Raw genomic sequence first — 288358 nt, forward strand, 5'->3', positions numbered from 1 at the left:
GGGATATGTTCCAAGACCCCCAGTGAATGCCTGAAACCACAGATATTAGCCTATGCATACTGTTTTTTCTTATACATATAGTAGAGGCCGAGTGTACGGGTAGAGTCGCTAGGCCTGGCCGGTGGTCAGGGCCGATCTGTGGGCGATCGAGGCCTTCCACTCACACCCACCTTGGCCTGGTGGCACCCACGCACCTGCTCCACCATCCCGCCGTGGTCCCCACTCTTGTCAGGACCCATCAGGGCCAGCAGCACCTCCACTGCCACCCACAGGGACACCCGCCATGGTCCATGCCGCCCCCTGGTGGTCAGTGCATGTCTAACTCCCAGTTGGTTGAACTCCCACCCGTCGGGACAGTTTGCAAATTAGCCTTTCATTATATAGAACTAGAGGCTCTCAAACTGGCCTGCGGGAATCAGGCCAGAACCAGCTCTGCGGCATCCCCCAAGGGGTCCCATATTGCGAGAGGGTGGTTCTCTGCTGACACACCCCAGAATCGGGCTCCCTCCTCTCTGGTTCCAGATGCATCATCCAAGAACCGCTACTGCCAAGTTACCACAGCTCAGCAGCTCCTGCGTTGAGCGTCTGCCCCCTGGTGGTCAGTGCACATCATAGCTACTGGCCAGTCAGCCAGTCACTTAGGCTTTTATATATATAGATACCTTTTCACTTAATGGAAGCACTTCACAGCTCCTCTTTGGCATATCTGAATTGTCAGCATCACTACTCTTGTGCTTTGGGGTCATTATTAAGTAAAATAAGGGTTATTTGAACACAAACAATATGATGCCATGACATTGGATCTGATGACCAAGACAGCTACCAAGTGACTAATGGGCCGGGAGGATAAACAGTCTGGATACGCTGGACAAATAGATGACTCACAAACTGAGCAGGCCAGCGTAGGGGTTTATCATGCTACTCAGATTGGTGAGCAATTTAAGTTTAAAATTTTTTCTTTCTGGAATTTTTCATTTAATATTTTCAGACCACAGCTGGCTTTAGTAACTGAAACCACAGCAAGCAAAACCATGGATGGGTGGAGAGGAAGAACTATTATACTTGTGGCCACTGTATATCCTTGGAAAGAGAGAAGAAATGTAATAATATAAATCTCATAATAGAAATTTTCCGTTTTAGAGGGATCTAAAACCCCTCATATCTTGTATCCATTGCTTTAATCTCTTCCCCACATTGTGGTTCCCTAATCTCTGTTCGAATACTTGGGATATAGGGGAAATCATCATCTCCAAAAAGAAATTTCTTTTCATTGCTGAAATACTTGAACAGTTAGAAAATTCTTACACATAATGAATCTGTGTCTCCAATTCCCACCCCCTGGTTCCAGCTCCAAGTCTTAGTGGCTCCCAGAATAAGTCTATCTCATCATTTACCCATTTTCCTAGCCCTCCAAATCTCTAGATTTTACCTTTCACCAACACGATCCCTAATGAGAAATTTAATTTTATGAAGAAGTAGCATCATACATTGAATTTTATTATTTTATTTTATTTTATTTTTTCTAGAGAGATATCCAGACAGCAGGAGAAAGAGCAATAACACACTAAATGAAGCTGGGGATTCTGCCCACCATTTGGCCCAGTGATTGTGCACCCCAGGATAAGATGAGAAGCTCTTTCCTCTGCTGGCTCATTTCCCAGGTGTCTCCCAGAGTACAGGCAACTTAACACACTGCAAGTGTTTTAAGTACTTAAGATGACTTTTTTTTGTTGGGGGGTGGTATAACATGACCCAATTACTTTAATTGACAGACTTCTGATTGGCAAACAAATATTAGTTGTAAACTAAGTAACTAAGTGTATGAGTTTTCTACTGCTGCTATAACAAATTACCTACCCCAAATGTTGTGACCCAAACAACACAAATGTATTATAGTTCTGGAGGATCGGAAATCTGAATATGGGTCCTATGGGATCAAATTCCTGTGTCAGCAGGACTGTGTTCCTTGCTTCCTCCACCTAGGCTGTCTGCTTTCCTTGTCTCATGGCCTCCTTTTAACAATGGCATCACTTCAACCTCTGCTTCCATCCTCACATCGCCTCCTCTGACTCTGTCTCTCCTGCCTACCTGTTGTGATTTAGGTTAATGCAGGCCAATCTTCTCACCTAAAAATCCTTAACTTAATTACATCTGCAAAGTCCCTTTTGCCCTATAAGATAACATAGTCACAGGTTTTCAGGATTAGGATGTGGGCTTCTTCAGGGGGCCGGGGGCGGGGCAGAGCAATAATCAGCCCCCTACACTAAGTCAAAGCAGAGACAATTCTGCATTTCTAATATAAGTGTCTATTTCCTAAAGATAGCGCAGTAAGGAAAGCATACATGCCCGGAGTCTAATCCTAGCATCTCTTCCGCCACTGTCTAGCTTTGACGTTGGCGTTAACTCATTTTCAGACCTGGGACTAGGACGAGATGAGGCATTTAGGGAGCACAGGTTAAGGCAGCACTCACACTCAGGTGCCAACCTGTACTCTCACACCCCTGAGAGGGAGGGGAGGGTCTCCTTAAATTCTGAACTCTAGGCACTTTGCTTGCTACATCCTAGGCTCTACATCACTCCATCTATCTACACCTTTGTTTACTCATCTGTAGAATTGGAGTATAAGGTTAATCATCATTACTCTTTTTTATCTTGCTTTTTTGTTTTACTCTGTTTTAGGAGAAACAAATGAACTAGTGGATATTTTGCACAATGCATGCCACTCATGACAACTAGATTTTCTTACAGCATGGGAGTAGAGTAAGGAATACTTCCTAACCTTTCACCCAATTAAAATATAAAAGTAAATTTATGTACACAAAAAGTATTAACATGTATGTTTACAAAGAGAAATCAGGGATGTCCAAAAGAAAGTGTATTTGTTTATGGAAATGGTCCTTCTACCTTAACTGCACATTGGAATCATGCAGGGAGCTTTATAAATTGCTGATACCTGGGCCTCATCCCCAGAGAATCTCATTTAATTGGTGTGGGGTACAGCCCGGGCAATGGGATTTTTAACACTCCGGTGTGGGGTGAATTTCCCGCCAAAATATAAGATGGCGAGGGCAATTATTTAGGTTTCCCGCGCAAAATCAGGGATTTTTATGATACCTATTACCCCAATGGGTATGAAACGGTTCGCATACGCAGGTAGGTATCTTTGTGAACGGCAAACAAACAAATATTTGGTAATACGCAGTTACAATCGGCCCGAGTTTACACGTTTCCCGCACTCCACCGCAAATCTATATGAACCGAGTTAAGACGGCTCCCGCGGAGTACGCGCAATTCACGCGAGCCGACTTAACTCGTTTCCCCCACTCCAAGTGTTAAGACTCCCCAACTGACTCTAACATGCAGCCACGGTTGAGAACCACTAGTTAATGACTACTTTAAAAGCCTCAGAAATGTGTTTTGAATTTATTTTAAATTTTATGGAGAATATAGAACACACTTTTTCTATTTGTGGAGTTTATTCCATAGAATCAACATGACGGGTAAAATTCACAATATCATATTTTGACTCATACACACAACTTTTCTGTTAATACATAGGAGGCATCTAAATGTCAAAATGCAAGTAAATGGCCTGGCCAGAGTGCCTCAGTGGTTGAGTCTTGACCTATAAACCAGGGGGTCATGGTTTGATTCCCAGTCAGGGCACATGCCTAGTTTTCAGGCTCAATCCCCAGTACGGGGTGTGCAGGAGGCAGCCAATTAATGATTATCTCTAATCATTGATGTTTCTATCTCCCTCTCCCTTTCTCTCTGAAATCAATAAAAATATTCTTTAAAAATGCAAGTAAATGCTTGTTTTCACTTATATATGTGTATATGTGTGTGTATCATCCTATATAATCCTATATAATAAAAGTGTAATATGCAAATCGACTGAACAGTGGAACCACTGGTCAGCAGGGAGCGGGGCTGGTGAGCAGGCGGCACCAGGCCAGCCAAGGCATGTGCCAGCAGGCAGAGAAAGGGGACGGCGATCAGGGGGCAGTGGCGACCAGTGGCGGTGGAGGGGCAATTCGGGGTAGGGGGTACAGGGCCAGCCACTCGCCCTGTCACCTCCCACAGAGGGAGGCCACTGGCAGCAGCTGTTGAGGTAGCAGGGGGGGTAGGGCAGGGCCGGCCGCTTGCTGGCCGGCTCCATCCCCTGATTGGCCCACATGGTCGCCTCCTGCAGAGGGAGGGCGCAGGCCGGGCTGAGGGACCCCCCCAAGTGCACGAATTTTTGTGCACCAGGCCTCTAGTGTGTGTGTGTGTGTATGTATATATATATATATATATATATATATATATATATATATATATGAACAAGATACAGTGAGAGCATAGAGGAAGGCCAGTATGCCATTTCTCCTTGGACATGGCATGGGGAAGAAAGTAAAACAGACCACCGCAAGGTTCTGCAAGGAATTTTGTGAAGGTGCTGAGAAGGGCCCTTCTCAGAGTTGATGCAGCATGATCAGAGCCTAAATAAGAGTAATTGACATATCATATAAGATTTCTAATTTCTCAGCATAGAATTATTTAAATGATGCCTTATTGAATAGAGAGCACTTTAGCATTCATCAAATTACTTAAACACCTTTCTGAAATACTGCTCAGCAATAAAAAGGACCCACCTGTTAATGAACACAGAGGAAGGATGGATCTTGAGGAGATTGTGTTGAGTAGAAATAGCCAATCTCAGCCCGACTGGCATGGCTCCGTGGATGAGCATTGACTTAAGAACCAGGAGGTCACAGTTCGATTCCCAGTCGGGGCACACGCCAGGGTTGCAGTTTCGATCCTATATGTTGCTATGCTTTTCTCCTTCACCAGACTGGTTGCCTCTGGAGGGTAGGGAGTGACCTCTGCAATTTCTGATGATAAATGTTCTCTTCTCAATAAATGCCTGTCAAATTGTTTGAGTTTATGTAGATTAGGTTAGGGGTCATGAATTTGTTGGCACATGGAAGTGGGGTGCATGCAGGAGGCAGCCAAACAATGATTCTCTCTCATCTTTGATGTTTCTATCTCTCCCTCTCCCTTCCTCTCTAAAATCAATAAAAAAAATTTTAAAAAAAGAAATAACCAATCTCAAAACCCTATACACTGCATGATCCCATTTATATGACATTCTTGAAAGGACAGAATTATAGAGAACAGATTAGAGGTTTCCAGCAGTTCAGGATGAGGGGCGTGGGGTGAAAAAGGAGGGTGGGGATGTAATGAGTTAGAAAGAGGGAGATCATTGTGGTGGTAGATTACTTCCATAGCTTCATTGCTGAAGTTGTATCAATCTACATGTGTGATAAAATATCACAGAACTATACGCTTACATTGTGCCAATGTCAGCTTCCTGGTTTTGATATTGTACTATATCAAATATATTATCCTATATAATAAAAGCCTAATATGCAAATCTACAGAAAGGTGGAACAACCATTTGGTGAGGGGTGGGGCCAACCAGCGGGTGGCACCAGGCCAGCCAAGGTGGGTGCCAGCAGGCAGAGTGAGGGGATAGGGATCGGAGAGCAGCGGTGACCAGCAGTGGCAGTGGGGAAATGGAGGACGGGGCCGGAGCTGCCCCCTGGTGGTCACTGCACTCCCACAGGGGGAGCGCCACTCAGCCACAAGCTGGGCTGATGGCTGGCAAGCGCAGCAGCAGTGGCGGGAGCCTCTCCCACCTCCCACAGCAGTGCTAAGGATGTCCGACTGGCGTCTTAGGCCCTCTCCCCTAGAAAGAGAGGGCCTAAGCCGCCAGTCGGACATCCCCCAAAGTCTCCCAGACTGTGACAGGGTGCAGGCCAGGCTGAGGGACCCCCCTCCCTGAGTGCACAAATTTTTGTGCACCAGGCCTCTAGTATGTACCGTATATTTTAAGTTGTAACCAATGGGGAAAACTGAGTTAAAGTACACTGAACCTCTCCATACTATCTTTGCAATCTCTTATGCATCTATAATTATTTCAAAATTAAAAGTTGTTAATGAAATAATATAAAACATTGTTTTGAAAGAAACTCCATAATTCTAATATTACTATTCTAAATCAAAAGGCAGTTTAGAACCTTGAAAAAAAAAAAGCAAAATATATTGTTGTGTTGCTTTTATTCCTATACTAGAGGCCTGGTGCATGAAATTTGTGCCCAGGTAGAGTCCCTAGGCCTGGCCAGCGATCAGGGCCAATCTGTGGGGCGACCTGCAGGGCAATTGGGTGGCCCCCACTGGCACCCATCTTGGCCAGCCAGGTGCCGCCTGCTTACTGGTCCCACCCCCCGCCACCACTGCTGGTAGCCTCCCTCTGCAGGGCAACTGGCAGGGCGATCAGTGGGGCCTGGGAGCTGGGGGCAGGCATTGAGCATCTGCCCCTTGGTGGTCAGTGCCCATCATAACAACTGGTCATTCTGCTGGTCGTTCCACTGTTCGCATATTAGGCTTTTATTATATAAGATTCTCTCCTTATATCTCTTTCCCTCTCCTTTATGTCTTCCCTTTCTCCTTCATTCCTTTCTTTCACTTTCTCTTTTTTTTCTCACCTCCCAATCCCCTTTCCAAAATTTCAGCTTGATGAATACATTTTAAGATTATTCCAAACAACAGAAAAAAGAAAACATAATAATAAAGGGCTTAAATGATAGTGAAAAGTTAATGATGCTGCAGTAAGTCTCAGTTGTTATTAGGCTACAAGCCCATTCTGAAAATTTAGTTTATTATTTCCACAGCAGGACACTCATAGGCTGTTTTATTAATATGCTAGCTTTGGGCTAAAATAAGAACCAAGTAACATCTCAATTACAACCACTTTAGCTCCTTTAATTTAATGGTGACATACTAACAACAATGAACAAATTTTGGGATGAGAATGAAAAATGTAGCTTTAATTTTAGACTTTCAGATATTTATGGATTTATAAAAATTGATTACGGACTGATATTTTAAACTGTTTTGCTTAAAATTTGTTCACATAACAAAAATAAAATTGTCTTTTATGGGGAGAATTCCTATACTAACCTCACTAATATATCTAATAAAGATAGGCACCTCTGTTGTAGTTAAGTGCTCTAGAGAAATAATTTATAAAGCAAATCACATTTTTCTTTTGATTTCCAATTTGACAACAAAACAAAATAAGTTTGTTCTAGCAGTTCTTTCCAATGAGGAGTGGGGTGATTAGAAGTTTCCCCGAGGCTTGGCAGCAGGCTCGGGCCGCAGTCGGAACCCAGGGCCTCAGGTGAGGATTCCCTGCGCTTCCTGCTCCATGACTGGTGTTCTTAACAATAGACAGATGCTGAAGCTCAAAGGCCTCAGCCCCTTCTCCATGACATACCAGTGTTGTGATGAAATCCTTCCTCAATTTTTAAATGGCATAATTTATATTTCCAAGTAAATGAGAGACACCTAAAATTTTTCAAAGGAATTAGTGGGTTTTGTTCAAACCAAAAGGAAATGAAGCCTTTTTTTTTTTTACACACACACAAAAAAAATTACATACTTCAGAACACCTAAAAATATCTTGTAATTGAAGAGCATATGATTATCCCTTAAGGAAAAAGAAGTAACTAATTATACTAAGAAATTTAATTAGATTATCATATATCTTAATGGTTCTAGAGTCACTGTGGGCCTTTTTTTTAATGGTTAGGGAGATCTGTACATTTGCTGACTTAAAAAAAAAAGAAGAAGAAGAAGGGCCCACTAGGTTATTAGAACCCATTTTATTAAGTTCCTCCAACTCAAAGTGATCAAATAAAGTCAAATTAGAAAAACAAGTTGTGAATTCAAAGAGATGCTGACCCTTCTTGAAAGTGAAATATAAAGCAGATACGCCAAGAGCTCCTTCCAAAAAAATGAATCCCCAGACCAACTTGGAGAGTGAGCTCCAGTGTTACGAAATGAGAAAAATCACCAAGCTATATTTTCAAGTAAACAAAAAGCTATAGAGTTACACATAATATAATTATCATTATGGAAAATAATGGTTTTATACAAAAATAAATACATATTGTAAACAAATCCATAAAAATATGTACTCCTTTAGTTTTCTTTTCTTTTTCCTCCCTGCATTTCATCCAATCTGAGCTGGTGCTTTCAAGTAGACTTCAGCTGTTTCTCAGGGCCCCTCTGTGAGGACTAGGAGTGGGAAATGCTCCTTCCACACCTTCCTTCCATGTGCTTCATGGCCAAGGCAGCCAAGTCCTCTCTCTGCTTCTGTCTTGCTCCTCACTGTGGAGGAGAGAGGATGTGTCCAATTGGTTGGGACTAAGAAAATGAACCTGCACAGTTTTGCCCCTTCATCTCCCCTTTTCCACTTTGAGATCTGCTCTTTCCATATGAAACGTGCATTCTGCTCTACTTCATGCCCTAAGTTTTATAAAGGCATATGTGGTAAATCTTTCTATTTCTATAATTCAATATTAGTAAACCTGTTAGCCCATAAACAGAAACTATATTCTCTGGCATCAGCTTCCTTGAAAATAATATATGTTGCCCTCCCACCTACCTTATTCTTAATTCTTACACTCCCCTTGGTTCAGAACCCAGATGGACAAGAGGGGGCTATTTGTTGGGCCTGTTCAAACCTCAACAGCTCTACATGGAATAGCAGGGAACAAACCCTCTGATCAAACTGGATTTAGTGCTAGTGACTTGGGACCTGGTAGGGGTTGACTGACTGACACCCATCTACCAAGGTGTTCAAGTCAGAAGACAATCAGCATATTTTTTAGAGATTATTGAACAAATGTCACTATGAAAATAAACATTCTGTTGTTATTATTAGAGATTTATGTGCACTTAATGTAATTAAAATATTTTTATTGCAATGAAAATAAATCTTACCGCATGGATGATTTGAAGTCGCAGAAAAATTCCAGTCAAGTCCCCGTTGCTGTCACCTGCAAGATATGCTTCCTTTTGCCTCAATTTTGAAAAGACTTCCTTTGTAACACTCAAGCCACTTACCACAAGCAGCCTTCTGTGGCAGCAGCTATGAATATGTCTTCTCTGTCATTCCTAGTGTTGTTAGCTCCTGCAGCCCTGGGACCTTATCTCATTCATGGCTGTGTGCTTTGCAGCATCTATTATAGAGATTTGCAATTTGTAGATAGCAATAAAATGTAATTAAAAAATGTTTTAAGGCAAGCAGGTCATAAACCAAAAGGCTTAGAGTGGATGGCAAATCATATTATGTAGTTTTCCTCTCCATAGCCATTTAATCACAGATTTAAAAATCAATAGACATCAAGAACATTCCTGAAAAAGAGAAATTCCAAAAGAATAGGGAAGATGAAAAAGTGAAAAGGGGGGAGGGCAGTACCTCTAGTCCTCCATGTTTAAGTTTTTCACTATTTCTTGACCTTAATAACCCATATTTCTCAAGCTCTTGCACCCCACCAATGTGGTGCAGGAATCACTCCCCCTACAAAATTCTCCTCTCCCCATCACCATTCCCACATGGGTAGCTCAGGTGAATTCATAAATGTTTCTATCAATGTAGTTTTCCCACAAAACTCCTTGAGGGTTGTGTGGTACTTCTCTCTGCCACAGCTGCCCAGTCCTTGACTGAGATTCCTAAGCCTATTTTCTTAAGACTCCCAAAGCTGCATTCTCAAGCTGCCAGTTGAGTAAAGAGATAATGAGGTCCTTGTAGATGCTGAGGAAACTACCTCATTTTTTCCACACCACTTCAGTTGGGTTCCAAGAAAGGATGCTAGTGTTCATTGTCTCCTAGAGAACTTCAGGAAAACAGTTTCTACGGTGTCTACCTAGAGCCAACCTTTTCTCTTCACCCCTTCTCCTGCTGTATACACATACAAACCTCTCTCTCACTCTCTTTCAGAAGAAAAATTCCACATGAAAATTCATGCTTGGAGAAACTGTTCTCACCTCAGCTGTGTGCCCCCAAGTACTTAAATGAGAACCTTCCCTACATCAGTGAGTAATTGCTTCAGGCTCTGCCTGGTCCTACATTGGTTGGCTAAAGAAGCAGCATGGAGCCTCAAAAGCCCCCAAGAAGTTATCACAAATTAACCACACACATCATCCAGCTCTGAGCCTAGGGGCTGAGAAACTGCCACTTCCACACCCATCTCAGTGCTCATGAAGGCAAGTCACTGTCCAGCTCCATCCACAGTTCAGACTTGGTCATCGTAGAGCGGGACTTGATGCACGAGTGTGAGAATATTGAAAAGAGCCCTGGGTGAATGTGCACTGCATGATCGATCCCTCTAGTCCCAATTATGCTGCTATAGTCATATAACTTTGGAAAAGTAACTCCCTCCACTTATTCTTCAGTTGTCCTACCTGTACCTAAGGTGGCTGGACTTCGTGATCATGTCGATCACATTGATATACTAAGCATCAATGTCAGCTTGTCTAATAGAAATACTAAATATTAATTTGGGGGCCCTAGTTTAGTCTCATTTGGTCATTCAGACAGGTCCCATATAATCCCATGCTCATTCACGTATTCAAAGCTTGAGCCCATTTAAGATTATACAAACTCAAGAATATCAGAAGTCCTGTTTACATCCTTTTAAAATGAAAAAATGCCTTGTTGCAGGTCCACTTACTGTACTTAAAAAAAAAAAAAAAAAAAAAAAAGACGAAGTGCCCAAGAACAAACTAAGGAGAAGCCATGTTTATTGTTTCTTCTGGAATATCCAAACCTGTGGTAGAAATTTCGTAGCCAGGGAACTGTTTGGTTTTACACCATGATCTTTTCCTTGGCTGAGGACATACACTGAAGCATTGGGTTTTATCTGACACTCGGGGAAAATCCTGTTGCAAAAGGAATAATAGAACTGAGGTTTGCATTGCAAAGCAGCAAAGATCAATCCTTGACTTGAGCTACAGGGGGCCTATCCATTGCACAATTCACATGTGTGATAAATTGTACCCCTTCTTCTCTCAGTGAGAGGCTAGGCTCAAATCCATTTCATTAATTCTATTGATTTACAGTCTGGGCAAGAAAAAAGTCATGTGATTGCATGGCTAACCCTGTTAATATTCCATGTTCCTTGACAGGTTTTCTGATAGGTCTAAGAGTTATTTTTCCCCCCTAGGCCATGTCTTGAAGAGCCAACCTCAGCAGTTTCATAGGAGCTTAGAATGCAAGAAAGCTCACAGGTTGCCCATGTTAACTCTCTTTTCCCAGCACAATGATTCACACTTTCTTAAAACTTCTCTAAGTATCATCCATGTTAGGAGGTGTGAGGAGAACACATCTAAGGAGCAGGGGACTTGTGATCTCTTCAGTCCATTCTTTTTATTTTTAAACAGCACCAATGCTCAGAATGTTCTTAAGAATCATGAGTCCAAAATCTGTCTTCTGAATCCTGTTCCAAAATGTTACCTTAATTTATAAACTCTTAACCCACCTCCTCACACATAGTAAACACCTGATAAATAGTAAGTATGACACAAGTGTTATACTAAAGTAGTTCACTGTAGTATATCAGGGTCATAAATGTTGAAGGAAGGCAGGCCTGAAATGAAGTGTAACATTAGGCAAAATTTTCTCTAAACCTAAATTTTCTCATCCACAAAATGTGGATAATAATAGCTCCTATCTTACAGTGTTGACAGGATTAAATGTGATCATGCAAGTCACACACCTTAGTACAGTGCATGACAGTAAGCACTCAAAATATTTAGTTATTATTAATATTGCCATCAATAATTTTTTTTTGCAAAGCTGACTTCAATTAAAAAACTATCAGGCATGTACATTGAAAGATGGACAAAAATGACCTGTTGTGAGAGTTAACAATAGAAGGCTTTCAATTGATGGCAGGAACTCTTAGTACAGCTCCTAATCTGTTTGTAAAACATAGTACTTAGTCATTTTCTAGATTCTTTGGGCTATTGGACCTATTTTGCTATTGTTTATGTAGATGCACATCACAATCTATTATTTCTACCAATCAATGGTGATAAAGTTGGAAGAGGCCTTGGAGAATTAGGATATTCTCTATATTTTACACATACTAAACTGAGATTCAGAGAGGGAACATTATGGCCAAGGTCATCCAGGATTATTTTTATGTGCTTTTTTTTATTATTGATTTCAGAGAGAGGAAAGGAGAGGGAGAGAGAAATAGAAACATCAATGATTAGAGATAATCATTGATTGGCAGCCTCCTGCATGCCTCCTGCACACCCTCTGCTGGGGATAAAACCTGAAACTGGGCATGTGCCCTGACCAGGAATCAAACCATGACCCCCTGGTTCATAAGTTAGCCACACTGGCCAGGCCATCCAGGATTTTAATAGAAGAACTAGAACCAAAAATACAACTGACTCCCAAGTTAGATTTCCTTTGCCATATTAGATACCAAGAAATTCATAAATATGCAACATTTTTTTTGCATTTTTTTAGCTCTGTTCTGTGAGGGTACCTAGATATGTCCCCTCCATTTATTTTTGCTAGAGGCATTTAGAGAGAGATTAGCTGTCCTTTCTCCCCTCTTCTCCCAACCCTAGTTATTTCCAGATTTTTTTTTTTATTGTTGACACTATTACAAATGTCCCCATTCTCCTTCCACTTTGCCCATCTCCACCCAACCCCTGCCCTCCCTTCCCTCTGGCTATCACCACATTGTTGTCTGTGTTCATGGGTTATGCATATATGTTCTTTGGCTAATCCCTTCACCTTCTTGCATCCAGTCCTCCCTCACCCCTCCCCACCCCAACAGCTGTATCCATGCCTCTGTTTCTTTTTTGTTCATTAGATTCCACATATAAGTGAGATCATATGGTATTTGTCTTTCTCTGACTGGCTTATTTCTCTTAGCATAATAATCTCCACATCCATCCATATTGTTGCAAAAGATAAGATTTCCTTTTTTATGGCCATGTAATATTCCATTGTGTAAATGTACTACAGCTGTTATATTATTTCCACCGATTTTCTACTGATCATCTTAACTCATATCACTTATATGAATCAGGCCTCTTAAATGAAAGTAACAGAAAACCAATAGTTAATAATTGAGACACTGAGAAAGTATTGGAAAAAACTGGTGTCCTCTAGAACTGAAGGGAGTGGACTTTGGAAAGGAAATTCTGGGATTTATTGGCCTTCTGCCCAGAGTACTGCCATCAATTCAATGTGAATTCAATGACACCCAGTCCCTGTCTCTTTTGTTCTTAGTTTTAAATGGAGAGAGAGAGAGAGAGAGAGAGAGAGAGAGAGAGAGAGAGAGAGAGAAACAGACAGAGAGAGGGGGACTAGATGGGCCCAGCTGTGTCCAGTGTCTAGCCTTGGACCAATTTGCAATTGTAAGAGTTAGAAGGTTATCCACACTATATAGCCCCACTAGAGACCTCCCTCCCCTGGGCCTGAGGGGGCAGAATAGAAAATCACTGTGTGCAGAGTGGCTACCCTAAGGGTTGTGTACTACATTTTACTATGTTCCTCTCCAAGCAGAGTGAGTTTCTAGAAGGCAGAGACTCTGTCAATTTCATCTTTAGACAGTATTTCCTTTGCTTGTGTGTAGTAAACATCTGATGAACATGCATGGATTTGAATATATTAGATCTTCAGTTTCTCGTGATCCAGGCATACCAAACCACGCTGAGAACACTGTGGTACCCAACTAACAAAAAGAGGCCTTTGCAATGTTTTTGGTCACTGGAAAATATACATCATACACAAGCACACAAGTAATACATCCTGGCTCATATATAAGTAAGGACAGTGATCCTGACCATGCTCTCTCTCCAGCTTTCTGTAAAGACAGGGCCCCTTTCTCAGGCAACCTTCCTACTGAAAATGTCTGTTCCTGACAGCCCGGCCCTTCCCCACAGCTCTGCCTTCTGTGGTTGAAATGGAGCCCTGTTGTGCTGAGGCCATTAGGATTCCATTTTCCCTCTTCATGTGACAGATATCAAGAGGACATGCTCTCTTCTTTGGAGGAAAAAGCCCCAATTAAACATGCTTGTTAAAGCCTTGTGATTCTCCTGCCTTCTTCAAATGCATAACCAATATGAATCGCTTTCTCCTGACCTGAAGCCTGGACAGGGAGTGCTTGGCCCAGGTTTGGGCTGACCGCCAGAACGTTATGGGATGTACTAGGCATTTTTCACTAACAAATGCCAGGCTTTCACTGCTGCCCCTCCAGCTGGCTATCGATGTTGGCAGGCAACTGCATAAGGAACCCTGAGAAAAATATCACAGTTTACCCAGAATCAAAAGGATGATAACAAATTAAGGGGAAATTGAATTCAAATCTGCCCAGTTCAGCCCCTCATTGACCACATCCACCATCCTTGGCTTTGTGAGTACAGGCGATAATGCAGGGTGGTAGGTAGGGAGGCAGGACAGGAGATCAAAACACCAGTGTTTGCCCCCCAACCCCCACCCAGGCCCTGCCACTCCCTGGTTGTATAATCTTTCAGCTTCAGGTGACTTGTGTGAGCCCTTGCAGTTCACCGACTTTTTTTTTTTTTTTTTTTTTTTTTACTAAAAAGGTGACATTTATTGTATTTCAGAAGAGAAATTCCATGACCCATTACCAACTTTATTTTTTTTGTGTGATTTTTAATTTCTTTATTGGTTAAGGTATTACAAATGTGTCCTCATCCCCCCATTAACCCCCAAACTCCCCCCCACCCCACTCGTGTTCTCATCCCCCTGTTGTCCATGTCCATTGGTTTGGCTTATATGCATGCATACAAGTCCTTTGGTTGATCTCTTCCACTTACCCCCACCCTCCCCTACTTTCCCTCTGGGGATTGATAGTCTGATCGCTGTTTCTCTGCCTTTGGATCTGTTCCTGTTCATCAGTCTATGTAGTTCTCTATATTCCACAAATGAGTGAGATCATGTGGTATTTATCTTTCTCTGACTGGCTAATTTCACTTAGCATAATGCTCTCCAGTTCCATCCATGCTGTTGCAAATGGCAAGAGTTCCTTCTTTTTTACCGCACAGTACCAACTTTATTTTAAGGTATGGTCCCAAAAAACTTTACTACCACTGACACAATTTTATAAATATTGAATAATATTTATAAAATCTTAACTGTGTCAGACACTGACTGCTATGTGCTTAATTGCTGTACATAAATGCATTTTAATCTTTTAACAATCCTTTTGAAGAAATTTAGTAATATTCTTCTTCCTATTTTACAGATGAAGAAACTAAGATTTAAAGAGTGAAATAGCTTGGCCACGGTTACATTAGCTTATAAATGACAAAGCTTCAGAACCCATATTTTTCACGTCTGTGTTACCCCAATCATCTCTGTTACCAAAACCAGTATGGTGATGCTAAGCTTCCTTCTTGGCCTCTCTCGACCCAAAACATTTGGTTTCTAGTACTAAGTACATTATTTTATCTCCTTCAAATCCATTCACTATTTCTGTACTAAATGACCATTTCTGAAGACTTTATGTCACTTCAAAATCAGCCCATCTTTGTCTTCTAAAAACCACCATAGTGTAGCTAGTTAATATTGATTCTGATGTCCGTAAATTCACCTGCAATTCTCATTTGGCAATGAATGTGTTGCCTCATTAAGTCACTATTTTTATTTATTTCATTTATCTCTTGATCATCTTTTATTATTTATGTCCTGTCTTACCAACCAGTTTGAATACCTTGAGGTTAAGGACATGGATCATACTTCTGTGAATACTCTTAGCCCCTGACACAATGTCTTGGGCCAATCAGTAAATGTTAACCGGGTTTGGGGTAGCTCTTCCTCAGCTTCAGCCTGAACTATACTCCTCATTAGTCAGTGTCTCTATGGCTGTAGGTGTCTTTGGAAAGCATGGTATTAGAATTATCAGTCAAGAGCCTGGTGACTTTCATGGTGCAGGCAGGACTGGGAAAGGGCAACCTGCCCTATGCCCAGGCTCCTGTGCCAGCCTCGGTGTGTTGCTTATGCCAGAGCCTCACCATGTCTGCACACCCCTGTGTGTCTGATGGTATCAGGACAAGCTTTTCTGGTGATGCCAACCAAGAAAAAACAGCCGGCAAATGTGAGAAAGATGGTACCAGGCACCTGCCCACTTATGTTAGCTTTCTGTGCCAACTTCTCTTTTGCATGAAGGCCAACATTGAGAGTAGAAAGTGGCTATATCCTCTCTCCTTTCCAAAAACTGATCTCTGGGTGCCAGGTTCCTAATAGTCATCTGTTACGCTGTCAGTCCACAGCACCTGCAGCTCAAGCAACCAAATCCAGAGGCTGCCAAGGTTTTGACACTCTCAGGATATAATGGCAGTACCAAGGGCTGAGGGGTGATGAGTGTCCAAATTATCTTGTCACCTCCCCTTGGAGGTTCCAACAGCCCCGTGCTGAAGGAGAGATGACAAGTTTTCCAGGTGCATTGTGTTTTATAAGCATCATGTATTTCAGCAAACAGAGGTGATAGAAAATGATTCAGCAAATTGTGTAGAGCTTGATAATTTTCAGGAGGGATAATGTCCTTTTATTTATTGCTTCCACAATGACAACCTTCAGTGTGCTTTTAGTAGCCAGCTGCTTCCCAGTTTTATTGACAATAAGGCAAGATAAACCAACTTTGGCTAGAGCAGGAAGAGAAGGCTCTAGCCATAGTTTTTAAATTGTACTTTTAAGATTGCTTTGAAGAAGGTGGTGAGCGGGGCAGGCTCTGAACAGGGGAAAACGGTAACAATAGTAATAGATATAAATATGGCTTTATTATTTAAAGTTCTGTAAATATAATTGACCTTTTAAAACAAAAATAATTACAATAAACTGTGTGGTTTATAACATATGTAGAACTGTATGACAATAATACAGAGACGAGAAGTGGAAATATATTCTTGTAAGTTTCAAAAACTTGATGTGAAGTGATATAGTATCACTAGAAGATAGAGTAGAAAAAGTTTAGATGAATACAATAAGCCCTAAATCAGCCATTAAAATAAAACCACAGCCCTGGCTGGTGTTGCTCAGTTGGTTGGATCATCATTATCTACATTGAAAGGTCACGAGTTCAATTCCTGGTCAGGGCACATACCTAGGTTTCAGGTTCAGTCCTTGGTTGGGGCACAAAGGAAAGGCAACACATTGGCGTTTCTCTCTCACATTGATGTTTCTCTCTCTCTCTCTCTCTCTCTCTCTCTCTCAAATCAATAAACATATTCTCAGATGCATATTTAAAAAATAAATACATAAAATAAAACCACACATAATTATAGCTAATTTGCCAACAAAGAACATAATAAAAAAGAATCTTAAATACTTTATTAATCCAAAGGGAAACAACAACATGAGACAAATAGAAATGAAATACCAAGATAGCTGATTTAAACCCAATCGTATTAGTAATAACATTAAATGTAAATGGTCTAAACACCCCAATTAAAAGGCAGAAATTGTCATATCAGATTTAATAAGCAAGACACAGCCATATGCTGCCACAAGAAACCAGTTTGAATATCCTATATAATAAAAGTCTAATAGGTTAAGTGTCCAGTCATCCAGTTGGCCATTCAACGAATCAAAGCGTAATATGCTAATGATATGCTAAAGCCACTCAACTGCTTGCTATGACGTGCATTGACCACCAGGGGGCAGACGCTCTGACTGGTAGGTTAGCTTGCTGCTGGGGTCCAGCGGATCGGGACTGAGTGTGACAGGCCGGACATGCTGTGGAGCCCTCCTGCAGTCCCTCCCCAGCTGGCCAAACTCCAGGTCCCTCCCCAGCCCACTCATGCACTAGTGGGGTCTCTCAGCATGTCCTGCTCCCTCTTGCAATCTAGAACCCCTCAGGGGATGTTGGAGAGCTGTTTTCTGCCCGACAGCAAAACGACTGGTCACTATGATGCACATTGACCACCAGGGGGCAGACGCTTAATACAAGAGCTACCTTCTGGTGGTCAGTGCACTCCCACAGGGGAAGCACTGCTCAGCCAGAAGCTGGGCTCACAGCTGGAGAGTGCAGCAGCAGTGGCAGGAGCTTCTCCTGGACTGCAAGAGGGCGAAGGCCAGGTTGAGGAACACCCCTCCCCACCACCAAGTGCATGAATTTCGTGCACCAGGCCTCTAGTAAAAATATAAACATGTTAAAAGTAAAACTGGAAAAATAACAACCATGTTAACATTAAATGGAAAAATAAAATATGGGTGGCTTGAGTAATAGCAGACCAGGAAGATTTCAAAGCAAATATGCTTTAGAATATTTACTGAGATAATTATATGTTCATGAATTGGAAGTCTCGATATTAAGATCTTAATTTTTCCCCAATTGATCTATGAATTATAGTGAATTCTATAAATATCCCAGCAGGACTTTTAAAAGAAATTGACAAGCTGACTCATCTGGTCTGAAAAGAAACAAATTTGGAGAAATTACTCTATCTGACTCCAAAATGTATCATAAAGTTACATCAGGACAGTATAGTAGTAGTATAAAAGATAAATAGAAGAGAGCAGAATAGAAAGTTAGAGATCCACACATACTAGTAATTAATTTTTGACATAGGAGAAAAAGTATTTTAGAGAAGAAAAAATAGTCTCTTCAACAAATGAAATGGGAAAAAATTAATATCCATAAGCAAAAAAGTGAACTTTGATCCATACCTTACAACATACACAAAAATGAATTCAAAATGGATCACAGATCTACATGCAAAACCTATAAAACTCCCAGAAAAGAAATCATAGGTGAAATTTTTTGTTGCCTTGAATTAGGCAAAGATTTCTTAGATCTGATACCATATGCAGGATCCATTAAAAAACTTATAAATTCACTTCTTCAAAATCATATGTGCTGTACTTTTATGTGACTAGCAACACAGTAGGTTTGTTTCCACCAGAATCGTCACAAACACATGAGTAATGTGTTACATTACAACATTACAATGGCTACAACATCACTAGGCCATAGGACTTTTTCAGCTCCGTTATAATCTTATGGATTCATCATAGTATGTGTGATCTGTGGACTAAAACATTGTTATGTGGTGCATGACTGTAAACCTATTGTGGATACATACATATACATGCCAAGTATATGTATACATGTACACATAAACATATAACTACTGGAGAGAGTTAAAAATTCATGGAATATATTATCCATACATCAGGGATGTCATAAGTGCTAGCATAGAATGGAACTCACAAAGTTTTATTTTGCTTTCTCAACTCAAGAACTTATTTCTGATGTCCCCAGGTCACCTTTGGATCTGCAACATTTATGTCATTGTTACCCATTACCAAGAAATGTATTTCCTAAGTGGTTTAGTTATAATAGTGACAGACTATAATAAAAGGAAAATGCTTCTCGGAAATTTTCTCAATAGGGTTGAAATAAATTCTAATGTTGTTTTCCAATCGCCTGTATGCATGCATTGACATCAGCATTCATCTGAAAATTACATCTAAAGCTGCTGCACCTGTCCCATCCAAGGCAACTAAAAATGCTGCACAAGATTAAGAAGTAGGGACCTTGGTTAAATTGTGGTCCTGGCAAGTAAGTGGGTGGTGTATTTATTATTAGCTGGTTTTGAAGACTGGGAATAAAGAGTCCATAGAAATCATTTAACTTCCATGATTTCTAATCAAATGTCCTTTGTACTAAACAACACATAATAGGATCTATTAGAGACTGCAGTAGTCATGACTGTAGAGAAAGGGAGTGAAGGTGGGGGAGGGTGGGTAGGTGGGAAGAAAGCAACCAAAGAACTTGTATGTATATATGCATAACCCATGGACACAGGCAATAGGGTGGTGAAGGCCTGGGGTGAAGGCAGGGGCAGGCTAGAAGAGGTCAATGGTGGAAAGGAGGGATATATGTAATACTTTCAACAATAAAGATTTATTTTAAAAAAAGAAAAGAAAAGTAATGTCATGGGGCCTACTTCAAGAAACTTCCAATCAGCGGTTCTCAACCTGTGGGTCGCGACCCCTTTGGAGGTCGAATGACCCTTTCACAGAGGTGGCCTAAGGCCATGGGAAAATACATATCTAATTACATATTGTTTTTGTGATTAATCACTATGCTTTAATTATGTTCAATTTGTAACAATGAAATTGGGGGTCACCACAACATGAGGAACTGTATTAAAGGGTTTCGGCATTAGGAAGATTGAGAACCACTGAGCTAGGTGATCAGCCAATATTACCCTGCAAACAATAGACATAATAGAGAGACCATGTCCTGAGGCATGTGAACCTGGGCAAGTCCTCTGACCTCTTTGTGCCTTAGTTTCCTCAGTGCCCCTCACTCAAGCTCCAAGCACACTGGCCTCCTGTTCCTCCAATGCACAAGCTCTTTCTTGCCTCTCTGCCCTTGAACGTGCAATGTTCTGTCCGGAACAATTTACCCTTTACATAACTGACCCCTCGTCTCTTACAAGTCACATCCTCAGAGGAGTCTTCCTAGACCATTGCAGGTAAGGTCACTCCCCACTTCATTCCATTTCACTCCCAGTTACAGTCTATACCTTGAATTTTTTCTTTTCTAAAAGTTCATCACAATCTGTAATTATCATTTTTCATTTGTTTACTTGCTTACTTTCTTTCTCCTTATAGCATAGAAACTTTCTAAAGAGTATATGAATACTAGATAAAATATTTTGTTAATTGTGGTCAAATTTGCATAACATAAATGTTATCATTCTAATGGCATGTAAACTTTTTGAGGGCAGGAGCCTCATCAATTTTTTCTTACCAAGAAAAGTATGTGGCTGGTACTAAGCACGCAAAGTCAATTTGTTGAATGAATGAATAAAACATTAAAAGGAAGATCATTTCTATATCCCCTACTTCACAAAACTCTTCTAAAAGAGAATAAGTGACTCTGAAACACTACCCATTGAAAAATATAAAGGTATTGACATTTTTATTATTTTTAATGTGGTGAAGCTCAGAGGTCAATGCTTATTACATAGATAAATGGTGATTGGGTAATGAACACAGTTTAACTGGGCTGAACGATCAGCCATTGTTTAATCTGATTTTTCAGTCAGGGTGATTATTTGTAGAAGTTGGCTGGGGGATACCACCTGGGACAGATTTAAGTTAAAAAAAAGGAACAAATGGAAAGAATAGTGACCTGAATGACTCACAGAGTCATAAGAAGCCTGAAGAAGGGAGAAAGTGGCACCAGGGGGCCAGCTAGGCCCACAGCCTGCAAGTTAGGAATCCAGTGCTCTGGGACCCTACACTCCCTCCACACACACTGTATTCTTCAGCCTTGACATGGGAGATGATAATGCTCAACACTGGAAGCTGCACCTGAACCCAGCTAATCACAAGCTCCCAGTTCAGTCTTGGTGGCCCTAGTTTCCATCAGGTAGCCTAAAAGCAGGCAGAAGAGAAATGGGAACATGACTCCTTGAATTCTGCAATGTCTGTAGTGGAAGACAAGTTCTATCTCCCACCAAGTCTTATGAAGTGGAAAACTCCCCCACAGCAGAAGGGTTTCAGATCCACTGCGTCACAAAAGAGATAAATGTTTAAAACATCTGAAGTATTCATCAACAGGAAAAGAACATGCCTCCAGAGAGTGCCCTATATCATTAAGGATCCCAACTTCTAAAGCTAGATCTGGAGCATAGATTATGGGCCACCTAATCCAACCCCTTTCTTTCACGGGTGACAAAACAGTGGTTTCGAGAGGAATGATAACCAACCCCAGTTTACAGCTGGATCAGAACTCAGTTTTTCTGTTTTAGGGCTAATTATCTTCTTGTTACATCACACTGTATTCCAAGACAAAAAAAACAGAATCCCTTCTTTATCAAATTAGGTGAGATGACAATGCTTATAAAACATTTATTTTTTCAATTTAGGTTCGTTTGACTTATTGTGAAGATCTTGAGATTAAACAGCTATAGACATGATCCCCTCCCCCTCAAGGTTCAGATGAAATTGTAATTATTAATCACCTATCAGAATGGTAGACATTGAGCTGGTGTTTTCCTTAATGTAACAGGAAGGGCAGGGATCTGTTTGGACCTGAAGCAACTGGTAATGGGGACTAGGGTCCTACAGAGCTTCTCTGGCCATCTGTCACCTATGCTTCCCTCTGATCATCATTTTATTCTCCCTTTTTGATAGCAACCTCTGTATCTAGTTCTCTTGGCTGAAAACAAGATCTGCAACAGCTGTGGAAAGATGTTATCGTGCCAGTAAATGGCACAGCTCCCTTAGTTGCAGTACCAAATTCCCAAGGAAGAAACCATTGACCCAGGGTGTCCATCCCTGGCCCATCAACTGTAGCCAGGGGTTCAGAATAACATTTTGCAGCATGGCTGCTCCCAGAGTAACTATAGGGATGGAGAGGGCAGTTCTAGCAAACGCTGAAAAAGGCTCAGACAAAGTGCTGAGTCCAGTATTCAGAAATGAATCAATGTAACACATTAGTCTCATTCATTCATTTATTCATTAAATACTTATTGGATGCTGCTGCTTTTTAGACACTATTTGAGATAATAGAGACATAGCAGTGAGCAAAATAATTAAAGAAAACAGAAGAAAAGATGAATAAACAGGGAAATATATTATGCACCAGAGAGTGGTAAGTGCCATAGAAAAAAATAAAGCATGATTAAGAGTAAGGGTGGGAGGGAGGAGTGGATGTATGTGCATACATGTGCTATTTTATGTAGACTGGACAGAGAAGGCCTCATTTAGAAGAGGATATTTGAGTTGAAATCTGAAGGAAGCAAGGGAACAAGCCATGAGGCTAAGAAGTAAAAACATTCCTGGTAAAAAAAACAGTAAGTGCAAGAACCTGAGGTTGAAATGTGCCTTGTGTGTTCAAGAAATACAAAGAAGTTGAAACAGCTTTATCAGAGAGAGAAGGAGTGCCAGGAGATGATGCCTGAGAGGTGATTGAAGCCAGGTCATGTAGGGCCTTTGGCTTTGTCAACCACTGTAATGTTTTACTCTGAGTGAAATGGAAAGTTCTTTAAAGGTTTTAAAACTAGACATAACATAATCTCACTTATGTTTATTGTATTGAGAGGGTGGTAGTTGAGAAGTTGATCAAATTTTGGATTTATTTTGAAGGTTGAGCTGATTAGATATGCTAATTGATTGGATATGAAAAAAATGAGAGAGGGAGGACATTTAATGATAAGTTTTGACCTGAGCAACTAGAGAGATAGAATTGTGATGTACTATGATGAGGAAGACTAGAGGAGAAGTAAATGGGGTGAAGAGAACTAAGAGTTTGATTTATGACAAGTTACACCTGAGATGCTTTTTAGACATCCAAGTGGATGCTGAGTGGACAGTTGGCTACATGAATATTGAGTTCAGGTGGGAGGCACTGCTGGAGATAAATATTTTGGAATTGTTAGTACAGAGATGGCACGTAAAGCCTTGAAACTGAACGATATCCCCTTGGAAATGAATAACAGTAGAGAAGACATGAGGAGAGCAGAGTGATCTCCAGAACGTCCAATATAGAGAGGTTGGGGAGATGAGGAAGGACCGCAGAGGATATTAAACAAGAGTATCCAGTGAGGCAGGAAGAGAACCAAGAGACAATGTTATTCCAGAAACCAAGTAAAAGAATTATTTGAAGGAGTCAATAGTTCCTGGTACTTCTATTCAGATAGAGCACTAAATTCAACAGCAGGGAGGTCCCAGATATCTTTCTAATTTCTATTTTTCAGTGGGAACAAAATCCAAGCACAGTGAGTACAGAGAAAAAATGAGAGGTGGGGCAGAAAAATCAAAGACAGCTAGTATGGAAAATTCTTTGGAAAATTCTGCTATAAATGTGAACAGAGAAGTGGGGTGGCAGGTGGAAGTTGGGAAGAGTTTGTTTTGTTTATTGTTAAGATGAGATTGTTGAAGTTATCATTGTTTGTTTAGTATGTGAATGATGCTGTAGAGAGGGGGAAAAAGCTGATTGTATGGAAGAGAGAAGGAAGGCATACTGAAAGGGTGTCCCTATGTAGGTAAGAAATGATGGGATCTGGGGCCCGAATCTGAAAGGTGACCTTAGATAAGAGAGAAAGTTCAGCTGTAGTAACTGGAGGGAAGTACACCCTATGGGCACAGACACTGTTGAAGTGGTAGATGCAGTGGTAAAAGCACATTGAAGTTCCTTTCTCTTTCCAACTTCTCTTTTCCAAGCCAAGTAGGAAGTAAGGTTACCAGCTGAGAGTGAGGATGGAGAAAGAACTCTTGGACGTCAGAAGAGATAGGAGAGAGTGTGGAACATAACCAAGTAAGAGATTAAATTTGACTAGGGAAATTCAATAATATTATCAGGCTTCACTACAGGCCCTTTTGAAATGTGTGATCATGAATGTAAAGTGAGGCCAGACAGCAGAGGACACGAGGAGAAGAGGACATGAAGAGGCACAAGACGAGCAAAATGGCAGAAGGATCAATGACCGTAAAACTCTGGGGTTGAACATTTATTTAAGTATAAAAAAGAGTGAGCTGCAAATATACAAGTGAAATGCATATGAGATACTGAAATCAAGAGTTATGATTAGGAATAAGCATAAGTTCAGTAATTTCCCTGAAAGCTGGTGAGTAGAGGAGTCAGTTTCTATTCCAATCTTTTGATTGCACTGACTGCCATCATCAATATTCTCCTGGCATAACCACCAGTGCTGATATAGTCTCCGCCTTCTGGCCTTCACTGTTCCTCCCAAGCCCTCTTTTCTAATTTCCTCACCATACAACACTTCCTATACGTACAACAGGAAGCTGAGGTTCTGAGAGAGTAAGAACATTGCTTAAGTAAGCACACAGCTAGAAAGTGGCATCATTTGCTACTCAGAAGTCTCAGAAACCCTTTCAGTTTCCTCTCCTTTGCCCCCTAAATGTGGTACAAGAAGGGTTGGTCACCGTGGAAACCTTGAAATATTTAATAATAACTTTTAAAATTCATTATGAAGTGCTTTAAAATTGTTCATCTTTATCTTTTAAGTCCTGTTTTGAGAAACAGGAAGAAAAATAAACAGGAAAAGTACATGAAAATCCCCAACGGGATCCAGTTGAATAAAAATAGTGCTAACAGGAAACAAACATCTTAAAACTCTAAAGGGGGGGCAAGGGACAATATGGATTGAGAAATTTTGCAGGACTGATTGCTTTTGATTTATATGGAAAAAATCAATTACCGTTAAATGGAACACTGACCAACATTTGGGCAACAGCTTATCACCTCCTTGCAACCCCGTTCTGCCGTGTTAGACATTTTCCCCAAAACTACTATCTGCCAACACCCATAAAGGAAAGAGCATCAGACCTGGCAGTGTCTCTGGACTAGTGGCCAAGTTATGCCATCATATCTTGGCCTTGTATGCAAGTGCCTAAAAATAATTTACTGAGAGTTACTTTGTGTTAGACCTTGGGCTGTGGATTTTACATGCAAGATTTGAAAGGGCCGTAAAAAAACTGCCACACCTAAAATGTTGCTCCTTCATTCAAAACATTCCTACTTTATCAGTTCTAAGCCTCGACGAGTTTGTAGTTCCTCAACTGTGAATTCATTCATTCATTCATCAGATTACCCAGAGTTTAGATTATCACTGTGGATGCAGAGATAGACAAAACACAGTCCTCCAAAAGCCAATATTCTGGTTAAATATTAAAGTTTATAGTGTTTGTCAAATCTGTACTATATTTCTGCCTATGATGTGTTCTTGGTATAAAGAACATTTGATTAGAAATCAGGAGACTTTATTTTTTTAATATATTTTTAGGTATTTCAGAGCAAAAGGGAGAGGGAGAGGGAGAGAGAGCTAGAAACATCAATGATGAGAGAGAATCATTGATCAGCTGCCTCCTGCATGTCCCCTACTGAGGATGGAGCCCACAACCCAGGCAAGTGCCCTGACTGGAATCAAACTATGACCTCCTGGTTCATAGTTTGATGCTCACCCCCTGAGCCATGCCGACTGGGCAAAATCAGGAGACTTTATTACTTACCACTCCTTCTGCCACCAACTTAACTGTAGTAAATCATTTCCCTCTTTGCAATCCAACTGCATCTCTTAAAAGAAATGGTTTGGCCATAGTCCCTTCCAATATTAACAACCTATGAATCTACTGGTATTTTATTTTTATGAATTCAACAAACATATGTATAGCACAATGTGCTGGGCACTTTACAAATATTAATCACCTTATTAGTCATAACAATACTATTGTATAGATACTGTAATTAGCTCTAAAAAACCATATAATAGATATAGTAATAAAATGTTATAAGAAAACTGCGATTATTACCCCCTCTCACAGATGATGAAATCGAGGCACAGAGTCACTTGAAGTACTTGAGATATATTTTACTTTTGAGTCACTTATACATTTACTTTTGTTTTGCTGAGTGATTTAAAAGCAGCCTTTGATATTTTATTACAGGTACAGTTATGATACTGATTCTATAGAAGCTGTTTCCTACTTGGGTAGAACAACAGTCATTCACAAAGGCTGTGGAGCAATGAGCATTCTGTGTCACAGTCACAAACACACACACTGGAGCAATCAGCAGGAACTCCTTTGTGTCCTTTCTGATCCCAACCCCTACACTATCTCTTTCCCTACTGCAGAAACTGGCTCATTTTACACTAAAAGCATCCCCTTCCCTCTTTCTTCCTTCCCTCCATCTTTCTTTCCCCTCTCACACTCGACTTTTCAATCCCACCACATTTATTGTGATGTTCTTTCCTGCCTTTCTAACCATTTCTACCCAAAAGTAATTGCTAATTTCCACCCAAAAACTGTCTATGTTCCTCTAGCTTATGATTTCAAACTCCACTGGATTCCCTCCATCTCCTTCACAACCCATTTATCTATGTGCTGCTGCTGTGATCACATCCGCCACCACAGCCCTGCACTCTGAGGGCTCCCTTTCCTGCTACCACCAGCTCCCTCTCAGCACCATCTGTGTCCCTACAATTCCATTTTTTTTGTGTTGTCCCTGTGCTTTGAAATTTCTACATCAAAGGGCTGTGTAAGAATTAGGCTTGACCTGATCTACACCTTCTCAACACCCTGCCTACTTGACAATACAACATGAAATTTTAACAATGTGAATTCATTGACATATTATTGAATGGTAGTCAAAAGACACCAGTTTTAGACACAGCAGCATGTGCAGAACAACAGGTTTTTACAAGTCACGTGATTCTCATATTTGAAGTACTGATATTTGCAACTTTTCAAAAGTCATAGAAGAGGCAAGTCACCTATATCCATGTGACTCTCCTGGGCATCATGACATCATTCTTGAGTAGTGGAGACAGAGATGCTAAGGCTCTGCTCTCTCCAGCTACTGCACACAAATCCGGCTGTGCCCAAGGGAGGGCTCATTCAGGTGAGCCCCATCTATCAAACATGTCAGAAGGGGAAGGTTTCAAACTCCTGGGAAGGGGGAAGAACATGAATTTTAAGTCAGAAGACTTGGAATTAGATTCAAGCTTTTAGTTTATTTATAGTTTAACTTTAGGAAAGTTACCGCCACGATTTAAATCATGGGGTATTTTTGTTCAGTAAGATGACAAATTTAGTATATCAATCCCCAAGGTCCCTAGTGCTTTAAACTTTTAAGGCTGCATGATCCTAAGCTTATTGCCCCAAATATCCAAATGTCCAGTTCTGTCAAGTTGCATGTAATAGCAACAATGTCTAAACTCCCTATTAAGTGGCCCTTGATGATGAGTGCCACTGTGCTCGTGAGGGCCTGAGGACATAAAGAAAATACAAAACATGGTATGTGTCCTCCAGGAGTCTTAATCTGTTTGTGGGGCAAAAAGTTGACAAAGATAATTATTATAAATTAGAGGCACGATGCACGAAATTCGTGGAAGAGTAGGCCTTCCTTCCCCCAGCTGCTGGCACCGGCTTCCCTCTGGCACCTGGGATCCGGGCTTCCCTCGCAGCCTTGGCTTTTGTCCAGAAGGTGATCCGGAAGGATGTCGAAAGGATGTCTGGTCTAATTAGCATATCATGCTTTTATTATTATAGACTAGAAGCCTGGTGCATGAATTTGTGCATGGGTGGGGTCAGGGGTGGGGGGAGGGGCAGGACTCAATGGGCCCTTCGGGCAGACGGTGGGATGCGCTTGCTGGCCCGGGACCCGGATCCATCCCACTGACATTTGTGCTGGTTATCAGGAGCCACCTGGCTGCCGCTTTTGTATTGTTTCTTCCTTGTCAAGTGTCTAGGGCGGGGAAGTGGCCGTGGTGCCCGAGGCCAACTTCCAGGAGGCTGGCAGCATTGTCAGGATCCTGCTGGCAGCACTGGTCCATCGGTGCCTGGCCTGCTCTCCACAGATTGGACCTGCAGGACTACTGAGGGAGTGAGTGGCTCCTGCTGGCTGGTGGGCCACTGGGATGGGTCAGTCAGCTAAACATCTGCCACCTGGTGGTCAGTGAGTGCCATAGCAACTGGTTGACTGGTCATTCTGTCCTTCGTTTGTAAAGGTCACTTAGGCTTGTATATATATAGATAACTAAAATAAAATTATTCTAACTCTAGTTACACCTGTTACTCAGAATCATAATTGAGAACTGGAGTGATCATAATATTGGCTTAAGGCTGGGCTTTACAAAATGGACAGATTTTGATGGTGGACAAAAATGTAGACTTTGGGGTAGAAGTAATGTAAATAATGAGTGTTCAAAAGGATATGTGGAAAATGTGATTGGACAGTGAGACTGGAACTATGTTAAGGAGGGTTTATAGAAAGTTAAGCAGAAAATTTCAGATTTATTTCCATGAATGATTGGAAGCCATTAAAGGTTTTATTTTAATCAGGTAATTAATATAATTAAATAACAAATAAAATATGATGACACATATATTAGTCCTGGAATTCTTTTTTTTTAATATATTTTTATTGATTTTTTACAGAGAGGAAGGGAGAGGGATAGAAAGTTAGAAACATCGATGAGAAAGAAACATCGATCAGCTGCCTCTTGCACACCCCGTCCTGGGGATGTGCCCGCAACCAAGGTACATGCCCTTGACCGGAATCGAACCTGGGACCCTTCAGTCCGCAGGCCAATGCTCTATCCACTGAGCCAAACCAGTTAGGGCAGTCCTGGAATTCTTAAATGTGGCAGGTTCCTGAGCCAAAGGCACCTTAGAAATTTAAAAATACAATAAAAAAATTTTAAAAGAATGAAAACCTCCTGCCTCTCATTTTCTGCCACTTCAATCTGGGGACCATTAGCTGAGCAGTTGAGAGTTTTAATTGCCTGTTAATTGACATTGCGTGGGGAGGGAAGTGATTGCTAAGGTAACCAGGTCCCAAGCCAGATGGGGCTTTGCAGAGTCATTCCAACACCTTGAGCTGCCCTTGGAATTGAACAGGCATCCTGTTAGGCTGCTCCATCCATGGCAAAGCACCTGCTCCTACTATTCATTCAAAGGAAGGCAGGGCCACGATCTGGGTCAGGTGATGTTCTATGTTGATTTTAAAAGAGAAGTTAGATTCTGAAATCTCATTAGGATATGTGAAAACATACATTTCTCTCGTGAAGCCCAATCTCTCTGCTAAAACATTTTTAACTGGGACATTCTAGAAAATTTTCAGCAGAATTTTGTAGCCTCGGAGTGTTAAAGCTGGAACTGTCCTCAGATGCCAACACTTTTCATTTAGCAGGTGGGGAAATTGGCCCAGAGTGGAGAAGAAAACTTTTCAAGGTAAAATTTTAATTAATGGCAGACCTGAAATGAGATCCCAGGCTTTGCAGCTACCAGGCAGTTTATCAAATGGCCTCTCACATTAATTGCTTGTTGAGTTAAAGAAGGAATTCCAGTTAATGTTGAAGATGAGTGTGATGGTTAGCAATGACAAAGATGGGGGTGGGAGTGGGGTCTCTAGTTCCTTGAAATTCCCATACATGTAGGTACTATTTGTGAAAAAAGACTCTCCAATTCTGCTAGCTATAACTACAAAGTAAGAGCTTAAGCTTGGTGATCCTGTAAGCAAAACAGATTATTCTTTGACAAAATAACTTAGAGAACTTTAGATAGTGTGACAAAACCATCCTATTTAAAATCCACTCTTAAGCTATTCCTTCTTTTTCTCTATCATCCTTTTGCCCTTTTCTTCTCTTCTTACTTATAGTATTTATAACTTTTTAACTTACCAAGTGACTTTTTGCATATTACCTATACTAGATTATAAGTTCCAATAAAGATCTTTGACTGCTTAGTTCACATATGTATTAAGGACCCAGAGTGCTCAAAAAATATTTTGAATGATTGCCTGAATAATAACTGGATCTACCACTTAGTTTGAACAATGGACATACTTTTAAACCATGGTTTCTTACCTGAAAAATGGGCATGATAATTCTCATGTAATAGGGATGTTATGAGGATCAAATGAGGTAAGTTGAGAAAGTATCCTGCATAGTACTGGACTCCAAGGGGGCACTCAGTAACTACTGGTCTCTTCCTCTAAACATTTGAAACCACAAACACCCATCTCTCAGTCATCTTACTCCTTTCTGATTCAAACCACACCAGGGACTGCACATCTTCCTTCCAGATCCCTTGGCATTGTTCCTGTGGCTTTAGATAGTACTGGTGGGACTTGGCAGCATATTGAGTGAGGCAGGATAGTAAGAAGCTGGGAAAATTATCTCTGACACATATAATAAGGGAAATTGAGACAAAATAATTAAACAAGGCCAAACAATCTGAGCAATTTATAGCCAGATAATGAATCACAAGGTCTTATCTTCCCTAACCAAGGACACTTAGGAGGAAATGGTTTGCACATTCCAGACTGTCCAGGGGCAAATGGGCTTCAGTCCCAGTTTCCTCTTTGATGATGTTCTTTAAAACTAACCAGAAAACAACCCTGACCCCTCTATACACACATTTTGATGAATCAGCATATCAAAAGACACACCAGAAAAGCCAATGGATATGCTGTTAATACTCTCCCCTGAGACCACCCCTAGGATTCCCACCAGCTAGAGAATGACAAAAAGCCTGAAGACAAAGGACTCACTGTGTGCTCTCGCTAGAGCACACCCATGTCTTATATCTCTGCTCTCTTTCTCCTAAACTCTAAGGATCTCCATGAGACTTGCAGCCAGGGAAGCAGCAGGCAGAGGCAGCTTGTTCTGGGCTTACCCCCTGAGCCTGTCTCCAAGGGCCCCTTTTTCTGTGACTTTCCAGTGAGCAGTCTCACCTTGGCTCACTTCTTTCACGGTGATTTTTACTTCCCAGTGAGCTCATGTTGCCCAGCATGGCCCATTTCATTCCTACAACATTTTGAAAGAGCCAAACAGCCCTACCTAGACTCTCTCCTGTTGCTTCTTCTATCCTAAGCCCTTCCTTTGTTTCACTGTCACCAGCTGTAACAAACACCCTCTCAAAATCACCTGGATTCATGTTGTGAAATCTTTCCTGCACAAAATCAAGAACCCACATACTACCAGCTGTCCAAGGCAGACCCACTCTGGGCCCAGTCCCTGTTCCAATAACATTGAATAGAAGTAGGATTGACAGTGTGGGGCCAGGGAGCAGCACTGGCTTTACAGACAGACAGATCCAATGTTGAGTCCTGGCTCTGGCGCTCTCCTAGCTATGTGAGCTTGGAAAGTGATTTTACTTTTCTGAGCCCCAGTTTCTGAAGAATGGGGATAATGGTGCCTGCTTTACAGATTCAGTGAGACTTTTGAGGACATAATGTTTGTAAATTCCCTCTGTAATCATAGATGCTCAGAAAAGTAATAAAGTCAGCTATTATGCCTGGAAAATAAATAGATTTATTGAAAAGTTGTCTTCGAGAAAAATGAGTTATAAGTCAGCATATCTGAAACTCTCCATGATTGTGTAATGACATATATCACATTAAGGCTGGTTTATTTAGAAATTACAGAATTTCTGCTCACATTTCTCATTTTGCAAATAATGACACATTGCAGAGAATGCTAGTGTATAAAATCCAATTTATTGAGGAGTATTTTTTGAATTAAAGCAATTCATAGATGTAAAAATCATTATAGCTTTCAAAGAACATTATAGTTCACAAAACACTTCCATATCTTTGTTATCTCATTCAATCATCTTCAAAGCCCTGCACAGTGAGTTAGCACTCTAATCTATGTCCTTTCAGTCAACTTGTGTATTTGACTCCATTTATGTCCTTAAGTCCAAACAGCCTTCTCCCCACTCCGAGATCAGGATTTGTACTTGTACTCATCCTTTCTCCATACCTTTGTTCCCTCTGATTGGAATGTCCTCTTTATCCTAGTTCCCCAAATCTGCCTTTTAAAGTCCTATTCATTTATTATGGCCTAACTTGAGTCCTTTCCCTTCCAAATGCCTCTCTAAGTCCCTTTAGCAGATGTCTATAGAAGACATCTAGCAGATGTCTGTAGAACACATCTGTTATTTTGTCTGTCTACTCTCCTTTCTTTCTTCTTATAGTACCAATAAACCTTCTTTTCCAAGTGATCCTAGTGGAACTATCAAACGCAGTGCCCAGTTTTTCCTTTCCCAAGCTCTACGCCACCACCATACATAAATACCAAGGTTGGACGTGTGATCCAAGCCATGCAGAAGGCCCTCCTCTGAGAATGTAGAGGGGAGTCATAGGGTGGGGGCTGGGGAGCATTATGTTGTAAGCTCCAGAGGCTGGAGTTTTTTCAGTAGCAGGATCCTAAAAAAACTCTTCATGACCTCAGCCACTGAGCTCACAAGAGTTGTCTTTCTGCTTCTGTATTTCCAAGAACTTGTTATTAACTCTTCCTTCAATTCTAAGAAGGACTAAATGAAAAAATGGGAGGGGGGAACTCTGTTTATCCTCCTTCAACACTCAGATAATTTCACACCGTTCTTGGAATAAAAATAAAAATTCCTATGTGGCTTACCATCCTATGTATGATCTGGCTCCCCTCCACCTCTCTAATTTTATTCCTTGCCATTCTTCCCCTCGCTTCCCTGTTCCAAATATACTGGCCTTCTTTCAGTTTCTTAATTTCCTCACACATTCTCTCTCCCATAGAGCACACCCTCTTTCTTATGAAGTAAAAATAAAGTACAATCCTTATCTTTCACAGACATTCAAATCTTACCTTAAAAGGCTTCCCTTCCTTAGAGAAGCCTTTTCTGAGCATTGTAACCACCTACCTCAAACTGGAGGAAGTTTTCTAATATTTGGTCTCATATTTCTTTTCCCTTTTCCTTCATTGTACTTGATGATACAGAATTATATATCTATGCTAATTGGGGTATCTCTCCTCCATTAAATAATAAGTTGTCCAAGGAGCTGTTCACTCTATCTCCAGGACTCAGCCTATTGCCTGGCACAAAAGACAGGTCAACAAATACTTGCTAAATTAATTTTAATTTTCTTACTCTTCTGACCATATTGGTAAACATTCCTGACTTAACTCCTGTATGTATTACTGAATTATCATAGACAGTGATTGTCAAAGTATGGTCCCTGGATCAGCAGCATCAACATCACCTGGTAACTTGTTAGAAATGCATGTTTTGGGGCCCAACCCAGACCTACTGAATCAGAAACTCAGAGATGGCGCCCAACAAAGTGTTTTAACAAGCCCTCAGGTGATTCATTTATACACCAAAGTTTGAGAACCACTGCTCTAGGATATCACTAGCTTCAGTAAACAACCAACTCAAATATCAAATGGCTTAACCCCTCTAGAAGTTTATTTCTCACTCATGTAACAGTCCAACATGGTTGCTCCATAGTCATTCAGGGAACTCGAGCTGGCAGAGGCCCTGCCAGCTTTAACACATGGATTCCAGGTTGCCCTGGACTGTGATATTGAGTGGAGGTAGGAAAGACAGAGTATGTTGATGGGGCGCCAGCTTCTTAATCACCATGCTCTGGAGGTGACATGTAACACTTCCACTCACATTCCACTGGCCACAACCAATCATATGGCTCCATTTAGACATAAGGAGGCTGGGAAATGTAGTCAGTCCTCTACTGAGGAGCTCCTTCTCAGCAACAACTTTATACCATGGAGAAGAATACACATTTTTGATGGATAGTTTCTCTCTATGCCACAGTTACAGCATGAAAATCTCACTCTGAAACTTACTTTTATAAAACTCCCTGCCTCACCCTGGCCAGTGTGGCTCAGTTGGTTGGAGTGTCATCTCATACATCAAAAGGTGGCAGGTTTGATTCTTGGTCAGGGCACATTCCCAGGTAGTGTATTCAATCCCCGGTTGAAGAGCTTGCAGGAGGCAACCGATTGATGTTTATCTTTTACATGTCTCTCTCTCTCTCTCTCTCTCTCTCATGCGCTTTCTCTCTCTCCCCTTCCTCTCTCCATAAAAATTAATTTAAAATAAATAAATAAATAAACTCCCTGCCTCAGCAAAATCTCTGGGTAGCAGGCTAGGCTCTAAGTCTCTCATTCTGCTTCCCATGGTGTGATTCACAGTGCTAGAAATAGCCATGCCAGCCATTTCACCATTTGGTGGGATTTGCTCCTTCTCACACTCTGTCATGGCTACATCTTCAATTCCTGATGTAAGTTTGTCATCAGGCAACCTTGATTTGCCATAGCTACTCCCCCCACCCCACTCATTGCATTTTCATAGCCACCATCATGGCATGAAGAGTGGGTTCCTCCAAGCTTCCCTTGGTTCTGTGAAAGGAAATGGACAAATTGTGGCATAAACATACAATGGAATAATATTCCACCAAAAAAAAGAATAAAACACACTGATTCATACTTAAAAGTGAACCTTAAAAACGTCATGCTAAGTGAAAGAAGCGTGACACAGAAGGTTACATTTTGCATGATTCTATTTATATGAAATACCTAGGGTAGGAAAATCATAGAGACAGGAAGTTGATGATTTCCAGGAGCTGAGGGGAGGAAAGAATGGAGAATAAGTGCTTAATGTATAAGGAGTTTCCTTTGGGGTGATGAAAATGTTTGGAACTAAATAGAGGTGGTGGTCACAAAACAATGTGAATGCACTAAATTCCAATGAACTGTTCCCTTTAAAATGGATCATTTTCTAGAAAAAAACAACAACAAATAAATGGTTAATTTTATTTCATATGACTTTCATCTCAATTTTAAAAAACCTAGGATCCTCATTCTAAAATCCTAGGTACATTTTTGAAGAGTCCCTAATTAATCATTGATTTTTAAAAAGTAACATTCATAACAAAACAAAAAAACATCTCTAAAACAATATTGCTTGTTAGCTGGTGCTATGATCTGGGCCATTGTAAATGAAGATTCTGAAGAAAGCTGTAAGAAATATTGCCAAACAAAAATAAATAAAAGTACATTAATAAATTTGGATTTCAAATCATAGATTTTTAACCATTCCTCTCTTCTTAGTAAAACTGTAAAAATGTTTAAAAATAAACTTGCAACTTACTCTAAGATACTGAGATATGCTGAGACCCTATGTTATTATTCAGATATACATTACTAAGTAACTATGAATAACTAAGAAAAATCTGTGACAACAGATGGTGCGAGGCCGTATTTGGTAGCAGAGGTCTATTATAAGCCCAATGAGAGATATGAATTCATGGAGGCATCTTGAATGTCCTGGAAGTGTGTCTGAAGGATTTCAAAGTCGAAGTCTTTGCCACTGGGAGCAGCTCTGCAATGATTGGACACCTGAGCAGCTTAAGGGACAGAACTGATGCCTGCAGTACTATAAGTAACAGCAAGTTCTCAGCTACACCCCGACTGGTGATTTATCAGACATAATAACACCCACTGATTGCATTCAAAAGGATAACGTTTCCTAAAAATGGATATTTTTCTTCAAATCCTGGTCCTGTGGAAAAAAATAGACAAATTGTGGCATAAACATACAATGGAATATTATTCCGCAAAAAAAAAGAATGAAGCATACTGATTCATGCTTAAAAGTGAAGCTTAAAAACATTATGCTAAATGAAAGAATATTTTTTTCTCAAAACTGACTCCTGGTGGGAGATACCATGCAGTTGACTTCATGAGGCGTGGTGATAAAATTTTGTCAGCAGCATTTCTCAGAACATTCTTGACTCCTCCATTATTTTTGAGCTTAGACCAACAGAATATTTTTCACTATCTCCATTCCTTTCTACCTTCTTTCTCCTCTATATACTTCTCCTCTCTCTTCTTCAACAATTTTGATGCTAAGGTTTGGAAAAGGATGTGTATTAGTTGGTACCCATTGTTTCCAAAATCAGATCTGAGTAGAAAGTCAGAACAAATCTTAAACCTAAAGAACCCGTTTTCCATCACTATGTTTAAACCAACTTTTGGCTATTTAGGATAACTAATTTAAATAATTTATGATAGCCCAGCCAGCGTTGCTCAGTGGTGAGTGTCGACTTATGTACCAGGAGTTCATGATTAGATTCCCCAGGTCGCCGGTTTGATCCCCGGTGTGGGACAATCAGCAGGCAGCTGATCAATGATTCTCTCTCATCATTGATGTTTCTATCTCTCTTCCTCTTCCTGCCTCTCTGAAATCAATAAAAATATTTTTAAATAATAATAATAACATGATAACTAATAAAGAAAACTCAAAAGTTACCATCAGAATTTATCTTGAGCTCTCATTTTGATGTACCCTCTAGCAAATGTCAAAAGGAATGAATTATAGAATTTGCCTCCTTGCAACATCTGTGGGAAATACAAATGAGGTGGGAAATGCAAACAAAGGAAGGTGAGAGAAAGTCTTGGACAAACCACCGATAGAATAATTAACTTCTAAAAGACTCGAAATGAACATTTTTGAGCTTCTATCTTGAGCTAGGCAGTGATCTAGACACCTGGAGTGGCAGGACAGGAGAGACAAAATGAAAATAATAGAGAAATCATAGTCACTACCCTCCAAGAACTAGAATTTGAGCTGGAACTTGAAGTTACTGTACATGCCTTTGACAGTCAGCATTGTGGAGTATGATCTGGTCACAGGAAGCAATAGTAAGCACACCCTACCTGGCGTAGGAGACACATTTTAGTTTGACTCTTGCTCATTTAGAAGCTGATTGCCTCATTGGTTTATAGTCTTTATTCATCTTAGAGTTTAAACTTTTCTTTCACTGCAACAGATTTTCATCATTCCAGGTTTGTACATATTTTGGAAATTTTGTACAGTCTTAAGTACTTTGCTGATTACAGCTAAAATGATTCCTCAGGCAGAGAATTCTCTCCCTCCTCTGCGTTCTCACAGTGCTCTTCTCCCACCTTTATGGAGCACAGATAACACTGTATATTAATTATCTGTCGCTGTTCTGGCTCCTTCACTAGAGTGGGAGCTGCTCATGGAATGTGATTATAACTTGTGAGAAAGGAAAACATAGTTGTTGGGCATCTAGGCTCTCAGCTCATTCTCCACAAGTTCAAAGCTCTATGACATCATTTCCTATTTGCTGTATAACCTTGGACAAATCATTTGTTGACCTTTCTGTATTTCAGTTTCTTCCTGTGGGTAATAATGAACCTACCTCGTAAGGATGTGTTGTGGGTATTAAAGTAAATATAGAAGGCACTTTTTATAGTGTTTGGCATACAGGGAGTGACCAATAAATACAGGCTCTTATCCCATAGCCCACATTTTCCAACACACAGTAAGTATTTAATAAAGTTTGTGGAAATATTTAAAAAATAAATTAGTTTACAAGGTCTGTCTAGATTGGAAAACAGTTGTAGCCTAGTTTAAATGCCCAAATTTCCTTCAGATAAAAAGAGAAATCCCCTGTCAGACATTCCATGATGCTGGGGTAAGTCACTCATTTCACTTTGACGTGGTGGGGAAATGACGGTAACTGCTTCTTCCTCATTTTTCCCAGAAACTGCTGGGCTCAGCTAAGAACTGAAGATGGGGAGCAATAGTCAGAGGTACAACTGGAAACACACACACACACACACACACACACACACACACACACACAGCCTTGCAGTTCTCTGAGGGCTGCTCCTGGTCATCTTGGTGGAGAACATACCATGGTCTGATGAAGAGCTTCAGGATCTCTGCCAAAAAGCTGCCCCCAGAAGATATCCTATTACCATTCATTCTGACTTTGTTAATAAATGAAGGTCCTTGCACCTGGCTGGCATGGCTCAGTGGTTGAGCATTGACCTATAAACCAGGAGGTCTCCGTTCAATTCTGGTAAGCTCACATGCCCAGGTTGAGGGCTCGATCCCCAGTAGGGGGCATGCAGGAGGCAGCTGATCACCGATTCTCATCATTGATGTTTCTATCTCTCTCTCCTTCTCCCTTCCTCTCTGAAATCAATAAAAATATATTTTTTTAAAAATGTAGGTCATTGCCTATTCCCATGATGAGTTAATGCTCCTCTTCTGTGCTCCCTTATTACCTGCATCAGGCCAATTACTAACCTGAATTGAGCACATACCACATGCTGGGTGCTGTAATACATGGTTCACATGTGTTAAATTATTTAATCCATGCAACAAATCTACAAGGTCCGTACTTTGACCCCATTTTACAGGTGAGGAGACTCTGACACAGAGAACTGGAGTAACTCATGCTAAATCACACAGCTACTAATGCCGGTGCTGGGATGTGAACTAGGAACCCATGCTACCAGAAATAACTCTCAACAGTACATGAGCCTGCCTCCCCGACTGCTTTCATGTCACTTATTCCCCTGTCGTGAGAAATCCTTCAATGGCCACACCCTCGTGGATTCCCCTGCTTCTGTCACAGTGCCTGGCACATTGTAGGTGTTCAGTACACGTTGAACAAAAGAGTGAGTGAGAAAGTATATTGAGCCATTGAGGCTCCCTTCAGGCAGAAGAGATGTTGGGTTTGAGAGAACGAAAGGAAGCGGAGGAATCGTGTCTGCCTCCCACTCTGTCACTGGTTGGGATCCCTTCAGAAGTCTCAACTCTTCCAGATGCAATGGCTCAGAGATGGTGAAACTAGAGCCCTCCTCTTCGCATCCCTCAGCTAAACATTTCAAGTGAATCACCAAATAGGAATTATTTAACTTGCCTTTCCCCACCTCGGTTTCCAGGAGGAGCTTTCGCTGTAGGCTCTGAGCAGCCCCTTGGCCAGCTCAGTGCTTCCTGGTGTAGTTTAATTTCTCCATCTGCCATGGTAACTGAGACTCCAAACGTCTGCCAAACCCTCTGAAGGGAAACAGTCCTCAGTGCTGGAGATACAGTATGTCCAAGAATTGGGCTGGTGACAGTCTCTCAGAAGAAGTCCTTCCTGCATAGTGTTTCCTTTTGTAATGTTTGTATCCCAAGGATTGAGCTGCTTTTTCTGCCTTTGGTAGGTTCTCTCCACATATGTCTGAAAGCAGAATTGGACTCTTCTATTGAGCTACCGTGTTGGCTAAAGAGTCTGTTAACAATTTAATGAGGATTAAAGGTCCTAGGGTATTTTGCTGAAGAATAAAGCTTGGTTTCTAGCCAGGAATCTGAGCATGTACAGCAGGCTTTCCACAGACAACAATCTCCCTCATTTCCATCTGGGAAAGCCTGCCATCCCTGCTCAGGTTGAGGGTTTACTTCTTTCCAACAACCTATGACCATATGGCTGTTAAACAGACCTCCTTTCCTTTACACAACACACACACACACACACACACACACACACACACACACACCTACACACACATACCGTCATCTGTTCCAAAAGCAGCTGAATTCAAGACTCACTCAAGCGATTTTCAGATACTAGTAAGTAAAGCCCAGCATGATATGCGTCTTTGGGTGGCAATATAAAGCATTTCTATAAAGGACTTTCAAAAATGGAGTTAATGTAACATTCTCAGACAGTATGTCAGTGTTATTTAATTTGTGAACAAAAAAAGAAAAATGACTAATTCATCTTTTAAAAAAATTTGCCCTTCTCCTCTGTGTTTTAGTGACAGTAAAAAATGAAAATCACCCATTTCTTTCACCTGGTGTCATCAACCTTTTTTGCTCATCTAATATTTATTGACCCTCCATGTGCAGAGCACAGCATACCATAGTGGTTCTTATCCATTGTTCTGAATAGCCAACTTAGAACTAAAAATGAAGTCATATTAATAATGGATTTCAACTAATATTCAAAGCAGAGGTAGTGCCCTGACAGGAAGATTTAGAAAAACTCATGAGACCATCTCTAACAATGGTTTTCTAAAATTTTCTTCATTTTCAAAAATTCTTCACATAAAAATTTAATTGAGAGCTTGTTACATCAAATGAAAGTCATTTTTCTACTTGAGGCAGATGAAGTTCAGAGAGGATTCAAGACAGGCCAGCACCTCCAATCCAGTTCCTGGGGGTACAGTCAGGTCTAGTCCTCTTATCCGTAGCCATGAAAGGTTGTTCTCTCCTGTTGAACTGCAGCCTCTCTTATTTCAATAAGCTGAGTCTTACAATGCCATGAAGAGAGTCTGTAGACTTCAAACCTTAGAAGCTGACTCCCGGTTCTTGGCCTGAGTTGCCAAAAATATATGTAAAATTATGATGAGCACTGTTCTCTGGATTTAGAGAATGTATCTATGATTCAGGATATCTTCCTGGATTTAGTGGGAAATGTTTAGATATTAAATGGGACTGGAGTGGCAGAGTGGTGAAGTGTGTACTACTTAGATGGCATTGGGGAACCTGGAATATTATATGAAGAAATACAAAGATGTAGGCCTCCTTATGCCACATTTCAATATGGGTTCCAGGTGGATTAAGGACCTAAAAGTTAAAGATAAATCTATGAAACTGTCAGGAGAAAATGTTGGGTATTTTTGTAAAAGATAGTCTTCTAAAGGAACATCCTAAATCACAAACTCTAAGGTTAAAAATTGATGGATTGGACTTCATCAAAATTAGGAATTTTTGCTCAGTGAAAGACACAACAGACAGTCCATAAACAAAAGATAAAATATATTTGGAACATCTATATATTTGTAAGAATATATTTGGAACATCTATAACAGTTAAGGGATGAAACCTGGAATATATAAGGAATTCCTGCAAATCAACAAAAAAGAGAGAAGAAATCAAACAGAAAGTACTCAAAGGATATCCTATATAATAAAGAGCTAATATGCTAATTAGACTGCACGGCAGAACAACTTTCTAGACGACCTTCTGGAATGACCAGTGGGCAGGGCTGAGAGGCAGCTGGGGCTGCGAGGGCCGAGCCCCTTGCACTAATTTTATGCATCGGGCCTCTAGTGAAAAGATAATTTATAAAAGGAAAGACTAAATAGATCATGTAAGAATTATGTGAAAAGATTAATAATTAGAGGACTGCAAATTATTATAACAATGCAATGCCATTTTATACTCATCAAAATAGCAAAATAAAACGGTAATATCAAATATTGACAAGGATATGAGAAGGCTGGAACAATAAGACACAGGTGACTTGAGGGTAAAACATATAGCCTTGGGATTAAAAATCTGACAACACTTAGTGAAATTAAAGATGACTGTACCCACCCGGCCTATGTGGCTCAGTGTCTGAGTGTTAACCTAAGAACCAGGAGATCATTCTCTATCAGGGCTCATAGCCAGGTTGCAGGCTCGATCCCCAGTTGGGAGTATGTAGGATGTAGCCGATCTATGATTCTCTATCATCTTTGATGTGTCTATCTCTCTCTCCCTCTCCCTTCCTCTCTGAAATCAATAAAAAATATATATATATTTTAAATGGCTATATCATGTGACCCAAGAATCCTATGAAAAGGTATACCCAGAGAATTTCTGCCATGAGTTCACTAAGGGACACTTACAAGGATGTTAACTGTGGCATTGTTTGTGGCATCAAATATGGAAGTTACCTAGTATCCACCAGAGGGGAATACATAAGTAAGATGCGGCATGCCAATACTATCAAATACTAGGCCGTCGTCAGTTATTTAGCTAAATAAATGTATAGCCAGATGAATGGGCCTAAAAGCACAATGTTGAATGAAGATGTACAGCACAATATATTTCAGTAAATTAAAACACATCCATAGAACAGTATTTACACAGTTAAGAAAGTATCATATACAGTGGAGTGTGTAAGGGGGAGAAAAGGCTAGGAGTGAGAAAGGAGAGAATACATAACAACAAAACAGGAGAGTTTTTTCATGCACTTAACAATGATGAACAAATGAATATAATCTGTGAAACTGGGATTAAAATATAGAGACGAAAAGAAAACAGGGTGGGCTGTTGCTGGAGAGGTGACGTGATATAGAGAAAATTACCCCCATGCGGACAGGAGCCCTGGGTTCCCATTCTGACTCGGCTGCTCACTTGTTGGTAACACGTGCCCAGGATGTTCTCTAGATTTCCATTTTCCCCTTTGACAGGATAAAGATATTAGGCTAGAATTTCAAAGGTCTTTTCCAGCTTTACGCTTCAAATCTTCTATTCTCCATTTCCCATCAATAACCTCCATAATGTCATAAGCAACAATAAAACCATATCATCCATTTCAGAGCATTTTTATTCACAATAAAAAATAATCTAACTTCTGAGAAATGTCTTTTGCTGAAGGTGTGTTTTTATACACCTGGCTGACAGAGTGGCATCCTTTCTTTAAATGTATAGGTTTTACCATCTTAACGCAACGATTTCCCTTTTCATGGATCAATGAACAAAGGAAGAAGAAAGTTTTTAAAAATGGCTTAAGTAATATTAAGGAAGACTGGAAGTGCCATAGAAGCAAGACACATTTCTTGGTTAACCAGAGTCTAGCTGCTGCTGCTGCTGCTGATGATGATGATGATGATGACAATGACAACAAAAACGATGTTCATGATAGGAAACTAGAATAACATAAATCTAGAAGAATTCAGCCTTTGGGCCGTACTCTGCAGAGGCCATAGGCTCTGGGTTCCTCAGCTTCTGGCTGGCTCGGGGTTCCTTTGATTTACTTCCAAATACAGCCTTGAGCTGGGAAATGGAAAACATTATAAAATGAAGAAAGCCACTTTTATAGAACTGTGGACTTCACTTGCAAATTAAAATAACAAGATGGAAAAATACACATTATCATAGAAAATCGATTCTGCATTGTGCTGGAGGAATCCTTTCGCCCCTTTACCAGCAAGAGCTCATGAAAATGCAACAGTGCTCATTTTAACCAATTAATATTTTGGCTATGAATAGAAAAATATGTGTGAATGGCAAGTCCAGTGCAAGCTAAAACATTTGCATGACACCAGCTCTTTCTTTGGCTGCATAGTTAGTCATTTGGGTTTATCCATTTATAAGCATAATTTTTCAATGTCAGAAGAAATTATGTTTTACTTATTGAAATACTCTAACCCATAATTGCAGCTATCATTTGTTGAGCACCAACTAAGTGCCAGGTATTATACACATATTAATTGCTATGCTCGCCATAATATTGTAAAGTAAATATTATTATTCCAGTGTTTTTGGATTAAGGGACTGAAGTTCAGAGAGGGTTAATAACTCGTCCAAAATGACAAGCAATTCAAAGCTAAGTCTGACTCTCTTCAGAGCTCATGTTCTTTTTACCATGCTATGCGGCCTCCTCTGAAGATTTTTCTTCTGAAAATAGTGAGCCCATATTAAGAGCTAATATTTATCATGCACTCACTCTAGGCCATTTACACCTGCAATTTTATGTACATTGTCTCGTTTAATTCATTAAACATCCCTATGAAATGTGGATACTCTTACATGCATTTGAAGTAATAGAAAAAAGAGGGTTCAAAGGGACTATTACCTAGTTGACTATACAACAGCTAGAAAGCAGTGGAACCTGGATTCAAGATCTTGGTATCAGTTTTGATTTTTCTTAATTTTAATTTTTTAAATTCACATCGAATAAAATTGACCTTCTTGAAGTACAGTTCTAGGAATTTTAACACATGTATAAATTCATGTAATCAGCACCACAATCATTATATAGAACATTCTCATCACCCTAAAACAACCCTTCTCATAACTCGTTTGTAGTCACACCCTCCTCCCATACCAAGCTCTGCACTCACTGGTCTGGTCTCCGTCACTGGACTTTTGTCCTTTTGAGAATGTGATGTAAATGTAATCATGTAGTATATAATCCATCAAAATGGCTTTTTTCCCCCACTCAGTAGAATGCCTTTGAGCTTCATCCATGCTGTTGCTTCCATGTTTGTCCCATCTTATTGCTCAGTAGTTTTCCATTGTATGGATGGGGCTTTCCATTCATCTATTGAAAAAAAATTGGGATTGTTTTCAGTTTTTGGTAAGTATGAATAGAACTGCTATAAACATTTATGTACAGTTTTCTGTGTGAACATGTTTTCATCTCACTGGGGTAAATACATAGGCGTGGGGTTATTGAGGCACATGGTCAGTGTTTTTCTTTTAATCTTATATTTTTAAAAACCTGTCAAACTATTTTCCCGAATGGCTGTGTCATTCACTCTCCAGCAATGCAAGAGAGTTTCAGTTCCTCCACAGCCTCCTCAGCAGTTGGTATTGTTAGTGGTTGCTGTTCTTTACTTTTTTTTAATTTTTAGCTATTCTACTAAGTGTGTCACGGTATTTCATGGTGATTTAATTTTTCTTTTCCTATTGCATCCCTTTATGTGCTTATTTGCCATCTATATTCCCTCTCTGGCCAAATGTCTGTTCAAGTTTTTTGGCCATTTTGTAAATTGAGTTGTTTGCTTTCTTATAACTGAGTTTTAAGAGTTCTTTATGTATTCTAAATGCAAGGCCTTTGTCAGAAATATGATTCACAAATATTTTTATCCAGTCACTAGCTTGTCTTTCATTATCTTAATAGTATCTTTTACAAAGTCCAAGTTTTTAACTTTTATGAAGTCCAATTCATCAACTTTTTAAATGGACCATGTTTTTGATGTCATGTTTAAGACTGCTCTGACTGGAGGGTCAGGGTTGGAGAAAGAGAGGTTGGAAGAAGCTGTGGTGCTGGCTTTGACGGTGAGTCAGGAGTCAAGAGCCAAAGAAAGCAGACATCCTCCAGAAGCTGGAAAAGACAGGAAAACAGTTCCACCTTAGAGCTTCCAGAAGGATTGCAGCCCTGCTGACACCTTGATTTCAGCCCAGTGAAACCCATTTAGAACTTATAACCTTCAGAAATGTAAGATAATAAATTTGCATTGTTCTAAACCACTAAAAAAAAGACACTGCCATACTTGAGGTCAAACATTTTTTTATCCTATGATCCCTCTCCCCCCATTTTATAGTTTTATGTTTTACATTTGGCTCCATGATCCATTTTGAGTTTTCTTTTGTATAAAGTATGAGGTTTTGGTCAAAGTTCAGATTTTTGCATATGAATGTCCAGTTGTTCCAAAATCATATTTTGAAAAAACAATCTTTTCTTCATTGAATTGTCTTTAGAACTTTGTCAAAATCAATTGGCCATGTTTGCATGGCTGTTTCTGGGCTCTGTATCCTGTTCTATTGATCAGTGTGTCTATAATATCACCAATACCACACTGTCATGATCACTATAGCTTCATAGGAAGTCTTTAAATCTGGATTTGTGCATTATTTTTCAACCAGTTCCTATTCCGAACCAACAAACTCAATAAATAGCACAGGTGGCTCAGCTTCAGTGTCTTCTTTTCCTTTGCCACCTGGAAAGAGTTAATAAAATATTTTTCGTGTACAATGGGGTAGAAAAGCAATGTGTCTGCCTTACTTTCCAGCTCAAGAGAGAGAGAAGGGCTGTCATTTGAAGTTTTTCCTCTGCTTGAACCACCTGGAAGCGCCCCCTAAACACACAGATAAACAAGTAAAACCTAAACACAAGAACAAAACCAAATGGTTATTCACCAGGGAACCAAAATTGGTTAAAGTGTAGAGAATGACTCAGGTATCTTAGATCACATGCCCACAGAATGATTCTCTGAAGAGGTGACATTTACACTGAGATTTGAAAGCCACTAAGAACCAGATGGGTGAACACTGAGGAAAAAATGTTTCTGGGCTGTTAGTCTGAAGAGCCTTAGATGAAAGCACGTTTGGTGTATTTGCAAAACAAACACGCAAACAAACAAATGCCTGATGTGGCTACAAAGAAATGATGCAGAGCCGAAACCAGTTTGGCTCAGTGGATGGAGCGTCGGCCTGAGGACTGAAAGGTCCCAGGTTCGATTCCAGTCAAGGGCATGTACCTGGGTTGCGGGCACATCCCCAGTGGGAGATGTGCAGGAGGCAGCTGGTCGATGTTTCTCTCTCATCGATGTTTCTGACTCTCTATCTCTCTCCCTTCCTCTCTGTAAAAAATCAATAAAATATATTTAAAAAAAAAAAAAAGAAGTGATGCAGAGGCAGGTTGTAGAAGGGCTTTGCAACCAAAGAAGTTGGGTTTATCTGGAGGTCATTAGAGAGTTTAAGCCTAGATAGGTCATGTGACCAAAGACAGAGCTATGCTCCCAAACAAATGGGGAAAAGGAGTAGAATGAGTCTTCCCAACCTCCATTCCCACAAAAAAAAAAGTGCCCTGCCCACATTAAGCTATTCTCTGCACAGGAGCAATGAGCACACAGTTCTAAATAAGCCATGCTCAGGGCTTCAATCATCATAACATGCTTGTTACTTCTTCCTCACATAGACTCCAAGGGCACTGAGAGGAGAGGGAAGTCCCTCTCAGGCTCTCCCTAAACTGGTGATGTGCAGAGGAGGTGAGGCCCTGAGTGGGTTGGGAACCTGACATCTCAGCCCCATGAAAGGAAGAAGTGGAGACCTGTGTTTGCAGGTAGAATGAGTTCTTTCGTTAAAACTACTGCCCCGTGATTCCCAATCATCATAAATAATAAATTAAAGGAAATTGGCTTAAAACTGCACTATAAATAGCCTTGCATGGAAGGATTTTTCAATTTTGAGGAGTCATAGCACTGGGTTGTATTTCTGAGCAGGGGTGTATACAGTGTCCCAGAGACCATATTCATTCTGTTTATCTAAACTCCACTTTGGATCAATAAACATCTGTGGGGAAATATAAACATGGCACCTCTTCCCCAGAGTCACATTTTCCAGCTCGATGCCATCCCTTCCATCACCAGTGTGTGTATATGTACTTTTTATGGAGTTATAACCCATGTGATGCTTGCTTCCTAGTGTTCTGGTTTTTGCTTAACATTGCTCCATGTAGCAGCATAGTCTAAATATTTACCATTTGACAGAACAACGCAGTGATACAGTGTAATAAGAATAGCTCACACTTACATAGTAATTACTATATGTCACACACTCTTCTAAGCACTTTACCTATTTTTACTCATTTACTGTTTCCTCACTACCACCCTCTGAGGTGCGTATTGTCTGTCTTAGTCTATCTCCACAAGAAAGCAGAGCCTGAGGCCAAGGGTTCCTTCCACACGCTACTTTATTCTGGGGGCAATCCCAACGAAGCAGGGGTGAGGGGAAAGTGAAATGAGGCAAGGAAAGGGGAAGAGTCAATTGAGGGTGTGTTATCAAGCTGGTTACCACCAGGTATGATGGATTGCTTCATCTCACAAAACCCTTCTCCCGTGAGACCACCCTGCAAAGAGCTGAATAAACTGCATCTCAGAGTGTCATATAGGGAGGAAGGGAGGAATTGTTTATCTGCCAGTTTTCATCTGCCCCATGAAAGTTCTTATCCACACCACCACCACCTGGAGACACACACACACACACACACACACACACACACACTCACTCACAATTATTTCTATCTGGCACATGCCACAGCTCAGTATCAGCAGGGAAGTGCCATGGGGTAAGTGACAAGAGGAGGGCATGAGTCTAGGTGCTCTGTAGTTTGCCTGCACAAAGTTGTGAAGTTGATCACGGCCCACATAAACCTAGAGTGGAAGGCGTGCTAAAATACACAAGAGGTTCTATTATTGCACTGGTTTTACAAATGCAACACAAAGAGATTAAGTATCTGCCCTCAGCTAGTACTGGTAGAGTCAGGATTCGAACCCAGAAAGACAGATTCTTAGTAATGATGCTGAACTACTTCTTTGCTTTGGAGAGGTCTCAGTTGTTTTCAGCTCTTCAGTGAAATGCTTCAGAGCATAATGGAAAGATTATTGGACAGGAATAGATTCCACCCCTGGCTCAGAACCCTGGGAAATCATTTGTTTTAAGACTCAATTTGCTCATCTGTTTTTGAAAGAGCTCAGACTGCATGAACTTAGAGGTCTCAAATTCTGAATAACACTATTCTAAAAATCATTGAACAAATAATATTCTTTTTTTAAATTTATAAATTCTCAGCATGTGAATCCAGAAAATAGACTACTGGATCGTAGGGTAGAACCATTTTATGACTTGTAGTTTAAATGAGCAGATTGCCTTTGAAAATAATTGTGTCAATTTAAAGCATTTATGACATCTCCAGTGCATGAGTGTGTCTTTTTCATTGCCTCATCTTCATTGGGATTAAATTATATTTAACATATTTAAGTTTTGGTGACTTGATAGATATAAAGTAGTGTCACAAAATTATTATTTTTTATTTCTTTAGTGACTAAATAAGTCAAACATCTCTCCAAGTGTTTTATATCTTGTGCTAATGTATTTTTAGCAAGTTATTTCCCCTCCTTGGGGGATCAACTTTATCATCTCTAAGATGGTAGGGTAGACTGAGATCTCTAAGGCTGTTTAAGGGTTGAGACAATATAGAGGTAGTGTCTTCTTATGTACAATCTCAATTCTCTAAATAAATATTGAGCATTTCTATGAGTCTAGAAACTGGAAAGCATGTTCCTTGACCAGACACCAAGAATGTCATCAGCCAGATTCTCTTCCCTTCTCAATGGTTTATATTTTAGTCCTTCCTGAAAGAAGGAGCTATGAACTTCAGTGACCTGCATGTTTTCCCCCCAAGTCCAAACAATTTGTAATGCTATTGCACGCTGAGAAATACATACCAAATGCCTCTCCAAAGGTAGTGGGGTTTTTTGTTGTCTCAACTGGCTAACACTTCTAGTTTTGCTCTAATGAAACATCTGACACATTTGTTCTGAAGAGTGGTGCCCTACTTATTCTAAATTTCAATCTTTCAGCTGCTGAGATTTAAATGATTAAAGCAATTAAGTCATCATAGTCATCCTTTGGAGACTGAAGAGAAATAGGGCAGCACTCTCAGACACTAGGGGAGTTAGGGGGCTGGGGAATTGGGAATTTGCAAACAGATAACCATGTTCCCATCTTAAGAAATAACTACAGAAGAGGTTCAGGCTATCATAAAGAACGAAAAGCCTCTTTAGGAGTACAAAAGAGTTGCAATTAAGAAAACACAGATTCAGGTAGCAACCCAAACTGTGCTCAGGAGAAAACTAAGAAAGGCAGGGTTTATAATGGCAAGACCCACAAAGTATAATTCTTTCATGCAAATGACGGCTTGCTGGCTAAATGAACAGGAATTCATTAATTCCAATATGCAAATGAGGGAGGTGAAACAACTCAAAGGAGGAGGTAAAGGCTGTATGGTCCATGCAGCTGTTCCAGAATGTTTATGGCTCAGCCTGGAGCTGAGTTTAGCAACAGGTTAGCAACTTAATAGCAGCTCTGAGAACTGAGGCACCAGCTGTGCATTGGCCCCACTTCCTTAATAGCCTCACAACTCTATTTTAAGTGATTCTCTTAGCAATGCTTGTTCCATTTTATTTTGTCCTTTATCAGGACAGAGTTTAAAAAACAAAAACAAACCACAACATGCAGGGGCTGATCCTTGAAGATCCTTAAAGCCTCCTTTTTCTAAGCTTCTTTCTCCACCCACAGTCCTCCTTCTCTTCGCTTTTACTCTCCTACGAAAATCTGTCTTCAAAACTCGACTAGGGAGCAGGATAGAGTCAAGACCACTTTATACTCCTGTGGGTTTTAGTAAGTCCCTGCTCTTCCTTGAACCGGTTTCCTCGTCTGTTCACATTGATTATTCAGTCTCCACTAACTAGTATGTAAGATTCTTGAGTTAGGAGAGTAAATTGCTGATCTCCATGTCCCCCACAAAAGCCCACTGTGAAATTTGTCATACAAAGGTGCTTTATCCTCATTAGTGTACTTAATTTTTAGAAATCTTTCCTTGTCCCTGAGGGGTAACCACTACCATCCAATCTAAGGTTGCCCCAGTAATTTTACATTAATTTTCTAGAGCTGTTGTAACAAGCTGCCACATACCTGGTGGTTTAAAACAATAGAAATGTGTTCTCTCCTGGTTCCAGGGGCTAGAAGTCCAAAATCAAGGTGCCCACAAAGCTGTGTTCTCCGAAAGCTTTAGGGGAGGATCACTCCGTGCCTTTCCTGGATCCTGATGGTTACTAACAATCCTTGGTGCTCCTGGGTGTGTAACTGCATCACTCTGATCTCTACCTCTGCTGTCACATTGCCTGCTTCCTTCTGTGTGAGTCTTTCCATGTCGCCAAACCCCTCTTACCCTTATAAGAGCACCAGTCATTGGATTAAGGCTCAACCTAATCCAGAATGACCACATCTTAACTTGATTATGTCTGCAACGATCTTACTTTCAAGTAAAGTTACATTCACACGTTCTAGGTGGACGTGAATTTTGGAGGAATACTTTTCAATCCAGCACATCAGGACATCTCTATATCCTTACTCCTCCCATCACACAGCTTTGGACCTTGAATCCTGCCCTCATCATGAAGAATCCTTCCCCCAGAATGACTCCCCATCACTGGCATCATGATGGTCATCTTCACAGTTCTCCTCAACAGGAGCTCTCCCTGCTTCAATCCTGTCCCATAGGACATGCTCTCAGACTAATCTCACAAAAAGGACAGCTTGGTTATCTTAACTTCCCTGCTCAAACTTTTTTAAAAAATATATTTTTATTGATTTCAGAGAGGAAGGGAGAGGAAGAGAGAGATAGATAGAAACATCAATGATGAGAAAGAATCATTGTTTGGCTGCCTCCTGTGTGCCCTCCACTAGGGATCGAGCCCGCAACCCAGGCATATGCCCTTAAGAGGAATCAAACCCGGGACCCTACAATCCACAGGTTGACGCTCTATCCACTGAGCCAAACCAGCTAGGGCCATAATGCATTTTGATGAATAAAAATCCCTACATATATTTTGGTTTCATTTGGTTCCCCCAAATTATATTAGTTTTAGATGCTCACTTTTTAATGGAAAAAATGTAGGTTCCGATAATACCACTGAATATTCTGCCTTTCTGTACACTGAAATGACAAATAGCTTGTCCAACAAGATCCCGTGTCCATGCATCTTGCATATATAACCCAGCTGGAAGTCATTCTGGATGGAACACCCGGTGGTGGAATAAAACTTGCACCAGCTTCGAGGATCTACCTTCGTGTGTCTCCCACTTCACCAAGTGGATGCTGCTGGAGACTTTCCAACTCTAATGGCTCAGTGTCATTACCAAGTAAGGGCTTCTAGCTCAGTGCTACCACTGAGATACAACTTAGTTGTGACAACACCATTGTTCTCAAAATGAAAATGCATGTTATTGCCTGGCCAGCATGGCTCAAAGGTTGAGTGTTGACCTATGAACCAGGAGGTCATAATTCGATTCCTGATCAGGGCACATGCCTGAGTTGTGAGCTTCGATCCCCAGTAGGGAGCATGTAGGAGGCAGCTGGTCAATGAGTCTCTTTCATCTTTGATATTTCTATTTCTCTCTCCCTGTCTCTTCCTCTCTGAAATTAATAAAAATATTTTAGAAAAAAAAGGAAAGAAAAATGGATGTTATATTAGTTTGCTAGGTCTACCATAACAAAGTGCCATAAACTGGGTGGCTTAAGAGAATAGAAATTTATTGCATCACAGACCTATATCAAGGTAACAGAAGGGCCACCACCCTTTGAGACTCTGGGTAGAACTCTTTCTTCTTTGCATCACCCTTCTCTTTTGTGAATCTATTGTAGGTTTTTTGCTGTGTGGTTACTAGAACTGATATAAAACTTCATCTAGATATAAAAGTCTATTTTACACTGACTACAACTTTGACTTTATACAATAACTTCCCTTTTATAACCTCCCCTTTATGTTTTTGCTTTTTTCTGGAAATACACAGACATTTTTAATGGAAGCAAAATGGGCAACGGCGTCACAGCCAACAGGGATTGAGCTCAGGCAATACAGGGCCGGTGCTGTGTCCAGGTCATGGAAGCCACAGCAGCCTGGCTGCACAGAGTGGGGGCGGGGGGGGTTACCTGGCCATGGGTGGCCTGCGAGGAGCCCAGGCTGCCAGCTTCATCCCTGGGGAGGAGCACAGGCTATGGCCCAGCTGGTTCTGGGAAAACCTCAAGGGTGGGGACCTGGCGCCTCCAGATATCACCTCCAGCTCCCACCCGGCCCACCTCCAGCTTGCAGGCTCACTGGGCTGGCTATGGTTAAATACTCGTGGGTTGATTGATTACTTGAGGGGTGTGATTAAGTAATTAAGGTGAGGAGCCCATAAAGGGGAGGGAATAAAAGAGAAGTTATTGTATAAAATCAAAGTTGTAGTCAATGTAAAATGGACTTTTATATCTAGATGAAGTTTTATATAAGCTCTAGTAACCACACAGCTGGAGGTGGGCCAGGTTCGAGCTGGAGGTGGGCGAAACTAGCTAGGGCTCTCTTACTTTATCTTTATTGTTATGTGTGTTTTAGAGGATCACTTTAAGTTGAGAGAGAGAGAGAGAGAGAGAGAGAGAGAGTTAGAAATATCAATGATGAGAGAGAATCATTGATTGGCTGTCTCCTGCCCATCCCACACTGGGGATCAAGCCTACAACCGGGGCAGTGCCCTTACTGGGAATCAAACCGTGACCTCCTGGTTCATAGGTCAATGCTCAACCACTGAGCCATGTTGGCTGGGCCCTACTCAAACTTCTTGATGTTCCCTTTTATCTATGGAATAAGGGCCACATTTTCTCAGAAAGACATTCACAGACTTGACCATCTGACATCAACTCACCTTCCCAGTCCTCCTCTCACTACTCCCCTCCAAGCACAGCTCAGATGGATTGTCCTTTAGCTCTGTCATCTGCCATATTTCTCCTCCATCATCTTGTCTTCCCCTAGCCATTCTCTTTATCACGGCTTGCATTATTCCCACCACTCTTGAAAAACTACCTCTTTTTCAAAGTCTACCAAGATCTGCACCCCATGCCCAGCCAGAATAATCACTCCCATAATATTTTGTACTTCACTTGATACTTTTTATCCTTAGATTAATTGTGATCATGCTATGTCTCTTTTGATTAAGACATGAGCTCTTAAGAGCAGGGTCCCTTTCTCATTCTCCCAGTTTTTGGTTCTTAGAAGAAAATGGTTAAGTGCACCAACATTTTAAAGAGAGGGAAGAAGAGAAGAAGAAAGGAAGGAAGGAAAGAAGAAAGGAATGAAGGGAGGGAGGAAGGAAGGATTCTAAAGTAGTACTTTTCAGAAGGTGCTTTAGGGTATATGCAAATATTTTGCATTTCATTAATAGTCAAACTGATAAAAAATTAAAAGGCCAGCTTTACTCCTAATTTCTAATTTTCATATTTATTTTTAAAAATAGCTCACTTCTTTCTATTCAGCAAATGCTATACATTTGAATTGACCAGATAAATAAATGTACATTAATAAAATGTGTTTCTGTTTTATATGTAAGTTCTGGGTGAGACTGTATTGCATTACAAATGATGAATACCACTATAGCAATGGGGCCATGCATTGCCCTTGGCAGATGAAGTATCTATGTTCCTCTTAGACCCTCTTAATCCCAGGAGCTATGATCATGGTTGAGTTTTCTATCCTAAGTGTGAGGTTAAAGGAGAGGGATGCTATAAGGTCAAGAAGCAGACCAGAACAGTAATGAGTTTTGTAGTCACAGACAGTGAAAACTCTGCCATTTATTAACTGTATGACTTGGGGAAATTACTTAACTTCTCAAAACCTGTGTCTTTCTTGTTAAAATAGAGAGTAACTCTAACTGATAGGATTGTTGAGAGGACTAAATAATATATGTAAAATGAATAACATATGAGGCACTTAATAAATGACATCTACCTCAATTACAAGGGTTAGTTCTGGTGGAGAGTTGTCGTATATTTTTCACAGGTTTGGTGAATTGCAGCAGTGATCCTAAAAGCAGCTGAGAAAGTGAATGAGTCTGGCTATAACCTCTAAATTGCCCCGAGGGAGAGTTAGCTAATGAAAGCCACAGGAGTAAATTATCTGCTGACTATACTCTTTTGCTGAGGTATAAAATTACTTTTGTATAGATATGCAGTTTGCGAGTTATCTTAAAAATCAAATGAGAGCTCTGTCTAAAGTCCTGGTGGTGACCAAGAAAACATATTAAAGGAAAAGCATTGGATTTTACCCAAGAATCAAGAAAAACTCATTTGGAAATTAAATAAATACTTATATGCATAGCATTTGGTATGAATCTGGATTAGGTAAAACATTTTCTTGACTGTGATCTCCCTCCTTAAAGATTTGGGTGAAAAAACTACATAGGACTCTGAAAAATAGAAAAAAAATAAAGAAATTTGGATCTTTTTAAAATATATATACATATTTTTATTGCTTTCAGAGAGGAAGGGAGAGGGAGAGAGAGATAGAAACATCAATGATGAGAGAGAATCATTGATCGGCTGCCTCCTGCACACCCCACACTGGGGATCAAGCCTGCAACCCGGGCATGTGCTCTGACTGGGAATCAAACTGTGAGCTCCTGGTTCATAGGTTGACCAACACTCAGTCCCTGAGCCACACAGTCCAAGCTGAATTTGGACCTTTTAAAGGAAACCAGTAACCGATGTTTTTCTCTTACAAGTCAGGTTTCAAATCTTACAAATTTGGTTTCAAATGCTCTGTACTCTCCATAAAGGGTTCCTTCTAGTTTTGACTCATTAGTCCTAGAGGCTTTCACCCACGCAGCCTTCTAGGGTTTTTCAGGAACCTGGCTCCCACTCTGTGTACCTTCCTAACAGTAAGTTCTTGGGCCATTTGTCAGACCTGGGATCTTTTTATCTTCATTGCCTTAGACTTCAAATAACTTGCCCTACTGCCTCTCCCCTTCTACACGTTACCACCATGTCCCACTCTCTTCTTTGGCAAAGCCACCGTGGGTCTAATTTTAAAAGCTTTACTACCAATCAGAATAGGAAACAGATTTTAGCTAACAGAAACTGTATGGGAAAGATGGAAATTTTCTAGCTTCTTACAAAGTATGTAGAGCCAGTGTCCAGAGCTAGGATTGAGATTCCAACTCTTTGCTTCCCATCCTTTGCTTTCATTATTCCAGTAAAGCATAATCCAATTTCTACACTGGGAAATTCCCCTACCGCTCCTACACTCACACACACACACACACACACACACACACACACACACTGGAAGAATAAGCAAGACAAAATAGATGCTCCTAGCTCTTAGGAGTATAACTTTGTTTCTGAAAACTGCAGACTGAGCATCTCTGAACTTTTCATAGGAATGGTTGACATAGGACATACTCAGTACTGTGAAGGTAATAAAAGTAAAATAATTAGGAGAGTCATATTATTTGGTGGAGGGTCTTTATTCTGCTTCTTCTTACACTCTGATCTCTTGCCATCCTGAAAACCCCACCATCAAGTTTGATTTTGAATCAAGCTAGTCCCTTTCTGATGGCTCTTAAGCTGCCTAGCCTTGTGTCTCCGAGAGGTTTGTTGCTTTTCTCCAGACTTCAACTTGCCAGAGAGTGTTCAAAGCCACAGGCTGAACCTGGTCTATAATTCTAGTCACCGATAAGGAATTTGAAACACAATTTTTTTATTAAAATAAATACATGTATATTGTGAATAGAAAGTTTTTATGTTAGGTTGGAACATAGGACATTGCCAATATTCAACCACCATTTTGGCTTATAAAAATAACAATTTCATAAGCTTTATCTTAATACATTTTAAAGGTATCAGAAATGTATTTTTGGGGGGCAGAGGGGGGGTCCTTCATCCACAGACCCATGGATAAAACTTCTTTTTCATTGACATTAGGGAAATTTAAAACAAAAGTTTGAGAAGCACTACTTTATGCAGTTTAATTTATTCAATGCTATTTGGAATATTCATTGATATTGGGGATGATTGGCTATAATTCAGAAATGGCCATATTTCCAATTAATTAGCACTGCATTCTTAGGGTAAAGATGAAAGTGTAGGTTTCACTTTTTTAGTTATCTCAAGTGTCAGCTCCTTCAGAGTCCTTCGCTCTTTTACCCCACACCAAAAGTTTCCCTTGTTTCTTTCACAGATCTTGATCATAGAGATCTATTCCATTTTTCCGATATTTTCTCCATTGCCAAGAGCCTAAGAAATCATCAAACATACACGAATCCAAATCATGTCCTATGTGTCTCCAGGGGGATCTCTCTCTCTCTCTCTCTCAGCTTTCTCCTGTGAATTAGGCAAAATATACTATTTTCTAAAACAACTGAAGAGAGAAGCTGTCCTGGTGAGAAAAAAGTCTTTATTAAAAGTTGATGGGGCTACTGGAAGAAATCTAGAAAACCCTCATATATCAAATTCACATTCGCAGTAAATTTTATTCATGTAATCAGGAATCTGCTACCCTCCTTTCTCATCCTCTCTCTTTCTTTTCTTGTATAAAATGCAAAATTTAACTGGATGAATAACTCTTCTAGGTCTGGTATTCTACGATTCTACAACTTAAGAATATTCACGCATGTTAATAAAGAACAAGGTAAAAATGCATCCTTTTGGCTCACCATCAACAGGCGATATTAGCTATTGTCATTGGTCATAAAGCCAACATATTTTTTCATACTCTCCTGCATATTTGCTTTATGTGTCTAGGTTTTGAGCTGATTTGCAAAGATTTTTAATCCATAATAGCCAATAAATGCAAAGCCAATGAAAGTATTGAAAATGCTGATAAGAGGCACATGATAATTACCTAAATGAGGTAGGGTATATTTAAAAATTTTAAGTAGCATGATTCACTAGACTGCAGGAAAATGTTTAAAGACAAAGAGCTATTCATGAAGCAGATGCAAGGATCTGTCTATACCTTTGCAATCAGCAATAATCATTAGGAGCAAAAGAAAAGTGATCGATGAACCAGAATACCATTTAAGTTTTAATAGCAATAATTCAGAACAGAGAAGACCATGAGTTTGCTAAAGAATTTTAGGGTGAAGCTTGCTAACCCTGCTAATGAGACCTGTCACAAGCTATGAATAGTTTGTGGGTTTAAGAATCTTAGTGAAAACGGAGTAAGTGTAGTAACTAAAGTACTAAAGGATTTCTCATAAAACTCAGAGGAATTACCAAGGATGAAGGTGACCTGACTCAACAGATTTCGAGCATATGAAGTAAATTGGTTATTGTTGGAAAATATGTTGGAAGAAAGATATATTCCTAAGGAGAAGAAGTGTGAACACTTGGATTAAACTGTCGAAGGCCACACTCAAATGTGGGTGTAGATGATAAGACTAAACCCATCTGAACTTATTTAGGTAAGACTCTAATTCTCATTGGCTTCACATAATAAAGATATATTTTTCACTCGTGTAAGAATTCAATGTTAGTGATGCATTGGGCTGGCACTTCATGTGCAGGAAGCCAGAAACTCTCTATCTCATGGATCAGTTGTCCACCAGGTCCTAGGAACCTCTCCATTCACCTAACAGATAGAGAAAGGGGCTGTGGGTTTCCAGAGATGAGTACAACTTCACTGGGCCAATCAGAGCACACTAGGGTACCTTATCTTACCATCCACCCAGAAGGGACAAACATCACTCCTCATACCTCCCATCAGCAAGAACTAGCAGGAGCAGGAGCAGGAGAGGGAATTATCATCCTAGGCTGGGCATCACTTTCTAGCAACAACCCTGTACTATGAAAGAGTCTTCAGCGGCTTGCTACCCAGCTCTGCTGCACCCTCTGATTCCAGTTACCAATAAGATGATTTACAACCAACTTTCAGAATCTAACTTGTTTACATATAGAGACATAGAGAAACTTCTGTGTTAGCTGCTCAGAAATGGGAGCTATAACTCACAGTATTGAGTGCCTACAAAATGAAAGTATAAAAGTAATTTTTAAAGGGGCAAACTACATTTTAAAGAAAAGAAAGGTGCTCTATTTTAATTTGTAAATGTGTTAAAGTTAAGCCTGGGTAATGTGTGTGTGTGTGTGTGTGAGTGTAAATACAATATCCCTGCCTTTGAGAAACTACTCTGCCCTCATTCTGTAAATATCTTGCTCATAGTTTGCAGTTAAAGGAGGTGGGGGAAGAACTGACCAAAGTCACCTCCCTACCTTGGGGATTGCGTAAGACTAGGTCCTGACTAATCAAATACCTTCATCCCTGGGGTACTGTGAGTTTGCAGGGAGGAGTACAACCTCACTGGGCCAATCAGAGCATACTATCGTGCCTTGTCTCCAGAGGCTCTTTCTCAGGGACCTAATCTCTGAAACCTACCTAAGCCTGGAGCTGTTGAGAGCCATTTTACTACTGCATGAAGACAGCCTAAGATGAAGCCAATCAGAGAGCTGATGGCATTATTTCAATGCCTGGACCACTGTGACCAAGGCCCACTACTTGCACTTTCTAGTTATATGATCTAATACATTTCTCCACTTACATTTATTTTTTTATTTGCTTCATTTGATTTATTTCTGATAATAAAACCTTCAAAACTAAAAGGGTCCTCAGTAAGATGCTTGATTTGGATTTTTTATATCTTTTCATCATGTTCAAAGGTTCTGTTCTAAAACTTTAATGGGCTCATTAATTCCTCACAAAGCCAAATTAAAGCTCCTCTGCTTCACTTTCAGAACATTCCACAAAAAGGATTCACCATCCTAATCCACGAACATAACCCTTAGGATGCCCAAGCACTTATTTCTTATACTAACATCTGGTTTGAGTCCATTTCTGCCTTAACTTGTCTCAACCTCTAAAATTTCACATATGTTAGCACAGTTTGGTGGAAATTATTACCACTTTGAGGGTAGGGACCAGTCTTATAGACAATGGTGATCAACATTATCATCTGCACTTCTCCCCTTTACAACAATTTTTAGCAGGGGAAAGAATCCTTAAAGCACTCAGAAAATACTTGTTGAGTTACATTTCCACAATGATATTTATTTGGGTAGTAAACTTTTAATTTTGTAGTCTACATTTTTTTTTCTTCCTGAAAGGGGAAAAGCTATCTAAGTAGACCAGTTGGGGAGTAATTTACAGCTTGAAAAAGATGCTAAATTGTCCAGAGCCTTCTTGGAGGCCAGCATTAAGGTCACTTTTTAAAAATTTCATTTTCAACACAACTATAGATTGGGCAGCAATTCAGAGATGGTTTCCCAGTAACTGATCTAAGTGGTAGTCTCTTTTAAATGTGAAAAAAAGAAATTAAGTTCTTCACAGATCTGCTATCTTGAAGCTGTGAATACCTGTTCTTCATTTTTCCTGGCACACTATGGTACATAGTGTTTGTTGAGTGAATGAATGATATCCTCCTTCCCTTGGATTTTTTCCACCAACCCCAGGCCTCATTAATTCCTGAAAATATTAGGAAAATGTAAAATTAAGGTGCAACAATCCCTCATATCTTTTAAGTACTAGGTGTACCAGTTAATAATGCGGATTTTTTTCAATAGATGGAGTTACACATATGTTGATATATATGCAATTTGTTATGTATGCATTTTGTTGTATTGACAACAAGCTTCAAAACTTCATATGTCAAATTTGCTGAAGGTGTTAACATCATAAATATTTTTACACTTAAAAATGTTGAATTTCGTGCCCCCCCCCCAAAAAGATCATTTGTGGGAAGTTATAATTCATTACTTTATTTTGAAGAAAAGAGCTGCTGAATACTTCGGGAAGCTTATGGTGAACATGCTCCATCTCAAGATACTTGTGAAAACTGGTTTAAACACTTTAACACTTTAAAAGTGATGATTTCAATGCGAAAGACAAAAAATGTCCAGGTCAACCAAAAAAGTTTGAAGACCAACAATTACAAGCATTATTGGATGAAAATGCATGTCAAACTCAAAAACAACTTGCAGAAAGATTAAACGTTGCTCAGCAAACAATTTCCGATCACTTACAAGCAATGGGAAAGATTTTAAAGTAAGGAAAATGGGTGCCACATCAACTGAACGCAAGACAAATGGAAAACTGAAAAGTCATCAGTAAAATGTTGCTTTAATGGCATGAAAGAAAGTCTTTTTTGCATCGAATTGTGACTGGCGATGAAAAGTGGATTTATTTTGAGAATCCCAAATGCACAAAATCATGGGTTGATCCAGGTCAACCATCAATATTGACTGCAAGGCCAAATAGCTTCGGAAAGAAGACAATGCTCTGCATTTGGTGGGATCAGAAAGGTGTGGTGTATTATGAGCTTCTAAAACCAGGTGAAACCATTAATACTGATCACTACCAACAAAATAATCAATTTGAACCACGCTTTGATCGTGAAATGACCAGAATGTTCTAGAAGACAAGGCAAAGTAATTTTGCTTCATGATGACGCACCATCACACACTTCAAAACCAGTTAAAGACATGTTAAAAAATCTTGCCTGGGAAGTATTAACCCACCTGCTGTATTCACCAGACCTTGCTCCTTCAGATTACCACTTGTTCTGACTGATGGCACATGCACTTTCTGAGCAGCACTTCAAAACATATGAAGAAATGGAAAATTGGGTCTCTGAATGGTTTGTCTCAAAACAAGAAAAGTTCTATTGGGACGGTATCCACAAATTACCTGAAAGATGGGGAAATGTGTAGCTAGCGATGGACATTACTTTGAATAAAGCACTTTTGATGTCTCTCTTGAAATTATCATGTTTTCTTTGATTACAAAATCTGCTATTATTAACCAGTACACCTAGTATCTGAACAGTTTTATTCACATTCCATCTTTTCACATTCCTTCTATAAAAACTTTGTAGATAAGAAGGAAGAGTAATATCCATTTTACAGAGAAGGAAACTGAGACTCAGAGAAGCCAGAAAACCTAAAGGTCATACAACTGGCAAACAAGAGACCCAAGGTGTCAGGCCTCATAACATAGCTGTACCACTTTCCACCAACACTCTACCCTGTATATTGTCAGACATTCTGGAAGGCGACCAGGAAGGCAGACCAGGGTGGTGGTCAAAATCATAGACTTGGACTGAAGTAGACATAGGTGAGAGTTCGGGTGTTCTGCTTACTACCCCAGGGCCTTGAACTAGTTACATGATCACTTCAAACCTCTTTGTTCCTCTGAAAATGGGAATAATCCTACAACCTCTTAAGGAGATCATGAGGATTGAATGACATAATGTCTGAAATTTGGTAAGTGCTCAGAAAATACTAGCGACTAAGGACAAAGTTGTCAGGACATTGAAGAGCTAGCCAGGTCCGAGAGTGATTACCACAGGTCTGAAAGTGACTTTCAGCCCCATGTGGATTAAATACACTAGTGATCTGTCTATCTGATGCACTGTGAAGGACCACTACTGCGGAAAATACTCCCTCTTTGAAGAACATCAAGAATAGATTGCTGGCATTTGGTCTCCAGCTCCATGGGTTTATCACTGAAATATTATCCCTGGATGAACATACAAGGGAATCACCTGAGTAAACCCAGACTAAAATCTCTCAAGGAGTGCAATGGCAAGATTAGAATCCCAGAGTGGAGGGAAGGGCTGGAAGTCTGCTCATCCTGTGCCTCCTGAGATTTCCTATTACCAAAGACATTGTTTGCTAATGCGCTATTGCACTCTCCCAACACAGCAGCACCCGCTCCTTTAATGATCAGCCACACCTGCAGCGTTTCCAATCTCACTTTGTGGTGTGGTCAGGCTCTGGACGAAACAGATGGCTCTCCCTGCTGACATACCTCCACCCACCCCATAGCTGGCCAAATGGAACCTGAAAGTGACTTTTGACTTGTCATGCTCTTCAAGTTCCAATTCAAGTGAGTGAGGCTTCTTCTTAGGTACTTTTCTGAGTCCCTGTCGCTGCCATGGTGCTTGTCTCTGAGGATGTCTACTCTTTTGAGGGGACACTTTTCTATGCAAAGTGACAGAAAAGTAGAGTGTCCATCCTGAGACTACAGTGAATCACCATAAACTAAGCCTTGTTATAATAGATTATTACCCACTCTTGGCGGGGGGGGATTTTATTTAACAAATGGGGCATCTTGTGATTACCATTTATCTTCACAAGATGCCCCATGACTGCCTCTCCACACCTGCCCCCTGAAATACACACAGGTACCCTCCTAGACACACACTTACCCAGGTTATGTTCACATGCTGTGGAGGGATGACCTCTGCCCTCCAAAATGTGATCCAGTAGTTTATGAATCTCTGGTTTCACTGTCAGACAGGATTATTGTGGGGATTATCATTTAAATGACACCCTATACAATAAATCTACAGCATTATGTAAATTAGAAGTAATGTAGCTCTTAGCTTTTATATACTTTCTAGGTGTCCTCACCCTTGGAAATGAGAAAAGAAAATCACCACAAGACAAATATTCAGCTCTCCTCTGAGGAAGTTGAACTTTGATCCCCCTTGAGCATTCCGCATATCTGTGAACACCACTCCTTGGCGATGTCCGTTTATTTAATAACTCTGATCAATAACCTCATTTCTCCCTAGTGTCCCTTTTACTAGTCTATTTGGTAGATTTAATTCAAGTAATGTACTTTATGGAGATATGAAACCAGGCACTTGAAGATGTCATTTCCTGATTTGGGTTCTCAGCTTCCTTTTCATAAAGTGGAAGTAGAAAGGGCAGAGAGGGGAGGAGAGTACAGTTTTCTTCTGTTTAATTCACAGTGGTATGAAGCTGAATAAAGACTTGTGTGGAAACTGTCTGGAATTCCTCTAATTCCTATAATTATCATAATTGTTGAAATGTTACAGTATCCTCAAAGCCAGGCACATTGTTTTGAGTGCCATAAAACCATTAGCATAGGGAACAAACTCATGGTTGGTTAGTTCAGTAGCAGAAAAACAAATTCCTATGTAGGCAACAGGATGATTGAGGGACGGGGGAAGCTGGTTGTGGAATAAGGTGTGGGCCACATCTATTTAATAATAATTTGCTAACCCAACAGCTATTCCTTGAAGTGAAGGAGGCACATAGGGCATGGAAACAAGATGGCTGAAAGGAATTGCAATAAACATAATATACAAAGCATACAACTGCGAAATAACAGGAGCCCTGGGTGAGAATATGACTTTCTTGTGAACCCTGAGGCTCCTACATATCTTTTCTCTCTGCATACCATCCCCTGGACAATAGCAATTTAATTATAGTGCAAAAACAAACAACTACCCTTCCCTGAGTGGTGAAAGTGATAAAGTTTTAACTTTACGACACATCATCCCTGAGTCTCTTGTTTGGGGCATCAATACCTGTATGTTCATCGAAAGTTAGGGCCTAATAAATTTCTTTCATTTATCAAAGAATAATGTGATTGTTTTCAAAGACAGTTAAACAGACACAACAAAGATAAAGCGTAGTCTCCTTTCTCAGAGATGGGAAAACTCATTTTTGAAGGGTCAACAGTATCTAGAATCTGAAAGAAAATGGCACTGACTTGTGTGTGAAGGTTTTCTGTGTGACTTTGGAGGAGTCACTTGATCTCTCTGTTTCATCTGCAAATGTTTTAATGTCTTTAGAACAAGTACTTGAACAAGCACTGAGTAATCCCTGGCTCAGTAAAAGAGGTTTTGATGAATGCTCTATATTTCCAGCCCAACTGAACCACTTAATGTTTCTATATGCATCACACATCTTCCTGACTCTGCACTTTGCCTTATGCCATTGCTTCCACTAGGAATTCACCCTCCTGTTTCCCTTGTTCTAATTTTACTTATTCTCCAAGGACAAGGTTAACTGTCTTTTGTGTTATCAGCTCTTCCTGATTTCTTTACCTGCAAGTATCTTTCTTTTTCAAACCCTCAAATACAGCTGCTGTTATCTATCTCTCTTATGACTGTAGATCCATATATGTAGATTCTTCCTATTTTTATGTATTTATTTAAGTAATGACTTATGTCCCTCTTTAGAGGGCAGGGACTGTGCATGATTTATCCCAGAACTTGGCATGTGAGAAGCACTAAATAAATGTTTATTGAGTAAATTGTGTGATGGTTATTTTTATGTGTCAACTTGGCTAGGCTATACTACCCAGTTATTTAATCAAACACTAACCTAGGTGTTGCTGAGAAACTACTTTGCAGATGTGGTTAATAGCTCCAATCAGTGGACTTCAAGTAAGAGATTACCCTCAATAATGTGGATGGGCCTTATCCATCAGGTGAAAGTTCTTGAAAAAAATACAAAAAAACCCAGAGTTTTGTAGAGGAAATTCTGCCTCAAGACTGCAACATTAACTCCTGCTTGAGTTCCCAGCCTGCCAGCCTGCCCTATCGATATTGGATTTACCTGCTCTACACATTTTGAGCTTTTCAGCCCTTACAATTGCATAAGCCAACTCCTTGAAATAAATCTCTTTATATATGTATATGCTATTGGTTCTATTTCTCTTGAGAACCCTGAATGATACAGATGGAGAGGTTAATTGTAGCTCAACATATCCAGTTTATCATTTAAATTAAGTGACTTGAACTATAAGCTCAGGAGGACATGAGTGTTTGCTTTGTTCACTGCTGCCTACAATAGTGCCTGACACATCATAGAAGATTAATAGATATTTGTTGAATGAATAAACAAATAAAAAAGACACTTCATGGAAAATAAAACTTTTGGCTATTTACTGGACTTAAATTTACCCTCACATATTTTGACTCTTTTGTTAACATGTTATGACAGAAAAAAATCCCGGTCCTGCATCTCTGTATTCCCAAAGGCAAGTCACTTCCATTCTCTGCACCCCATCTTAGTCATCTGTATTCATAAGATTTTAATTAGGTAGAAATCTGAGTTCCTTCCTACACTTCTTTGATGTCAATGACTTTTATGCGTGACTATGATATCCTTAATCTAGCATCTATTTTTGCCATCATCATGCTTAAATATTATTTATTGCACGATGATTGTAATTACTTTTATTACTAATCATGCTATCACCCATTACTACCTGAGATTTATAAAGTTACTCTTTTCCAAAGCACTTAAAGAAAAGTTTAGCCTAGATTGCTAGGATCAGACTTCATGGTTGTAAAGAAATAAAAGGACTCCTTAAAGCTTTTTGGCTAAACCACAATCCCTTGTCCCTAAGGGCTTTATAAGCTGGCTATAAAGGCCCATAAATATACATTCATCCTAAACCTGGGCTTCAGAACATCAAAACTTGCTTCTACTTTTAGGGCCAGGAAATTATTTTATAACTGTTTTTCAGCGTCTTATAAATAAATACTTCCTGGGGTACTTTCTTTGGGTAGCCTTTGTTTCCCCTCGTTCTGTGGGAAGGATTTCTGGAGTCTGAACATACCTGCTGAGCCCTGGCTGGGCCTTAAGAACCCAGGGGCCATATACCCAAGGGCCTAGCTGCTGAGTGAATTTCAGCAGCAGGCTTTGCTTCATCCCCCACCAAGTAGAGAATAAGAGGCTATTCACCAAGATGTGCCAAGGAGGGCGTCTCAGTGCACTTACAGATTCTCCTCTCTTGATTTGAGGCTAATTCTTTCAGAGCTGAGATCCTACAAAAATAATTCTTGGAACATCTTATTATGGAATGTCAAGATGTGCAAGGATAGACTGGGGAAAAATGAACAAATAAAATGTGTTAAGAAATTGTACTGAGCACAAGATTGCTTTATTTGTCTTTTTATATCAGTCACAGTCTCAGAATGTCACACCTGAGTGACACCTTATTCTATTCATTTACACTTGAGGAAAAGGAGTTTCAGCAAAAGAAGAGAATTGTCCTCTGATCATGAAACTAACTAATGGCAAAAGCCAGGCTAGAATCAGTCTCCTGACTCCCAGTCCACTGCTTTTATCTGAATTTATTTATTCATAATGTATATCTATATACCCCAGTCTCCCCCCCCCCCCACACACACACACCACCTTCCCCAAAAGAAAACAAAACAATTCTGAGGCAAGTCACAATAAAATGCACAGACTCATATTCCCAGGATAGTTGATATAGACATGAATCATTAGAAATTAAATAGAGTAAGGAGGCTGTGTTTTTTTTTCTTTCTTTCCTATATTTCTTTTCTTGTCTGTTTTTACACAAGATTATGTAGAACTGGGGAAATTAAGGGGACCGAGGTTTTGTGGGTTTTTTGTTTGTTTGTTTGTTTTTGCTTTTTTTTTCTTCTTAGAAACTAACAGAGGAAGAATTAGAAGGCATGGTCCAGAAAGTATATTTATGGTTGTGTGTGATAATGTTGTCAGAGCTGAAGGAATGTCAGCATTTTCCTCAAATGCCCTCTCTCCAGGTTTTGCAACTTAGAATTTCAAATGAGCTTTGAACCACAGCTCAACACACCAGGTCTCAGATCAGGGGAAACAACTCCTTCTATTCAGGTAGCATAGTTGAGGGGGTGGCGGGGGAGGGGGGGGCGGAGAAGGGGAGGAGAGGGTTGGGAAGGAGGGAAGCCAAGTTTTTCAAACAAACTTGTTATAGTGCAGGATATAGAAAATCAGTTTTGACAAGCTTTAGAAAACAAGCAAGCATTACTACCATTCCCTAGTCAATTGTATATTCCTGCCCAGAGAGCCAACTTCTATCATCACAATAGGAGTGTGTAAATAAATGTGTTATAGGGAATACCTTTTGTTTCTTTTCCTGAGAGCTCCTTTGAATGCGAATTTGGGTATAGAATATGTGTGTGATGTCTGTGGCATGTGTTGGTACCACAGCACTTTGTATGGGGTGGAATGAAATAACCCGCTAGAACTGGACAATAGAAAAGCCAGAAGCAATGAAATATGTTTCTATTTTAACCCTAGAAAAAGAACGACACAATCTTTGATCATGGGACCTTATGTGAAAATGGATATAAAACACTTTTTATTTAGAGTTCTGTTCTGAGGCGGATGTTTGTAGGGAACTGGTTCTCAATTATTACGTTCACTGAGAAAGAATCATAGAATTGTAGCTTCTCAGAGCTGAAAGGTACCTCTGGACTCAGAGTGTAAGCTCCTTACCGACTCAGGAACTCCCTCCAGTGTAAGCCTGACAGATGAATAACAGGGTTCTGAACACCTCCCGTGATTGGGAGTTTATTAATTCATAAGGCAGCATATTCTGTGCACAGTAGCTTTCGTGTTAGAAAATGCTTCCTTAACCTGAGCTGAAGCCTGCATTTCTCTAACTGCCACCCATCTCTCTTGGTTCCATCCTCTATAGCAGGGGTGGGGAACGTGCACCCCTGGCCCTGCCAAGGCATTAAGGGTGAGTTAATTAAATGTTTGACCAAATATAGCAAGCTAATTTTTAAGTTGATAATTTTGTATGACCTTCGAATGATGTTATAAATATCCAAATGGCCGTTGGCAGAAAAAAGGTTCCCCACTCCTGCCCTACAGTCACCCCTCAAAAAAATATAAATCAATTTCCCCTGTGACAGCCCTTTGTTTAATTGCTCACAGCAATGCAAACCAAATATCTCCAGTCTTCACTGACAAGGTATTGCACTCCAACCTTGGCACCTGATCCAGCACCCAAAGTACATACAAGGCAAGATATGAATTGGTATAGAGGACCTACACCCAGACTTTTGGCAAGTTCAAGGGCTAAAAAGGGATGGAGCAATGTCTAGGTTTTGGTAAGAGACTCTCCGAAGTTTTCCCCATTTAGGGAGGCTAAGGCATTCTAGAAAGAGGATTTCTAGAGCGATTAATCAATTTTCTTTTTCTTGTCTGATGTGTAGAAGTCAGGTTGACTGGGTTTCCCAAAAAGAAGGAGAATTGAAAATTTGGACTTAAATTTTTGTTATTTTCCCATACAGTTTATTGAGCAAATGACCTGAGCTCAGATTTTAAGGTAGCAAAAAGAGGAACAAAAGGCTTTCTTTACCATTTTGGAACTTGAATTGAGCTTTGGGATTAGCTTGTGCATGTGAAATGCTGGGCAAAGTGTATAGCTCTCCAAAATGTAAGAGATTGTTGGTGTTTTTCTGGATATTCAGTGGTTGCTAACAACAATCAGTGAAGTTTGATGAAAAGATCCTGGGTCATAAATCAAGACCCGAGTTGGGAACCTGAGCCAGCTGTTTTGTTGCATACGTTTACTCCGTCATTGATCAAACATTTATTGAACAGTTACTATGTTCCAGACTCATGGGTATACATCTATGATCAAGATAGGCAAAGTCTCTACACACATTAAGCACACGTTTGTTAAGGAGATATGAGTCGTTAGGCAGCTACAATGAAGTGTGAGGAACATCCCTGAGAGAGTCCAATGGCGATGAGAGGCTACATGACCTAGACCTCGGTATGTGGGCCTAGATGTTGGTATGTGGGGTAGAGTTGGCTCAAGGAAAACTATTTGCCAGAAATTATATCTAAATAGAGAGCAGAAAAATGACAATTATTAGCTGTTGGCCTCAGAAAAATTACTATCTCTCTGAACTTTAGTTTCTTATCTCTAAAATGGGAATAATAGTAACAGTCCAGACTATCCTGCTTGTCTAGGAGGTTGTGATGATCAGATAAACAACAGATTTTTTTATGATAAGTTGCATTTTTATTTGTTGAATCCTAAAGTGCTCTATTCTTGTCAGGAATGACAAATTGTGAATAATTGTTATCAGATACTGTTATTGCCAATCCTAGAGTCTAATTTTTTCCTTTCTACTTCTATAGATTTAGCCCACCTGAGAATAATAGGAGTAGAGACCCATATGGCAGATTTGGGTAGAGATTTGTATTGCTACAGTTTCTTCACAGCTAGACTACCCAGGCCCTCAGCGTTGGGGAGAGTGTGGCAAAAGGTGATCCATGTGAATGTGCCAGATGGGATGGGCTTCACTGGGAGCTCACCTTGTTAGACCGGAATAGCTATGTCAAGAGGCTTATCCCCACTGTCCTGGGAACCTCAGTAATGTTACATGGTCTAATCTCACCAGAGGTAAAATGACCCAATTTGCTATGTGAACTTGCATGACTTTGTGAGATACCAAGGAGATTTCAGCTCTAGTCCTGCTTATCCACCTACTGGCGGAGAAGGGTGGTGGTGTTGCGGAGGGTGGAGTGGGGGGTGGTGTTGAACAGGAGCCAAGTAATTCTAAATGTCAGAAACTCCAGGTTTATTGACATTTAACTGAGTACAATGAGTGCATTTGCCCAAGGCCCACTCTCCTCTTTGGACTTTGCTAGAAATCTGGTTAAATTTCATGGCATTTTTCATGTCCCCTCTGGTGTTCTGGAAACACCATAAATATTTACTAAATTTGAAGTCAGCATGAAAAATAGAAACAGCACTGTCTCTACTATTTAGGCGAGTCTCCTTTTCCTTTCTGTGTCTCGGTTCTATCTGCAAAACGAAGGTGGAGGATAAAATGTATTCCTCAAGTACCTTCTGCTATCAGCATTCTACATGTCTATGATGTTTGCCTCTCTTTTTCCTACCTACATTTTTCAAATCATAAGAAGTTCTGGCCACTTTCTTTCGTTAAGACTTTTATTGAAAATGTAACTGCCCCCAAAGGCCAGATCTTGTAGCCTGGGCTGCTATTTAAATCGCTCTGACCAGAGAATCCTTGTTTAAAATTACATTTTGTTAATCCATCATACGGATGTGGAACTTGCTATTTTTAATCCATGCTCTGCCCAGTCCAGTTATTCATGGCTGAGAGTTTGCCACAGAACTTTAGAGCCCTATTTAAAAACAAACAGTTCCAGAGAAGCCAGAAGAAGGCTTCTTTCACAGGCTAATAAAATTTGGGAGTGGAAGTAGAGGGGCAGTTCTACCTCTAAGTTTCTTGGTCTGTTTGATGTTGAAGGAGCAAGTTTAATGCTCATTTAGATAGTAGACTCCATTGACCTTCTCTGTGTCATCTGTCAAAACTCTAAAAATGTGCACTTTTATTGCAAGACCCAGACACTCTTTATTATCTTCTAATAATTATGCTCTCTCTCTCTTCACTTTTCCATTACCCTTCCTTCTCTTAGGCCATATAACATGCAGGTCCCCTGGGTGTAGGTCCTTTATACCAATTCATAGCTTCCCTTGTATGTATCTTGGGTGCTGGGTTAGGTGCTGAGGGCGGAGTGCAATACCTTGTCAGTGAAGATGTTTGGTTTGGTTTGCTGTGAGTGTTTAAACAAAGGGCTGCCACAGGGGAAAAAAGGCATGAAAATAGAAGCACTTAATTAAACTCAAGCAGAGAAACCTATATTTATAACAACTCATAAGTTATTGTTGGGAGACCAGAGATAGCTTATATTGATATATTTTTAAAAAATATATTTTATTGATTTTTTTACAGAGAGGAAGGGAGAGAGAGAGTTAGAAACATCGATGAGAGAGAAACATCGATCAGCTGCCTCCTGTACATCTCCCACTGGGGACGTGCCTGCAACCAAGGTACATGCCCTTGACCGGAATCGAACCTGGGACCTTTCAGTCTGCAGGCCGACGCTCTATCCACTGAGCCAAACCGATTTCGGCTATATTGATATATTTAATTGTAGCATATGCCACCTTAATGCTGGCTTCCTGGACTTTGGGAGATGGTATTAGTTTGTTCATTCACTTATTCAAGTATATTAATTAAGGTCACAAGATGGGCCAGAAACTCTATTAAGTGCAGTGTTTACAAAGGACAAGGGACACAACACTTACCCTTGAAGAGCTCATAGTCTAAGCGTCCAGAGGTTAAAAAGTCTCCCAAGAGACCAATTCAGGAAATTATGGTTTCTGTCTTACTTATTTTGCTTGTTTAACAAGGGATATTTATACCATCTTACCAGAGTTCTATAAGAGCATATAAATTTATCTAGCTAACTATTCAGTACATTCTAAATATACAGGTTCCTGGAAGGTCAGTGATTCATAGAATTCTGATCTGGCTGATGGAGAATAGGACAGACAATGAAGAAGCACAGAGACTTACTCATTCAAAACATTCAAGACCTAGGACTAAGGCACAATCAGAACAATTCCTGCTAACTACCTATTTTCTCTCTATGAATATAAGTAGAAACAGGGAGGAGTAATGCCTCATTCATGCTTTTGGAAATTAACAAAAAGTGTTTTGACCTTTTTACATGAATTATTTCAATTGTATTATGTAGGTTGGAGGTTGTTGCTTACATAGATGAACTAGGATCCTTTTAATTCATGGAAAGACTGGGCCTCAGCCAGTTGTCTCACAGATGTATTGATCATGAGAGAAGCATTGACAGATGGTAATGGATCAATTTTTGTTGAAGTTCCAACCACTTGTATAGTTTATATCCCTGCCTAAGTAATGGTAATACCCTCTCAGATGAAAAGCTATGGCAAGTGCAGCAGACCTACAAAAGCCAGAGGTTTTTAGAAAGCTTCCTCATTAGTTCACTAGCATTTATTTGGGTACATATCCCTCCTCTTTAATATTGAGTGGGTGAGAAAGCTTGTTTCAAAGAGAAGCATACCAAAAGCAAAATAATTAGTTATGCCTAAGTTCTTCACTTGTTTGATTCAACAAACATCAGTTTAGCCCGGGTGCAGGGCTAAATGCTGTGGGGAAAAAGTTTATAACAACAATAGTAGCAGTTAACATGTAAGTACCTACTGTGTCAGGCATTTCACTGTTTTACCCACTTTAGCTCATGTAATCCTTAAAACAGTCTATGAGGCAGGGATTATTATTATCTTCATTTTATAGGAGAAGGCATAGCAGAGAACTGGACTAATTTCTTGGTCTAACAAAACAGTTTGCGTTCTTGGCCATGGGAACCCAGGTAAGAAAATAAACAAGGTACTATCTAAATCTGGGACTCTGGTAGAGAACAGATGGATATCGGAGAATTACCTTTATTTCTAAAAACCAAGAAGCCTCCTAAGTGTTTGAGTCAAAAACCACATAAACACTAAAAACACCTCTGAGATCCTATTCTGTCCAAAGGACTGACTTAGATGGAACCTGCTTTGTCAAATACGTATAACTTATTTGCAAAAACTATGTCTTTTGACTTATCACTGTGCAGCATGTTCTGGCACTCTGCCTGGCAAATAGTGGATGCTCAAATTGTATTTATTGAACGAGAGAGAATTTCACCTAGTCATTCAACATACATTGGCACCTGGAGCAATTCATCCTGTTTCCCCTCCCCCACACCCACACCCACACCCACACCCACACCCACACCCACACTTTCGTTTCTCTAGCTTTATATTGGAGCAGGTTGAATCTTATTAACTTATTATATGTTAAGTTGAATAAGCTGTTATCCAGGAAAATTAATTACCTAGGGCAAAGGTAAGGGATACCTCAGTGACTAATTAAGGTGTCTATACAGGGGTGGCGTGGGCACTCTCATTTTTGAGGCGCTTAATTCTATCTTACTTGGCAACCTATTCGGAAAAGGGCAGAAGACTGGTTTCATAATCCTTAAGGCAGGTTCCTTCACCATCTAAAGACACTGGGGTTCTTGAGATGGAAACTCTCCCATAGAGATGTACTCGCCCAGGACACAGCCCTTAACATCGGGTCGAGGAAGACTCCCTTCTCCCAAGAATGCTCTTGGCCAGCCCAGCCAGCTCCCCAAGGGCGTGGAGGTAGAGAATGAATACATCCACACCTCGCACGTCTGCCTGATCACAGATTGGCAAGTGGCATGGGCGCGCAGACCTCTGTCATTTATTTTTCTTTCCACTGGGTGCGCTGTCCCTTTAAATGGGGACGCTGGTGCTGGCTCCCTAACACGCGAGCCGGCAGCTTGTTGATTTCAGAGCTGGTGAATTTCACATTGTTTCCACTTCACTTTCCTCGCCCCGAGGGAGGCTCGGTTGGCGCTCGGGCCGCGGTCGCCGCTGCCTGCGAGGGCCAGGGGAGGGCAAGGACCTGCAGCACCAGGGCCGGCGTGGGGCGCAGGAGAGGGTGTCGGGGCCACACGCGCACTCGCGCTGCAGTCCAGCTCCTTCCGAAGCCGGGACGCCCGGAGCGCACGGAGCCGGGACCGCCCGCCTAGGCGCCCGCCCTCCAGCCCGCCCACGGTCCCGGCCGCAGCCGAGGAGCCGGCGAGGGGAGGAGGCCCAGGGGGCGGGGTGGGGGGCGGGGGTGGGTGCCGCTGCCGCCGCGGAGCTGCTGCTCGGCGCGTTTTGCATGAAGATGGCGGCTCCCACCGCCAGCAAGGCAGCCTCCCTGGGCTGCAACAACAAGCCGACGTTCCCGGAGCTGGATTTCAGGTCCGGCGCTCGGGTGGAGGAATTGAACAAACTCATCCAAGAATTCACGAAGCACGACCAGCGGGAATACGACGACCAGAGAGCGCTGGAGATCCACACAGCCAAGGATTTCATCTTTTCCATGCTGGGTAAGGAGGCAAAAGGGGGAGGTGTGGATGCGTGTGATGGTAAGCGGGGTAGAGCACCCTTTCCCCCTTCTCGCGCTCTCTTTCCCTCTTGGTTTCCTGCCCAGAGCCGGGCGCCTGGGCTATAACCCATCTCTGTTCCGCCTCTCCTCCTCTTTCTCCGCTGCTAGCAGAGCTGCCTTATCTCCTCACCTTACTCTACTTTGCACCGGGTGCCTTTTCCCCCCGGTTCACTGGCTCTTTTGTTAATTGCTCACCGGCTAGGACCGGTGGGCAGGTGAAGTGTTCAAGGAGAAAGGTATCCCTGGTGGGGGACGCCCCTGGCAGCTGCGCGGTTCAGGTGAGACTCGGCGGCGCCTTTCAATGAAGGGATTTGACTCCGGAGGTTCGGACCCGCGCCGAGCCTTGGGTCAGTTCCCGAGCTTGGGACGTGGGGATAGCTTGGGACGTGGGGTGAGCTTGGGGCATGGGGATAGCTGGGGGCTCTGGCTCGGCGCCCGAGCGACAAGTTGCTTCTCTGGTCCTGCGGCGGGGCGCTGTCATGCCAAGCCCTGGCGGCCAAACTTGTTGGGTGTTCCCTAGTAACCCGCTCAAGTAGGCTGGGCGCCCGGAGTTGTTGCAACTTCGATTTGCAAAGCGACTGCCCTTTGAAGCGGTCGGAAGCATTTCCGGTGCTTCCCTAGGGTTCTGGCGGAGCTCGGAATTGCTAATTCCCTCCCCCAGGGAGCGCCAGCCCCTCCTCTTTGTGTGCTGTCAGTGCGCTGGCCCGGAGAGGTGCCCTGAGATTCGAACCTGGGAGACGTCGGGGGGCGGAGGGGGGGGGGGGGCAGTTAGAAATATGCCGCCCACTGCTACCCCTTCACCCGGCACCGACGGGTCCTTAAACTGATTGTTGAATGGTGAGTTGAATAATAGAGCCTGGCCTGGGAGACCGCGCCCCTCCTCAGGTGTCCCGTCGTTGGGATTATTGCTGCTGATCTTTAGTGTGAGTGGCCGCTGCTGGGAGCCTCCCTCGTCACCTGCGGCTCCACCAGCGCCGCCCTGCCCGGCGCGCAGTCTGTGGCCTGGCGGGGAACGTCCCGCACAACTGGGATCCCAAGTGTGGCGCTGCCCTAACGCGTGTCTCTCCCTGTGCTCTCTACAAACACATCCTCAGCCAGTTTTCCAGGCAGTGGAAAATTTGATTGAAGAGGGAGACAGAGCTCTTGCCTTTCTCCTGACGTCTCCTGGCATTTCTGCCGGCTGTCTGTTGCTGGTTCTGCCCGGAGTACCTTTTTTTCTTCTCGGTTTTCTTCCTCTCCGCAGCCCAAGTGGGGGGTAATGCACATTGAACGTGTGGACTCCAATAGCAGCGTTGCGTTCAGAAGTTGGATAAAGCATGTTAAAACTTGGGGCTGCATTTTACCTTTTGGTCCCCATTCCCCACGTGTATCATATAGATTGTGTATGGGGTTGAAAAGCTCTCTGTTGACATATTCAACCATTCGGCTCTTTGGATGAATTGAGTATGTTTTTATTTTTTTAAACCACGCTCCTGCATGTGGGAGTGAGCTTCCAGAGGGCAGCTTACAAGCTTACAAAGCTACCAGAGCTGAAAACCAGCACAGTGATTGTCAGGAGGGTGGGAACACACCGAGTGGGTTCAGAGCAGTTATTTACGTTGCTTAATGATGGTCTTTCTCTTTGACATAAATAATGCAAGTCTGCCACTGTGTTGTGATAGCCCCTGCATCAGTTCTGATGTCTCCTGCCCTAAGTGGTTCACTAGAAAGAGATGCTGGATCACCAGCAGTCAGGATAGTCTTGAAACAGAAAATGGGAGGATGTAGGGAGGAGTAAGTTTAAATGCCTAGCATATTAGGAACCGCTGTGTTAACCCCACAGCTGATACACTGGTTTAGCAAAGCCTTTACCCAGGTATGTCTAATTCCTAGGTGCTTAATGGCATGAGTGGCATTGTGTTGACAGGTGAACTAAATTATCTTCTATTCCTTTTTACCCACTTGACCTTGCAAAAGGCAGCTTTCTTGTTCCCTAGGGATTTGATAGTTCCACCTGCAGGAGACAAAAATCAGGAGAGTGTGTCATATAAGCCTTTGGCCCCTCTGGACACTAGGAGGCAGATGGCCAAATGAGCTTGCCGGTGTGTGGTGCTGCATTCATTTGTGAGTTCCTTGCTTTCCCTTAATGAGGTGCTGGCTGCTCTGGACGACTGGAGGTTTGGAGACAGCAAGGGTCCCTGTGTGGATTTACTTTTTCTAAAGCGGATTTTCGCTTGGCTGAAAAACCAAAACCTCTTTTTGTGCACTTTGTTTCACTTGCCACTGCCTTGAGTCTCTCATGAATATGCGAATGAGGTGTCTTAATGACCCTCAGCTTGTTAAGGTGCCACTGGGTGGCACCAGGCCTTTTTTTCTTGGAGATTTTTTTTTTAGGGGGAGGGGTGGGTCCTCTTGGCTTTGTTCTGCCTTTGAGCTGTACCTGAGGATTGCCAGCAGCTTAAAGACTTTATCCCCTCGCACGGAATGAAATGGCAGAGCAAGCCTCTTTAATGGAGCTGTGGATGAGCTTTCTCTGCTTTTTGGCAGCTGAAGTCACTCTTATGTATGATTATTAGCCCCGACTACAGTCCCCCAGCTTCCCAAACCTTTTTTTGTTTCTAGTTTGGAGACAACTATATGCAGAAGAGCAAAGTGGTGGTAGACATTTGTCATAATCAGTGACCTTTCAGCAGCAGCAAACTCCACTGCCCTGTCCAAGCTGGGCTCCGCATAGACTGTGGAGTTGATCTGAGCCTGCTGGTGGTCACCGTGTTCTCCATGGCCTGTCCTGACAGTCTCTGTTTGTTCAGAGATTTTTTTCTTTTTAAATATATTTTATTGATTTTTTACAGAGAGGAAGGGAGAGAGATAGAGAGTTAGAAACATTGATGAGAGAGAAACATCGATCAGCTGCCTCCTGCACACTCCCTACTGGAGATGTGCCCACAACCAAGGTACATGCCCTTGACCGGAATCAAACCTGGGACCCTTGCCGAACCGGTTTGGCTCAGTGGATAGAGCGTCGGCCTGCGAACTCAAGGGTCCCAGGTTCGATTCCGGTCAAGGGCATGTACCTGGGTTGGGGGCACTTCCCTACTGGGGGCTGTGCAGGAGGCGGCTGATCGATCTCTCTCATCGATGTTTCTAACTCTCTATCCCTCTCCCTTCTTCTCTGTAAAAATTCAATAAAATGTATTTTTAAAAAAGCAAAAACAAAAAAATCCTGGGACCCTTGAGTCCGCAGGCCGACGCTCTATCCACTGAGCCAAACCGGTTACAGCATGTACAGAGATTCTGATTCTTTTGGGGTCGGGTGTTATCTGGAATCAGCTAGACTCCTTATTTCACTACATCTTGGTCTTTGAGGAGAGTGGTTGCTGTTATTATCTGGTTAATATTTGAGAGCGCAAATTGTGTGAGAGGCTGGCCGTGCATAATACACACCATTTATCAAAATTCAGGGAAATTGCCAGAGTTCATTAATGTTTTAATAATATTTAGTATTTGCATAATGTCTCTGCCAGCTCCTTTGTTATCTTCATCCTCTGGCGAGGCTGGTTGGAGACTGGTTGTGTCCCCACTGAGCAGATGCAGAACAGGGAGTATGCAGAAGTTAGAGAAGCCAGGAGGGAGACAAGCAGTCACTTGGATTGCCTACACTCTGAATGGATGGTCAGTACCATGGCATGCTTGTTAGAGTAGCTATAAATGACTGCTTGCCTTCTCGATGCCAGAAACTTCACACAACTTAGGAGTAATGTTGAAATTTACTGGGGTTAAGAATCACCCAGGGCCCTATGGCTAATAAATGGTAGAGATGTTGCTAAAACATATATCAGCCTGACTATGACGTGCTCCTCTCTTACTTGAGACTATTCATAATAGATGCATTAAGACCAGAGGAAGGTCTTTGTTTAAAAATTATTACTGCCTCTGCTTTCAGGATTTTGTTTCCGATTTCAACTATAAATTTTAGGATGATCCATGAAGCATCTAAGGTGATTTCTAAAGCCGCCTGAGTTGAAGTATTTTATTCAACAATAAAATTACTTGTTTGAATTTCTGGTTAAGAAAATGATGGCCGTTAAAATAAAATGTTAAAAATCTGTGCCAATTCCACTTTGCCTCTTGCTGGCTGAGCAGTCTTAGTTCTTTCACCTACTGAACATGGATAACAATAATGCATCATTTCAGAATTATGTGTGAATGTGAAGTTACTTTGTAAACAGAAAAGGAATGTATACATGATTTAAATATTTATTTCAAGAAATGGGCATTATTAGGAAATCTAGTGAACTTAATCTAGAATTATAACTCAGTTTGCTATCAGAAAGACTCTGGAGTACGATTAGAGGCAGCTTAGGAGAATATAGGCTCTGGCTTTAGAGGGCATGACTAGTAACATGCATTGCCACTTGTTAAGCTCATACTGTGTGCCCACCATTGTGCTAGTAGCTACTTTGCATAAATCCATTAGCTCATATAATTTTCTTCCTACAGCTTTGTAAGGATAAAAATTATCATGCCTGTTTTGGAGGTGAAATAGGTGAATGAGGTATTATCTCTTTTTTTAAGGTGAGACGCTGAGGTTCAAAGAGGTCTAGTTCTTATGCCAAGATCACACAGAGTTTGAATTTGAACCCAAATTCTCATGATCCTGCCACTGTAGTAGTAGTCAGTTTCCATGGCTTTCGGTTCAGACAACTAAAAGGGCCCCAGTCCTTGGGGAATGAGGTACCCAGTAGCTTATTTGGCCTCTAGAAGCAGGGAAGGTTACTCTTTGTCTCCCTAGTTCTTTCCCTCTCTTACTTTCATGCATTTAACAAATATTTACCGAATGTTATACTGCCTGCAAGCAGTATACAGGGTCCTAAGGACAAAATACTGAGCCAAAAGGTTGAGAAATTCATATGGGCCTTTGGAGACCCTTCTCTCTTTTCTGGCCATCAACTCAAGGAAAATAGTTTTTCTGGCTCTTGTCTTTTTTCAGGCCCGTAAATACCACATGCCCACTTCTAAGTTCTAAACTTACGGTGTGGTACTTGGAGCACTGCCGGACAGACCTACCATATATTTAGACACCTTCTGTATTTTCAGAGTAGGCCATTTTGAAGCCCTGTCTTTCTAGTGTTTGGGACTTTTCTTTTAATTCATTCAGCAGTATTTATTTATTGAGGGAATTTATTTAGAATCATTGCTTTATGGGCCTCCAAGTCTTGACAAGTTCCTTAGAGTTCAAATTGCTAATGTGCTGTGTCTGTATAATGGACAAGATCATCTGTGAAGTCTGTTCCATCTCCGACAACAATATGTATCTAGGGCAGGGAGGTGCCTCAGAACATTTATTTTTGCTGCTAGTTTGGGTTGATTTTAATTATCCTCCATAGCTCTGGGCAGTTGCTGTTCTTTGTCCTTGACAGAAGAGCCTAGAATTGTTGATGATCCTGGTCTTCCCTTGATGTCCTTGTTGTGTCGCCTATTGGATAATGCATTGCTCTAGATTAGACTGGGACCCTTTCGTATTCACAGAAATGTGAAATTCTCTCTTGTCAAACTGAGAACTCATTATTGAATGTTAGCTCTTTAGACCAGCGGTCGCCAACCTGTCAGACAGACCTCACGGACCACCAGGGGTCCACGGACCACTGGTTGGCAACCGCTGCTCCAAAGGTTTCCTTAAACCAGCGGTCACCAACCTTTTGGACCTCATGGACACCAGTGTTCCACAGACCACCAGTTGGTGACTGCTGCTTTAGACCAAGCATGTCAAACTCACGCATGCCTCGTTTATTTGGCCCGTGTTAGTTAGCCTTTGAGTTTGACATGCTTGCTTTAGACCAGTGGTTCACAACCTTCTGGCCCTTTAAATACAGTTCCTCATGTTGTGACCCAACCATAAAATGATTTTCGTTGCTACTTCATAACTGTAATGTTGCTACTGTTATGAATCGTAATGTAAATATCTGATATGCAGGATGGTCTTAAGTGACTCCTGTGAAAGGGTCTTTCGACCGCCAAAGGGGTCGCGACCCACAGGTTGAGAACCACTGCTTTAGACTCTCCTGGAGCTTTTTAACAATTCGGAATCTGTGGTCCCATATCAGATCCATTGAATCAGAATCCCTAGCGATTCCCAAACTGGCTGGTCAGCGCTCTACACCCTGTCTGTGTTAGGCCTAATGTTGTGCATTGCCCATTCAGTAGAGCTGCTCCTAGCACAATGAGCATGATCCCAGCTGACTTTCGAGTCTAGAGTCAGGCTACTGAGCCTAATGAGCAGATATGTCTGCTGGCTCCTGCAACTGGAGTTCTTGTACCTGGGACAGAGGTGGGTGGGGAAGCATAGAGATTGAGATAATTGGAGTGTACTCTGTATCAAAGGTTGTAATAGGTGTTTACATCACTGTATTATTTAATCATAACCATAATGCTTAGAAGTAAAGAACTATATGGAACCATAGGAATGAAAAAATTCAGGAATTTCCTAAGTTTCCCAGCAAGTAATGGCACAGCTGAGACAGGCTAATGGAAACCCTTGCTTTTAACAATGACACTAGTATTCTTGCTCTCAGGAGTGTCAGGAGACCTGGATTCTAGCCCTAACTCTTCCAGGTACTTGCTGTGTGACTCTGGGCAAGTCACTAAACAAACTCTGGGCCTCAATTTCTGAATATGTAAGTTGGGGCTAATAATTACCATCGTGTCACTTAACAACGGCGTCTGTTCTGAGAAATGCATTGTTGGGTGATTTCGTCTTCATGTGAGCATCATAGAGTATACTTACAAGAAAGCTAGATGGTATAGCCTACTACACACCTAGGCTATATGGGATAGCCTGTGGCTTCTAGGCTACAAATCTGTATACTATGTTACGGTATTAAATACTATAGGCAATTGTACTTGTGTATCTAGACATACCTAAACATAGAAGAAGTACAGTAAAATATGGTATGAAAGATAAAATATGGTCCTCCTGTATAGGGCCCTTACCATGAATGGAGCTTACAGGACAGGAAGTTGCTCGGAGTGAGTCAGTGAGTGAGTGGTGAGTGAATGTGAAGGCCAAGGACATTACTGTACACTACTGTAGGCTTTATAAACACCCTACACCAGCATGACCACACACACATGAGTAATGAAAATGCATTGCACTAACACGTTAAAACAGCTACGATGTCATTAGGTGATAGGAATTTTTCAGCTCCATTATAACTTATGGGACCACCATTGACTTAAACGTTCTTATGCAGCGCATGCCGACCTACCTCATGTATGCAGGTACATTAAATTCTGAATCTGAAAACTTTTGTGCAGTACAAAAAAAGGACATTTCTGAGGTCTAGTACCAGCTCTGTTTTGTACTGTGTGGTGTGTGTTACCCTGGATAAAGTCTCCTAACCTCTTTTGGGCCTCTTTTTCAATGATAGAAAATACAAAGATGAAAGTAAAATCACTTCCAAATTTTAATTAAGTTAATATTTGATGTACATTTTTCTAGACATCTGTGTTTATAAACACCCTTACACCCACTCATTCTCATGTGCATAAGGTTTTACATAACAGTATTCATATTGGATGTGTGCTTTTTTTTGTCAATTTATGACTGTGCTGTCATCCACAACACTTTTAAAAGAAGCTATAACTTGAAACCTGCGGAAAGATGTTTTCCTAGCTTCTCTCATTCCTCTTTTATTCCAAAAGAAGACATTGTTCTGGAACTTAGAGCACATTCTGTGATTTAATAATTGAGGATTATGAATCTTCGTATTGGTGACTTCTGAAGGTTTTACTGGCTTTTCGATGTCATCTCCTATCTGTGTCTTTACATGCTCTGCATGGTCACAAAACACCACCCATATTTTTCACTTTCTTCCTTTGCTTTAGGCTGTTTTCTCTATCAGGATTTCTTAACCTGGATCCATGGTAATAAGAGCATAAACCCTGTGAACTTGAATGGGAAAACGCTGCATCTTTATTTTTATGAACCTCTAACTGAAATATAGCATTTCCTTCCATTATAAAAGTAGGTAACAAACCATAGAAGAACCTATGTTTTTTGCTTTTGCTGCTTACAGAAACACAATACTTTCACATTAAAGCTGTTACTATGATTTGATATCTCAAATGATTTATTGCTGCTTTGAAATTATGGTAGCTATTAGACTTGCTATTGGATTTTATTTACTGCATTCATAAAGAATCACATGGAACTCTATCACAAATTTATTTTTTAAATGCATTTTGTGTTTCACTACTATTTTTTTTGGAAGTCCTGTGTAATTTTATCACATTCATTTAAATACACTTATTTTTTGCAGGGGTTCATTGGCTTTTCCAGTCTGTCAAGACCTGTCACAGAGGCAGTTAAGTCTCAGCTTCGACAGACGGCCTTCTGACACCTTATCTCTACTTTGCTTTTTTTTTCTCTCCTAGTTCAAATGCCACTTGACTCATAAGATTTCCTCTATCTCTCTGAGTGGAAAATAATTTACCTTTCCTCTGTTTTCCTAACACCTGAGCCCCTTTTATATCTCTTAGCACATTCTTTCCCAAGCCCTAGGTTAGAGAATCCCTGGCTCATTGATCTTTGCGGCACCCATTGGGGTCATGTACATAGTAGGTGCTCACAGAGTGTTCAGTTACTTGATTCACTTTAAAAGAGCCCTTCTGTGTGAAGCTTATTTCAGGCTCTTTTTAAGGAATAAGCACTTTCCGACATTGTCTCTTTATGATTTTCCATGCTATCTCATCTTTGCTGGAGTCAAGAGAATCTTAATCTGATCTTGTGTAGTAGCGGAGTCTTTTTCTGCGTTCCAAGAATAATGCCCTTAAAGTTACCATAGGGCAATTAAGAAATGTCCCAAGTGATTACTATAGTTTGTTGACTGAGAGCAGTATATAGTAACTTGGGGCAATGTCTCTTTCTTGTAGACCCTGACTTTTCTACCACGCAAATACAGGGTACTCGTGGATCTCCTGCATGCCTACATGTGAGGCCTTGCAGAGACAGTATAAGCCATCTTTCCCATGGAGGTATTCCATGTGCTTACCAGTCCACCTGCAAGTTTTCAGTTGCCTACTCTGGAGTCCAAATTGTAATGATATGTGGAGAGCAGCCACAGTGTTTGGACAGGTTCAAGCCTAGGACTAATGAGAGGGCACAGTCCTCTCATTGCCACGTGCAAGTCCCAGCTTGGAAGGCAGAGCCCTCCCAGAACAATTATAGCCAACAGCTATAGTTGTAAGCTTGAACCTATGTGCCTGAGTGATGTGGGCTTGATAGAGTTCAGGTGCATGTAATTGAGTAGTATTGAAACCCACGAGAATGTTGTAAACATCTTGACCACTCCCTTACTTTGCCTCGTGAAATCTGGCTATAAAATAAAGACATGGCTTGTAGTCTGTGGTGCTGTCACTAGCTCTCCATCAGAGAGGACAGTGTCCCACCCAGACCCAGCTTTCTTCTCTTGTCGATCTTTTCTCCATCCTTCACCACCCCCTCTCAAGGTTACTGAACCTGGCTGAGCTGGCTCAGCACATAAGGCGCCCAATGTGGGGCTGAGTATGCCATGACCGTGCCGGCTCACCATAATGATACTTCATTATTATAAACTATTACTTGACCTCAATAACTCACCTTTGTTTAGTGCTTTACCGATTATACATATTCACATCTGGTATGGCATGGTATCATTCTTTGGACAGGCCTTTGAGAAAGGTTGTATATGAACTATGAACCCACATTACAGATGGGATTAGTCCTGAGACTGATATGACAGTTGGAGATTGTAGAGTAAAATGTAGAATTGGACTCCACCAGATCTGAGTGTCTTCTGCTGCAGCACAGTGCCTGCCAAGAGCTTGTAGGCTTTTTTACCCCCGGCATCTTCCGTGGGTCACTGGGGTGTGTCTGTACTCTCAGACAAGGCCATGGTAGCAGCTTTCATTCCTCTCTGGGCTTTTCTACCTTCCCCCTGAACCACAGGTATATAGCCCTTGAGGCTGCCGGATGGTGGAATGGGTAAGTACATGCCCTATAGGTATGCATTCTCCACATCTGATTGTTAGGCCCTGCCCAACTGGTTCTTAGAGTCCCTGTCAGTTTCACAGTGGACTTGGGTAAGCATTTGCCAGCTGAGTCATTTCTTTAAAGACAGTCTATAATTATGCTATTATGTGAGGCCCTCTCTTCAGGAAACAGCTATCTGTTTTTTGTCCACTTAAGTGCCTTTTTGTGAATTCCCTCTATACAAGATAAAGAGATAGATAACTAGGGCCAGTGCTGCTATGCATAAAGGTGGCATGGGCAGTTGTTGCTCAATTTGTTTATTTTTTAATATTTTTTCCTCAATACAAGAAGCCATGATTACTATTTGTGAAATGAGTTAAATCAGTAGTGAGAGTTGGTGTAAGTCTTGTTTAGATTTCTGTTCTAACAATTATTTGAATAACTACAATATTCATGGAATGTCGTTAAGCATTCACTCTTTAATTCATATATTCATTCAACTTATGTTGCAGTGCCTGTCATGTACTGGTGCAATTACTGTGCCTCAATTACAAGATAAGCGCACAGAGTGGTGAGTAAGAGAAGCAAAGTCACTATGTCTATAGAACTTCTATTCTCTGGGGGAATTCAACAAGGTTTAAGCACACGAATAAGTAGGGATGTGTGCTATGAAAAAAACAAAGCACAGAGTGTTATGATGGAGGATAACTAGGTAGGATGGAATGAAGACTGTAGAGAAGACCTCTTTAAAGAGACATTGAAATGGAAGGCTAAGAAGGACCTGGCCATCTGAAGACGAGATGGAAGAGTATTCCAGGTGGACAGGGCACCATGTGCAAAGGTGCTGAGGTGGGCTTCAAGCTCTCAAGGCTGCTTGAATGATAGCAAGTCTGATTTGGCCTTACAGGGCGGAATGGTCTATGTTCAGATTAGGCCCAAGGTGGAAGGAGTGGGCTGTGTGCCTTGGAATGTAGTGACCTTCCTGCAGGTGAAGGTTTTCCATTTCAGGTGGGGCCACCCTTTGGCTTGGCTGTTGTTCAGGGCATTCAGGGATTGGTGGGGAGGGAAGCAGAGTAGGAGGTTGGGTTACAGGTCCTCAGAAGGCCCTTTGTAGTCATGTGATTCTCTGATTTCACCTGATTGTCCCTGGCTAGAAACTGAGTGCTATCTTAGATGACTTATGGGTCAAACAACAGTTTTCATGGGACAATAAGACTTTTATCTAGTTTTCCACGGTTTACAAAATACTTTTATATGAATAATGTAATTTTGACTTCTCTCAACAACCATTTGAAGTAGATATTATTATTTTATCTATTTTAACATAGAGAGAAACTGATTGTCAAGAGAAGTTAGGGTCACAAAAAGGGCGAGGTAGGATCAAACTCAAGTCCTTTAAAGGTTACCCCAAATTCTGTGTTATGCTAATTCTAAGAACCTTCTCCCCTACCCACCTACTCTGTCCCAGGGTGTGGAAGAAGGAGGATTTCCGGTCCAGAGAGAGGCAGGGAAGATCTGGAGGAAGAACCAAGCCAACAGATTACAAGTCTGCACGTGTCTGTTATTGGTATTGAACTTGTAAGCACTTTTCTAGGCTGCTTCAAGATCACCCATTTAGCAGCCGCAGCTGTTCTTACAGCAGCTGCTTGTGTGGATTGTGATTAATAAAGGAGACTCAACAGTTTGTTCTTTTAACTGTGCCCTTGGTGTGGGCAGCCTGGTGTCATACAGGCTGTGGTTCTGATTTGGAATAACATAATCCTACTGGCATCAATGCCCAGGGGGCTCATAGTCCTGTTGTGAGAAGGCGTGGTTCATCCAGATACGAGCTGGTGAGCCAAAGGCCCACCAGGACTGGACAGTTAAGGAAAACGACAGTGGTGGACAGCCCCTACTGGTTTTGGGGTTCAGAGTCAAGGACACCTAAGAGTGGGGGGGTGCAATGGGGAATGAGATCACCTTTTACATCTTTTTTTTCTAAAAGGGGTCACTGCTCTCAGCCCCTGCCAGCTGTTCCTTCACTACAATGGCATTAAGACAGGTTGCCAGCCCCACTCCTGAAGTTTCTGATTGAACAGGTCTGGGATCCAAGAGTTTGTATTTCTACTGAGTCTCCAGGTGATGAGCTGCTCCTGGTCTGGAGCCCACCCTTTCAGAACCATTGCTTAAAGGGGCCAGGACTGATAGAACTTTGGATGTTTTAAGAGACCTGATTAATCTGGATATTTATAGAAAATCTCCAGATTTTTAAAATACTTAGAATAAAATAAAATCTTAAAGGAACACAATGTCGTGTAAAACTACAGGTTAAACCAGGGGTTGGCAAACTTTTTGACTCGAGGGCCACAATGGGTTCTTAAACTGGACCGGAGGGCCGGAACAAAAGCATGGATGGAGTGTTTGTGTGAACTAATATAAATTCAAAGTAAACATCATTACATAAAAGGGTACGGTCTTTTTTTTTTTTTTAGTTTTATTCATTTCAAACGGGCCGAATCCGGCCCAAGGGCCGTAGTTTGCCCACGGCTGGGTTAAACAGAACACTGTGGCTGTCAGTATTTTACCTCTGATCTGAATACTTTTAGGGCAACCTTATACTGTCTGCTCTGGAAATTGAGGCCCAGAGAGGAGCTATGGTTCAGTCCATAAGCATACAGCTAGTTTGGGGCAGAATCATAACTGGAACCTAGGTTTCCTGTCTGTCTGCCAAGTGTGTGTGAGCGTGCGCACTGGTGTTAGTCCTAGCATACTGTCTCCCAAATAATTCCGTTTGAATAGAAAACTACTGGTATGTAACTTTGAAAATAATAGCCACACTAGGCACAGTCCTTAGTACATTATACTTTATGTATATTAACTGAATTAATCCTAACACCAACTCGATAAGGAAGGGTTATTCTTCCTATTCTTACTTACTGATGAGACTTCCAAAGCACAGAGAGGTTAAGTAATTTGCCCAAGGTCACAGAGCTACTGGTAGACTGGGGATTTGAACCCAGGAAGTCTAGGTTCAGGCAGAAAACAGCAAATGACTACGAACCTTATTTTTTTATCATTTAAAACAAATCCTTTCCCCCTGCAAAATGGAAGTCATGGATAGGAATGTGACCATTTTAATCCTGCCAGGAAATTTGGAAATTAGTTGGGCAGAGTTCCTCCCCCCTCCATTTTATAGAAGTGGAGACTGAGGCCCAGAAAGGAAAGGGGATTTGATCATCCTGAACAATGATCTTGCTTTTGGGCCGGTGGAGATGAGGTAAATGTCCAGCACGTAACTGCTTCCTGAGAAAGCTGCTTGTACCTGAGCCCATCCCCTCTAAAGAGTTTGCTCCCCAGGGAGGGTCCGCCTGGGTTTGAAGGGGGGGTAGTTCCTCTGAGCGGACTGTACTTCAAGGTAAGGAACAGGCCCCCTGCTCCAGAGCTGCCTGTGTAGTTTGAAGTTCTCTGAAGTGCTGTAAGACAAAGCATGCTAAATAAACAACCCCATGGGCACAGTGTGTTTCTGGTCTGTGGTGTTTGCTTTTGTCTTGATTGTTCCTCGTCTCTCCCTTTGGTTTTTTTTCTGTGAAGTGTGTCCTTTCCTCACACCTGTGCTGTTTTCACAGCTTTGAGGATCACAACGAGTATTTTCATCTCTGAAAATATGGAAGTGTGAACTACAGGACCCCGGGGCCAGCCTGTGGTTGGAAGGAGCTGAAGCTCAAAGGGCTAGAGAGCTTCTGGGACCTGATGGAGAGCCAGCACTACCTTCCCCCCCTGCTGCCGGTGGGAGAGCTCAGCCTGAGCAGGAGTTAGAGCTGTAACAGGATTCAAGCCATTACAGAGGAGCTGAGCCATTGGGGATCTTCCTGAGATCAGTCCATCCACCCATGATTTCACTGGCAGGGAAATTTAATTCCCCAGTGGACGGTGACTTGCTGGTGGTCTTGGGAAACTCTTCCCCACTGTATGCCAGGTATTGTTCCAATTGTGTTAGAATCATTAACTCATTTATCTTCAAACAACCCTGTGATGAGGGGGTTGTTGGGGTTGTTACCATCCCTGGCTTTAGAGATAAGGAAACTAGAGGAAGTCAGTTGCTCAGGCTGGTGATAGAGGCTGCATTGAAACCTAGGCAGTCCAACTCCATCCCTTCTTGCACCTTTCGAAAACGTGACCAGAGGGTGGTTTTTCCTGAGCAGGATGCAAGGGTGATTTCTTTCCCGGGTTCTTGTCCAGATGGATTTGAAGAATGCAGCCACGGACAAAAGGTGGTAGCTGAAAAGGTGGATATTTATTGGAAACAAGTACAGACTCCCACGTAGGGAGGGGTCCCAAAGAGGGTGACCTACTAAACTCCTTTTTCCCAAGGTTTATAAGGGCTGCAGTTCTTTGTTTCTGGATGCTGCCTTCCAATTGGTAGAATATTAGCTCCAAAGCTCAGACCCCACTGTGGGGCGCGGTTACAGTGTTTTGGCCAGGCCCAAGCCTCAGACTAATGAAAGGACAGGGTCCTCTCATTGCCACGTGCAAGTCCCAGCTGGAGGGCAGGGCCCTCCCAGCACAATTATAGCCAATGGCTGTGGTTGTAAGCTTGAACCTATGGTTCAAACACGTAGCCCCACGTGCCTTGTGATAGAGTTCGGGTGCATATAATTGAGTGAGGTTGAAACTCACAAGAATGCTGTAAACAACGTGATCACACCCCTACTTTGCCTCGTGGCATCTGCTATAAAATAAAGACACGGCTTGTGGGCGCTGGCGCTGTCTCCTCATCAGGGAGCAGCGTCCCACCGAGACCCAGCTTTCATTCTCTTGTCTGTCTTTTCTCAATCCTTTCACCGCCCCCCCCGCTGCCCGGACTCAGGGACACTGAACCAGGCTGAGCTGGCATGGCACATAAGGCGCCCTGGGGCTGAGTATGCCATGGCAGTGCTGGCTCCCCACACCCACGTGGTGCCACCTCCTTTTTCTCCCCCTTCAGTGGTAGAATTCTCTATCTCCTGTGAAAATCTGTTTTCCTCTTTCTCCCATTTGTCAGCATTTCTCTATCCTCTGAAAGTTTGTTTCCTCTTTCTTCCCATACCCTGTGGCTTTTCCCTATCTTCTGTGAATGGGTGTCTTCCTCTCCTCTTATCTGGTGGCACCTTTTGTTCTCTGTGAATGTATGCCTTTTGGCAGCTCCAAGCCCCAACCAACTATGCCCCCCTCCTCCAGGGACCCCCCTAATTCCTAAAACTCCCTAAACCTGCCCATTTTACCCCTAAAAACTCCTTTCAGTGAGTACCACTACAATGCCAGGCTCTGTGTTGGTTGCAGGCATATAAACACGAGGTAGTGCTAAACCTTGAGGGGGAGGATGTACGTGTGGGAATAGTGGGCAGTGTGGAAAAGATGATGGTTTTACTGTCCTGGAAGCCGGGTGCTAACATGAAACTATGGCTCCTGGTCCTGAGTCTTTCCATTCCATCATTGGGCCTCAGCAGCCCGCAGAGAAAATATTCTCTGGATGGTTGTGCTTTATGTTTATTGAAAGTCTTTTGTTTGGAATCATATCTTAGCCACAGTCTCTTCATTTTGAAAGTAAGGAGGTGTGTCCTAGCTGCCTGATTGATTTAAGGCTGTATAAAGGTCAGTTGGGCCCTTGATGCTAAGTAAATTAGGGCAGTCTTATGACGCCAGGCTCTCTCCTCCACTCCTCCCCACCCCAAGGTGGGTTTCATTCCAGATTTAGAATGTTTAATTAGAACATAGCTAATGTAGTCTACCACTGTGGGGAGAATGGGGAGCAGATCTTTTTTCAGTGAAAGGCAGAGGCGAAAATGTACTCTTGAGAAAGTTACTTTGAAATCAAAACTTATAAATTGAATTGGGGTTTATGTGAACTAAGGGATCTGCTTCTTTAGTGCTGTAAGTGCCTACTTTTGAAAAGTGAATATTTGTTAAATAACCCTGTCCAGTTGCCCTGCTTTTTTAAAAATAATATATATTTTTATTGATTTCAGAGAGGAAGGAAGAGGGAGAGAGGGATAGAAATATCAATGAGAGAGAATAATCAATGGGCTGCCTCCTGCGCGCCCCACACTGGGGATCCAGCCTGCAACCCTGGCATGTACCCTGACCGGGAATTGAACCGTGACTTCCCGGTTCATAGGTCGACACTCAACTACAGAGCCACACAGGCTGGGCCAGTTGCCCTGCTTTTTAAGGGCAGACGCTGGTACTTTGACTTGTCTTAAAGCATTGAAGCACGTCGGCATCATGCTATGAAATCTGTTGCTGGGATAAAATAACTTCTTGAGATCTTAGTGCTACTCATGATTCAGAGGCTTGGAATTGAATGCTCAGAGAAGCCTCATTTCCAGCCTACTGACTCACGGTTTTCCTACAATAAAATATCAGTGGGAATGGAAACATCTGGAATTGGCAAACCCATCTGAATAACCTAGAAAATCAAGGGAGGGAATTTTTTTTCCCCCACATGAAAATGTTCTTCAAGTGTGTCTTTGTGCAAATAAATTTTAGTTGACATTTCAGTGAACACTGACATGTCAAAATAGTTAATAACAGCTACCAATTGTGTATCACTAATTTACAGAGTGCTTTTTGCAGGTTTGTCTCATTTGGTAGCCTATTCTATTTGGACAGAAACATTTCATGGAATGTTGTGTTTATAAACTGTCCCATACCACAGTCTTGTTACTAGACTAGAACCATTATGGATATGGCATCTGGACTTTAATTCTGAATATACCAATGCCTCTTCCATTTTGTTTTTGTGGATAATTTTTTATTGATTTCAGAGAGAAAGGGAGAGGGAGAGAGAGATAGAAACATCAGTGATGAGGGAATCATTGATCAGCTGCCTCCTGCACGACCCCTAGTGGGGATTGAGCCTCCAACCCAGGCATGTGCCCTTGACTGGACCCTTCAGTCTGCAGGCCGACGCTCTATCCACTGAGCCAAACTGGCTAAGGCAAGGGAGGGAATTTTATAATCTCTGGTTCTTGAGGAACAGGATTGGTGGGAAATGGTTTTACCAAGTATCTTTGTGTAATTCAAGACCAACCAACCCCTTTTCCTGTCTCCTGAATCCCATTCTCTCTCTGCTAAGACACCCCCCCATCCCCTCAGGGATTACTCTTGCCCCCTTCACCTGCCATTTTCCCTTCATTACTGATTCCTTCCTAAACATTCCAAAGACCTTGAAGAACCTCCTTGCAACAAGTCCTCTGCCAGACAGTAGCACAATGGGGTGCAAACCTTCCTCTTGTTTATGCAAGTCTTAGAAGGAGATGGACAATGAAAAAAAAAAAAAAGTACAAATTATTGCCTGGCTGTGTAGCTCGGTAGTTGAGCATCAACCCATGCATGAACCGGAAGGTCACAGTTTGATTCCCAGTCAGGGCACATGCCCAGGTTGTGGGCTTGATCCCCGGTGGGGGGGCATGCAGGGGGCAGTAGATGGATGCCTCTCTCTTATCATCGATATTCTCTCTTTTTCTCTCTCCCTTCCTTTCTCTGAAATCAATAAAAACATTTCTTTTTTTAAAAAGAGTATAGATTACGATCAATGCCTTGAAGGAAAAACCAAAACAAAACAGAACGCAGTGCTGGGTTTCTCATTCCTTCTCCAAATTGACACTGTTGACCATTCTCTCCTGAACTCTCCTCTGGCTTCCATGGCAACATACTCGTCCTATTTTTCTTCTCTTCCTCAGTCTCCATGAAAAGGACAGACCTATATTCTTTTGTCCAGCCCTTGATGACTGCTTCTGTCTCTTCTCTCCTTATGCTTTCTCCAGTCCATCCTTTTACAGCAGCGTTTCTGCTGCTACCCCCCAAACCTGTGTCCATCTGGACCTTTGACTACCTCTGTGACAGTTCCACTTGGATGTCCCAAAGGTGCCCCAAATCAGGTGTCCAAAGGGAATCTTTCTGTGCTCCAAACGTGTTCCTCCTTAGCAACCACACCACCATTCACAGAGTGCCCAAGACAGGAGCTTTGCAGTCATGCAGCTCTCCCCACCTTCCTATCCCAGTGCTGAGGAGGAACTGAGGCCCGTCAATTCTGCCTCTTTCTTTAGACTCTGTTTTCTTCTCTCCATTCCCGCTGTCACCACCCAGGCCAGGCCACTGCCATCTAGTTCCTGGATTACTGCAATAATCTTCTTCCAATCTTGCATCTGTTCAACCCATTCTCCATGCTAAGTCATCTTTGAAATATGCCTAAACCCTCCAGGGCAGCCCATCCTCCTTCACATGAAGTTTAAACTCCTTAGCCTATTTTATTAGGCCTTCAAAGACCCAGCAATTCCTGCTCACTCTCTCCTGCCACCGTTCAGTTTTACCGTATGTTTCCTGCATACCTTATATGAGCTAGGTGCCATGTGAGGTATTGACATTGCCCAGACATTCTGAACATGATTAGAAGGCCTCAGTGCTCTGACTCTTGTGGCCTCTTCAGCCTCAACTCAAACCTCAGAGGCCCTCACCCTCTTGGTTTCAGCCACACTGGCCTTTCAGTTCGTTGGAAATACCACATCCCCTCCCACTGAGGCCTTTTGCTGGAATGTCCCATCCCTTCTACCACAGCCCACACAACTTACTAACTTCTACTTACCCATAAGATCTCAGCTCAGTCAGATCAATATTTCTTAAAGAGGCCTTTCAGGCTGGCATAGAATAGGACAGTTTTTCCCAAATGGGCATCTTGGCCTCACAGGTTGCATAGTTGCACTGATCAGTTCTGAATTTGTCATTATTTGTGACTGATGTCTGACATGTCCCATTCCCATAAAAAATCAATTATAGTCTATCATGTATCTGTTTTTGTGTGTGTGTGTTTTTTTTACTTGCCTGAAATGTGATTATTTAATAAATATTCGGGAGGGGTTCAATGAATATGGCTGGTATTGTTGGTTATTTTGCTTTTGTTCTTGAACTTAACAGTTAGGTGGTGAATAGTTTATAATGATGGCCATGTGTGTACTGGGTTTTAAGTTTATACATGAGAGTGTTCAGGGGGCTTCTTTTCCTTTCCTAGTTTCCCACCTCTGCATCATTTAATCAAGGAATTATAAAAATGTGGACTTTAGAAGTTGTCTAGTCCAATCCTTTCCAACCTTTTCTAAATATAAGGAACTCAAATGATAGTGGTTATATTTTTTACTGTCAGTTCAGTGGGAAAAAAATGAGTAGTTATAGAAAGCTACTATGAATTTAGTTAATCATGTAAGTGACTTTGAATTTTTTTATAATAGCATCTACATATATTTGAAAAATAGTAGTCTGTACTCATGAGAGACAATGCATGGTGGGCATATGGATTTATAGCATCAATAACTCCATGCCCCTGGGATCTCTGTCAGGAACCAGCATTTGATTTGGGTCTTTGTTACATCTACATCAGATTTAGAACTGGCTCCATTTCTTCTGTACATGCATTTGATTTGACCTGCATGATGTTTTTAAAAATTTAGAGCAAACATTTCAAAAAGTTGGGAGATTTTTCACAGCACCAGATTTCCAGCTAAAAATGCTAAAAGTACTAGGCCTTATTTCCTGTATGGCCCAAATCACCTGGTTTTAAACAGTAGCTGCCTCCTTTACAAATGCCACACTTTGAAGTTTGTCACAGTCCTCACTTATCTCTATTGCTACACAGCAAGTTGCTGGTATGAAAGGTAACAGGCAACTTAATGACTTCACCCCTGAGTGGGAGACCTCCTGTCCATCTCTCAGAGGCTTGTGAGCAGAAAGAGCTGTCCAGAAACCTGGGTCCTTATATTCTCGCTGTTACTGACCAGCGTGGGGACCTTGAACAAGCTATGTAACCTCTCTGAGCCTCAGTTTTGTCATCTGTCACCAACTTGTAATAAATACCTTCTAGCCCCCAGAGAGGTGTTTAATCTGTTGAGGGAAAATTATATAGAATGGAACATGTTTGCTATTAACTACCCCATCTTCTCTTTCCTTATCATGTCTGTTTCTCATGGAGGGGATTTATTATTTTTGTTGCACCTTGATGTTCCTTTAAGAAGTCAGGGTGGAAAGGAGAGCTATTGGTTCTCCCTTGCTTTCTCTTCCTACCATTTCTTACTCATTATCTGGAGGCAGCTCTGCTCCCTTCATCCCATGTCCTCTGTTCCTATGGGGGTCCCACAGCCATATGCAAGCTCCTGCAATGATACCCAAGACCCCCCAAAGTTGAATTCCGAATATCAAAGACTTGTAGCTGCATTATTGCCTGTTGAAATACTCAGTAGTTAGCCAACTGTGGTGTTGCCAAAATCCATGAAATGCTAACAGGACACCAGGCCAGCGTTCTGTAGGCAAAATGTTCGGTTCTGCGTAAATTTATTGTTTGAGAGGAACAATACCAGTGCTTTTGTCCTTCTGAATAGGGAAGGGAGGGCAGACATCCATGCCACAAATAGGAAATACACAGGCGTGTCTGTCTCAGAGGTGACGGAAGCAGGGTGGGGAAGTGGGAAGAAGGAATGTGGACTTTGGAATCAGGCAGATCTTAGCCTGTGAGGGGATAGCTGTGGGACCTTGGGGATAGCTGTCCTTTCTGAGCCTGTTTTTTCTTTAATAAAACAGGGATAAAAGATGTCAGGGAGCTTCATGGTGAAGGTGGCAGTTCTGGAAAAGCTACTGGGGATTTGACTGGTGCTAAATTCAATCCCATTTGTGATAAAAAAAAAAAGATGTGTTTTGTCTTTTAATTTTATACTCTTTTAGTTTTTAAAGATTTTGATGAGAATGCCAACTTCATGAAGTTTAAGGATTAAATTAGTGGGTGTGTAGTATATTAAATGAGCAACATAGTACATGAAACTGCCTTTCTCTCCCATGTTTTTCTGAAAATCCTTTTTTTTTTTTTTTTACCTCCTTGAAATAGGCTTAGTGGGTCAGCTGGTGAACAGAGAAGTGGGTAAAAAGTTATCTGACTAATGGTCATAATGATCTAGTGTCTAGTGTGTTTCTTTATTCAAACATCTTGGCTCAACATTTTCTTGTGTAGGTAGAATGGAGCTGCTACTGATTTTTTTTCCCATTTTGTTTTGTAAATAAATGAAAGCTAGATTGTCCAGGAAACGGAACAGATATTTCTTCTACCTTAATATTTTCCCAGACATTTCAGAAAAGTGTAGGATTGACCAAGCAGGACACATACCCAATCACTCTGTAAACCCAGCTCAAGGGGCCTGCAGGAAGGGACAGAGCCTACCCACTCCCCCCTCCACAGTGATGGGCTGCATGATTGAAAACCTCTTCTCTGGCTGGATTAGAGTAATTGCTGCTTATGCTAATAATTGTCACTTAGAAGAGAGGGAGATAATTTAGGGAGACCTGACTTGGAAATGATTGTAGTATGTATTCAGGTGTGGGAGAATGTGGAATTCCCACTCTGAAATCTGATGTGGAGTTAAAGATTATACCAATTCTTGCCCTAGTCAGTTTGGCTCAGTGGATAGAGCATTGGCCCGTGGACTGAAGAATTCTGGGTTCGATTCTGATCCAGGGCACTTACCTCCGTGACAGGCTCCATCCTTGGTCCTGGTCGGGGTGTGTGTGGGAGGCAACCAATCCATGTGTCTTTCTCACATTGATGTTTCTTTCTCTCTGTCTCTCCCCCTCCCTTCCACTCTCTCTAAAAATCAATGGAAAAATAGCCTTGGGTGAGGATTAACAACAAACAAGATTATACCAATACTCTGAAGAATTTAGGGTGGGCTGGAGAGTGGGCACCTGCTGTTGAAATGAAGAAGGTGGGCCCCAGACCAGAGTAAAGGTATTAAGAAGACACTCTGCTCTTCCAGGGCTCTTGAGAAGTGGAGGCCATGGAGAGTTAGTTCCCTAACAGCCCCCACCCACCACCCAGTTGCCTTCATTTCTTGTTTCTGTAGGACTCAGTGACTGGCGGGTTGTGTAGAGGGCGTTGGTGAACTTGATGATGAGTTGGATACCAAAAAGAATCTTGGAAAGACTGAGAAGAGCTTGGGAATGTGTTCTAAGATGCTAGACAAAGAAGAGATTTCTTATTAATGCTTATCTTTCTTCTCAATCTACCTTTTTTATTGTGATTGATTGAGAACAAGCCTAAGGAATCTTTCCCTGGAGGACTGGCTGCCCTGAGAGATGGGTGCATCACTATTAAGAATGCTTGTTCCCATTGCTCAGGTGGGAGTTGGAAGGATGAGGTATTGGGTGGAGAGAAGAGGGCGTCTTAAAGATGGAGTGTTGGAACTTTATCAGGAATAGAAGTGGAAGCTCTAACAACTCTCAAAAAAAAATTAGACTATCCTTGTGGACTATGGGCAAAAGTTTGTAAGATTCTGGCAGCTTTTAAATGTTCTTGGGTTTATTGCTCCAATTACCTGTTACTTCTCTGTTGTGATGAGAGGTAGAGATTTCCAAGATGAAAAAGGCTCTGTACTTGTCTTCAGAGGGCTCAGGTAGAAGGCTGGGCAGGCAAGAAAGTTGAGGGGTGCAGGTGGGGACCATGCTCTACTCAAAACTCAGTTGGGGAGGAAAGAACCTGGGCATAGGGAATGCCTGGGCTGGGCCCTGAAAGATTGTCAGGGGAGCCTGCCTCAACAAGGCTAAGAATTGTTAGGGATGTTTCCCAGGTCTTTCAGGAAGTGGACTATTGTCCTGTAATGGGCATTTGAGACCCTATTACATCATCTTCAGCAAGTTACTTCCCCTCTCCAGCCTTCACTTTCCCCTTCTGTCAAATGAGGAAATTGGGCTGTCTTACTCTATGATTTTAGGATTTCATAAGTAGAGTCATCTTGCTCTTAGTGATATCAAAACTTGCATCAAATTGCTATACCTTTGAAATTCCTGGAGTAGATAAGGAGATTTGCTGCAGTGATTGGTTTTGGGGGCTGTTATTTTTCGAGGGAATGTCTGTAGAACAGTTTCTGGTCTCATTTGAGGAAGTCATGGTGTCAGGTCATGAGACACAACATGTGGGGAAGCTCAGATCCTCTCCTATGGCTTTCAGCAGGATGACTCATTAAGCTCCAGGGGAGTTTGGCTCAGGCTAGGAGGTTGGTAACCTGGCCCCTGCTGCTACTGGTGGTGCAGAAGCTCAGGGCTGCCCACGCAGCTGCTGTGACTGCTCCGTGGAAGGCACCGAGAGGGCCCCGAGCTGTGTACACCGACAGTGACAGCCAAATATTTTCGTGCAAATTAAATAGCGCACCAAATGGGAAATGCATCTTAATCTTCTTTAAATACTTACTGCTCATTTGCCAAGGTTCTAAGTAATGCAATTTCAAAGGTTCAGAGGCGTCTAATACAATTTCCTCCCCTCTGTACATAATTCTATGCCCATTGTGTTACTATGAGAACCATTAGGGAATTATAGAGTTACTTTCTGCTTTTCAGTTGCTGTAACATTAGCCTCGAGTCAGCCTGTACTGGCCATATTAATAAGCAATGACTGAAAATTAAAAAGAATTCAGTAGACTCCTAACTTAAGACTTTTCTGAGCCTTTCTACCTAGAGTTTATGGGCTACTACAGGCAGGTAGGCTGATACATGGGGACGTGCTTTGGGTTAGATGTTCAGAGACTCAGTTACTAAATTCGCATCTATAAAATGGGGGCAGAACTATCTGAACTCCCAGTCAGTGGCATACTTGAGTTCTGGCTAGGAAATAATTCAAGACCCAAACTATAAGAGAACATCTATCTATCTATCTATATAAAAACCTAAGCGACTGAACAACCTGTTGACCAGTTGCTATGATGTGCACTGACCACCAGGGGACAGACGCTCAACGCATAGGATCGGGTTCCCTCCTGTCTGTATTGGACCTGTGGGAATTTGGCTCCCTCCTGTCTGGATGGGCCTGCGGGAATCAGGCCGAAACTGGCTATCTGACATCCCTCAAAGGGTCCCAGATTGCGAGAGGGTGCAGGCCAGGCCAACGGATCCCACTGGTGCACGAATTTATGCACCGGGCCTCTAATTTATTTATAAAATCACAGAGGTAGGAAGAGTAATTTGTAGAAAAACGGGCTTAGGAAACAAGGTATAGAGGTAAAGGAAGGGCCCTTGGAGCTTGGGAGTAAGGAAGCTAATGGTAACTACTGCTGCTAATAAAAGAATTAACATTTCTTATTTGCATACTAGGTGCCAGGTACTGTGTTAAGTAATGCCCATTTAGAAACTCATTTGGTGGCACACTAGCCCTGGGAAGGAAGCTCTTAGAAATATCCTGCACATGGGAACTCTTGTCATCTCCCCTTTCTCACAGTCCATTTGCAAATACTTGTCTTTTGCTTTTCTCCTGCCCATTTGGAAACAGCCAAAGTTGGTGCCTCTAATGATGCTTTTCTTACTCTCCCTCTTTCAGTCATTATGCTAATCCAGCTGTTACATTTTGTCTGTCTGCAGCCTGAGTTTGTCTTGTAGACCTGTCATATTTGGCCTTGATTGTATTAAAAACACACACAATTGAATCTAATCAGCCCTGAGCTTCTGCGCCACCAGTAGCAGCAGGGGCCATGTTACTGACCTCCTAGTCTGGGCCAATTCTTAGCAGCATCTAAGAATTCAGGTGACTATTAGAAAAACTGGATGTATGCTTTCTTATGGAAATGTGGCAATACGGATCTGCTTACTCACATACCAGCATCAAACTCCTACTCCCTGTAGACAGGAATGATCTTCAATTTTTCTCCCAATCTCCTTTTCTTCATTCCCTTTGTAACTACCATACTGAGATCGCTAGGAGCAAATACTCTTTGTAAGATAGAAAAAGAAATAACTTTTGGGATAGAGAATAAATTCTGTATGTGTATGTTGAATTCAAGTTGGTGGTTTAAGAAATAGGCTTAGTTTGGTAACAGAATATTTGGTATTTGTGAACTAACTTGTTCTCATGGTACTTTTTGCATAGGTGGGCATATTATCTTTTTAAAAAATGTATTTTTATTGATTTCAGAGAGGAAGGAAGAGGGAGAGAAAGATAGAAACATCAGTGATGAGAGGGAATCATTGATCAGCTGCCTCCTGCACACCCCCTACTGGGGATCGAGCCCGAAACCTGGCATGTGCCCTTGACCAGAATCAAACCTGGGACCCTCCAGTCCACAGACTTACGCTCTATCCACTGAGCCAAACAAGCTAGGGCAAGTGGGCATATTATCTTAATCTGTTATGCTTAGAAGAAGGGCTCTACCCCCTACTTGCAGGTTTGAGACTTGTCAGAAGTTAAAAGATGACATACTTAGATCTACTCTTGATAAAATTATTTTTGTTGTACTATCCTATCTAATAAAGACAGAATATGCAAATTGACCATAACTTTGCAACAAAGATGGCAGCGCCCACAGCCAATAAGGAGGGATTATACAAATTGACGTGACAAGGCGAGAGGCGGAAGGCGGCTCCAGGCCAGAGTGAAGGTGGTGCCAGCAGCCAGGGGAAGGAAGACTTATTCTTGCACAAATCTTCATGCATCAGGCCTCTAGTTCAATATAAGGAAATAGTAGGAAACAATATTTTCTTTAAAACAAATGATAGCCCAACTGGTGTGGCTCAATAGTTGAGTGTCAACCTATGAACCAGGAGGTCATGGTTCAATTCCCAGTCAGGGCACATGCCTGAGTTGTGGGCTCGATCCCCAGTAGGGGATGTACAGAAGGCATCTGATTAATGATTTTCTCTCATCATTGATGTTTCTATCTTTCTCCCTCCCCCTTCCTCTCTGAAATAAATAAAAATACATCAAACAAAAAACAAATGATAGATTTGATGAGTTAAGTGAGATAATGTATATGAAAGCACTTTGTGCATTGTTGGGTATTGAATCAGTAAGTTATTGGAGATGTTTTGAGAGCATTACCATCTTATCATTTCAAGCTGAGACTTTTTATATCTTTTCTTTCTGTCTTTCTGTACCTGGCTGGACAAGCCACTTGCCCTCTCTGAGCTTTTCTCATATAGTACATATAAATGCGGCAGACCTTATCTCCAGCACCCAGTACAGTGCCTGGCATAGAGAAGGTTTTCAATATTTTTATGCTGAATGAGTGAGTAAATAAACAAGGGGATTTTTGTGGCCTAACTGGGCTAATGCACACACAAGATTAAGCAGGGTATCAGCATGTATTAAAAAGCTTGCGGCTTTTAGTTTAGCCTGTTTTCTAAAACTTTCCCCTGGGCACAGGCTGGAGGGTGCCCTGTGCTCTTGGATGGAGGGAAGCCGGGGCTAGCAGGTATGGCTACAGAACTCCATACAGGTGACAGGAGGCCACAGAACTCCAGCTATGTGTGAGACACTGGATGGATAGAAGCAAACTCACATACGTGCCAGAGCTGCCCAGATGCTCTGATCCATGTCCTTCCACCCAGAGCATGCTGGAGGCAAATGATCAGGCAGGGACAAGACAAGTTCCTATGTATGGGATTCTGGACCTGGAGATTAGGACCATTGGAAATAACACGTCAGGTCCAGAAGGGTTCTAACGGTCATCAGGCCAGCCCTTTCTTTTTCCTGGTGCCGTATAAAGATGTGGAAAGAACAAAGAGCAAGGACTTTGGAGTTGGACAGTCCTCGGTCTGAATCCCTGCTTTGCCTTTTCCTACCTAACTGTTACCATGAATCTTAGCTTCCTTGGCCCTCGTGGCCATTTATTGGCTGTTTGTGGGGCTTAAATTAAGTGTAAAACATTTTTAGCACGATGCCTAACATGCATCTTGTTAATGACTGCCATCCTGTCACAGAAAGGAAAGGGAAGCCCAGCGAGATAGGAATGGATGGTCAAAGGTCCCAGCTATGGGGAGTGGAGCTGCTGCTGACACCTCCTGATGTGGGTGTGTGGTGAGGAGGAGAAGGGAAAGGGAGGGGAAGAGATGTGTACTTATGGCCAAGATTGAGCTGCCTCTTTCTGGGATGAGAGCAAAGACAGCAAGCTTAGGAATATCAGGGCAGGACCTTACCTCCCTCTTTGAGATAAAATAGCCCAGCCAATTAATTTGAGCAAGAAGCTTCCAGCGAACTTTATGCAAGTCAGAAGATGATGTGTTTTGTATTCTAAATAAATCTTTGATTTCATCTTCCCCGGAGTGGTGTTGTTTTTCTTTGAGTAAGCTGTTAAGAAATGATGAAAATGACCTCTAAAAATACAACTTTGAGCATGTCACTACCGTTTTCCCCCCACTCAAGACAGATTTTGAATTTTTATTAGGTAGTATTTTAGGATTGCCATTCTTTCTCCCTCTCTTCATTGCTTTGCCTAGACCTGGTACTTAGGGACTTCCAAAAGGCACACACACCCTATGTCAGTAACCACCTGCCACTGGGGATGTGAGGGCAACATTATGACCTTATGCCATAGTCTCACACTGTATATCTTTTTTGCTGAAATTCACTTGTTTCAAGGGTTTTCACAAGATAGCTCCATGCCTTTCAGAATTTATGAGTTTGTACCTGTACATTTAAGAAGCGGCATGGAATGCCAACTGCTAACGTGAGGTTTTTTCTTTTAATCATTGCTTACAATGCGGATTGCATGAGACTTTTTCAATACCTAGAAAATGACCATGCAGGAAGCTCCGATTTACCTTTTGTCACAATGCCTCACCAGGCATTGAAAGCTAAGCCCGCCATCTTCCCAAACCCAGGCTTTCTTTAAGAGGCAACTACAAGCTCTTTGTTTATTTTGAATTTTTAAGCTTCACTCACATCATGACCTCCTTAAATCTAAAATGTTGAAAGAACTAGGAAAAATATTCTTAGTTCTTTTATTTCTGCTGGGAATTCCCCTGGCAACTGCGATCTGGGAAAATAGACTATCTACACACTGTGGAGGCTCTTGGTTTGTTTCTGCACTTTACTGTTAACGAATTGCTTTTGAATATTTGATCCTCACACCTCTCCTGTGCTGGGGGCAGGGACATTCTTCAGTTACTGACTCCAAGGAGCTGTTTATCCAGAAACACTGAAGGATGGCAGGAAAAGGTTGCTCTTGTTTGTGTATTCTGGGAATTAAAAAAAAGTCAAAAGAAACGTTTTCACACTAGCTGTGGTCTCAGAAATAACATCAGCCATTTCTTATTCCTGAAATCCACCCTTCACAGAGACGATGTTTCTGAAATCCAAACTTTGGGTCTTCTGGGTTTCTTACTGACCCAGCAGCATTGTTGTTATTTTATTTTTTAGAACTCAATGTCGTCTCTCTGGAGGCGGGTGCTCCGATCCCGAAGTCTTTCTGTTGCAGGGTTTGGGATTGCATATAATGTTAGGAATGGTAGAGTTCTCATTGTGGATGAAAACCTTTATCCTAATGTTTTACCGTTAGCTTGCACACTTGGCAAATTCTCTATAAAACTCTTTCCAAGTCTTGGCCCTCTGGAAGCGTGTTTTTTGTTTTGTTTTGTTTTGTTTTCTTCTTCTTCTTTCAGTAATGTGGATGACAGCATTGGCTTTGTGGTGAGTGACCAGGAACATGCCTATGGAAATTGTGTGTGCATGTGTTTCACTATCATCCTGTGATATACTCTAGGCAGGTGAGTTGGCCAGGTAGGGCCTGGCTGGGCAGGTGTCATGTAGTTTTCCCACAGGCTACAGTCTCAAGGAAATGCTTCTGGGGCTAAGCACAGCAAAACTTTAAAAAAGTAAGCCATATTAAGTATAAATTAAGTATTAAGTGCAAAATTAGACATTCAGAGCCAAGAAACCTCTCAGAATTATCAGTTCATTGAATGCTCTTCTCCAGGGAGGTCTGCAGTCTGAGTCTCTGTCTTCCAGTCATTCCAAGTGACTCACTGGTCTAGGTCTCGCATGCTTCCATGCCTTAGTTCATATTTTTCCTTCTTATATATTACTAGAGGCCTGGTGCATGAAATTCGTGCACTTGTGTGGGTCCTTCAGCCCAGCCTGTGCCCTCTTGCGGTCCGGGAGCCCTCGGGGGATGTCTGGCTGACCGCTTAGGCTCGCTTCCCACTGGGAGCGGGGCTAAGCCAGCAGTCAGACATCCTTAGTGCTGCCATGGAGGTGAGAGAGGCTCCTGCCACCACTGCTGCACTCGCCAGCCCTGAGCCTGGCTCAGGGCTTCTGGCTGAGTGGCTTCCCCACTGGTGGTCAGTTCCTGCATTGAGTGCCTGCCCCCTGGTGGTCAGTGCACATCATAGTGACCGGTCATTCTGCCGTTCAGTCGATTTGCTGTATTAGCCTTTTATTATATAGGATAAGTACCTGCATTTTAATGCTCAGACTGAAAAATTATCTTAATCCTTATGTCAGAGGTTTTCCTCTGGTTGTTCCAATGGAATTAGTGTGTGTGTGTGTGTGTGTGTGTGTGTGAGAAATAAATTTTCTTGCTGGTGAATTTTCCACTGGATTAGATGTTTGTTGAAGGCAGGAACAGTGTGGGTTTCTTCTGTACCCCCTCCCTATGGCTAGTCCCTGTCATGCCTGTGTGAATGGTGAGAGAAGGGTATGGTGCTACCTATTTCTCTAGGCCAATGATTTTCAACCTTTTTCATCTCATGGCACCTAAATTTCAGTGTACATCAAAAATATATTTTTGCCAATTTGATAAAAAAAAACTGGTATAATTTTGATTCATTCACACAGGACAGGCATTGTGTTGGCTGTTGTCATCTTTTTAAAATTTGGCAATCTAAGATAAAAGAAAGAGGTCAGTGCCCCTGGCTAAATAGTCAGTTATTGCATGTTTTAAAAATTCTTGTGGCACACCAGTTGAACATTGCTGCTCTAGACTTTGTACAGCTTGTACTTTGAATAGCTTGGACATGGAGTTTGCAGGGCAGAGGGTATAGTGGCTTTTCCATTGCATCATGCCCTGTTAAGAGAAGCAAGAATGAACATTTTAAGAAACATGTTTCAGAGTGGAGGGATTTAGAAGTTTATAATTAGACTAGAGACCCGGTGCATGGATTTGTGCACCAGTGGGGTCTCTCGGCGTGACCTGCGGGGATTGGGCCAAAACTGGCAGTCCAATGCTGCCTGCTGCTCCTGCCTGCCACTCCTGCTCATCCTCGCCCCTCTGCGCCTACAGCCCCATAGGCTTGCTGCTGCTTTGCTGCTGTCTCAGGGCTGCAGCAGCCAGCTGTGAGCCTTGTGTCTGGCACCTGTCGGTCAGCTGAGTGGAACTCTCACTGTAGGAGCCTACTGACCACCAGAGGGCAGCTCCTGTATTGAGCGTCTGCCCCCTGGTGGTCAGTACATGTCATAGAGATTGGTCGACTGGCCATTTGGTTGCTTAGGCTTTTATATATATAGATTTCAGAAAACAATGAGTAAAAACAAGGCATTTTGAGTGAAATAATTCACATAAGCTGTGTAGTGCTTACTGAGCATTTCACAAGCTCTCAACAAATGGAAACTGCATGATCCTGTGGTAACGGCTTAATCACATATTGGTCTGGCTGACTGAGGGAATCCTGAATTATAATCCCTGCCCTCTGAACATGGCTAGTCTAGCAGACAACAGAGCAGTCTCTAAGGACAGAAGGTTTTGGTCCAGTCCACCTGATGACCATAACACCTCAGAGGAACTACTCGTGTTTTGTGGATAAGACTTTTCCTGGGTAAAAATTCTTTTTTTGGTTCTTCAGAGATTTGATGATTGTTCAGGAGCATGCATAGATTAATGGACTTTATTTCTTTATCAGGCGGAATTTACCAGAGTTTCTACAATATTTTGCTCTGTTAGCTTTCTTATAGTATGTTAATGATTCCCATGTCTTGCCTGAACCTCTGAACTTTGACTTCTGGACATGTATCTTTGGTTTAGTCATTACTTAATAGATTTTGGAGCAGAGACTTTTTCATTGTTGGTTAATGAGTTTAGATGTACAAGGCAGACCCTGAATAAACAAACCCAATTGCTAGGATTCTTCTGTGTATGTGCCATCCTCCATTGGTAGTTGCCTCTGAGTGAACAGTGATGCCTGGTGCTTGTGTGCAGAAGGGCAGGAAGACCTTTCTCCAGAACAGCAGCAGTGTCGGTGTGGTGCCCTTCTAGTCCCCAGAGAAGTGATCTGAAGAAAGCTTCGCTGGCTTCTCCCTGTGCAAATAAATGCCTGCTCCCTGCCTGCAAGTCCCCTACTGCCTCGCTACTTAATGGATGACCCATGGCCGCAGCATCACCCAGAAACTTGTTAGAAATGCCACCCTTCAGGCCCTGCCCCAGCCCTGCTGAACAGCAGCCACATGTTAACAAGGCCCCAGGGTGAATCACGGCACATCAGGTTTGAGAGCACTGTCCATTCTGGAACTATAGCGGGTAAAGTAGGTCTCAGAACATTAGTGTTTGAAAAATATGCTGCTTTTTTATTTCTAACTAAAAGCCTAACAACTTGTTAATGAGATGAAATTATTTTTGTTTGGGCTAAACCCTTATTTAAGACGTTTTATTTTTGAGAACTTAAAAGTAGGGAGACTACTAGAATAAACCCACAGTGGTCGGCAAACTGCGGCTCGCGAGCCACATGTGGCTCTTTGGCCCCTTGAGTGTGGCTCTTCCACAAAATACCGACTTCTGCGCATGAGCCACGAAGTTTCAATCGGACTGTACATGTGCACCTGCACGTGGTATTTTGTGGAAGAGCCACACTCAAGGGGCCAAAGAGCCGCATGTGGCTCGTGAGCCACAGTTTGCCGGCCACTGACCTAGAACATAGCTTCAGCAGTTATCAACTCAATTAATTTTGTTTTATCCATAACCCCCACCCCACCCAGGATTATTTTTTTTATTTTTTATTTTATTTATTTATTTTTTTAAATATATTTTATTGATTTTTCACAGAGAGGAAGGGAGAGAGATAGAGAGAGTTAGAAACATCGATGAGAGAGAAACATCGATCAGCTGCCTCTTGCACATCCCCCACCGGGGATGTGCCCGCAACCCAGGTACATGCCCTTGACCGGAATCGAACCCGGGACCTCTGAGTCCGCAGGCCGACGCTCTATCCACTGAGCCAAACCGGTTTCGGCCACCCAGGATTATTTTAAAGCAAATCCAAGACATGTAATTTACCCCTACATATATCTTTTGCCCTTTTAAATTATATTTTTATTGATTTCTGAGAGTAAAGGAAAGGGAGAGAGAGATTGAAACATCAATGATAAGAGAGAATTACTGATCAGCTGCTTCCTGCACGTCCCCAACTGGGGAGCCTGCAACCCAGGCATGTGCCCTGATTGGGAATCAAACCTTGATCTCCTGGTTTATAGGTTGATGCTCAACCACTGAGCCACACCAGCTGGGCCCATCTTACCCATTTTTAAGTGCATGGTTAGTTTCATGGTGTTAAGTATGTTCACATTTTTGTGCAGCCAGCCTAAGAACTTTTCATTTTGCAAAACTGAAGCTCTACAGATATTAAACAACATCTCTTTCCTTTCATCATAACCATAGTGTTGTCACACTTCGAAAAAGTTAAAGTTATTTCTTTAATAGCTTCCTATGCCCGGTCATTGGTCAAGTTTCCCAGATTGTACTTTAGCTTAAAGAATGGAGTTCAGTCCTGGCTGGTTTGGCTCAGTGGATAGAGCGTCGGCCTGTGGACTGAGGGTCACGGTTAGATTCCGGTCAAGGGCACATGCCTGGATTGTGGGCTCGTACCCCAATAGGGGGCGTGCAGGGGGCAGCCAATCAATGATTCTCATCATTGATGTTTCTGTCTCTCCCTCTCTGAAATATATATTAAAAAAACAGAAAAAAGAATGGAGTTCAGCATCTTTCCTGCAGGAAATTGGTGACTTTGTTTGGTGAAGGACCTAGAGACAGTGGTGAGAATGGAGGCTCTTTTTCCTCTACCCTGTAGCCTGGCAGGATTTTGTACAAAGACTTTGTAATTTCCAGTCTTCTTCTATTTTTAGAAATCAAGAGTTTGGCTGGGAAAAGAGCATGAACTTTGTGTAAGAAGAACTAAGTCTGAGTCAGTCATTGCTTCTTAGAATTGGGTAACATATGTACTCTCATCATTTCAGGCACAAGGTTACTATGGAAATGGAATGAAATTGGAATATCATATAGCAATTAGAATGAATGAACTTGTCATATTTCCAACATGAGTAAATCTCAAAAATATGAAGTTTAGAAAAGCAGGTTACAGAAGGACTTGTACCACACAACACCATTTATTTAGTGTTAAGCCAGAAAAAATACTATAAATTACTTATGACTACCTATGTATAGTAAAAGTATTAAAAAAATGCTTGAACTAAATGACTTGTATGCATGCATATTAGCATAACCAATGGACATAGCCACTGGGGCTGTGGGGGCTTGCCCGGGTGGGAATGGTTGGGGGCGGGGGGGGGGGGGGGCAGGAGGGTCAATTGGGAAAAAAGAAGACATATGTAAAACTTTAGACAATAAATAAAAAACATGCTCGAAAATGATAACTGCACATTTCAGGATAGTGATCATCTCTCTAAATGACAGGAGAGTAAAACGGAATCATTGAGTCTGTAGTTTTTTATTAATAAATTCTATTATTAAATGATTTTATCCCAAAGAAAGTGTGGCAAAGTGTCAAGATTCGCTAATGCTGTCTGATGGATACATGGGTTTCATGCTATAACTCCTGTTATGTAGTTTGGAAATACTGCAAAAGAAATACTTTTGAAAACTGATCAATTTGTGTGCAAATATTTTGTAAACGCAAGTACGCAAAAATGTTAGTGTGATTTCTACCCTCAGCTCATCATGAAAAAATTGACACTGTGTACAAAAATTATGCAACTGATTTAACTGGTATTGTTCCTGTTAGGATTAAAAAAAAAAACACCAAAACCAAACATTAAAAGGATTAAAAGGAGCCACTGTGAAGTGTTTGAGATGTCCAAAATTTGAACTAATCTGTGTGCCCTGCCCACCTTATCTATGTAGAGTCTGGTGAAGTTCCAGAGCCAGGGCCAGAGCCATTTTTTGTTTCATTGGAATTTGTAGTTCTGCTTCCAAGGAGGAGTCGAGGTGCCAGCGTGCCAGTTCTGCTGTGGCCTGTGGCCTTGAAAGCACCTTACACTCCCAGAGCCTGCTCATGGCTCTCGCTTTCATTTGTTGCCGTCCCATCTGTGGATAGCACTACTTCAGAGCCATATGAGACAGACGGTGGTTTTAAAGATGCCTGAGAAAGGCATTCTTGGGGATTCCTGGAGGACTGTTGCGTATTTAATCACCTTTCCCTATACTCTGGCCTTGTGCACATCCTGATTTTCCTACCGTGCAGGTGGAGACAACTGATCACCCGTCTCCTGATAATAATCCTTGCCTAGAGGGTGTGTTAAAGGTCACACATTGGATATTTATTCATGAGGATGGAACTGAAACCCCAATCACTGTGGATGTTCTTTTAGGCAATCAGGAAGATTTAAGCTTTTAAACCAATGTATATGTGCTGGGGGTGGGGAGCAGAAATGTTAATTAAGCCGCATTGACGAAAATAATAGAATACTCCTTGCCTAGAGGTTAAATGATGTGCTCTTTCTGCATCAAGATACCCTTGATTGTGGATGTTTTATTGTTAGTAATTAAGTTGAGCTTATAACCATAGTCACATCCGGTACCTGAAGATAGCCCAAAGGTCTGCCTCTGGTCTAATGTAACCCTTGCAATTATGATTTTATTTCCCTCACAGAACCGATTTCAGTCCCCTTAATCATATTTATTGCTCTTATCTCAACTCTCAAATATCTCTAATCTTCCAGAAACATATATAATTATCTTTTAAGGGTCTGGATCGTGCCAGATGCAGCAGAGGAATTGCTTCCTGGCTCTTGCATGGCACTAAATCTTCCTGCATCAGGCTTTACCTCTTTAGGAGTGATGCTCTGTCATTTTCTAAGTGATTCATGGATTTGTCCTCTCATCCAGGTATTCATCAGATATTTATTGAGCTCCTCGTCTGTGTGGGGTGCTGTGGTGGATGCTCTCGGGGAGACGGAGTCCTGGCTAAGAAAGAGACTCTCAGTGCAACCACGGAGTTTTTGTTTGACTCTGATGAGGATGGAACAATCGCTGGTTTTGACACAAACCCATGTATCGCTATTTAACTCAACCTCCTACCACTGCTGTAGTTCGCTTTAATTTTCAATTGCAGATAGTTAAAAGGGAGAGAGGCTAGTGCAAAATCACAGAAGGATTTACTGTATTTGAATGGTGGGGAAGTTAAGGATTGACTGGTTTAGGTTATAGCAACCAAGGAAATGCAGTTCAGTTCCATGCTAACATCATTGCATAGGCACTGGACCCTGACTTTGAAAAGTAAGGGAATGTCTCATCTGATATATCTGATATATTCCCAGGCCAAGACTTTGAGCTTGGTTTTTCATGTGTGTGAATCTGTGTCCTTGGGAATCTAAGTGGCTTTGACTCATGTCCAGCTTTTTTGCTGTGACAAGGAGACTCAGATGCCCAGAGACAACCATACAAACAGACCAAGCCCGAGAGGAGTGAGATTTCAGCCAGAATTGATTGATGCCTTTAGGCAGCAGCACCATCATTAATAGAACTGATTTTTTTTTTTTTTTTTTTAAAGCAAATGAAAGACTCTCCCATCTCAGGTTAGCACAGTGAGATGCCTCTGCAGGGAATGAAGGTAGCTGCTCCAGAGGTGAATTAACTCCTTCTGTCAGGGAACTATTTAATAATCACATAATTCTATAGCTGGGAACTGGGATTCAGAGAGAAGTGCCTCTCCTCATTTTAAAACAGCATTTCTGAGCCCGGCCAGTGTGGGTCAGTGGTTGAGCATCCACCTATGAACCAGGAGGTCAGGGTCTGGTTGCGGACTCGATCCCCAGTAAGGGGTGTGCAGGAGGCAGCCGATCAGTGATTCTTATCATTGATGTTTCAATCTCTCTCTCCCTCTCCCTTCCTCTCTGAAATCAATAAAAATAAATAAATAGCCATTATCAAAATAAACAAGCATCCCTGAGACTGAAACTTCAATCTACTGAACCCTCTCACAAAACTGAAGCAGAGATTACAATTGCTGGGTGGTGTTTCTAATGGATTGCTTCCTTCCCCCCGCCCCCCCCCCCCTCCTTTTAGGGAATGTCAAGGATTTAAATCCTTTGTAATAAATGCAAAACTAGTTGTGAACTAAGCTAGAAGCAATTCTTTTAATTCCTTGTACTTTGGTATCTCTCTATATCTATCTCCAATACTACCCTTTTAAACCTAAAATATACATGTTTATTAAGACTTCCATGCTGGGCCAGAAACTAGATTTTTTTTTTTTCTTGCATTTCTTCTGTCAATGTATAGTGTGTTGTTTTTTTTAAAGTTATAAACGTGACACTCATATAAATATAAAATGAGCACATCAAAAGAAGTATTTAGCTTATAATTGAGGGAACCAGGAGGAAGGTAAAGCTGCTTCAAAGAGCATTTGAGGAACTGTGTACTTACAGGCACTGAGGCATATTGGAAAAAGATTGCCAGGTCAGGTGCAAAAATGGTTAATGACATGCAGGGCAATAAAACAATTACATTTGGGGCTCTCATTTCTAACATTCAGAAATCTTATGCATCTATAATGATAAAAATTGACAAGTTAACATGTAACTTTATAAAGTCTGAATCCAAATTAGTGGTACATTGAAACATCTCTTACAAATTAAACAATCCTTGAGTGTCTCTGTTAGTAATATTCCAGCCTGGCACTGAAACTGCATACTGCCTTCCTTTTGCTTTATTTCCAAGCACTGCATAATGTTGTCTAATATCCTTAGAGTCATTGCACTTAGCCAAGGAGCCTCTGCATTCATTTATTTGTTTATTCTCTTTAGTAATTATTGAATGTCAGTTTTGTGCCAAGTGGTAGGGCAGGCATTAGAGATGAGCCCCTGAATGAGACAGATGCGCCTACTCTTGGGCCTCAGAGGCTACATACACCATAAACACCCAAAAGGGAGGCAGGAGGTTGTTTTCAGGAATCAGAAGCAATGGGAATGATCTTTTGGGGCTCACAGTCCCTTTGGGTCCCAGTGTTTATAAGCTAGGATGAAACACAGATACTACAGAGAATGACAACCAGAGCCCAGTACTCTCGGGGGCGAGAGCAGACAAACACCGATGCCACGTCTTTCTATTCACATCTCATCTATTCCTTTTTAGTGACAACATTTCACAGGATCCGGATTTTGCCGTCCCATGTGGGGGCTGCTATTGGCCTGGCCTGCCAGGTTTCTCCAGACGCCTCCCTCTGTTTGCCGCTGCAGGTACAGATGTGCTCACTCTTGATTTGACCAGTTTTGGACATAAACTTCAGCAGAGTCTGTAGCAAAGACCTTCCAGAGCAGCTGCTTTTCCTCAGAAGGGTTTTGGTAACCAAGAGCTCAAACGGCCTGGCTGTCAGTACAAGTTTCTTACAGCAAATATAGACATTTATTAAGGGTATTTTGGGTGTTTGTCAGTTAAATTTGTCATTTCAAAAACTAATGGGGTAGGGGAGTGGCTGACATTGCCTTTGAACCATAAAACATTGAGCCGCAAGGAGTTGTGGAGCTCTTGGAGCTTCCCCCTGCCCCAGCTAACAGGTGGGGAAACTGAGGTACAGAGCAGCCAGAGATTAGCCTTTGTTGTCTGTGGTAAGTCACTACTGGCTCGAGATCTCGAGATTTTACTGTAGGTTTGGGTTCCTTCTGCCGCGGAAGCTCTCACCTGGAGCCCACAGTGGGATATGGGGGTCCTCCAGAGAGGTTGCTGTGTTTTCAGTTTGCATCTTTGTGTCTGTTTACAGACTGATGCTTGTCACAGAAAGTTCAATCAATACTGAAGGTTAATAAGAAAGCAAAAATCCTCTGAAATCGCAGCACCCAGAGATGATTATACTAAATAGTTTTGTAATATCCTTCTAGACCAGTGGTTCTCAACCTTCCTAATGCCGCGACCCTTTAATACAGTTCCTCATGTTGTGGTGACCCCCAATTTCATTGTTACAAACTGAACATAATTAAAGCATAGTGATTAATCACAAACACAATATGTAATAATATATGTGTTTTCCGATGGTCTTAGGCGACCCCTGTGAAAGGGTCCTTCGACCCCCAAGGGGTCGTGATCCACAGGTTGAGAACCGCTGTGACCATCCTCTATATAAATATATGTATCTGCATCTGTAATTGTGTGTATATATATAATTGTGTAAATATACATATATATGTAGTGTCCCCCAAAATGTATACAAACACTTTGAATAATTATAAGGACAGTGTTTATTAAAATACATTTGATTTTCAAAATTGAGCTATCAGCTGTTAAAGTGTGTATACAATTTTGGGGAATATATATACTAGTATATCTTTATAATTTTTAGTTAATGGGACGAGCAACATTTTCTTATGATTGGCTTTTTTTTTCTTTAATCAGAAAAATGATTGTCCACTTAAAAAGCACAAATGAAATTATTTCAGGTTATATCTCTGGAGGCGGTGGGTGTGCTAACCACAGAGATGCCCTGCTCAGGTTTCCTCTGTGGGAAGGGCTTGCTGGCAGTTGGATGGCAGCAGGTCTGCAGACAGCCTTGTGCTAGCTGGCGGTTCCCTGAGGCTGCACCTGGGCTGCACTTGTGCAGAGAGCTGCTCACTGCTGACCATCCCTTCCCGGGGCACCTGCCGCTGGTGCCATCTGGCGATATGGAGTCTGAAGGCTCCACGGACACCAGACGACCACACGCCTAGGCTCAGGCTCTGTCTGCTTGGCATTCTATCTCTTCTTCTGCCCAGTCTGCTTCCAACTTCCTTTATGAAGGTCCATTCCTAATAAATATCTTGACTGCACACTCCATCTCAGTGCTGCTTCTGGGAACCCAACAGTGGGTTTTGTCCTTGCTTGAGGAGTGGTTCAGTAGCCATTGGTGCAGAGAGCTGGCTACTGCAGTCCCTCCTGCAGCAAAGTCCTGGGAGCCAGTGGCATCTGGAGCTTGATCTCCTTCTTAATCCCTCCTCCTCTCAGAGTGAGCTCACCCTGTCCTCCCCAGCCTTCCTCAGAGGTTTGGCATTTGAAGAATTTGGCCTTAGGCCAGTTGCTGAAGCTGACTGCCCTGGGGTTTTAAGGATGAACTTAAAAGGCTTTCTTGCTGTGAGCATTCTCTACAATAAATAACTATTTTAATTGTTTGTGACATTAATCAGTTAATGATTTATCTGCTTTGAGAGACATTTCTCTAGGACAGTTTGAAAGCTCCTGCCTAGGAGTTGATTAAGAAGGTTTTTTGTAGTTGTTTTTCTTTTCCCCCTCCAACTGATACCCCTTTTTTTGTCTCTTACTTTCAACCTGCCACAAGATGAATAGTTCCTCTCTTGAGGTCCCCTATTTGCATAACCTCTGCAATCACTCTTTAATTTCCAGCAGAAATTGTAATGTCACTAGTCAGCCTGAAATGCATATGGTGATGGCAGGAGATGCCTTTTTGAAGCCTAATGGGGTTTTGTTCCAGTCACTGCATTTGCTCAAATGCTTTGTTGTCCTGGTTAATGCTGGGAGCAGCAATGGACCCTGTCCCTGCATCTTCTCGAGGGCCCCAGGGAGACCTTCATTTCAGGCTGTTTGGGCTGCCAGCTCTTGTGCTGGTGGCATCTGGCTTAAAGAGAGCCACCGTGCTCTGGGGTCCCTTGGAATCTGTTCTCTCTCTTTATTAAGTACCATTGGAGGCAGAGAGAGTCATTCGTGATCTACACTCCTAATCCCCAAGACTCAGTTTATTTTGGTGCCTTTAACCTTCAGTCTTAGCCAGCAACTGCTGTGTGTATTTTAGAATCTGTGTAAGTTTTAGGGAGATAAGGAAGGCCTGCAGTAGGTTTGGCCATTGCTTCTTTAGTACCTTGTTCTGTCCTTTTTGGGGGTGGGAGAGCTCCTTTAGGATTGTGCTGACACAGTAATCCCACTCTTTAGCACGAAGTGCCCACCTCATGATCAGCGTGCATGCTAGCTAGGACTTAAGAGGTCCGCAAGACACAGTTCATATAAATGCAGACATTCAAAAGCCTCACTTGCTTAATGGATGTTTTTTAAAGCTATAAAAAGTTATTTTTTCTTGAAAGGGCAAACTAGACCAGAAGATGCTGCTGAATAAGTTCTTATTCTATAAAAGGTAATAGGTAAAGACCTGATATCAAAGAAGTTGTTAAGCTTTTTATTTCTTGTCCAATTTTCTCTATAGGGGAGAAAGGTCTATAAAGGCACTCATGTGTGTCCACCTTTTTAATGACTTAGTCCTCCTTGGAGGAAGAGAAATTGTAAGTAGATAATACACCATAGAGTCTAAAAGTCTTTTGAAGTCCTTTAGTTCACTGCCTTCATTTTGGGCGGTGGGGAAGGGAAGAAGGGCAGGGATGATAGAAGGCACACATTTGGTGGGTCAGTCCCTACCTCGGCCAAGTCTTCTCCTCACCATCATGCTGACACTTAGTGTTTTGTTTTTTGATGTTTGTTTTCTTTTTCAACCACAGGTTTCTGTAAAAGGGGAAGGTTATAGTTCACTTGGGAACCCCAGATTCCAAACAACAGGTATCTTTAACCCTTCCAAGTTTTGACAACACACAAAGATGTGCACCAGAACTTAGATATAGAGACTTCTGGAATGAAAGATGTGTGAAACACATGTGTCAATCTGGAATACTTCATGTGAGTTTGCAAAACCCTCACCCTCCAATCTGAGTAGCATGGTATCACTCAGTTGTTACTTATTCTTGTTAATAAAGATGCATTGGCCAGGAGTTTGAGCTAGATGTCTTGGGCAAACATTAACTACAGATAAGTCACACACACACACACACACACACACACACACACACAGACACAAGGTAACTACAGATTAACAATGTATGTCTGAGTGATTACAGATGAACATATAGCCCATGGGAAGATCTCTGTTTGAAGGGCCATGGGAGGACAGTAAGATAACTCTACTGTTAGTGTCACAGGCATGGATGGATAGGAGAGCCTTATATTTGAGATGGGCAGAGCTCAAAGTAGAGAGGTGAGTATGGTGAGAAGAAAGGTTCAATATTGGGAGAGTGCATGCATGGCCTGTTTGGAGGGTACCTAGTTTGAAGTGGTTCTAATCACTCAGAATTGTTGTCAAATTTCATTACTTTAAAAGTTTAATTTCAGATTTTTAAAAAATTAGGACCTGTATAGTTATGGCTGTTCTGGTAAAATGAGCTTGGAATCATCTGGAATTATTTGAGGCTAGTACAGCTGGAACACAAAATAATAGATATGTTGGGGCTGTAAAATACAGCATAGGGAATATAGTCGATAATATTGTAATAACTATGTATGGTGTTAGGTGGGTACTAACCTTATTGGGGAAATTACCTCCTAAGTTATATAAATGTCCAGTAAAGGTTGTAATATAATGAAAATGGTTAAAAGAACAAAAATCCCCAAATAGATATGATGATATCTGGAATTCATTTCATCTCCCAAGTTAGAAAATTGAGAAAACCTAAGTGTGCAGTCAAGGCCTTTGTGGTCTCCTTGGGACCCTGTGTAGCCCGGGGTCTTGGGCTTCCTTCCCTTTTTCTCTCCCTCTCATTCTCTTTCATGCATTCATCCATGGGCATATATTGATTACCTTGGGCAGACACTGTTCTAGGTCTTGGAAATAAACAATGAGCAAGTCTCTGCCCTCAGGTTGACTCAGAAAACAGACAACTACAATTCTGAGTAATTCGTATCAGGTGCTACAAGAGCACAGAGGAAGAGCACCTTACCCAGTTTTGTAGTCCTACAGAAGTTTTTGGAGAAAGCTGGAGCCCGAAGAGCCAGTAGTGGGAAATAGCTGAGCCAGTAGTGGGAAATAGCTGGAACAAGGAGGAGACATGGGGAAAAGGAAGAGCATTCTAGCCAGAGAGCATATTATGTTCAATGACCAGGAGCCCAGTGAACACCCGCCCCCCTTTCCAGCCACATGTAGCTTAGCATGACTGACAATGGAGGGAGTGGCAAGAAGTGAGGCTGAGAGTAAGAAGGGGCTAGATAAATGAAGAGCCTTGTGCACCAACCTCAAAATATAGGTCATCATCCTCAAGATATAGGGCAATTGCAGGGTTTTAATCAGGGGAGTGAAATGCACGTTAGCTAGACCACTGTGGCTATCATGTAGAGACCAGACTAACTGAAGGCAGTGTGTAGCAACAACCGAAGGAGGGGTGTATTGCATAGTCCAGGAGAGAGATGATGGGAGCCTGTTATGGAGAAAACTGGACAGGTTCAAGAGAGAATTGTGAGGTAAAATTGATCAGTTGACTGTTTTTGATGTGAGTGGTAAAGGAGCAGCAGAAATCCAAGGTGGCAGCCAGTAGCAGCCAGGTTGCTCTCTTGGGCACAAGAACACTTGGTGGGGGCATTCACAGACCAGGAGTGGGGAGAGCAAAGGGTGTAGGTTTCCGGGTGCGATAGAGAACTTAGCACTGGGCTTGTTGAGTTGGCAGTGCCTGGGGAACATCCAAGAAATTATGTGGACACTCCACCTTTGCCATTGGGAATCCTAACACTAAAAATAGTGAATATAGAATGTCAGAACTGTAGGGACTCCCATGTTTGCCGAGGGACATCTGATTTTATGCAGAAAGAAAATGCTTAGGGTCACACAGATAATTAATGGTTAACCTGGGTCTCACGTCTAAGTCTCTACCATCTGTCTCGGAGTGTTTCCACTCCTGTTTGGTGGTTTAGCAGCATCAGAAAAGTGTGCGGAAATAAATATACGTAGCCATGTTGTCCCTCACTTGGGAAGAACTGCTGACAGGAAAAATGTGGGCCATAAATCCGTGTGGGGACTGTGCCCCATTTACATATCATTTGATTCCATCTGTCCTGTCTTAATATGATTATGCCAACTTTGTTAGGCAAGTGGTTGCTTAACACAGTGGAAAGTCTTAATTACTCTTTAATAGCTTTGTACAGAGGGAGAGTCAACGTTCATGTTTAATCATTTGGTTGTCTCTTGAAAAAGTTCATTTTAAATGTGTTCTGTTTGTGTACCCGTAAAATATATAAATGCATCCTTTTTACATTTTCATTTTCATTCCAGATTTCAGTGACAAAATATTTTCTCTTTAAAGTATTATTGCTGTATAAACAAAGCAAATTTAATGAAAAATTAAAAATTAAAAATCCACCCACAGTCTTTACATAACAACAATAAAATTCAAGCTTTCTGGGTCTTTTTTACAGCTTTTCCCTATCCATATGGTAATCCTACTTTACATTCACTTTTCTAACATTTTATTCCCCATCAAATATTTTACCATATTATTTGTTTCATTTATTCATTCACTCATTCTTTTATTTGGCAAACTTCTGAATGTCTTATAGATGCTAGTACTCTGCATGGTATTATGAGGGTATAGTAATGTCAGTTTCTCATGAAGCTGACATTTGAAGAACAGGCTAATAATGGATGGGTGGGTTACATATCCTATATTATAAAAGCCTAATATGCTAAGTGTCCAGTCGTCCATTCAACCAATCAAAGTGTAATATGCTAATGATATGCTAAGGCTTCTCAACTGGTCACTATGATGTGCACTGACCACCAGGGCGCAGATAGTCAACCCATTAACCAGTCGCTATGATGTGCACTGGCCACTAGGGGACAGATGCTCCGACTGGTAGGTTAGCTTGCTGCTGGGGTCCGGCCGATTGGGGCTGAGCAAGACAGGCCAAACAAGCCCTGGAGCCCTCCTGCGGTCCCTCTCTGGCTGGCCAACCTCCTACGTCCCTCCCCGGACCCAATAGTGCTCCGGTGGTGTCCCTCAGCCTGGCCTGCATCCTCTCGCAATCCAGGACCCCTTGGGGGATGTCGGAGAGCTGGTTTCGGCTCGATCCTGCAGGCAAAGCCAAGGGACCGCTAGTTAACAGATAACAAGTAAGACCTAGTGTTGAGTTAATAAACATGGTGCAGCTTGTTGCTCTCATTGTTGATGTAACATAACTACTTTCTTGTTCAACGTTGTATCAGCCAGGGTCTCAGGGGCAAGCAGGTGGCACACCACATTAGGATAAATGAAGGAGGGCTACCTGCAGGGACAAAGGTGTGGTCAGAGTGCAAGGAAACCTATCAGGATGGTGCAGTTCTTAGGGCTTGCACCTATTCACCTAAAAACACCTGTGTGCTATGCAGACATGTGGTCAGTGCTAGAGAAGGGAGCTGATGCCTAGGGCAGTGGTTGGCAAACTCATTAGTCAACAGAGCCAAATATCAACAGTACAACGATTGAAATTTCTTTTGAGAGCCAAAATTTTTAAACTTAAACTATATAGGTAGGTACATTGTTATTAACTTAATTAGGGTACTTCTAAGGCTTAGGAAGAGCCACACTCAAGGTGCCAAAGAACCGCATGTGGCTCGCGAGCTGCAGTTTGCCGACCACTGGCCTAGGGGATCTTCCTCCTCCAGGGAATAAAGTTCACAGACCCAGACCGCAGGTCAGAGAGTGGAAGAGGAGGGATGATAAGGAAGAGGCACCAAGGAGGCCACCTGGTTCAGCTGTGAAATTGGCTGAATGGTGGGGTCGCTGAGGGGTGGATGGATGGGAAGGGAAGGAAGACTGAGTTGAACTCATTTGTTCCTTCAGGCAGAGCTTTCCAGTTTGGGGCAATGGATGGGATGTAGATGGGGAGGGGGAATAGGAGGGAGGCCTCCTGAGGCTGGTTCCTTTTGGCCTCAGAAGCCTCTTCCTCTTCACCCCAGTATCATACAAATGTGATAAAGTTGGGGGGCTTTGACATGATGAAGTTGGAGGTGTCCAGGGGCTCCTCCAGTTATCAAGTCCTGTCATTCTGGAAATTCTCCCTTTAGTGTCTGAAGCTACACATGTGAGTACTGGTAATCATTATTCAACCCTAATCATAATCAATAGTAACTGTGTGTAGTGGCTATTCTGTTGTCAAGGTGTGGGGGAAGGAAGAAGTGGCAGGGGGAAGAGTGAGGAGTAAAGCACATAAGCTCTCCCCCCTCTGGTTGGAGTATAGGACAGGGGTGGGGGTGCTCACTGGAGGAAATGTGCCCTCTAAACTTGTGAATTTCCTGTTTGTGTTTTGCTGAGTATTACCAACACTGGGATCTGTTGGGCTTGAGAGCTAATGGATCAGTCACTTATGCTGAGCTTCATAGGGGAAAAGGGAATGGAGGTCAAAATCCAATGGCATCTCCAATGGCTGTGTGTGTGTGTGTGTGTGTGTGTGTGCGCGCGCGCGCACATGATGATGCATGTGTGTGTGCATGTCTTTGAATGAACAAAACCTTGGCTGTGTCCTCTGTTTTCAAAAGACATAGCGTTGTGTCTTGACTGCTGTCAAGTTATTCATTTTTCCATTGTTTTGTTCTGTTTTGGGCTCTAATGGAGGGAGAGGGGATTGTCCAGAAAGGAGTCTGGAGACTGATTCTTTGCCTTTATTTCATCCATCCCCTTACCCATGATTCTTTACTCTGTACTGAAACATTTGGCCATAGACTCTGAGCCTTGTCCCTTTTGGTCACGAGGCCTCTGGGAGTGCAGAAGGCCAGCAGTGAGCTTCCCTTCACCTTGGGATACATTTGGTTGGTCTCTCTCTACCTTTTTTATTGTAAACTGCCTCAAGTCCTTTTTTTGAAACCGATGGGGGTTTGAATAATAAATGAGTAAATTTTCTTTTATCCAAATCTAGACAGCCAGGAAAACTAAGTAAGTTTTATTTCCACACTTCAATTTAATGAAAGGTAAACTTGGATTATGATTATTAAAAATAATGAGTGAAAAGTCTCTAGACTATGTCAGAAGATTCAGTCAGTCACAATGTTTGATTGTTTTTCTTCAGATCTCAGCACCATACAATATCTCTGTCTAGTGCCCAAAGGTATTTCTAGTTACTGAAGTGCCTTTGAGCCAGCCAAGACAGTCTAAGTTAATTGCTGTCCCTATCTTGTCACTCCTCTGCTTGAAACCTTTCATGGCTCCCATTATCATGAAATTAAAAATCATCCTGTTAGCGTGTCTTTAAGGACCGCCTGGCCTCTGCCCATCTCCCAACTTCATCTTCTACCTGCACCCTCTTCCTCTCTCTCCGAACTCTGCATTCCTTCAGGGTCCTTTCACCTGACTGACGGACTATGGACCTCAGACCGTGGAACCTGCTCTCTTCCCTCTCCCTTTCCTTATTCTTCAGGTCTTTCCCTGACCCCATAGATGAAGCTAGATTTTTGTTAGGCTCCCACATCTGCACCTCTGACTTTTACTTTTGTCAGTCCTTCTCCGTAGAAGATACTTCCCATGAGGACAGATTCTGTGTTGTTCTTGTCACTGCCGTATGCCTGGCATCCTGCTCAGTGCCTGGCAGGCAGTGTGTGCTCAGGAAAGATTTGTTGAAAAAAAAAAAAGCAACATGAGCTTTCCAGTAGTCAAGTTTTTTGACATTAGTAGTTCATATTTAACAGATCCAATCAACTCCTAGATAACTATAATTTTTAACAAGTTAGTATCTCCCTTTTCAAATAAGCCTGCATACTTTCAGTCTGCAGATATTTGTAATTTTTCCTGACAGAGGGTTGTCAGCAGGGTGGGGGTGTGTATGGAAGGTGAATTGTATGCAGTGACTGAGTCCGCCCGTGCCTTCATGAGCATGCTCACTTTCTAAACTAAAGCTTTACAATTGGAAATTTTCATTGGCACCATCTCCATGACAACCTCATAATAACCTCTGAACTTGGCAGAGCTAAGGTCTTCATCTCCATCTCACAACTTAGAGATGTTTCCGATGATAACTGAATAGTGTCCAGTCAAGAAGTTGCATGAGTATTAGCCCTGAGATGGAGTTAACGAGTCAGGCCACACTGATTGGAAGGAGAAAGGCCCCGAGTTACAGCCAGAGGAGACGACTCTTAGTTTGGAAATCATGAACTTCGGTCTTAACAAGACATTTGGACCTGCCTGCTTCAGCGTGGATTTTGTGTTTTTTTAAGTCCAAGGGTAGCGTGACTGAAACTTTTAGCTGATCCAGTGTGCTCACTCACTGCATTTATTATGCCTTAAATATTTTGGTTTATTTACCCATTTTACAGAGGAGGGTGCCATTTACTGGAGACTCAGCTGGGGAGTGGAGGAGGGATTCACATCCAGGTTTCCTGACTCAGGTTGGGGTGGTGCCCAGAGTGAGGGGCAGCATTGATTGCATGGTTTGGGGATCATTGTGTTCCTTAAGCATTTCTGGGCCAAGATCATCAGTATTTGATCGTGTAATTTATTTCGTGATGGTTATTATTGGCCTTCTTCAGCAAGCCATTCTGATAAGTCTCAGGTCCTTGCTCCACTCAGGCATCATCCATCCACGTGCTGTTGCTGTACAATTTATTTTCCTTTAGGAATTGCGCCGTCTGCCTCTAACATAATGTGAATTCTGCAGCTGCCCATTTCCTGCTGTTCGATTTCTGTTCTGAGCTCAGTTCCGCAGATTGTGGACAGTGCAGTGGTTGCCCGGAGAACAGCGGTCTTTTCCATTATTCACGGTGTTAGTGGCAGGTGGATGGCTTTGGCCTGTGCAGGCTGGAACAGGCTCATTGATGGCAGCAGGTGCAGCTACTCTTCCTTCCTGTGGAACTGGCCGTAGCCCCAAGTGCATACTGAGGTCAAGAGCTGTGCGGGATGAGGTTTGCAGAGCAAAGTGTTTCATCTGGGTAGTTGGCAGCTTTCACTTTCCTTTGGCACTGCCAACAAACCCAACTGTGCTTAGAACCTGGGTAGGGTCAGCCACATACTAAGTGACTCTGAGTAATTGTGCCTGGGGTTCGTTCTGGTGATGGAGAAGACAGGAGGTTTGCCCATCAGACCTCACTAGAGCCAGCTTTCAGATTCTGGATTGTTTCATTCACTGTGTCCATCTCCTCCACCACCCAATACTGCCATGTTTTTCTCCTTCCTCTTATTTTATTACTAAGTAAAGTACATTTATTTAACTAGTCTGTGGCATACTTAATCATCTAATGTTTCACTTTCTGAACACATTATTCGTTAGTAGCGGAGTCCCCAAACTTACCATTCATTCATTGGCTTCAGCATTTCCCGCTGTGCTTAAGGTAGTTTACTTAGCTACCCATTAATACCAACATGCTGGGTTACCTCCAGTTTGACAGGATTATATGTGGCATGAATAGCATGAAAGAGTTGTACTCACAGAATCCTGAGGGTGTTAGAATCCTTTCTTCACTGGATACAGCTCAGTCTAGTCTTTTCATTTTGAAGACTAGAAATTGGAGCCCTGACATGCTTAAAATGTTCACCTGTAGATCTTTTCCTCCCCTTTAAGATTTCTTTCTTTGCCACTGATGACTGATTGAAGCCAAGTAGCAGAAAATGCAACACAAATTTGCTTAAGCAAAATGTGAATTTATTGGCCTGCATCACTGACAAGTCCATGGGTAGGGCTGGCTTGATGAAAAGAGTCAAATGATGTCATCAGTCCTCATTTCTTTCCTTTTCCTGGCTCGGTCTCCCATTGTGTTGACTCTTTTCAGAGAGATTCTCTGCTGTTGCTCCACCTGCCTCTTCTCTGTTTCAAGTCCGGTGGTGGTGGTGGTGGTGGTGGTGGTGGTGATGTAGGATTGGGAAGCTCAATTCTCTGGCATTCCTGGCAAAAGCCTCATTATGTCTCATTGGTCTGAGTAAGTCACCCACCCCTGAATCGATCACTGTCATCAGAGGGATGATCAGGTCAGTGGGCATAGCGGGTGGAATTACCCCTGGAGCAGTGGGAAGTGGTTCCCCTTTTATGTGGCCTGAAAGTGGGGAAGGGGTGGTTCCTCACATGAAAATTGTGTTATATGGGAAAGACTCAGACAGTGAAGATCCAACATACACATGCATCCTGCCCTCTGACCTCTGGATCTGGCTGCCCTAGTGAGGATGGCGGAAGACATGAAGGACCACAGAGATGTCTAAAGGTCATAGCTGTTAGAGCTGGAAGTACCTGTATAGGTCTCTGTGTCAGTTATTGACGGCTGTATAGAAACTACCCCAAACCTAGTGGCTTAAAATTACAACTTGTTAGGTCTGAGGATCCTGTGAGGCAGGGATTCAGACAGGGAGTAGAGGAGTGGCGTGTAATTGCTCTCTGGTTTCTGTACCTAAGCTGGGCGCTGGCAGACTTCTCTTTCCCTTATTCCTTCCAGTCTCTCCCCACCTCCAGTCTTTCTGTGGGACTAGTTTGGCCTTTCTTACAGCATGGCAGCCTCAGGGTAAGTCAGACTTCTTACAGGAAGGTGAAAACTCCCAGAGACAATGCTTCAAGAGGCAGGGAGTGGAAGCTGCTAGCTTCTTAAGGTCTGGGCCCCACAACCTGCAAAATGTCTTTTCCATGGTATTCTAGCGATCAGGCAGTCACAGAGCTCACCTGGATTCACAGGGAGAGGGCCTGCTCTATTCACAGATGAAATACCCGAGGCCCCGAAAGAAGCAGCGATTGATCTCATTTCTCAGTGCCCTCTTTTCAGAAATAGCATGAAAACAAACAACGGCCAGGATGAAAGTCCTTACCTTATTCCAGCCAGAATTCCTGAACTCGCCACCCCTTTGCTCCTTCTCCCTTTGTTCTGTATAGTGAGCCACAGGGGCCCAGAGCAAGGGTGAGCCAAGGTGTAGATAGGGTTTCCTCTGTGCACATCAGATGCTGACAAAATGCTGCTTGTCAGTTTTTAGGGAGCTGCTTTGCATCAGCCCTAGGCTGCTTGACTCTGCTGGGACTCCTGCCTCAGCCAAGAACAAAGAGAACCAGGCTGTTTGGATTGGGTTGTAGAGTATCTCCCTTTGCTCATTGTATTTCTCCTCCGCGGAGGTCCAGGTGGAAGGGGCTGAGGACTCCGCTGCTTTTCTGAGCTGCTGCCTCCTCTCTTCACCCCAGCCCTCCTCCCACAGGAACGGGCCACTGGCATATTCCCGTTTGAAAGTCAATTTCATAACCTAATATTTCAATATTTTCTGGTTTATTGTTTCTCTCCAACCTGCAGGATGATGCCAGCTGGTGTGCATGCATGCCCTCAAGAGAAATGGTGTTTTTCCATTCCCGCTCTGTTTCTTCTCTCTTCTGGGAGGAGGGAAAATTTACAACCTTTCCTCACACGGGGCTTGATGTCGGTTTCTAGGTGTGTGAGGCAGGAGGAGAGAGATGGTCAGAGAAGGTGATTGTGCAGGGCATTGAGGCAATTTCTCCAGAAACCAGTGAACTCTCCTCTACTAAAGAAGGCAACTTTCTTCTCTCCTCAGAGTTACCTTATATCTGGTAACAGATTGTTTTTTTTTATGTCCTTATGTTTCATGTAATCACCCAAATGCCTCCAAAGCAGGCACTGTCTTTGTGGAAATTCAAGACAATGAAATGAGTTGAGAATTCATTTACAACCTGGGGCACCTGGAAAAGAATGAATTACAATTCAGAATCATGTGTGTGCATATGCATATGTGAGTGCGCCCAGGCATGCTGAGATGCACCACATAGTTAACATTATGGATCAGGCAAAAAGACATCCTTTAAAACACAAATGTTGAGTTAGAGGGTAGGATGAGGTGAGGGGATTAATTCAATGTAACCTTCACTTATTGCCTTGAATTAATTTCCTTCTTAATCAGAGAGACATAACTAGAAGATGCTGTCTAATTTACGTGTTTTGATTCTTGCAAAGTAAAGAGACAATGCCAGCAATGTTTTCAGTTCTTATGGGAAGAATATGATTCCTGCTTGCACTCATACCTTCTGTTTTGTCTGTATTTAAAGCTTACACTTGGTTTCTTTAAAAAATAATAATTTTCTTGATTTTTAGACACAGAAGAAGGGAGGGGGAGAGAAAGAAATATCGATGTGAGAGGGAAACATCTATTGGCAGCCTCCTGCACACCCCTTACTGGGGATTGAGCCTGCAACCCAGGCATGTGCCCTAACCAGGAATCAAACAGGCAAGCTTTCAGTGCATGGGGTGTTGTCTAACCCAATGAGCCATACCGGCCAGGGCTACATTTGCTTTCTTAACCTGACCATTTGGGAGAAATTCTGAGTCCTGGAAATGAACAATTAGCTTAATATAATGCTATTTAAGGAAAAGTCCATAGGGTATAAGGGTCAGTGGCTTTGTTCTCCGGTTCTGATGCAAGAGTTGATTGCATCCTTACCCTTGATGTCAGCAACTTTTGGAGGTTTATTGTTTTAAAGGAAGCAGATATATGTTGATAAAGGAAGAATGGGGGGGGGGGGGAGTTCAGGAGGCATTAGAGGGGCCTGGTAGAGCAGGTCTGCTCCCTGAGATCCATCGCCACTCACGCAGCCCACAACTTGAGTTCCTATTTTACCCTTGACTCATTTCTTAAGACCCCCACATCAGGAATGCAGATATGTGGTTATTTCGGTCATGTGCATGAATGTCTCTTACTTGTAGGATGAAGGAAAGCAGCACTTGCTCTTTTTGTCCTTCCACTGGAATCTTCAATCATGTGGTTGGAGTAGTTTCCATTTACTCCTGCTGAACTATTTCCCAATATACAATCCCAGAAGCCCTCTTACATGCTTCAAAAGAAATACACACAAAGCTATGATAGCAAGAGCATCCTGGGGGCAGGAGACTGAGATCTAATCTGGGTCAGCCTCTAACCTGCAGTTCACCTCACCCCTCAGCCTCCTTCTGGCCTCATTGACACTGCTCAGCTCCCTGGGTTGCTATAAGAAGAAAATCCAGCGGTATGTGAGAGCTCTCTGGAAGGGGGAAGCTCTGTATGTGAGAGGTTGGATACTTGTGTGTTCGGAGGATGCTCACAGCTGTCAAGTGTGACACGCTGACATCCCCTCATGCTCCTCCACTGTCGGGAAACAGCTGTTGGTTTCACCTCCGCCTCTCCCTTCTCCAGATGCCACAGTGAGGGAAAATGAATGGATTAGAAGTCTGTTGGGGGTCGGGGTACCATCTGATGTGTCTTCTGTCCAGCTTTGCATCAGCGAGTATTTTAATATTGAATATAAGTTTTGATATTCCCATGAAAGCTGCAGGGTGGGCATATAACCAGCATAGGGAAAGAATGTAGAGGTCTGATTAAAATGAAACATAAAAAGGACATGGTAGACTCTGGGTGGAAGGGGGAGTAACTGAACAGGATTCTTAAAATTTGGACTCTGAAAGACCCGAGCACCTGTGAGTTTCCTGGGCCAGTTCATGTACAAGTTGAGATGCTTCTACATAGCTTGCGAGTTTGATTTCTTGTCCCTCCTTTTACTCTATATCTGCCTGTAACTGGAGGAGTTAGGCCAAGGCCTCTGAGTGTGGCGGCTTCCCTACCTTGTTCACTAGGAGCACACCTATGTTTAAAGACCCAGTGCAGATGTGAAAGTCTCCCCTATGACGCACTGTCACGGATGGCCACTCTTGTCTCTTCCTTATCTCTGTGTTTGTAAATGCCGCTGTTATAGGACCCATCATAAATGTGAAGACATCTGTTGTGTTTTGGTGGAAGGTGGGTGGTTAGCTCTTTGAAGGCAGGAATCATTAGTCCTTCATCCTTGTGTCCTCAGGAGGACTTAGCAGAATTTTCTGTCACATACTAAGTATGCAGCAAATGTCTATTAAGTGCATGGATGAGTTAAAAAGAGAAAAAGCTTAAGCAGTTTCCTGAAATTCCTCTGATTCAAGAATTCATGCTAGTGCCTCAGCAAAATTTTCATTGAGAAAACCACCATCCACTCCTAAGGCTTAGACAGAAGGTCACCAGGTTCAGGTGTTGGGACATGGTGTTAATTTCCCAGGGCTGCAGGGACACATGAGCACAAGCTGGGTGGCTTTAAACAAATTTATTCTCTCAGTTCCGGAGCCTGGAAGTCCGACATCGAGGAGATGGCAGGCCCGTGCTCCCTCTGAAGGCTCTGAGGGAGAATCTTTCCTGGCCTCCTGCTAGCTGCTGGTGAATGCTGGCAGTCCTTGTCTGGTCGTTGCATCACGTCAGTTTCTGCCTCCATCTTAACCGAGCTGCCTTCCTGCTGTGTGTCTGTGTCCAGATTTCCCTCTTTTTTGAAGGACACCTCTTCTTCCTGGAGTTGGGGCCACCCAAACTCAGTACACCTCATTTCAACTTGAACATCTGCAAAGACCCTATTTCCAAATAAGGTCCCATTCACAGGTCAGGGGGTAGGGAGTTAGGCTTGAACGTATCCTTTTTGCAGAAAACAATTCAACCCACACCAGCGCTTTGTGACCTGGCATCGTGGAGACTGGACTCATTCACTCCTCAGCCTCCCTCCCAGTGGTTGTCAGCCTCGCTTCAGCATCCCTAGCACCTAGGAGCTACCTCCTTCAGAATCAGATTTTCTATATTTCAGTGGTGACTGTTGGGGAATTTTTGCTGTTATTAGACCCAGTGCTACTTCCCTGTGGTCTCCTTCGTTCTACAATCAGGGTGAATATGGAATAACTAGAGGCCCGATGCACGAAATTCATGCAAGGGGCTCGGCCCCTGCCACTGCCTCAGTTGCAGGCTTCTGCCTCGGCCCCCCGCCCGCTTTGGCTTCGTCCAGAAGGAAGGACATCCGGAGGGATGTCCGGTCTAATTAGCATATTACGCTTTTATTATTATAGATAAGCTTATTGCTTTTTAGGGAAGAGGGGGAGCTTTCAGATTTTGAAGATAGTGCTCCTGACCTTCAAGTCTCCTCCCCTTTAAATCTCTCCAGTTTCTTCAAGTCATCCAGGGTGTGATTTTATTACCAAGCTTCCTCCACGCTGATGGAACTGCCCATTTGCATATGTGTTGGGTGAAACTAAATGAGAATCTTCCAGGTGTGGTATGAGCACAGATCAAAGCAGACTCATCTGCTTGCAGGAAACCCACTTCCTCAGGTCCACTATCTTGGTGCACACCCTTGAATTATTTGAACTTGCTCTTGGTGGCATGTGATGCTGTTAAGTTCTGTTTTTATAATTTAGCATTTTGACCCCAGGAGCAGGGCCTGGCCCTTGTATGGCTATACTTTTCTCTGTTGCCCTTGCCCTGTTGCACTGGGCTGTGGCTGAAACAATTCTATCAGTGAGTTGTCATTGCAGGGATCATGATGGTGGGGGAGGTAGAGGGAGGGACATCACTAGAAATGCGTCTGTGGTAGAGACCATCTTACTGCTTCTCTGTGCCCAGATAACTGGTCAGAAGAGAACCCAGACATACTTTGGGGCCAGCTGTGGGGAAGGCTTTAGAGTTTTCTGTTCTTACTCTGATTTGCTACTGAGGTGGGGCAGCTCCCATTAAGTGGGAGGTCTCCTGTGACACTTGAGTGTTGGTTGGGTACATGTAGACTCTGGTGGTCTCAACCCTTTCAATTTGAGTGAATTTACACAGATGAATAAATGAATGCCATAGATGGTCAGAACCAAGGGCACTTGGAAATGATAACCCGAAGCTTATGCTATTTATTACCAATCTGCTTTTGTTTACAGCAGTGGTTCTCAACCTTCCTAATGACGTGACCCTCTAATACAGTTCCTCATGTTGTGGTGACCCCCAACCATAAAATTATTTTCGTTGCTACTTCATAGCTGTAATGTTGCTACTGTTATGAATCGTAATGTAAATATCTGATATGCAGGATGTATTTTCATTGTTACAAATTGAACATAATTAAAGCATAGTGATTCATCACAAAAACAATATGTAATTATATATGTGTTTTCCGATGGTCTTAGGCGACCTCTGTGAAAGAGTCATTTGACCCCCAAAGGGGTCGCGACCCACAGGTTGAGAACTGCTGGTTTACAGAATAAAGAAAAATAAATAAAATAGGTATTTAAAGCTTTTCTCACCAGAACAGAGTTTCTCTGTTGTGTTTATGAGTTTATTTCAGATGTGGATTACTGGTGGGAAATGGTTGTCCTCGGAGATGGGACATAAATGAAGAAGTGGCCCCCTCCCTTGGTGATGTTGCCCGCATCTGTTGGGCAGCCCTGGAGTGCTGGCCCCGGGGCAGGCACAGTGAGAAGCTGTCTGTGCAGGATCAGCACCTGCCTGCGTCCTGAGGTCCTGTTATCTCCATTTACTACGCAACGTGGACTATATTTTTTCTCCATCTCCTGTGGATTGGAGAGGTGCATTGTGCCAGCTTACCTAAATTGCCACAATCAATATTGTGCTGCCTTCATTTTTTATGCATCCTAATGCCTTTTCTCCTTTTGAAGTGTACTTGTTTCCCAAATCAGTCTTTGTAACATTAAAAAAAAAAAAAGAAAACTTAAAGAGAGAAAGAAAAGCCTCTACATCACCAGGAGAGTTTCTGCCTGGTGGTTTGGGGCATGAATAGGGGTGGGAAACAGGACTCTGCAGGGCTGGGGAGGACCGACTGGCCTTTCTGGGGAGCCCAACCCAGAGCCAAGGCAGCTAGAAGAGGGAGGTGGGGAGAACCTCTTGGCTGGATAACTTGAAGACCTTTGCTACAAGCACTGGCATTGAGAAATCATTCCCTATGGCCCACCCCTACCCTCCCAGCTGAATTGCCTTCTAACAAGGCCTCTGTTAGTTTGGGGACACCAAAGTGGCCTCCCGAGACTGGGTGGGCACCTTCTACCCCTACTTATACGGTGCCTTGTATATGTACTTTACGATCTCTGCTCTAGTTTTCTTTATACATCATACATTTCAGACAAAGGAGCCCCTCTCTGGTGTGATGTGAAACTGTTGCTGCCATCTGTGGCTTCTACTCTGGTCCCTACTTCATGGCAATGTCTGCTTTTTTCTCTGAATACCATCTACCGTTAAGGGTGAGATCAAATGTTGTCTTTTTCCCGAAGCCTTCTCTGATTTCTCTTATTCATTTATACATTGTTTTCAATGATCATTTTATTGAGTACGTAATACGTGCTCCGTGCTGTGGATGAAATACAGGAGAAGACAAAGAACACTGCCCATAGCCTTTACCTTCTACTCTGGGGAGAGAGGGGAAAAGGGTATATATGGGTTGTCAGATGGTGGAGTAGGGCTGTCATTTAATAGAATGGTCCAGATGGGAGGGCTTACTGGGAAGGTGAGTTGAGTTAGGGTCTGAAGATGGAAGTGCTGTCCTGTTTCTGGTGTTCTCTCAGCTCTATTGTGGGCAGGGTCTGTGGCGGAGGGAAGGGACTGAAGGAGCGAAGGAGAAAGAAAGATGTCAGAGGGTTTGTGTGTCTGTGCGTGCACACACTTTCTCATGGTGCTTAATGAATGGCTCTGGAGCGAACATTGTTGACCAGGCCTGTTTTACTGGTATTCCTAATGAGGTGAAGCAAGAGTTCTTCTGGACTCTGCAGTATTGCTCAAGGAGGGATCAGGGACTCCTCTGGGTCCATGGTCTTTGGTGATGGTGCTGCTGTTGCTCTCTGAGCCCAGCACCCGAGTCCCTCTGAAAGGCTTAGTCTTCTCAACCTTAAAATAAGGGAGTTGAGTAACTGACTCCTAAGAGCTCCCTCTGCTCTGGAATTCTTCCATTTTGTGTTATGAAATCCTGGTTCAAGTCTCATTCTGTGTGGGATACTTTGCTGATGGGCCAGCTCACAGCTGTAAGTAGCATCCACAGGCATCCTGTCTTCCCTGGGTTCTGGGAAAGTGCCTTCTCCAGCTAGTCTGTGAGCACTGATAGGACAGTCCAGGGAACATACCTTATGGCCTTTATAATCTGCAGGAGAAGGCTGTGTTCAGGGTTAGTTGAGTCATAGCTCCATTCATCTCTGTCCATTGCTTATTAAGTGCCTGGAAAGTCTGATTGGCCCTATAGTAGACACTGGAAAGACTTTTCTGGGCATTCTCTGAAGTTCACATGTCAGTTGAATAATATCTTTTGCTAATCCCCCCCCCCCCCCCCCCCCCCCCGGGCCTTGGGACTTTCATATCTGTTTTACCATTTTGATCTTTAGACATCCCTATGGTTGATGTAGGGCTATAATAGGATGCTATATTTTGTGGTCTTTCAATGATGGGATGTGATAATATAACCTGGAAAAACTGAGAGAGCGATTTAAACAGTGCTGGTGACTTGGAGCGTGGAGTCCCACCATGAAGCAGAGTCCTTGGGAGCAGGAGGGGGCTGACAGAGAGGTAAGTCTGCTCTCTCCTTTGGCCTCAGGTCTCATGGGCCTCTCATGGCATATGGATAATTTTCGAGATTTCCAAAGCTTTTTTAAACATATGTGATTTTTGTCTTACCCATTGACTTAGGCACTGGTTTCCTGATGTGATTCATTCTGCCTCTCCCCTGTCACTGGTGAGGAACCTGTCGCAGGGAGAGGGGTTTCCCTCCCATCTCTCTGCATGAGAGGCAGGGGGAGAATTGACCACCTGCCTTTGTAACCTGCAACGAGGGCTTTACCCTCGTTAACCTCATTTCTGTAATACCATGGGGACTTGGGGCATGTGGCCGAGTAATGCCTGTGGCAGGAAAGGAGCCCAGAAGCTGGGTGAGATGTGCAGGCTGGGTGGGTTAACAGGAGGGGTTCCCTTCCAGTGTGCAGTGGCCCTCGTCTGCCTCGGGCTCTCCTGGCCTGGGTTGGAGATGCCTGTTCTGAAATCTGTGGCTGCTTCTCCCCTGTATCTAATGAAGTCAGACTGACTTTGAATGCTCCCCGACTACTGCAGTTCTTTAAAGCCCGTCTTCCACATGGAATTGGTAGGTTCACTTAATTGTCTGGGAGCCAGATAAAATGCTCGGTTCTTTGTTCCTGCATTATGCCATTTCACAATATCTCTTCTCCCACAGATTGCTGAGACCGTTCAATTTGGGCCTTCAATTGCTTCTCTCAGAGCAGATCTTCCCATTTATATTCCAAGGCCTGTTCTTTTTGATTACACATTTAGGATATCAGTTAGGTTTCTTAATCTATTCGTTCATATTTCTTTCTGCCTTTCTCATTTCTCCCTTTAAATGTGTTCCATTACGAAAAGCATGCGGTCATGTGGCTGTAATGAAATGCAAGTACTTTTTCTGTTTGCCTGCTAAAGTGAACGGTTTTTTTATTTTTTTGCTTAATTTTTCCTTTTGTTTTTGGGTTCTGGTAATGATTATGATTCACTTTTTTTTTTCTTTTTAAAGCAGTTCCTGGACTTAGATATCAAGTAGGCAGAGGTTATTAGTGGACATGAAAAACACCCAGGAAACCATGACCCAGATTTCAGAAAACGTGCGAAGTGCAATGCCAGCTGTGAACCAGATACTGGGTCTCCGCTCATGGTGCTTAGAGTCTGGATTCCTGCATGTTTCCTCACTTCTCCTATGGGGCACCCACTGTGTCTCATTAGATCCATGAGGAAACTGGGAGTGGGGTGCTGAAGTGATCTTCAGGGGCTCACACAGCTAAAAAGCATCAGCGGGGTTTTATTTTTATTTTTCATTGACTTTTTGAGGCACAGAGAGAGAGACATTGACGTGAGAGCGAACCATCCCTGGGCTGCCTCCTGCATGCTGCCTTCTGCGGATCGAGCCCCAAATCTTTTGGTGCACAGTGACGTCCAACCAACTGAGCACACTGACCAGGTTTTAAACCCACAGGTGGAGGCTTCAGGGTGAGTGTTAGAGTCTGTTTGCTGAAGGAAGACATCCCAAATCTTACCTGCTCAAACATCACCTCTGATAAGACTCAGTGGAGGCAGCCCTCCTGAGTGTGATCAGGGCTCTCCTGATTTCCCTTGTTCAGGGCATTGGAAACAGGATGGCATGTCAATCTCTGCTGCATTTGTCTTGTTTTACATCTTCTCCAAGCTTCTTTTTTTTTAAAATCCACTACATGGAAGGTGGTGGAGACAGAGGAGGAAGAGAGGGAGAGGAGGTTAATATTCCAGAGAAGAGGTTCTGGAGTCCATATACCTAGAGCAGAATCCAGGCACTGCTGTGAACTGACTCTGTGATCTTAGAAACTAGAACCATGGTTTACTTATTTGTAAAATGGAGATGATAGCACCTACCTGAAAGGTCACTTGAAGATTTAATTGAAAACAAATCTACACTAATAAAAGACAAACATGCAAATTGACCATACCTTCGCTATGCCATAAGCCACGCCCACAGCCAATCAGAGCGACTATATGCAAATTAACCCAACCAAGATGGCAGCTGGCAGCCACGGAGCTGGAGCGAGCAGGAGGCTTGGTTGCTCCAGTGATGGAGGAAGCCAAGCTTCCCGCCTGCTGTGGCCGGCTCTGAGCTCCACTGAAGGCAACAAAGTTTCAATTATAGAAGGTAAATAAACCTCAGATACCTGCTTTCAGCTGGCCGTGGCCACAGAGCTGGAGCGAGCAGGAGGCTTGGTTGCTCCAGTGATGGAGAAAGCCAAGCTTCCCACCCATCCTGGCCAGCTCTGAGCTCCACTGAAGGCAACAAAGTTTCAATTATAGAAGGTAAATAAATCTCAGAATAAAAAAGAAAAAAGAAAAAAAGGATAGGCTGGGAGCTTCCATCGCCGGGGGGCTTGGCCAGCCTAAAAACAGCCCTCAGCCCCTCACCCACACTGGCTAGGCAACCCAGTGGGGACCCCCACCCTGAAGGGGGTGTGACCAGCCTGCAAACAGCCATCAGCCCCTCACCCAGCCTGGCCAGGCACCCCAGCGGGACCCCAACCTGATCCGGGACACCCTTCAGGGCAAACCAGCCGGCCCTCACCTATGCACCAGGCCTCTATCCTATATAATAAAAGGGTAATATGCAAACTGACCCTAACAGCAGAACGACTTGGAAATGACTAGTCCCTATGACACACACTGACCACCAGGGGGCAGATGCTCAATGCAGGAGCTGTCCCCTGGTGGTCAGTGTGCTCCCACAGGGGGAGCTCTGCTCAGCCACAAGCCAGGCTGATGGATGCCAGCACAGAGGTGGTGGTTGGAGCCTCTCCCGTCTCCTCAGCAGCCCTAAGGATGTCAGACTGCAGCTTAGACCTGGTCCCCGCTGGCAAATGGACATCCCCCAAGGGCTCCTGGGCTGCCAGAGGGATGTCAGATTGCCAGCTTAGGCCCAATTCCCTGGGGATCAGGCCTAAGCCAGCAGGTGGTCATCCCCCAAGGGGTCCCAGACTGTGAGAGGGCACAGGCCGGGCTGAGGGACCACCCCCACCCCGAGTGCACACATTTTTGTGCACCGGGCCTCTAGTAAACAATAAAAACCCACAGAAACATATGTGAAGCATTTAGCCTAATGAGAAATAAATATTTACAGGTATCATTTTTTTCTTTTGGGAGTCATTTGTTCATTTACATATTCAGTGTGCATATACTGAGCGGCCCTCAGGTTGTCACCCTGTCTCTATTATTATAACCCCAGTTCTGGCCCATCAATACGGCTTTGTAGATAAGACATTGTTGCACTTGTGGTGACCTGAAACTGGGTGAGTGTCAAGTGATAAAATCACATTGTATTAAAATGCTGCCTTAGTGTGGAAAACCACTTGTCACAGAAGTGCCTGTAGAGAAAGGAGTGTTGAATTCTGATAGGGTCATTGTGGAACCAGTGACTGCTGGATAGTGTAGGAAAGCGGAGTGAAGTGGCCTGAAGTAGGACAAGAGCCTGAAGGCTGATGTGGTGGGTGGGCAGGTCTTAAGGACAGTTTAAGGAGTTTAGGCTTCATTCGTTTGGGCATGGGTGTGGGCATCCAATCATTTGTTACTTTGTTCTTTCCTCCATTTGTTTGTTCAGTTGTAATGTTGGGGTGTGTGGAAGGTGGATCAACGAGTCAGTAGACTAAAGATAAACGGGTCAGTGGAGATTAAAATAGTCTCAAAGGGAGAGAGATGATGAGGGCTGGAGTCAGGGCACTGATAATGGGAAAGAAAAGTAGCTGAGAGAAATCAAAGATGATGAGGTGGTTTAAAAGCACTTAAAAGAACTTGGAGTCGGGTCATGAAAGGAGAAACAGGCAGATCTACGTAATGTGGAAAGATGATAAGAGTACTACAGGCAGAAAATATGTGCATCTTAATTAAAGTGACCCGTAAAGATTGTGCAGAGGGTCAGTGGTGGGGGGGGGGGGGGGGGAGGGTTCCTTCTGAATATTTACAGAGGGTGTACTTTGAGGATTGGCTGGACAATTGAGCTTCTCCTGCTCTTTATCCGTCTCCTAATTATGTCAGTCTTACTGATACATTTTATTTTGTTTTCGTTGATTTGAATTTCCTATATTTATAGCCTTTCTAGCAAATGGCAAGTAAGAAATCTAATTTTTTTCTTCACCATAAAATGAAGAGACTATTTTCCTTTTCTTATTTGAGGCTATATCTCATTTGCCCTTCTTCTGTTTTTCCCTCCTTTAAAAATCTCAGCTAAGGACATGTATATTGCACAGGTTGCAGGGATGGTTCAGCTGAGAGCTAGAATACAAAGAATTCTTTACTGTCTGCCAGCTCAAGCCAAGAAACAGTTGCTTTGAAATATGTGCCTATTTGTTTCCCATGACATCCTCTCTGCTTACAACCCTCCTTTCCAATTCATTAACTTTTGTAACCATTGCATCGATTAGAGAGACTGTTGGAAATGGATGCTGTGCGTGCCGGTTGCCGTCTCTGGTTATGAAGCCAACTGAAAGGATGAGGTAGCCCCTCCACCCCCACCCCGCCTTTTCTCTCCCTGAACTGGTTTGTCCAAGTTCTGCTCTTGGATCATTTCCCTGTTGGCAGAACCTGCCTTTGACCCTCAGCCACAGTGAATCAGTGTGTGCTGGCGCTACTCCAAGAGCCTGGGGGAGAGAACTTTGCCCAAGTTGGCCAGTCGTTCCCCACAGCTGCTCAGTGGTTTACTGTTTGTTGATATTTCCTAGAAAATTTTGGCTCCACATTTGTCATTGGTTACTTAGTTTATGTGGCACATAGATTGTCTTGCTTTTGGTGGGGGACTTTTGGGAACACGGTGATAAGACTTGGGTACCGCCCTGGAGAAGCTTGGCATGTGCGAGAAAGGAGAAGGATAATATAATTTTATTAAGTATGTAATTTAATGGTTTTAGTATATTTGCAGAGTTGTGCAGTGACCTCCATGGCCTAATTCCAGAGCATTTCATCACCTTGAAAAGAAAGCCCGTGCCCACAAGTGCGCACTTCCCATTCCCCCTTCTCAACAACCCCTGGCATTCCATCCTCTACTTCCTAAATCTATGGGCTTGCCTGTTCTAGGCATTCCATATAAGTGGAATCATACAATACATGGACTCTGCATCTGGCGTGTTTAAATGAGCCTAATGTTTTCAAAGTGCATCCATGTTGTAGCCTTTATTTCAGTACTTTATTCCTTTTTATAGCCAAATAGTATTCCACTGTGTGGATATACCACATTTTGTTTATGGGAGCAACATCTTGAGTATTTGCCTGGGTGTTTTCTGTGTTCATGTGTTCATGTTCATGTTTAAGTTCATTTTTCTTCACATTAAACCTACTTTGTTGGTACAGTTATAATTGCATTTCCTAGTTAAGGAAGTAGGCATCGGAAGGTCACACACTGATAATTGGCAGATAGGCTTGCTTTAACCACAGTCTGTGTTCTGAACCACCACGTAATCCCCACCCCACTTGCAAGTCAGAGGATATGAGACGTATTTAAAAATGATTATAAACATGGAGAAAGTTACAAAGGTCTTAAATGCAAGTAGCTCAGAGCTCAGGCCTGTAGGTGGGGGCGGTGGGGGCGGCTGATCCAATGTGACATTCTTACCTGCCCTTTGGATTTTGTGCCTTCAGGTTTCCACAAGGAGATGGGGTGGAGCTCCCAATCCACTGCCAGGGTTGGTCACAGCTAACTCAAGTAGTGGGCGGGGCTGAGCCTGGGCAGTCTGTGTACCTGGGTGGAGCAGGGACAGGCAGGGACTTGATAGCAAATAGTTGTTTTCTGCTGGAATGTAGTGGAGTACCTGCAGGACTAAAGGTGGTGCCTGGCTCACCACACATGGGAGGAGTGACCGAATGAATGAGAGGTACCATGGTGGGTGCCACATGAGAGCCTTACACCGAAAATTGAAGAGTACATGCAGTGGGGTGCCTTGGAACGTGTTGAAACCTGCAGTGATGAGATACTTGCTTGTTCTGGTATATATCCTGCCCAGGTCTGCCCATATTTCTGTTGCTCTGCCTAAGCTTCTGTCCAGCATCAGTCTGGGGTCCTTTCCAGGTCTTTCCTGTGGCATTATAGGGTGAGTACCCTGGAGATGGGACTCCTCAGGCCTAGCTTTTGCCCTAGTAGAGAACCAGGAAATTTTTCTGTGATAGAACGCTTCCATTTCTGGCAGATCAGTTATTCATTCAACAAATATTTGAGACCCTACTCTGTGCTAGGAAGTGTTCTAGGTACTTGAGATAAGATCATTGAACAGAATGGAGGACTCCCACGCTCTTGGAAATTAGATATTTTATCAGGGGAAAGAGACAATAAGTAATTGACATGATAAATCATTATTTTATTTTTTACTTAATACAGTAAGAGTTATTTAAAAAAAGGAGAAGTAGAACAGGGTAAAAGGGGATGGGAATAGGTGGACGTTTAAAATAGAATAAGAAGGTGATGCTGAAGCCAAAACCTGCAGGTGCTTAAAGATGGACTATAAGTGCATCGGGGAGGAGTCTTCCAGCCAGGACAGAATTCCGGAGATGTTCATGGAAGAGCGAGGAGGTGAGTGTAGCTAGTGTTTGCATAGGGGCAGCGGTGGGAGCAAGGCTTGTCCCCCTCCGGTCATTGGGTGACTGGCTTTTCCTGAGTGGAATGGCAGCATCTGAGGACTGAACAGAAGACACATTTGCACATGTTGTTTAAAATGATCGCTCTGGCTGCGGCATTGAGAATCTTAGAATAATACTGAATCCATAGTATGTTCAGCACACTTCTTTGAGTAAACAGATGAACTACTCATGCAATAAAAATTATGACTGTGGTGGGTCCAGAATGTGGTCAATTCTGGAGTAGTCTGTTAGGCTCCCAGGGGCCCTGTTTATTCATTTGCTTCTTTTCTTATCTTTGGTCAATCAGAGCATCAAGGGACAGTGACCACCTTCTACAGCAGAAGCTTAGCCATGCCACGGTCATACTGAGTGAGTTTTCCTGCTACTAGTTGGACATGACCAGGCCTCGAGTTTCATTTGTTCTAGGAAGATTTAACAATTAGTATTGAATCAGTTCTAGTATATGCTTTAAGAAATATATATGTGGCATGTAGCTTCTGGTTGCTAGTGTATTAAACTGTTATAGGCTGGTTTATTTTATTTCACAAGGTTTTCTTCAGGTTAGAAATATGAAGTCAGAAGTGTACTTTTAGTCAGCAAAATATTGTGTCTCTTACACAGTGCCAACTTATTCCTTCGGGAGTAGGAAATGGGTCAAAACACTAGTCACATTATCTACTATATGAATGGGCAGTGACAGCCGCTCCTGCATAAAATTATAGTAGTATTGTATAAGGCATCAATGTCACTTCCTTTATCTGGCTTGGTGTGGGGGCCTTCTCTGGGCCAAAATCTTTGGAAGATGCATTCACAGTATTTGAAATTCATGTTAGAGCTGTTGTACTCCCTTCTCTCCTCCCCATCCGAGATTTGTACGATAGCTCTTTGGCAAAATGTCAATTCAAATGTTTGCAGAGATGGGTGAATGAATTAAAAAGCAGAGTAGGCATTTAACTGGCAGGCTAAACGGAAAATGTCAGTATCTGTGGGTTAAGCAGGATCTTTGCGGCATATTTAGCACTTGACTTCTTCCAAATTTGTCTACATGAAATAATCTCTCTGTTTTCACACAGGAAATACTTGAATAACTTTAAAATATGTATGTAATGCTGGGTATGTGAGCAGATGGAAGAGCATTTCTTGGCCAATAAGTGTACACAAGCTGCCACTAATGTTAATGTTAACAGCTGTGGACATAAATATATTTTTGTTGGTTATATTTTATTTGTAAGAGTGTATGGTTCTTTGAACCTAAGTCCAAATTGAGTTTCTATTTGAATTTTGTAGATGGAGCTTTCCTTTGTGTATTGATTTGATCTGCCCTTATTGGCTAGAAGATTTTAACTCCATGTGTAATGGAAGCAACTATTTACATTTTTCAGATGGTGTCCAAATAACCATTTCTATCTCTAGTTCCTCTGGGGGAAATGCTTTGCAAACAGCGTTAGGATATTGTAGTTAAAGTAAATTGTCAGCTAAGGGGATGGATTACTGAGTTTGCAAAGTCTGGCCACTGATCTGCTGCTGTGTTGAATTGGGAATTGTTTCTCCTACAAGAACTTGATTTGGGGTGTCATGTCATGAAGAATGGTGTCCCATTGTTGTAACTTAGAAATGAAGATAAAGGACCTATTATGTATCATGAACCATCTTGTCACCTGCCATCTCGTTTAATCCTAACTCAGTATGCCAGTTGATGCTATTCTTATTTTATAACTAGAGGCCCGGTGCATGAAAATTCATGCAGTTGGGTCCCTCAGCCTGGCCTGTGCCCTCTCACAGTCCAGGACCCCTCGGGGAATGTCCACCTGCAGGCGTAGGCCTGCTCCCCTGGGGATCGGGCCTAAGCTGGCAGTCAGACATCCCTCTGGCAGCCCGGGAGCCCTTGGGGTATGTCTGACTGCGGCTTAGGCCTGCTCCCTGGGCCTAAGCCACAGTCGAACATCCTTAGTGCTGCCTACGAGGCAGGAGAGGCTCTCACCACCATGCTGTGCTCAGAGCTGTCAGCCCACTTGTGGCTGAGCAGAGCTCCCCCTGTGGGAGCACACTGACCACTAGGGGACAGCTCCTGCATTGAGTGTCTGCCCCTGGTGGTCAGTGCGTGTCATAGCGACCGGTCATTTCTGGTCGTTCTGCCATTAGGGTCAATTTGCATATTACCCTTTTATTATATAGGATGTAAAAAATTAGCCTTTGAGAAACAGATTTCCCAAGATCTATAACTGCTAGTAAATGGCAGAGTTAAGATTTGGACCCAATTCTTAGCTACTTAAAAGACTGAGCTCTTTTCGCTATCTAGTTGACTCTAAGGAGGGAACAAGGTGATGTGTGTCAACATATCCCAAGGATTGGGTTGAGCAGATCTAATATTTCTTAAACATCGATTGGTTGCCTCCTGAACACGACCCGACTGGGGATAGAACTCGCAACCTAGATATGTGCTCTGACTGGAATCAAACCTGCAACCTTTTGGTTCACAGGAGGATGCTCCAACCAACTGAGTCACCTGTCCAGGCCAGATCTAGTGTTTCTTAACCTCATGGAGAACCAAATCCTTTACCTGATGATTAATTTATTTTCAATATTTAATTGATGTAGTAATGTTGGATCTGTAAGACCCAATCACCTGGATCTTGTTTTGACAAGTGATTGTGTGATTATCTTGGGGACGAATGGAACCTTTGGCTTCTTCCACTCTGTGACCTGAGACCATGAAGACTCAGAGATGGCTTCTTCCAGGGTATTTCCAGAGCCTCTGCCTCTTTGTGGTGGTTAGTCTTCCCCAACAGGCTTGAATTGCTCTCTCCAAGTAAAGGGGTTCAGGGAACCAGATCACCTGGGAGATCATAAGTTAATTGGCTTTTAATAAAAATGTTTGCAGGAATTAAGATGCGTCTAGGTGTGCCACACACTCTGTCTTAACCCAGGTGTGATAGAAAAGTGAAGATAAGTCCCAAGCAGACCACAGACTGCAAGGAGCAGGAATGACAGGTGGTCTCTGGCTTTGTTATTCTAGGGAGCTCTTTGTAGCTGAGCTTGTCTGAATGTGGCTTGGTCAGGTGATGGCTGTTTAGCTCAGATTTTAAGGGAAACTGCATGGCTAGCTTGTTCAGGGTAGTTTGGCATGTTTCAATAGAAAGAGATTTGTCTTGGATCCCAAATCTCCCACGTCTATGAAAGGTAATGCTATGAGTGGCAGGGAGTGGGATGAGTAATACGAGGAGTAGGGCCAGTGATGTGGACCTGCGTATGTGCATGGAAGCACACTGATCCAAGTGTGTGGTTCGTGGCATGGGGGAAGGAGAAAGAAAGAGTGGTGTAAATCATAGGTTAAGGAGGCCAAGAATTTCCTCACCTTTACGGCCCTTCTTTCTTGTGGTAGGAATTTATGATTGGGGCATATGTGAGGATACTTATCAAGGCAGGGGATGGAGAGAAAACATTCTTTAATGGCAGTTTTGATTATAGACACAAGAAGGTCTCCACCACGGACTCTGCACCATGACAAGAGAGCCTTTGTGGATGCCAAGGCCACTCGCTCTGAGCTAGGGAGGGACGGTGCTTTGTTCTTCCTGGGAGTCGTAACTGATGCAAGTTACTTTGTCCCTGGCTCTTAATTATACGGGAAAGAAAACTTTACTCAGTAAATGATGTCATTTGAAGAAGACGTGGCGGTTCCCTGGAACTTGGTGCTTGTTCTCTTACAATTCTTTAGTGTTTTTTCACCCTTTGGTCTGCAACTTCCGAGCTTCCCAAGGAAATGGGACAATGAATACATGTGTTTCTTTTCATTCTGAATCAGATTTACTTAGCAGCCAAATCTATAGTGAGCAGAGGATCACTCTAGTTTAAGAGGCTGTTAATCACCGATTGTGTAAGTTCCAAGTGGGAACTACAGGCCTGAGCTTTAATCTTGTTGGCCTTCCTCTGGAGGAAAATAAGGACAGAGGATGCCAACCGCCTGGCTGAGGAATGGGAAGCTTCCAAATGAACTTTCTCCTGCAGATCAAAGGAGGGTCCTTTGCTTATTCCGGTGTCTCTTTTTCAATGTGTCTGTGTGTGAATGGTGGGGCCAGGCCGGAACCAGGCCCTGAGAGTTGATGTGGGAAGGGACCCTTTGTGGGGAGGGGTTTGGAAGCACTTCATCTCCCGCTGGAGTCTCCATCCTGTTGGAATTTGGGAGCTCTGTTACAGAGATGTCTTAAGCCTCCACCAAATTTCTCTTAGTGGGTTTTGCCTGCTCCATTTGCCAGCAGAGAGAAATGACCAGGAGCCCTCCTTGTAAAGAAGTGGGTGGTGCTGTTTTGTTTGCCCACGGCATATGTTGGGTTGCATTTGAAGCTTGGGCATCAGGGTTGGTCCCTATGTGGCGTATCTGCTAATGTACCCATCGGTCTGTGGACGGGAAGGAGAGGGGAAGGTGGGGGGCGGGGGGGGGGGGGGGAGGCACTGCAGGGAAACAGCTGGCTGGAAATTGCCAAAGCTTTTAGGGGAAGGGTGTTTCTGCCTCTGAAATAACATTAGTGTGGGCATCCAGCTCACGCCAGGGCAATGAAAACAGGGAGATTTAATGCCCATGAGCACTAACGAGCATTCAGGAGTAACAAACATTGTCTGAACGAACTCCCTCCAAGTCTGAAAGTAAAATAAAACTAAACTTGAATGTGGATGGGCACTGTATCCGGGCCCTATTATCAAAGAGGCAGGGACAAGCTATGAGAGGGCCTGGCTGCATTAGTGATCGCTTCCAGCTGGCTGGGTGGGAGGGCCCCATTCAGGTGGCTTCTGTGTCTGGCCAAGGGAGGCAGAGCATTGAGCAGGAATCAAAACCTGGACGATAGTAGCGTATTTCATAATCGGCAGTGATGTGCAATGGTATGAAAGGAAGGGGTGTTAGTTCTGGAGTGAGGGCGGGGAGGACTTCTGGCCCAAGTCTGGCAGTTTGGACTCAGTATACAGATGGGGAGTAAGTTCCAGGGACTGCTAGTCTGGTTCCGCTTGGAGAGTGGCTGGGGCTGCAGACAAGCCTGGGCTGGGGCTGGAAGCCCGTCTCTCCTGGAGTCTTCTTGACTGGTGGGCAGAGTAGAGGTATTTGTTTTTATTTTTACTGATGGGGAAACCAAGTTCACTTTCAGAAAGTGAAATAACCTGCAGGTCACATGGCTGGGCGGTGGCAGAGCCATGATGGGATACATGTTTTCTAAGCTTTTTCTTCCCTGACCCAGCCCTAGTGTTTATATGTACTGACGGATCCATTTCCTTTGACAGATTTCACTGTTTCACAAATAGATATGTTCACATTTCTGTGAATGTATCAACTTCAGTTCTTATGAGCAAATGTTTCTACCTCTATTGCTTTTGAACCTAGAAGGATGCTTGTGTCTCTGTAGTCCCAACACAGTACGTGCTTAGCAGAGCTGGCCCCTGAGCTGTGATGACAGTCCTGCTTCATCATAGCAGACGGAGAGACAGGTTATTGGAGCTGGGTTTGTAGCGCCTTCCCTCATAGCAAAGCAAATCAGCATAGTGTTCCGACATGTTAGTGACAGGAGGGAAGGAGGGAGCTTGCTTTTTTTTCTTTTAATTTTTTATTTATTGATTTGAGAGAGAGAGATTTGTTGTTCCATTTATTTATGCATTCATTGGTTGCTTCTTGTATGTGCCCTGACTTAGGATCGAACCTGCAACCTGGCATATCAGGATGGTGGTCTAACCAACTGAGCTACCTGGCCAGGGCTCAGGAGCTTGCTCGTAGCACCTGTCTTTGTAGTTTCACTGATAGGACTCACCAAGTGGCAGTCCTTCAGCAAGTTCCAGATGTGGATGATTGAGCCTCTCCTTGTCCAGGTTGAATCCTGTTAGTTACTCCCTAAGTAAAAGCATCCATGTCTCCTCACTGTGAGGTCAAGTTCAAACTTCTTCTGGAATTCTAAGTTTCTGCATAAAGGCTTGGGCCTTCCTTTGCAACTGGGCTCCTATTACTCTCCCTCCTAAACCTCCCTAGGGCTAGGTTTCCAGCCTAGGCCCTGGCCTTCCCAGCCTTTCCAAATGACCTTTGCCACCACCTTCTTGTATCAGGACACTAACCACCTTTTGAATGTCACTTTCTCCTCTAATTCTGCTCCTTCTTCACTCTTGACCACTTTATCTGCTAAACGGATCCATCCCTGCTTCCAGAAGCTCATGTACTCATCTGTACCTCACAGGACCTAGCCGATGGCTCCGTTGATGGAAGTTTTGTTTCTGAATGCAGTTGGTGCAAATCTCAGAGCATAGTGCATTCACTGGAGGCTCTTTGGGAGAACCTGCCTTCATCTTCTTTTTCTCCATCGTGAGGTTAAGTGAAAGCAGAAAATTGCTGGGCTGGGGGTACAGCATTACTGGGATGCTCGTCCTGATTAACTCCAGCCTGTGTCACCTGGGCCAGTAGATTTACATTTCTCTCAGCCTCATTTTCCCTAGCTCAAAATGAGGGGGGGCAGCTTACCCCCTATGCATGCCAAACCGGATAGGTACTAGTGTTGGTGTCCAGGAAGGAGAGGCCACGTGTGCTCTTTCCACCCAATGGCATGTTACTTCCTTCCCTCCAGGCCCTTACAACTCTACCAAAGACAGTCTGTCTAAGGACAGGGCCCTTTTGTCAGTTTTCCTGCGAAAGTTTCACTAGAATAGCCAGACACCCAGCATGAGTAGTGGTTTTGACAGCCTCTGAGTAATTGGACAGTGTCCACTTCCCAGAGAAGCTTAAAGATCCCCATTGAACCTCCATTGGCATTTTGATGATTTTTCTCCTGTTACATAGGGTGACGGGACATGATTGATACTACTAATATTGTTTCTCAGTGCTTTGCTCCTCGGACCTGTCACCGCTGTGAGAGATTGGTTTTGAATTTTCTGTGTATCACTTCCACAGCGAGTCCTCTTTTATTAGTAGTTGACTTTACTTTATTAAAGATAACAGTGTAATTTGGAGTCAGTTCTTGCTGTTGAGGTGATCTAAGAGGAAACAAAGCTTACACATTTACTCTGATTTCGTGTCTATAACATCTGCAGTATTTATGGCGTTAATTTTGTAGTACGATATGTTGTATACCAGAACAGCATGTTATATGCATGAATGGTGGTGCTTTGGGGGAAGGATGTGTTCCTGGTAGCTTTGTCGTCAGGCGTGTAACTAAAGATGCACACAGATTAAATAACCAAGGGAGTGTTCAGAAATCTCCAGCCCTGGCAGGCAGCCATGGGAGGCCAGTGTGTGACATGGTGGACCATACTCATCTCGTACCTCTCATTCATCTCTTCTCTCCATTCCTACTTCAGCTGCACTCTGGCTCAGCTCCTTATTTATCTCCTCTCCTCAGTCATTACAAAAGGCTCCTGTTTGACTCCCTTGCCTCTGTCTTCACATAGCTAATCCATCTTCCACATGCCCACCATTGGGAATTCTCAGTCCTGGGCACCGCCTAGCCATTTCCTCCCTCAAGGATCCTTGCTTGCTCTCCTGGACAAGCAGTGGTAGACATGCTGGCATGGCATGTCCCTCTGCACTGCCCATGGAACTTGACTGATGTTTTGCTGCCCCTCTGCTTGGTTCACTCATGTCTGTGGCCTATCACCACTCCCTCACCTCTCACTAACTCATCCTTCCTTTAAAACCTGCTTTTTTGACAAAGGACTTCCAGCCTCCAGGAATTTCTCCCTCTCCTGAACCTGCAACTCTTAGTGTAGCCTGATGTATTATTTATTGATTGATGACAACAGACTGTTTCACAACTTAAAACAGAGAATGTATATTACCACCCACAGTTTCTGAGGGAGTAGTTTAGATGAGTGGTTCTGGCTCAGGGTGTCTCATGAGGCTGCAGTCAAGCTGTCATCCAGGGCTGCCGTCATCGGAAGACTTGCCTGTGGCTGGAGGAATCACTTCTAAGTTCACTCAAGAGGCTCTTGGCAAGAGACTTCAATTCTTCTCCATAGGGCCACTCAACGACATGGCAGCTGGCTTTCCCCAGGTGACGGATGCGAGAGAGAGAGAGAGAGAGAGAGAGAGAGAGAGAGAGAGAGAGACTAAGATGGCATGTGTAATCTAATCTTGGAAGTAAAGACTATTACTTCTGTCGGTCACACTGATCAACCCTGGCACATGGTGGCACACTGTGGGAGAGGGTCACTCAAGGATGTGACTACCAGAGGTGAGGTTATTGGAGGCTGGTTACTGGATCTGCCTTGTTTTTTGTTGTTGTTTGTTTGTTTGTTTTATTTTAGAGAGAGAGAGAGAGAGAGAGAGACATCAATGTGAGAAAGAAACATCAATCGATTGACTCCCAAATATGCCCCTACTGGGGACTGAACCTGCCCTGACTGGGAATCGAACTCACCACCTTTTGGTGTGAGGGACAACACTCCACCCAGCTGCACCACACCAGCCAGGGCTGGACCTGCCTTGTCTTTTTGCATGCATATATTCTGTTTTTCCAGATAGTCTGGGAACTATTTGAGATCAGAGGCTAGTATGACTCCCATAATTCACTCAGAGTGCTTTTCATGGACATGTTTATTTTATCTTACCGTAACCTGTTTGGCTTCTTATTTTTTCATTTTTTATAAACTGATACAGGAAAATAAGGCCTAGAAGAGTTATATGGCAGAACATGTGAATTCAGTACTAGGGCTTTCTGATCAAAAACCTATATTCTTTCCATTATCAAGCCTATGTTCTTTCCATTATAAAACCTGTACTCTTTTCCATTATGATAAGTCTGTGAGCTTTGGTGATAATTAAGAGGAGCAAATGGATGGCACCTAATGATGTGGGGAAATAGTTGTATATTCTAGTCTAGTTCCAAGACAGGAGAAGTTTCAAGAAGTTGTTTATATCAACTGAAACCTCATCTTCCTCGCTTTTATTTATTCAGCAGTTATCTAATCAAAGCCTCTGACTCATCTGACTGTTCTACTGAACAGGGTGGCTTAGGAGGCTCCTAAAACTATCATATTTCAGCAGGATTTTTCATTGGTTATCTGGGCAGATCCAGTCTGTCACCTCCTACACAAGATATTTCCTACCACAAAACCTTGCTCATCTGTTTCAAACAGGGAAGGCTCCTGGAAAGAGACTGGGTTTCCTAGCTTTGGTGGGATTGGGCTATAGTTTAAATTGAAATATCTCCTGATAAATTGCCCTAGATACTCTGACTCAGCTTCAGAGGGAGGGTTGTGTGTGTGTGTGTGTGTGGTGTGCCGGGGTGTTTGGGGGTACGGGAAGAGAAGAAAAAAGAAAAAGTTCTTGCTATACCCTCAAGCTTAAACGTATGGTGATTGAATTAAAGGAGCTTTGATTTTCTTTTTGATATTGAACAAAAAACTCTGGCCCCTTTCGTTGACTTTCAGAATGTGGGATGAGTATAAATGTTTCACTTTCCTTTTATTCTCTTGTAGAAAGGGGGACACTGCAGGTGGCTTTCTAAAACTTGAACCCCTTGATTTTTATGTTCCCTCTCATGATCATCTTTTATGTCTGCAGGGGACATAAATGTCTTATGTTTGTAATTCTCCTTGGACTTTTTACGTACCTGCTAAAGATCCATTTTTAAAAAATTGTATTTGATTTAGGAATGTTCTCCACCCCTCAATGCTTCAAAAAGTAGTATTTTTTTCCCCCAAATCTTTCCTTATCTCCACATGGGCATATGTCTTTTTCCCAGTAATAGCCGTGGGGTATGTTAATATTACATGCCTTCCCACAATGAGTTTCTCCCAAACCATGGAATTTCTTGGTCCTCTAATTCAAAAAGTCCAAAAACACTGGCGGGGGGAGGGGGGGGGTTGGGGTGGGGAGAGAGAATGAGAAGGGGATTTGAAAAAGAATTGGGGATGAGCTTTTTCAGAGACTTTCATATTCCTAGGTGGTTCTAGGGTTGTTTTGTGTTTTCATTGCCATCTTCTTAGCACTTGTACTCCAAGTCAAACTCTTTTCTCTGGAGCTCTGAAGAAGATCCCATTCTGATGATGGTAGAATTCTGTCTCATTATTTAGATTTTATTTTGTCTATATCTGCTGATGGGCACTTGGGCTGTTTACAAATCTTAGCTATTGCAAAGTGTGCTGCTATGAACACAGGGGTGCATATATTCTTTCTGATTGATGTTTCAGATTTGCTAGGATAGATGCATAACCCATGGACACAGACCATAGGGTAGTAAAGGCCTAGGAGTGGGGACGGGAGCAGTCTAAAAGAGGTCAGTGGGGGGAAAAAGGGGACATATGTGATACTTTCAACAATAAAGATTTAAAAACAAACAAATAAATATATTTTTTAAATGCAGGAGAGTGATCGTAAGTCCTCGAGAGGAGTTACCTCACCAGAGAGCTTGGGCAGTTGTGTAGGTACGTTTTGCAGAGCCCGTCCAAACATAATTGCTAGGAACACCACAGGTAGGACATGTCCACCAGGAAGCAAACAGTTTGGAGCAAGGAGGTGAGTGTCCCTGTGGGTGGGATTTCCTTAGAGACCCTAAGGGGCTGCTTTGCCCTTAGAAAGAAGATGCACCAGAGGGTATATGTAAGAGGAATTAAGGTGACCTGGTACAATGGCCATCACCTTCTAATCTATATGCCCTGGCTTATAATAAACATGTTAGTATCACAGTTATTAGTGTGTATAGCACTTAGTTATTGGTCCAATCCTGGCATGGATCTCAACTTCGTTGGCTTCACCCAACCCCTGCCCCTAATCCCAACCAGACCCATGAAATAGAACGTCCTACAAATGGGGTTTTGGAATTTATATTAAAAAGAAAGCCCCCTTCGAAATGATTCCATTGCAAACAGCCGGAACGTGTCCAAGGAATACAATTGGGAACCATTGAAGGAGAACGCTTTCCTTTTTCTGTAATTCAGTGCTGATAATTAAGGTGTGCTATGGATAATTACACTTTAGTTCTCGTTCAGGGCCTCATCTTCACATCTATAGTAGGGGAGCATGCCTGGGAGTTCTATCTGCAGCAGATCCGGTTTGAGCCCCAACTGGTTCTTGGCATGGAGCCATCTGCTGGATCCGGCCTGTCTGTGACCAGGACTAGGGAATGAAAATAGGTTCCAATACAAATATTGAGTCTGATTACCTGGTATTAGTCTTGAAAACAGGCATGTTTATGTTTGAATGTCTCTCTGTGTATACAGACTTCAGAGGCCCTTTGGGGAAAGTAAACATCACGGAGAGTCAGTGACTGTGGTGACACTCACTGGAGGAACTTGTTGGCCTTCTGGGGTGAAGGAAGAGGTCCTATACCTACTCTGGTCAGTAGATGCTGACAGAATGCTGGGCCCACCAGGGCATGTTTAAGTGTATGTTTTTAGTTCTTTAATAAAATATCATAATCCTGATGTAAAATGAGTCCTTCCAACATTATGACTGCACACTGGGTAGGGTTTGTGATGCCCACCATTTGTACGTCAATGCCAAGTTTTAAGGTTGTATGGTTTGCATTTTTTAAAAGAAAAAAGTTTGAGCTGTTGAGGGGTATCTGTTTCGCTCCACGAGCTCTGTTTTGCTAACTCTTCTGGCACTCAGTACCTCTGTGACTTTGGGAAAGTTACTCTCCTGCTTTAGAACTAAGTATTTTCATTAGAGAAAGGAGAGAGATAGAGAAGATGATCCAGTTCTCATCTAAACAGATGAATCAGTTCAGCATTGTCTTGATGGCCAAGGCTTCTGTAACACAATACCAGAGACTGGGTGGCTTACCAACAGACATTTATTTTCTCACAGGTCTGGAGGCTGAAATCCAAGGTCAGGGCGTCAGTAGGTTTGGTTTCTCCTGAGACTGCTCTCCTTCACTTGCAGATGGCTTCCTTCTCTCGGTGTCCTCACATGGTCCTTCCTCTGTGTGCTCACATTCCTGGTGTCTCTTTCTGTGTCTAAGGTTCTGTTCTTACAAGGACACCAATCAGATTGGATTAGGGCTGGTCCTAATGGCCTCATTTTGACTTGACACTTTTTAAAGGTCCTATCTTCAAATACAGCCACATTCGGAGTCAGTAGGGGTTCGGGCTTCAAAATATGAATTTTGGGGGAACACAGTTTACCCCTTAACAAGCACCCCAATGATTTTTGTGTGTTAGAGGTCCACTGTGAAGCAATGGGTGGTGGTGGGTGCAGGGCACCCTTGGGTGCCTGTAACAGAGGTTGAACAGATAGAGTAAAACTGCGAAGACATTTGGATCTTTCCCTGATTTTCCAGAAACAAACGCTGAGATTATCTCTGTGTTAGAAGAGTCAAAGTTGGACTCACAGAATGCTGCTATAAAGGGGTCTCTGAGTAATGCCCTTATTAGTCTTGGAGGATGCTGAGTTCCAGGGAGGGATTGTGCTGTGTTTATAATTAAGGCTTTTGATTTGCAACCCAATTCCATCCACTCCAGGACAAATCAAAGCATGTAACCATACTTTCTGATCTCACTCCTGCCTCTCCAACACCGCTGAGGTACCCCAACTAGGAGTAGTATGGCATGTTTTCATGCTCCAAGGGGGGCAGGCTCTAATGGTACTTCACTGGGATTGTGCTAAAAACTTCTGAAAATAATGACATCCTCTAATCAAAAGCTTTTTGTCTGAGGGAGGGCTTCTTTTTTTTTTTAAACACTTTCTTGATCTTCCAAAGGAGTGTAGTTTTTTCATCCTGAGCTGTAGGATCAAGGCTAGTAAATCTTCAAACTGGAAGTTTTGATATATTTAAACAGATAAAGAACAGAGAAACAACAGTAGAAATGATCGACTTCTTAATTTCAGATTTAGGACCGGAAATGGTTTTTAATGTCTAAATAGTTGTAGACCCAGTGGCTGTTACAGTGTTTTGAGAAATGACATCAAATGGTCATCCTTCTTTCTAGAATCCATAAGTGACTTAGGAATCAGAGATGCGACCTGGCCCTTTCTCTGGGTTAAGTGGAATAAAATTTGCAGTTCTTGTGGGCTTTTAAGAAATTTTTAAAAGATCAATGGGGGCAAATCAAATTAGAACAATCCTCTCCAGTATCTGTACCTGTGGTAGAAAGCAACTGTTGACATAATCCCACAGATATTTCAGTTTTTTTCTGGAAAAGAAATGCTGTGAGCGTAACATTGGTGGTCCCCGTTTGTCTTATGCTGATGATGAGTAAGGAGCATTTCCTGTTACGAAGCCACTGAGAGAAGAAAGGCTGCCCACACATTTCCCAGAGTCTGAAACAGGGGCATCTGAGTTGAAGGCCACATGTTATTTATATAATGAATTACCTGAACGCAAAAACAGAAATAGCTTTCCATGTTGTACAAGAACAATTTGTGACTTTTATTGTATGTCAGCTATGCATGAGACAGAGTATTTGTACCACAAACCCACTCCCCAATTTTGGAGAGTTCTTAAATGATTCATTCATTCAATACATAATACGTGAGGCTTCCTGTGCTTGGCACTAGGGATATAACAGTGAACAACAACAACAGAGATATGTTTCTACTCTCAGGGAGTTTTTATTTTAGTGAGAAAGCTAGGCCTTCAGTTGTGCTTTTCAAAGTGCGTGTTGGGATAAATTCTCCAAAGGAATGTGGTTATAGCAAAGGTGGAGGCAGATAACAAAGGAGCCTGCCCCAGCTGGAAGGCTTCCCCATGAGAACTGATTCTGGGTTGAGAAATGATGGATGAGGGCGATGCTAAGTTGCAGTGTCTGAGAGGTGGTGACAGAAGACCAGGGTCGGACAGAGGAAACTGCACAGGCAAAGTGGTGACGTAATGGAAAAGCACTGGGCTGGGGAATGAGAGAATTGGATTTATTGGATTCTTGTCTGTCGTGTGTGTGTGTGTGTGTGTGTGTGTGTGTGTGTGTAAAACTTTGGGGGTAGGGAATCACTTACTTGGGCCTGTTGTCCTTATTTACATAATGAATAAATCTGAATCAGAGGTTTTTAAAGACCTCAAAACACTGAACTAAATTCTTTTTTAAATAAAATATATTGATTTTTTACAGCGAGGAAGGGAGAAGGATAGAAAGTTGGAAACATCAATGAGAGAGAAACATCGATCAGCTGCCTCCTGCACACCTCCTACTGGGGATGTGCCCGCAACCAAGGTACATGCCCTTGACTGGAATCAAACCCGAGACCTTTCAGTCCTCAGGTTGACTCTCTATCCACTGAGCCAACCCAGTTAGGGCTGAACTAAATTCTTTAACTCACACAAATTGCGGGAGCACCTACCTTGTACCAGGTAATTGTATTGGTCTTGCAAGTCAGAGATGAATTAACTTGGATTCTTGACCCCAGGCAGCTTGATCCAAGAGGAGAGACAAACAGATGAGACAACCAAATGAGGTGAATGTCTGAGGGTCATGGGAAGACAGATGAGACTGGGAGGATGGGACTTCACAGAGTGAAAGACCTTTCTCCAGAACAACAGGATGAAGTTAGACTGGGCAGCCAGGATGGTATGGAAAAACTTGTGGAAAGTCAAAATATTCATTGGAAAACAACAATGAGTAACACTATTTCCTACTCCTAAAGTATTGCAATTAGTCATCTCCTTTGGGACTATACATATACCTCGGTCTCCAAGGTTGATTATGGAAATCTTTGCCCTGGTCTCCTTGCTCCGTGACGCTGGGGAAAAGTGGAAACGGTTGACATGCTGAGCTTTGATTTGTTTTCCCATCTGTCAGGAAATGCCCTTTTCATAGTAGGGTTCTAGTGACTTAATTATATCGTTGGTGGGATATTTAGAAATGCATGTCAAGGATGAATTTCTGGTGCAAAACTGAAGGCACAGAGTAAGATGTTCAAAGTCAAAGTGGAAGGTTGTTTTGTTTTTGTTTTGTTTTTGCAGGGAAGGGTTTTATTGGTCTGATCTGCTGCCATAGTTGGGTCAAATTGTCAGAAAATTATTTTGTCCACCAGAGAAAGACAAAAAAGAGCCTTTTGAGGAGCTACTCTAAAATTTTCTGTTGATTCTCTTAAGTATTTGGCTTGAGTAAGAAATAGTTTCATTGCCAAGATAGCGTTGGTGCTTTTGCAGTGTTGTAAAAGCTGACCAGGGGACTGGCATGAGCAAGAAAACCCACACAACTTGAAGAAGAGTTGCTAGAAATTGGGTCGTGGTTGCTTCGTCTAAATGTGTTAGAAACAGAACAAAACAAAACTAACAGTATTGATTTTAAAATGTATTTCCTGCCTACTTCTAAAACAGTGGTTTCAACCTTGGCTGCACATTAGAATCGCCTGGGAATCTTTTTAAAATCCTGATTTCTGGGCCTCATCCTCCGGCAATTCTGTTTCTTTGTTACTAATGTTGTGGCCCCACCCCATAACAAAGAAACAGAATTTCCGGAGGATGAGGCCCAGAAATCAGGATTTTAAAAAGATTCCCAGGTGATTCTGATATGTAGCCAAGGTTGAGAACCACTGTTCTAAAAGGACTTAAAGGTCTTTAAAAAGACATGACCATAACATGACCATTAAAATGCAGAACCAAACAAATACCTCACAGAACGTTTTGTGTAGAAGCAACTGTGTGTGTATGTGTGTTTTACCAAGGTATATAGCAGTAATATTTTTATTGTTTTGGGGCATACATTTTAGGTGAAAAATTTCGGGAAATCTAAGTGAAAAAAGAAATGCCCAGCAACTTTTATTAACTGATGAAAAAGGAAAACAGGCCAGCCTGTCAGAAGACATGTTCCTTAATATATTTATTATGAAGATTTTTATAGTACAGAATTGAAAGTTTTCCAGCCAATGGCAAGCTCTAGTTGGTAAGAGAGTTTGCTTGTTTGTTTGTTTGTTTTACATTGAATAAAATCATATACTGAGGTGAAGGCATTTTTTTTTTAAAAATTGAAGAATAGTTTATTGATTTTTAGAGAGAGAGGAAGGGAGAAAGAGAGCACAACATCGATTGGCTGCCTCCTGCATGCCTGCCTCTGGGGATCGAGCCCTCAACCTGGGCATGTACCCTGCCTGGGAATGGAACTAGCAACCTTTCCATGCTTGGTACAATGCCCAACTAACTGAGCCACACCGGCCAGGGCAGATGAAGGCATTTGTTTTATATGGGGATATTGCTAAGGAAACCAGGTTTGTAGTTTTCTGTTGTGATTGATGCAAGGAAAAATTTTAGTAAGTGGATGTATATTACCTTGTTTAGATCAGTGTTTTACAATTTGTGTGTTCATAAGAACTGCCTGGGGCTCTTGTTAAAATATAGATTCCATTGTCTGCCGATCCCAGATTTACTGAACCAAAGTTTCTAGCAAGGGGCCTGGGTGTATATTTAGCAAATGCACTGGGTGATTTCTTATGGTCAAGCAAGTTTAGGCAGCACTGCTATAGGTGTTTTCCCCTGACTGTTGTCGGGCTTCGTAGCAGTCATTATGAGCATACATTTTGATGGGAGCCCGATGCAGTAGCATTAACAGTGAGATGATGGCCCCCAGCAAAACCAGCTTAATTAGCTGGTCTGAAACCATAATGTCCTTTCCCTTTTCCAAGTCCTGGTGCTTCAGGATGCTGCCCATCAGGTCCCTCCAGGTGCCTTCTCATCCGTTTCGCCATTGAACCTTGTAGCGTCTCTGCGTGGTGGGCAGGACAAGTGTAAGGCCATATTTCATTGATTCGGTGATGTGCATCTTCCCACAATTTTTCTTCTCTAAATTGGTATGCATTTTAGAATCGATGATGTATAAATGTGATGACACCTTTTTCCTGTCTTAGTGATTTAGGAAATAATGATGCATCTGTATAGTCGAAGGTGCTGAAGATTTGATGAACTGTGGTTGCTCCTTTTACAGATGAGGCATCTGAGACACTAAGAAGGGGATATGACTGGAAAATCATTACTAATTGGAGGAGCCCAGTCTCAGACCCAGCTCTCTGTCTAGTTATTTATAGCTGAGTAACCAAGTACCTCAAACCTTAGTGGCTTAAAATAACATTAAGTGTTATCACACAGTGTCTTGGAGCCATTTGGGAGTGACTTAGCTGGGGGGTTCTGGCTTGGAGGGTTCTTCATGCAGTTGTAGATAAGGTGTTGGCATGGCCTTTAGTCATCCGAAAGCTTGACTAGGGCTGGTGGTTTCATTGACAGGCTGACTTCCATGGCTGGCAAGTTGATGCTGGTGTCAGTGGGAGGGATTCCGCAGTTAACCCCCATGTGGGGCTCTTCACACGTTCTTGAAAGTGCCCACAGCAGAGTGACCGGCTTCCCCCAGAGCACGTGATCCCAGGGACCAAGGCAGGAAAACATTGCAATGCCTTTTTAAAAAATTGTATTTTTTCAATTGCAGTTTAAATTTAATTTTATTTTGTGTTAGTTTTAGGTGTACATGACAGTTGTTAGACAATCATATCCTTTACAAAGTGTTCCCCTCAACATTTCCAGTATCCACCTAGCACCATATATAGTTGTTACAATATGATTGACTATATTATCTATGTTGTACTTTACATCCCCGTGACTATTTTTTGACTACCAACATTTCTAGTTCTCAGTCCCTTCACCTTTTTCAGCCATCCCTCAACCACCCTCCCCTCTGGCAACCTTTAGTCTGTTTTTGTATCTGTGAGTTTCTTTTTATTTTGTATGTTCACTTATTTTGCTCTTTAGATCCCATATATAAGTAAAATCATATAGTATTTGTCTTTCTCTGTCTGACTTATTTCACTTAGCATAAGAACCTCTAGGTCCATTCATGCTGTTGCAAATGGTAAGATTTCATTTTTTATGGCTGAGAAATATTCCATTATATATATGTACCACAACTTTTTTATCCAATTGTCTATTGATGAGCACTTGGGTTGCTTCCATGTGTTGGCTATTATAAATAACTAGAGGCCCTACATTCATTGCACTCGGGGGAGGGTCCTCTCAGCCCGGTCTGCACCCTTTAGCAGTCCAGGAGCCCTCAGGGCCTGTGGGGAGCGGGCCTAAGCCGTCAGTCGGACATCCTTAGTGCTGCTGTGGAGCCGGGGAGACTCCCACCACCACTGCTGCACTTGCCAGCTGTCAGCCTGGCTGTGGCTGAGCAGAGCTCCCCCTGTGGTAGCACACTGACTACCAAGGGGCAGCTCCTGCATTGGGCATCTGCCCCCTGGTAGTCAATGCGCTTCATAGCGACTAGTCAGTCCTCAGTTCGGTCGATTTGCATATTACCCTCTTCTTATATAGGATTCTTGCAAATTAAATCCCACAGTAAAATGTCTTGCTCTCAGTAATATATAATCTTTCCAAATGGAATGAAATAACTAAGTAAGACTCCTGTGCAAACTGACTTTGTGAACACACTTAGATGAGAAAAATAGGGATGGATCCAATGTCAACTACACTATTTTATGGAGAAGAGATAATAAAATTCCCTTAGTCAACAGTTCCTAGCCTATAAAACTATGGGCTCATTTTAGGAAAACAGTTGTCAGATTTGCTTTTATTCCTATAAAAAGAGGCTTTTTTGGTAATAGAATATCTGCTAGTCAAGGAAAGAGTCTTCTTGTCTGGGCAAGGCAACTTACTAGTCAAGTGACCTTGGTTTCAAATTACATAAACTTTCTCAGCTATGATTTCTTCATCCAAAAATAGAGGAATTGTAGGAGATGACTCCTGAGGGTCTCTGGCTCACCTTTCTCTTTCCCCAGCTCCTAGGAAAGTGCCTGGCACTACAGGGTGCCTGATAACTGCTCAAAGAGTTATGACACATGATACTGAGTGACTGATCTTTTCTGTCTTTTGCATTTTCATAGAGTAGCAACTATTGGCACATAAGTGGAGCACAGTGCACTTTCATTGAAGAGGAAATGATTTATTTTTAGTAGTAATAATGATTTTCAGATAATGTAATTCAAATTGTGGGTAATCTAGAGTAAAAATTTAAAATAAATTAGTTCGAATGAATAGGTAAGAAAATCAAATAATTGTGACTTGCCCTTTCCTGATCTTTGCTCAAGAGCCCAGCCATGTGGTTTCTGGTTCATTGCCTTCACAAGGGGATTTTTTTTTCTCACACAGAAGAGCTTCCCAAGTGAGCTCCAATCTGGAGATCTCCACATGGAAAAATCAGTGAAGAAGTGAGGTTTCAGGAGAAACTCCCGCCACCACTGCTGTGCTGGCAGCCATCAGCCTGGCTTGTGGCTGAGCAGAGCTCCCCCTGTGGGAGCGCACTGACCACCAGGGGGCAGCTCCTGCATTGAGCGTCTGCCGCCTGGTGGTCAGTGTGTGTGTCATAGTGACCAGTCATTCCCAAGTCGTTCTGCTATTAGGGTCAATTTGCATATTACCCTTTTATTATATAGGATAGAGGCCTGGTGCACTTGTGGGGGCTGGCTGGTTTGCCCTGAAGGGTATCCCGGATCAGGGTGGGGGTCCCGCTGGGGTGCCTGGCCAGCCTGGGTGAAGGGCCGAGGGCCGTTTTCAAGCTGGCCAAACCCCCTTCAGGGTGGCGGGGGGGGGGGGGGCGGAGGGGTCCTGCTGGGGTGCCTGGCCAGCCTGGATGAGGGGCTGATGGCCGTTTTCAGGCTGGCCACGCCCCCCCCAGTGACCCAAGCTCCCAGCCTCTCCTTTTGGGCTGGAAGCAGGTATCTGGGATTTATTTATCTTCTATAATTGATACTTTGTAGCCTTGAGCGGAGCCCAGGGTCAGCCAGGGAAGGCGGGAAACTTGGCTTCCTCCATCACCGGGGGCAACACAAGCCTCCTGCTCGCTCCAGCTCTGTGGCTGCCGCCATCTTAGTTGGGTTAATTTGCATACTCGCTCCTGATTGGCTGGTGGGCATGGCTTGTGGGTATAGCAGAGTGGAGGAGTGATGGTTAATTTGCATGTTTCTCTTTTATTAGTGTAGATGCTGCAGTGAATATAGGGGTGCATATATCCTTCCTAATAAGTGTTTTGGGTTTCTTCAGATATATACACCCAGCTGTGGAACCACTGGGTTATAAGACAGCTCTATTTTTCATTTTTTGAGGAACTTCCATACTGTTATCCTTAGTGGCTGCACCAATCTGCAATCCCACCAACGGTGCACGAGGGTTCCCTTTTATCCATACCTTCTCCAGCACTTATTGTTTGTTGAAATATTGATGATAGCCATTCTGACAGGTGTAAAGATATTCCACTGTGGTTGCAACACCAAAAGAACAAACAATCCAGTTAAAAAATGGGCAGAGGTCCTGAATAGATGCTTCTCTGAAGAGGACATACAGATGGCCAATAGATATATGAAAAGGTGCTCAATATCAGTGATCATTAGAAAAATGTAATACCTTTTATGGCCAGACTTGAGAAGCCTCACATTATCACTTCTACACATTTGATTTGCCACACAGACCACCGTGACTCAGTGTCCAAAGGGATGGCACAAGGGCACCAGTATCAGAAAGTGAGGATTATTGGGGGCTGGCTGTTTCCTTCCCACCGCACTGCTTTTCCAGTACAGTTTTATCTGGAGCTTGGCCATCTCATACCCTTAGGTCAAGTTTTTTTTTTTTTTTTTTTTTTTTTTTTTTAGTCCTCACCTGAGGATACTTTTCCCATTGATTTTAGAGATTATGGAAGGGTGGGGGGTGGAGAGTGGAAAGAGAGGAAGGAAGAGGGAGAGGGAGAAGGAGGAGAGGGAGAAAAACATCAATGGGAGAGAGACACGTTAATGGGTTGCCTCTCACATGCGCCCCGACTGGGCCAGGATGGAACCTGCGACCCAGATATGTGCCCTTGACGGGAATCAAATTGCAAGTGCCAACACTAACCACTGATCCACACCAGGCAGGGCCAAGTTCTTAAAATGCATGAATGCAAAGTCTGGGATTTCTATCCCATTCTAACACTTTTGAAACTTTATTGTGCCCACAAATTCCCAGACTCTGATTCAGGAGGTCCACAATGCAGCCTAAGGTGAGGACACAAGCTCCCATATGATGCTCTTGCTTCTGGTCAGTGATCAACACTTTGAGCAACAAAATGAACAGAGGCAGCAGGCCTCCAGCAGCACACTCTGCAGGGCTGCACTGCAACCAAGTTCTCTCTCCTCAAGGGGTACTTGCCTCCCCCTTTTATTGTGGCAGAGAGAGAAATGGTTTGGGGAGAAGGAACTAGGGAGCCCAGCCTACTTCACTAGTTGGTTAAGGGAAAAAGAGGTTAAAGCAGAGAAGAGTCCATGCATTATTAGGCAGGCAGCCGCTGCAGCTGGCAGCCTCTTCACAGGGAAGGTCAGGTTTCAGACAGCAACAGCTGGGTGCTCAAAATGGGAAGGTAATTAGCTTGCAGGGGGTGGGGGTGGGATGGAACACAAACAGCCCTTAAAATGAAACGTGTCAATGCATTATTCAGAGCTCATTGCCATCAGTGGATTCCCCATCCGCCTTTCTTGCCTTTCTCCTTTTTCCCCTCTTACATGCGCGAGCGAGCGAGCTCGCTCTCTCTCTCTCTCTCTCTCTCTCTCACACACACACACACAAGCACTCAGAACTCTAAACCCACAAACCCATAGATGCTGCCACACTTTAAGTGGCGTGGCTGAGATCTAGAGGGCTGGCCCTGGCACTCTGCCTTTCTTCTGCCCATGCCCTGTGTCTTCCTTCACACCAACTAAGAGGGACATATTGGACTGTAAGGTCCACACGAAAGGAACTAAGTCCTTTTTGTTATTTTCTCTTTTTCTCTGCAACACACACACACATATGTACACATTACAAATAAATAGAACAATGAATACAGCAACATAATATGTGCTGAGCGGGGACTCCTGAACCCTGTGAAATTAGCTGGAAAACAAGGTGAGGTCTCCGCTGTGGAACACAGGGGACTTCATTTGCTCATTCTAGTGGTTGTTAGGGCCCTTGGGAAGGGGATCAAATTGATCACCTCCCGCTTCTTTCTCAGCCACGCCAGTCTACAACTGTAGAAGCTAAAAGTGCTGTTTACTGAATAGGTACTACATGCCAAGCGGGTACATGCATCGTTTACCCTCCAACAACCTGAGAGTAAGGTCATCATCACTTCCAATTTGCAGAGGAGGAAGCCAAGCCTGTGAGAGGGAAAGCACTTACCTTACACAACTAATAGGTGGTAGTTTTGCCGTCCATCTCAAACAGTTGTAACCTAAAGCTGGTACAGTGGGGCCTTGACTTATGAGTGTCCGGACTAACGAGTTTTTCAAGATACGAGCCGTCTCTCGGCCGATTTTTTGCTTTGAGTTGCGAGCTAAAATTTGGGTTACGAGCCAGCTTCAGATACCCCACCACTAGTTGGCGCGGCGAACGTCACAGTGAACGCCACAACATCAGCCCAGCATCACTCGTGATTTGACATACGAGTAATTTGAGTTACGAGCTCCGTCACGGAACGAATTAAACTCGTAAGTCAAGGCCCCACTGTATTTAGTGTGTACCGAGCAAGCTGTCCAGAGAAGGGAAAAGAGAATAATGAGACAATCAAATCTGGGGGGGTGGGGGGGGCTCTCTCAACATGGAGTGCAGGCACTTACTTTGTATCTGTCGTCCTGCTGGCGGGGGGGACGGAGATGCATTTCATGGGGCCTTTGCTCCGGAAGAGCCTACACATTAATGTGACATTGACAGGAATTAGTTATTATCTGAGCCTCCCCATTAAATATCAACCAGTGGGATGTTCCCACTATCGCTGCTGGGAATGCAAAATTATACAGCCACTTTGGGAAACAGTGTGGCAATTTATAAGAAAGTTAAACACGTATCACACACTTAACAAATGGCACAGCTGCGGTACTCCTGAGTATTTAACTGGGAAAAAAAGGGGGGGAATTTATGTTCACACACAAAGGCCTGTGTACAAATGTTAACAACAGTTATTCATATTAGCCAAAGAACTAGCAACAACCCAGTTAGTGAGTAGATAAGCAAATTGTGTCACGTTGATACAATGGGATACTGTTCTGCAATAAGAAATGGCAAGCTATTAATTTGATGAATTCAGTGACATGGATGAACCTTAAAAGTATCATGCTAAGTGAAAGAAACCAGTCATGAAATATTACATACTCTTTTATTTTTATGCCGTTCAGAAAACAGAAAAATTATAGGGGTCAGAAATCAGATCAGAGGGTGCCTGGGACCTGCGTAGGCAAAAGGGCATGAGAACATTTTTGGGGTGTTGGAAATCTTCTTTGCCTTACTTGTGGCTGTAGTTATACAACTGTGTTCCTTTGTCAGACTCAAACTGTATCTTTAAAAGGGTGCATTTCATTGTATATAAGCAAAAAATCAGGACTTTAAAATATCTATCAGTGAGTTCAAACCCACCATTTTCCGAATGGGGAAGTGACCTGCTACAGCAGGTGTGAGTCGGGAGTACAGGTTTGGCCCCAGTCCTGAGGCAGAAGGGAGCTGAAACCTTGACCTCCTGCCTTGGTCCACCTCACATCCCAGGTAGGACTGATCCTCCATCTCAGTGCGGCTTTATGGGTGACTTTTTAAAACTCACTGCGCTGTACTGCTCATTACACTGTTGACCTGCAGTTGGCTAGTGGGCATCTAATTAGAAAATAAAGTAAATTTGCAGACAGCCAGAATCCGAAGAACAAAAAACTCCAGTAAGGAACGTCGATGTCCATATTCCAGTCTCCTTTCTTTGAGAGGAGGAATAAAGGCAAAACAGTACCATTAATTTATTCAGAAGAGTGCCTTGTTGGACACTGCCACCCAGTTTAGAAAGAACAAAATGTCCCAGAGGTTGACATCAACTTCTTGTCTCAGAAAGCAGGCTAGAGTTAAGGGGCGCCAGACCTGCTTGTAGTTTCCAAATCTTTTACTATCTGACTTCGAGTCCTTATGTAGCCACTTAACTTCTCTGTAAGATAGTGACAGTTCCTGCCTCCCAAAACAGAGATTGGGAAATAGAGCACTTAGCTCACCTAAGATAGACTTCTCTGGGATGTTCAGCGAAGGGCTGCGCTTCACAGGCCTCATCGAAACCTTAACAGTCATTATCCCCGCTGTGGAGCCAGCAAGCCCAGGGTGAGGAATCCATCAGAGAGGAAGCCGGCCGGGGCCTTGGGCTGTGTGTAGAGTTCAGTAAATGATTGTGGACCTGAATCTATAAAGTAATTGGTTGGGGAGGTTGTAAGAATTGAAATTCTGTTTCTTAATTTGAGAGAGAGCCTTGTTTCAGTTTTGTTTATTTATTTTATTATTTTTGTATTTTTTGCTTCTAAGGAAAGAATGGAAAAACAATTGAAGCCAAAATTAGAGCCCTGAGCGAGTGCCATACTCCAGGTTGAAGAGATGGTGTCCTCCCCAATCGCATCTTCACTCAGCCTCCTCTCTCCTTTTCCAGAAAAAAAAAATACCCCAAGGATCCAAGAGAACTTGTGCTACTTTGGGCCCAGCTAACCCAGAGAGCCAGGGGGACTCCCCACTGCCCCCCCAGCAGGCGACTCTGGGGACACGCTCTGTAATCTCAAACCCTGTCTGCCTTCTGAGATTTAGAGGCCAATTTAACACTAACTGAAATAGGGTGGATTTTATGAAACTTAACCAAGTAAGTTTTCTTCCATTTTCACTTGAAAATATTTCTTACTCCATCACATAGCCAGTAGAAGCCTGTATTTACAAAACACTAGCCAGTTTTAATAACCCAAGACACCTGGCAAATATCAATTGGCAAACTTACCAAAGACAATAGAATTGGTTTCTATACCGTGTATTGAAATCCCTTCATTACACACCACTTGTGCCTGGGCTCAGTTTTGCTTTCCTAACCATTGTCTTCTAATGTGAAGTGGCCAGTGAGACTCACAGATTCTAGTACATCCTGTCAGGCACTGGGTGCAAGTTTATGTTATGCCCTCGTACTCAAAGGGCATAATTTAAGCTGAAAGTAAGCATGCTAGGTTCCAATGTATAGAGAACTGGATAAACGTTAAAGCGCTATATGGCAGGGGAAGCACACAGGGTTTAGGTGCCAGAGATTTCTCTATTGCCCAGGACAGAATTATTATCCTCTTAAATAGCTTGGAGCCTGAGGACTAAAAAACTGGAGTCAAGGCTAGTGGTCAAAGAGAGCCTTTAAAGACAGTCTCCCAATACCTAGCCCAGAGCTGTTTCCATTGGCCCACACCTCCTATCCTTTGTGTAGGTTATTTAATAAATTCATTTCACAGCCCGCAGAGCACAGTAGGAAACAATGCAATTACTGAACCAACCGGAGGAACACAGCTGCCAGCATCTTGTTGATTCAGAATTGTCCAAACACTTCCATGTGGGGGTGGGACTGATACAACTTGCTGATTCAACAGTTGACATTGACAAATTGGAGTTTCATTTCCTCAGCCTTCTGTTGGAGGTGCTAATGAGCACTGCGAGGCTGCAGAAACACAGGAGGGAGAGAGACAGGGAGGCTCCTTATCTACATGCTAACTAATTGAGCCTGGGTGATGGCAGACTTGACACCCTAGGTAATAGGTGGACACATTTGAAGCACTAATGAAGGCCAAATAAAATCAACACTGTGAACAGTTTAAGTTCCACTTGCGGATTATGTGGGCCGCTATCTTCATCTATTAGAGAGAATGTTTGCTTTTCCTAATATTCTTTTATATGTTTCCTGAAACATTCTTTTATATGTCATGGGGCACTATGCCAAGATTCCTTGGTTTCTGGATAATGGGGGTAGCGGGGTAGGGGTTGGACCAGATGATTTCTGAGGTCTCTTCCTGGCTCCATTTCTTGACTTGTTTGGCAAGAGAATTTGCCTGCAACGAATTGCATGCCCCTTTCTCCTCACACACATTGATCCAGACCTCCGTTTTCCCATTCATCTCCTCATTCATTCAGTAAGTGTTTTGGATGCTTACTCTGTGCCAGACTCTGTGCTAGGAACTAGAAATAAAATAGGGAATAGGCCAGAACACCACGAGACCCTTACTCTCAAGGGTTTGCTTTCTAATAGGGAGACCGTAGTAAGTAGTGCATCAGGGACATGTTAGGAGGGAGCCCACACTAGTATGAGCGCTCATAGGAGAACCCCTAACTCAGACATACTCAAGGAAAGCTCCTCAACGATTTCACATTTTAAGTTGCTCCTTAAAATAAGAAGGTGGAGATTGGGAGGAAGATGGACTGTGCTCTGTGTGCCTCCCAGGTTGTCAAGCACCTTTTCTGTGTAGAGCAGAATGTGCTAGAACACGGGCTGTGCTTGGTGCAGAGAGAAGGAATGATGTTTGGAGAAGGGATGATAAAAGACTAACGCTCAAAGTGCTGACATTATAAAAGGTTAAAAATTTTAAATGAAAACTTTAAGAAGATATTTTATAATTTCCTCCTTAGTCTGCAGACCACAATGGAAGCCAAGCACACCTTTATGAACATCAGCTAGTTTCATCAGATTGTTAGAGCTGAAAGGTATTTTGTGTCTATATTTATCATTTCACACATGAGGCAGCTGATGCTCAGAAAAGTTCATTCTTTTTTTCAGAAGTCAGATAATTGGCAGAACCAGCTCTAGAATCCCACCCACATCCTCAAATACCTTCTTTCAAAGTTCAGCCTATGCTATCACCTCCTTTACGCTTTCTCTCATACTTGCTCTTTCTTATTTCCTAACAAAACCCAACTTTAAACTTTTCCTCATTTAAACAAGTAACGTGAATTTTTTGCCAAAATATTTGAGGTCTTACTACACCTTCCAACATTCTTTCTTCATTTTTTCTTTCTTCATCTGGCCAGTGAGCCTTGGACTTTTACAGCGAGGGCCTTAGGCACTGGGAACATTGTTCCTGTCTTCAGAGAGCTTGCAGTCTAAGGGAGGAGATGGATGGCAAGTCTTAAAGAATGTCAAGTTCTCCCTTTGGGATTGAAGTCCCTCCATGATCTGACCCTAGTCCTGTCCAGGGTTCTCTTGGGAAAGCTGGACATATTGCCAACACAAGAGATTGCTGCTTACATTTACAGAGTTCTCACAGAGACAACTTCCTACTGAACATATACCAGCATAGGAAGGAGGTGCAGTGATTTTTACCGTCTTTTGCCCCAAAGGTCATTAGGCTGTCCACACGATATCCTTTTCCTAGTAGTATTTTTGTTATGTTTTGGCATAGGAGCCAACTAGTGTTTCCAAGATTTTTATGTTTTCTCATCCTTTCGATCTGTCAATTTTATTAAAAAACAAATCTTATTTGAATAAGACAGGTTGGCATGAGGACTGGTCTTTTAAAACTAACCTTTTACTTATGCAAATGTGTACCTAGTGTCCAAGCCAGCCAGCAGCAATCTTTTTCCTGTCTGTCCAGCTCTCAGTCAGAAGAGTGGACTTATCTTGGAGAATGTGCTTTGTTGAGTTGGGAGTAGATAGACTCAGGAATTCTCCAGCTGCCAAACATTTCAGAGATTCTCAGATGTTTGTTTACTCGGCGTTTTTAAAGCAAATTGGATCCATTTTTGTATGGCATTCACTAGAATTAAACCTGTTTAAACAGATTTTCTTTACAGGTAATCTTGACTTTCTTTTAAATGTGTTTGCCTAAAGCCATCTATAAATAAGCCACTATAGTTCAGAATATTCAGTGTGAAAATATGTATAAAAATGCAAACTTAACTGGCTTATAAAGGTGTCCAGATGACTTCGATCATATTATATTTTCATATTCTATCATATCTGTAGTGGAAACTGTAGCAAGTGAATGTCATCTGATTGCTGGCATTAATATAATGACCAGGCTGTCCTGTAAAGGATTTATGTTTGTACATTTATAGCTCATCCTGCCACCTCTCTGTGGTAGCACTTGGCTCTTAGACCCCAGGGTATCAGAGCACTGGGGTTAAGAATTAGGAGACCTTGAGCTAGTCATGGCTCTGACTCTCACTAGCTTTGTGGGTTTTAGCATTGTGTTCTCATCTACAGAGTGTAGCAGGTAGACTAGATGTTTTAAGGACCCGTGCACTTTTGAGACGGGTGAATGGCATCATAGACTATTTCCTTCCATTTTGCACACAGAAAATCAAAAGCCGTATAGGATAATTGACCTGCTTATGGCCACAGAGAGAGTCACCATCTCAAAAGTAATAGCTCAGGCTCTTTTAAATGTTTAGGGCCTCCCCATGCCTTTGGATCTTATGCAGGGTCCCTCACTGTCACTCTGGTATTGAACTTTATGGTTTGGGAAGCCCAGTCATTTACATTTGCTGTTACATCTGTTAGGGATAACTTCTGGGTAGATATTTAAAAGACGTGAGAGTAATAAAGTTAGATGATACGATCCCATTTTAATAATGAATTCTGTCCCACAATGTCAATCAAAATTGGTGTCTTAAATGAACTTATATTACCTTTTCTATTGAATCTCATTTTGGGGAGAAACCAAAAATTATAGTGAAATACGAGAAGCCACTCTCCAGGGTGCTTCAGGCTTTCCTCTTCAACTATGTTTAGAAACAACTTCTATTAGGAATGAACATGGTTCCCACACCCCGTTCTCCTTTGGATTAATACCATTAAGCTTGTTTGTGGCTCTTATAATTAGCTTGTGACTTTCTGTGAATCATGTCTCTTGATAGCCACACATTCAGGAATATTGTGGATATATAGGGTGGGGCAAATGTAGGTTTATAGTTGTTTGTGTGGGAAATAATACAATAATTAATAAATAAGAATACAAAATAAACTCTGTTGTGTGTATTCACAACTGTCTACTTTTGCCCCACCCTGTATATTTGATTGCTTAGAAGCAGATCACATATTTCCATGTAAAACATCCTGAATCATTCGTAGGTTCACAGGTGCCACTTTAACTCAACTTGCAGCTCAACTGTAATACTTGTCTTATTAACTTGTGTTTGGGGAGTAGGAGTCTACATAGGAGGAAGGAAGAGAACTGAGCACCGTTTTTTGAAATTAACGTATCATCTCCTGGCACTGCCTGTCCTCTAACCTCTAACCTCTGTCCTCTGGACCTCCGAGCACTCCTATGTCCCACTGCGGTCCTTTGTTAATCTATAAGTCAGTCCAACCTCCCATTCCGGCAGGGCAGCTGGTCTCCACTGTGGTGAGGATAGGATGTCCCCTGGTGACTGAACACATTTATACAAAGGAGGAAATGGAAATTAGAACCTTAACTCCCAAGAAGCGATTTCTGTTTTCTTTCTTTTAATTGTGAAAATGAACCTGATGGGTAGAATTTCAGGCACAAGGAAAGGGGAAAGACAGAAGATTCAGGCCTGAAAATGTCTCCAGGTTCAGTTCTCCTTGTCCACTCTGTATTTGCCAGCTTTTTTTTCATTTCCTCTTTAAAAGCTGCAGTCACATTGCCATCTCTCAGGGAAAGAGTGAAGTTGTGAGGATGATGGGAGAAATGGGGGAAAGCAGACATGGACCGTTTTCACCACTTACCTGTGTGAAGTGTTTGTAAGTCAGCTCTGTCTTTTGAGTCAGGTATCTGGGTCCAAAGATCAGATCCACAGACTGTTTAACTTTGGCAAGTTTTTAACCTCAGAGTCTCCATTTCTTCACAGTACTCAGGGGCATCATGAAAATGATAGACAATTCATACAAAACCCTTGGACCACAGTAGATGCTCAGTAAATAGGTTATGCTATTAAGAGGCCAGGAATGGTTGGATAGTAGCGTTAGCAATATCTGGAAGGCAGCAGCATCCAAGAGCATTTTCTAATAAATGATAGGTACAGTGTTATTTGAAGGATGGATGTCAGAGTTTTCTGTGTGTTTTGCATAGATTTCTGGGAATAGAAAACAGGTGGTGAAGCTGCATGATGTACGGTAGGTCCTCGGGTACGTCGGAGATCGGTTCTTACAGCGCGACCTAACGTGATTTTCGCCATAAGTCGGAACCCACCTACATAAGCACCTACGTCACTCACATGGAGCACATACACAGCAGTAATGAAGTGAAACGGTAAAAAAAAATTAAAAGAAAGATAACAATTCCTGACCTTTACTTGTGGCAAATAAATAATAAAAAACATAAAGCACATATGTGCATACGTCAAAATGACAGAACTTTTCTTTTTTTATATATATAAATAAATGGGAGATGGCGACGTAACCACGAAACGACGTATGTCGAGTCCCGGGTAACCTGAGGACTGCCTGTGGGCACCTCCAGATGTGTGCAGATGAAGCCAGCTGAGCTGCTCTGAGGTGGGTGGGGCCTTTGCAGAGAGAGCCGGGCAGGATGCTGGAGGAGGGTTGCAAACCCAGCCAGTAGTCACCGGGACGTTGGCATTTTCATCAGCAGTCATCCATAGTGGGTCTGAGGCAAGAATCGATACCAGAAGGCGAAGGTGACAAATCATTCATTGCCCAGAGATTGGCTATAAATCCAGTGCCTGTTATTTTCTGTGTAACCACTTTAAAGAAACTTGCACAGGCACCCATTCCCTGCAACACAGAGCCTCACCTCAGGACTTCCAAAGGTCCTTTGGGAAGATCTACAATTACCTAAGTGTTGTTCGTTGTTCTTTTCAGGAGAGTGAAAGATGTACCCTGTTCCATTCTGTAAGCTATAAGCGTAAGCTCTGTCAGCATTCATACCGTCTTTCCCTCCCATCTGTTCTTCAGTTCTCATGGCTTTTAGAGAAATAATTTGCCTGAAGGTCTGCTTGCCTCTGCATGTGTCGTAGGCATGTGCTTTACACCCGTTAGCTCTGGCTTACTACAAACTCACTCTTAGTACATCGCCCCCTCGTTCCCCTCACTGCAGAAATACACTCTTTTTCTGTGTAGCCTCTTGACAATCAGAAAGAACATGAAAGACTGTCTAGTCCAGTGACTTTCAACCTTTTTCATCTCATGGCACACAAACTAATTACTCAAATTCTGCGGTACACCAAAAAATATATTTTTGCTGGCCTGACAAAAATAGGTATGATTTTGATTCATTCACAGCAGACGGCTATAGTTGTATTGGCTGTTGTCCTTTTTTTATTTAACAATCTAAGGGAAAAGAGGTCCGTGCCCCTGACTGCTGCACACGGGTTGAAAATTGCTGGTCTTGTTCAGCCACTCCTGGTAGTGAGGCAGTGGCCAAAAGTGGGGAGGTGGTGCCCTTTCAGGGAGCACCAGGACCGGGCCCGGGGGTCCTGCTTCAAGTTCACAGCTCCTGGGACTCCACTGCTCCTCCCCAGAGCACGGGCTGCAGACCTGAGGCTCTGCTCCCCAAGTGCCTGCACCTCCACAGGCTCCTGAGCTGCTGGAATGTCTGGAAAGGGGGAGAGATAGGCAAATGAGCCAGAGGGTTGACACAAGGTGAGCCTTTTTAGACAGCGTTGGAATGATTAGAGCCGGGAGTTGGGGACCCCACAGCGGCGTTCTGTAGAGAGTAGATCTTTTGTAAGCACTGATTTATTTTTCCGCTGAAGGCCAGCCTCAGGCGGAATTGGGAAATAGCCAGCTAGCTGTGATGCAGTGATTTGCAAACCTTTTCCCCTCCCTTTTAAAACTGTCAGCCACTTACCTCAAATAGAAGCATCAGAGGAAGCCCAAGATGTGAAAGGGATGAAGGTGATTGGGGTGGGGTGGAAGGCACAGTCTCCTTAGCTTCTCACCTGCCCACACCCTCCACTCATTGCAGGCCTCTCAGGGAGGCTGGGCCCTTGGTACTTGTTGGGAAGCCACTGTTGCAGTGAAAAGCCAGTATTTGGAGCTCAGACCAGCCTGTTAGTTACCTTAGGCAAATCCTGAAACCACGGAGCCTGACTTTCTTTTCATGTCAATTGATGATAAAGCCTCACATGGAAAGGTTTTTGCATGTAAATATTGATATAACAGACAATATACTTGGTTCATAGCAGACGCTGTAAATGTTGACTCCCACCTCTCTTTTTATCTTTTATTTCCTTCTCCCCTTTCTGTGCCTTTTCCCTTAGATGTCCTCTGCCTCTTCAGGAGCCCAGCGACCTCTGGCTCTAGCGCTCTCCAGGGCTCAGCTCTCCAGGAAAACCACAAGTCGCTTACAATGTCTGCTCAGGGCAGGCTGTCCTTCCCCAGCCTGTCTGAGTTGCAGTTAGACCAGAGCTGGCTTGAACAATTGACATTCAAAGGAATTGCCCAGAGGGACTTCACAATCAGTAATCATTCCCTTTCTGACCAGCAGGCTGACTTCTGTCCTTGGTTGAGACTAGTCTAGGCCTTTATGTAACAGTACAGATTTCACATTCCTGAACAGCGCACACATTCCTTAACATCCTCATGTTCTGTGAAATCACCTTGTTAATGTAAAAACATTCAAACCTGTAAAGAACTGTGAGTTTATTTGAGCCAAACTGTCGACAATTGCCGGGAAGCAGCTCCGGAGAATGGCGGTTTTTCACCTTGTTTTATGCATTACAATCCAAGGAGGAGATGTAAGTGGGTTACATGAAATCCATTGGTGGTAGATTAACCTCTGGGATTGAATAAAAAGTAAAATCATAGACACTTATTTTACTTAGGTAGGTACAGGATAGTTAAGAGTCAACAATTAACATGATAACAATAACAATGAAGGAATTTGTGCTATCTGTCCTGACGCCCAGGGCATATGGTTGTGTCCTGAGGGATCCAGGAAAAAGGGAAGTTACAAGATATCCTGACATTTCAATGATATGTTATCTTAGGTGCAAAAAGACAATAGGTTCAGTTAAGGTGAAGATTGACCTTATCAGGGAAGATACTACCAGGATGTGACTACCCACCTTAGCTGCTTTTAGTTAAAGTTTAATTTCAGACCCTCCTTTGTGGTTACTTAGGTCTTTGAGTTTGCAGACTGCCATGAGGCCTTCCCTGAGCTTGTCAGATTAGCATGTGGCCCTTTTCGTCCACAGCTTTTTAAAAACAACAGGGACTGTGGGGAAAATAGGGTGATGAGCAAATCACTCAAAACCCATTTGAAGTAATCCTGTTATTTGCAGATTTTTAATATTTCCTACAACTTTTGTGATATACTATGTTAGTACAATTTTGGTAATATTATTAAACTTAAAATCCTTTTATTCTTGAGATATTTATCTATAGTGCATATTACACTAGTATATGTAAGATCATTTTTCTTGAATAATTGGTGTTTATTGCATGTAACATCATATTTAAAATGGTTTTTTTGGAGATATTAATGTTTATTGCATGTAACATTATTATATTTAGGATCTTTTTTTGAGGTATTAAGGTTTGCATGTAACATTATTATATTTAAAATCGTTTTCTTGAAATTAAAAAAAAAAAAACTGAGGGAAAAAAAATACAAGTTACCCTGACATTCCACAGCTATGTTATCTTAGATACAAAAAGACAATAGGCTCAGTAAAGATTAAGTTGACCTTTGTCAGGGAAGATACTGGCCCTAGGGCGTGACTAACCATTATAAATGGCTTTTGGTGAAAGGTTTTAATTTCAGACCATCCTTTGTGGTTACTTTAGGTCACTGAGTTTACAAGGCCACCACACAGGCCTTCCCTGAGTTAGTCAGGTTAGCATGTGGCCCCTTTTCATCCACAACTGACACTTCTTTTATTGTGCTGACATAATTGTACCATTTGCCAGCCTGTACAAGCCAGTTCACAGTACAACGTCACATTCTATATCAGGACAGTCTGTTCTAGATCTCAGTGGCCTAACCCCCAGATAGAGAGGACTCAGGAGGACACAGGTTGAGTTAGGCTCCATCCCTGACCTCAGAAAACTCATGCTCTGTGTGAGACATAGGAATGTCTGTAATACAAGTCACACTGGAAATCCCATAAAATATCAGGTGTTCCATTTTGGGGGATTAGAGGTAAAAGATTTAGGAGGAGAATTGGCAGGATTTCACCAGGCAAGAATGAAGGGCAAAAAGAAAAGAGTGAGCCAAGGCTGGGAACCAGAAAGCACAGGACGTATTTGGGGAACCAGCATAGTTTGGGGGCTTCACTGTGGGGATGGAGCCACGGAGGGGCATGTAAAATAAAGGTTGAGATGGTGGTTGGCTCAGAGTGTGGGATGAGGGCACCATCAAAGGATTCTGAGCAGGCGAGTGATGTAATGAGAGTCATGCTTTAGGAAGCTCCTTTGGCAGCTTATGCTGGTGAAGATGGTGAGGAGTAGAGTCCAATTAGGAGGTGTTGTAGTTGTCCCTGTGTGAGATGTGAGGGCCTGAGCTCAACTGTGACAATGATGCACAGTGGCAACGGGGTGTGTGGGGAGGAACACTATGCAGCAGACATTAGAGAGACAGAATCTCAAGCATTTATCAACTGAGTGGGTGGCCTAGGACTCTGGTAGTGCCTTTCTCGCGATGACAGGTTTGCTGTTTTTGCTTATGATAGCCAATATGGAGCTTAGTTTTGGAATATTTGAGAGCTCAGCAGGACCCACACCACATTTGTGTGAGAAATACTCACCTGTTCCAATTCAGATAACAGACTTGGAGACAGAAATATGGCGAAACGAGACTTTGATATGTTCTCGAGAGCAGAACGTGGGGCAGCGAACACAGCCTATTTATTCAGTCCCTTATCTGGTTCCTCACTGGCTGAGTACTATGGGGCCACCTGTTTCCTCATAGGTCACCTAGGAATTGCTGTCTCCCATTGGGCCATTTAAAAAATTGGGCTGAGGCCTTTCTAGCTGCCTCCACCTTCCCCTGTCCAGCTGGGGCAGGCACCTTGGGGGTTTTCACCATGATTCTGGCCCACGCCCACAGTTCTTTGTTCCTATGTCCTCTTCCCTCCTCCCACATTCTGCTTGCCGGGGAAATTCAGCAAATTCCATCAGAAGCCACCCATGCCGGAGATGGATCACAGAGGTCCATTTCCTACACTTGGATTCTGTGATTGGTCTTTACTGAAATGTGGACAATCCTTTGACCCTGGGGTTACTGGGGTTATTGCTGGGTGATCCATGCAAGCAGCTTGCCCTTGGTTCTGGGAGGGGAGAGAGGTGTTCCCTCTACAGACAGACCTGCCACCTGAGCCCCCATTCCTGGTCATGTCCTGATCATAGCACCATAGCATTTTTAAATTGGAAACACCTGAGAAATCATCTTATCTCTGAACCCTCTGCTAGATGTAAAACTATGGCCCCCGTAAAAGGTTCAGTGTGTGTGCAGGGTAGGTAGTGGCAGAACCCAGACTAGAAACTAGGAAGGACTGTCACTTCTGAACTTCAGAAAATATTTTAAGTAATTCTGTTTATATTAGAGTTATCAAGAGAGACGGAACCAACGGGACAAAAAGGAGATTTATTATGAGCATCAGCTCATGCTATTATGGAGGCTGAGAAGGCCCACTATCTGCTGTTTGCAGGCTGGAGACCCAGGAAAGCTGGTGGTGTCATCAGTCTGAGTCCACAGGCCAGGGAGCCAGGGGAGCCAGTGGTGTGAGTCCCAGTCTGAGGGCAAGAGAGACGAGGAGATGAGAGGACCCAGCTCAAGCAGCGAGCTAGGGGGAAAAAGGGGGTTGGGCGGGAGGGTGAATTTGAATTCCTATTCCTCTGCCTTTTTGTTTTATTCAGGCCGTCAAGCAATTGGCTGATGCCCACCTGTTCTGGAGAGGGCAGTCTACTGAGTCCACAGATTCAAATGCTAGTATCGCCCAGAAACACCCTTCCAGACACAACCATGAATACTTGGGCACCCTGATGCAGTTGACAACTCACATGAGCTCTCATAGGCTATTTGGAATTGTTGGTCATGATCCTTTGTTTTTACAGGGCATTTTCTAAGTTTTCAAAGTTTTAATGGACCCATTTCTTCTTTTGACCCCCATGTGACCTCATTGGTAGACAGACATTGCTCCTCTCTACAGGTGAGCAAATGGAGGCGTGACAGGTGTGACCTTCCCTGCCACGCGGTGAATACGTGGAAGAAGATCAGGACCAGAGCCTAGGTTTCTCTTCTCATTATGATTCCAGTTCTTTCCCACAGCTGCACTGTGAATTCTGCGCTGTGGCAAACCAGTGGTTCTCGAAGTGCGGTCCTGAACCAGCAGCATCAGTGTCAACTAGAAACGGGTCAGAAATGCAGGTTCCCAGGCCCACCCAGACCCACTGAACCAGACACTGGGGGCTGAGGCCTGGCAGTCTGTGCTTTAACAATTTCTCTGGTGATTCTGCATGCTAATTAGAGAACCACTGTGGTAACGGGGTGGATTCTGTTCACTGTTCGGGGTTTCACTCCATTTTGCTCATATATCAAATTGATCAGAGAACAGGGACGATGGTATTATCAACTGACCATGAAAATCTGCCTTTTACTCTTCCTCCTCTTTTCCTTCCTCACCCTCTCCCTCTCCTTGTCACTCGCACCAGCCAGCTACTTTGTGGTAACCTTTCATTAAAGTGTATCCTGTCCCTGACGAAGCTGGCAGAGTAGCCAAGTACTCGCACTCATTCATCCCACATTGCTTGACACTTACAAGCAAGGCGGGGGGGGGGGGGGGGGGGGGGGGTGTACTAAAATCAAATGTCAAAAACAAAGGAGGGAGGGAGGTTGTTGGATAGATAAACACTAGACTATTTCTTTTTTAAAAAAAATATATTGTATTGATGTTTTACATAGAGGAAGGGAGAGGCAGAGGGATAGAGAGTTAGAAACATCGATGAGAGAGAAACATCGATTCAGCTGCCTCCTGCACATCCCCTACTGGGAATGTGCCCACAACCAAGGTACATACATGCCCTTGACCGGAATCAAACCTGGGACCCTTCAGTCTGCAGGCCAACGTTCTGTCCACTGAGCCAAACCGGTTAGGGTAGACTATTTCTTAAAAAACAAAAACGAAAAAGTCACAAGCCCAAGTAGCAACATTAAAAACCAGTGTTACTGATTCACCTACAGATGTGTGAACAGAATGCTATTTTCCGAAAAGTACATTTTCTCAACATCTGTAAAGTTCCAGCAACTGTATTGGTAACTTTATGTACCTGTTTCAGTCACATCTCATACTAGCCTTGTGAAAGAGGTAGTATTGTCGTAATATTTTTTAAATGAGGAAACTAAGGTTTCAAAAAAATCAACTTATCAAAATGTCATATAGCTAAACATCATGCAGCTAGATTTCGAATTCAAGCTTTTCTGGATCCTAAATGCATAATCTCTCCATCACATTATCCACATTATCTCTTAGGATTTCTTTCTTTTCTCTATGCCTTTTTTAATCCCAAAGCTATGGAATTTTATCAATGGTTACATGACATCCACCTTTCCAATAGCATTGCTGCAAGCATCCTGTGGGCATTTGAGTTTCATCAGTGAGAAGCACTGTTTCTGAAACCCAAATTCATTTCTGACTTACTTTGAAAACATGTCAGTAAGATTAGGTATGAATTTAAAAATATGTATTCAGCCCTAGCTGGTTTGGCTTGTGTATAGAGCCGCGGTCTTCGGACTGAAGGGTCTTGGGTTTTGATTCCAGTCAAGGGCATGTACTTCGGTTGCAGGCTCGCTCCATGTCCCTGGTCGCAGTGCGTGCGGGAGGCAACCAATCTGTTTCTCTCTGTGTGTCTCTCCTGCTCCTTCCCAGTCTCTCTAAACACCAATGGAAAAAAATCCTCAGGTGAGGATTAACAACCAAAAAACGTATTCAACCTTCAGGCCCTTTTCCTCTCTTTACTTTTTTGGATAGAGCCTGCTCAATAACTGAAAAGAAAAACTAGGAAGGCATGACCTCTAGTGGACTCACTGAAAACTTTGCTTTGGTTTTGTTGGAGGGTTTCTCTCTGAACACCCTTCCCCTGTTTTAATGGAATTATTGAATTTTTCATCGGAACGTTACTCTCATGACCAGACTTGGGGCTGTGCACAAATGCCACTTTTTTCACGACCTTAAAAATGGGATTCCTGCATCTCAGATTCACACTGCACTTGTCTTTGAGTCCTTTAATGACCTTTCTCACAAGTGCCATCTTTTAACAGAATGCTTGTCAGTTAGTCTTTTTCTCACCCAACTGTAAAACCTAATCTAACTGAATTTTTGGAAGGGACTGTTTGAACATGGGTGTCTGTATTTAATCCATCGTGCCTAGGTTCACTTCCAGGCAGTTGATAGCTTTGGAAATTGTATACTTCTATTCAAACTGTGTGATCTTTGGTTTCAAGGACTGGGCTGTGGTTGTGCCCATCACCACAGGTTTATGGCTTGACTGCCAAGTCCACCCCACAGCTGATACGCACTAACCCACATATATGCTCCCAGGGGAGGGCTGGTGGGTGCCAGGAGCCCTTAAGGATTCTTGATTGATTATACAATTGCTTTGTCCAAGCTTAAGATGGAAAAGAAGACAAAAATCAGCCACTATCTGCTGGGTGGAGGGAGATGGAAGGTGTGAAAAAAATATCTGGAGCAAAAAATAGATCTTTTTCATTCAAAGCAAAATAAATAGCTGGGGAGTGGGGATATTAATCTGTCTCCCGTTGTGAGGAATGAGAGATGGCATATCTTTCCTGAATCTCAATTACTGTCATGGTTCCAAAAGTTCTACCGAAGTTGTCTTTCCTGAGTTGAAGAATATGTAATCTCAGCTCTTGAAAATTTTAGAGATTTACTGGACAGTGAGGCCCTTCCTCTAATTTGACAGCTTTGTCTTTCTTGAGAGCACGCAGTTATTAAACTTCTGCTTTGAAACTGAGGGAAGGAGCAGACGGTCTCAGTTTTTAAACACATTCATGTTGCTGGTTTAAAACACACATGTCTTCTTAGAGATGATGCTTCGGTCCTTCTGGGGTGGGCTATGGGACCTATGTTTTCCCCAGGCCCCTTGGTTAGAGATCCTTGGATATAAGCAGGTGGAGTGGAAAGAACCCTGGATTGGGGATCAGAATTTTGGATTCTCTTCTTAGCACCTGGGCCAGGTGATATGCCGTGTATGCGTCACCTTTGGCTTTTGGGCTTCGGCAACCTGGTCTGGACCATGACATTTGGAGTACATAACCTTGAAAGTCAGTTCTGGTTCCAGTAACCCATGACTCATTCATGTTTTGTGGAGGGAATAAACTTCATCCACGGGAGCCCAAGAGTTACAGAATGGGCAACTGATTCAAACAGCATCCTTCAACGCTGTAAAGTTAAAAAGAATAACTAGGTACCATTTTAGTACTCAGTTTCTGGCTAGGATATTGAGTTCCCATTTTTACCCCAAGCTTCTGATTCTTGGTCCATGTTTTGATGGTTGGAGGAAAAGTAGGAGTAAGAAGCCATCTCTCAAAATAACCACTTTCCCACTTCAGCATTAAGAGACTTTCTCTTTGACTTTTCTTATTGTGCAGGTGTGAGCTTAAAAACACTGCAACAATTAGCCCCTCTTTCAAATGCTGTACTCACGCTTTTAAACTGCAAATTTCAGCTTCCCCACGGGGCTTTGATTGGTTTGTTTTTAAGTCTGGTTTCTTTTGATGTGAACATTTTCAAGCTCAAACAATAAAGTGCTTTTGTGGCTCAGGAGTAGAGCCTGTTCTTCATTGGTCTCTCAGGCTTTCAGTACTTTTTTCCGAGTCTGTTTTCCTAGGAAACACTTATTTGATCCCTTAGTCCTTCCTTTCATTTTGAGTATGGTTGTAGTTGTATTGACGGGAAATTTTATGGGGGATGTTTCAGCTTCATACAATGGAAAACTTTATGACTTCTTAACAGAGTTATTTCTTGAAATAGACTTATTGGATGTTACTACTTTGTTGTTTGGAAATTTGAGGATATTAGTGTTTGAAGTAACATTTATTTAAATCAAGATAAAGACAATATAGGTTATCATTATTAATATACTAGAGGCCTATTGCACGAAGATTCGCGCAATAGGCCTTCCTTCCCCTGGCTGCCAGCACCAGTTTTCCTCCGGCACCCGGGACCCAGGCCTTTGGTCCAGCAGCAGCAGAGAAGCCAAGCCTCAGAGGCTAGGCTTCTCTGCTCCAGCCACAACGAGGCTTGGCTTCTCCTCTGCAGCCACAGCAGAGAAGCCAAGCTTCTTCATTCTTCAGTCATCTTCAGTCTTCACTCCGCACCTGCGTATGCAAATTAACCGCCATCTTTGTTGGGTTAATTTGCATGCTCGCCCTGATTGGCTGGTGGGCGTAGCGGAGGGATGGTCAATTTGCATGTTTCCCTTTTATTAGTGTAGATTAGTTATTACAGCAATGTGTCGCATGGAAAATTGATTAGTAACTGTTGATTTGACATGTAAAACAGTTGCTTTCTAGGGGTGATATGTGTTTATTTTTCCAGCATAAGGAAAGAATGTGGTCTTGTTAGTCACCCAGTCAGTGTAGCCATACCTGGGACCTCTAGGTTTGCCATCTCTAGATTGTGACTTTGCATTTTGAGCCCTTTCTTGCCCTTTCTGTTCCTCCTACAAGAAACCTATTAATAACCTAGTGAAGAATCCAAGCAAAATGCTTCCTTCCTTCAAAATAATAGTGTGTGGTCAGACTAGTTGTCAGTCTAAGTTAAGCCAAAGAACTATGTGGCTATTTTGTGCACTTAAGTGGCTAGTCAGTGTCCACATCTATGCAATGGGAACTATAAGTGCTCTTTGCAGGATTATTGCTGGGAACAAGTGAGAAAGTGACTGTGGTCGTTCTCTGGGAACTGCAGAGATCATGCAATGTAAAGCAGTTTTTGTTTTGAGCTTATTGATTGAAGCCAGGTTTTAAAAAAATCAATTTCCTTTTTATTAATCATATTGGCTCCTAAAATCTTTCAGTGTATTTATTTGTAGTCCAAATCAGTTTTGCAGAAAGAGTAGTGCCTCATATTCATAACACCAGGGATTATTTCTTCTGCCTTTTCTCCCCCTTCTTCCTGGCACCTTTATTCATGTTTGTTTGTTTGTTTGTTTTTGTTTTGTTTTTTCATCTCAGCTGCAGCAAATGAGAGAGCTTGAAATTCTTTTTCTTGCGACAGGGTCTTCAATACACTCTGAGAATCAGTTGTCAACCATTTTACCTGCCCAGACAAAGCAGCTCTCAGTTTTGAGTCAGCTTAGTTAGAACCTGTCAGCTCCTGAGTTACTGAATTTCCTGTGGGAGACCAAAAGGCAAATTTGTGAGTCACTGGTCGGTACCTGGGGGCAAACAGGCCCTGGGATGATGCTTTTAATATAGTCTTAGGTCCTTGCTAAGCCGCTTTCCCCAGAGCTTTTATTCTAGGATTTTATGACTTTGGAGCCTGCTAGACTCTCCCAGTAAATGAATGGAGTGAGGCTGCCATCTCCTGGCAATTATTGGGAATTGCTTAGGAAGATGGAATCTGTTCTTGCACATCAAAGGGAATATGTACCGTCATAATTGTTTTTTAAAAATCTGGTATTAGACTTTGATCTCAGATCACTCTATAATTATATAGTCACTTTTCTCCTAGTCTCTGGCTATGATTGTTGACTGAAAATTGGTGCTTTGAGAAATGTCCTGGAGTTATATTATTCTCAGAAAATAAGAGGAGATACCTTTGTGTAGTTACCATAGAGGATCCTAGCTTCTCCCTTCCATCTCTTCTGAGTATGTAATATGATTGTCATATAATATGATAATTGCTCTGAAGTCTCTCATTATATCTGGAAATGACAGTGTCATATTGACCCCGCCAACCTAAGTATGTCACCCTGACAGTTTTCATTCGGGATGATTCCCGTAAACTCTGTCTTTAGGCTATACCTTCATTTATTCCTTCGACTGACTTCCGTTGTGCTAAGTTTGGAGATAATCCACTGGTCATCAGACAGAGGGACACTGACAGGTCAACAAATACAATACACTAAAGAAAGTATGGACAAAGATCATTGAATGGAGAGATTAAATATGTCACTTGAACTGCCCCCCACCCTATACCCCCCACCACTGAGACAAACAGGCAGAATAATCCCAAACAGAGGCTAAATGAGAATTGGTTATTTGGTCTTTGTGTATTACTTGAGACGTTTACATATGAACGAGAAGGGTCCATTTGAACAATGCTTCACTCAAACTGGGAAGCTGGAGTTACCTATGTTTTAACTTCTTCTCCTCAAACCTTGCTCCCCATTGTTTTCTTTGTAGTTTGGGGAAGAAATGCCTGTCTCTAAGTGCTGTGTGAATTTACACCTGTCCAAAATTCTTCAGACCTGGAAGAGGTTTTAGAATGTCCTCTGGGAAATGAGAAGAATTGGGTTATCAACAAAGCAGAAATTGAATAGGCAACGTGCTGACTCTGAATGCATTGGGAAACACGTTTGCTGATTGGAGGGAGCTGATGAGCTCTTTCTGAGAACAGTGCTCAGATCTGGTTTTGTGAGATTCATATACTAGATCTATGACTTGATGTGAGAAAGAGCAAGTAATTCAGTACCATCGGCTTATGCTTCTGTTCTTATTGTCGATTATACATCAGAATTATTAGCAGAGATGAGCCTGTCTAGCACTGCTACACACACACACACACACACACACACGCACACAGAGTTTTAGAAACGAGAACCACTATGGTATGGCAGTTCATTTGGGAGGTAATACTGAGAAGCACAAGTGAGGGAGCAGAGCAGTTGAAACTGAGAAGCAAGTAAAGTCAGTAAAGGGCCTGTTGCTAAGCTGAGTGTACAGACCCCCTGGGAAGTTGTGGAGAGCCCATCTTAGAATTTTTCTTTTTTTCCATCTTAGACTTTTTCCGGAGAAGCTGGGGCATTTGCCCACTGACTCCTGCCCTCTGGTGGTTAGGGTTGCCCCCAGTGATGCCAGTTCTCCTGCATTGACTCCCCTACACGTCCTGGTCGTTCCTGGAGCAGAACCACTGCCATGGGGGAGAAGCTGCCAGCTGGCAGGAAACCACCTGCCCAACCTGCAAGTGGAGTCAAGGGCGGGCTGGGGATGCAGGGCAGGGCATCAACAGTGTCTCCTCCACACACACCTGGACCACATGCATGGGTTCACATATATGAGGAAACGGTAAAATCAAGTGAAGTCTATTATAATAAGAAGGAATTATTATTAATTTTGTTCACATATGAGAGTGGTGCATATACGTCCCAATGAGAAGGGAATGTAAAGTGTAAACCACACTCAGCTGGGCCACAGGTGGAGGAGATTGAGAGACAGTTGACTTATTTGGTACATCTCCATCACAAGATTGTTGCTTCTGAAGATGAGGTGAGAGGTACTCTGGTCATCACCGATGCATTTCTGTATCCATATGAAGCCTTTTGATGCCATAATGGCATTACTCTTTTCACTTGTTATTGTTTTTTTAAAATCTTTATTGTTAAAAGTATTACATATGCCCCCTTTATTCCCCCATTGACCTCTCCCAGCCCACCACAGCCATACCAGCCTGAAAGCACCTGATCTCAGCTGATCTTGCTATTGTTTTTATCTGTCAAGAATGAGCCTCCAACAGTGAGCAATCCTCTTGTAAATGGAAAATCTACCTTTTGTGCCCTGTCGGGACTGTGGGAAACTGCTAAGTGGGGCTCATTAGACTCCCCTTTGAGTCTTCACAGTAAGTTCCGATTGGCAGAAACCATTTGCTTTTAAACTATCCTAAGAGCTAAAAAGAAAGGAAAGGCCAAGGCTTAGGGGCGGGGGAAATAAATTGACAGCACGTGCCCAGAACCCTCCACTGACTGACTGCCAGGTAAGCACAGACCGCACACTGAGTGATTCGCTGTGCCTTTTCTTGTTTCATTCCTGTGCCACCCAACCAACTTGTAGTTGTTATTCTCCAACTTTATTGAAGAAACGGAAGCCCAGAGCGGTTCATTATGTTGACCTTGGATGAGCTAGACTTGAATCCAGGCCTAACTCATGTGCACTCTCTGCAGAATAGCTTCGTAAACTTTTAAGATTGAAAATAATGAAAAATAAGCTTTTCTCCAAAACCTGACTTTTGGATTATTAGTAATTTTTTAGACATATGCTGACTAAAAAATTCAATAGTACACCCTGTAGCAAATTCCATGATCTCAGGGTTCTGGCTAATGAGGTAGGTATTTGAGTTGCCTGAAACAAACGATACATTTAACAAGCATTTGCCTTCTAGCCCCAACTTCTGTATTAGCCACTGCAGTAATAAAACCTTGACTATCTGGGCTTATAGACTGTTGACTATGATCATATCTTTCATTTGCCGAGCCTTGTTGCTGTTCACTGTGCCAAATACTCTACATTGTTATCTCATGTAGGAGGGAAAATAAGCCGTGAACACAGCCCACTGCCATAATAGGTGTGGAAAGTGCAGTGTAATAATTCAGATCAAGACCTTCACAGAGCGGGGCAGGTTACTCGTTCCACAGGGCAGCGGTCCTGAGGGAGCAAGGAGGCTGGCGATCAGCCTGCCTTCTACCATGGCCTCCACCAGAGCTGGCATTCATTCCCAGGCCAGCGGCAGGCCGGGGAGAGAGTGCCCGTTCATTTCCCTTCATCTAACCTGTTTTGTGTGCCTTATGTGTGCTGGAGGCTTTAGGTAGGTTGTCTTGTTCAGGTAAATCTTCAAAACAAATCTGCGGGACTAGGTGCTATTTGGTTAATCAGTTTTATTGGTGGTAGAGAAAGGGAAGAACATATAGGAAAATTAACTGAATATCTACCATGTGCTTAGACATTTTATATCAACCCTAAAAGGGCAATTTTGTAGGGGTTTTGTTTGTTTTAAATAGATGAGGAATTGGAAGCTCAGAGAGGTTAAATAACATGTCAGGCTTACTTAAGTAGTAAATGACAAACGTAGGATTCAGAGCCAAGCCTGTCATACTCTGACTCCAATGCTCTTGCACAGATATTAGTGTCAAAATGAGAAGAGATCAAGGAAGACTTATTGGAGGAGGCATCTTTTGAATCAGTTCTGTTTCTATATATAATTTGGTCAATCTGTCATTAACATACATGAATTAACCCATTTTCTAAAAGATTTAAATTCCGTTATCTCAGAGACTATGCCAAATAAAACTGACTTTGATTTATAAAACACATTACTGTAATTATTGATATTAATGTCTACTCTGCAGCTTATTGAAAACCTGGGAAGCTCTATGGTGTCTCTGTTCAGTATTTCTTGTGTCTAATAGTATGTTTATTTGGGACCACAGTACTAACAGCTTCTTGCAAGTCAGGGAAGGCCCATTCTTTCTTATAGTAAATGTGGATGGTCAGACATGTTCTGCTGCCTGTCCAAGGTCAGCTTTAACCAACGAAGCACAAAGCTGGCACTTTGCCTTGTGACCTCTGCCACTTCCCTTTAGAGCCATTCCGCATTCATAACAAGTTGGGTCATTGTCTTAGGAGAACAGTATGTATGTGCATTTTGACCTTTGCCACAAATGTGGAAATAAGACAACACTGTTAATCTGCCACTAGGGCTGTGTGACCTCGAATTAGTTATTTTTCCTCTTTGAACCTCAGTTTTATTTCACTTGTAAAATGAGGGACTTCATATATATGATTTCTGGTCATGACTGAGGGAAATGTTAAAATATTCCCCAAATTGAGGACATTAAAAACCCATAAATAGGTGACTTTGTTAGAAGAAGGTGGCCATGCCTAATTCTCAGAATGTCAGGAAAGCTTGGCAAAAATATTTACCCCTTTCAATCATAAGTCATAATTTTGTTGTTGTTGTTAATCCTCACCTGAGGATATTTTTCCATTGATTTTCAGAGAGTGGAAGGGAGGGGGAGACACAGAGAAGCATCGATGTGAGAGAGAAATATCGACTGGTTGCCTCCTGTATGCACCCCAACCAGGGCTGGGCATTGAGCCTGCAACCGAGTTATGTGCCCTTGACCAGAATCACACCCATAACCCTCAGTCCACGGGCCAATGCATTATCCACTGAGCCAAACCGGCTAGGACCATAGTATTTTTATAGGAAGATTTTATATTGTTTATTAACAACCACGGAAACTGCTCCCTTGTGTGGGGATTGGTGGGGTGGAGAGTCAGAATCACAGAAGGACTTTGTCAGCATGGTCCCATTCAAGAGTCATTGCCATGATAGGTACTGTTGTTGGTGTGCCACAAATTGGGACAAAACAGCAAATGTTATTGAGCTATTCAGGTTTTTTGTTTTTTTTAAAGGAATCTATATAAGTACTAATTTCACTTGGCTACTTAGTATTTATTAAGCTACCTGCCTGATTTCAAATATTACTTAGTTCTTGTGCTCTGTTGTTAGTTATCTGCATTCTGTGTTTGAGTGATGGAGGTTAGTAATTTGAAGTCAATGGAATGTGCTAAAGTTTTATTTAGTAGAATACAAGGGAGTCAGGGACAGAGTTCCTTTCTGTACTTGATATTCTAAAAATAATCAGCAAAGGGCAAAGTGGATGACCAAGAACTCATTCCTTCAACTCAAGACCCCAGTAATAGGAAGGTCTTCTTAAGTAGAAATTATGAAATAAACTTAAATCAAGGAATCAGTTACAGGAATTGAGGCAGTTTTACTTTGTGGTTTAAGAGCAGACATATGAAAATCTTTGAAAACAAGAGACCCACCCAGAGGAATAAGCTCTTTCGCCATATCTCCTTTTCTTTGCTGTAACAAGCTCAGTGGTCTGTGTGCTTTTTCCTTTTGTTGGGTAATTTACTAATAGCCAAACAGGCAGAGTCCCTCGATCTTACGCTCCTGCAATGCACAAAAATCCTTGGATCAGTTCAGAGGTGCACTTGCTGGAACTGATCACAGCCAAAGTGTACAACTGCATTTTTTCCCTCCTCTTTCTCCCTCCCAGCCCCTGGCTGTGTTTTAGTTGCATGACAACCCATCTGCTGTAATAGCTGATGTCAGCTCATTTTCACTTAAACGTGGCCCAGGAAAGTTTTCAAGACAGGAACTTGAATTTGAATTTGCGTAACGCTGGGGAAGGCTCCAGCTTGTGTTACCAAATTATAAAACTGCGGACTAATGGGCCCTGGCAGGGTAAATGTAAATGTGGATCACAAGGGATTAGCTTCCAGAACAGTGTGGCCTTAGCGACTTGGTTTCTAACTTCTAGGAGCTTAGCAAATGAGCCTCAGCCATATTCTATCTGCTGCTAAAGTTCTCTCTGTACTTTAAAGGAATAAGAGGCGTCCAAAATTACCCCAACTCCTCAGTGTTAGCATTTATGCAAACACTTGATACGGCGTTTTTGAAAGAAGGGCCAACATTTTACCTAAGTGCATCAGCAGCAGTTGGGAGGAAAAGGGGAGTTCTCTAGTGTGTAGTAAGTAGAAAAATGTAACTTCTTGAATCCAGCAGAGGGCAGAAGGGAGTTTTAGCTTTTCTCACCTGTGATAATCCAAATTTGTGACAATCCAAGGCAAAATTCAGAGGCACATTTGTAAACAAATTATTCCCCAGCAGGTACTGCAGGAGTTATTCTGGTTGTAAAGACAGGATCTAACTTGTGTGCTCAGAGCCAGTTTGATCCCATCTACGCAAAAGGATGTACAGAATGTTGAGTTATTTATGCCTAGGGGGAGATAACAGTGTTGTACCCAAATAATACCACCACTTCTAATTGATTTAGGTTTTAATCACTAACCACAGGACAGCATTTTATGATTTTTCCCATTTCTGTTCATGGGACTCCAAATGCTAGAATGAAAGAATATTTGAAATAAAGAGGAGTAAATTATTTCATTATCAAATGTTTCTCTTTTAAAGGAACAGTACCTACATGTAACTCTATAAAATAGTGAAAATGATTCTCACAACCTATGCTGGCTTCTTAGAAGTCAATAATTTCTCCTCACATCGCTAAGCTGCAACTTGGGGTGGTAGTATGTGTGCCATCGTAAAGATGAGGTGGATACTGAAACATGGGGACAATTAAGAAATGACTCTTTCTCTTAGTGTTTACATAATTTTATATAATTTTAAATCCTGGCTGTTAATGTTTGGATTTTGAAAACAAGGAACATAAATCTTCCATGACGATTTGTAGTGAAGGCTGTTTTGGGTTGGGGTATTTGTTAGTGTCTTTTTTCGTTTATTTTTTTAAGTATGGTAGTGTCTTAAATCGGGTTTCTCAGGAAGCAGCCCCTGAGATGGAGTTAGGGTATTTAGTAAGGAGCAGCCCTGGGCTCTGTGCCTGTGGAAGAGAGGGGAGGAAGCAATATCAGCCAAAGGGAGAAGCTGGATTTCCCTGCAGGCCCAGTGTCAGCCTTAGGGGAACTCGGGATCCAGATGACTCTTCAGAGTACCCTGAACGGGGGTCTTCCCATGTCAATCAACTATTGGAGTACCTCCACCCCACCCCACCCCACCCCAACAGCAGGACAGGACTGTGGTTGAGGTGGCTCTTTGCAGCTGACACAGTCATTAAGGGATTACACGGACAGCACTCCCAGTAGCTGAGATAAGCCATTCTTTATTGAAGAAGGAGCTGGGTGTGTGAGAAAGAGCCCAAAAAGTCAGGTACACTGGATTTTCTTTTTGATAAATTGTTGACTCTTTAACATTGGATAACATATTGATTGCTTTAAAAAGAAAGTAAGAGCTTGCTATATATTTCAATCTGTGTGGAAGGAAATGGTACTAAATAAAATACTTTTTCATGGTTAGTGTTTGAAAAATAGGATTTTTTTTTTATAAATGCGTGTTACATTCTGAAATACAGTGCTAGCATAAATACATATAAATGGTTTATTTATTTGCATTGGGGTTGTCCTATGAATAACAAATGATGTTGATTAAAGGTAATTTCAGTGAATAATGGAATGAGTTTGTAGTAGTTCTTTGCAATCTGTGGTGAAAGTTGTTAAATAAATCACAGAGAGTAATGCTGGTAGTCTGTCCCTTAATAAAGCACAAGTAAAGGTATTATAAAAGACAGGGGGCAGGGAGGGGACATTTGCATGTTGTTGGTAGGACCGTCACTTATGTCTAGCCTTTATTGCAGCACTTCAGGTTTACGCCCTGTTAATCCCATCTAGCCATTTGTCATTCAGTCAGAGCTTCAGTTGTGTGCCTACTGGATGCAGACCCCTGTGCCTGCTTAATACATATTGGAGACATGGTTCTCTTTCTCAAATAGCTCAGAATATTATTTAAAAAAAGTCACATCTGTTACATTACCACCAGTCTCATCAGAAAAGTATACTATTTGGAAAGATGTTAAGTTCATGATGCGATGAGTTTTCTAAAAATTAATATTTTTATGGAAAGCTCCTTTTTTATGTCAATAAGTACTTCAGTCATTTTCATGAAGACAGGCTAATTGTGGCCATTTTAAATGAAAATGTCTATCAAATAACTGTCCGAATATCCATAGTTTATCAATTGTTTTTAAAGTAAAAATGATGTTCCTTGAGCAAAGCAGCCAATTTAGGAGTCACATGAGTGCTTTTCTTTTACTTTTTAAAATTATTTACGGATTGATTTTAGAGAGAGATGATAGGATAGAAGAGAGAGAAAGAGAGAGAGAGAAACATTGACTTGTTGTTCCACTTATTGATGCATTCATTGGTTGATTCTTATATGTGCCCTGACTGGGCATAGAACTGGAAACATTGGTGTATTGGGACAACGCTCTAACCAGCTGAGCTATCCAGCCAGGGCACATGAGCACTTTCCTTAAAGACAGCTTTTGTGTTTCAGCATGAAGAGGAAGTGCTTTATAGTTACTTCCCATTTCCTCACACCGGGTATCTGGATATAAGAAAGGTAGCTCAAGAGTTGGCATTTAACAAAACTAATCTTTTTGTTTCCATTGAGGATTTTCTTAAGTGCAACTGGATTTTTTTTTTAATGCTAGTACATGCCAGTAGCACAGAATCCAGTGATTGCTCATGCAGTCAGGTGCCATTGTCTTGACTAGTACTATGCAGCTTTGCCCTCCAATTGCTTTTATACCATCCGTTCAAGTGTGACCACAAGGAAAAGACAATGTCTTAGCACAATGAAAAGAATTGTGACCTGCCCTAACCGGTTTGGCTCAGTGGATAGAGCGTCGGCCTGCGGACTGAAGAGTCCCAGGTTCGATTCCGGTCAAGGGCATGTACCTTGGTTGCAGGCACATCCCCAGTAGGGGGTGTGCAGGAGGCAGCTGATCGATGTTTCTCTCTCATCGATGTTTCTAACTCTCTATCCCTCTCCCTTCCTCTCTGTAAAAAAAATCAATAAAATATATTTTAAAAAAAGAATTGTGACCTCCCTGTCCTCTGAAAGTGTCCCACTCCCAGCGTCCACAGCCCACAGTGTCCTTCTCTGGTGTAGAGAACTCTTAAGCAGGGAGAGCCTGGGGGAGGAGACTGCTTTGGCAAGAGACCGGAGAGCCTGGCTTTGTCTGATGGCAACAGAGATGGAGAACCCGGAAGGAAGAGTTGAAGCTTACTGAGGTTTTCAGCCTGGTCACTGCGTGTGGCAATACCATTAGTCCAGGTAATGACTGGGGGAAGAGGAGTTTATGATTGAAAGTGATACTGTTGCCACTGAGAGAGAAAAATCTATCATAATTCTCCCACTTGGAAAAGAGTGGACTCAAGGTGGGTCTGTGCAGGAACCTAAGGTTTGATTTTGTACTAATAATGAGCAGTGGTTTTGGAGGCTCCGCACATTCTGTATTGATGCATAAGCCTATGGTGTCTGTGCTTCCTGTAATAGTACTTTCTCTTCCTGTTTCTAGGAATGGTGCAGAAGCTGGACCAAAAACTTCCAGTGGCCAATGAGTACCTGCTGCTCTCTGGGGGAGTCCGGGAAGGCGTGGTGGACCTGGACTTGGATGAGCTTAATATCTATGCCCGGGGGACTGACTACGATATGGATTTTACCCTCCTGGTGCCAGCCCTTAAGCTGCATGACCGCAATCAGCCTGTGACACTCGATATGCGCCACTCAGCCTTGTGCCACTCTTGGCTGAGCCTCCGGCTCTTTGATGAGGGGACGATCAGTAAATGGAAAGACTGCTGCACCATCGTGGATCACATCAACGGTGCCACCAACTACTTCTTCTCCCCCACCAAAGTGGCCGACTGGTTCTATGACTCCATCAGCATCGTCCTATCGGAGATACAGAAGAAACCCCAGCGAGGGATGCCAAAGGTGGAGAAGGTAGAAAAGAATGGGACCATCATCTCCATCATCCTGGGTGTGGGGAGCAGTCGCATGCTGTACGATATTGTCCCTGTGGTGTCTTTCAAAGGCTGGCCTGCAGTGGCCCAGAGCTGGCTCATGGAGAACCACTTTTGGGATGGGAAGATCACAGAGGAAGAGGTCATCAGTGGGTTTTACTTGGTGCCTGCTTGCTCCTACAAGGGGAAGAAGGACAATGAGTGGCGGCTGTCCTTTGCCAGGAGCGAGGTGCAGCTGAAGAAGTGCATCTCCAGCAGCCTCATGCAGGCCTACCAGGCCTGCAAAGCCATCATCATTAAACTCCTGTCCCGGCCCAAGGCCATTAGCCCCTATCACCTGCGGAGCATGATGCTCTGGGCCTGCGACAGACTTCCCGCCAACTACTTGGCTCAAGAAGACTATGCAGCCCACTTTTTACTGGGCCTCATCGATGACCTGCAGCACTGTCTGGTCAATAAGATGTGTCCCAACTACTTCATCCCTCAGTGCAACATGCTGGAGCACCTGTCGGAGGAGACGGTCATGCTCCAGGCGCGCAAGCTGTCCTCTGTCCGCTCTGACCCCGCAGAGCACTTGCGCACGGCCATCGAGCATGTCAAGGCCGCCAACCGGCTGACGCTGGAGCTGCAGAGGCGGGGGAGCACCACCAGCATCCCCTCCCCGCAGTCGGACGGAGGGGACCCCAACCAGCCTGATGACCGTTTGGCCAAAAAACTGCAGCAGCTAGTGACTGAGAACCCGGGGAAGTCCATCTCTGTCTTTATTAACCCTGATGATGTCACCAGGCCCCATTTCAGAATTGATGATAAATTTTTCTGAGCGTTTTTGCTGCCTTTTGGTTTTCCTGGTTCTAAAACTTGCATCCTGTGTCTTGTGGTCCGTGCCGCTGTCTTTCCGTTTTCTACACATCCAGCCTAGATTGGATCTGTTAAGAACACATTGGAAGTCTCCTGTTTTGCAGGGCGGTGCAGGCTCTGAAACAGTATATTACTATTTCATATGCTGCCTCTGGTTTTGTTTACTGTTTATAGTTCTTGTCACATAGTTCATTTTTGTTTTGTTTTTTAAGGAGACCTTGAGCCATAGACTGAGATGCCCATGAATTCTCTTGCTTTTTTTTCTGTTTCATACTTTGTGCAAATTTGTTAATGGGGATAGGGAAACAGACCTCATTCTGACACATAAGGATTCTATTATTTTTTTGTTTTGTTTTATTTGTCTTTCTTTTCTTTTCTTTTAATGAGCTATCTTCACTACAGATATTTGAAGCTGGGAACCACCCGGTATGCTAGCTGGATTGGATTCTTCTGACCGTGGCCAGAATATTTTCTCCTTCCCACCTAGCAATGTCGATTTTGAAAGTGAAAATGCTACAAATTCTGTTTTGGAGCAACTTCATTGAATGTAATTGTCCTCAAATCAGAACTTCGGATGGTTTGGAGGGAATGTTTGACAGCTTTCCAAACAAAATTAAGGTTCCCAAATGGTAGTTTTAGTGTGTGTAATTATTTGAAGTCTTATTTAAATATTATTAAAGAACATACCATTATAATTGTTATTTGCACTAATGAAATCTTTGACATTGTCAGAGTTCCAATGTGTGTGTTTCAATATAAATTGACATCTTCTGTTGAAATGCTATCATATTTTTTTTTAAATTTAGCCCATTTCTTGCAATCAATGGAATGTTTCTTTACATTTGTTTAGTCCTCCTTTAATTATGGGCTTCTGTTTTGCCCTCTTTGATATTCCTGGTTCCTATCTTACTGAGAGAAGTTTTTAAAGCTTTATACCTGCTGAGTGACTTTATCTGAAGCTGGGTAAAATATATACTTGATAGAATAGGTGTCTTTGTATGTATTTCTTTTGGGGTTATAGAGGTTAGCTTTTTTTGTAAAGTCTCTTTGCTTCTACTGAGAGTTTGAGGAAAACTGGCAGGAAGAATTTATAATCCCCAAATAGAAGATATCATGCCTGTTCCAAAACAGGTTTTGCTATAGGGCAGGAACCAGGACATGTCTGTGGGCACCAGCCTTGGAGTAGAGCTATCCTGTCTTCATGAACGAAGTTTCCTGCCGGGTTTAGGTGCCACATGGCATTGGCTCCGTTTTTGTATGGACTCATTGCCAACTGTGGGGTTTGAGAGGTCAGGGGGCCTGCTGATCTCTCAAAGATGACCATGATGTCTACTACTGGAAAGGTCAAGCAACATTTTGACTTTGATCTTGAATGTCCAGACCTACAGGTTTGATCGAAATCAGGCATATGTGGTCCTGGGTTTTTGCATGGGAACTAATGTAATGTTTATAAATGAAAATGAAATCCTTCAACCATCTTAAGTCAAACACGCAAAAAAAAAAAAAATCATAATAAAAGAAACATACTGGCCTTGGAATTTTGTTGTTATTGCTGTTGTTAGTTTGTAATATGGAAACTTTTTAAAAAATATATATTTGTATTGATTTCAGAAAGGAAGGGAGAGGGAGAAAGAGATAGAAAGATCAATAATGAGAATCATTGATCGGCTGCCTCCTGCACTCCCCCTACTGGGGATCGAGCCTGCAACCTGGGCATGTGCCCTTCACCAGAATCAAACCCGGGACCCTTCAATCCGCAGGCCACTGAACCAAACTAGCTGGGGCTGAAAAATATTTTCTTATTAGTAATCCCAACAGTAATTTTCAGTAAAGTTGGGTCTCACTATTGTCTTTGAGGCCAGATGCTCACGTAGGGAACACCCAGTGTTCTTTCTTCCCTTTCCCTATTTTTTACTACCAGTACTACCTGTCCTCCACATAATCTATGTCCTTCTTGGGAAGTGACTTTATCCCCAGCTCCAGACTCTACCCTGATTGGTGTAGGCCAGGTGTGGGCAAACTTTTTGACTCGAGGGCCACAATGGGTTCTTAAACTGAACCGGAGGGCCGGAACAAAAGCATGGATGGGGTGTTTGTGTGAACTAATATAAATTCAAAGTAAACATCATTACATAAAAGGGTACGGTCTTTTTTTTTTTTTTTTAGTTTTATTCATTTCAAACGGGCCGGATCCGGCCCGTGGGCCGTCGTTTGCCCACGGCTGGTGTAGGCCCATTGACACAACCATTTCCCTGGCCACAGTCATTAATTAGGGATTGGCATAGAATGTAAGCTGCTCCCATTAGAGACATGCTCAGGATCCTAGCTTGGGATGCTGGGCAGAGCATGCATGCTGGACATGGAAGAGGAAGCACCTGGCCTCTGCCACTCTGACAGCTATCCCATCATCATGGCTAGAGCCAGCCTGAGGATGAAGCTGACATTGGATGATACCACTGAGAGATTGGGCGTGGTGGGGCGTAACATGAGTCACCAGACTCTGCCCTCCTCCCTCCCAAGTCTGAGACCTCTCTCCCCACTGGACTGTCTACTTAAATGAGTCAACACTTAGTTCTTTTAGCAGTTTGAATGTGGTTCAATTCATCAAAATTAATTTAAACTGGTGTACCAAACTATTTCAGTGTATTTAAACTAAGTTATTGTGTGTGCTCTTTTTCTTTCTGGGGACATATATCAAGGGTATCCATATAGTTTATCTAAAAGCTGGTTTATACTATCTGATTTCATTAGTTCCAAAGAATAGCAAAGCCTCTATAACTAATAAATATATACATGGTGAAAGTCTGTTAAAGTTTATTATACTTTAACCATTATGCTAGACTTCCTTGGTTAAAAGAAATGGTTACAAACTGCTGAAGTAGCAAGCATGTTCAAAGGCATTGGCTCCTTTAGTCAAGTATAAACTGCTATACCTGTGCTTGGAATTGGCATCTCAAATATGATTAGCAGCATTTTCAATATTTTAAGCGCTGTGTTTGCAGACAAAATTGAATTACAGATGTGATAACCTCGCTTGAGTGAGCCTCTTGGCACTTCGTTTCCCTTTGCACCTCTAGTCCTAGTAAAAAACATTGCAGATTCTTGTTAAACTTCATGACAAGTCCAGAGGCCCCTGGGATCTAGTCAATTTTTTTAATCCTCACCCAAGGATATTTTCCCATTGATGTTTTTTTTTTTTTTCTTAGAAAGAGAATGGAAGAGAGAGGGAAAGAGAGAGAGAAACATCGATGTGAGAGAAACATATCGATTGGTTGTCTCCTGCATGTGCCCCAACCAGGGCCTGGGCCAGGAAGGAGCCTACAACTGAGGTACATGCCCTTAACATGAATCCAACCTGGGACCCTTCAATCCCCAGGTGACGCTTTATCTACTGAGCCAAACAGGCTAGGGAGGATCTAATTTTAAAACTTTTTAAATTTCTGGTACTATAAACCTCAGACTCTTAGGCCCGGCATTGTTGAAGGTAGGTAGAACTAGGATGGAGTCTGATATCTTTCCTTGTCTGAAACTTAGAAAATCATTGAACTACTAATTTTTTCTTCTGAATCCTGGAAGATTGGTTAAAATCTCTTGTTTCAAGTACAATATAAAAAGCCTGAAGGAGTCATGATTTCAGCCTTACTTACAACTGATTTCTTTGGTTGTAGGAATTCACCAGCTATAGCTGAACAGGTTTTCAATCCTCTGATGAGTCCTGGTTTCACATATTTTAAGAGTAGATTATTCTCTGCCTTTCTCATCTGAACTGGAAGATCCAAAGATGCAAGTAAAGACTAATTTTAGAGTGATGAAGCCAGTCAGGACCAGACATTTTAAAAATGGGATTGTCCCCACAATTGTCCTATATAATAAAAGACTAGGTGGTGTCACGCCCTCGTGCGACATCATCACAAGATGGCCGCCCTCATGTTGTTACAAGATGGCTGCCACAAGATGGCTGGCAGGGAAGGGCAGTTGGGTGTGATTGGGCTGGCAGGGGAGGGCAGTTGGGGTCAAGATCAGGCCTGCAGGGGAGGGAAGTTGGGTGCAACCAGGCCTGCAGGAGAGGGCAGTTGGGTGCAATCAGGCTGACAGGGGAGGGCAGTTGGGGGCAAGATCAGGCTAGCAGGGGAGGGTAGCTGGGGGTGACCAGGCCTGCAGGGGAGGGCAGTTGGGGGCGATTGGGCTGGCAGGAGAGCAGTTAGGCATCAATCAGGCTGACAGGGGAGCAGTTAGGGGTGATCAGGCTGGCAGGCAGAAGTGGTTAGGGGCAATCAGGCAGGCAGGCAAGTGAGCAGTTAGGAACCAGCAGTCCCGGATAGTGAGAGGGATGTTTGACTGCCGGTTTAGGCCTGATCCCTGTTGGCCCAAGGGGTCCCAGATTGGAGAGGGTGCAGGCCGGGCTGAGTGACACCCCCCTCCCCACCACCACCACCACCACCACCACCACCGTGCACAAATTTCGTGCACCAGGTCTCTAGTTGTAAATAATTGCTTCAGAGAAAATGAAGCATGGCTAATTACATGGCTAATTTTATTTTCAGGTGGAGACATGAGGAAGCAGGGCAACAGGCAGCTTCTAGAGCAGTGGTTCTCAACCTTCCTAATGCCACGACCTTTTAATACAGTTCCTCATGTTGTGGTGACCCCCAACAAATTGAATTGTTACAAATTGAACATAATTAAAGCATAGTGATTAAGCACAAAAACAATATGTAATTATATATGTGTTTTCCGATGGTCTTAGGCGACCCCTGTGAAAGGGTTGTTCAACCCCCAAAGGGGTCGTGACCCACAGGTTGAGAACCCCTGTTCTAGAGCTAGTTGAAGGGTGCTTAGTGATTTCTGCACCACCCTTTACACACACACTCGCTTTCACATCACTGACTAGAAGTTGCTTTACAAGGGTAGGGAATATTTGGCCCGTGGGCCATATAAGACCCATGAAATCACTTGGTCTGGCCCTGCCAAGGCATTTAGGGTGAGTTAATTAAATGTTTGACCAAATAGAACAGGCCAGTTTTCAAGTTGATCATTTTGTATGGCCCTCGAATGATGTTATAAATATCCAAATGGTCCTTGGCAGAAAAAAGGTTCCCCACCCCTGCTTCAGGGTGACTAACACTTCCTGGGAGGATTCCGTGCATTGGCTGGTTACAGCTAAGTGCTGATTGTGTGGATCAGGTCATTACCTTGCTGAGGAAAATTTCCTGACAAGATCAGCCATGGGTGGGATGCTGGGAAGGAAAAGGAAGCTTTTGCTTGGCAACAGCTGCTGGACTCTGAGGTCAGGCGGCTTCCTGCTGCTCGAGAGTTCAGCCTGGTCCTGCAGGGAAATACCTGCACTTTGTTCGGCAAAGCTCTCTGCAGAACCACTTCCTTGGAGCCGTCCAAGGCTGCTGGTGGGGCTGTCTCATTTCCAGCTGGTTGTTCATAGGGGTCCGGGAAAGATTTTTATTACACACTCCAGGTATGCTGACCTGGAGGGTAAAACTTTTTGCCATTAAATGGAGCGTTAACTACTACTTAGGCTAAAGGAAGGATGGGCATCACTTCCTGTTACTGTTACTTTGTTAATATCAGGTAAAAACACATTTTTAACTGATTGGATTGATGTAATTAATGCTCCTCTCTGAGGAAAATAGCCAATTTAAAAAATGTACCTCTTATGCTGTAATTTCCTTAGTAGGTAAACAAAGAATATATTATCCAAACATTGTTTAGAATAAATATTCGCCAGTGGAGGATTATTGGCAACTTATCTAAAATTCTACTTTTGTTAATTAGCTGGAAACTAATATTTTTTACTTTTTAAGAAAACATGCATTGTTTATGGTAGAAATTAAGCTGTAATAATTTGCAATAATTGTGTTTCTCTGTTTTATAGTGATATCCTATTAGCAGTTCATTCAAAAGCATCATGTTTCATAGACCATTTGCTCCATGGCACTGAATTATATACTAATGTAGTGTGATCCTGGTTTTCTAAGTTTAGATGGCAGTTTTCAATCTACAACTGGGTCCAGACATTCATTCATCAGCCATCAGAGAGCACATATGCCTGGGTCTATGTAGTTAAGAATAATACAGAAATTTCAAAAAGTCAAATGTCAATCCCCCATGTAAAAGCACTGTTGTTCAAAGATATTGCCAGATATATTGAGCCTTATTTTGAAATGGCAGTTGAGATGAGAATGTTTGAATTTCTAGACCACTTTTCATTTGTTTTCAGGATAAACAGACCCTTAATGTGACTTGGGTAGAGACAGGCATTGAAATGTTGCATCTGCCGTCTTCTGTTCCACCAATTCATCACGGAAGCTAAAGGGGCTAGATGTGGGTAGAGGCTAAAAGTTGTTTCTTTGACTTGACATCCTTACCTGTGAAATGCAGAACTGAGGTAGCTGCTCACTTCCTTTCTGACTTTCCCAATCTAGGATTGCTGCTTCTGCCAAATAATCTCAACTTTAGATTTATACATTTATCTATTTACATACCTGAAATTAATTAACGACAATTTATGACTTGAAAATGGGATTGGCAGACCCAGACTGAGGTGGATAGAAATGGCAGGGAGTGCTCAGCTGGGTGAATTAATGAGAGGATGTTGCTTTTGCTTATTCTCCTCCCCCTCCTCCTCTCACTCCAGGGTGGCATTATTGTTCTAAGACCTCCCCAAGGCCAGTCTCATGGTCTTAGGTACAGATCTCTCTGTGCCCTCTGCACAGCTGCCTTTGTCACATTTTATAAAGCTGTGGCTTACAAAAGGATTTCACTGGAAAATGGAAGCTTTTTTTTTTTTGTTCTCAGGTAACTAAGTATAGCCTGAGCATTGACCTTACTGAGCTCACACATCAGTTTTGTTCAGTATTTTTTAATACAAAAATTTTGAGAGAAACAAAGCCATTCAGGGATTTGCATGACAAGAAGGTAAGACTATGTTGAGTATATAATCTGCTTAAATTTGGTCTCTACCTACCAGGTGCACCTCGTGGTGGAAACCTTTGGGGCCCTGTCTCCCATCATAGTCCTGTGACTCTGACAAGTCACAGCAGGACTCCAGCCAGCCAGATCCTTCCTGGCCGTCTTATTGACCTTCCGGTCTTCTTGATTTTTTTTTTTTTTTTTTAATGCTGATAGTGTGGAGTAGCGTCAAAGCAAAGTATAATACAAAATAGGATAGAGGAACATAGTCCAAGAATGGTTTTCTCATCTTCACTATGAGGGCCCTAACCTAGAAGATCCCTGAACATTGGCATTGACTGCCTGCTTCTTTTCTATTCACTTATGTCCAGACTCAATTCTCTATATTGTTTTAACAACAGCTTTGTAGGACATTGAAAGGCACCAAGTCATTACATGAAGTTCCCTGTTTAAAAAAATCCTGCAGTCTTTTGATAAACACAAAACCTCATGCTTCAACCTCTCCTAGTTAAATTCTCTTAGACGCCCCTTTTTCATGTTCCTATTATTAGAGAATCACTGTCTTTTAAGTGTTCCTACCAGCCAGCGAAAAATATTTTGACATGCTTTCTAAGGTTTGTCTTATGAAAATTATAGGTACCAGGGTTTGTTTTAAAAATAAATTTACAGACTATGTCAAACTATACATTCTCCTAAAACACTGTTTCGCAGTAACATTCTTCCCATTAAGAATCATTTATCTACATGGAAGGACAAGTGGATATTAAAGGACTTCTCTAATTTTTCTTCTGCCTAAATTGATTTTATATAAGTACCTGTCTCACTGGAAAGAGTGACTCATGTTGAAATGTCTGTATACTAGTAGCTAGTTGATACATAGATTTTTGTTCAAGTGTTGAATCTCCATAGTGGAGAGGGGCCTCATGGAGTTTTAGCCAAGTGAAATGGAGGTGAATGTGTCGGGGGGGGGGGGATGGAAGGGGGGGACACCAACACTAGATGCTCAGATGTATATGAGTTCTAACTACACACACATATGAGCATAGTACGTTATTAGGTTAGTTCAACAAAATAGGAACCTTTGTCCTGCACTTGTCTTCCAGGGCACTTAATGAATGAATGCAGCTTCAGTTAATGACCTACCACTATCTAGCCTTGTGACTTGATTCTAGTTACCTTTACTTTCTACTTCAGTTTTCTGAAGAGGTTGGATTTTCATTGTTCACTTTAGGGAATACCATAGAGTTATGGCTACTGGGCTCCAGATGATGGAGCATCTCTATTTTTATCCACTTTACATGTTAGAATCTCCCATAATAAGTTATTTAAAGAAAATGTGTTGATGTCTTAAGTACGACAAAACATGTGATGATATCTGAAGGTCCTTATATTTCTGAAGGATCAGTAGTTCTAGATAGCAAGTGTTAAAACAATGTGTTGTGGGGTGAAAGAAGAGTGGAAAACATTTCAATACTCAGTTATATTCATTCAACAGATATTTACTGAGCACCCAGATGAAAGAGAAGAACTGGTTTCCAGCCTGGTGAAGTTTTTAGTGAAATGGGAGTGAATGTTGAGGGAGACCATCAGGCCTAGATTTTCAGATATAAAAAAACGAGTCACATGGAAATTTCATAATTAAGATAAAAACAAATATTGATAACTGTTTTCACATATGTCAGCCCATGCTGGCACAGTAAAATAGGGTTTCTCTACCTTGGTATGATTGGCATTCTGAGCCAGATGAGTCTTTGTTGTGGACAGCTGCCCTGTGCATTGTGGGATCTTTAGAAGCTTCCCTGGCTCCATTCACTAGAGGCCTGCAGCATCCTGTACCTCCCACTGTGACAAACACGATGTGTTCAGACATTGCCAAATGTACCCTGGGGAGCAAAATGGCCTGTAGTTGAGAACCACCGCAGTGAATAATGCTACTTAACCTTTTATTTCCTGGGGATAGAGACAATTTTAGGTTCATTTCTGTGACTAGCCAAAAGTAAGTAAATATTGTACCTAGGATTTGTTGGTTGAATTAAATTTGTAGCAGCAGAGTGCGGATGAGTCTTTCCAGAGTTCTTCATTCATCACTTTCATCTTTGCAACTATCAAAATACTTGCTCAAGCAGTTAATGAACCAACATTTTCCAACCTTTCAGCTATTGCCAACAGGGTCTATTGAGTCGTAGTCTAAGATGTAGCTTTTTCCCTTCAAGAAACTTATAGTGTTTATGGGGAAATATTGGTTGTGTAGGTGGATATATAATAAGCAGAAAAAGGTATATACAGAGAGGGTCAAATGTAATACCAGCAAATAGTTATCACAGGAATTGAGCTTAGAGACAAGTCTTGGGCTGGGATGTTTAGGGAAAGCTTTGAAGGATACAAGGATTTATAAAACTATAGAGATGGTGGGAAAGTGTAGGATGAGGGAGGATCTTAGGGAGGTACAGAGGGGCCACTATGGGAATGAAGTATAAGAAATTCAGGTAGTTCCATTTCTTCCTATATTGAGGTCTGAAAAATGCTGCTGGAACTGAAGTTGAAACTTAGAAAATATATCTGCTGTAAATCTGTGTGGAAATGGAATCTCACTTCTTGTTTTAACTCTTGACAGCATGGGAAATCTATAAGCAGTTTGACAGTGCTTGAGATTCAAACCTAAGTTGTCACTGAAGTGACTTTACAACTGAATAAGTTTCACATATAAGCACTGTTTTTGTCTCATTATTTTTAGTGGAATTTATTAGGAAGTATTATCAAGTTTGTAGAAACAGCTAATTTTCAAAGCCATTCAAGGCTCAACAGTAGGGCAGTTTTTCTCATCCGGAAAATTTGTAATCTCAGCCCTGTGCCAAAAAAGTCCCAGAAACAACTGACCAGTGCTGAGTCACTAACTTTCTGTGTGGTTGGCATTTAAGGCTACCCAACTTCTATTTCTGAACAAAAGCTCTCAGACTTGCCAATGGTTACATCTACAAGAGCACACGAAGTTCATGGTTCATGCCACTGTGTTTAGAATATATGATCAAGTCAAACATTGCCTCAGAATACCTGCTGATGAGCAGTACAATGAAAAAATCATAGATTTAAGTATTACATTTTTACAAGCCTTATAAATGTGTCGATCTAAGCTTTTGTTCTGCTCCACATATATTTTAACCTCCATTAGTTAACACATCTTGGCAGATTCCACTTCAGATTGTAAAGAATCAATGTTTTTCTTAACTTCTTTGAAAATTTTCTCCCTTATACTTTTTCCTTTTTCCACACAGACCAATTTTCAGTCACCTCAAACTCTGTGTTGATTCCTCAAGTAAATAACAACTGAGCAGTATTGATAACACCTATGAACTCATCAAGAGCTAAGGAAAACCACTCAAAATAAATTATCTTATTTTTAAATGACTATTGATTTTGTTCCCAATGTCATTTTGTCTTCTGTTTGGATTACCCATTCTCATGTTTTCTCTTTGTGCTAGCATTGAAATCTCACATTAGGATACATCTTGGATTGACCATTCTGGGAAATATTTAAGCAGTTTTCTGGAGTTTCATTTCAGCATTATATTTAAGAACTTTTTTTTTTATTTAGAAAGTTTTCTGAAAAATATAGTTTTAAATATTTGTTTATGTTTTTATTATTTTTGTAGGGATTCTATTAATATCCATATTTCATTTCCTTTGCTGTTCTTTCATGTGTGCCATTGTCTTAAAATCTTATTTTTAAATTTTCTGTTTTTATTTTTTTGCCACTTTTTATTTGCTTTGCCATGTGTCTATTCTCATCTCCCTTCTAATTAACTCTTCTTTTTTTAAAAAAACAATGTCAACCTTACAGAAAATTTCAAAGTACAATACAAAGATATTTTTCCTCTGAATCTTTGGAGAGTAAATTGCAAATATGATGACCCATCAGAACCAAATACTTGTGTATTTCCTACTACAATGGAATTTTCCTACATAACCACAATATAGCTGTCAAAATTAGAGAATTAACATTGATATATTGTTACTAGCTAAGCATTCAATATGGTCAATTCAAGTTTGGTCAATATCCCTAGTAATGTCCTTTACAGCAAAAAAGTCCAGGCCAGATTCTCACATTGTATTTAATTGTCACATTTATTTACTCTCCTTCTAGAACGACTTTTCAGTCTTTTCTTAGCTTTTAGGGCCTTGGCACTTTTGAAGATTACTAGATAGTTAACTTGTAGAATGCCCTTCAGTTTAGACTTGTCAATTTTTCCTGTACAGAATTAATTTTTGCTTCAATGGCAGTAAAATCTATGAGTTCTTAATGCACTCCATCCCATGGTACATTATTTAGATTTTCCTATTACTGGTAATGTTAACTTGGCCATTTGATTAAAATGTTATCTGTTAAGTTTCTCCACTGCCAAGTAAATTTTTTTCTCAAAGTAAGGAGGTACATTCAAATTATGTAAGTATCCTATTCCTCAACATATTATTGCTTAGTTCATTCATTTAAATTAGGACAAACTTGTGGCTTTTTAAATTTAATGTCATATAATATATCATTATCATTGTTTTTTTTTTTTGTTTTTTTTTAATATATTTTATTGATTTTTTTACAGAGAGGAAGGGAGAGAGATAGATAGTTAGAAACATCGATGGGAGAGAAACATCGACCAGCTGCCTCCTGCACATCTCCCACAGGGGATGTGCCCGCAACCCAGGTACATGCCCTTGACCGGAATCGAACCCGGCACCTTTCAGTCGGCAGGCCGACGCTCTATTCACTGAGCCAAACCGGTTTTGGCTATCATTGTTTATTTTGATGTTCGAATTGTCCCAGATTTGGCCAGAGTACCTTAAAGATGGATTCTTTGTCCTCTTGAATGGACCCCAGTATTGTTTGAGCTCTTCTTTATTTTCATGCCAATGAGATGTTCCAGGCTGATCTTGTACTTTCCCTGTCCCAAGCATGGAATCATTCATTTGTGTCAATGAATTCTGGTTCCTTTTAGTAGAAGTGGCATTTAGAAACCCAGATCTGAGTGCTGGGTGTGCTAATTGCTACTGCTATGTCACTTTTCCCAGGCTCGCTCTCTCTCTCTCTCTCTCTCTCTCTCACACACACACACACATTTATTTCTATATCCATCTATATTTTGAAAACCATGAGGTCATTTCAATACCTCTAATTCCAATCCACCTTGACAGGGTTCATTTTAGTTTCCTACTTTTTTATCTTTTCATATTGTTTCTTTATTTCCTGAGAAACCTATTTTTCATATATTTATGTATTTGATCAATTTCTCTGTTTATAACTAATCTTCTATTCCTTTTTCCACCTCTTGGCCACTCTTCCTCCCCAATGGGGGGGCCCTCCTTATCCCAGTAGAGCTCTGACATGACCCCCTGGGCTACTGCCCTCCCTCTACACTCTCCTCTCCTGCTAGTGCACCTTCTCCAAGCTAAATGATGCCCCCCCCCCGCCCCCGCCAAAAAACAAACAAACACGCACAAGCCTTGTCTAATAGTTTTGAACTGAATTGTTTGAAGAGCGGAAAATTGTTTCTTAGTTATTTCTAGAGATCCCTTGGTTCTTGTTTTATGCCCTCCATATAATTTCCAATTAATTTCTGAGTTGTTCTATTTTTGATCTCTACTGTTCTATCAAAGGTGCAATAGTTTTTAAATCTGTTTTAGCACATTTTGTCATTTTAGTTTTTACCTGATTTCTGGGCCCATTTTTTCTGGGTTCTCATAGTCAGAATTTAGTAAGGTTCATTTTAATGTTTTTTTTCTTATAACTTGTATTTTAAGCCGTTAAACTGTACTTTTTGTGCCTTATGTTTATCTACTTCTTTTTTAAAATATATTTTTATTGATTTCAGAGAGGAAGGGAGAGAGAGGTAGAAACATCAATAATGAGAGAGAATCATTGATCGGCTGCCTCCTGCACACCCCCTACTGAGAATTGAGCCCTCAACCCGGTTATATGCCCTTGACCAGAATCAAACCTGGGACCTTTTAGTCCGCAGGCTGATGCTCTATCCACCGAGCCAAACCAGCTAGGGCTGTACCTTATGTTTAAATAAGGTAAGTTTCCCTGGGCTAGCAAGAGGAGTTACTGTTGGTTGGAGGGATGGAGGAGGATATCTTTCTCAGCTTCAGAGCTCAATGTCTTCCTTCTCTTTTATCATGAAAAACTTAAAATATGGCCTCTCTATGTAGCTTTGTTGGATACAGTTACATTGGATTCAAGAGCAAAGTTGGATTCAATAACATTTTCTGCCTCTAGCCCTGTGTGCTCCAGCCTCCACCTCTATGGACCTTGCTTCCAGGTTGATGCTGTCTGCTTTTCTCTTGCTTCTGGGGGTCTGCTTTCTCTTATCTTCACTGTCCCTGTTCTGCTCAATTTGTTCCCAATATTTTTCTTTCTGGAAAAGAATGCTTGGTAGTTATGTCTGAGATTTTCAAGGGCTCCTGTGTCCTTAGCACTGATTGATTCATATGACCTTTGTTAACCTTCCCCCCCACCCCTCATTTATACACACCAAAACTCTGGCCTTGTGAGAGTATTTTCCTGTTGGTATTTCTCAGAACAATCTACGGTTGGCCATCAGGATGGTGTTTTCTCTTTTTGTGGATGAGCACTTGGTAAATTTTTTAATTTCAATAGCTTTTAGGATATGGTAGTGGATTTCCATCACACAACAATTCTTTCACGCGAGTCTTGCCACTATTGATGGTTTTCTACAAATGGCTTTTGGTGATCTTCAAGATGTTGTTCTTGTCTTTTTCCCCCTTGAATGGGTGAATGTGTTTCTCTTTCTGGAAGTTTTGGTAAAATTATAAACATCATGCAATGCCAACTCATGGCAAATACCTTGGTTTTTTAATGCAGTGAATTCTTCCTGGGCTAGTTATATCCAATAGGATAGTTTGGAGGGGCCAGGAATTCTCTCTGACTCAGAAAGAAGCCCCTTAGAAACAGGGTTTGTGGTTATTAGGCATCAAGACCTGTTCGTCACTTTGGATGAGAAAGATTAGCAACTGCAGAGCTTCTTGTCTATCACAGATTCTCTCCTATCCACACATAGTAGCTGGTGTGCTTGGTTAAAAGCTTCATGTCTTTTGTTCCTTTCCTCACTTATCCTTAATTTCTCTCTCTCTCTCATTAAAGGGGATCCAGTGAGACTCCAAGATGCTACTTCCTCATCTCCAAGCAAAAGGTTATTGATTTTGCCCCGCTTCACGTGCCTCATATTTTAGGGGCAACTGGTTAGTGGCTTGCACTTGAGCTCTTTAAGGAGCATGCTTCTTCCACATCCTCCCTTCCCTGGTCCAATTTTTGCCACCCTTAGGAGTTCTTCCTCAAATACACATGACTTGGAGCAGGAGTGTTTCCTAGTTCTTTCTCAGAAATGATTTATTTTTTCTCACTTCAATTGATTGCTACAAAATGTAAGCAAGGATATCTTTGCTTCACCATTTACAACTCTTTAGCTGTTTATTGTTTTTCATATACAGAAATATTAAAGCTTTTTATCTCAAATCTGCTAATCTTTTTATTTATGATTACTGATTTTACAGTTTTTCTTAGAAAGTTCTTTGCTTATAAGAATAAGTTCACATATAGTTCCCATTCATATTTTATTTTGTACATTCAGAAATATTTAGTTTCCTAATCCTACTGGAGTTTGTTTAATATAAGGATTAACTTAAATGTACTTATTTTTATGAATGGTTGGTCTCTTTTCCTCCTACTATTTGTTTATATCTGTCCTTCCCCCACTGTTATGTAATACCACAAAATGTATTAAATTCTGATGTAGATTTTCTGGAGCTCAATGTACTATTCTAATGCCATCATCTGTCATTCTGTTTCTATTTCATATCCACAGTGTTTTAATTATTATATAAAAAATAAGTTTATCTCACTCTGTTTCCAAAATTTGTCTTAGCTATTCCAGCTATTTTTGAAGCATTTTGCTAAGTTGATTAATTGATATTTTATACCCTTAAGATTCCTTTCAGAAACATGGGATTCATTTCTTTTATGTCAATATATCAGTAAAGTTTTCTGATTTTCTTCATAGTTCCAAGTACGTGATTTCCACTCTTATTTCATTATATAGTTTTTAAAATAGTAACTACAGCTATAGAGAAAATTTAATATCAAGATAAGAACGACCTTATTAAATTAATTTAAAATATCACCATTAAAATTTTATTTAAAGGACTTAAATATTAAGAATGGTCTATTCCTTGAGTATTTAAAGAGATTCCATTAAAACCAACTAGGACTAATGTCATGTTGTAGGAGGGCTGCATTTGCATTTTAAAAGGTTTTTAATAGACTTTATAGGACAAAAGAGAGACAAAACTATCCACTTAATTCAATCATATAATGAACATTATATGCCAGGCACTGCAAAGTATTGGGGTTATTGAGACAAGATATGTTTTTTGTTTCATAGTTTCTTGGGAATTTATTTTAACTTGTTAAGCTGGCTAAGTTCTGACATTAAATAATGGTTACACTGCAAAATAACCTGAGTTTAAGATTTTTGACAAATGCTTCTTTTGATGTTATCATTCCTTAAACTAATTCTGGAAGGTTGACTGCTATAATCCTAAAATGAGTTATTAATCAGCTTTCTATTTGAGTACCCACTATAACTTCTAGATCAGCCTTTGTTAGTTTCATCTCTATCCCAACCCAGCATATTCAAGGGCCCTTATACCTTACTATTAATGCCAGTGGTTCATTGAGTTAGTGTTTAAATTATTTGAAGAAACTCCATGTTGGTTTCCCACCACCCACGTCACACATGTGAAATCACCTTTGTGGAGTTTATGAAACTCACAGAAATCCTTTCCCTATGTGTAAGAGATACATAGTTATACACATACTAGAGGCCTGGTTCATGAAATTCATGCACAGGTAGGGCCCCTAGGCCTGGCCAATGATCAGGGCCAATCGGGGTCTTCCTTTGTTCCACGCCTCCCCCTGGTGGTCAGTGCACATCATAGTGAGTGATAGAACTCCCAGTCTCCCAGTTGAACTTCCGAGGGGGAATTTGCATATTAGGCTTTTATATATATAGATATATAAGATATTACCTTCTTTCCCATTTGCTTCTCAGAATATCCTATGGGATAGTTAGGGCAAAGATTATTTGCTTCACTTTGCCATTGACAAAACTGAGGCTTAAACAGAATGGATTTTCCTAGACCACAGGGCTTGAAGAAGGGAACTTGAAAGGTATTGTTGGAAGTGGTCATTGAGAGGAGTGGCCTTGGGTTGACCTGAGAGCTCGTCCCAGGCAACAAGGCCATGATAGGAGGCTCCTCACCTTCCCCTGTCCTTGAATGAGTATTCTGCCCAACATTCCCACACTGGATGCTGATTTCAGGGCCACAACCTTGAGAGAGTAACATGTTGATACCACTTGGACGGTATATAAACCGAACTCCATTAAGACCTCTATATAAACTTAAGGTTCTGGCAAATGACTATGGAAATCTACTATCTTACTGCGCCAAACACAAGCCTTGAATGAAGTAAGTTATTGTGCTTATCAAACTTGCCACCTACTATCTGGAGCCCCTTTCTTCCAGTCTCTCTTTGCCCTTTGTGTATGAAGCCAGTTTTTAAAACAAAAGGCACAGATCCAGTTTCCTAACTCCAAATTTGGAAGAAAGTACTTTTAATTGACATAGCTTCTACTACAGGGGGTGATGATATAATGGTTTGGGCCTAAATTCTATAGTGACTAAATTTGTTTTTGAATTCTCTTGTAACTGGATAGTTCTTCTTATAGGCCTAGCAATGGCTCCTATGCTTCCTTTTTAAACATGAACTAGAAAGAGCTGTTGGGTCAGCCTTCTAACTCAGCTATTGGGTCCTGAGAGGAAGTATAGGAGTTGCTTCCTCATGAAGATGTCTTGTTTCATCTTTCTAACCTTCTAGCTTTGTCCAATTTTATCCCAATTTGTTATTTGTAATATTTTTCCTGAGGAAGATAGAGAAAATTAGCCTGTGTAATGAGAACAGTAGGGAGATGTAATTTTATGTTATTGAGATATAATTATTATTGAGATATAATTTTCTATTCAATTTTATATTTTATAATGAAAGGAGAACTTTAAAATTGTGTAATACCTTTGGGATTATCGTCTTTAAATGAGTGAGATAATACTTCCAAGAGTAAGTGTGTAATTATAGGCAGATAATGAAAATAGAGTTCATTTTTATGCTGTCTGTATTGTGAAATGTAATTCCATTCAGAAAAAAATGAATAAATTGTAAAGATACAACCTAACTTTAACCAATTTTGATAAAAATACATACCCCTATATTTACCACCCAGATCAAGAAATAGGGTGCCCTAGCTGATTTGGCTCAGTGGGTAGAGCATTGGCCTATGGACTGAAGAGTCCTGGGTTCGATTCTTGTCAAGGGCACATGCCTGGGTTGTAGGCTCAATCCCCAGTAGGGGGTGTGCAGGAGTCAGCCTATCAATGATTCTCTCTAATCATTGATGTTTCTATCTCTCCCTTTCCCTTCCTCTCTGAAATCAATAAAAATATATTTTAAAAAATAGGGTAACTTTGCTAAATTTTTTAATAATCTCTTTTTTGCTTTTCTTTATAGCTTTTTTTTTGTACGCTACTGCACCATTGCACCATTAGATGATATAGTTTAGTTGGACTGTGGTTTTTGAATTGTGTATATATGGAATCATTCTTTTGTGTTCGACTCTATGTTTGTGAGATTCATCCCTGTTGTTTCAGGAAACTGTAGTTTGTTAATTTTCAATGCTATCTGATATTTCATTACACAAATCCAACACTATTTATTTAATTATTTACCATTGGTAAATATTTAACTTGTCTCCAGTTTTTAATTATTATAAATAATGCTACTATGAATGTTTTTATCTATGCCTCCTGGTACTTATATGCACACATTTTTTTTTTACATAAATCCAGTAGTAAAATTGTTAGTTATAAATATTTCAAATATTTTCTCCCACTTTGTGACTTGCCTTTGCATTCTCTTAATCATATATTTTGATAAGTAGAAGTTCTTAATTTTATCTTCATATAAATTTATCAATCTTTTCATTCTGTTACAAATTTCTTTCTCATCTGATGGCTGAAGCCATTCTCTCATATTATCTTTTAAAAGATTTTTTTTTTCAAATTTATGTCTATATCCATCCAACATTAGGATTGTTTCCAAGTTTTGCCTGTTTTTGATAGTTAAGATATAAAGCTCCAATGTACATTTTGTACATATAATTTTATTGGATACTAGAGGCCCGGTGCATGAATTCGTGTACGGGTGGGGTCCCTCCACATGGCTGGCAATTGGGGCCAATCATGGCCGTCTTGCCCAGTCCCGACTGGGGCCAACTGGGGCCAATGGCCGGGGAGGGACAGTGGGAGGGACCGCAGGAGGGCTCCAGGGTATGTCTGGCTCCATCTTGCCCAGTCCTGATCAACCAGACCCCAGTAGCAAGCTAACCTATTGGTCGGAGCATCTGCCCCCTGGTGGTCAGTACACATCATAGTGACCGGTCAGTCAACCGCTGAGTGGGACACTTCACATATTAGGCTTTTATATATATAGACTAGAGGCCCAATGCATGAAATTCATGAAAGGTCTCAGCCCTTGCAGCCCCGGCTGGCCCTCACAGCCCCTTGCAGCCCCTTGCAGCCCTGGCTGGCTCTTGCAGCCCCGGCTTCATCTGGAAGGTCATCCAAATGGTCGTTCTGCTGTTTGGTCTAATTATCATATCAGCTCTTTGTTATATAGAATTGTAACTCACAGCACGGAATGCTCAGCACGCACTTTCCCTCCAGCCCCTGGTCTTAAAGACCTCAAGTCCTTCCAGGGCTCTGCTCACCCTCTTCAGCTGACATGGAGTAAATTGCATCATGTGCGTGGAAACCCTTTGCAGGCTCCATGGGTGTGTCTTTACTTCGCTAATTGCAGTTCCAATTACCCCGACATAAGGAGAGACACCCTCACTATCAGGTAATACCATCAGGGTAAGACCCTGGCTCAGCCTATTGCAGCGGTTTTAAATAGGCCATGGGTTGCCCTAGATGGTTTTGCTCAGTGGATAGAGACATGGCCTGTGGACTGAAGGGTCCTGGGTTCAATTCCGGTCAAGGACACATTCCTGGGTTGCAGGCTCAATCCCCAATAGGGGGCATGTGGGAGGCAGTAGATCAATTCTCTCTCATCATTGATGTTTCTATCTCTCTCTCCCTCTGCCTTCCTTTCTGAAATCAATAAAAATATATTAACAAAAATAAAAATAAATAGGCCATGAATCAAAGGTTGCTGCTCTCCATCCATCCAGTCCCCTCACACCCTCTTTTGTCTTCACCCCTCGCCCCCCCCACACCCCGACACACACACACATACACTCTGCTGGGGTCTGTAAAATGAGGTCAGGATTTCTACTTCAACCAAGGGCAATGCTTCCATACGGCCCTCCTTCTCTGCCCATCTCTGTCCCCAGTCCTGTGGGGTCTCTCCCTCCCTCCCCTCCATCTAACTTGGTGGGCCCTGCTCTGCCCCCGCCTCCTGCAACCTCCTTTCTGCAGCTTCCCCCTTTCTCCTCCAGGGGCGGAGCTCCCCAAAGGATATGTGGGGTGGGGGGGTAGGGAGGATGGGGGGGGCTGTGCAGGGCTGGCAGGGTGGTGCAGGCGAGGCAGTGTGGGTGGGGCTGTGGGGGGTCGTGCGGTGGTACTGAGCTGTGTGGGGCGAGCCCAGGCAGGGCCTCGGAGGAGAGCTGTGGTGATGGGTCACTGGGAGGAGGAGGGAGGGACCTGGAGCCTGTCCCATGGGAGAGGCTCTGGGCTCCTTGGCTGCCCCCACCGAGCAGCTTTTCTAGGCCCCTGCAACGCTGTCGCCCTCTGCCCCTCACTGTCTCCCACTTCCTTTCAAGTTTTGGACTCAGTTTCTCCCACTCAGCCCCCACAACCCCCCATTCTGCTGTGTCCCCAGGAGCCTGAGGCCGCCCCTTGGCCTTGGGCAGGTATGACTGGCCCGTTGCCCCCGTAATGTCGCTACCTACTCTCCTGGAATAGTTAGTGAAACTTAAAAAATAAAAAGAAGCAGCTCTGAAGATTATAAATTGCACACTGAGAATGCCACAGGCAGCAGAGGGCTGTGCAGTCCACAGTTCTCGGGTCACATGTAGTAGCCTCCCATGCCACCCAGTAGCTCTTGGCTCCTGCCCCCGCCTGCCTCTGCCCTGGGCTCAGGCCAAACCCTGGGAGCTTCTTGACAGCTGTCACCTCACACCTCACTTTCCAGTCCAGCCCACCAGCGCCTGCAGCAAGCTAACCTACTGGTCAAAGTGTCTGCCCCCTGATGGTCAGTGCGTGTCATAGCAACTGGTCAAGAGGTTGAACTCCCAGTGGAACTCCTGGCCGAGGGGACAATTTGCATATTAGGCTTTTATTATATAGGATATGCTCTTGTTCTTCTTGGGTATATATCTCAAAATAGAATTTCTGATTCAGATGATAATAGATAATTCCAAACAATTATCTAAAGTGTTGTGCCAGTTATACTTCTACCAGCAATGTTTAGGATTTCCAGTTTTTCCACATATTTGCCAGCACATATATTGCAGCTTTTTTATTTGTGGTCATTTTGGTAGATCTGTACTGGTGTCTTATTGCCAATTAATTTACATTTTCTAATAAATAATGATACTGAATAATTTTTTCCAATGCTGATTGGATATTTGTATATCTTCTTTAGTAAATAGGCTTTTCAAATTATTTGCCCATTTTTAAAAAGTTTTTTGGTTTTTAGTTATTACTATGTAGGAGTTTTCTAAATATTCCACAAATAAAACCTTTATTATATAAATGTAAACATATTTCTTGGTCTATATCTTGTACTTTCATCCTCCCAATGATGTCTTTGATGGAAAAGTCTTAATTATAACAAAGTCCAATTTCTCAAGTTCTTTTCTTTTAGGATTATTGTTACTTGTGTTCTGTTAAAAAAATCTTTGCCTACCCCAAATGTCATGAACACATTCTCTTTTGTTTCTTATAGAAGCTTTATCACTTCATCTTTTGCCATTTATATTTATACTAGTGGTCTGGTGCACAAATTCGTGCACACTGAAAGGAAATTAATTAGAAGAAATATTTTAATATCACTATTAGTCTTTTCTCTATAATAGAAGTGTCAGAGATGGAAGAAAATTAGTAAAATGTACATGAAAATAATATATAAATTGATTAATAAATAAACAATAACAACATGATATAACAACAAAGACATGATATAAAAACAACAAAAACATGATATAAAAACAAAAAATGATATAAAAATAACAAAAACATGATATACAAACATTGATAAAATCAATGACTGATAAATTGATTAAACTTATCCTAATATCTCCCTGTATACCACATTAAGAGTAAAAACACTTTCAGAGTGCTTGACTAATTTCTCTTGTGATGAAGTATGTACAACTTTAACTTTAACGTCACATGCTTTTCGAACTTGAGAGAAAGCAACATATAACTGACCATGTCTGGTAGGAATATTACTACTCTGCCTAGAGTTTGTCCTTGTGATTTATTAATAGTCATTGAAAATGCTGGCATCACAGGAAACTGTCTTAGAATAAATTTAAATGGGAGGCCAGTGTCAGATGGGGACAAATCAAATTCTTGGAATCAGAACAACCTCTCCTTCTGCAGATCCTGTTAATACTTCAGCTTCAATTATTGTAGGTTGCAATCTTGTGATAATAAATCTGGTACCATTACAAAGACCCCATGTACTATTAAGATTTCTCAGTAGCATGATGATTGCACCTACTTTCAATTTTAATTTATGACATGGCATTCCTGAAGGAGTAATACTATTAAGAAATTCGATGGGAAAATTTTCCTTTTCGGCATCATCCATTGAATCGATGGAATCATCACTCAATGCATAAGTCAACATTTATTTTTAAATTGCCAATGCGCGTCATATGTACCAGCCCTGGTCGGTTGGACATATGGGATGCCACAGCTTTCTTTCAGCTTCAGAATGTCAACAAAAACAGCCAAATTCATAATTGACAATGACAGATCTAAACACACGCATGCGATTGGCGCCAGCTTTATATGTATCATGCATGCACGAGTCCACATTTATTTTTAAATTGCCAGTGTGTATCATATATACTGGCTGGTTGGTCAGTCAGATGTTCGGACGGACATATAGCCGGTCACTTAGCCTTTTATATATAAAGATTCTATCTCAAATAAAACTTGTAAGATAGAGGGGTTAATATTTATTTTTTTCCGTGTGACTATCCAATTGGCCCAGTACCATTTATTTAAAATATCATCCTATCTCCTCTGAATTACAAAGGTACAAAAATCAAGTAAACACACACACACACAGATTTCTGAATACTTTATCCTGTTTTTATGGTTCATTTCTCTAACCTTGTGCCCAGTGTCAGACTGTTTTAAGTCCTGTAGCTGAAATCTGGAGGTGTCTTTTATATATGTTCTTCTCTTTAAAACATAGTCTAGGTTTATGCATTTCCATATAAATTTTAAAATCAGTTATGATCAATTTTCACACACAGTTTGCTGGGATTGATTAGGATGGTGTTGAATCTACAGATTAATTTGAGGAGAAGGACATTTAATAATTTTGGGAGAAGATGCAACTAAAAATATTGCATCTTCCAATCTCTATGATATAGCTCTGCATTTATAAGGTATTCTCTAATTTATTTCAGCCATTTTCTTTGGTTGTAAGTTAAAGATCTTGTATATATAGTTTATTAGATCTATTCATAGTTATTTGACTCTCTTGATGCTATTATAAATGATATTGATTTTTAAATCTAACTTTCTAGTTATGATTTTTATTATGTTTTTAGTTAAATATATTCCTTTGGGCACATTAGAATATGGTGTTAAGTTGAGAAGATTTTGTATTTTCTAATTTTTCCTAGCTTCAGTCCACTTTTATTTCATAATCTGTCTGTTACTTTGTTTTCTTCTATCTTGGGTTTTTAAATTTCTGAATTGAAATGCTATTTCATGTCTGCAAATTTTTGTTTAATTGTTTTAAGTTCACATTGGAGCAGTTCTGGTTCATTTTTCTTTACTTCGTGGTTGTTGTTTCATTTTGTAAATATTTTGATTATTACTTTCTGTTTTATCCTTATAATTGCATTTTATTGGTGTGGCCTGCAAAAATTTGTTTATTTTTAAATGTCTTGTGTTTTCTTACATTAACTCAAAATGTAGATAATGTCAAATTTAGAAGTAAAATATTTTCTCAGGTCCATATTTAAACATTACAAAAATCTATTTAACTTATTTCTCTGCAAGTTTTATTGTGAAATTCTGGTGACATATAAGTGTCTCCACTCTATCTATATTCAATTCCCTTGTTTTTGTTCTTTCTGTGACAATTAATTGAAATGCATTATTTAAAGCTCCCAGTCCCCATAACAGTAACATATAAATTATTTTGCATTTCTGAACAGTAGTTACTTTTATTTGAGACCTTCAGAGCACTTTATAGGCATTGCCTGATTGTTAATGTTATTAGACGGGATCAACAATTAAGATCCTCTCTGCATAACTTCATTGTACTTTTTTTTACTTTTTTCTAGTATGATAAGAAAAAGCTGAAATCTTAGGAAGGCTGAAAGACTAATTGAGTGTTTTATTACTTATACTTCTTCTGGGTTCAAGAATTTTGGAGAAATTATTTTAAAATCTTGAATACTAACCAGAAAGAAAATATCTAGATAGTAAGTCCAACTGACACCAATTTATTGCAATACTATCTACAGAGTCTGAGATGCTCAGAGATAAACTTCATAGTATGGAAGCCAGTTTCAACCCTGAGGCTTAACTTACTATTGTATCTATTGCTTACAGTTGTTCACAGAAACAAACATCATTCTATTCTCACAGATCTATCCATCATTTGGATGCTTGCCTTGATGAAGTTCATTACATCACCAATTGAACAAAGCCAGTCTGTGTTGGCTGAGATCCCCCAGGGGGCAGCAGAGTAACAGTTGCCTTCTACTTGACAGTAACTGGTGTCTGAAGGAGTCTGGTTGTGGAGAAACTCCTGCCTGAGAGAAAGACCAGAAAACGAAGAGGAAAGTATCAGGATGTCAGGATCAAGGAAATATAGATATACTCTGAGGGTAAAATTGTAACTGAGCTAGAAACGGGAGCTGGGTTTTGGCAGTTAAATAGAAAATGTAGTATTTACTTTTCTAGGCAATGCTTCCTGAGGACCAACAGGCCCATGAAGGGTGTAATAAGTTCTCTGCTCAATGTGGTGTTAAGATATTTGAACAAGTAATTAAGTGCAATATATTAAGTGCCTTGAAAAAAAAATGCACGAAGTGCTGTAGAAATCCAAGAACAGCAACTACAGGGGTGGAGAGGTGGTAGTGAGGAGGGCTTTATTGTGAGTGACATTGATATCAGGCCTCAGAGAGTGCCTAGTGAGAGAAAGAACAGGGAGAGTCTAAAGTGTATTATTGTACATGTTGGTGAGCTGTTTGAGCTATAACCGAATGTCCATGGGAGGCAGTATGGAAGACAAGATATTCAAATTTTTATCTGTGCATCTCCCCTCTAAAGCAAAATATCTCTGAAGAGAAGATCTATGAACTCCCTTCATAAATATTGCTTGTTTTCATGCTTTTTGTGGTTTTTAAGAGAATGAAGATTAATTTGGTTTCTAGAAATTTGGGAGGTTTTATTATTTTGTTGAAGCCAAGGGAATAAATGAGCATTATGAGCCCTCACTCTACTACAGCATTGCAAGACAAGGATTTGGGGGTTGGGAGGAGTATATATGCTCTTATCCTACAACCTTTGTTCTTTGTTCCCATCACAGCTTCTTTTTGTGACCTCTAGGAATCTTGAGGCTTAAATATTAAAGGGTTCAGGATTTTTCAGGGTCTTGACACTTGAGTACTTCCCCTCTCTTGGTATCAATATATCAGACAAATACTCAGAAAAGCATAGATCTTATAAATCAGCTAATGGAGAGGTGACACATTCTATGAAAAAAGTAGGTACAAATCCATCACTGGTTAGATCGTTTGATATTTGATGTGATGCTTTATTCTAGAGTTAGATTTCCAGACTCCCAGTGCCTAAGTGAAGGATCCAGAACCTCTCCTCAATTCCATTTGCAACAATATTTAGACTAACATTGTGCCTGGCACAGACTTAGTACTGGGTCAATAGTTGTCAGATAAAGAGATAATGAATTCATCAATCAGTCAATTGGACTGCATGAAAACAAAGGCATTCATTCAAATTCTAGCCCTGAATTTGCTCTTTCTAGCCTTGTCTTTAAAAATTGAGAACATTGGTATGTTATGCCCAGATTTCAAGATCCCCAATAGACCACACCAGGGAGCCAGCAGTGTCCGATGCAAAAGCAAAGAGTCTTTTATTCAAACCCGGGCTTGGCTCCCCTACCCTCCTTACTGACACAGCAGCAAGTGGGAAAGAGAGGGCTAGCCCGGTGGGAAGAGGAGTTTTATAGGGGGGTGGAGTAAGGGGAGGAGAAGGGACTGTGGGCCCTGCCGATTGGCCAGGTGCAAGTCGGTGTCTCGTTACACAGGATGTGGTCATATCTATGGCGCGCACTTCCCTTGATTGTCATTGGTTAGTTTAAAGAAGTCCTGGGTGTGGCTAGCAGAGGCTTGGGCTTCTGGGAAGAAGCCTTGCTGAACACATGGCTGCCCAAAGATGGAGGATATGGGGCAAGATGGAGGGCGTAGCCCTCGCCCTTTCAGGTACTTGTGAAAGAAAGTCATAGAAATATGATTATTGTTCTCTGAAACAGAGCTTCCCAACCAGTGTACTCTGAACAGTTTAATGCATGTACTAGCACTGTAAGAAACTGATCAACTTACAACCAATCAAGCTCTGCAGCAAATGAGGCTACTAAGCTAGTTGCCTCAGGTCTGAGACTCCTTAGAGCAGTGGTTCTCAATCTTCCTAATGCCTCAACCCTTTAATACAGTTCCTCAAGTTGTGGTGACCCCCAACCATAAAATTATTTTCGTTGCTACTTCATAACTGTAATTTTGCTACTGTTATGAATCGTAATGTAAATATCTGATATGCAGGATGTATTTAGGCGACCCCTGTGAAAGAGTCATTCGACTCCCAAAGGGGTCGTGACCCACAGGTTGAGAACTGCTGCCTTAGAGGGTGGCATGATTGGTGAAGAAGTTGAGGGTGTGCCCCCAGGTGCTCACAAACTGGAAGTCTGAAAGCCAGCATTCCCTGCTCTGATGGGCAACCCTGAGTGTCCAAGGAGGCCCTCCTCCACTTAGATTTCTATCTCAATTGCCAGTGTGGAGATAGACAAAAAGCAATATGATGATGCAGGAGGTCATGCTCCAATGGACTGAGAAGTGTTGCAGGTGTGGCCAAAGGTACAGCCAGTAAGGTTTGTGGAGGCTGACGATGGGCTCCTGCTGATACAGCCTTCAAATCTGTCTTCCCTCATATCTGACACTTTTTTCATTTTTTGAGGCCACTGTACCCCTTTAGTGTAGACCAAGCTAGCTTCTGTGTGCTATTCTACAATGCAAGTGCCATCTACAAGTAAAACATATCACTATTTTGAAATATTTGATATGAAAACAATTTATTGCATTCAAACCCCACCTACAAGTCACAAGAAAATTCACTATTACACTTGTAATGGAAGTTGAAGAAGAGTTGTTAGATTCTTTAAATGCAATTCAACTGTTTTAAATATTTAGATTGTTGTAAAAAAAAAAGTGGTTTTAAATTTTTTATCATCTACTTTTGCAAATGGTTTCTCATCAACGATGACTATCAAGAGTTTTGAGAGCTCATCATTAAGAAGTCTTATCAAGAATCGGATGTCAGTCACCTCCAGCATAAAACCTGAATTATTCCTAGCCAGGTAGCTCAGTTAGTTAGCGTGTCATCTACAGCAAAGTCACAGGTTCGATCCCTTGTCAGGGTACATACAAGAACCAACTAATGAATACATAAATAAGTGGAACGACAAATTGATGTTTCTCTTTCTCTCTCTTAAATCAATAAATCAAAATAAAAAAGAAACCTAAATTAAAAGTTTTTATGCCCATTGACAAAATTTCAACTTTATCTTCAAATATTTGAAAATATTTGATTCATAAATTTTATCAAATTTAATATTTTCCTAACATTTAATTGTATTTATCTTTTGATTATATAATTAAAAATAAAATCTAACATTTTATTTTTACCAAACCCTTTAGAGAATCTGCAAAATTAATTTTCTTTTTTTAGTGTGCCATACCAATATTATTACATACTATGAAACCAATATGTACACAACCACCCCTCCACACACAAAAAAGGAGGAAAACATGCTCTAAGTCTCTGAGACTGGTTAGGATGCTTAACTTGACTTTGTCTTTGGCCCCATGAGAACTGTCTTTAGGTCTTAGGATTTGGTTCTTGACATTGGGTTTATGTTAGAGATCAGAAAGTTGCTGTATTTTAAAGTGTTTTAGATATTTCTTATTAAATTCTCCAGATTGCATGTGAGAGGAGCCTTTTTGAATGGCTTATCCTCCTAATGAACTGGTGTAATCTGATATGAATTTGTTTTATCATCTAGTGAGAACTGAACAACTTATAGGATTTCCTTTTCTCATCGGTTTCCATTATAACAATCTCAATTGCAGTAACAGTTATTGTTAGGACATATTAGAAGTTTGATATTACAATAGAATAAATTATGCAGAAAACAGGCAGAATTTATAACCCTCTTTCATTGCAAAAACTTGATGTTATCTGAAGATAAAAATACCTAGATTGATCTGCATACAGATTTTCCTTTTCTTTCCTCTGTTTTTCTGCCAACATTTTAATAATATCTTTGCTGATGCCTACACATTGTTTTTGCCTGATAGAATTTTTGATAAAAATAAGGACCACTGCCCTATCCTCCATGTATACGGAAGTCAGGCAACTTAGGATCTGTTCTAACCAAGCTGTTGGTTATGACCTGTGAGGGTTGAAATGGTCTGAAATATTGGAATCTCATTTAGCACTGTTACTATAGAAAGAAATGAGATCAAGCCTGGGAAGTTAAGGACATCGAAAGTCTTGTTTTCTACTGCACGTAAGGAAGTATTTTTAAATGATTTTTATAAATGTGGGTCAGATTCCATATTTGAGGCACACTAAAGATATCCCACTGTCACATTGTTTCTTCCACGGTGTCCCTCAATATAGGACCATAGCAATATTTTCCAAATACTTGTGACCCAGCTTTGTCTTTTCTAGGTTGTTTTCAGAACCACTAGTTCCTCATGTCCTTTCCCTTCTTCTAAATTGTTTCTAATATATGCATAACCCATGGACACAGACAATAGGGTGGTGAAGGCCTGGGGTGGGGGATGGGGGCGGGCTAGAAAAGATCAATGGGGAGAAAAAAGGGACATATATAATACTTTCAACAATAAAGATGAAAAAAAATTAAAGCAATTGTGTCTAATATATCGGGCTCTGTCCTTTCCTTTGTGTGGTATTTATTAAAAGAGGGTAATTGGCAGGGGTGCTTTTATAGTTATATTTCTTAGGATTTTATTATTTATTTATTTATTTTTCTGAAAGTACAGTTGGCATACAATATTATATTAGTTTCAGGTGTACAATGTGGTGATTCAACTTATGAAGTGATCACCACAAAAGTGTGGTACTCATCTAAAGTTATTAGGATATTATTGACTACTAGGGGCCCAGTGCACGAATTTGTGCACCTTGAAAGGAACTATGGGCCGCTAGGCTGTGGTGGGCTCAGGGGCAGGTCTCAGCCCATGCTCCATGCCTTTGCCCAGCCCCTTCCGCTGCGGTCCCGGTCCCCTGTCTGCCGGCAGCCCTGCTCCTGCAGGCCCTGCTCTCACCAGCTGACGACATGCAGGGGCCTGTGCCTGCAGCGGGTGCAAGTAGGGGTAGGTGGAGAAGCCCTGAGGGGTGATCGGGGCTGGTAGCTGCTGCTCGCACCTGCTGACAGCACCTAGCAATCAGGGCCAGCACAGGGCACCGGCAGCAGGTGCGAGTGGCGGCTCCAGCGCCAGCAGTGGGTGTGAGTGGGGCTGGTGCTGGCAGCAGGTGCAAGTGCCGGGCAGGACCATGGTGCTCAGGAGCAAAAAATTTTCAGTAACCATCAGAAGTTTGCCCCAAAGACAGCAACCGACACCCTTGGTCTTGCGCCCCTGCTCACCTGTTCCACCATCTCACTGTGGCCAATGCCTGCCATGTTCTGTGCTCTGCCATCTGCTGCCAACGCCTGCCATGTTTCGCACGTGCCCCCTAGTGGTCAGCGCACGGTTGTTTGGTTGTTCTGCTGTTCAGTCTATTTGCATATTAGGGTTTGATATATGTAGATATTCCCTGTGTTGTATATTACATCCCCATGACTTACTTATTTTATCACTGAAAGTTGGTTCTTCTAATCCCTTTCAAGTGCACTGCTGTTTTCTTCCACTTCTCTGAATAATTAGAAATAAACTGCTTTATATCGTGTCTTTTGCATGTGTCTACCTGGACTTTTATTTCAGACTAGTAGCCCAGTGCATGAAATTTGTGCACATTAAAAGGGAATTAATTGCCCTAACTGATTTGGCTCAGTGGATAGAGCATCGGCCTGCGGACTCAAGGGTCCCAGGTTCGATTCCGGTCAAGGGCATGTACCTTGGTTGCAGGCACATCCCCAGTGGGGAGTGTGCAGGAGGCAGTTGATCAATGTTTCTCTCTCATCGATGTTTCTAACTCTCTATCCCTTACCCTTCCTCTCTGTAAAAAATCAATAAAATATATTTTTTTAAAAAAGGGAATTAATTAGCAGAGATATTTTAATATTGCTATTTTCCCTTTCTCTATAATAGAAGTGTGAGAGATGAAAGGAAATTAGTAAAATGTATATGAAAATAATATATAAATTTATTAACATATAAACAGTAACAAAAGGATATAACAACAACAGAGGCATGATATAAAAACGACAAAAAACATGATATGAAAACAACAAAAACATGATATGAAAACAACAAAAACATGATATAAAAACAACAATGATGCCAACAATGACTGATAAAATGATTAAACTTATTCTACTATCTCCCTGTACACCACATTAAGAGTGAAAACACTTTCAGAGTGCTTGACTAATTTCCCTTGTGATGAAGTACTTGGAACTTCAACTGTAACATCACATGCTCTTCAAACTCAAGAGAAAGCAACATATAACTGACCATGTGCGAAAATGGGTTCAGGTAGGAATATGCCTACTTTGTCTAGAATTTGTCCTTGTGATTTATTAATAATCATCACAAATGCTGGCATCATGGGAAATCGTCGTCAAATCAATTTAAATGGGAGGCCAGTGTCAGATGGGGACAAATTAATTCTTGGAATCAGAACAACCTCTCCCTCTGCAGATCCTGTTAATACTTCAGCTTCGATAATGTTAGGTCGCAATCTTTTGATAATAAATCTGGTACCATTATAAAGACCCCATTTACTATTGAGATTTCTCAGTAGCATGATGATTGCACCCACTTTCAATTTTAATTTATGACACAGCATTCCCGAAGGAGTAATACTATTAAGAAATTTGATGGGAAAATTTTCCTTTTCAGCATCATCTGTGGAATCAATGGAATCATTACTCAAATATGTGTGAAAATCTCCATCGAGTATATCCAAATTTTCTTCATTTAATTTTTGAACATGCTCATTTTGGGGACAAAGAATTGCACATTTAAATATATTTTTAATATTATCTATAGCAGTGGTTCTCAACCTTGGCTGCACATTAGAATCACCTGGGAATCTTTTTAAAATCCTGATTCCTGGGCCTCATCCTCTGGAAAGTGTTTCTTTGTTATGGGGTGGGGCCACAACATTAGTAACAAAGAAACAGAATTTTTGGAGGATGAGGCCCAGAAATCAGGATTTTAAAAAGATTCCCAAGTGATTCTAATGTGCAGCCAAGGTTGAGAACCACTGATCTATAGATATAGTATTTACAAAGGTAGTTCAATAATAGATCCATTACAAATCATTTCACTTCCACGCTCTGCTCCGAGGGCGGGTTCCTGCCTAAAACCTCACCCTCCAGGAAACAGCTGGGGGAGGGCGCAGCTGTTTCCAAGAGGACCCCTGCAGGACTGACTTCCTTCTGGTTGGTTGCGGTTCTGGCCATGATGTTACACCCAGGGTTTTTATATAAGTAGATTGTATTCCCTTTAAGGACAGTGCTAATATCACTTTAAGAAATCTAGCAACTAATGAGTCTAGTATATTCTGATGAAAATAATAGGTGCCTAGTCTACTTAGTTCTATTTTACTTAATGAAACTTGACTTTAAAAGAAGTCTAAGCAGGTTACAAGGCAGAGGACTAGGAATTAGGAGAGGCCTGGATTCCTGAGTCTAATTTTGGTGCTAATTTGTGCTGTGATTTTGGGCAGATTTTCACATTTTCTAGTATTGTTTTTCCTATCTGCAAAATTAAGAGATTTGGGCTAGACAGCCTCTAAAATTTCTGTCATTTTATAGTCCTGATGAAATTCTATATTTCTGTAAAAAGGAAATATTGTAAACCTTAAAATATCTTTGAGTTAGCCCTGATTAAATTTAAAGTTAAAGCCTGAGTCTGAAAGTCTTTTTTTTTTTTTTTTTTTCAAAGCAGGAAACTTGAGAGCCTGATAAGCTGTTGACACAAGTGCTTTTGAGAATGGAAGATGGAGTAATTACTAGCTTATGTTTAAATAGACAACAGAAAAGGTTGCTAAATGTTTACATATCATCACTTACACAATATTTGTGTAAATTTGTACTTACCTATGTCTAGCCATTAAAAAAACCCCAAAACAATGGAGTCTATATGTCAATTAGTTTACTAAAAGGGACAGGTAACCTTTTCTATATTATTAAATATTTTATTCTAATAGTTCCAAAGGCAGTAGGTTTATATATTTGCAATTATATTTATTATAATTAAATATATTTGATAAAAATATATGGTGAAGAAAATTTTTATTTAAAATTTTAAACTGTTCATCATGGGAGATTATGCATGCTCAAAAACTGTGATAATTAACCTGCTATGATTTCACTAATTTCCTTAATTAACTCAACTAGTACCAAAACTTTATATATTCTCTCTGAATGAGAACACATCTTAGGCATTTTACAGGTAAAATAAATTCTAACAGATTAACTTTAAAACTTAAGACATAATATTTGTTACAATTATTATTAAGAAATCTAACAGTCATCTCAACCTGTTTTTGAAATTTGAGCAACACAGTACTCTTTTTGTTGTTATTGTTGTTAAAAAAAGTTTCACATTTGATGATATATGTTGTGAAACACCTTTTCAAGTACTTATTTGCCATCTGTATATCTTCTTTGGTGAGGTATCTATTAAGATCTTTGGTTCATTTTTTAATAGGTTTGTCTTCTTATGCTTGATTTTTAAGAGTACTTTGTATATTTTGGACAATAGCCCTTTTTCAAATATGTCTTCTGCCAATATTTTGTCTCTCTTTGTGGCTTGATTTTTCATCCTCCTGACAATGTTTTTGCTGAGCAGAAATTTTTAATTTTAACAAAGCTTATCAATTCTTATATAGATCATGCTTTTGGTATCATATCTAAAAAGTTACCACCAAACCTAAGGCCATCTAGATTTGCTATCTTCTGGGGCTTTAATTTTGCATTTAACATTTAGGTCTACGATCCATTTTGAGTTATTTTTAGTGAAGGGTGTAAGGTTTGTGTCTAGATTCCTTATATTGCATGTGGATGTGCAGTTGTTCCAACACCATTTGTTGAAAAGGCTATCTTTTCTCCATGGTATTGTTTTTACTCCTTTGTCAAACATCAGTTGACTATATTTTTATAAGTCTATTTCAGGGCTCTCTTTTCTTTGTCATTAATCTATTTGTCTAATGAAAACTAAAACAACAATGAGATACCACTAGAAACCTATTAGAATGGTCAAATTTCAGACGCTGACAACACCAAACGCTGGCAATAATGTGGCACAACAGGAATTCCCATTCATCACTGTACAATGAAAAATTGTATAGCTATTTTGGAAGACGGTTTGGTGGTTAGTTGCAAAACTAAGTATACTCTTACTATATGATCCATTTTCACTCTTGGTATATACCCAAAGGAGCTGAAAACTTGTGTGCACTCAAAAGTCTGCACATGGGTGCTTATAGCAGCTTTATTTATAATTGACAAAACTTGGAAGCAACCAAAATATCTTTCAGTAGGTGAATGGATAAATTGTGGTACATCCAGAAAGTAGGGAACTTAAATTTATATTACTAAGAAGCCAATATGAAAAGGCTACATACTATATGATTCCAGTCATATGACATTTTGGTAAAAGGAAAACTATGGAGACTGGTTGCTGGGGGTTATGGGAAGGAGAAATGAATAGGCAGAGTGCAGAGAATTTTCAGGCTAGTTAAAATTCTCTATGTGACACTATAATGGTTGATAAATGTCATTATACATTTGTCCAAACCCATAGAATGTACAACACCAAAATAAACCCTAATGTACACTATACACTTTGGGTGATAATGGTGTCTCTATATATATTCAATAATTTAAATGCATGTATCCCTATGGTGGGATAAGTTGATAATGGGGGAGACTGTGCATGTATGTGGGCAGAGAATATATAGGATACCTCTGTCCCTTCCTCTCAATTTTACTGTGGACCTAAAGTTTCTCTAGAAAAAAAGTCTTTGAAAAAAAGTTTAACACTCAAAATATCTTAAATGGTTTTATTGTATTTCCAGAAAAGTAAAACAAATCTCATGTTTGATTTATAATTATTCAAAATAACTGGTAAATACTCATGACATGAACCTCCTTCTTCATTACTCGACTCCCAGGAGAATGATATTTTTCTTACTCTTGGCACAAGTGTTGGTCTTCTCATCTCCTCTTCACACCATCCCAAATGCTAGTTGGCAGCTACTCTAACCCACACAACTTCAGGGGAAGGGTTAAGTGTTACTGAAAAGCATGACTATTCTGGTACCAACAATAGTACATGGCCTCCTGTTGTCATGCTTAGAATTTTACCTCCAACTGGGAAGGGGAAAAGAAATTGAGAAAGAGAGAGCTTAGGTAAACTGTGACAGAGTATATGAAATATATGTATATATTTCTTATATATAATACTAGTGGCCCAGTGCATGAAATTCATGCATGAAGGGGGTTCCCTAAGCCCAGCCTGCACCCTCTCTAATTGGGGACTCCCTGTGGGATCAGGCCTAAACCGGCAGCTGGACATCCCTCTCACAATCCGGGACCACTGGCTCCTAACCGCTCACCTGCTTGCCTGCCTGATCTCCCCTAACCACTCTGCCTGCAGGCCTGATTGCCCCAAACTTCCCCCCATTCTGGTCTGATCACCCCTAACTGCCTCCCCTGCCCACCTGATCGCCCCCAACTGCCCCCCCCCCTGCACCGGCCTGCTCGCCCCAACTGCCTCTGCCTTGGCCCTGCCACCATGGCTTTGTCTGGAAGGATGTCCAGTCTCCCAGAAGGTCTCCCGGTCTAATTAGCATATTACCCTTTTATTAGTATAAATTTTTTAGAATACATGCAAGTATTTGCCATGTCACTTGAAACTGAAGGTGTTGAAAATGAATTTAAAATAAGACAAATTCGCCGAAACCGGTTTGGCTCACTGGATAGAGCGTCGGCCTGCGGACTGAAAGGTCCCGGGTTCGATTCCGGTCAAGGGCATGTACCTGGGTTGCAGGCACCTCCCCAGTAGGAGATGTGCAGGAGGCAGCTGATCGATGTTTCTCTCTCATTGATGTTTCTAACTCTCTATCTCTCTCTCCCTTCCTCTCTGTAAAAAATCAATAAAATATATTTAAAAAAAAATAAAATAAAATAAGACAAATTCTATTTTCCACCATTGTCAATCATTATCAATTAAACATGTATTGCCATGTAAAGCAGTGTTTTTAATATATTGAATTAATATTTTTTGTTTAGCAAAAGTTAAATTGATTGCAGTCTCCTTAGTATACTGATATGTAAAATATGAGTAAAATGTGCTTGAAATTGAACTTCCAACCAGGCTACTAATTTTCTCATTGCAACATTATCCCAAGCCCACTATTATCTTTCAATTATTTCAGATACCTCAGAAAATAATTTTCCTCTTGATTTCAAACACCAACCTTGTATTCAGAAAATCTAGAACTTCACTGATGGAGTGAAAAACATAGCGATGATCTACTAAGAACCCCCTTTTTTATAACTATCTTTCTCATCAAATTGCGTATTAAAGGAATTATCACATTAATACCTTAGGCCTTAATCAATGGCCCCAATAATTTGGTTTAGAAGTGGGAATACATAGTGCAAGCCAGTCAGAGTCACTCCTCTATGAGATTTTTAGTCTCTCGGTGGACTGAAAGGTTAGCATGTAAAAACATCATTAGTTTGGGCAGCCGTGTTTCCCAAAGTGTGGAGAAAGATGGTCACTTGTAAGAAGCCTTTTAAAACACACACATGTTTTTATTGATTTTAGAGAGAGAGAAACATTGAGGTTAGAAAGAAATATTGATCAGCTGCCTCTTTGCAGGCTCATCCTCTACAACCCAGGCATGTGCCCTGATGAGAAATTGACCATTTGGTGAATGGGATGATGCTCAACCAACTGAGCCACATCAGCCAAGGCTCAAACCCATCTTTAAAGAGAGTCAGTGAGGAGAGGTTGAGGGCATCCTGAGAATCTCAAGTCCCTGATTCCAGCTATTCCCGAAGACAGTTATGGCTCTGTTGTTCAATCATTTTATAAGATACTTACGTATTTTTCAGATATAGTCTCATTTTGCTTAAGTCTTCTGAGATTTTGTCAGTTATACCAAATAGAATCTCACACAGCTCCTTCTTATTAATTTGTATCTAATTACCAACAGTGTCTATGGAACTAGACTGAAATGCCAACTGATCCTATATAATAAAAGGGTAATATGCAAATTGACCCTAATGGCAGAACGACCAGAACAATTGCTCGACCAGTCACTATGAGGTGCACTGACCACCTCTCGGTCCCTTTCCCTGGCCAGCAGGCTCCGATTGCCCAATGGCGAAAGGGAACTGGGGTTGGGTGGCAGGGGACACAGGTGGTGCCAGGTTAAGGCCCCTGCACTACCAGTTGCCCCACACACAGAGGGCAACCTGAAGTGGGGGCGGGGCTGGTGAGTGGGCGGAATGGCCAACCTCTCAGTTCCTCTCCCTGGCTGCAGGCTCCGATCACCCAATGGTGAATGGGGAACTGGGGGTGGGTGGCGGCGGGGGGTGGGGCTGGCTGAGGGCAGCCGGGGAAGATGACCCTGATTGCAGGACAGGCCTAGGAACAGTATCCATGCATGAATTTCGTGTGCTGGGCCTCTAGTATTATATAATACCCGTGGTCTATTCAGAATGAGCTTAAGAATGCAGTTGAAGAATGTAAAAACTAGTATACCAATAGCTTCTTACTTATCAATAAGTTCATAATTTGGAATATTGAGTTAACTTGGAATAGTGGCTATGAATACTCACACAGAAAGAAAAATACAGATATAGATGTGAATCTATGTGTGACCCAAATGCATATCTCTTTGGGGTGAAGAAAATAGCTTAGAAGTGGAAGTTTCCTTTAGAGGTCATCTCATTAATTTTCAATTTTTTTCTGATGAATAAACTGAGGCAAGAATAGAAAATTGGTTTATAGTAATTAGCAATATGGCTATGGATTTTTGACTTCTAAAGCAGTTCTTTATGGAATTCTCTGAAAAGAATACTAATTTGCTGTATGACCTTTTCTCTCTGGGTCTCAGTTTGTCCTCTGTAAGCTGAGTGGGTTATACCAGATAATCACTACAGTTCACTCCAGCCCTAACAGTCTCTGACTCAATGTTTTATGATGCATACAATCATTATACAGTGTTCATATAATGTCAGAGGACTTTGAAAGTCTACCTAGAAGTGATAAAGTAAAACCTGAAAGAGGAGAAAAGCTAGTCCTGAAGGACAAAAACACAGAAATGAAACACATTAAGACCAAAAATGTAATTGATTTATTTGTTGGCAATTTGCAAGTTGAGTCTTTATAGGCTTTTTAGGAGTCATCTTGCCATTTACATCTGGCTTACAAATAGATTTTTCTATTTACTCTTTTGCATTTAGTCCAAGCACAATAGTTTTCAATTAAAAACATATCAGAATCGGATTCAGAGAATAATTCAGTGAAGAACATTAGCCTTGAGGATGAAATGTGTTATATTTTAAAAGGCTTAGCTAGAACATACTATTGAATTAGTCATATCTTGAAGCAAGTTTTGGGGAGACTATTAACAATTATGTGCTCCTGGGTAATGTAGAAATTTCTATGACATTTTAAGAAAGACAAATTCAAACACACACATTTTATTGATAGACTTTTGTTCTAGGACTTATTATCTGTGTGTTCTTGAGCAAGTTACCCAATCCTTCTAAAACTGAACTTCCTTTTGTATAAAATGGCAATACTATTTATACTTAATTCAAAGAGTTGTTTCCATTAAATGAGATAATATGTAAAAAAGAGCTTACCATAGGGGTCGGCATGTAGCAAGTTCAGTGGTTACTCCCAGTAGCAGGCTCTGTTGAAATATGACATTTAAACTGTAGATAACTTTGATAAAAGGGAAAATCTTCAAGCAAGGTGGACTTCAGGTTTCAATTTGCATTCCCATAAATAAATGACCTTATTAAATCAAGTACATGAATCTTTAACAATGAATGGGAAGGTTTCAATGCAAACATATATTTTTAGATCATTGAAAATAGCACTCAATATTTATAGAGTTTGCACTTTACAGTACTTTCAGATATACATAAAAGTGTGTGTATAATTTTGATTTTTTTTTCTTTTCACTAAATAGCCATATTGTTATTTCCACTCTTTAGATGAAGAAACTGATTTAGAGATTTGATGTTTGCATGGCTAGTCACTGTTGGTACTGGCACTGGAAATCTGATTTTCTGACTACTTCTGGCATAGTGCTCCAATTAACAAATGTTTATTGAGCATTTATTAGGAACTAAGCACTGTGATGGGCACTAAGAGAGATCTACACTAATAAAAGAGAAAGATGCAAATTGACTGTACCTTCACGACACCCACCAGCCAATCAGGAGTGAGCTTGCAAATTAACCCAACAAAGATGGTGGGTTAATTTACATATGCAGGCACTGAGCAGCTGGGGGCAGGGCGGGATGCTTGTGTCATTGCCATGACGATGACACAAGTGTTCTGTATTGCCCCAGCCACTCTGGCCTCTGGGCCACGTTGGAAGGCAGAAAGGCGGCTCCAGGCCTGAACAAAGGCAGAAAGGTGGGCTCTGGGCTGGAGCGAAGGCGGTGCTGGCAGCCAGAGGAAGGAAGGCCCATTCTTGCACGAATCTTTGTGCATCAGGTCTCTAATATATTATAATGTGTACCCATTGTTTTCTCATCCAGCACTTCTCCCTCCAACTCTCCTTTACAGGAACTTCCCAGAGTGTTCTGAAAACTGCTGCTATTCACCAAACCCTAAGCACAGGGTGACTGAGAGAGCTTCCGTCTTAACCTCAGAGTCATAGTTTATGGGAGAGAGAGAGAGAGAGAGAGAGAGAGAGAGAGAGAGAGAGAGAGAATATGAATATGTGCATTTATTTGTATTGCATTTACTTTTAGGAGCAGGGACACCTGATGTTGCCCAATTCAAATTCTCTTCCTGAGAATCTGAACTTATAGGAGAGAAAGTTATCTGGGTATAAGGATTAAAACATGTAGCATTTGGGAAATGCCTGCAGTCACATTCTGCTACTGAGGAGAGGAGGAAGCCTGGCTGAGTGAGAGGGAAAAACCAAGTAGATATTCAGAAGCCAGTTGAGATGAGACAGAAGAGTCCTGGAGGTAACGTTCTAGTTGTTCTTGAGCCCAATTGCATTCTTGCTGTGTTTCATGATTCACTCCAGTGTAATTACAATAAATATTCCTTTTGGTTAATTTAGAGTAATATTTTAGCTATGTGCAGTAAAGATTTAGAATTTATATCAACATTAAGATTAAAGACACGAGGTCTCAGCTTCTTTGAGTATGAAGCCACCACTAGCATTTTCCAAATGACTAATATTAGGCTAATTGCTTAAGAAGTACTGGGGAGCTTGTTAAGATGCAGATTCTGAGCACCACTTGTTATAGTAATAAGTTTAGTTAGTATAAGATAGTGTAATCAAATTTCATATTTTTTATTAGAGTGAATTTTAAACTTTACTTAAAAGAGGAACTTAATTTGTGTGTGTGTGTGTGTGTGTGTGAGACCCTGATAAGTAACTTGTAACGCCCTGCATGGTAACTCCTGACAAATAACTTGTAACTCCTGACCAACAACTCCCTGCGTGTGCACTCCTGATAAGTACCTTGTAACCCCTGCGTGTGTATCCTGATAAGCCCAGAAGGCCACTGGAGCACACTGATATGAGACACTGAAGAAGCCCACCCATGGTGTATAAAAGAAGGACTCTCACGGCAGCAGTCAGACGTCTTTCTGACCTCCACAGACAAGACGCTCTCCTCCCCCCTGGAAACTGCCGTTCCTGCTCTGCCTGAGCCCAGACTGTTTAGAGGCCTCTCTTTGAGTCAAAAGACCAAGCTCCTTGCCATGGCGTATTTTGACGACCTCCGTGTGTCTCTGTCAGCAAGTGTCTCCGGGTGGCCTGCCAAGGACTGAAACCCATTAGCTCTCTGGTAAATAAACCTGTGTGATTTCTTGCATTGTTAATCCTCTGTGTCTTCTCTCTTCTTAGTTTTTGGTTAAGCTCAGCCATATTAATTAATAGTAAGTACCCTTTGATGTCTGTATTGGTATATCCAAATGAGGCGCTCTGGGTCACCTGTGCATACGTTCCCATAGATAATTGGAACACCACTCCCACAGGTTTTCATTCAGGATGTCTGTTTGGCCTGAAAAAAATTTGTATTTTAACAAGATTTTAAAGTTATTCAGATTCACAGTCAGAATAGGAAACCTCTGGCAGAAATACTTTTGTAAAGGCTTTGGGGACATGGCAATGTGACTGAAATATGGTGCATGTCATGACAATTATAATGCATCAGTTATATTGCAGTTTGAGCCTTGATTGGATAATAAATTAAACATTTTCTCTTATGGGGTTACTATTGATACCGAATTTTTGGACTGAAACCCAGATTCTTTGTCCACTGGAATCGAAGAATGAATCCACGGACAGAGAGTGATATAGCAAAGGTGGAGATTTACTGAAGAACAAGTACAGACTCCCACATGAGGACAGGGAAAGAGTCCCACAGAACTGACTCCCAAGTAGGGAGGGGGAAAAGGGTCCCACTGAGTTCTTTTTCCCCATGGCTTATAAAGGCTGCAGTTCCTTGTCCTGATATCCCCTCTGATTGGTTAATATTCCCCTTTGAATTGGTTACTATAGTGATTCCTAAGGCCCTCCTCCCTCATAGTCCTTCCATTTCTCTGGGCTTTCTTCTTTTCCATCTGAATGAAGGGCTTCCTTCTCTTTATTTGTAAATATAGACCTTTCCTGGCTACTTCTAGTTCCCTTGTCTTATGTAAATGCAACTGTTGCTGCTCCCTTGTCTTATGGAGATGTAACTGCACCTAGTTTCCTTGTGTTATGGAAATGTACCTTCTCCCAGTCTGCAGCCCTGCCCTTTTCCATGGACCCCAATTCTAAAAAATCCCTGAGCCTGCCTATGTTACCCCAACATTCCTGCTTCACTATCTCTTTGATGTGTCAGAATGAGGAGAGAAGAAAAGGCAATGCAGTCAGACTTGGGATGAAGGGTGTGGAGAAGGGGAAGAACTGAAGATCCACATGGAAATGTTACACAGAAAAGGAGTACAGAGTGGTGGGTGGGCAGAGGAAGTGGAGTGACTCCTGCCTGACTCACAGGGACAATCATAGCATTAGGCTAAGAAGTCATTTCCAGATCTTTGTGTCTCCTTCCTTGACCTGGCCTCTGCTGGGAAGGCAGTTCATAGATGTAGAGGATATTTCCCTGATTTTTTTAAAAATGAAATTCATTGGGGCAACATTGGTTAATAGGATCACATAGGTATTGAGTATATATTTCTATGATATATGATCTGTATATTGCATTGTGTGCCCACCACCCAAAGTCAAACCATCTTTTGTCATAATATATTTGACCCTTTTACTCCTCAGCTTGAACCCCCTTCCCTCTGGTAACCACTTTATTATTGTCTGTGTCTGAGTTTCAGTTTTATATCCCACATATGAGTGAAATCATATGGTTCTTAGCTTTTTCTCAGACTATTGCCCAGTGAGCATCATGGGAAGAATTACTTCCTACCCCCAAATTGACCCTGCTGTAATTTACATTTACCTCAATCTCTTTCAGAAATGCAGGTCATCAGCAATTCATGAGGCAACTTTAACCACAATCAAGCTGCAAAGACACTCCTGAGTAGCTTTTCCATCTGAGAAACACAAACAGTTCCATCGATCTTACTAACACCCTGGAGGTAAGTGTGAGAACAATAAAAATGGTCTTGGGGGTGGAGTGGGGAGAAGGGATGCCTTAATGATTCTGTAGAGCTGTTTCCTGGATTTGCCAAAAAGCATTACTGGGAAATGCAAACTGGGTGTGGTTAAATTCTCAGTATTTGGGGATGTCATTGTAGGAAGAAAACTTAGAGATGAACCAGTCTGTAACTTTCAGAGCCCCAGAGAAAGGAAGGGACCTGTCTAGGTTCATACACCTGTAGGTGGCAGAGTCAAGACAACTATTTAGATCTCTGACATTGAGCTTAGTGTTCAACAAATGCTCCACAAGCAGCAAGGCATCAAACTGTGTACCCAAACAAAATTACTATGAGTAAAACTCATGACTGTGTATAAGGCATGAGAAGATAGCCAATATGATAGATAGAATTGTAGCAATAATTGTGTTAGTCAGCCTTGTCTGCAATAACAAAGTACCACAGTTCAGGTGATTTAACATAAATTTATTCCCCACAGTTCTTGAGGTTGGGAAGTCCAAGATCCAGGTGCCAGTAAATCTGGTTCCTGGTGAGGACACTTCTTTCTTGCAGACAGATGGCCACTTTCTTGCTGTGTCCTCACATGACAGGGAAGGAGGTGGGAGAGAGAGAGGCACACAGAGAGAGGGAAGAGAGAGTGATCACTCTGGTGTCTCTTCTTATAATGACACAAACCTCATCGAAGAGACCCCCACACCTTATAACCTCATCTAATCTAATTACCTCCTTATAAGCTGTATCTTCATATCACTCTCATTGGGGTTTAGGCAACATGAATTTTGGAAGGACACAGTTCAATCCATAGCAATAATCCTCTTTATATCCACCATCATCCTTCTATCTTTCTACTATCCCCCTGGTCATGCTGATGATTTAGGTGGAGGCAGGTACTTGCTCTCACTGCCAATAACAAAGATGTGTCTTTTGAAAGGAAAAGAGGAGGCAAAGTACCTATTTTATTTTCTGTTGTGTTTCCTTATGATGTCAGGAAAGGTCCATAGGACAAAATCAGCTCAGTACATGTCAACTAACATTGATGACTTTCTTTGAGAGACATATAGAAATATCAACATTACTTGACTTGAACTGAGTAGTTCAACTATTGAGTAGTTGTACAGATCCACAATTTTTTATCTGCAATTACAAAATCCAGAAAGCTCCATTTTCTTTAAATGTGCAGCAAACTCACCTGGTGGCAAAACCTGACCTGTTCTGATGTGAGGCTGCTGATATCTTTAGTATCCAACTTAGTGAGCCTATTCCTGTGTTTTGCTGAAGAAATAGTAAAGCATTTGACTATGGGGTCCTGCCCCAGATCCTACTAAGGTATCTATACTAATAATAGAGGAATATGCAAATTGTCTGGGACGCTGTCACAGTAACAGTAATGACCGAGCAGCAGACTGCATGGGGTGACCAGGCCAGCAAGGGGGCAGTGAGGGGTGACCAGTCCAGCAGGGGGGGCAGTTGGGGGTGACCAGGCCTGAATGGGGGGCAGTTAGGGGCAACCAGACTAGCAGGTGGGGCAGTAAGGGGCAGCCAGGCCAGTGGGGGGGGGGCATTTAGGGGCAACCAGGCTGGTGGGGGGGCAGTTGGGGGTGACCAAGCTGGCGGGGGGAGCAGTTGGGGGCAACCAGGCTGGTGGGGGGGGCAGTTGGGGGCAACCAGGTTGGTAGGGGGAGCAGTTGGGGGCAACCAGGCTGGTGGGGGGGGGGGGGTTAGGGGTGATTAGGCCAGCAGACAGAGGCGGTTAGGGGTAATTAGGCTGGTGGGGGCGGGGAGGGGGAGCAGTTTGGGACGATCAAGCAGGCAGGCAGGTGAGCAGTTAGGAGCCAGTGGTTCCAAGTTGGAGAGGGTGCAGGCTGGGCTGAGGGGACACCCCCTCCCCCATGCATGAATTTCATGCACCAGGCCTCTAGTTTATAATATATTAAGAAAGGTACTGGATTGTATTTCTAGAATCCAAATGAGTATGAATTCTTAAAACACATATGGCCCCAAAGATTTTAGATAGGGAAATTAGAGTTCGTAGTAAAGTAAATCTACTCCAAGGACTGAAATTATGTGTAATACAGTAGGAGGGGAAAAAGCAAGGTGAAGCAGAAGTGATTGTTTGCCCAAAGTTCCCAGGAAATGAGCTGTTGCTGAAGCCATCAAAACAGGTATGAGAAGGAAGTGACTGAGTTGTGCAGAATTGGCAATTCTACATCTGCCTGACTCCAATTACTGCAAATGGGGTCATGGAATTCTTCAAATGAAAATTTTAGGTCAAAATATGTGGATCTGTATTATACAGGATTCAGAAGAGAAGAACCAGGGTTATTTGAAACAGCAATAGAATTCAGTCATTTCAATCATTTGGTGATGTTGTCTCACCTGGCACGTTGACCTGCAGCCTACATTTGCGGTTTCCTTCTTATTTATCTCATCTTCTTGGAACTCGGCCAGGTCACTCAATCTGTGCCTCGTTTAGTTCATTTCAAGTATGGATGGTGTGAATAGCTTTCCTTATCATGTTCTGGTCCAATGCACATAATATCATTTTAAAAAGACTTCAAGTCCCACATAGGGCTTGTATGGGAGGTTACTTGATAACACAGCCTTTGGTTCCAATGGAGAGACTTCTGGGTTGGGTAGGGGGAGAGTTGGGAGTCATGATGTTACTTTCAACCTTGGTATTAATTTCCAGTGTGACCTTGAAGCATGTTACTTCCTCTCTCTAAACTTGTTTCCTCATTTAGAAAACAAGAGGCTTGGAACTTATAACCTCTGATATGATTAGATCAACCATAGTTATTATAAAAGGACCCCAGTTTGTTCAGCAGTTTATAATATATAAACAACTTTCACATACATTAAGTCATTGCATACTTACAACAAACCCATTAGTGTATGTTGGGCAACTAGGTATTATTATTCCCTTCTAAAGAAGTTCAGAGAGAAGGGAAGTGACTTGACCAAGGTCACAGAGCAAACTAGTTCTGGTAAAGAGAGGACCAAATCAGATTTTCTGACTCCCTAATTGCATAGTCTGTATTTTTCCACTCTGTCTCACTATTTAACTAGTTTCAGAGAATAGCTTCATGAAAATGCATGCACACCTGTTTGTTCACAACAGAGAAGAGCATTACTTATGACCAATTGTAGGCAGAAAAATTGCTTATATCGTGTTTGGATTTTAGTAGTTGTTGGCAGCGGGCTCAGAGCAGGAGGTTGGGTAGTTACAGATGAGGTGAAGAGGGACTGAGTGTGATAGCACCCATGAAGTGCTGAACCAGAGCACACAGGGAGAATACAAAGGAGGCCAGGAAACTGGGATGAGGTGCCTCGGTCAAGTGGAGATAGCAGGAGCATTCCTAGGGAAAACACACTTGTGACCAGCATCATGTCCAAAGCCTTCCAAAGCCTAGTTTGCGTCTAGGTTGATTAGCATTTTTTACCTTTAGACTATATTGTATTTTGGTAGAAAATACCTTAGAAATGTTATATCTTTTGTAAGTCAAGATACTGGTTTTCCTTGTTAGTTGACAAGATATTGGCAGATGCAATTTCAGAAATGTATGAGACAGAAGAGCAAGAGGAAGAAGTCATACCTCTGTGTGCCTCGGTTTCCTCATCTGTGAATGAGTCTGCATTCAAGGCCCCCTGCCACCTGGCTCAGCCTCCTCTAACAGCTCTTCTCTGTACAGTCCACACCAGGAAACCCAGCTCTTCTCTCTTGCCCAGCAGGCAACTCAACTCTGTTTATGCTCCTCTTAGCCCTCCTCTCCTTGATTTGTGTTCTTCGTGATTCTAACCCTCCTTGTTGTTAAGGCCAGCACAAGTGCCACAGAGCTTTCCCTGAACTTCCTAACTGGTATTTGGCACTCCTCCCTAACTTACCATTCACTTGTCCGACAGGCAGATGATATTTAAAATTTTTCACCTTGTACCATAGTTGTCTGTTACATGTCCTATGCTGTAGCCCAACTGGGATCCTTGATGACAAACACATCACTGTGTCCCATCCCTTCCCCCGAGCAGTGCACTTACTCCACAGTGAAAGAAGAGCTTAATAAATATCTGAATGAATGGGGGGACGGAATGCATTCCAAGGCCTCCTTTAACACCAGCTCTCTATGGTTTAGGAGACATAATACCTGTTTTGAAGCAATGCTGACGAGAATCCACTTATAAGTAAGATATTTTTTACAAAGTTATTAAGTCAAAAACGGTTTTGGCTGAATGGTTGCTGTTTCTTTAAAATGAAACCCACTTAAACGTAGGTGCCATGTCAGAAAAGAATGCTGCCTGGCGATTTTCCTGGGAAGAGTTAATTTTGAGATCGTGTTCTGTTCCTTACTAGTTCTGCGACTGTAGACAAGTCACATCACTTTTGTGAGTCCTATTTCTTCAACCTGAAGGAATGAGATCTCTTCCTCAGGGCTTTGGGGAGGAGTTAATGTGATAATGGATGTGAAAGTGCTTTGCAAACTGTAAAGAACTTCGCATTTAAAAGGGGTTATTATTATCATTATCATTATTATTATTTTAGCAGTCATTACCGCGAAACACAAATGCAGTCTCTGGAGCTCCTTTGAGGCTCTAAGGGTACAGACTGTATTTAGAAGTTCATATCATCCCCAATATGAGGTTGAATAACAGCCAATCAATGCTAATAGCCTTGGGTCCTTATATACAGAGTGCCCTTCCTCTGAGCTCAAGAGCTGTTGAAAGTGGATCCATCATTCCTCAGTCAATTTCCATTCCGTCATGCATTCAGCAAATAGTTACTGTATGCCTACTATGTGGTGGGCACTATTTTGGACAGTGACTGGGTTGCTGATATTGTTAATGCCCTGTTACATTATGGGAGACCGGAGAACCATAGAAGAAAAGGGACTTTTACAAACAGGGTGGAGGTCAGGGGTGCCGCCCTGAGATTGGGGTAGGTAGGTAGTGGCCTACATTGTGCTGAAAATGACTGTTTTCTGAACTGAAGCTGAGCCCCTTTGGTCTCAGAGTCACAAATCTTCATCTAAAGAAAATCGGGCCTTTGCCTTATTTGCTGAGAATGAGAAATGATGTCATTGACTGAAAGGCACATTGTGTGACCCAAGTTACATGGGTTAGGTTTCTGAACTGCTTTGGTCGGCTCAATTTCAGATGCTTTGGAAAGAAAAGTTTAAATGTAGTTATTGATCGGGAGAGATTTGCCTCTGTCCCAGAGCTGACTCCTGCAGAGCCTGCACCTGGCTGCAGACATATCGCCCAGAATTGCAATTTCGCTTTTATCCTCCAGAGAGAATTGGCTCTTTTTTTTTTCAATTGGAGGATTTTTCAGATGCTGGGATAAAAGCTCCCCTTTCATGTGCTGATGACTCAGAGAGCAGGGAGTCAGCAAGGATGTGGTAAGCCAGCCCAAGGTGCTATCAGGGAGCTGAGGTATGTTTCCCATTTTCAGCTTTGTGGTCTCTCAAAGACATTTCCTTCCTCAGCTTTGGAATAGCCCTAGCAGTTTTAGCCAGACCAAGAACATACCATAGGTCATTTGTATCACTTTCAATGATATGATTGTTGATGGTCAATTTGATGTCTCTAGGGAATATGGACCTTGAGAAAGACACAGAGGTGACAGGACCTTCACCCTCCCAAAGCTCACTATGGGACACTTAAGAACATACAAAAATAGCCTGGCTGGTGCAGCTCAGTGGTTTAGCATTGACTCATGAACCAGGAGACCATGGTTGGATTCCCTGTCAGGGCACATGCCCAAGTTGCAGGCTTGGTCCCCAGAGGGGAGAAGCATGCAGGAGGCAGCCGATCAATGATTCTCTCTCATCATTAATGTTTCTATCTCTTCCCCCTTCTCTCTCCTTCTCTCTGAAATCAATAAAAATGTATATTTTTTAAAAAATTCTTTATTGTTAAAAGTATTACATGTCTCCCTTTTGCTCCCATTGACCTCTCCCTGGCCGTTCCCACCCCCATCACATACCCTCACCCCCCTATTGTCTGTGTCCATAGGTTATGCTTATATGCATGCATACAAGTCCTTTGGTTGCTCTCTTACCCACCCCCCACCCCCGTCTTCCCTCTGAGGTTGGACGGTCTGTTCGATGCTTCTATGTCTCTGGATCTATTTTTGTTCATTAGTTTATGTTGTTCATTATATTCCACAAATGAGTGAGATCATGTGATATTTATCTTTCTCTGACTGACTTATTTGGCTTAGCATAATGCTCTCCAGGTCCATCCATGCTGTTGGGAATGATAAGAGTTCCGTCTTTTTTACAGCAGCATAGTATTCCATTATGTAGATGTACCACTGTTTTTTAATCCACTCATCTGCTGATGGGCACTTAGGCTGTTTCAAAATCTTAGCTTTTGTAAATTGTGCTGCTATGAACATAAGGGTGCATATATCCTTTCTGATTGGTGTTTCTGATTCCTTGGGATATATTCCTAGAAGTGGGTTTACTGGGTCAAATGGCAGTTCCATTTTTAATTTTTTAAGGAAACTCCATACTGTTTTCCACAGTGGCTGCACTAGTCTGCATTCCCACCAGCAGTGCATGAGGTTTCCTTTTTCTCTACATCCTCTCCAGCACTTGTCATTTGTTGATTTGTTGATGATAGCCATTCTGACAGGTGTGAGATGGTACCGCATTGTCATACTGTGTTCATGGATTGGTGGAATCAACATCATTAAATTGTCCATACTACCCAAAGCAATCTATAGATTCAGTATAATCCCCATTAAAATACCAATGGCATCTTTCACAGACCTAGAACAAACTCTCCAAAGATTCAGATTAAATTTAAAAAAAAAAGACTCCAAATAGCTGCAGCAATCCTGAGAAAGAAGAACAAAGGGATCATAATATCAGATATCAAACTATATTACAAAGCTACTGTTCTCAAAACTGCCTGGTACTGACACAAAAGACAGACATATAGACCAATGGAACAGAACAGAGAACCCTGAAATCAATCCAAGCCATTATGTTCAATTAATATTTGACAAAGGAGGCAAGAGCATACAATGAAGTCAAGACAGTATCTTCAATAAATGGTGTTGTGAAAATTGGACAGATACATGCAAAAAAATGAAACTAGACTACCAACTTACACTACACACAAAAATAAACTCAAAATGGATAATGGACTTAAGTGTAAGATGGGAAACCATAAAAATCTTAGAAGATTCTATAGGCAGCAAAATATCAGACATATCTCTTAGCAATATCTTTACTGATACAGCTCCTAGGACAATGGAAACTAAGGAGAAAATAAACAAATGGGACTACATTAAAATAAAAAGCTCTGCACAGCAAAAGAAACTATCAACAAAACAACAAGAAAGCCCACTGCATGGGAGAACATATTTGCCAATATTATCTCCGATAAGGGTTTAATTTCCAACATTTACAGGGAACTCATACAACTTAACAAAAGGAGGATAAACAATCCAATCAAAAAATGGGCAAAGGACCTAAATAGATACTTTCGAAAGAGGACATACAGAAGGCCAAGAGACATATGAAAACATGTTCAAAGTCACTAATCATTCTAGAGATGCAAATCAAGAAAAACATTTTTTGTTTAAAAAAAGGAACATATAAAAATAATTAGAAGGGGCCACTCATTCAACTAATAGTTCCTGATGAAATTTGTTTACCCAAATTATACAAAGAGTAAAAAGGATTTATTTAGTGGAACCAGAAAAGGTTTTTCATTTTGTTCTATTTCTAGAATATGATATCTATACTAATAAGAGGATAATATGCTAATTAGACCAGATAGAGCAGGCGTCTTCCAAACATCCTTCTGAACAAAGCCACGGTGGCGGGGGCTGAGGCAGAGGTTGTTAGGGGTGATCAGGCTGGCAGGGGAGATCATTTAGGGGCATCAGGCAGGCAGGCAGAGTGGTTAGGGGCAATCAGGCAGGCAGGCAGATGAGCGGTTAGGAGCCAGCGGTCCCGGATTGTGAGAGGGATGTCCGACTGCCAGTTTAGGCCTGATCCCATAGGGATCCCAGATTGGAGAGGGTGCAGGCCAGGCTGAGGGACATCTCCCCCATGCACGAATTTCATGCACTGGGCCTCTAGTTTAGAATAATTTTGTAGATAATTAACAAGAATTTGAGGGAAAAAATATTGTTCAATTGATATAAAGTTTCAGTCATGCCAGATAAATAAGTTCTAGAGATCTACTGTACAACACAGTACCTGTAGTATATCACAGTAATATTGGATTGTGCATTGAAACATGTATTAAGAGAACAGATCTCATGTTCAGTGTTCTTAACACACACACACACACACACACCAAACAACAAAAATAAAGAGATTCAAATAAACTTTTGGAAGTAACCCTGATTTGGTGGTGGTTTCAGAGGTGTAGGCATTTGTAAAAACTCTCCAAACTATATACATTTAATATGTGGAGTTCTTTGCATATCAATTATATCTCAGGAAAGCTGTTAAAGAAAGATTGGTTGGTGAACAATGTGCTAGACATCGAGAGGCAGAAGCTTTTCCTGGGTACCTAGAGTGGTCCTGTTAGGGTAGATGGAGAGTACCACAGGCAGGTGCTATGGGAAAAGTTCTTGTCAGTCACTTTAACAGCCAGCTTAACTTCTGCTTAATTGGATACACAAAACTGTAAAACTTTGAAAGTACTATGTGGAAGCATTTAGTGATTACCCATCACAAACTAAATCCTTGGTCTAGAGTTTCTATTTCACAATTCATCCAGTCTCTCATGTGTCATAGATTTCTCTGAGCAACTTGAAATTCTACCTCTTCTCGGAATATAAATGACATTAAAATTCCTGATGAATGAAGGCTCAGAAAAATCTACTATAATGGTCTTTCTAATCCCTGTTTTAGTTGGGATTTGGTATAATTACCATTAATACTTTTCTTGCTTTGGCAAAATGACCCTAGAAACTCAATAACCATAATGGGTTATTAGTTTTATTTGATAAATAATATTTGGGTTTGAATGAAACAAAAAGATGAAAAGGAAATTCCTCTATCTCCCTTTTGATCATGTTCCCTTGAATCACAGAAACATTTCTTCTTGGTTTAAATGTAAGGAAATACATAGGTACATTTTTAGAAGTAGCTTCCTCTTGTTCTTCATTTTATATGAAGACTAGAGGCCCAGTGCATGATTCGTGCACCCGTGGGGTCCCTTGGCCTGGCCTGCAGGGATCGGGCCTAAACCAGCTCTCCAACATTCCCCGAGGGGTCCCGGATAGCGAGAAGGTGGTTCTCAGGTGACACACCCCAGGATTGGTCTCCCTCCTCTCTGGTTCCAGGTGCATTACCCCAGAACCACAGCTGCCAAGTCACTGCAGCATGGCAGCTCCTGTGTTGAGGGTCTGCCCCCTTGTGGTCAGTGCACATCATAGCTACTGGTTGGACAGTCAAATGGTTAGATGGTTGGTTAGGCTTTTATATATATAGACTAGAGGCCTGGTGCACAAAATTTGTGTGTGTGTGGGGGGTGTCCCTTAGCCTGGCCTGCACCCATACGGATCAGGCCTAAACCGGCAGTTAGACATCCTTCTCACAATCTGGGACCGTTGGTTCCTAACTGCTCACCTGCCTGCCTGTCTGATTACCTCTAACCACTCTGCCTGCCTGTCTGATTGCCCTTACCCACTCTGCCTGCCTGCCTGATCACCCCTAACTGCCTCTTCCTCAGCCCCCACCACCATAGCTTTGTCCAGAAGACGTCCGGAAGACATCTGGTCTAGTTAGCATATTATTCTTTTATTAGTATAGATTGCAATATTGCTAGTGATTTAGTATATTTACCTAGTTGTCTAGTTTACTTCCAAGTAATATATTCACTTTTAAGTATTTCTGTTTCAAATTCTTTAAGAAGTTCATCAAATGATTACCTGTATGTGTGTACATATATAGATCCACTTTTTAAAAATATTCTTGTCCCAAACTAGTGACAGTGAGAGAATTGTGGAATAGTGGATTGGGTTTGGGCCAGGGATGCAGGAGGAATGGATTCTATAGGGACTCTGTCACTTACCAGCTTTGTGATAGAGGAGTCACATACTTGCCATGGGCCTCAATTTTCCTTCAGGACCACCCTCTCTTCCTGCCTTCAAGTAATATTTATTATTGTCTATTAGGTGCACTCTACTAGATATTGTGCTTATGACTCCACAGTGCTTTACCTCATAAAGGTTACAAAGTTTGAAAGGGGAGACCTAAGGTCACCCAGAACTTTAAGTCACGAAAGAGGAATGTTCAGTGTTCTATGAGAACCCAGGGTGGGGAACATCAAATCACACAGGAAGAAAGCTCCCTGGAGGGGCTGACACCTATGCTGATTTTTGAATGAGCCAGAAAAAAAGGAAGCATGAAGTTTGAAGTCTTCACAGGCAGGGAGAGCAGCACAGATGAACACAGATACATGACACAGAATGAAATATTTAGGGAAATAATGGAAGGTTCATGGTTGGGAAAAAGGGCAGGCACGGGTAGAAGTGGGACATGAGGCTGGAAATGTAGCAGTGAGAATGCTACTGCTGTTACATAATTAATTTTTTGTTATTGTTAATCTTCCTCCGAGGATATGTTTTTCATTGATTTTTTTTGAGGGGGGGGGGGGGGGAGGGAGGGAGGGAGGAGGAGAAAGAGACAGAGAGAAACATTGATGTGAGAGAGACACATTGATTGGTTGCCTCCTGCACACGCCCTGACTGGACTGGGGAATTTAACCTGCCACCCAAGTGCATGCCCTTGACTGAGAAATGAACCTGCGACCCTTCAGTGTGTGGGCCAGTGTTCAAACCACTAAGTACCACAGGCCAGGGCTACATATCTACCTTTTTTTATTGTATTGAAAATACAAGTTAAGCATATTTGTAGAGTTTAAAGATTGACAAAATTAGTGTTTCAGAGTGCCTAGGTTTTTACCAAATAGTCACTTCTAATACATATCACACCATTTCTTAAATGTAAACAAGTTTTTAAAAGATCGAGGGTTGAGAGGTCGACCAAGATGGCGGCGTAGGTAAACACCGGAGACCGCTGCCGCAAACAACCATTTCAAAAATACAACTAAAAGACTGAACGGACATCACCCAGAACCACAGGAAGGCTGGCTGAAGAGAGACTCTACAACTAGAAGGAAAGAGAACAGCAAATCGAGGCTCAGAGGCGGCGCAGTGTGGAAAATACAAAGGTACCGAGGTGCGCGCGAAAGCGGGCTGGTGGCTGAGGGCGCGGTTGTCGTTTTCTGTCGGGAGTGAGTCTCAGACTCTGGGCTCCAGATCCGGGCGAGTCTCTAGGGACCCAGACTCAAACGGGAGAAGCGGGATTACCCGGCATCAGTTGGAACCTGAGGGCAGCTTTCTCTCCGAGGTTTGCAGCGGCTGCCGGGGTTCTGAGAAGCAGAGCCTCTGGGAACGGGACTGAGCGTGGCCATAACTGCTCCCTCCGCCCGCCCTGTTGAGCCCGCCCCGCCCAAAGCCTGCGCACAGCCATTTGCCGATCGCCTCAGGCAAAGGCTGGATTAGCACCTCCCCAGAAGGCAGACGTTTTCCGCACAGCTGATTCCTATAGCCAGTCGGCCTGAGGGTCAAATCCCCCTAGTGTTAACTACAACAATTAAGGCTTGGCTAGAACAAGACTGCGCACAGAGACCACAAGGGGGTGCACCAAGAAAGCATAAAAGATGCGGAGACAAAAAAACATGACAGAAATGGAGGATATGGAGCTAAGAATCGCAATTTTGAGGGCTTGCCATAAATTTGTGCAGAACCTCACGAAAACTAATGAGACCCTCGATGCTACGATAAAGAAATTAGAAAGTAAGCATACACGGACTGAAATAAAGAATATTATACCCAATAGCAAACCAGAGGAGTACAATAATCAAACCAAAGATTCGACAAAAAACACCCAATTGGAAAAGCAAAATGAAAAAAGAATCCGAAAGTGTGAAGATAGTGTAAGGAGCCTCTGGGACAGCTTTAAGCGGTCTAATATCAGAGTCATTGGAGTGCCAGAAGATGAGAGACAGCAAGATATTGAAAACCTATTTCAAGAAATAATGGCAGAAAACTTCCCCCACCTGGTGAAAGAAATGGACTTACAGGTCCAAGAAGCGCAGAGAACCCCAAACAAAAGGAATCCAAAGAGGACCACACCAAGACACATCATCATTAAAATGCCAAGAGCAAAAGACAAAGAGAAAATCTTAAAAGCAGCAAGAGAAAGAGGCTCAATTACCTACAAGGGAATACCCATACGACTGTCAGCTGATTTCTCAACAGAAACTTTGCAGGCCAGAAGGGAATGGCAAGAAATATTCAAAGTGCTGAATACCAAGAACCTACAACCAAGATTACTTTATCCAGCAAAGCTATCATTCAGAATTGAAGGTCAGATAAAGAGCTTCACAGATAAGGAAAAGCTAAAGGAGTTCATCACCGCCAAACCAGTATTATATGAAATGCTGAAAGGTATCCTTTAAGAAGAGGAAGAAGAAGAAAAAGGTAAAGATACAAATTATGAACAACAAACATGCATCTATCAACAAATGAATCTAAGAATCAAGTGAATAAATAACCTGATGTACAGAATGAACTGGTGATTATAATAGAATCAGGGACATAGAAAGGGAATAGACTGACTATTCTTGGGGGAAAAAGGGGTGTGGGAGATGCGGGAAGTGACTGGACAAAAATCATGCACCTATGGATGAACACAGTGGGTGGGGAGTGAGGGTGGAGGGTGGGGTGGGAGCTGGAAGGAGGGGAGTTATGGGGGGAAAAAAGAGGAACAAATGTAATAATCTGAACAATAAAGATTTAATTTAAAAAAAAAAAAAAAAAAGTTTTTAAAAGATCTGGTGACTTAACTGAGACCTATTAACAATGTCAATAGCTGAGGGTATGAAACTGATGATATCCTTCCATTATATAAAATTTTACAACTGGTCATTTAAATATTCACCAAAGTGCTTTGACAAACTTCTCCAACTATTAGCATATTCTTGAGAATAATAGGAGTTCACCATCTTGGTCATATTTATCATACTTTAGTTCTTCTGAGCCTAGGCAGTCAGGATATTTTAATTTCTTGGCACAATTTCATGAGCATTCAAATTAAAACAATTTTTCATGTTTATTGTAGCAGTAACATATTCAAAAATAAACAGAAATAAATTGGAGAAAAAGTTAAAGTTAGAAATTGCATTGGGAGAGAAGCATTGAGATTCAGTTCACCCATGATTAGAGATTCCAACCACATGTGAAATTCAGCCACATTTGTGAGCTTTACTTACTTGTATCCTTGTGAGCCTTAGGAATAATCATTCACAAACTTGAACATTTGTAGGATTAAATGTAATATATACAAAGTGCATAGTATGCAGTGTAAGTGGTAAATAAATTATACTATCACTTTTCAGGCTCTGTGCCAAGTGCCCTCTTGACCATGCCTCCAGGGCAGGGCAGATGGAAAAGGTGAGCCAATGGGACTTCTAGGGGAGCAGACACCCTGGAAGAGGTAGAGCTGGAAGGGCTTTCTGAAGGTTGTTCTAGAATTCATGGACTTAAGGAAGAAAGATAAAGGCACAGCTTGGAGGTCAAAAGTTGGATCTTGCATCATGCTGATTAAGGACATAATTAAATGCAAGTCAGATGGAAAGCTCGTGGCAACTAGAGAGAAAAAACCCAGGATCAAATTGCTGAGTGGATGAGGTCAAAGGATGAATATCTAAATTTGCCTGTGGCCACAGTTTGTTTTGTGCAGTTTTAACAACTGAAAAGTCAAGGTTGTAGCCTCAAAGAAACTGCATAGGAAAGGATAGGTCTGGAGGAAAACATATAAGCAAGATACAGTCTTTGAAGTCAAAGAGCTATGCCTGATGGATCAAGTAAACATGAAAATAGTAAATGCTAAGTCCAAGGGAGAGCATACCAAGAGATTTAATAGAGGGAAATAAGTTACCCTGGATGGCCCTTCCATTCAGACAACTCTGCTCCAACATTTGTAAAAACTACCTGAAATGGTCAAGGCCATAGGGGCAGAAATTAAAATTGGTCTCTCAGATATGGTAATGGTGATGTTCTAATCAGGAATCTTGAATGTTAAGGCTCTATCCTCAATTCAGTCCCTCTTTTTAAAAAATGATTTATTGCCTTTAGAGAGAGAGGAAGGGAGAGGGAGAGATAAAAATAGATCAGCCACCTCCTGTACGCCCCCTACAAGCCCCAACCCTGGCATGTGCCCTAATGGAGAATCGAACCAACAACCTTTTGGTGCATGGGATGACGCTCAACCAACTGAGCTACACTGGGCCCAGTACCTCTTTTCTCCACTTCAGCAACACCAAACTAGTTGTTCACATCAAATGTACTCTATAGCCTCTCTCTACTTAGAGTTTAGTGCTAAAACTTCTGCCAGAAATGGCTTTCTCTTCTTTACTGGAATGGCCTTTTAATCCTTAAGGGTGTCCTGGCCCTTCTCTAACTGCTAAAGAAATGCACTCCCTCTCTTGAGCTCCTGTAGCACTAGTTTATCCAAATACTAGTGGTGAGAGACGTCCTACCTACCACATACATGTCCTTGAGGCATGTGCAAAGATTAAACATTTAAATTCTGGAAATAACTAGTTGGGTTTCTAACTCAATAGCACACTGACTCTATACTTTGGGAAAATAACATATCATCTTGGAGCCTCAGTTCCTTATCAGTGTTATTATGGTGATTTAATTAGGTAGTGCATATAAAGCACCCAGCATGATTTGAGACAAACATTGAGAAGTTTGTTAAATTCAATGTATAATATAAATACATATAAATATAAACTAGCCCAGTATCTTAAAATAGGCTTTAGGGACTACCTTCAACTTGAGAAAGAAGTTTGACTTCCTACATTGTCACACTGTCCTTTAGGTAAGTTTTCTGATGCTTGGATATAACACAAGAACAAGTCATTCTCCTCTCAGCAATTTTATGAGTGATAAAATTGTGATATTTTAATCTTATTGGATATATAATCCATGAAGAAAGATGTTTAACTTAATTTCATAAACTCATGTGATTTTTCTCAGTGTTGGTATCTCTTCTGAATTCTGATTTTCAGCTTACAATTAAGATGGATAAACTATTACATTTAAAAAATTTCTTTCATTTTTGTTGCATTTATGTCTTTAAACAATTTTTAAATAGTTCATTGAACTGTAGAGAGAGAGGAAGGTAGAGAGAGAGAAAGAGAGAAACATCAATGAGAGAACATAACACTGATACACTGCCTCTTGCTTGCAGCCTACCAGGGATCGAGTCCACAACCTGGGCATGTGCCCTTGACCAGGGAACTAACCAGCAACCTCCTAGTTCATAGCATGATGCCCAACCAACTGACCACACTGGCCAGAGCCATTTTTGTTGCATGTAGACTCCCCTGGTCCTCCATTCAGGACCTAGGTAATACTTGTTGCATAATCTCCAACCTTTAAGATAATTAAGAAACAAAAGTCATAGAAGCATCAAACATACTGTTCAGCCTATAGGGAAGGCAGGGGGTGAGGGGGTAAGAGATCAACCAAAGGACTTGTATGCATACATATGAGCATAACCAATGGTCACAGATGGTGGGTAGTGGTGAGGGCATGTGCTGGGGGTGGGGGCAACCAGGGAGAGGTCAATGTGGGGGCGGGAAGGAGACTTATGTAATACCTTAAACAATAAAGAATTTAAATTAAAAAAAAAACACAAAATACTCAATTGTAAGAAGGAACCATTCTCTTGGCGATTCTCCCATCTTCATCTGTACTGCCCCCAAATGCCTACTTTCTGTACTTCTAAGACATTATCTTTTGGCACAATGATCTGGAGCAAATAATGCTGAGTGTAATAATAGCAAATGATTTGGCATGTGCATCAATGTGGAAATGGGTTTACAAATACACAGTAATGTATCCTACAAGAATATGTCATCTTTTTAAATGTGCTTTTCTAACATACTTACGTTCAGTTGAGAAAACACCACATCCATTATTAGAAGGATAGAGTGGCTCTTTGTATTCTGGGAGGATTCTTGACAGATGATTGCTATATTTAGCCAGGGAAGCTAACATCTCACTTAAGGAGGGGAAGAAAAACTCTCTATTCAGGGATAAAACTAAGAATTTAGGTATTTTAAGTTCCCTGCTTAAAGTGAGAAATAATAAGTGGGACAAAACTAAAGGAAGTGGGTAACAGGATCAAACAGTAACATTTACTTATATTCAAAACTTGATACTAGAAAATAAAAATCCATGGAATATTTGCCATTCATGCATTCTTCTTTTCTTGACTGAGTTAGGATGCTGGTTCAGCTCATGAAGGTCTATGAGCAGGGAGATTGTTAATGAGGAGTGTGTGTGTGTGTGTGTGTATGTAAGTGGTATTGGGGGAGGGGGAAGTAAACTGTTAGGGAGGTGGGAAATCCTAAGACTAGAGGGAGAAAAAAGAAAGAGTGAAGAAAGCTGAAGTATAAGAGACAGAAGTAGAGACCTCTGTTTCTCCAACCTAGAGGTTCAGAGAGAAAAAAGCAAGAATAAGTAGATCCAGTGTAGAAAAAGCAGTGATATTCAAATCTCACTTTTATTTGCACCTGGGGTATAATGAATGAATGAACCAACTGTATTAAAAGTTTTAGAAACTGGACCTTCATTCATTTGTCACTCATTGATTGGTTCATTATTACTCTCTGCTTATTAAGTTCTGGGCACTCTGCTATGTGATAGGAATACCTCATCTTTATAGAGAGACACATATAAATAAATAGAGATATGAATGAGAAATACTGAAAATACAATGAAGATTCAGGGGTTTCTTGGGAGAACATTTTAACTGGATTTTGAATAAAAAAGAAGTGTCCTAGGCTGAGAAGGAGTGAACCCAAAAGTTCCATCTAATTCAATAGCTCTATGAAACTGAGTTTGTCGTCCTTTATTTATTATAGCCTTGAGTCATCTGCCAGCTTGGATTATTGGCATGATGTAGGGGGTGAAAAAGAAAGAAACAAGTGAAAAGTTTAGAGGAGAGGCAGTGAGGCAAATGGAAAGAGACTATTTGGATAGGATTTGTAACTCTTCATTTAGTGGTTGAATGACATTAATGGGGCCTAGTAGACTAAGCTTTCTTCACTTCAACCTAGTCTCTGTTTTGTACTCAACTGCATAGTAGGCTATGGAAGAAGTACTTTTTAAAAATATATTTTTATTGATTTCAGAGAGGAAGGGAGAGGGAGAGAGAGATAGAAACATCAATGATGAGAGAGAATCATTGATTGGCTTCCTCCTGCATGTAACTGGGGATCAAGCCTGCAACCCGTGCATGTGCCCTTGACCAGAATCGAACCTCGGACCTTTCAGTCCACAGGTCAACACTCTATCCACTGAGCCAAACTGTCTAGGGCCCTCCAAGTCCCTTTTAATAATGCCCTTGGGTAATAGAGCTGTGGGATCCATTATACTATTATATTCTTTTGCTGTTATTTAATTTCATTTGGCTGAAATTACTCATTAATTTTTTTCCTCCCCTTTTAATAGCACAGTTTTTGGCACTGCGATATGGTTAATTGCTTCATTTCTGCATTTTTCTTTGCCTGGGTAGCTGCAGCCACGAAGTGAATAGAGATTTGAATACAAATATAAACCAAAAAGTTTTTCACCAAGTAAGAGCACTGGTAGTGAAAGAAATCTTTGCTACTATTCATCACACAAATGATACACTTGCACCACATCAATAGGCATCATGTAGAACTCATTATGGTGGTCGTTTATTGCAGGTGACACATTTAGTGTAATTACCGTTTTTTAGTCCTCCAATAAAAACTTCCAGTTTTGTTTACTAAGTGAACTGAATAGAGTTCTGAAATAATAGTTGTCAGTGTAATACAAACAGGGCAAATCCTCCAACCAAAGAATGCACACAATGGGCATACCATTATGGAGAAAGCTGGAGGGAAAGGGAGCATCAGCAGGCTTGATTCATAATCTTGTTTGTAACTTGCCACTTGACTTTGGCAAAGCTGTTTTTTCCCACTCTGAGCCTCAACTCAATTTCACGTTTGTATAATGTTTGAACTATAATATTTTTGAAGTTTCTTCTATCTGTGAAACTTTAATGTAAACACTGTGAATCCACAGACTACTGGTATACCCCAACACCTAGAATAATATCTGGCATATGTAGGTTCTCAATAAATACTTATTAAATGAATTAATATTGACTTTTTAGAACTACTTATTCATGTGCTATTTTTCTCAGAAAAAAATATTGAGCATCTATGCATTTGACATGTGAAGTGTTGAGAGTATAATATGAGAAAATGGCTTTATTGCAAATGTCTACATTCCTTCAAGGCAGCATTGTAATGGTGCATCTTTTGACTAAAACAATATATATTTAGTCTACTCTTATCACAAAACTCAGGGATTGGGTGTTCTTCATAATAATCCCAACCAGATTTGAGAATTTACTTTTGCATGGCATTTTGTCATGTTATTTCTTATCCCTAGAGTGGAAGGGGCAACTAGTTGCAAAGTGTTCCCTTCCTTCCCCTTGTATTCTGTTTGAACTGATTATTTCAACCTGTATCTACTTGGGACCTAAACATTAATGAGATTGGCACACCTCATTTTAAGTAGGCTTCATGCCAGTGTAACAGATGGTCTTTGAAATTGTCAGTTGAGAGTGTATGTATAAATCTCTAATATTGTCAAGTGAACAAAGTCCTTAACAAGAAATGTCAAAAATGTTTGTCAGTTGGCCTCCAGATGCCTTACCTATGCATCATTACTCTGCCTCACCACTCTGCAAGTCTCTTTAGACTCTTAATAACCTTCAGAGAAATTATTGTTAAACTAGAGGCCCGGTGCACAAAAATTTGTGCACTGGGGGGGGGGGGGGGGGGGGAGGGCGGGTGCCCCAGTCCGGCCTGTGCCCTCGCACAGTCTGGGACCCCTCGGAAGATAACGACCTGCTGGCTTAGGCCTGCTCCCGGGTGGCAGAGGGCAGGCCCAATCCCTAGGTGCAGCCCCTGGTCAGGCTCAGAGCAGGGCCGATTGGGGAGTTGGGGCGCCACCCCGTCATGCACAGAGCAGGGCGGATTGGGAGGTTGCGATGCCACCCTCAGTCACGCTCAGGGTAGGGCCGATTGGGGGGTTGGGGCACCGCCCCCTGTCACACTCAAGGCAGGGTCGATGGGGAGGTTGCAGCGCCACCCCCTGTGACGCACAGAGCAGGGCCAATCAGGGGGTTGGGGCTCCGTACCCTGTCACACACAGAGCAGGGTCGATAAGGGGGTTGTGGAGCTCCCCCCTGTCACTCACAGAGTAGGGCCGATAGGGGAACTGGAGCACTGCCCCCTGTCACACACACAGCAGGGCGGATCAGGGGGTTAGGGTGCTGCACCCTGTCACACTCAGGGCAGGGCCAATGGGGAGGTTATGGCTCTACCCTGTCACACACAGAGCAAGGCCCGTGGAGGGGGGTTGGGGCGCCACCCTCTATCACCCACAGAGCAGGGCCGATCAGGGGGTTGGGGCGCCGCCACTGTCACACTCAGGGCAGGGCCGATGGAGAGGTTATGGCTCTACCCTGTCACACACAGAGCAGGGCCCGTGGGGAGGGGGGGTTGGGGCACTGCACCCTGTCACACACAGAGCAGGGCCAATCAGGGGGTTGGTGCGCCGCACCCTGTCACACACAGAACCACAGGACGATCAGGGGGTTGGGGAGCTCCCCCCTATCAGGCACAGAGCAGGGCTGATCAGGGGGTTGGGGCACCTTCCCCTGTCACGAACAGAGCAGGGCGGATAGGGAGGTTGTGGCCCACCCTCTGTCACACACGGAGCAGCGGGGCGATCAGGGGGTTTGGGCGCTGCCCTCTGTCACACTGATCCTGTGCCAGGAGGCTTCGCAGCTCCACTGATCCCAGTGCTGGGAGGCATATTACCCTTTTACTATATAGGATAGAGGCCTGGGGGCCGGCTGGTTTGCCCTGAAGGGCGTCCTGGATCAGGGTGGGGGTCCCCACTGGGGTGCCTGGCCAGCCTGGGTGAGGGGCTGAGGGCTGCCTTAAGGCTGGTGATTAACTGAAGCTCCCAACCGCTCCTTTTTTTCTTTTTCTTTTTTTCTTCTGGGCCAGCTTTAGCTCTGGCTCTAGCTCTGAGGCTTCCGCTGGTTTGTTTGCGTTCTATAATCGAAACAATGTATAACTTCAGCTCTGAGATCCCTGCCGTTTGTTTAGCTTCTATATTTGTTAGAATGTTTCAAACTGCCGGCTCAGAGGCCGTTGGAGTCTGCAGCAAGCAAGCCTCATGTTCGCTTCCAGGTGCCTGGCTGCCGGCCGCCATCTTGGCTGACAGCTAATTTGCATATACTCACTGATTAGCCAATGGGAAGGGTAGCGGTCGTACGCCAATTACCATGTTTCTCTTTTATTAGTGTAGATGATATAGACAGGTGATTCCTTGGCAAAATACACCCAGATGATCTGCGTCCTCTTTTGCCATTTCCCATCTTTTACAGGCTGTTCCTTACATCCATTGCATACCTGCATCCTGTATCATGGCTATTTAAACTTTATCACTTGCCATTTTCCTCTTAGGAAGACTGTTATTTCACCTTCACTCAAGGAAGAGAATAAAAACCTCACACATAGTATGTAATAAAGATAAGTTGGCTTTCTGAGAGACACTACCTAATCTTCACAGCATTGTTACTTTCACGTGGCTTTGCCATGTTGATTCATCATCTTTTTTTCTTTGAAAATTTTGTCATCTACTTTATTCTTCCTTCTTTTATGACTAATTTCATCCAACTTCCTAGACTCTTTGTGAAGGCATGATCCATGTAGGACTCTGCCTAAGAGATACTTGAACCTAGAGCTGATAATTTATATTTTGCCCAACAGTCAACACTGCACACTTTTGTTAACTTCCCCTTGATAATCTTCTGCGTCTTGCAGGTCATTTATAATCCTGTTTATGTCATCAGGATTGCTGATTGATGCCTCCCACTTGCCAAAGGAACTGGCTTTGCAGCCATGGAAAAAGCTTTATTCCATTAAACTCATCAAGTGTTAAATAAAATCTTCTAAGCTCCACACACTAGAAGCCAAAAATACAACAGTGAACAAATGGACCTGGTTTTTGTCTTGTGGAGCTTACATTCTTGTGACAGCTTAGAACTGACCACCCAGTAGAGATTGTGAGTTTACCACTTCTTCTGTCCTACAGTGAATACTCATTTGTGGTGGTGAGTTGATCTTACTGTCATCACCAAAAGCAGTTCTCAATAGTCAACTGTTATTTTCTTTACAACAGATTATCCAATTATACAAGATGAATAATAAGAAAATAATTGGGCACAAAGAAAAGGTCACAAATTCCTTTCAATTTATATTTGTCACTTCTGGAAAAACAGAGTGAGAATATGAAAAAACACACCCAGTATGGGCTTGTAATTGATTTGACATATTATTGAGACTCTTTAAGTTGTTAATTATAATGTAACACATTGTTGTTAATTATTCCCACTTATTTATATTATTTTGTACATTCCAGTAGGAACCAAAGCTAGAGAATCTGAATATGCACACATAGCCAATCAATTACATGGGTTAACCAGAATTAGGCTGGAGTGTCAGTGTTGGCAATGCTACTCTGATTCAACAGTGTAGTAGAAATAATATGGCCATATAATTTATTGCTGTAAGTAGGACAGTTTTTGATGGTGAAAGGGGACACCCCAAATACAAGGGGTCTAATCCTACCTAATCTTGGCATTTTGAAATAACAAATTACTGGGTTACTAGTCTATTTTCCAATTTTAGGTTAATCATCAAGCAAGTTCATCATAACTAGGTCAAATGATTTCTTATTGACACTTTCATGAAGCAATTCAGCCCTTAAATCCTCTACCACTTTGGTGGTGGAGGTGGTTGGGGAATAAGCCTCTATCTTTTTTAACAAAGGAGGGAAGACCTTGCAGGCTTCCAGCCTCTAATTTTTAAAACCTACAGGCTGGCTTACTGCCCAGCCTTTTCTGTGCTCCCACACCAACTGTGATGGTTTCTTTATTATACCTTACTATATATTTTAATATTATTTATGTTTCTATCACCTTTAATAAGCTTTTATGCTTCTGTAGGGCAGAGGTCATATTTTATTCATATATAACCCCTCTATGCCTCTGGTTGCTCATCTTTAAAATACAGATAATAATAGTACTAACCTATTATTTTATGAAAATAAAGTTAATTAAAACATTTGGAATCCTTATAATAGTGCCTGGCACATAGCTCTTAGTAGTGCTAGCTAAAAATTATTATCATCATTACTTGTTATTATAGTAGTTATAGTCAATGTCATCTACACAAAACATGTATGTTAAATATTATGATACATCGAACTTTTGTTATTGTTTTCTATATTCAGGACACTACAAAGATATATGATATGCCCTAACCGGTTTGGCTCAGTGGATAGAGCGTCAGCCTGTGGACTGAAGGATCCCAGGTTCGATTCTGGTCAAGAGTATGTACCTTGGTTGCAGGCACATCCCCAGTAGGGAGTGTGCAGGAGGCAGCTGAGTAATGTTTCTCTCTCATCGATGTTTCTAACTTTCTATCCCTCCCCCCTCCTCTCTGTGAAAAAATCAATATAATATATATTTTAAAAAAGATATAGGATACAGGGACCCAATTTTAGTAATGATGGAGAACAGGAGTGAGATGCACAATGATAATTATTGTACAAAATAGAAAGTAATAGGTGATGTAAGAGAGGTAAAGAGATAGCAATATTATTTTTAATAGGGAACATTTTCTGATTAAAAAGATCAGGGAAGATTGTAGGAGTTAGATTGTAATTTTAGTTGAATCTTGAATAAAATATAATATTTGGCTATGTAGACATTTGTTTTAGAGGTGAAGACATTCCAAGGATGACTATGTAAGTAAAGCTTTGTTTAGGATAATGACAAGTATTGTCTAGTAGTAAGCTTGGAAAAGACTTGAAAGATAGTCTGGAACTAGATAATGGAAAGGTCTTGAATGTCAGATCACAGATTTTATATTACAATATGATTCATTTTCTGTTTAATAAAGCATCTGGGTTTTAAAAATTATGAATAAAAATCACGAACATTCACAAACTAGGAGGCTCTCCCTGTTCTTGTTCACTCTAGACAATGGGGAGGTGGTTACATAAGAAACCATCCTGGAGTAGCTGGATCACCTCTGCCTGAGAGGCAGGATCCTCAGGTTCTGAGCCTGGTTCTGCTCCACTATGTGACCTTTCTCAAGTCAGATATCCTCTCTGCCTCTCCATCTGTAAAACAGTAAATATTAAGGGGGGTGTATAGATGGACTCTAAAGGTATCCCCTTTTCTAAAACTTTTGAGAGGAAAAGAGGATTTAATGGAGTATAGTGTTAGGAGCAGAAGATATTTATCCCAATAAAATAGGATATTGTTCTTTTTTTTTAGAAATCATTCTAAGTAGTTGCTCTAATATAATTATTCTTTTAGACAGAAAATATTTGCACACTATAGAAAAGAAGATGAGGAAAAATAAGAACATAAAACCACCTATAATGCTGTCCCTAACATATCTACACACATTCTGCTCTGATAGTTTTTGTCAGTTGCCCCTTTCCAGGTCCAAAGGTCACCTACCTAGTCCCCTTTTCTCTGTTCTCCTCTTCCTCACCTCTTAGTTGATAAATCTCTCTAATGTGTGTTTTGGGGTATATATATTTTTTCTAACCATCCATCTTTCTGTTTTTCCTTTCTCTGACCATCTTTCTCTTCAGCCACCTGTCGTCATATATGTATATTAATCATAATATTTTACTAGATTGTGAGAGTGAGAAGAAAAATATCAGATGAACTTCATTAAGAACAAGTTTAAAGAAATAGACTATTTCTTTTATTTTTAAAAAAATATTTTATTGATTTCAGAGAGGAAGGGACAGGGACAGGAAGATAGAAACATCAATGATGAGAGAGAATCATTGGTCGGCTGCCTCCTGCATGCCCCACACTGGGGATCAAGCCTGCAACCCAGGCATGTGCCCTGCCTGGAAATCGAACTGTGATCTCCTGGTCCATAGGTCTGTGCCTAACCACTGAGCCACACTGGCAGGGCTAGACTATCTCTTAAGGAACAACTCCACTCTCACTCTTAGCCTACTTCCTAAATCTGTCAAAAAAATAAGGTGCCTCCCCACCTTTGGGGTCTACTTCTTGGTTGATTGTTGGAAAAAAGCTAAAAAGAGCACCTGCCCCCTCTCCCCCCAGTATCCTCAGTATCATTGTTTAGAGAACTTTCCAAGCCTTGGCGCCTGTTCATGGGCGTTTTGGGATGGAGGCAAAGGGGATCTCAGGGAGGCAAGGAAATTCAAGTCTGAGCAGCAAAGAAGTGGGCGAATACTAAGCTTTGTTAGCTCCAGGGCTACTCCCATCCCACCCCCTAAAAAAACAAAACAAGAACAGGAATGCGGGAGAAATATGAATCCAGTGGGGAAAGTGGGTCCTCCTTGGGGAAAGCGTTCACCTGGAAAGTTACTGCAGCAGTGAGGAGAGAAACCCAAACGATGCCCCTCAAATAGGATCCCCAAGTCCCCTTCTTTTCCTTCCTCCCCTTTCTGCCTTCTGAATAAAGCTGGACCCAGCTCGTGGACCATAGGTTTCTGTAATCCATCCTGGAAAAATCATATGAAACCAGGACACCATCCCAATCCAATCCATTTCTAGTTTGCAAAGGAAAATCCAGTCCGGCCTTTATTTTTTGCATTGCTTCCCTGTGCCCCAACGCTTCAGCTATTCGGCGGCGGGGATAACTAGGGAAGGTATTGGGGAGAGAAACGAAGGGGGCGGGGAGCAGGAGGCGGTGAAAAGGGGAGGGAGGATGCCCTGCGCATGCGTGCCAGCGCCTATGCAAATCGTACATCCAGAAAGCAAAGTGGGATGATCTGTCACTACACCTGCAGCACCAAGCTCGGAGGACAGCTCCTGCTTGCAGCTTCCAGACCCAGGTAAAAATCATCTGAGCGGGCACCGTGCATGCATTTCAATGCCAGATGTGCGTTGCAGTCTATCCCTCATAGAGGCAATCTGCTGCTGCTGCTTAGTGTCCTTTGGTGGCTGATTGCAGCTTCAAGGTTTAAGAAATCCCATCTTTCAGGAAGCCTGAGGGAAAGGAAGGAAGTACGGGCGAAATCATCAGATTGGCTTCCCAGGTTTGGGAATCTGAAGCGGGCCCACATCTTCCGGCCAACTTCCATTGAACTTCCCAGCACTCGAAGGGGACCGAAATGGAGAGCAAAGGTATGCCTCTATCCCCTTCGGGGGACTTCCCGCTGCATGTGCGTGTGGCCAAGGCAGTCCTCCGCGAGGGGACTGCAGTGCTTGGGGAGCGAGCATCGTACTAGGTCGATAGGAGATGCTATGTCCGTTGCAGCAGCGGGGAATCCTGGCAGGAGGGCCACTTCTTGTTAATTCCCACAGCTCGGAAGACAGTGTTTAATACTCCGTCAGTTGCTTAGTGAAGTGTGACGAGTTGTTATTTATTATTTTGGGGGTGGGGGTGGGGAGAGTCTTTAGCTGGTGGGAGAGGAGAGATGTGTTGGTAAAGCAATTTCTTTTCTATGGAATCGATGAGCTCAAATAAATACAATTAATTTGCTTTAGTATTGCTGACAGGCATGTTTGTATCTGATATCCAACAATGCATTGCTATAAAAATGTTTGGATTTCTCCACCCCCACCCCAGGAGGATGGTATTTTTGGGTGTGTATGACCACATCCTACTGCATTTTCAATATATATCAGCAGATAAATTGGGTCTATTGGAAACAGTGTGCGTTAGAACTGACCTCTAAGAAGAACAGTGTGCTGGGAGTACTGCTTGACTCCCAAACACGATGAATTTACTAGTTGTGGACATGTATATCTTAATATTCTCCTCCTAAGCAATTCTGTATGATGTGTACATACTAACTGGGAAAGGGACTATAAAAACCAACTTCTTATGGCATATTTAATACACAAAAACAAAATGGCTATTACAACTGTGAGATTGGATATCCTTTGGGTTTAACCCCATCTATGCAGGTCTCTTCTTTCTCCTCCTCTTCCTCCTTCTTCAAACACCCACCAGATTGCAATAGCCTTGAGTGATGTGGTCAGATACCCAGGAGGAATATTGGATATACTTGATTCTAGTGAAAACAGAAGAAATGATGTCAACTTTTATGAAACTATATCCATTACCAAGCACTGGAGAAGCTATATTTGAGACAAGGTTTTATTTTTAAACCAGGAATGTCAGTCATTGTGCTAATGTGCTCAGGATCAGGGGATGGTGGTGAATTTCCTATTTCTGGGCTGATTAATAAAACTAGCATGCTGAATGATAGCAGGTCTATGTTCAAGGAAGTATTTTAAGTTTTTAATTAGTAGAGTTAAGTATTTGAACCTAGGTAAGTATTTACGGTATGAAAAGAACTGAATTAACATGAATTCAGACTAGCTGGCAATTTTTAGTTTTGAAAAACTACTGTTGTGATTCACTGATGAGCACTTCAATGACTAACAGTGATGTACATATATGAGAAAATCCAAATACTTATATTTCTACATATACATGTAGAAGTATAAAGAGGCATATATTTATTAACTTTATTATAGAATCCATTTTAAAATGAGAAACCAGTCTTAACTCATAGAGGTCTGTAATATTCCAGTTGATTAAGTATTTCTGGAACATAAAGTTAATGGCAGGCAGAGAGAGTATTATTTTACTATGAAATAGATTTTTGTGTGCTTAGATGATACCTGCTGTATGGTTATTAACTTGTTTTTGTGTTTTGTTTTTTTTTGGCAATGATCCTTGGTAATGTTTGGCTTCCAATTTATATACTAATTCCTGGCCCATCATAAGGACGATATATCTCTTAGCAATACTTTTTCATTTTCCTTCCTTGCTCATAAAATATATTACATGTCACTCAAAATTCCAGTTGGTTTATATCTCAAATTGACAGTAGTAGAGTTCTAGATATTCTACCAGTCTTGGTTTTGAAAGGAGAAAGAATCTGAGAAATATATCTGAGAAGAATCAGGCCAGAACTTCTATAGCTATTCAGATAACAGTGATACAGGCATGAATCACAGCATTGACCAAAAGGCAGTGAAGAATTTTGCCCCAAGCCAATATTGTGGTTATTCTGCAGGGGTATCATATTGCCTCACACAAAACACATTATAAATGTTTTTATGCATGTTAGCACTTGGGTTTCCTTTACAAAGCTGAATTAGCTAGGTAGTGACCACATTAAGAATGGATACATTTTTTACATATTGGCTTTATTTTCTAAGTTGATGCAATTGGAACAGCTAAATATTGTAGCTAACTTAAAATTTGTATTAGTATATTAAGAGGTGTGTGTTCCATCAAATTGGTCCATCTTTTATACTTTATGCTGCCATGTACAAACTTCTTTCCCCAACAGACTCAAATCTATTTCTAGGAAGACATTCTGAAATGTAAGTACATATAATTATTTTTTCTACGGGAAACTCTTTTAATATAGATTAGAAGAGTATTATGGTATGATTCAGTTGAGGGTTCAAGAGTTCTTTATCTCAGAAAAAAATCGAATGGCTCAATTATTATTGACTCCTGTCACTTTCGTTTGACAACCTTCACATTACCTCTAGCATTTGAAAATCTTTCTTTGAGCACTTGTCCAGAGTTTCTAGCAAGTTGGGCTTCAGTTATTTACAACTAAGATCAATTTTCTTTTGTCTCTTTCCTTATTACTTTGCTCCCCACTTCCTGTCATCCAGGGAAAAGAAGAGAGGAAAATAAATCAGTTGCCCTAGCAATCAAGTCACCATCTAATTTAAGTGATCTGCATGCACCAGGGTAATTAATACAGCTTCAAAGGTTTGGGTTGGTTGGTGCACAGTCGGAACAGCTTTGACAGAATTTGTGCCTTGCAGTGGCTCACAGTCTTTGCTGTGCAATAGAATCATCTGGCATGCTTTGTGGCCATCCTCGGGGTTAAGTGGCACCCCATACCAATTACATCGGAATATTAGGGTGCAAGACAGATATCGGTAGTTTTAAATGATCCCAGATGCAACGATGTTTGGGAACCACGGATTTAGTCTCTTGATAATCAAAATGTGGTTTGAAAACTAACTAGCTTTTTTCAACTGCAGAATATTTTCTTTACTCCAGGACAATTGAATCAGAAGCTTATATTAACAAAATCCCCAGGTAATTTGTATTGAATCAGAAACTTACTTTAACAAAATCCCCAGGTAGTTTGAGACGCACTGATTTAGAGTGAGGAAAGATATTTGTCTATCATCTATCATCTATCATCTGTCTATCTATCTATCTATCTATCTATCTATCTATCTATCTATCTATCTATCATCTTCCATCATTTCTCTCTTGCTCTCTCCCCTATTTTCCTCCTCTCCTGACAACTGTATTACATCTGTCTTTGTCTAGCTATGTTTTTGACATCAGGCTGGCATATTAGGAACACCTGTAGAGTTTTTTAAAGCATAAGAATGCTTAGGCCACATCTCTAGACATTCTGGTTTAATTGGTCCTGGAGTGGAACCTGGGCACAGGTATTTTGAAGAAGCTTCCCAACTGATGCTAATGGATAGCTAGAGTTACCCACTGGTCTAGATCCTTACTACTCAAGGTGTGGTCCACAGACCACATTACCAGCAGCATTAAAGCACATCGACATTGCTTGGGAACTTGTTAGAAATGCAGACTCTCAGGACCCACCCTAGATTTTATGAATCAAATGTGCAGTTATTCAAGGTCTGCTGGTCCTTTATATACACATGCAAGTTTAAGAAGCTCTGGTCTAGATCTTGGAGAATTGATTATATCTGAGAATGACATCTCTTCAGGCCCCTCAGTAGAGAAGATTTGATATGATCTCACTAATCAATCTGGAAGCTCCTGGATATGTAATCATGATATAGGTCTTCTTGTTGCTTCTGGACAGAATGGAAATGAAAGGAAAATAAATTGCCTGGTTCATGGTTAGATCAGAAGCAAACTCACTTTTTAAAAAAAAAATATATTTATTGATTTCAGAGAGGAAGAAAGAGGAAGAGAGAGATAGAAACAGCAATGATGAGAGAGAATCATTGATTGGCTGCCTCCTACACCCCCCAAACTGGGGATCGAGCCCAAAGCCCAGGCATATGCCCTTCCTGGGAAATGAACCGTGACCTTCTGGTTCATAGGTCAATGCTCAACCACTGAGCCATACCAGCCAGGCCAAACCCACTTTTAAATATCCTCTCTCTGCTCTTCCTCAAGCCATTTACTTTCAACCCTGATTATCTTTAAATACTTATTTTTTAGGTCTATTCTGAGCTCCTGACAATGCCCTGATATATATCCATGATAGTGTGATATTAGACTTTTTAACTCAAGGTACATCTTAACAGAGTGAATATAGCTTTACCCTTTTCCCGTTGCCATATGTCTCTGCTCAACTCTTTTGAGATTCATTTGCTATGGCCCTTGTTCCATAAAATCTCCCCTGACCTCCCCATATCTAATTTGTCCCTTACGTACTGCATTTTTTTTACAATCCGTATTGTAATTTTATGCTCTTTATTTAAACAAATGTCTATTGAGCACCTGCTATATTCCCAATGTGCTAAGAAGCAATCTCTGATCTTAAAGATCTCACTCTCATATCCCCATTAATATTGTCCTTCTTGTGTAACGTACCTGCAGCTACCCAGGAGCCTGCCTCATATAAAACATTTCCATTTACCTATGCAAATGTGTACTTGAGGGACTCAGATTGTGTATGTTGAACTGCATAGCCTTGATTACTTCATCATGCCTGTTTATGCATCAGGAGATTGTAAGTTAGGAGAGGCAAAATATGTTTGGCTACCAGGAGGGCGACAGAAGCATAAATTTGATTTCAGAACATAGAAGTCAGTAACTTGATCTGCTTTCTCTATAGAGAGCTGTATATATGTTCCCAATGAATGTTCAGCTCTGTTCTGGGTTTCACACCATCCATTAGAGTTCTAGCAGAGCCACGAACTAATGCATTTAATGTATAGAACAGTTATGTCTCTGAAAACAGAATGTTTCACCCTACAGGAGAGAAGGAAAATGTCTACGTAGTAATTCATTTAGAGAACTGGGAAGTGATTTTAAGAAAAGCTCCTTTGTGATTAAAAACAACAACTAAAACACTGAGGCGATGGTGGTGAGATAAGTAAAATAAAATGCAGTAAAAAATATAATGTAACAGAATAGGCATTGGATGGAGGAGATCCTCGTTCTTACTCCAGTGTTACTTTTATTACACCATTAGATATAGTTTTCCTGTCTGTCTCAGGATTCTTAACTGTTAGAGGACGTGCATTTTGTTTGATTCAGTATATTTGCTGAGATGCCACTTTGCTTCGGACACATTATTAAATTCTGGGGAGAGAGATATAAATAGTGCATTGGCTTGCCGTCCAGGAGCTTACATTTTAGAGGTACACAAACAGGCTGTGGCTTTCTAACATTGTGTATCTCTTATGCATTTCTAACATTGCATGTCATTTATCTTTCAGAATTAGAGTAGGTTACCTAGCAGGCTAGAATATAAAATCATCCAGTAATTAATGACCACCAGAGAGGCACTTAACATTCCACAGCAATAATGCCTGTCTTTTGTTCCCCCTTTGGTTTCTTTAAACAAAATTGTTGTGTGGGAGAACATTTGAACTCAAGCTAAGTATCCACTCTAAAAGCTGTTCCAACTGACTAGATACCCAGCTAGTAACCCATCGTGTTATTATTATGAGGCTCGTTAGCATTAGTAATGAGTCTAGAGGTGGCCAGTTAGTTATCTCCTATCATTCTCTTATTCCTATTCTTTTCTGCCTTTAAGCTTCTGAAGTACTAACCCTTCTAGTGCGGTGTGATCACGAATGGATTTGTGATTTTTCATGTATTAACAGCCATAAATAACATTGATGAGACACTTTGTATCTTTTTAATGGGCTTTTATTGTCATCTCCCTTAAAATTCTGAGATTAGACATTTTAACTTCATTTTATAAATAACAAAACAGGCTCAGAAGGACTAAGTGACTTAGGCAACACATCTTAACTTTGTATCTCTATAAAATAAGAATTATTGCACCCACTTCAAGCCCCATACCATAATATGAATATGAACTTAAACTCATACCAATAAAGCATTTAGAGTCCTTTGGAGTCAGTCTTTCATCTGTGTTTGTCTTTTCACTAGACTGTGAGGTCCTAGAGGGGAGAAATTGGTCCTTTGCCACCTTTGTAGTTTTAGCAGCAAGCATCCCACATAGACCCTCAACATTATCTCCACTGGTTTCCACAAAGGCTTCCATGTACAAAGAGGGACTTCTTTTACACTTATTTTATATATTTTACAGTTACTCCTAGAATATCTAAATTTATTTCTAGGTTGCTCAGGCTTAGTTTGAGGCAGTTATATAACATCTTGTGGGGTTGAAGGTGGAGATATATTGGGTCAAGTATTATATATCTTCGATGGGTTTAAAACATAGATGTATAAAATATGGCCACAAACAGATTCTTAATCAGGAGTGCACAGCAGAATCACTGGGTACCCCAGGATACGTGGGGCTTAGATATTTAAGAAGCACATCAGGTGATTAGGATGTACACCTTCAATTACGAATCAATAAATGAGCTACAGGGTGGTTACTATGAAACTATAACATGTACCTGCGTCCCTTATCAGGAACACTACAGGACTCCTACTGCCTGGGCCTTGACTTTTATTGTCACCCTCTTTGGTGTTAAGAAGGTGTTCATGTAGAAGAGAGGCCTAATTTCTGTATCCCAGGCTTGGGATGCAACATGGACATGGAGAGTGTCTGAGGCTAAGATGACACATGACCTTAGTTTCCCCACCATCTTCATCCTCATCTCCTTGTTAGCATCCTTGCAGGCAGAGCACAGTGGGATTTTTTCCAGGATCTGTGTCTACAGTTCTAATTTTAGTTTGCTCTCCTCTTCAGTTACTTTTCAAAACCATCTCTTTCTCCTTGTCTCTAGAATGTAGGACTCCCACCCAGGCAGACCATGGTATTTTGGGCTGTGATGCAGCGGATGGGTAGTGCCTTGGCAGAAGCCCCAAAGGACACCTGTTGTCCCTGCACAGCACCGTCTTTCTTTCTTTAGCGCATACTCTGTCTTGCATTTTACCTGAAACAAACCCTCCTGCCAGTGATTCAGAGAGGACAGGTCATTGAAAGCGGGGCTTTAAACTCTGTGAAAGAAATAAAGGGAAGTTGCTGTTCTGCGGTTAGGTTTTTGTTTCTCTTCTCTTTGTGGACAGGCCATTAGCCTGAGAAGCAGCCCAAAAAGGACTAGGCTGCAGGGAAAAAAAAATCCAGAAACTTGCAGAGGCCATTCAGAAGATGATCAAACACATCGAACATTGGAACATTCGTTTAACCAGCAAGCAGGAAGAAGCAGCAAGACCAATCTGCCAAGTGTCCGCTCTCCCATCCCATTCATTCCTACACTTGTCACCCATGTGAAACAATTAGGTTTTGCTGAAACCCTCAAACACTGCTAACATTCAAACAGGGTGAGCAAACCTTAGCACAAGGCAAATTAGGAAATGCCTTTTCAGCTTTTTGGAATCTGATCATCTAGATATGTTTCTGATTGCAAAAAAAAAAAAGTCAGAATGTTTATGCCCTTCGTCTCATTCACGTACTAAATTGGGCTTAGAGGCTCTACAAATAAGAGAATTACACAAGATTTATTACATAATCATTCTAATTGTTAGAATCTGGATAGTTTAAAATTAGATTATTTAAGCAGTTTTCTACAAGGGCTCTTCTTTCATTTCAAAATATTTTCAACATTTCTAACACAATCTAAAATTGAATTTGGTTTACTTCTTTCTCTCTTCTGGAACTTAGAGGAGAAATATGTGCTATATGTCAAAAGAAAGGTTGTCATGTAAATGTCACTGTATTTGCAAGCCTTCAAATAACTTAAAATGAAATGGCACAGGTACTTTTTATTTATGGACTTTGCATCAGCATCAGCATGAAAAGCAAACTGTTAATGCAAATATCGCAAAACCCTCAATAATACTAAGGCAAAGGAGACAACCAAAGCAATTTTAGAACAAGATGATTGATTGCTTCATTTAATAAGCAGCATCTACTGAGTATCTGCTATGTGTTAGAGTCTCTAAGGCCAAACTGGGCTGTGCATACTGATGGGACATGAGATTGTATACTAGGGTGACTCACAGAGGCACAGAAAACATGTGCATGTTCTGATGAAATAAAACTGACATTAGACAATACACTGGAGAACCTGGGTTCATGTTCTAGTCCCTCCATTCGATGGTGGAATCTGGGGAAAAATCTCTTCCTTCTCCTCACCAGAGTTCAGTGTCCTAAGCCGTTCTTTAGCTCTATTTGCTTATTCATTTCTAGTTTCTTAGTAAAGAAACTGCTTGTTTGTATTTTTTCTTTACTTGTTCCTCTTTACATTTGATGTCCATAGAAAATAAGACAGGGTGGTCACAATTGCCATATTCATTTTTTAGGACCCACTGTAGATTTGAGCTAGCTGTTTAATGCTGTGAGTTGTGTGACTGAAGTTGCTGGGTCTATAACTGGGTTGAGCAATTGAACTGGGTTGAACAATTAATTTGGCTTCAAGTGAGAAAGCATTAAGACAGCCCAACTATGTCTGAATTGGTGGGTGGCTGCTGTGGCCTGGCTTAGGAGGCTGGAGACTTGGATTTGAGTCCTACTTCCTGTTCCAGTTCATTGTGTGACATTGAGTTGGTCACTTCCTTTCTCAGTCCTTGTTTCTTCACCTGTGAAACAAGGGTAGATTAGTGACAAGATTCTTTTCAACTCTGGAATTGTAAGAACAAGCATTTGTGATGTGTTTATGTAGGAATTACAGTGGATATGTTCTGTTTAAGGCTTTATATTTGGCACCTTGATCTCTCCTATTTCTCTGGCTAACTCAGTGTCATTTTTGCTCAGCAGATTGTACATTATGTTTCTGTAACATTTTTTACCCTCACACATATCTTGTTTTTACAATTAAGATCAGTTTATTTATACATTAGTCATATGTGAAGTTGATTTGGTGAATACAGTTTTCTCCTCTCTCCCAATCCAAATCAGCATTCCCCCTAAAAAAAGAAAAGATAAACAGATTAACGCCAAGAGTCTAAGAGCTGAATGTTTTACCAACATTAGAGAAAGGATATTTGATTTTCTTTCAGTTTTCAATCATTAACAATATATTATTGAAAAATAATTGCAATCGATCCCTCATTGTCTTCAAACAACTTATAAACCAATAGTCATCTTTTCTGACATTTGATGGAATACTGATCATTTTAGATTGAGAAGCATGTTTTTTTGTATCTAGATGAAAGTTCTCAAGAGTATAAGAGCTTTATGGTTAGTAAGCTTAATTTCTTGATTGTGCAAATAATAAAAATGTAATGATGGGGTGAACTATTTAACAGACATTAACGTATTAGTGAGCATGAGTTGTAATCAGAAACACTTGTGATCTGATGATGATTATGAAAACAGTGATGTGGATTTATGTATTGATTACAATAATGTAAATTTGTATGATCATGGACAAAGAGTAGATGGTAATATGCAAAAATTGCCAATATTTAGTTAATGGTGATTGGATTGTGACTGAATTCTTTTTCATTTTCAAATCTTTTATCAATAGTTTATTATAGTTTTTAATAAAGCATATATCACTAGACATTAGATTCAGTTATAAGCGCTTAAACAATCTACTTAAGCTGAACTCAAGCAAATCTCTCCATGAGCCATGATTCCATGCTTTACTGTGGGACATTAAAAGGGCCATGAGGAGATAAAGGAGTCTTTTGAATAATGCTGATGTATCTTTTACTATGGACCAAACACTGCTTTATATACAATTGACTCAACTAATCCTTATAGCAATCCAGTAAGGCAGGCACTATTGCTATCCCTGTTTCAAGGAATGGAAGACCCAGGCATAGAGATATTCAGTAACTTGTCTAGATTACACAGCTAGTAAATGGCAGACTGGCTTCAGAGTCTGTGAGCCTAACTACAAGCGAACATCCAGGGTATACTTTTTCAAGTCTGGTAAGTCAATTAGTTACTGAAAAAATGAATCCAGCTGTTTACATATACTAAATTTAGTATTCACTTTATTATTTTTTAGTATACACTTTATTATCCTTTAGTATACTTTATTATCCTTTATTGCTCGATCTCCCCCAAACCCTAGACCAATGAGAGCCAGACTCAGGGAGATACCAGCAGTTCCTGCCTGCTCTTTTTTTTTTTTTTATTATTAAATTTTTATTGTTCAGATTACATTTGTTCTTCTTCCCCCCCCCCATAACTCCCCTCCTTCCAGTTCCCGCCCCACCCTCCGCCCTCACTCCCCACCCACTGTCCTCATCCATAGGTGCACGATTTTTGTCCAGTCTCTTCCCGAATCTCCCATTCCCCTTTCCCCCCCAAGAATAGTCAGTCCATTCCCTTTCTATGTCCCTGATTCATTATAATCACCAATTCATTCTGTACATCAGATTATTTATTCACTTGATTCTTAGATTCACTTGTTGATAGATGCATGTTTGTTGTTCACAATTTGTATCTTTACCTTTTTCTTCTTCCTCTTCTTAAAGGATACCTTTCAGTACTTCGTATAATACTGGTTTAGTGGTGATGAACTCCTTTAGCTTTTCCTTGTCTGTGAAGCTCTTTATCTGACCTTCAATTCTGAATGATAGCTTTGCTGGATAAAGTAATCTTGGTTGTAGGTTCTTGGTATTCAGCACTTTGAATATTTCTTGCCATTCCCTTCTGGCCTGCAAAGTTTCTGTTGAGAAATCTGCTGACAGTCGTATGGGTATTCCCTTGTAGGTAATTGAGTCTCTTTCTCTTGCTGCTTTTAAGATTCTCTCTTTGTCTTTTGCTCTTGGCATTTTAATTATGATGTGTCTTGGTGTGGTCCTCTTTGGATTCCTTTTGTTTGGGGTTCTCTGCGCTTCTTGGACCTGTAAGTCCATTTCTTTCACCAGGTGGTTGAAGTTTTCTGCCATTATTTCTTGAAATAGGTTTTCAATATCTTGCTGTCTTTCATCTTCTGGCACCCCTATTATTCTGATGTTGGTACGCTTGAAACTGTCCCAGAGGCTCCTTACACTATCTTCACACTTTCGGATTCTTTTTTCATTTTGCTTTTCCAGTTGGGTGTTTTTTGTCAAATCTTTGGTTTGATTCTTGTGCTCCTCTGGTCTGCTATTGGGTATAATATTCTTTATTTCAGTCCGTGTATGCTTACTTTCTAATTTCTTTATCGTAGCATCGAGGGTCTCATTAGTTTTCGTGAGGCTCTGCACAAGTTTATAGCAAGCCCTCAAAATTGCGATTCTTAGCTCCATATCCTCCATTTCTGTCATGTTTTTTTGTCTCCGCATCTTTTATGCTTTCTTGGTGCACCCCCTTGTGGTCTTTGTGCGCAGTCTTGTTCTAGCCAAGCCTTAATTGTTGTAGTTAACACTAGAGGGATTTGACCACCAGGCCGACTGGCTGTAGGAATCAGCTGGGTGGAAAACTTCAGTCCTCTGGGGAGGCGCTAGTCCAGCCTTTGCCTGAGGCGATCGGCAAATGGCTCTGCACAGGGCCTGGGCGGGGCGGGGCGGGCTCAACAGGGCGGGCGGAGGGAGCAGCTATGGCTGCTCTCAGTCCGTCTCCCCTAGAGACTCGCCCGCATCTGTAGCCCAGAGTCTGAGACTCACTCCTGATTGAAAACGACAACCGCGCCCTCAGCCACCAGCCCGCTTTGCGCGTGCACCGCCGCACCACCGTACCTTTAAATTTTCCACACTGCGCCTCCTCTAAGCCTCGTAATGCTGTTGTTTTTCCTTCTGGTTGAAGAGTCTCTCCTCAGCCAGCCTTCCTGTGGTTCTGGGTGATGTCCGTTCTGTCTTTTAGTTGTATTTTTGAAGTGGTTGTTCGAGGCAGCAAACTCCGGTGTTTACCTATGCCGCCATCTTGGTTTCTCTCCGTTCCTGCCTGCTCTTAGGTGGGCTTGAGAAAGAGCCTGCTGCTCTCTTGTGCCTTGGGTTGGCTCCAAACCCAGGGCCTTAAGTAGGCATGGAATTGCAACTTCCTTTCCTCAGCTCCCCTTGAATAGCTGCTCTGCCTATCTGGAAAGCTCATTCATGTGAGAGAAAGATTACAAAACTTGAAATCACATACATAACTAGCAACTTGTTAACCCCTGTGACTTTGGTAAGATATATCTCTGTGTCTTTGAGTCCTCATTTGTACAATTGTTCTTTCCAGGGACAAATAAAGAGAATATATATCTCCAAACATAAAATCAGTATTCAATAACAACAGCCTCTGCTTTGATAGTTATTATCTGACCCTTAGGCTTCTTACTTCCTATGTTCCTGTGTGGGTTTGGATTCTTGCCTTAAACTCCCCCACTATCATGGTAGCCCCCTTGCATAGAACTAGATGCAGGATTTGGTACCCCTCGCACCACATGTAACATTCCTGAAGCATGGCAGGATTTCTACCTGATGCTGGAAGCTGCCGTCTTGCTTAACTCTTACTACCATACTAAAGGCCCATTGCAGGAAGATTCCTGCAAGAATAGGGCTTCCTGAGGCTGGCGCGAAGCAGAGAAGGGAGCGAAACCCACTGAGGCGGGCTTCCCTCCCGCCTCCGCCGCCCGGCTTGCTTTGCTCCCGCCTCTGCTGCCTTGGCTCTGTTCCTGTCTCTGCCACCTCTACTTTGCTCCCTTCTGCAGCGCTTCGCTTCCTTCTATGTTGTCTTCAGTCTTCACTCCCAGCCAGTATATGCAAATTAACCGCCATCTTGGCTGGGTTTCTTTGCATATAGTCACTCTGATTGGCTGGTGGGTGTAGCGAAGTTATGGTCGATTAGCATCTTTGTCTTTTATTAGTGTAGATTCCTTCCTTCTCCTACCATTTCCCCTCCCCTGTCCTTTGACACCAGCTGTGATTGGTCTAGAACTGGTTCCATTCCTTCATGCTCTTCTATGGACTGTTGACCCCTGCTGCTCTCATTAGCTTTCTCCTTTGCCTTTTCTGGTTCCAGTTCACTTATTTTTCTCTGTTGCAACCACCAGAATGCCATGAAGCTGTGAGGCACCATTTAAAATGATACTTTTTAAGTCACGCTGGTTTGTCATGCTATAAAAACTAGAGTAGTGACACCAATTGGTTAATCCACTGATCTTTTTTTTTTTTTTAATCAGAATTTGACTAATTTGTTCCCATTGTCTGGCCTAACATGAAATCCAGTTTCCTCAGGAGATAAAACTTAACCCTTATGATAGGAAAATTGACATCATTGGTCTAAGAAACATTCTACTGTTCATGTCAGAATAGTGAGGACAACTTTCTGCCCAGTGTGCCCGATTGGGGGTTTTCAGACATTGGTTGCATCACAATAACCTATAGGCTCATTAGAACACACATTTCTGAGTCTCACTCCCAGAGGTTCTGATTCAGTGAGTCTGGGGTGGGCCTGAGAGTTTGCATGTCTAACTAGTTCTCTGGGGCTGCCTATGCTGCTGGTCTAAGGACCATATTTTGAGAACCACTGGTGTAGACAACCTCATCTAAGACTCTCTTGTACTTGGGTATTATATCTAGAAATAAATGTATAAGTATACATTTACACGTATATACAATATACATTTTTCTCATTATTGAAGAATGTCAGATAAGGGACCATGCCTTAGAATTCTCATGAGGAACGCCACAGTTTGAAGACATCAACATGATTACAACTAGAAAACTACCCAGCACTGTCCACAACCATGGTGGCTAGTTAGTTAATAAAAATATCCATGTTTGGATGTAGACATTTCCATTTATCTACACCATGCACATTGTTTGTCATTGGTACACAACATAAAAAGTGACATAGTTTCTGACCTCATGAAGACTAGCTTTTGAAGGTAGACCCAAACAGAATCCCAGGAAAAGCTGACAGTCAGCAATGCATGTGAAAATGTAGACTACATTTTACATTTACTTTCACTATCATATATTCTGTGTGGGATTGCTCTGGATAGCTGTTATAGGCCAGGAACCATGAGTGAAACAAGGTTTACATCCTCTATGATTACACCAGATAGAGAAATATGTTTTGTGGGAATGCAGAAAAAAGGAGTTGGCATTTGAGCTAGGTCTTGCAGAAAAGGTGGCATTGAAACATTGGTAAAGTATCCCAGGCTGACAGAATAGTATAAGCAAAGGGAAATAGTCACTAATATACATGTAGCAACTAGGAAAATATTAAGTGATTGGTTAATTCATTAATCCGGAAAATATTTGTTATGCTGGACACTGTTATAGGTGCTGAATATGGGAGTGACAAGAAGAAGTCTCTGCCCTCATAAAGCACGTAGGGCTGGAGACAGATACAGTGAATGATACATCATGAAAAAAAAATTGGGAGAAAATCATGGAGGCCTGTTGCATATAAATTACATTTCAAAAATATTAATATAATTAATAATTGCCTTTTAAAATTAGATTCTCAGGGATTTTAGAATTCAATTCTACTTGCAAATCTATTATTCCCTAGGTTTTCAAGAAAATATCTACTGTACAAAGCAAGGTGTATCTATAAGCCCACTGCCATGCCCAGGGTATATGCTGTGGTCAGTATTTCATCCTCTGACTTTTTCCAACTTTTGCTGCTGACACACTTCCTTTACCCAATGGAAGTGAGTTTTATTTCTGTCTCCTTTTGGCTCTCAATCCCTCCAAATTTTTACACCAAAACTTACAGATTGGTATTTTAGGAAAAAGGTCCAAAGAATATTTTTGAAATGTGTTCAACTTAAAAATTGCTCCCTGAAGATCTTTAAATTATTATTAAGTCTCAGAATTATAATGATAGAGCAAAACTATATAAGCAACTATTGATATGAAGTTTCTGACACTCTCCTATCCTTAAGTATATGAAATACTATTTGCCTTCAGATTTATCATCCCTCTTTCAATGGCATGTTTTCATATTCTGGCTCTCTTTCTTTAGAGAAGCTAGAGAGATTAAAAATAGTTTCTAAACTGAATTCTGGTTTTGGGTTTTGTCTGTCTACTTTCTAGCTGAAGATATTCGGCAAGGTTACTAATTTCCCTGATCATAGATTTTCTCATCTATATAATGGAGATAATAATAGTACCTATTCATAGAGTTGTTTTGAAGATTAAATGAGCTAATATAGGAAAGTGCTTACCACATTGCCTGGCATATATTAAGTGCTCACAGAAATATAGCTATCAGTACAACTCTCAAAACTGCCTTATTATAACCTCTGGTACAAAATCATAGCCCTGGGCTTTTGCTGAATCTGATGGATTCAGGTTTACTAAACTGTTTCAATAAATTCCAAGTGTAGTACTTTCCAGTCTGAGCTTTTAGTGGTAACTCAGCATAGAGCTGTAAAGTACAGGAACCCCACAAAGATACTGCTTTTGGATCAAAGTCTTAAAATAGTTCTAGGAAGACACTGTCAAACTGGAGAGCCACAATCAATGGTTAAAAATCCAGAAGACTGTCTTGTATAGAGAAGGTGTCAGCTGGCGGGTGAGAGATTTATGAACAAGATTGCGAAAATGAAGGTCAGCAGATGATTTTCATTTAATAACCACCAGGAGCAGTGAGACAGATGGCCAGGGCAGCCTTGTCTTTTCTCTGAGCAACCTCTTTTGATTTCGACTGACCATTGAATCGGGTCTTAGTAAAGATGTGAGGGTGTCGGAGGTGACCCTGCATCCTCCTGTGTTACTTAGTCCTTCAGAAATGTTTATGGAGCAAGACATGTATAAAGACAATTGCTTGTGAATAAAATTTGAGGTGATTTATTCCTTTTATTTTTTTAACCTATTATTTTTGTCACATAGAAAGTATATTATCAAAGTTCTTTGTTCTCTCCCTCAAATTTTTTTCTCTCCAGAGAGAAACACTTTCAACTCTTTTTGATATTTACCTCCGTATTCTAAATAATAGTCTCTTTTTACAGCCTCTCAATTTCTTACCTCTATTTTTCATGCCTCACCATAAAAAAGAAGTTTTCATTCTCTCTCTCTCATAATCACATTCTCACCATAACAGGCATCCTTCCCACCGTCTTCCCAGGGCTGATACATTGCTCTTTTGTTGGGTCAATATTTAGTTGTGACATTATTTTGACTAGGTAAATACTTTCCATGACTAAGCAAGTTGAACTATGATTATTCTTATTTTCCTTTTAAGGTTTTGTCTGTGGTTGATAGTTGTCCTGTTTTTTTAAATAATATATTTTTAATGATTTCAGAGAGGAAGAGAAAGATAGAAACATCAATGATGAGCGAAAATCATTAATCGGCTGCCTTCTGCATGCCACACACTGGGGATCGAGCATGCAACCCAGGCATGGGCCCTGACCTGAAATCAAACCATGACCTCATGGTTCATAGGTCGGCACTCAACCACTGAGCCACGGTGACTGGCAGTTGTCTTTTTTTTTTTTTTTTTTTGGCTCAGATTTCTACCTTCTTTTCATTATTTAGCTCCAAGCCTCTGCCAGTGGTGTGAGCCTCATCTCAAGGCATTCAGATGCAGATTTTTTTTTTTTTTTAATCAAGTCCACCCTCTGGAAGTAATCTCTCAGAACCTTCTGACTTCCTTCTATATCTATGCCCTGGGCACTAGTCTGGTTCTGGGATCTGCCTTTCCATCACCCTGGAAAACTGCAGGATTCTGTTTGAATGTCTTGTTTCCCCGAATTCTCTGTATTCTTTCCTAGTTCACCTCCCAATTTGGTGGGAAAAAGACATGTCATAGTTAATTTTCTGTGCCTTTGCATATCTAAAAATATCTTCATTTTCCTCACCCCCCTTATATTTGAACAATAATTTTGCTAGGTATAGAATTCTATGTTGAAATAATTTTCTTTCAGATTTAAATGCACCAGTATAATGTCTTCTCCCTCCTGGTTTTGTTGTTCTGGTCTGATGCCATTCTGATTTCTTTATTTTTGAACATGCCTGATTTTTTTTCTTTAAAACTTGTAGGATCTATACTTCTCCCTAGAATTTTGAAAAATATAACGATTTGCCTTGTGGTTTTCTTCTCACCCATTATACTTGGTACTTAGTAGGCTTCTTTAATGTGGAAGCTCATATTCCTTACATCTAGATAATTTTCCTGAAGATTTTTTTTCTTGATGATATCCTATTCTTCTGTTTTAATTGTTATTTGGTTTCACCTTTTTGGAAATTTTGTTACTTAGATATTGATATACTGAATTTATTTTTAATGTTTTTATTTTTATGTACTTTATTTCCAATTTTCCATTTCTCTTACATTTTCCCCTTATTTTCTAGGTAATGCACTCAAGTCTGTCTTTTAGTCTTTCTCTTAGGTTTTCTTTTTTATTTCTGATATCAGATTTTGTTTCCAAAATCCTTATTTATTATTTTAAATTATTTCATCTTATTTGATTTTAAATTATTCCATCTTATTTTGCTGAGGCAACATTTTCTAATACCTTGCTGAGAATATTAATTATATATATATAATTACATACATATATTTACAATTGTTATCTTCTTCCATAGCCTTTGTTTCCAGTAAGCCTTTTTTATTGTTTTGGTTCCTATCTTTCAGGTTAGAGACTTTCTGTAGATGTTTTTATATGCAATTACTTGTTTATATTTAACAGTGGGTGTAGGAGGCTAAACAGGTTACTGGAATGGGTGGGGTTTATTGACAATGATCTTCGTTGTAGGGTGATTTTGGTGAGCTTTTCATTGTGGAGTTCCTGATATCAGTATTTTTAGGTCTTACCTTTACCTCTTCTTATTTACAAGATTCCTCAAAGGAGACTCTTTCTGCCACTGGGATGGTAAAGACTTGGCTGCTAGTCTGGGATGGTAAAGACTTGGCTGTGGGTCTCAGCAATCAGTGTGTAAATGCTCCCTTAACCTCCCAGTTTTCAATGTGGACTCACTCTGCCCCCTGGACAGAGCACTTCTGTTCAGTCCTCTACAGAGTAAATCTCCAGTCTTCTACTGGGACTGGGGAGGGCAGTTGTCTAGTTGCTCAATGTTTAGGAGAGGGTTTGAGATTATAATACCTTCTTAAAAACAAACTTCCCACCAATCTTGCACATTTTATTCCTTTCCTCTTCACCCTACTTCTAGACAAACCTGGAGATTTTGCAGTCTCAGTTAGGCTGTTGATTCTCTTTACTCACTGCTGAGTTAGAATACAGCTTTCTCTGGTCTGCTAACTCCTTTATATCTTTACCAGCTGAATTCCCATTTCTAAAATTTGGTTTTCTTCTCTCCCTTTTACTTCATCTTTTTAGATTTATCAAACACACACACACACACACACACACACACACACACACACACACACACCTTTATTGTGTTTAATGGTGTTTCAGGTAGGAAGAAAATTAAAAGCCTGTGTTCAGTCTTCCCATCTCTACTTAGAATTCTTTTACTTTTAAAAGATACTAAGTAATCTTACAAAAACATAATCTCAGCTCAGAGGTCCTGGAGATAGCATTTTGTGGAATTCTCAACAGTGCCCTGGCTGGCTTCCTCTTTTATCCAACATACTTATATTGTCAGATATCAGGGTCATTAAAGTAGTTTTCCCATGAGAAAGCATCCATAAATATCATAGAAGAGTTACAAGGTTAAGAGACTACCAAGAACATGTCAGCTAGTTTTTTAAAGTTGCCTTGACATTCATTCACTCTTCCACTACCTGGGCATCCATTGGACACTTCCCCTGAGTCATGATGACAACACTGCTCAAGGTGCAATACGGTAAATGCCAAAATGGACATATTAACAACTGCTAGGCTCTGAGAGATGGGAGTGATTAAGTCTACATTCAATCATTCATGATTGGAAATGAGTCTCAGCTCTCACAATTCAAGCAATAATTTCCCAGAAAAACCCTCTTATGAATTCAAGCACTGTAATAGCATCTTTATGCTCAGAAGAGACTTTGGAAGTCATTTTTTAGCTTCTTGATTTTACCTGGAAAAGCTGAGGCTAAGAGAAAATGTAACTTAGTCCTGTTAAATTGAGGTCTTAAAACTCAGGTTACTTGATTCCCATACTATTTTTTCCTATCCACTAAATCAAATTGCACCCTATCCTAAAGCCCAGGTATCTATAAATAGGATTAAATTATTAAGTAGTAGCTCTGAGTCTCAGAGATCTGGAAGTACCAGTTTTGAAAATCCCTGAGGATTTCTTTAAAAATAATAATACAAATGAAGGAGCTATGCTTTGGACATAGGTGTAGGACTCCGAACTCTTCCTACTCCGAACTCTTCCAGCACTGGGCTGGAGTCAGGTGATCCAGATGTAATGTCATAAAGACAGAATGGCTTGCGGTCCTCATATCTAAACTGGAAGAGCAGGGCTCTTCTTATTTTCACAGGTTAATATTGATTGAATTCAAATTTACCCAGCACATTTAGGGAACAGCTTCCAAATGAAGCTTTGGTTATGCCATTCTGCAATATATTTTTGAGAGTTTTTCCATTGTCTTGAAAGCACACAACATAGAATTTAAACATTTTGAACGGGCAGAGAATGTTGTCTTCAGTGAACACTTAAGAATGTAATGTATTCTGTTAAATTTATGGTTTCATGACTTAACTATTAGCAAATGGTATATCATGAGGAAGCTAAGAACTATAAAAACACATTCGACAGCAAGTTCGTTATCAGTAATACACTGCTAATAATAAGAACATTATTCATTCAAACAAAACACAACTGGGAAGAGATCTTATAATATCTTCCCAAAGTACAGGATGGGGCAAAGGTAGGTTTACAGTTGTGAGTATGCAAAACACAGAGTTTATTCTTGTATTGTTACTTCTTAGTTATTGTATTAGTTTTCATACCAACATCTGTGAACCTATTTTTGCCCCACCCTGTGTATTACATTTTTATATCCACAAATAATGAGATTGCAATTTCCTCAGGAAAGTTTTTCTTGGTCCTTCTCTAATGAGAAAAGTCCCTTCTCTGGTCCTGTGACCCTGCCCTGCAGCGTGGATTTCTTTCTACACTCTATTATCACCACGGGGGTGCATGTCACAGCTTCTCTTCTAGGCTACAAGCCTCAGGACGGCATAGACTATGTCTTTCTTCCTTGTAATCCTAGTGCCTTTGCATATCCTAGTGACTAGGTAAATACTTTCCATGACTAAGCAAGTTGAACTATGATTATTCTTATAGGCATGATTTCAGAGAGGAAGAGAAAGATAGAAACATCAATGATGAGCGAAAATAATGAGATTGCAATTTCACTGACACATATTAGGTACACATGCAATACAAAGTTAATTGAGTTCTTGATATATAATATTATTTATTTACTTGTTTTTGTACTATTTATTATACCCACATAGTCATAGACATACCTAGCACATGTGTGTTCTGACACACATGTAGCACACAGTCTCCACTTCTTCTTCCTTCTCTTTTGAAACATCACTCAGGTCTCATCCCAGGAGCTCAGATACCCTGTAAAGAAGGGACCATATTCACTGTGACTTAACTTCCTGTTGCCCATGGGCGAGAACTACCAATCTTTATCCCCAGGAAATCTAGTTAGGCATGAAAACTTCACTTGGGCAGAAGCAATTTCTCTGCTGTTTCTAAAATGAGAAATAAAATGGTCTTTTCACCGTTGTTCTTGTCCGTGTGCAATGGGGAGTGGCATGATTCTTCATTATTATCTGTGCCTGTACCTTGTCACCAGTCTTCGGCTTCTCCTCGCTCCCATTAGAATGCGGCAGAGCCTGGAGTGCTGTTCTCTGCCACATCTTTGTAACTAAATTCTAATGCTTGTCTTTAGTTACTTCTCTGATCTCAGTGACTCAGGGGTACAGACTGTACTTCTCAGGACCTTTTTGAGTATCGAAAGAGACTTCCGTATTGGTTCATGTGGCTGCATTTCTGGAGCCACAGCTATCATCATTTCTGTTCTTTAAGATAACTCTGGATTTCCACTTTCTGGGGCCTGGTGGTAGAGGTGCTTCAGTTCCCTCAGCTCGAAAGTGGAGGCTGAAAAAATTGGTAAGGAAAGACTTTCTTGTCCTTGATGTCTAAGTCAGTTTGCTGGGCATGCATTTTGGTGGCTGTCCTGTCCTCTTTTTACATTCATCTATTCCTTTTGCATGGGTTATTCATCTGGTTAGAGTTAAGGTTCTTTTGAAAGCAAACTTTACAGTTGTAAACCCTTCACAAAGTTCCTGGGGGAATGCCCCTTAGAATCTTGTCTTAATTAGATGCAAATGAGGATTCTAGTGGAATAATTATTTTTCTTTACCTGACTGTATCTTTGGAACAGAGATTGCTATGCATTTATGTACAGAGAATTAGGTGTATGGGAAGAAAGTCTGGGCTCAAATTTAACTCTGTGACCTTGGACATATCACTTTACATTTCTGGGTCTTAGTTTGTTGTAAAAAGAAGTAAAGGTCCTGCCTCTGGGGTTTGGGGAAGGACTCCAGGAGAGAGTCTATGAAAGTCCTTTGTAAACCACAGAGTACTATGATGAAATGAGTTGTTATGAATAGAGGTCTGACTATTCCCAGTTGTTTCTGCTTGGTCAGTTAGTTCTGGATGAATACATTAGAGAGGACAGGAAGTAAGGGAACAGCACTGGGCTGGAGTCAGGTGATCCAGAGTCCACCTCGGGGTTGCTCAGCGCTCAGCCACTGATCTACTGTGACCTTGCCAAAGTCACTTTATCTCATGTGCTTCTGTTGCGTCATCAGTAATATGAGGTGGGTTAAAGGAATGATAATGTAGAGACTCTCTTCCAGCTTAAAAACGTTTAGTTTTTTTGTTTTTGTTTTTTGAGTATAGGTGATCCAAAAGTATTATGCATTTAAAGATGTTTCTAAGTTTAGGTTATTTAGTCAGAAGCCTTACCAATTATAAACCCACATGGTATATTTTGAATACACGATTTTAAGGAACTCGTTTAAAGAAAACAGCAAAGTTTAATCTTTTAAGCACTGAAAAGGAACCAGTGGAATTTCCTATCCACTAACTTTTTCCATTGTGTCTGGGAGGAATTTGAATGTTTAAAGAGGAGGCTAAGTATTAACTTCAGATGAAATTCTGTGTGAGAAATTATGCCTACAACACCTAAAACACATTTGGTTGTGATAAATTCTCTAGTCACTCTAAATTTGTGTTTTCCCTTCATTCAACAAAAAAAATTATTGATTATTTGTTTTAAAAACTCTGGCACTATGCTAAGCACTGTAGATGCACAATTGAATAAGACAATTTTAATGAGAAGAAATGGTTGATCTCATGTAGAAAAGAGCATGCATTAAAATTATAAGAGAGGTGAAACAAAATTCCAATAGTATAGGATAAGGAGAGATTAACTTTGCTAAGGAGATGGAGGGAGGGTAAAAATATAGCATCTTTAAAATACTATGTAGAATATACATGCTTTCCCATATAATATCTTGTTTAAATATTACACAGACTCCAAGAGGTATAGAAAAACATACCATCTTTTGGAAATTAGTTTGGAATCCCTTGAAACTTCCAAAGCCTAAACAAGGTAGAGAAAATATCAATAGGATATATTCTTATTTTGAAAATTAATGTGGGTACCTATAATCAACTCTTTCAAATTTCTGAAAGTTTTGCCCAAAGTGACTTGTCAGGACTATTTTTTATATTTGATCATAAGTATCATCCAATTAACCATCCATCCCCTTTTACAATGAGAAGCTATAAGAAACTTTCCAAGTTATGTGAGAATTTAATTCCATTTATATTTTAAGGTGAAATTATCTAATATTTATAGCACGTTGGTTTGTGATCATAGAGCTGGGGAAAATCTTACTTCAATTAACTAAATTAACAGATAATGAATACAATACACTCTTCTTTTTAAAAAAGTTATTTTCACAAAAGAAATGTCTTGCTTAAGTATACAATTAGGATTATAATCATGGTCTTCTGGAGTAGTTTCTTTGTCCCCATACCACAGCCTAAGGTCTGTGGCAAGTAGCTCTGGCTGGGTAGCTCAGTTGGTTGGAGTGTCATCCCATACACCAAAAGGTTGGGGGTTCAATTCCTGGTCAGGGCACATACTTAGGTTGCAGGTTTGATCCCTTATCAAGGTGGGTACAGGAGACAACTGATTGAGCTTTGTCACATGCATCTCTCTCTCTCTCTCTCTCTCTCTCTCTGAACAATCAATAAAAACATATCCTCTGGTGAGGATTAAAAAAATGATTGCAGCAAGTGCACCTTCATTGGATATGAGAGATTACTAAAATGATCTCAGTCTCTGTTTTGCTGTTCACACTGTATTATTCCATGGATGCTTTTAAAAATAATTAATACTGTATCAGTTACTCATACTGCGCAGTGCTAATATTTCAAGGAAGCACGACTCTTTGTGATGCCAAATGCTTTTAATAATGAATCCACTCAAATATGTTAAGTGATTTCCACTCATAAAATGAGGAAACATGGTGCTGAGAAGTCATTGCTTCATCTCTGCTTCCTTTTCAGTGAAACATCTTTTAAAAATGAAATGTATCTTTTTATTAGCATGCTACAAGACTTTATTTGTTGCATTGCAAAATAAAATTCTAATCTTATGTAAGCACATTAAATTTAGCAACTATTTTATTTAAAGAAGTATACTTTTCTGGGTTTGTGAGTGTGATATATTAGCTAACTTTACAGGTAATGAATGCAATATTCTGTTTTATTTTCTGTATTACTTGAATATTTTTAAAGCATTGTGTCTGTTTTTGAACTCTGCAGTTTAGAAGGACCAAGTAAAAATGCAGAGTGTCCGCATGTAAAATGAGCACTTTATTGACCGGTTAAGGAATTGGAGTTGCTTACCCTGAAACATAAAGAGTTCAGGAAATGTGCCAATGACCATCCTGCTTCTGAATTGGCTTTATGAGGAGCCCTGTAGCTTCCTGTTACCCTGAAAGGAGAGGTTATGGTTCTGTGTTAGTGGTGATGGTGCACAGCAGAGATTCAGCAAAGGGACTCTTGCTGAATTTAATTCATGTCTTTAAGACAAGAATTGATGACCATCAGATTTTTAAGTTACTTTTTGTTGTGTCTGAATAAAATGATCTATTGAGTTATCTTTAAGTTCTGTTGTTACTTTTGGAGCAAAGATATTCAAGTGATTTTTTTTTTTTTGCAATGACAGTGATTAGGTACAATAGAATAACTGACTCAAAAAATGTGGGACTTGTCTCTCCAAACCCTCATCCTACAGAGAAGGAACTGGAAACCCAGAGAGAGCGGTGGAGAGAAAAGTTGCAGGAAAGTCTAATTGACTCTGAAGTCAGGGTGTTTTCCTCTTTCTGCAATACTTCTTAATACTTCCCTGACTTTGTGATCTAACATGCAAAGGATTTGAATGGTCATGACACACAATGAAGGTGATGATTGGGATGGGAGGGCAAGCTCATGTTACACTGGGACATGCACATCCTCCTTCCAAATATTGCAGGTGATGGCTTATCTGTTGTATCAGTGGCTTTCTGCCAGTGTGGCTAAGGAAGAATGGATTTGTTAACTGTGGGTGCTAAGCAGTTAGAAATTATGGAAAGTTTGTTATGTGTCCTAGATCACTGTGCTCTTCCTTCCCTCGCTAGAAATAAATGAGTAGGAGTGGGTCTCTTACACCCACCACAACTGAGCAGTTATTACTTGAGATTTTTCTTTTTTTTAAAAAATATATATTTTATTGATTTTTTTACAGAGAGGAAGGGAGAGGGATAGAGTTAGAAACATCAATGAGAGAGAAACATCGATCAGCTGCCTCCTGCACACCCCCTATTGGGGATGTGCCCACAACCAAGGTACATGCCCTTGACCGGAATCGAACCTGGGACCCTTCAGTCCGCAGGCCGACGCTCTATCCACTGAGCCAAACCGGTTAGGGCTTGTGATTTCTCACATCCAAGAGTGGTGCTAATGTCCATTAGGTATAGCTTCTCATGATCATCACTGATTCACTCCTCTTCTACACCTTTAAATTGTGTAGGAAATGAAAGAGCAGATTTCCTTGTTGTGGAAAATACCAAGGTATAACAAAATGACATGGATGTCATTTTGCCTAATCCCTCATCTTACATACATAAAACCTGAATCCATAAAATAAGATGTGGCTGGTATTTGGTGACAGATGAGGGTTAGAAACCAGAAATGAGAAGGAAAAAAACACATTTAAAAGTCACAAATGCATTATGGAACGTCATTGGGAAATAGTGACTGCAGTTTTTTAAGGACAAAGACAAAGTTATACATCTTTTTATAGGATGAAGGAAGACATCTCTCTCATGACATGTGATTCTCTTTGTAGCATTAACATAAAATTTTTTTCTGAAAGGGACAAAGGGACTAGTGTTTACAAATTCAGGGAACAATATGATGGGTACCCTGAAAGGCTTAGGGGCTGTTGATAATAATGCTGTCTTCTCTTTGAAAAATGGGAGTGATCATCACCTTTTGGAAGAAGATTTAAAAAATAGTAAGAGTTCTGTTGCTATTTGTTCATCTTTGGAAAGTACCTAACCCTTTCAAATTTCTAGAGAACCAAGGTAAATCACAGAGCTGGCAGGAATATTAGAATTTATCATTCCTGCTCAATGTAGGAATCTAATCTATCTTTTTATTGTATTAAATTTATTGGGATGACATGGTTAATAGGGTCATATAGGTTTCAAGTACACATTTCTGATTCGTGGTCTGTCCATTGCATTGTGTGCCCACCACGCAAAGTCAAGCCCTCTTCTGTCACCATATATTTGGCCTCTTTAACCTTGTACACCACCTTCCCTCTTCCCTCTGGTAACAACCATACTGATGTCAGTGTCTATGTGTTTTAGTTTTATATGTCCCATATGAGTGAAATCATATGGTTCTTAGCTTTTTCTGACTGACTTATTTCACTTAGCATGATATTCTCAAGGTCTATCCATGTTGTTGCAAATAGCAGTACTTCATCTTTTCTTATGGCTGAGCAGTATTTCATTGTATATATGTACCACATCTTCTTTATCCAACCCTCTATCAAAGGGCATTTTGGTTGTCTCCATGTGTTGGCCACCATGAAGAATGCTGCAATGAACATGGGTGCCCCGACCTGCAGGGCATGCATCGTGGGTACACCGCGCCAAATCCTGCAAAGGAATGAGAGGATAGGAGATGCGAAGAAGTGGAGGCAAGACAAAGTTCTGATCAAGCCTCAATTTTATTTTTACAGCGGGTAGTATTTATGTTGTTCTAGAGGAGAGGGGTGGGCAAGGGGGTCCATGGGCGGTAGCCTATCATTAAGGATGTAACAGGCTCTGGAATGTCGCAGCTATGCGCTTATCAGCAGGGATGTAGCAGCTGTGTGCTTAGGGTGAGGGTATGTTATCTTTTAACTCCAGGCTAAACCGGGAGTTGGCTTGGAGGAGCCATAAACCTATTATGCTGTAAACTGGAGATGTATATGTGATTTATAATGGCTCCCAACACATGGGGGTCCATAAATATTTGTGAATAAATGTTTTGGAGTAGATAGCCAGGAGAAGGGTTGCTGGATCATATGGTAATTTTATCCTTACTTTTTTGAGGGACCACCGGGCTGTTTTCCATAGTGGTTGTACCAGTTTACATTACTACTAGCTGTGAATGAGGGTTCCCTTTTCTCCATAATCTCTCTAACACTTATTACTTGTCTTGTTGATAATAGCCATTTTAACAGGTGTGAGGTGGTATCTCATTTTAGTTTTGATTTGCATTTCACTAGTAGCTAGTGAGGTTGAACATCTTTTCATATATCTATTGTCCATTTGTATGTCTTCTTGGGAGAGGTATCTGTTCTGGTCCTCTGGCCATTTTTTCAATTGAATTGTTTGTTTGGTGTATCCTTTGGATAGATATTTAACTTTTTATTACATTTTTGTCTTTTCTATTCTTGCTGTTAGTGGTGTAAATAAGCCCTATTGGAACTAATGTCTGTTTCTGGTCTTCAAGTCCTAAACACACAGTTAATACTCAGTAAATATTTTTGTTGTTATTGGTGTGTATGAAATTAATGTTATTCCTAATTTTAGTATTACATGATGTTGGTGTTTGGAAGAGACTTAAAAATCTGATATAATTCTTATATTTGCAGTAGAGACCGAGGCTAGGAAAGGGACCACTATAAATTTATATAGCCACATAGCTCCAACCAAAATCAGAACTTATACCAGCTTTGTTTATTTCCCAGAACAGAACACTAAAGTTTTAAGTAATAAATTTGCATGTATATAGTTATGATGAGCAGCCACATTATCTGATATTTAATATTTTAGTAACCTCATTATTAATTAATCAGGTAATAAATTAAAAGATTTATTTATTTATTTATTCACCAGTATTTGTCATACCTCTTATATGCTAAGCACTGGTCTACATAGAAAAGTTAAGAAAACAAAACAAAACAAAATTTCCTGATTTCATGGAGTATAATTTGATAGAAGAGAGACTACCAAGTGAGTCAAGCATTTTATGTCATACTACAGGCCCGGTGCACAAAATTAATACACTGTGGTGGGGGGGGTCCCTCAGCCCAGCCTGCCCCCTCTCACAGTCCAGGAACCCTTAGGGGATGTCCTACTGCCCAGTGCATAGGGAGTGGGCCTAAGCTGCAGTCTGTCCTCCTTCTGTGGGAAGCAACTGGGCTGATCAGGGTAAGGCGCCACCCCCATTACCCCACTGCTGCTGCCACTGCTGGCCGCTGTAGCCGCCAAGGTGTTTTTATCAACATAGACTCCAGTCCCTTCACCATGAAAAAATGTCTGTGTCTGCTCTGGGCCTGCTCAAGCTGTGCCGTGGTGGCTCAGGCACATCCCCTGTCTGGGTCCACTCCAGGCCTGCTCAAGCCGGGCCACAGAGGCTTGGGCAGCCCCCCGCCCCCCCCCATCTGTGTCCCCACCCACCAGCTCTTACCTGTGCTTCCGAGGCAGTGTGATGTTAGCGCTGGGCAGGCCTGTGGGTGCCTCCGCTGGGGGTGGAAGTTCCCGCCCCCATTCCTGCCCACCAGCTCCTGTGTGTGCGCAGCCTGTTTACCGGTAGTGACTAGGACACTGTTAGGACAAATTAGCATATTACTTCTTTGTATATATAGATAGTGAAAAATATCATGAAAACAATGTTCAGTAAAGATGGATAGGGAATGGTAGTAGCCACTAGGGGGTTAATTTAGGATTTTAATTCAGTAGGTCATGGAAGGCTTCACTGAAGAGGTGACATGTGGACAAGGACCTGAATAGGTAAGGAATCAAGCAGTTAGAAAGCAAGGATCCATCTGAGAGAACAGCATTCCAAGTGGAGGGAACAGCAAATGCAAATATTCTGAGGTGGGAGTGAGCCTGGGAGGTTTGCCCAGCAGCAAGGAGGCCTGTGAAGTCAGACAAAAGAGTGTTGGAGATGAGGTTTGGTGAGCCCATGGTCCATCTCCATCCTCATGCCCTATTTCCCCTGACCTGTGGCTTCCATCACAGTCAAATCTCAGATTTCCAAGAGGACACCCCTGCAACGTCAGTACACTAACACATCCCTAACTTATGGTGCTTTGCATCTGAACCAACTCCTTCAGACAACTAACATCTGCATCTGTCAGGTTAACAGTGAGTGCTCTGGAATTCTGAGCTGAGGCTGGGAGTCAACCTGATGTGAATGCCCTTGTATACCAGAAATTTGGGACAGTACCAATAATTTCCCCTTAGAAAATTTGAACATCTCTTCCAATGTCACAGGAGCCTCACATTACTGGTGGAAGAGACAAAAATGCAAATGAATTTGCAAAAGGTGAAATTCTTTTGGTCCTGTTTGCAAAAGCGGACACCTCTGAGAACTGTTGGGAGATTTTTAAAGGAGCTGTGTGTTTTTCCACAGGGCTCTTCAGAGAATGCCCCCCAACACCCAAACACCTTTGGGGATTCACTGAGTTGCTAAATCACTGCATTAGCCTGCTGCCTTCTAGAAAAAGCTAATCCCACTGCTTCTGTCCGAGGGAGAAGTCAGCCCTTGGGGTGGAACCAACCACATTGGGAACAAACTAAGTGGTAGGGGAGACCTGGGGAGCCCTTAAAAACAGATTCAGATCTTCAGGGCAGGGGGGGTGCAAGCACCCCTAGGAAATGCTAGTATCCCTAGAGAAGGCTGTAAGACCCAGAGAAAGCTCCTGTTTCCATTATTGCTAATCATAATAGCTTTCCTTAATACATCACAGTTTATAAAGCATTTTTCTATCCTCTCCCTCATTCAGTCTCCTTTGCAGTCCTATATGGCCTTGTTATCAAAATGAGATCTACAAGCGAACAGATCTGCATCACCCAGGAGCTTATTGGAAATACCCCACCCAGATCTACTGAGCTAAAATGTGCATTTACTGAGACTCTTAGCCCCTTAAGTTTTGGAGACATGGCTGTAAGGTCCATCGGACAATCATTTCTCCCCGTTACAGTAAGGAAATGGAGGACCAGCAAGATTGGGTGACTGAGGCAACATCACGCCCTTCAGTAATAGTGAAGTTGGGCCTCATACTCAGGCTTTGTGCCTCCTGGTCCAGCAATCTCTAGGCTGCAGTCACTTCTTTCCACTCCAAGATCCCTTTGTGGGTTACTTATGGCATACTAGCTTTTGAAAGAACACCAACCATTCTTCTCTGAATGCAGGCTATTGCCTCCTCTTAAACTCTTCATCAGCATCCCTGGTTCCCTCCCTCATTTACCTGCTGGTACTAGAAATGCAAACTCCCTGAAAAACTCCACAGCATTGCCCTAGTGGAGCCAATAATGAGTGAATCTGATAAGAGCTGCTGGCATCAGCCACTTGCACTGGGTTTCTTTGCAAAACCTTTGCAGCTTCACTGAAAGAAAGGGTAGCAATTGAGAACAAGACAACTGGGGAATGTAGCTGGGACATTCTGATGGGTGAAAATGGATTTTTCCACTCTTGTTCATGGTTATAGGATGATAGATGATGTTTAGCTAAGTAACACAGGAAAACACTTGGATATAGTTCTTGCATGTCTACAGAGAGCTCCCTAGCCCGCCATTCATCATGGCTTACTGTTATCTTGAAAATATTACCATTTTCAGAATGTAAAACTATGCCTTGATATCACTTAGATCAGTGGTTCTCAACCTTCCTAATGCTGCGACCCTTTAATACAGTTCCTCATGTTGTGGTGACCCCCAACCATAAAATTACTTTTGTTGCTACTTCATAACTGTAATTTTCTACTGTTATAAATCGTAATGTAAATATCTGATATGCAGGATGTATTTTCATTGTTATAAATTGAACATAATTAAAGCATAGTGATTAATCACAAAAACAATATGTAATTATATATGTGTTTTCCAATGGTCTTAGGTGACCCCTGTGAAAGGGTCGTTCGATCCCCAAAGGGATCGCGACCCACAGGTTGAGAACCGCTGACTTAGATGATAATCAGAAAGTAGGCGATTCATACTTTGCTGACTAATTACCCTGATAGTAGGCAAAACTGATTCTACTGAGTAAACAATTCTTAATGTACAGGAATCATGCTTTGAGTGAGGATAAGTTCTAACAGAATTTTAAAGATGTGACTCAGATCTTGAGCTATAATTCTTTAAGTAACTAAAGCTCACTAATCTCAAATGGAATCTTCATATTTTATTAGTCGGTTCTTTCAGTGAAAAAATGATAGAGGACATCCACTATGAACCTACTCTGTGCATGAAAGTCACCATAGTAGGTGGTAGAAAGGGTTCAATAATGAATGAAATCCTCTTGAAGAGCCTAAAGATTAATGGAATGTACACACATGTAAAGGACAAACTAGAAAAACTAGAATGAGACACCCTCCCCCCCGCCTCAAAGAATGAAGGTTCAACCTAGGAGGTGGCATTTGAGTTCTTTCTGGACAGATGGTAGGCTTTGGACACTCAGAGTTTGCAGAGTAGGGAAAGACATTGGGGTGAGGAGGCAGTCTGAGCAAAGACACAAGATGAAAATGCTCTGTTTGTATTTAGAGCAGCAAAGGAACATTGTATTGAATCTAACTTGTAACCCATTAACTCAGAGGCAAAGAAATGTGCCTTTCTTTCACTTCAATCAACTTAAATCTGACTTTGATTCCCTATGCCTGGTGGTCAATGCATTATTGGGCCTTATCCTATCTCCCAAGCGGAGTCAAGGTCCTACCTGGGTCTTATGAGCCTCAGAGCACTTGTGGTCATAGGCCTCTGTCGTGGAGTGGAGTGGAGTGTATGTCATGCCTGGGCATGAGAATATTTTTTGCTTCCAAGAACTATATTTTGCCCGGAGTTCAGCTTCCCAGGCAAGCCATGTTGCCATCAGTCCCCAGAATACAGCTGCTCACCTCCACCCTGCTGCCCCTCAGCATTCTCTTCCATGTGTTTTTAGTCCCAAAGGAAAAACTTACCCCATTTAGATGCTCTTCAGAGACCCCTTTGATGGTCTCCTCAATGATTCCATTCTAACCTAAGAGCTGTGATCTTCAGATAGCTTCTGTTTTCCTTACTGTAAAAATTCCCGAGTCAAGGAAATACTACCTTAGTGCCCTACTTCGAATAGCAAAGGAAAAAGGGAACAAACAGAAGTTAACATTTTAATAAAAAGTTGCACCACATTCAGAGTATCTGGGGCATGAGGTGGGTGCAGGAGAATGTGGGTGTTCACCGTGGATATGTTGTTGGTATGGGAGAGAAGGAGGGGGAGGAACACCTTCCAGTGACTTTCTTTACCTTTCTTTTATTTTTAGATCTATTAGCTTTTTTTAAAAAAAAAAAAAATCTTTATTGTTGAGAGTATTACAGATTTTCTTCTTTTTTCCGCCTTGCCCCCCACTACCTGGTTCCTACCCTGCTCCAGGCCTTCCCCACCCTATTGTCTGTGTTGATGGCCAATACATGTATAAGTTCTTTGGTTAATATCTTCTTGCCCCTTCTACCCTTCCCTCTGAGATTCATCAGTCTGTTCTATGTTTCCATGAATTTGGTTCTATTTTATTTATCAGTTTATTGTGATCATTAGATTCCACATATAAGTGAGATCATGTGATATTTGTCTTTCTCTGACTGGTTTATTTCCTGACTGAGAGCATAGGGCCTAGAGTTTGGTCTGAATTCCAACTTTCCAACCCCTTTCATCCTATAAGAACTTGCCTTTATCTATGCCTATCTTTTCCTCTTCTTTGTTAAGAACAAAAGTTGGTCTGTCTTTAGTATAAACTGGTCAACTTTTACCCTGGATCCTGGCACCTTCTGTATCTTGTGGGATGGATGCTCATAAACCTCTGGTGTTTTCATCCTCTCTCTACTGACTTCTTAGCTTATTCACATGCTCAAGTCTGTTCTTAAACACAAAACCAGCAACTGATAATCCTCTTTACCTTCCATCTCTTTCTAGCTCCTTCCTTATCTTTCTCCTTTCTTCAAAAGATCCCTGATTGTGCTACAGACTTTTGCCTCTGGGACTGAGGAGTGTTGGAGAAACAGCCTGTGCAGCTCCACTCTTGGAGACAGATGGGCTCTGCCATTTACTGTATATTCTCAAAAATATACTGTAAGCCTTTCTAAGCCTCAACTTACTAATTTCTAAAATGGTAACAGTGGGGCCAACCTTGAAGTTCTGTTGTCAGAATTCAATGAAATGTAGGTAATTAACTCAGCATAGTCTTGTATGTGGCAGTATTATTATTCATACATATTGCATCCTTGACCTGAAAACCTACTCC

General features: G+C 41.6%; 2 protein-coding genes across 2 annotated transcripts in view; both read left to right on the plus strand.

Moving 5' to 3' along the window:
* The first annotated feature begins 73012 nt into the window (after positions 1-73012).
* MB21D2 (Mab-21 domain containing 2) lies at positions 73013-190290 on the plus strand. The gene is made up of 2 exons (XM_070406563.1): positions 73013-73256; positions 187450-190290. Exons 1-2 carry the CDS (start codon positions 73046-73048, stop codon positions 188712-188714), a joined length of 1476 nt encoding a protein of 491 aa, XP_070262664.1. The 5' UTR covers positions 73013-73045; the 3' UTR covers positions 188715-190290.
* Positions 190291-255339: 65049 nt separating this feature from the next.
* The window catches only part of FGF12 (fibroblast growth factor 12), a 525572-nt gene continuing 492553 nt past the window's right edge, over positions 255340-288358 (plus strand). Inside the window, exons 1-2 of the mRNA XM_070406567.1 lie at positions 255340-255424; positions 255574-255716. Coding sequence (XP_070262668.1) covers positions 255704-255716 — 13 coding nt within the window. The 5' untranslated portion in view covers positions 255340-255424; positions 255574-255703. The remainder of the gene's footprint in view (positions 255425-255573; positions 255717-288358) is intronic.

The sequence above is a fragment of the Myotis yumanensis genome, unplaced genomic scaffold, assembly GCF_028538775.1.
Source record: "Myotis yumanensis isolate MYYU_CA2020_CCGP unplaced genomic scaffold, mMyoYum1.0.hap1 SCAF_2, whole genome shotgun sequence".
Lineage (NCBI taxonomy): Eukaryota > Metazoa > Chordata > Mammalia > Chiroptera > Vespertilionidae > Myotis > Myotis yumanensis.

Coding starts and splice junctions, on each gene's coding strand:
- MB21D2 (XM_070406563.1), top strand. CDS start 73,046: ATGAAGATGGCGGCTCCCACCGCCAGCAAGGCAGCCTCCCTGGGCTGC. Junction 73,257..187,449: donor TTTCATCTTTTCCATGCTGG/GTAAGGAGGCAA, acceptor TCCTGTTTCTAG/GAATGGTGCAGAAGCTGGAC.